This window comes from Monodelphis domestica, chromosome 3 (assembly GCF_027887165.1).
Source record: "Monodelphis domestica isolate mMonDom1 chromosome 3, mMonDom1.pri, whole genome shotgun sequence".
In the NCBI taxonomy this organism is placed as follows: domain Eukaryota; kingdom Metazoa; phylum Chordata; class Mammalia; order Didelphimorphia; family Didelphidae; genus Monodelphis; species Monodelphis domestica.
The window spans coordinates 515,194,404-515,467,124 of NC_077229.1; the positions used below are offsets into that span (position 1 = coordinate 515,194,404).

At 37.0% G+C, this 272,721-nt stretch overlaps 1 protein-coding gene and 1 pseudogene across 1 annotated transcript; both read right to left on the bottom strand.

Moving 5' to 3' along the window:
• Positions 1 to 101,698: 101,698 nt before the first annotated feature.
• Positions 101,699 to 225,795, bottom strand: NDUFS4 (NADH:ubiquinone oxidoreductase subunit S4). The gene is made up of 5 exons (XM_007486296.2): positions 225,593 to 225,795; positions 175,108 to 175,186; positions 138,604 to 138,776; positions 127,991 to 128,064; positions 101,699 to 101,917 (listed from the first exon to the last, which is right to left on the bottom strand). Exons 1-5 carry the CDS (start codon positions 225,676 to 225,678, stop codon positions 101,814 to 101,816), a joined length of 516 nt encoding a protein of 171 aa, XP_007486358.1. The 5' UTR covers positions 225,679 to 225,795; the 3' UTR covers positions 101,699 to 101,813.
• LOC100016449 (tax1-binding protein 1 homolog) lies at positions 101,931 to 114,056 on the bottom strand (annotated as a pseudogene).
• Positions 225,796 to 272,721: the final 46,926 nt, after the last annotated feature.

A 272,721-nucleotide genomic window follows, 5' to 3' on the forward strand; every position in this document is an offset into this window, starting at 1 on the left:
TCCCCCTCAGCCTGAAAGATAGATGTGATGTTGGGTTCCATTAGGGCTGCGATGCCTGCCTCACTCTCATGATGGTTATTAATCTTATCAGATGAGAAGTTACATTTCCTGAGAGTACATCAGCCTCTGCACTTCCATTTTACCTAATGGGTGTAGGGGTGGGAGAACCTCTCCCAGGAAAAGGTGGGATATAAATCTGGAAGAGAACGTCAGAAGGAGAGGGAGCTGGGGAAAGGAAGGTGCTAGAAAAAGATGGACAGGGAAGCTGTGCCAGACTGGAAGGCGATCCTTGGAAATTCAAGTAGGTCAAGGCAAAGCCAAGGCATACTGCATAGAGAAGAGTCATAGAAAACAAGACTGACCACTGGGGCTAGGAGAGAGGTCTTGAAGGCAAGGCAGGTTGATGAGGGTATACAGCTGGGCCAGGAAGACAAATAGTAGAACTTTGAAAGGAACTTGGATGGGGAGAGAAAGCAGAGGCTTCACAGGGATGTTTTTCAAACTTCACAAAAATGATCTCCACCAGCACCATCATTTCCTGTAATACTGTCTAAACAGAAGGGGGAAAAAAGGCAAAGCTTTCCTCCTCCCAATATTTCCCTTCTAGATGGAGATAGGATTTCACTGGTAGAGGGAAGTTCTGGCTGAGACAACTCACTACCAAGTCAGTGTAGAACCAAATTTGTACCTTACAGTCAGATAGAATTGTCTAGGACTTTGAGAATTAATTAAGTGACTTGTCCAGGGTCAAACAGCCAATATGTGTCAGTGGTAGGATGTGAACTCTGGTCATGTTGGCTTTGAGGATAACTCCCTTATCAATGCTGTGCTGGTGAACGTTTAACCAACAACTCTCCAGTTTTGTTTAATGTGCATTATTAACAGTTTCTCAATCACCCACTTGTGGCAATCATTTATGCTTTGGAAATTGCCCCATATTGCATATCAAGATATGATTTATTGTTTTATTCATTGTCTAGACTTTGAAAAAAAAGCAGAGGGCACATTAATCATTAAATTAAACTTAAAAGTCTGTTAGAGTAATTTTTTCCTTGGAAGAGCTGGTTGTTAAATATTTCAGAACAGCTTCCTTCTGAAAAGTCGTGAGGTAATAACAGCGTGGGAAAGAGAACCCAGGCCTCTTCAGTGTCTAAGAGAGCAAGTTTCATTGAGAATTTCTACTGGTTAAAAAAATGATGAAAAAGCCACAGGAAGTTAAATTCCTTTCAGTGACTGTAGCTGATGAAAGAGGAGGCCTGGGTGAGGCGGGAGGGGGAAGGTGTCAACCAAGAGTTCTCTGGAAATGTCATGAAGAGGCTTAGAGTCAACATGGAGACTTCTGAGGTGTTTTTAAGCCCTGTGGGATCTGCGGGAGCAGCCTGAGCCCCCTAAGTGGACCTTTCCATCAACACCAGGCTTGTTTGGGGAGTCTGGTCTGCTGTGACAAGGATGCCACTAGGAGCTTGTCTTTCCAACTGAAGTCAAAACATCTGCCTGGAAGCCTCATAAATAGGCTGAGACAAGAGGGAGGGAGAAATCTGGCGAGTTGGGGGTGGACGGAAAGCCCAGGGTCAGAGGAGAAGGGCAGAGCAGTGAGCAGGAAAAGTGGGCTGAGCAGACGTGCAGGAGAGAAGGGAAGTGCCGGGCTTCCTCAGGACCAGCAAGGTTCTCCCTCAGGTCTTTGCCCCTTCCGTCTTTCCACACTTACAGGAACTCTAATGCTGGTTCACAGCACACTCCTATACACTCTTGGGAGCTGTGTAAACTGGGGGTGAACAGCCGAGTTCCTCAAGCCCGGATATCCCCTCAATCCCACAAGCCTTGGCTCCAGGCAATGGGCCGTCAAAGACCTTCCGCTCTTGGAGGGTGCAAACACCGCCAGCACATAGTACCAGATAGCCGGCCATACCTTTCCTCCCATCCCACCGCTTCCGGCAGCAGCAAAGGCCCCAGCAATGAGAAGCACGTCATGCACAGCTCATTTAGGGGCTAGCATGGATTGCTTCCTGCTTTGCAGTCATCCTGGGAACAGCAGAATGGGGATGAGTTGGGTGGCTTGCTCCGTGCTCTCCCCCGCTCTAAGTGGCATTCCTGCTGGGAATTTCATCCCAAAGATACGCCGGGCTCTGTTGGTCCAGCTATGACTAGGAACATTTCCTGGGGGGAGCATTATGCTTTTTACGCAATGGCATCTCCAGCCAAATTTGGACCACATGGCACTGGATCTAGTCAAGCCACATGTAAGCAGTAGGTCATCACTTCACCCCAACTGAGGAAGCAAGTGGGCCTGCTGGTCCAATAAAAACGACCATCGATTGGCCAGAAAGAGCCCCCCTAATATTTAGTTCCTATAATGGAAGCATCACTCAGTTCATCTTTTTTTTTTTTTTTTAATCAAATAGAAAAAAGAGGGATAGAGGGTGGGGGAGAAAAGAAGCCAGGAATGACCACAAGCCTCAGTCCATTTCTATTGTTTACATTTTTAGAGGTAAATCTGTCTGAACAATGCAGCAAATTCTCCCAGCAGGAGGAAAATATCGGGATCCTTCTGGACAGCAGTAAATTACTTAAATAATTCACTCACTGGAGATAAATAATAGATGGGTTTATTTTTCCTGGAATTCACATCATTTCTCCCTCTGGTTCTAAAGACATTCATCTGATTTTTTCCCCCCCAAAGACAACTTTTAATCATGGCCACACTAATTCCTCGATGTCTGATGAATACAGAGCATTTACAATGCTAAGAGGAGCCACTAAACCCGAGGAGTTTGTGGTAACAGTGCTTATTCCCTGGAATTGTGCTCGTTTGTTTGTTTGTTTTTACTGTAATTTGAGTCATAAAATCACAGAATCTCAGAGCTGGAAGGAGAACCTTGGAGTCCATCTAGTCTGGTCTGTTTCTGAACAAAAATGATCTCTAAGACATTTTATGTAGTACTTTAAGATTTACAAAATAATTTACAATTTTTTTGTCCCATTTTATGTGCAGCAAAAACCCCTGGGAGGAAGGTGCTATTATTATCCCCATTTTACAGATAAGAAAATGGAAGTGTTAGAGAAGTTAAAGCAACTTGCAAAGAGGCACATAGTAAATATTTGAGGCAGCATTTGAATTCAAGTCTTCCTGACTTCAAGTCCAGTGTTCTACTGATCAAGTCTACATACATGGGATTTGTCCTCTTTCTAATACTGTAGAATTCTTTTTTTCTTTTAAGTTTGGCTTTGTTGTTTTCTTTCTTTTTTTAAAGATTGAAGTATTTTTCCATGCTTACATGATTCATGTTCTTTCCCTCCCTTTCTCTCCTCCCTGCCTCCCAGAGCTGAAAAGCAGTTCCACTGGGTTATATATGTATTTCACTCAATACTCATTTCCATATTATTCATTTTTATATAATTTTTTAAAACCAAAACCCTGCATCCAATACCCATATAAACAAGTGAAGAATCACATGTTTTCCTTCTGCATTTCTGCTCCCACAGTTCTTTCTCTCGACGTGGTGAGAGTTCTTTCTCATAAATCCCTCTGGCTGGTCCTGGATCATTGTATCTCTAACAGTAGCAAAGTCGATTACATATGATTGTACCACAATGTATCAGTCTCTGTATACAGTGTTCTCCTGGTTCTGCTCATTTCTCTTCCCATCAGTTCATGGAGGTCTTTCCAGTTCACATGGAATTCCTCCACTTTATTATTCCTTCTAGTACAGTAGTATTCCATCACCATCATATACCACAATTTGTTCAGCCATTCCCCAATTGAGGGACATCCCTCCATTTTCCCATTTTTTTTGCCACCACGAAGACAACATTGTATAATTCCTGTAAATCCCATACATCACCTTCCCTCTACAGTTTCCAAAGGAAGGCTCCAGCTTTACCTCTCCAGCTTCATTGTTCTCCTTTATGCTCTTTTTAGCCAAGCAAAATTGACCTTCTTGCTGTTCCTCACAAATGGCATTTCAATCTCCTCTCTCTGTGCCATTACATAAACTGTCACCCATGCTTAGAATTCCCTCCCTCATCACTTCTGCCTCTTAGTTTCCTTCAAACTTTAACTAAAACTTTCATATGAGACCTTTCCTGATTTCCTCTATCTAGTAGCACCTTCCCTTCCCTCATCTCATTACCTTATATTTATTTTGCATATACTTCTTTGAATATAAAGAAATAGATGTATTACAGTTTTAAAATTTCCATTTTATTTACATTTCTTTGATCATTTTTCATATCATAGATTCTGATAGTTCTCATTTTTAATGGCGTGATAAAATGTTAAAGAATCTAGCATTAATTATGTGCCTAGCACTGTGCTAGGTAATGCAGACAGAAAGCAAAGATAGGTCTTGCACTCAAGGAACTTTCATTTTAATAGAAAACTACATGTTACAGGGGAATGGTGCCAGGAAGTGGTTTTTGGTCTGGGAAATAACATCTGTGATGACTAGAAATTGATTGGCATGCCCTTTTTAGGCACCAAAGTACTGACTTCATTACTCTTCTTAGGAAAGGAAGTAGAAATGATGGTGCAGGGAATTTTAGATGGATGACCTGGGAACAAGATGGCTAGAGTAAGCCTGGTTGACTGGGGCTAGTTCCAGGGTAGAAGCTGGAGGGCCAGTTTGGAGACTGAGTATGAAATAATTGTATTCGTGTTGCCTCCTTTGATAGAATACATATTCCTCAAATTCAGGAATAATCTCATTTTTTTCTTTATATTTCTAGCACCTAGTCCATTTCCTAGAACATAGTGTGTGCTTAGTAAGTGTTCATGGTCAGCTGGGTAGGGTGTCAGGCCTGGAATCAGGAACACATCTTCCTGAATTCAAGTCTGGCCTAAGACATTTCCTAGCTGTGTGACCCTGGGCAAGTCATTTATCCTTATTTGCCTCATTTTCCTCATTTGTAAAATAATCTGGAAAAGGAAATGGCAATCCATCCCAATCTCTTCCTCAAGAAAACCCCATAGGGGTTTTGAAGAATTGGACTCATGAAGAGATAAACATGACTGAAATGAAAACCAATAAACATTTGTAGTTACCCTGTTTTTCAGTAATGCCTCCAACTTCCATTGTTTCCTCTCTTTTTATCATCAGTGCCAATATGTAGTAGTTTTAATTTGCATTTAATTTATATTTCTTTGAGCACTTTTCATGTGATTTTAATAGTTATCATTTTTAATAGTTTATTCATATCCAAGGATCACTTATGTTTTGGGAAATGTCTTTTTACTTATTTATTTATTTTTATTATGGATAGCTTGTTTTTATTATTATATAGAACAAATCCAACAATGAGTTGCAAAGCTATCTTTTGTCTATTTCCTCCAAACCTTTCTGTTCTAGTCTTATATCTTAAAAATTTTTTTTGTATTTTTATCATTAAAATTATTTTCATTATTTTTAATAAATCATTATTTAATCTCATTTCTCTCTTCTGAATTTTTTTGAATCACGAGCACTAGTCCATTTCCCCCCGATATCACTCTACAAAACCTTCTTCCCCTCCATAACAAATAATCAGTCAAGCTACCCATAAGAAGATGACAGAATGAAGATTTCACTTCAAGAAAATGTCTTTTTATATTTATGCCATTTACCTACTAATGCTGAAATTTGGACTCTTTTGGGAGCTGCTTAGTGTCAGTTGAAAGCCTGCCTCTCTTCTCATTCTAGCAACACTGAAATTGCCTATTTTTTCTTTTATAAACTCCTCTAATCCTCCTCTGATTATGAATTCTTCCCAAATGATAATTTATTAAAGATACATTTTCCATTCTTCCCTAATTTTTTTAATGTGACCATTTATATTTGGATCACTTATCCATTTGTAGCTTATCATAATATAGTGTATAAGATAATGGTCTGAACAGATCTACCAATCTCCTTTCAAGCTATCTAAGCAAGTTTTGTCCATTTTGTCCTTCCCATAGTAGTTGATATTCTTAGGCTTATTCAATACTGAACCTTTGTGTTTATTTGCTTCAAGACCTTGTTTCTCTACTGATATTTATTCCACTGATTTACTTTTCAGTTTTCTTAAACAAATAGCAAATAGTTTAGATGATTATTGCTTCTCAATATAATTTGAGATCAGACAATGCTTAACCCATTTCAGTACTTCTACCTTTTCCATTATTCCCCTTGAAATTCTTAATATTTTATTTTTCCAAATAAATTTTATTACTTTGTTTATTCTATAAATAACTCCTTGATAGCCATATTCAGTAGCAGTAATGCTGTAGACTAATTTAACTAATATCACTTTAACTATATTGACCTAGTTTTGTCTTCATAGCCCTGATTATTTGTCTTCAATTCTGAAAAGTGTTTTTTGGTAGTAAGTCTTTTGTTTACCTTATTGGTTCAATTCCTACATAGTTTGTTAGTTTTGTAGTTATTTTAAGTAGAATTTCCCTTTCATTTGTTTCTTCCTAATCTTTATTACTACTGGGTAGGTTGTTTGTTTGTTTATTTCTTACAGATTCATTTTGCCAAAAGTATTAATCATCTCATTAAGTTTCTTCACTAAGTAAAGATCACATGACAAATATACAGGTATATATTTGTCTCCTCTTTGTCCATGTTCATTCCTCTAATCTCCCATTCTTTTTGTAATGCTATAAATACCTTTTCAAGCATATCAGGTAAAGATAGAAACAATAGACATGCATGCTTTACCTTTGGTTTTGTTGAGGAACTCCTATTGCTTCTCCATTGTAAATAATATAAGTTCTTTGTTTAAGATAAAAAACATTTGATCATATTAAAGCAGGGCCCTTCCATGTATTTGCTTATATTTTGTTTAGGATTTTTCCTGCATCTGTTGATATTGTCCTTTGGATTATGTTATTTAAGGAATTAATTATGCTAATTTTTCCCTTTCCTGGCAAGAATTCAACCTGACCATAATTTTTTATTTTCTGGTTTCTTTGATAAAAACTTTTAAATTAATATTCATTAATGAGATATTTTTGGTTAAGGTACCTTATGATGATCAAAAATACATATATTCTTATTATTCCCTTTTAGAAATCACCAAAGATCATTCAGAACTATTTGTCCCAATAATCTGCAGAGTTTTATATTTTCTTTCTTTTTAAAAAGATTTATGTTCAGTTAATTCAACTTTAAGGAATACTAAAATTTCCTATAATTGTGGCGTTACTATCTCTATTTTTTGTAATTCAGTGTGTTTTTTCTTTAATAACTTAGATGAGGCACTAGTTAGTACAAATATTTTTAAATGACATTATTTAATTGTCTTTAATGCCATAATATGTCATCTCCTCATTAATTTATCTTGACACAATAAGAACTTTATTTATTGTTATCTTGTTGGAATCATGATTGTGTTTCTTGGAATCTACTAAAGAATAATACACTTTGTTCCAGCCTATCATCTTCATTCCATATGTGTCCTTAAGCATTAAATGTGTTTCTTTTATTCAGAAAATTTTTGGATTTTATGTATCCAATCTGACATCTTTTATTTATTTCGAGGAGATCGATCTATTTAATTTAAAGCTATAATTGTTTATATTTTGTTATTTTGTCAGGAACTTCACCCCCCCCCCCCCCCCCCCCTTCTTCTCTTTTAAATCAGCACTCAATCCTTACAGAGTAGGTTTGTGTTTTTTTCCTTTTTTTTTTTTTGGCTTTTTCTGATTCCATTCTCCTCTCATAGATTCTCCCCTACTCTCTCCCATTCCCTTGCCCCTAACCAGATTTTTCGATTTTGTTCTTTTTCAGTCATTTCATTTGTTTCTGATTCTTCAGGCTTTCATTTGGGATTTTCTTTGCAAAGATATTGGAGTAGCTTGCCATTTCCTTCTTCAGTTCATTTTATAGATGATAAAAAATTAGGCAAACAGGATTAAATGACTAGCCCCAGGTCATGTAGCTAGGAAATGTATGAGGTCAAATTTGAACTTAGATCTTTCTGACCCTAGGTCTGACCCTTTATCAACTATGACACCTAATTTCCTCTCCTTGATTTTATTTTTATTATTATTGTCTCGATCTCTTTTTTTTTTACCCTTCCCAATTCCAGGTCAGATAAGAGTTCAGTTTAGAATCCTTCCTGCCATCCATTGATTATTATCCTCTTTTTTTTTTATCTTGAATTACAATCCTTTCTAAGAAGTTTTAATTTGGTTCATCTTTACTAATTTCTCTTTCTAGATACTTAGAATTTACTATCTCATCCATAGGCTTTGTAGTTAAATGCACTTCCTTTATTCCTACCATGATTAAATCAATCAACATTTATTAAATGCCTTGTATGTGACAGGCACTGTACAAAGGCTTGGATACAAAAAAGAGGCAAAGGACAGCTCCTGCCTTCAAGGAACTTACTGTCTAATGGAGGAGGCAACGTACAAATACTCTCATACAAGATGGATTTCTTTAAAGACCAGTGCCTCACCTCCTTTATTTAGCTTGAGTATTAGTTTAATTATAGGTCTATTCCTTGCTTCCTTTCCCCATCTTTTAAATGGATTTTTCCTAAATACCTTCTTTTCCTGAAATATTAATTTATGAGAGAGGCAGTGGTAAGACAAGGTCTGTATTCAGTCAAAGAATTTGGTCTAACTGGAAACATGTTCACTTATTACTTGTCTCTCCTGTACCAAAACTTTCTCTCTCTGAATTTGTATCTCCCACGTACTCACCTTCCATGTTGAATATTCCTGAATGATCCAAATATTTTTTTTCTTCTGGTGATTCAAATTATATCCAGAAAAGGCTTCATAAAGGAAAGGACCAGTTCTCCTTACCAGAATTTATTTTGAGACCCAAGCATACATTCTCTCTCTCTCTCTCTCTCTCTCTCTCTCTCTCTCTCTCTCTCTCTCTCTCTCTCTCTATTTTGAGGAAATAAGGGGAGGGAGCTTCAAGGTTAACACCAAAACTCTCACTTGGACATTTTGCTGGAGGTTTCCCAGAATGGGATCCTGAAGTTCTCTAGAAATCATAATTAGTTACTTGCATTATTTCCTACAAATTCAACAAATACTGTACCGCTATGCATCTCCAGACCCCATATCTGCCTAGGCTACTTTGCTACCACATTCCATCACATTTGCCAGGCCTGAGTTTATACTTTCAGAGAATCATTCCCTATTCCTAGAGCTCCTGTGTTCCTATCCCATCATGCCTTCTACTAGTAAGACAAGGTTTAGGGTGGTGGTGTCTTTTTAAGAAGAAACTTCTATTGGCCCTCAAGTTCACAACATTAATAGAATTGCTTCTATTCCAATGCCGTAACTATCTACAAACCCCCCTGAAACAGTACCTTCTCTACAAAAAATAAAAGTCAGCTCAACGTGGAGGGACTAGTCTTGTTCTTCTGTAAACTTATGATCCAACCTTGAAAAGAGTTTATATTAAGAAAGGCAACCTGGCAGTGAGGGACCATATTATAAAAAGTGTGTCTGAAACCACCAGATTCCTTAACTCCTGGTTAAAAAAAAAACCACATAAACACACTCAGGATAATTTGAACCACTTTTGTATTTGAGGTAGGAAAAAAATAAGACTTCTCCAAATGAACGTCTTTTTGCCATCATATTTCAGAACATGACATATTTTCCCAGAATAATTGGATAAATAAGAGGACAACTAAAGACATTGCTAACACCTTTGGGGGAAAGAGAGAAGGCTTCCCTCATTTCCCCTTCTTTTTCCTATCTATCTTCCCTCACAATAAAACTATCTTCTTTTGTTTCACTGACTTGGCCAGTAATTGAAAAACTACAAAGAAAAATACATTTCAATGGCCATAATGTGATAACAATAGTTATCTTCTCTCTTAGTTGGTTACCAATGTGAAATCATTTCAGGGACAAAAGAAGGTAGTTGGTGGCATAGCATCTAAAATTCACAGTGAATGATTTATTTAAAACAATCTCTATTATTTATTTCCTTGAAATACACCAAAAAAGAAGGAAACCCTCATCTTCTGTAGTAGAATTGATATAAGTCTCAGACAGAAGAGTGGAAAGAGCTAGGCGATTGGAATTAAGTGATTTACCCAGGATCGCACAGTTTAAAATAGTCTGAGGCCAGAATTGAGCCTATAACTACTCCTATCCAACAATGGTTCTCTACCCACTGAACCTCCTAGCTGCCCCTTAAAGTATACTTTTAAAACAAATATTCCTAGAAGGGATGATACATTAAATAACTGGATTTATTGACTTGTTGGATTGAAAATGAAAATGGTGAATTCACCTCCAATGAAGAAGAAATTAAAGCAATCATTAGGAGCTATTTTTCCCAATTACATGGCAACAAATTGACAATCTTGGTGAAAAAAGGTGAATATTTGCAAACATGTGAATTGCCTAGATTAACAAAAGTGGAAATGGAATACTTAAATAATTCCATTTTAGGAAAGGAAATTGAACAAGCCATCAATGAACTACATAAGAAAAAATCCCCAGGGTGAGATGGGTTCATTATTACTAATGAAAAAGAACAAATAATCTCAATACTACAAAAATTATTTGGTTAAATAAGCAAAGAAGGAGTTCTATCAAATTCATTTTATGATACAAATGTGGTGCAGATACCCAAGCCAGGAAGACCAAAAACAGAGAAAGAAAATTACAGACCAATTTCCTTAATGAAAATTGGTGTCAAAATCTTAGATAAAATACAATTAAAGAAACTACAGCAATATATAACAATAATTATTCACAAAGACCAGGTGGGCTTTATACTAGGATTACAAGTTTGGTTTAATATTAGGAAAACCATTAGCATAATTGATCATATCAATAACTAAACTAATAGAAATCACATACTAATCTTAATAGATGCAGTGAAAGCCTTCATCAAAATATGATACTCATTCCTAGTAAAAACACTAGCAAGTTTAGGAATAAATGGGTCTTTCCTTAAAATAATAAGTTATATCTATCTAAAACCATCATCAAGTATCATCTGCATTGGAATCAAGTTAGAAACCTTCCTAATAAGATCAGAGTGAAGCAAGGATGCCCATTATCACCACTAATATTTAATATTGCTGTAGAAATGTTAGCTTTAGCAATAAGAGAAGAAAAAGAAATTGAAGGGGTTAAAGTAAACAAAGAGGAAAATAAACTATCGCTCTTTGCATATGATATGATGATATACTTAGAAAATTCTAGAGAATTAAGTAAAAAACTAGTTGAAGTAATTAATAACTTTATCAAAGTTGTAGGATATAAAATAAATCCACATCAATCATCAACATTTCACTATATTCCAACAAAGTCCAGCAGCAAGAGTTAGAGAACATTCATTTAAAATCACAATAGGCAATAGAAAATACTTGGGATTTTATTTACCAAGACAAATACTGGAATTATATTAACACAATTATAAAACACTTTTCACACAAAAAAGTTAGATCTAAATGATTGGAAAGACACTAATTGTTCATGGTTAGGTTGAACTAATCTAATAGAAATGATAGTCCTACTTATTTTAATTATCAAACTACCAAAAACTATTTTATATAACTAGAAAAAGTAACAATAAAAATTAATCTAGAAGAACAATAGGCCAAGAATATCGAGGGAAGAAATGAAAAAAAATGTGAAGGGTGGTGACCTAGTGGTACCAGATCTTATATTGGACAATGAAGTAGTAATCATCAAAACAGCCAAGCACTGGCTCAAAAATAGAAGAGTGGATCAGTGGAATAAATTATGAGTAATTGATCTCAGCAATCTAGGGTTTGATAAACCCAAAGATTCCAGCTTTTGTGACAAGAACTCACTATTTTTTTAAAAACTGCTGGGAAATTGGAAAACAATATAGCAAAAATTAGGTATAGATCAACATCTCACAGCCTATACCTATATACCTATATAACCTATACCTATAAGGTCAAAATGGATATATGATTTAGACATACAGGGTAGTATTGTAAATAAATTAGGGGAACATAGAGTAGTTTAAATGTCAGATCTTTGGAGAAGGGAGAATTTATGACCAATCCAGAGATAGAGAACATTACAAGATATAAAAATGAATAATTTTGATTATATTAAATTTAAAAGGTTTTATACAAATAAAACCAATGAAACCAAGACTAGAAGGGAAACAACAAACTGAGAAAACAATTTTATAAAAAATGTTTATCTAATAAGCTCTCATTTATCAAGTATGTAGAGAACTGAATAAAATTTGTAGGAGTGCAATTCATTCCCCAATTGACAAGAGTTCAAAGGATAAGAAGAGGCAGTTTTCATATGAAAAAGATCAAAGTTATTAGTAATAATTATATTCATTTGGTTCCTGGGTTTATTTTGCCAGGTACACAGTAGTTATTTTAAATGGAGGAGTATATCTTTCTACATCTTTTTGCAGAAATTTGTTAGTAATATATTAAAATGCTGCTGATTAATGTGGGTCTATTTTATATCTTGCTACTTTACTTTAGTTGAATCTCTAGGATTTTCCACATATACCATCATGTTGTCTGCAAACAGAGATAGTTTTATTGCTTCTTTGCCCATTCTTTTTATTTCTTTTTATTTCTTTTTCTTCTTTTATTGTTATTGCTAGCTATTTTATTATTATTATTATCACAATATTATTATATTGGTGATAAAGGGCATCCTTGTTTTACTCCTGATCTCATTGGGAAGGCTTCTAGCTTATTATTATTACAAATAACACTTGCTAATGGTTTTAGGTGGATGTTTCATATCAGTTTTTAAAAATCCTTTTATACTACACTTTCCAATATTTTTAATAGGAATGAGTGTTGCCTATCTGTTGATAAAAGGTTTAGCCTTTGTAATGAAAAAGTAGCTGGAGAGGCAGCATCTGCCCATCAAGAGGCAGCTAGGGATTTTCCTAAAACCCTGAAGAAACTTGAAGAGAGAAAGGCTACAAACAGGAACAGACAGCCAATGCTGAAGGAACTACTAACCTATATTGTGAAAAAATGGCTCAGAGGACATGCAGCCAAGAAGAGAAGCAAGCCCCAGGTTTTCGATGTGTAAGAGATAGGATAACACTGCCCTTTTGTGCCTGTGCTATAGAGTTCATATATAATTGTTGCACCTATATATAGGCATCTATAGGTATATCTATCTATCTATCTAGATAGATAGATATAGACAGATAGATAGATATAGACAGACAGAAAGACAGACAGACAGACAGATAGATAGATAGATAGATAGATAGATAGATAGATAGATAGATAGATAGATAGACGGACGGACGGATGGACGGACGGACAGATAGATAGTTAGATAGATAGATAGATAGATAGATAGATAGATAGATAGATAGATAGATAAATAGATAGATATACCTATAAGCTGTTAAACCTTGAAAGGACAAGTTCCAGCTGCCTATCATTTGGATGTTCAATAAGAAATCATGGATGACCAAAGCACTTTTCCTTGATGCTTTCATCAGCGTTTTGTGCCCGAGGTTAGAAAATACATTGTCTTTTGTTATATATGCAGTATGTTCAGTATCATTCACCTCAAGCTTGGATTGGTTCAGGGGACTAAAAGTTCAGGCTATTGACATCCCTTCCAGATTAAGTACAAACAGCCATAAACCTTCTGCTCCTTGATGGATTATATAGGTTATAATAATGGCAGCTAACCTTAGGGCTTACAAAGCATGTTACAGAAATGATCTAATTTGATTAAAATGTAAGGTCTTTGCAAGAAGGGATTGTTTCAGTTATTGTTGTCAACTGATGGTCTGATGATCCAGCCATTTCTTAGTACTGTCTCCCTTTGATTACCTTATATTTATTTACCTATGTGTGAGGTAGGTAGAACATAATATTAAGGTAGGAGCAATTCATTTTTAACTTTGTATTTTTCTCTGCCTAGTATAATGACCTACACCTAATAGCTCTTAGTGAGTGTTTGACTGATTCTCCCTTCTCCCTTCTCCAAAGATCTGACAGTTAAACTACTCTATGTTCCCCTAATTTATTTACAATACTACCCTGTATGTCTAAATCATATATCCATTTTGACCTTATCTTAGTATAGGCTGTGAGATGTTGATCTATACCTAATTTTTGCTATATTGTTTTCCAATTTCCCAGCAGTTTTTAAAAAAATAGTGAGTTCTTGTCACAAAAGCTGGAATCTTTGGGTTTATCAAACCCTAGATTGCTGAGATCAATTACTCGTAATTTATTCCACTGATCCACTCTTCTATTTTTGAGCCAGTGCTTGGCTGTTTTGATGATTACTACTTCATTGTCCAGTATAAGATCTGGTACCACTAGGTCACCACCCTTCACATTTTTTTTCATTTCTTCCCTTGATATTCTTGGCCTATTGTTCTTCTAGATTAATTTTTATTGTTACTTTTTCTAGTTATATAAAGGAATATAATAATTCTAGCTAGCATTAACATGGCACTTTAAGGATTGCAAAGTGTTTTTTTTTGACCCTCACAACAAACCTGGGAGATAAGTACTATCATTACCTTCATGTTACAGGTGAGGAAACTAAGCAAAATAAAGGTTAAGTATTGCCCAGGGTTACAAAGTAGTAAGTGTCTAAAATAGGATTTGAATTCAGGTCTTCAGATTCCAAATACAACATTCTATTGACTGAGCCACTTAGTTGCCTTACTAATGCAAAGACACCCTATAGGAATATATTAAAGAATAAGGGAAATAGTATTATCTAGCAGGAAGCTATATGAAAAAATCCATGACTTGAAAGAAACATATACAGGGCATCTCGAAAAGTCTTAGTGGGTCACTTTCTATTAAAGAGCATTTGGATAAGGATGAGTGGAAGGAGAAATAGAAACAATAATGTGTTGGGATATGTCCAAGGGAGATAAAGCAGTTTGACAGTGATTTACAGGAATAGATCAGAGATATGGTGACGAGAAACAATCAGTGAAAGGAGACTTCAACTCTTCAGAAATCTGCTGGTGCTATCTTTCTACTAAAAGTAGAGCAGGTAATGTTGGTTTGTTTTTTAATGTGTCACAATACTATATGAATTCATCTAAAGGTGGAAAGAGCAACAAGGGGATTCCATTCTGTACTTACCACTTGTGTGAGGGCTTGCCAAGCCTTTTTCAGGGTGGCTCATCCACCTTTGGTGTCTACCTGTCACCTAACTCTCACCTGGGGCTCTAAGAAGCTGACATACAGTAGACCATAACCAGGTAAAACTGTCTCAAAGATGGGCTAAACCAGGTTGAGGGTAACTGGACAGGCCTCAAACCCATCAGTGACTTAGGGGGATATCTACCCCAAGCAGGTGAAGACTCCCCCATATCCCAAGGAATAGGCAGAGGAGAACAATTTGTTCCAAAGGCCAGGATGGCAGCTAGAGCTTGATTAGAAATTGAATACACCAACATCACCCATTACATCCTGAGCTGTCCCCAGTCATCCTGGCTTTTGTCTTGTCACTGGACTTCAAAGACTCTGGAAGAGAGAGTGTGAAGCTGATGACTGTGTGCAACTCTGCCACACTTAAATCCAATTCACTCATAAATTGAGACATCACTCTGTGATATCATTGATCTTCTTTGAAACAAGGGATGAGTGACTACATTTCACCAACAAGGAATAATTGGTTGTGGAGAGGTGGAATGAGGTAGTGGAAAGAACACTGGGGTTTAAGTCAGAGGAATTACAGATTTTGTGTGTTGGAAGGGACCTCAGAGGTCATCTAGTCCAACCTACACTTCAACCAAAATTCCCTCTGCCACATACCTGATAAATTATCGTCAAGTCTTGTCTTTAAGCCCTCCAGGGAGGAGGAATCTAACATCTCCAGAGGCAGACCTTTCAAATTTTAAATCATTCTAGTCATTAGGAAGCTTTCCTATCCATCATTCCTCAATTTTTCTTCTTGCAACTTCCATCCATTGTTCCTAGTTCTTACCTTTGGAGCCAAACAGAATTAGGCTGATCCTTGTTTCTACTTGGCAGTTCTTCAAATGCTTGAAGGCTCTCTCAGGTCCCATACTTCCCCCTCCCATGCCAAGTCTTCTCTTTTCCAGCTAAATATCCTTATTCATTCCAACTGACTCAATTTAATTCAATTTAAAATATGCATTAAACATGAAGAGTGGCTAGAGGGTCAGTCTTGGAATTAAGACTGAGATTCAAGTCCTGATTGATGAGTTCATGCTATAGATTGGCAACACAAACAACCTCTCAGAGTCCAGGAAATTTTGTAAGACCCTACATTTCAAATGAGTGTCTAGTTAATATTAGTAAAAAGGGTCTCCATACCAAAGTTCATCACATTCATAATATCATAAGTTAATTCCAAAAACCAAACAGAACAAAGCATGAGGTCCTCTACCAGGCTCTCAGAATATAGGGATAAAAATAGTACTTTCTCCAACCCCCAAATATCTTCCTCATCATATTTTGGACATATCACATTTTGTCTATGTCATTTTTAAAATATGTGTCTTGAATGGACTTCAGATGTTGTCTGATTCAGGAAGAGGACAGTGGAACCATCACTCCCCTCATTCTGGACAATATGCTTTCTTTAATGCAGGCTGAGATAGAAATAGGTTTTTTTTTGGCTATCATGTTACATTATTGAATCATATTACACCTGCAGTCCACCAAAATCTGGAGATTCGGACACATGGCTGTCTAGCCATCCTTCCTAATTCAATATCTGAGAGGTTGACTTTTGGAATCTAAGCATCAAACTTCCTTTTTGTCCCTATCAAATTTCATCTTGGGAAAATTTATGCTAATATGTCAAGTTGTTTTGAGATCCCGACTGTCATCCACAGTGTTAGTTATCCCTCCTAAATTCTGCAAATCTGACAAACACTTTCAATTCCTTTATATGAATCATTGTTAAAATGTTGGAACAGCACAGGACCAAGGATAGCTCCCTGAGACACTTCATTTGAGACTGCTCTCTAATTTGATGCTAATGCGTTCATACTTAGTCCTCGGGTTCCATCTTGTTCAAACTATACCTAGCCTTACTATCATCTTGCCTGAGTCACTTCATTTTGTCCATATGGAATAGCATGAGATTTTGTCAAAATGCTTTGCTGAAATTTTAGTACAATGTTATCTCAGAAGGCCCACCGAGCCAGATTGAATCAATCAACCAAAAGCATAATAAATTTGTTAATGACTAATTTATTAAAATGCTTTGAACATTTGGATAAAGACAGATCCTTAGCCCTGGAAATATCTTGCAATTGATTGAAAAGATCAGACTGATCTCTGGGCTTATACATAGAAAAAGTTAGTTTGGAATTTCAAACTCAAGCCAGTCTATTGATAGGGAAGTTCCAGCCAACTCACCTGCAAATGTGATGTGAAAAGGGAGTTACTTGAGGACCATAGCAGCTGCAAGGGATCTTCATCCCACTGGGCCAGAGAGAAGAGCCAACTATGGACACTTTAAAGGCCCTTGGAATCCAGCTGAGAGCTCCCCTTAAGAGGAATCTATTCTGAACTTTTCTTACTGTGCTTGACTGATAAATTCTCTTTTCTAAAAAGAATTAAATCCAACTGGTTGCTAATGGGAATCTCCAGAATTATAGTGTTAGAAGCCATAACCCTTCAGGGTTACTCTAGAATCTGGAGGGTGCTCTAGAGGTGAATCTTCAATTGCTGGTGTGTGTGATTTGAAAGAATAGTCTAGAGGAGGTACTACATGAATACACTCTGCCTATAGGATTTCCATGATCTACCAGTCTAGTCACATAAGAAGAAGAAAGCTATTTTGATATGACTTTTTCTTTAAGAAGCCATACTAGCATTTGTTAATTGCTATTTGCCTTCCTAAACGCTTGTAAACAATCCTTTTAATAATGTGTTCTAGAATTTTGTCAGGAAAAAGTCAATTATCCTATAGATTATATCCCCTTCCCTGCTTTGGAAATTTGCCCTTTCATACTCCTGTGGCACTGTTCCCATTCTCCATGATCATTCAGACATTATTATTATGCGACAATCACTTCTGCCATTTCTTTTGGTAGTTTGAGCAAATTTTGAGAATTGAATTCATTGAAGACTCACCTTGTTTAGTGGGCCAGAGACAGGCTTGTATTCTGTTAGTTCAGTTTCAATGTTGGAATGAAATGAGGCACTCATATACCATTCCACAATCATTAAAAGATTTCTTTAGCTTCACCAGAGAAAGGATATTCCAAAAGGATATGGAAGCACTCAGGACTGTGAAAGTCCCTCTCAATTTCAAATTGAAATATTTCTCATCAGCAGGGCAGCATGTGGTGATTTGGGAAGTCTTAGGACAGATTTCAAATCTAAAGGGTGCTGATTTCAGATGGGTGGGCCTTTTTATTCCTTCAGGTGACCAGGTAGCCAGAGAAGTTACCAGGAAGCCACAAAAAGGGAGATATAACTTGAACTTGGCCCATGGGCCAAACTTTTCTTTCTTTCAGGGAACAATTAACCTAACCAATGTTGTGGAGACATAAAGGAACCCTGGTAGGTAATGCTTTGTATATATTTATTGGAATATTTTCTTCCCCCATTTGATTGTAAGCTTCTTGAGGACAGAGACTGTTTTCTGCTTCTTTTTGTATCCCTGGTGCTATATTGATAGGGAGTTTTGAAGGCTGCTTGGGGCCCAAAGATTATGAGTTTGATACTTCCGGATTTGACTAAATGACTTCTGAAGCCCCCTCTAAGTCTAAGATTCTGTTTCTATGGGGCAATCTCTGCCTTGGAAGGCATCTTCACATTACAGAAAATATTTCTTCCTCTAATAGTGCTCATCTTTCAATAGTTAGAAATTGTTTAACCCGAATTAGCTTACTTAATCCTCTTAATACCCATTTGAGATAGATGGAATAAAGAACTTTTGTCCTAATTTTACAGGTGAGGAAACTGAGGTTCATATAAATCATTGACTTCTCCAAGGATAAATAGCTAGTTAAGTGCCAGAATCAGACTCCAAATTTTGATCCACTACAACATGTTGCCCAAGTAACAAAATGCTTTAGGATATAGCCCGGTCATTATTAGTCAGGGTACCATTATGCTGGTGTTGGTGATTCCTGATGATATGAATAATATAATTTGTTTTCTCACTCAAGCTAGAGAACTGAACCCTGGTTACATATGGGAATGGTATTGTGTAATTTGTGAATGAAATTAACCCAGAAAAAATCCTTAAGCATGGATGGGACAATAAATTCTCAAGGGAAGCAAGGACTAACTCAGGAGGGCACTTGGGCGCCATAGCTGTCTTCTATGTCCTAAATTCTCTTGGTGGAAAATAGAGACCCACAAATTAGTTCTAACCCTCAGAGAAAATGGGCAAACAATGGGCATGTTTGTGATTTACACACATATAAACTCCGTACAAAGGACGTTACCCACAGGGTTACTTACACTGCTAGGTTTGCCCTTGGAGGTGATTCTTATCCTTAGGTAAGTTTGTTGTTGATTCTTTTCCATCCTCTGCTGTCTGCTATTAGAATCGTGCCTCATGGACACTGTATTTGGTTTTTCTTTATCTCCTTTATACTTACGAACAATAAAAAGCAAAATTAATCATGATACATCGTTTCACCCACATTAAACACATTTGTTGCTTCTCTTCAGATTCTGATGAGCCATCAAATCCCAGCAGGAAAAAAAATCATCATTTTTATAAAATATACAAGCAGTTGATTATGCCATAATTCCATAAGCTCAAGTATCTGGCTTGCTACCAATGTGTTCTACCATTCATGTGAACACAAAGAGCAGATGTAGTAGAAATAAATGGTTTTGGAGTCAGAGGAGTTGGGCTCAGATCTTGACTCTTTTTCTTACAGTGTGAACTCTGACAAGTCCCTTCAGCTCTCTGAGCCTCTTGGCTTCCTCGTCCTGAAGATGACTGTTGAAGAGAGGGAATATGGGTTAGTGGAAAGAATGCTTATTTTAGAGACAGAACACTTGGCGTTGGTACCTCGCTGCCCTAATGACTATGTGTGTGACGTTGGGTGAGTCTATTCACTTTGTTAAGCCTTCAGTTTCTTCAGCTATAAAATGAGGACTAGGCAATCTTGAAGATCCCTTGTATAGGTTGTTTTCCTCTAGCAAAACACAAACTCCTTGAGGTCTGGGGCCATTTTGTTTTTGTCTTGTTGTTTTTGTCTTTGTCTCAGTATCTAGCTTTGGTACCTTGTTGATAGGATTTTGAGTGCATCATAAATGTTCACTGAATTGAAGTCGCCCAGTGCTCTTGGACCTGAGATTTCTCATCTGTTAAATGAAGGGATTGAACTAGATGGACTCTGAGGTTCCTCCTAGCTCAAGAACTATAAGCCTTTGAAGTATATGTTGATAAGCATAGAATTATATATGTGTGTGTGTGATATGTGATCTACGTGATATATAGAGACATAGACTAGCTCCTTAAAAAGTCAATCTGGTGTGACTTTAAATGAGCTTCTTCTGATGGGGGGGGGCCCTGCATATATGCATGTATACAGAGCCACACACCTGCCACAAATGCATACAGACCCACCCAAGTGTCCACAGGCAGAAGGCTTTCATGTTGCAGACAGAGCCACATTACATAAGAGGACAAATGCTACATTCTCCAACAGTTATGTGTGAACTGAAATTCTGAAACCAAATCCTACTTGGAATGTGTGGGAGCTCCGTTGTTTGAGAGAGCTTTGTGTTGATTCCTTTTGTAATGAGATTCGTCACCTCATTTCTCTGCATTGTAAGTTTAGACATTCCTATCTAGGCTGTTCTAAAGCAGATCCATGAGATTTGGGCAAATTGGTGAAGTTTTCCAAAAGTTGGTGCTTGGCACCTTTTTTCCATTCCATTCCCCAGCTGGTCTCTCCTGCAGGCTGTTCCACAGGACTTTTGTGGCAGGGCCCTAAGCAGGATTTATGGCTGTTCTTTCTACAACAAAACTTACTTGCTGGGCTGGTTAGGTGACTTAGTGGATAGAGAGTCAGTCCAGGAAATGGAAGGTCCTAAGAACAAATCTGGCTTCAGATGCTTTCTAGCTGTGTGACCCTGGGCAAGTCACTTAACCCCAATTGCTTAGCCTTTATTACTCTTCTGCCTTGAAACTGATACTTAGTATTGATTCTAAGACATAAGATAAAGGTTTTTAAAAAATTAAAAACTTGCTTTATATTCCTTTTTGGATCCCTTACTCTTCAATTTCTAAGGTGAACAACAGAAAGTTATTAAGTATAAATATTAATATTATTTAATATTAGCATATTAAAGATATGCTCACCTTCAATAAGAGGTGGCTGGATTAGTATATTATTCTTTCTAGAGGTACTTACATGTTAAAAGAAGGTTCTTGGATACTTAAGGCTTAAAGCACAAAGGAATGGATTTCCAAAGGAAATTCTGGATATTTAGTAAGCCAACTAGTGTGTTGTGTGGGGGCCTATGAGGCTTCCTTGGGGCCCTTTAAATCATATCTTATAGACAGCTGTGTAAGGCAGACTAGCAAGAAATATTTATGACTTGGGCTTCCAGTAATGACTGGGGATTTTTGTATTCTGCTGAGCTTGTGGAAAGAGACATGAACTCTGGATTGGCAGAAAGAATGCTGAGTGTGGCATGATGCTAACTACCTGCTTAAGGAATAGAATTGGTTACTTAGGACATGTCAGCAAGCATTTATTGAGTACCTATTGGGTGCCAGGTATTGTGTTAAGGACTAAGGATTCATACACCCACTATAATGCTCTCCCTAGAAAATAAAACAATCTCAAGACCCAGCCCCTACCCCCAAAGAACCCCCAGTATAATGGAGGAGATGACAAGTAAATCCCTGTGTACAAATGATATATACAGAATAAATTGCAGATAATCAGAGGAAAAGTACTAACAATAAGGAGCATTGAGAGAGGTGGAAACGGTGTAATTTTAGATGGGTTTTAAAGGAAGCCAGGAGATGGAGATGGGGAGAGAACTCCACGTATAGGGGATAGGTAGAAGAAATGCACAGCCAAAAGATGTGTGTGAAGGACGATAAGAAGGCAAGTGTCATCAAATCATAAAGTGGGGGAGAGAAAGGTGTAAGAAGACTGGAAAAGTAGGAAGGGGACAGATTATGAAGGGCATTGAATCCCCAAAAGAGGATCTTATATTCAATCCTAGAGGCAATAGGGAGCCACCTGAATTTATCGAAATAGGAAGGAGTGACACCGACAGATCTATGCTTTAGGAAGATCAGTTTGACAGCTAAGCAGAAAATTGATTAGAATGGGGAAACACTTGTGCCATGGAGACCAACAAGAAAGTCACTTCACTTCTCTAGATGTGAGGTGATAAGAGCCTACACTAAGATGGCAGCAATATCAGAGGACAAAAGGGGAGGTGGCATATACAGGAACCATTAGGATTTGGCAACAGGTTGGATAACCAAAGTCACCAAGGATCTTTTAGTTGCCAAATTGAATGGCCTTTTCTCAGTCCTTGCCTCTCTCTATGCTTTGACACTGTTAATAAGTCTCTCTTCCTTGGTATTTTCTTCCCTCTGGGTTTCTCTAATGCCCCTCTCCTGGTTCTCCCCTTCTATATTAGATTGTTCCTTCTCTATCTTCTTTAGTAGATCCTCATCCAGACCATGCCCTATAACTATTAGTTTCCATTGGGTTTGATCCAGGGACCCTCTTTTCTTCTCTCTCTATGCTTGATGATATCATTAGCTCCCATGGATTGTTATCTTCTTTATGCTAAATATTCTTTTTTTTTTTAGTATTTATTTATTTATTTTTTAATTTTTATTTGGTCATTTCCAAACATTATTCATTGGAAACAAAGATCATTTTCTTTTCCTCCCCCACTTCCCCCTTCCCACCACCTCTCCCGTAGCTGACACACGATTCCACTGGGTATCACATGTGTTCTTGATTCAAACCCATTTCCATGTTGTTGGTATTTGCATTAGAGTGTTCATTTAGAGTCTCTCCTCAGTCGTATCCCCTCCACCCCTGTAGTCAAGCAGTTGCTATCAACCTACCTTGCCCTAATCTCTCTGCTGACCTCCAATCTTGCTTATTAAACTTCACTTCAGACATGTAGAATCTTAAACTCAATGTGGCAAAAACTTAATTCATTATCTTCCCCCTAAGTCATCCCCCCAACTTTCCTCTTTCTGTAGAGACAATATCATCTTCCTTGTCTCTCAGAATCATTCTCAACTCTTCACTAACTTCCACCCTGCCCCCTTATCTAATTTCTTGCAAAGACCAGTCAATTTAACTTTTGCTATATCTTTTAGTTACATTCCCTTCTCTTCTCTGACACTGCCACCTTTGATGCTGAGGTCTCTCATCACCTCACATTTGATGTATTGTACGACTCTGCTGTTGAATCTGCCTGCCTCAAGTCTCCTTCTCTAATCCATCCTCCATTTAGCCACTCAAGTAGTTTTCCCAAGGAATGGGCCCAATAACTTCAACCTCCCCCTCCTCCTCTGCTCAAACTCTAGTGGCTCCCTATCACCATTAAAATCATCCTTTGTTTAGCATTCAAAGTCTTTTTTAAGCTACCCCCACTTCTAATCTTCTTACCCATCACCAACTCTTTGATCCAATCACACCGGCCTCCTTGCTGTTGCATGAACATGAAAGTCTACCTTTTGACATTTTCCTTGGCTATCTCTCATGCCTGGAATGCTCTTCTTCCTTATCTCCACTTGCTGACTTTGCTGAATTCCTTTGTCTCAGTTAAAATCACATCTTCTTCAGGAAGTCTTTCCCAATTTCTCTTAATTCTAGTGCCTCCTCTTTATTGATCATTTTCTACTTATCCTATATATAGCTTGTACATATTGGTTTGTTTGTCTATTATCCTATGTTCCTTGAGGGTAGAGACTCTATTTTGCCTCTTTTTGTGTCCTCAATGCTTGTACTTGGCACATAGCGAGTATTTACCAAATATTTATTGATTAATATGAGAGGTAAGAGTGAGGAACTGAAGATGACACTAGGTTATCAGCATAGATAATTGGGACGATTTTGGTACTCTTGACAGCAATAGCAATTTTAGGAATAGGGGAGGGTTTGGGAGAAAATAATGATTTCAGTTGTTTATAGGCTATCCAGTCTGAGATGTTCAGTTAGCAGTTGGAGATGTGAGACTAGATGAGAGAAAAAAGGAAAAGCCTTGATAGTAGATCTGAGAATCGTTGTCATAGTCAAAACCACTTGTGAGAGATCTGTATGATTATAGACAATTTCTGGGAGAGACAGAAACATAAAAGATACTCCAGGGATGAGAGAAACGCTTTGGGAACTACAGAGGAATTTAGCTGCTCAATGTGCACCTGATTTCCAGCTTGACTTACTAGAGATCACAAAATTGACCTCCTTGAGTGAAACTGCATCTTCCTTCTTGATTTGAGTTGAGATCATCTCCCTCCCAGCCAAAGAGCTCCTTCACTCTTGTATATGCTAATCAATATAGTTTCTCTGATTTTTATTTACTATTTGAATGGAGAAAAGGTTTTACTCATTATTCATTATTTATAGTATTCTTTTGTGACACCAATGTTTAGTGGGGATGGAGTTAAGATGGAGATTCAAGCTTTCTTAAGAGTGACAAAGGGTTCAACTCTGGCCTCAGACACATTCTAGCTGCATGACCCTGGACAAGTCACTTAACCCCCACTGCCTAGCTCTTACCACTCTTTTGCCTTGGACAAATACATAGTTTTGATTCTAAAGTGGAAGGTAAGAGTTTAAACCTTTTAAAAGTAAATTTAATTTAATTTAAAAAAAAAGAAAAATCCTACCCCTTAACCAAAAAATATTTTAGGGGGTCAAATAGATATAATTCTAGCCAAGTGCCCCTCTTGAAGATAAGTGAAGGAAGCAACAAATCCTCAGCCACGGCTCTTCTGCTTCTCTCAAGGCAGAAATTGTAGAATCCCTTGAAGTGGGACAAGACTTTTCTATCCATGTTTCCCACAAGTGACATCTTACATTTAGACAACCCAGGTGGAAAAATCTATCTCATGTGGACCCGTGTATCTGACACGTTTGTACATGACTTTAATTCTTCCAGAAAAAAGATGTAGATCTATCTTTCTTCAGGTCCAACTCTGTTTCTTACGTCATTTTTCTAACCTGGTAAATATAACAGCAAAGTATGGCAAGTAGAACACCTGTTCTAGGTTCAGATCCCTACTTTGCTTCTTACAACCTTCATAACATTGGGCGAGTTACTTAATTCTTTGTGGTAGGTTTAAAAATAATAAATGATTTATGATGAGAACTTTGAGATTCTTACCTCACTCCTCTTCATGATGTGATAGTTGACCCTGAATTTCTCAAAGATCATACCAATAAAGCGCATGCTTTGGTAGGTTCTACCAAGATAAAGTGGCCTCAAATATGGCCCTAGGATGAACCATCTGAACTATAAGTAGAACAGGTTGGCCACATGGGGTGAGGAACATTTTTTGGCTATGGCAACTTTCAAAGAAAGATTATAACCTACATTTCTGGAGGGAGGAACCACATAGAAGAAATCAGGCATCCTTGAAGTATTGTGCACTTTGTGGTTTTAGAATTTTTATATCCTTTATCTTATTTGATCTTCACCAACAACCCTATAAGGTAGCTAGAATGAAGGTTATTATTCCCATTTAAAGGTGAGGAAAATAAGGTTCAGAAGAGTTAATTGACTTCTTCAAGGCTAAAATATTAGGAAACTGGCAGGTTAGGACTTGAACTCATATTTTCTGACTCCAGATACACTCTTCTTTTCACTTTGCCTCTGAAATTCTTAGAAGGAGCTTGAACCATTTTTAGCCTATTGTGTGTCCTGAAAGAAAAAGAAAAGGAAGTTTCAATGTGTTACAATAAGGAAAACCATCAATGAGTGCAAATAATCAGACCTCCCTTATGAATCTATGGTTCTTTTATTGTCATTTACTTATAGATATGTGTGGTTCGTCAAGGACCTCTTTCTGGAGGTTTGCTGAGCTCTTTTCAGGGCTACTCATCCACCTTTTGTGTCTACCTTTCACCCAGCTCCCACCTGTGGCCCCAAAAAGCACACACAGCCACCCCATCCCAGTATGAAGCAGGAGCCTATGTGAGGCATTTTGGAGTGGGGATTTATATCTTTAAAATAATAATAGCTAGGGGCAGCTGGGTGACTCAGTGGATTGAGAGTCAGGCCTAGAGATGGAAGGTCTTGGGTTCAAATCTGATCTCAGACACTTCCCAGCTGTGTGACCCTGGGCAAGTCACTTGACCCCCATTGCTTAGCCCTTATTGCTCTTCTGCCTTGGAACCAATACTTTATAAATATCTCAGTTGGATTCTTCCAACCACCTAGGGAGGCGGATGCCATTCATTAAATGAAAATCCTGTTTTAGATAAGGAAACTGAGGCACAGCTAGAGTCTGAGGCAGGATTCCTCGTGGTGTTTTTCTCGTTTGGGGCAGTGCCCCGTCCCTGCCTATGATGGATGGCATGGGTGGATGGAGCTGGAGCCTGCCTGCCTGCCTTTAAAAAGAAGGCAGGAGCACAGTGCGAATCAATGAGGGGGCCAGCAGGCTACTAGGATTGCCTTGACTGTCCTGACAACCTGTCCTCTGAGGGAGCCCCTGGGGCACTTTCTCTGGCTCATTTGCAGCAGATATTGCCAAGCAGAATGGAAAAGCTGCTCTGGGTTCTGTTGCTGGCCGTTGGGCGGCATTTCGAAGGGGGGATGGAGAGCTGGATGTCGTCCTGGGGCTGCACCCAGTTGACATTTTCCATCTCCTGCACTAGTTAGCTTACTTTATGACACTACGGTGAGCTTTGTATATATCGTGTGAGAACGTTCTCCTTGACTCCATCACCTGAGCCAAAAGCACATTTTAAGAGTTCTGCTCTGCTAAGATCAATGTGCACCGGGACTATTTCCAGGGATATCCCTAAATGTCCAAAAGGAGAGAAAATTTCACTTGTGTTGCCAAACTGAGGACAAGCAATTTATAGTTTGTTGTTTTTTTGAGGGGGAGGAATTGGGGCTTCTCTGGGACATTCATCCCTTCCCTCCGGTGGGAAGAGCGCTTCATTTTTGAATCGGAGGCCAAAGGTTCAAATCCCAGCTCTGGTCTTTTTACCTACATGTGTGGCCTTGGGGAAGTCACTCATCCTGTCTCCTCCTCAATTTCCTTGTCTGTAAGATGAGAAAGATTAAATGTACTTCTAAGACTCCCCATGAGCTTAATGAGTTTAGGGAAATCCAATGGTGCAGAGGCAGTGAAGCCCTTGGATGATTTCAGGTTGCAACAATGATCGCTTAGGGCTCAGTGTGTCCGAGAGGTGCCTTCTCCCAGCAGCCCAGCCCAGAGCAGGCCAGCTGCCCAGCTAGTTCACCCAGTAACCACAGCGCATTCCCAGAGTTTCCATGGAAGATGGCGGTACTTTGTGACCTCCTCTACGAAGCCTGTCGTCTCGTTTCTTCGTCCTCCTTTGATGCTCTCTAACCTGGATGACCAGTCAGACATTCCCTTCCTCACAACAGGGTCAGACACTGGCACAGCCACAAAACAGGAGAAAGGCCATTTCTTGGGGCTGCAATAGAGCGGAATGGGGCCGAGGGTCCTCGCCTTTTCCAAGCCTTCCTTTCTTGTTGGCTCAGCACATGCGCATTTGTGCCTGTGGCTTTGGAGGCTTTCCCAGTAGCTGCAGAGAATGTGGAGCAGCCCTGACCATAGACAGGCCTGGGAGCCGGGAGGGGCCCCTTGGTTTCTATCTAGAGATCAAGGACCCTGGACGGAGAAGGTGGAGAATAAGCCTCTGGGGGAGAAGAAGCTGGCACCAGGGGAGTGAGTGACCCTGTGAACAGGCAGCCTCGCCTGCCACTCTGGAGACATGATGGAGGAGCATCAAACGTGGGATGGCTACATTTGATGGGGCCACTAATTATTTTGTAGTCAGAAAGGGCTCTGTAAGGGGCACAGGGGAACAATTCAGTGCAATTTCCTTTTATCTGCCTTTCTAATTGATGTCTATACAGAGCAAGTGGGGCTCCCCAAACACGTCCGTCTGTTTCAGATACACAAGATTAAGTAGCGAGTGACATTCAAGACCAATCGGCCCACCCAGGAGGACTGAAGCCAGCGGAAAGGCTGTCAGATTCTGCCTTTTCTCCAGGAATCTTGAAGCTTTTCAATCCTGCCAGGTCGAATCTCCATCAAACAAGCTGAGAAGAGTGTCCAGTGACTTTCTGCTTCCCCGCCCCCCACTCCTTTCCCGTCCACCTTCTACTCAGCAGTCCTAAACCCAGTAACCCCTTCACTGCTGGGTTTCATCTGTCCGTGTCTACAGGGCATCCCGTGCCCATTCCCAGAAGCAGATATTTGCCTGCCTCATTTCCCCCAAACTAAGCTGTGGCCAGGACTCCTTTCTGGCAAGACCTCCGGCTGGGGGTTTGGGCTTCAGAAATAATTACAGTGATAAAATACTCACAGTGAGACCTCGTGATATCACGGACAGAATTCTGACTTCAGAGCCAGGAAATACAGGTTCAAGTCCTCCCTCTAACACAAATTGGCTGTGCAACCCTGAGGAGGGCACAGAACCTTTCCAGTGCCATTGCAATTCTCAAATAGTCTAAATTTCAGACCAAATTGGTGGAGGGAATATCCAGGAACAATGCAAACATGGCTCCAATCCAAAATAAAATCACAGTGGACAATCACAGCCATCAATCCCTATTTATGGCCAAGCAGCACACTATCGCAAGCTTGGGAATACGAGACAAAACCAGAATGGTTCCTGACCTCCAGGAGGTTACATTTTGTATACACACACACATATATGTGCATATATATAATCCTATATCGAGAATGTCTAGATATAGTATGTGTAGGTGCGTATATGTATGTATACATTACAAAAGAACGTATGGCTTTAAAGAATGCAGAGTTCCTTACATACCTCATCTTATTGGATCCTCAGACAATCTGTAGGGTTAAGCGCTCCAGATATCCTTATTTTCATTTTACAGATGAGGAAAATGCGCTAAGTGACTTTCCCATGGTAGCAGAACTCGTGATTTGGAGATACGTTTCAAACTTTGGGCTCTGTTTCTCCAAATCTAGCTTTATTTACACTTTTTGACATCTTTTATCTTTTGGGGAGGAGGGGATTGGAGCTCTGATTTTGTTCTTACAGAGAATCCCAAGTAAGAAATTTTCTTCTTCCAGTGTAACTAGTCTGTCACTTAGAGAATTGCCTGAGGCACTAAAGACGTTCCTGGACTCGGTTAGACCACTAGAATGTATCAAAGATAGGAGCAGGGACCCAAGCCTGCCCAGTGCCAAGGCACGATCTCTATTTCTCTCTCTCTCTCTCTCTCTCTCTCTCTCTCTCTCTCTCTCTCTCTCTCTCTCTCTCTCTCTCTCTCTCTCTCTCTCTCTCTTTGCCATGGTGCCATCTTATTTGAACCTAATAAAAATTCGATTATGTGAGAAGGCAGAAAGAAAAACTGATTGTGAAGTGAATCAGACAACGGAGCGTTGAGTGCCCCTCTACCACTTAGCGATCTGTTTGACATCGGGTCTTTAATTTCACTTTGTCTTGCTGTAAAATAACTGTACTGGAAAGAAAGCTGAGAGGACACTAGATGTGTAGGTCTCCAGGTAAGTGAGATCAGTAGTGGATCCCCACCCCAAATCAAAGTGGACAGTGGCATCAATTAGGAAGCATTTGTTGGGAGTAAAAACACCTGGGAAGAAAAACAACTGCCTGAATACATGGGTTGAAGGGATATGGCTGGGGGACTCTAAATGATCATCCTAGTGCAAACACCAACAACATGGAAATAGGTTCTGATCAAGGACATAAGTAAGACCCGATGAAATTATGCATTGGTTGCAGGAAGAGTGGGTGGCTGGGAGGGAGGGAAGTAATGTGATTATTGTAACCAAAAAATTTTTTTAATTAAAAAAAAAAAAGGAAGCATTTGTGAAGCACCTACTATGTGGAGAAGGACATGACAAATCAGTCCAGTATCTTTGCCAAGAAAATCCCATATAGGAACACAAAAAGCCAGACATGAATGAAAAACAACAATGTGGTGATCACTTATTATAGTGTGGATACAAATACAAAAAAGCAAAATCATCTTTGCCTTCAAAGAGCTCACATTCTGTTGGGAAGTGTGTGTGTTTGTGTGTATACATGTATGAATACACATGTACATAGAATACATATGTATGTTATAGATATATACATTTATATAGAAATCTATTTATGTAAATATGAACATAAAATACAAAATGTTATGTTAAATAGGGACTATATAAAGTGTTGTCTGAATATAGATAGTATTTGTAAACAGATGTAGACAGATGTGTATAGACATACATGGATATAGATATTTAGATTTAAATAGGTAAGATGTTTCACTTCCTAAGAAGCAGTGGCCAGGAAAGGGCTCTTCCCTGCAGAGTTAGAGAGATGAGAAAGGGGCCCCAGAGGGAATAGATAGAGGGGCTCTATCTAGGAATCATGGTCCAATTGATCATCTGGGAAATAATGACCTCAGTTTGCTCATCTAAGCAATGAAAGGATGAGTCTTGGTGATCTCTAAGATTCTTTCCAGCTCCAAAATTCTCAGCTAAAAGCTTTTATCCTCATTTTGCAAATGAGGAAACTAAAACCCAAAGAGATGAAGCAATTTGCTCAAGGATCCCTACCAAACAAAGGGGAAGGAGGAGACCAGAAGATTTGATGCCAAACCCTGTTCTCTTCTCTTGCCCAGGCAAACTCTCTCCTCACTCGCATTGACATGGTTTTGCTTCTCGGTGTGCATGCTGAGTTTCTTCAGGAGAATGTCAACTATCTGAGGACATGAGCTGATTTTTAAATAATTGGTATTTTGATTTTGTAGTCCCAACACCTGGGGTTTGGGGTTTTTTTTCTTCTTGCTTCCCATTGGTTCTTTGCTACAAGGGATGGATCTCTGGGGAGGGACCTCTAAGTCCATCTAGTTTATAGATGAAGTAATGGAAGCTCTGACAGGTGATGGGTAGATTTGCACCTCAGTCCCCTCACTCCAGAGCCAAGTGTGCCAGCCATGCTGGTTATAATATTAGGAAATAGAGCGACAAAAGAATGGGAGGTATTGATTGTTAAAGAATGCTTCTTGGACTGGCTTGAATCAAATTCCACTTTGGGGTAATTTAAGCAACTGAGGACCAGCATCTTCTGCTATCACAGCGGATTCGAAATGGGAGGATTCCAAAGGGGTCTTTGTAAAGGTCCTGGCCCCATCCCAGACCCTTCTGGAGACCGAGGTGAAGACGGGGCTTGGGATTGGGGATTTAGGACCCAAAGAGAATAGAGTCAAAACCCCGGTTAAAGCAAACACTGAGAAGGTGCCTTGTTGGTCCTCCTGCCTTGTCACTTTGTCTTGGGATCCTGATGAGAGGGAGGAGATAAAGTCTGCAAATGGGCAGAGGCCTGGACAGGCCCCTGACCACAAGGACGGCGAGAAACTCCACTTTGTCTTTGAAGCTGGAGCTCCGAAGGACCCTGGTTGGCTAGTGGTGGAGGAGTGGGGGGAGGGCAGGAGGAGCTGGTCTTTTTCTGAAATCCTCCACCCCGCCCCGCCCCCCCCTCCTTTTTATTTTCCCCTGAGAACCTTTTGTGTGGTGTTTATCTCTCTGTCAGGCTGTGTCTATCCCCAACAATAGGTGTCTGAGAAAGTCTTGGGCTCAGGCCCTTCTGTGGGGGCTGATTTATGCCAGCAGGTACTGGCTGATGCTGCTTTAAAAAAGAAAGAAAGGAAGGAAGGAAGAAAGGAAGAAAAAAGAAAAAGAAAGAAAGCCTAAAATCTTTTACAGCTTATCGAGTGCGCGCGCGCGCGTGCACACACGCCAGTAACAATCCAAAACAAAACCCCAAAGCTTGGGCCATTCTTTGGATGGGCTCTACTCTTCTTATTAGATAGTGGGTGGCTCCCACAGCTCCCACTCTAGCCCACGGCACTCCCCGCGGCCGGAGGAAGCCAGCGCCCTTCCCAGATTATAAAATCGGCAGACCTTTGGGGGCATCTTTCATTCCAGTCAGCCCCTGAGATGGGCAGTAATGGCCCTCTTCACGGCTCAAATCATACCAGTGGACAAAGCTGAAATTATCCAAGGGAGGCAACAGTATTTAATCAGGCTCAATAGTGAATGCGGTTTTGTTTCATGGCAGAGATATGAATATATTCAGCAAATCGGTGTGTTCTCTTTACATCCCATCCCCTTGGGGGTGGGGGGCTGGAAAAACCACGTGACTCAGCCTCTCCCCGAGGCTAGGACCGGGGCTCCATTTCTGGAGCCCTGTTATTGGAAGCTGATTGACAAATTAGGAAGTTCCCTCTCCCAGGGAAAGATGGCGCCTTCTTTGGAAGTGTTCATCTTAGAGAGCTGCCCAGAGCATAGATATAGGTTAAGTTATTTATTCAGGGTGGTACAGCCACAATGGATCAGAATCAGGATTTGAACCTGGGTCTTTCAGTCTCCAAAGCCATTTCTCCATCTACTTTATGTCCCGATTGTTTCTCTGTTTTCATAGGTTCATAGACTTAGAGCAGGAAGGAACCCGATAGATCATTTAGTCCAGCCCCCTCGTTTTACAGATGAGGAATGGGCAGGATTAAGTGATTTGCCCACAATGTCATGTAAATAGCAAGTGGCAAAACTGGAATTTGAATCTAGGTCCCTTGACTCCAAATCCAGGATACTTTGAGTTGTATATATGACTATTCACAGAAGGAAACAAATTGAAAAGGAAATCTCTAGTTCAAATCTTGCCTCTACCACATGAGTTTTGTGATCTCAGGCAAACCAATTCATTCCAAGTTCCTTATCTGCAAATTGAAGAGGTTGGACTAGATCATCTAGATACTCTGTCTCAGGAATACTATTAACTGTCACGAGTTCCTGACATGACAGCTAGATAGAGTAACAGACCCAGGCTCCTTTTGGGTTCAAATCCAGTCTCAGACATTTGTTAGCTGCGTGACCTTAGGTGCAAGTCACTTAACCCTGTCTGCCTCAGTTTCTTCACATGTAAAATGAAGTAGAGTAGGAAATGGCAAATCCCTCCAGTGCCTTTGCTGAGAAAACCCCAAATGGAGTCACACAGAATTGGACATGACTAAAACAATTCAACAAACTTCCTGAAACAGAGATTTTTTGTCAAGATCAAGAAAAAAAAACTTTGAACTTATTGTCAATCAGTAATAATTTATCAACCACTTATTTTACATGTTGGGTACTGTGCTAGGAATTGGAGGCAAAAATATAAAAATCAATTAATTCCTGGTCTTGATTAGTTTATATTTTATAATGTTTATTAGGCAGTGGTGGCCAGGAAAGGATGCTTTCATCTAGACATCACAGAGATGGTGAGTGGAGCTATAGGGCAAGATTGTCATGAGTATCCTAGTAATGATGATAATATGGTTTGGATGATTAATTCCTGAGCAAAAGATAGAAGGAAGGGGAAGGGACTGAAGGGCACATGAGTGTAGCCATTGGGGGAAAGGGGATACAAGATGTGGCTGTTGGCTATGTCTTATTGTCCTGGTGAATAGCTAGGTGGTCATGACAAAATACAGTAATAATAAAAATACTAGCAACAAACATAGTCTCTGGCCCTAGCACTTCCATGGTAGTGTTCAATAAATATTTGTTGGCTAAAGAGGAATTCATTTTGTTGTTCATGTTTACCCTTTTTTCAAGCTTGTCTAAATCTTTGTGGCCTCTTTTGGCCTATTCTTGGCAGAAATATTGGAGTGGTTTGCCATTTCCTCCTCCAGCTCATTTTATAGATGAGGAAATTTGTCATTTATTTATTTGATCAGTAAGTGCTAGTAGGGTAGCTAGGTGGTGCAATTGGATAGAGTAATGCACCTGAAGTCAGGAAGCCTCTCCTTTGTGAGTTCAAATCCAGTCTTAGACACTTCCTAGCTGTGTGACCCTAGGCAAGTCATTTAACCCCCATTGTCTAGCCCTTACAGCTCTTCTACCTAGTAGTGATTCTAAGACAGAAGATAAATGTTTAAAAAAAGTGTAATCAAATTAAAAAGTATTTTTCTGAACTCATTGTATACTAAACATTGAGGTTACGAATATAAAAGCAAAGTCAGTCTTTCCCCTTAAGGGGCAACAACACATTTCAGGACATGATATCATTCCTTCAATCTTGAATTTCCTTTCTAGGTCTTTTCTAACTCCCTGGGCATCTGCTCTTTTGATTGGTGACTGCCTCTCCTTGACCTCTATTTCAGGAAAATTCCTGCTTTACTGTACTTTACACTCTTCTTTCCTACCATTTCCTCATCCACATCTTCCTTGGTCTCCCACTGCTATGGTTCTTGGATGAGCTGAAGCAATCTATTTCCCTCTGGCTGCTATTTCTGTCTTTAGAACTTTGTGGACCAAAGTGGCAGCAATGTGGATCAGTGGACTGAGAACCAGGCCCAGAGATGGAAGGTGTTCAATGTTCAAATGTTCAAATGTTCAAATCTATGTTCAAATCTATGTTCAAATCTAGCCTCAGATACTTCCTAGCTGTGTGACCTGTAAGGAGGAAAAGGGGTTATTTATATAAAAAGGTTGGACTGGATTATATTTAAAATAAGGTAGTCAGGAATTTAATTTATTGCAAAGAGATTTATTTACAATTTATTTACAAAATATAGAAAGAATGAAGTAGGAAATAAAAGAGAGGATAGGGTAAGATATCTAGCCTAAGCACTAAGTAATTTACTCCCGGCCACTGGCTCAACCCAGGCAGGGAGAGTTAGTCTTTAGCTGGCCTCGGCCCTTGTAGCTTAGGACCTGGGGATACAGGGAGCCTTTCTCAAGAAGATAAGTCTCTCCTGAGGCTAGTCTCTTCAGAAAAATCCAGCAGTTAAGAGTCAGCTTTTTACTTACCACATGTTGGTCCAAAAGAAGAGACTTAAGGACAGTCTCACCAGGAACAGGGTCTCAGGTCTAGTCAGCAGATTCTTCTCTAGCCTCCACTCCAAGTAGAATTCCAAGTAGAAAAGACTCAGGAAGTTGTGACTCCCTTTTAAAGACACTTTCTTTTGCATCATTTCCTGTGCCTGACCGTAATGGTCTATCAATCACAGTTGAAACATTGCTTTAAGACTGCCCAGGGGCAGTTAGTTTAATTCTGATTCATCACCACTATTGCATAAGTGGGCCACAGACCTCCTGCATTCAAGTGTGAATGGGGTGTTTACACCTTTGGTGATTAAATCTAAAAATGGGTAGGGGAATTAACTTAATTTTCAAAATCAGGGGAGAGTTAATTAATTTCATTTTCACCATCAGGGGAGAGTTAAATTTGATCCTCACAGACCTTAGGCAAATGACTTAGCCCTCATTGCCTAGCCCTTATCACTCTTCTGCCTTGGAACCAATACACGGTATTGATTCTAAGATGGAAGGTGAGGGTTATTAAAAACAACAACAACAAACAAAAACACAACAATTTTGTGGACCAAAGTGTCCCTCTGTGGTCACCACATCCCAATGGAAGGAACAAATGGAAGCTCAGTTTGAACAGACTGGGGGCTAGTGTGGATTCAGTGATATTTACAATCTCTTCCAGTTCTTCTTTCTATGAACTCTTGAGACTGTGGCCGACTGAGAAATGCCATATTTCTCAACATCCCAGATTCTGATGTGATGTCTACAAATGGAAAAACCCAGTATTGCAGGTGTTGGTGTAGTAGGAAGTCAGTGTTCTGGAATGTATTGGATTCTGAATCTGACAAGACATCAAATGCTCAAAACAATTTTTTGGATTCCATTTCTCTATTAGTCTATTATGTGTAGACTCAGAAGAGAAGAATATGCCTCTCCGGTGCTGCTAAAGCCTGGTGCCAAATCAACAATTCTCCCTGCCATCAGAATTGAGTAGAAGACTGGGAAAGGAAGATGGGGGAAGAGGGAAAAAGGGGTCAGGTATCTTATAGCACAGTATAAGGAAAGTACTTTGGCACTGGAGTCATAGGTTTTTGAGTCATATCTGACTCTTCATAACTTCTTTTTCTGAGTTTTTTTCTTGCCAGCGATACTGGAGTGGTTCACCATTTCTTTCTCCAGCTTATTTTACAGATGAAGAAATTGAGGTAAACAAGGTTAAGTGACTTGCAGGGTCATACAGCTAATAAGCATCTGAAATCAAATTTGAACTCAGTTCTTCTTTACTCCAGATCCAGTTAGTGTTTTAGCCACTGTACCAGCTAGCTGCTTGGAGTCAGAGGACCTGTGTTCGAATTCCATTGCTGATTCTTATTCCTTTGCTCCCTTAACCTCCACGAGTTCTCTGTAAAATGAAAGGCATTGGATGAAATGGCCCTCAGAGGTTCCTTCTGCTGTGATCCCAAGGATTCCATCATCTAAACTGAGAGTGACAAAGTCATAGTTGGCACAGATTGTAAGCTCTCCTTGAAGGGGTTAATCTTCCTTCTATGGGATTCCTCAGTGTGGAGCCCATGGAATTTGCTCACTGAATGAAAGAATCAAAGGTGGAAGGGTCAAATGCAGTTAAGAAATGGGAGCTGTCCTTTGGGACTGTCTTAGAGTACCCTCTGGGTCCTCTTCCAAATCCCATCTCTTTAGCACTACTTTTCACTCTTAGAAATTCATAAGGGATCTACCACCTCTGGTTTGAAAGGCAGGGAAATTGTGCTTTGGCTCCTCATCAGGTCACTATGGGAATCGTTGTCTCACCTCTGGAAGGATGAAAGAATGGAGAAGCATTTCCCAGCTTGGTCCACGCCTCCCACCCCACGTCATCTCTTAGGCACTTTACACTTAGAGCCCTCTCGCAGAGAAAGGGGGAAATCTCTTGTTCTAGGGCCATCTTCTGCCTTTTTGTTTGGCTTTGGTTTTGATATTGAAGACTTGGAAAACCTTTAGAATTCCTAATGAGCCTCAACACCTTTATACGGTCGGTGTCCTGAGCAAAGCCAGGAATGATCAGAGAGATGCAGTTGACTCATTTAGCTATGGGATGGAGCGAGAGACTTTCTAATGAAATCTTTGACTGAGGACTGGGAAGCTGGCTTTCACTTACAAGGCAAATGGACCCATCATATAGAGGACCAGCATTGTCTAAAAGGGATTACTTTCCATTGGCTATTGCACCCTTGCAAGGGAAAAAGGAGGAGGCGGGTTGCTCACTGATTTATGAAGGGCAGAATTCCTGCCTCTGGCAGTGTATACAAGTAGCCTTCACCCCTTCTGCCAAAGGGCATTAGATCAAAGAACCTCAGCATCTACCATGTCATCTCCAATGGCCACATATGTACAGAATCTTTAAGATAATAGCGACAGACTTCCAACTGATTATGGAAGGCTTTGTTTTCTTGGCCACTCAGTTTAGGACTCATCCATAGCATATAGCACTCTGTAATTAATACTAATGCTGAGACCACGATGCTGATGATGATAATGATAGCGTGCCTTTCTTTTGGTGCCTTAATGTTTATAGTGGCAAGGCAATGGCGGGAATTGGATAGAGGGCCAGTCTTGGAATCAGAAAAATCTGGGTGCGAATCTTCTGACACATCCTGGCTTTGGGAACATGGGAAAGTCAGTAAGTCATTGTTCGCAGACAAATCTCTAAGGCCATAAAGTTGATGTGAGATAAGATCTGAGATGGCATTTATTTATTAAAAATTTCCTCTGTGCCAAGCACTGTGCTAAACTGGGAATGCAGATACAAGCAAAAAGATGAGACTCTACCCTCAAGGAACTTTTATTCTAATAGGGAAAACCAACATCCAAAGGGAGCTTAAAAGTGAGTTGGGGTTGGGAGGTAGAAGAAGGAAGAAAACTAGTTGAGTTGACTATTTGCATTACTGGAGAGAGTTTTCACACTGGGAATTCCCCTTATAAATAACATCGCTTGTAATAATATTGTAATAATGGTAACAATATTACCCCCCAAGTGTTTACAAAACATTTCATAAACTATATAACAATATTCATGAAAATGGCTTATCTTCTTGGTGGACTTTATTTCCATGCTCATCATTTTTAGGTGAATTCAGATTTCCAGTAAATATTTTTCTCTCCTAATATGACCTCTGAGCAATGTATTTGGAAATGACCCAGCATCACATGTTGAGAATTTTTTTTTTGTCTTGAAGCACTTAGGTTTTTCTAGTCTATCTCTCCCTCCTTTATTTCTTTCCTGCTCTCTTTTTCTCCCTTCCTGGAAGCTGTCTTGGATGGGAAGTCCAACTCCCATCCTGTCGAGGCGATACTATCCTCTCTAGTTACCTGATAGTGTGGCAGCATGGGTACAGGCAGGGAGCTTCGATCTTTATTCTGCGAGATTGCTTCTCTTCACTTCCCTGCCTGGCCATAGGGAACTGAGGCAGCTAGACCTCGGGTTTGGCTTATATTTCATTATGGCGATGAAGGGACTGGGATCTCTCCCAATTCCTGGAGCTGAGCTTTCTCCCAGCACTGTACAAACTCTCCAAGGTGCACTTTGCACCATCTTACATGTGATACTTCGTAAATGGGCTGGAAAACTTTTCTCGTGAATGACCCTGATGTGCCACTAGCCCTGATGAATGGAAATGTTCCGTCAGCATCCAACAGATGTTGATCAAAGCATCTCTCCAGTGTCAGCCACTAGGTCATCCTCTGCCACTGTTCTTACCTACCCTTAAGGAGCTCAGATCATAGCCAGGGAAAGAGATACACACACACACACACACACACACACACACACACACACACACACACACACACGAGTAACGGTAATACAAGTTCGAATCTGACCAAGTGCCTAGAAGAAAGCAGACAAGGTGACGAGAATCATTGGCCGGATTGCTTCTAGTTGGAAAAAAGGGGGAGCTTTGGGGAGAGGCTAGCAGTGAAACTGGGTTTTGAATAAAGAAAAAGATTTTGACAGGTGTAGGGATAAACAGCCACAAGCAAAGACTCAAAATCGTCACGGATCAGCTCCATGAGGATGTTATTCCCATCCGTCCTTGTCGAGACCTTCAAGCCCAAAGAGCCTCAGAGGAAAATCTCCACCTGGGTGTGCACAGCCTGAGAGAAGGATGGCCAGCCCTTCTTGCCTGGGTACAAAAGCCAGGCCTTTGGCTGCCCATGCAGTCCCTATTTGTGGAGGCTGACCTCTCCTGCCCCCTGCCTCAGACAGGCTGTCTGGCCCCGGCTTTTCTTTGAGAAGTGCCATCCCAGGGGGCCAGGCTGCTCCCCAGCTCTGACGCCCACTGTGGGGCTGTGTCTCATGGCATCTTTGTCCCATTTCTCTTGACCACCCTGCCTTTGGCCGTCCCACTTCTCCAGCAGCTGCTCGGTGCCCTGCTGTCATTCTCTCTCTGTATGCAGCCGGGCCAGCAAAAGCTGTCTCTTTGCAGCGAGTGCCCATCAAGGCTGGTAGACTGGCTGCCTTCCAGGACCCAGATAGAGGGATGCAGGGAAGCTTGGGAAAGAAATGTTGGCAGAAGAGCAGTAACAAGACAAAGCCAGTAGCTATTGTTATCCACTGAGGGGAGAGAAAGGTGCCATCTCCATCTCCTCTACTTCAGGAGAGATTTTTTTAATACTTTGGAAAACGACTTTTTTGGGGGGGTCACTGTTGGGGCTGCCATTCTTTTAGAGACACGCTTATCCTTTTAAAAGTCACTTTGATATATAGATATTATGGATCGATAGATACCATAGATATTATAGATACAGATAATACAGAGGTAAGACAAAGGCTTATCACTTGTTTATATGGAGATATGCTTTGGGGGTGCAGTTCTATGGTAAAAATGAATAATATGGAAATGGGTATCAAGAGATAACATTTGTGCAGCCCAGAGGAATTGCTTGTTGGCCCCGGGAGGAGGGAGGGAAAGAAAAAGGAATCATGGAAACATATTTTTAAAAAGAAAAAGTTGTTTTTTGGACACTGAGGAAGGTTTTTGGTTTGTTTTGGTTTTCATCTTTTCTCTGCAGCTCTGGCTTCCCTTAGCTTGGGGCCATCCCTCGATAGAAAAATAAAGATGGAAGAGGGATACATTGACCCAGGGAGCTCTTGGGGGCAAAAGCCGTCTGTAGCCATGCAGAGCAGCACCTTCTTTGTAAGCGTAGACAGTGGTTTGGAGCACTAAGAAGTTAAATGGCTGGTCCAGGGTTATAGGGTAGAAGTGGGACTGCGACCTCGAACGTCCTGCCTCGGAGGCCAATTCTCTCTCCATAGCTTACATTTCAGAGTTCTTCAAAGTTCGCACATCTGCTCTCTCTTTGGGGACTCCTGTTGAGCCTAGGAGGTCGATGCTGGCGTTATTTTCATGTTAATAGATGAGGAAACAGAATCAGAGAGTCGGGCACTTGCTTGTGGTCACACAGCTAGCCGATGTCCGAGTTAGGATTTGAAGCCACGTTCTCTTCTGTCTACTGTGCCACAGAGGAAGTCAACAAAGCAGAGCCAGGAGGAGGATGCCAATGGTGAACTCCAAGCATGTGGCGAGGAGAGAGTGCGCAGCAGCTCCTTAATGCTTCCTGGGCTGTCAGAAAGCCCTGGGAGCCATGAAATCTCCACTCTTAAAAAATGAACATGAAGAGGATTTTGGAAGGGAGATGAGAAGGAATGTACCCATCTCCACGATGGAAGGCCATGTGCTAGGCTGTTCCCGCAGCAACAACAGTCTGTTCTCTGACCATGAGGAGGCTGAAAACTAACATTCTGCCAATAGTTCTGAAACCATGGGCGAACGGAGAAGAGTGCCAGTCAGTGGTGTTTTCTTGGCAGAACTGGTGTGGATGGAGGGGGGAAGATGGGCTTAAGAGATGGAGGCACGGTGACTTCTAATTAAGTCTTCAACACCAGGACTCACCCTACATTCATACTTCCCCCAACACAGTAAAGGAATCCAAGTCAGTCCCCACAGTGCCAGGCTCCATTCATTGTAGTTCAGAGTCAACGAGTCAACTCCACCAGCTTTGCCTCACCCAGCGGCAAGCTTCCTAGGAACAGTCCTGACCTTAGATAAGAGGTCCAAGCCCCTTCTTTTTTTCTTTTTCTTAATAGATTAGGTGCTAGAGAAGGCAAGTGACTTGTCCAAGGTCACACAGAAAATGAGTTGTTAATTTCTTGACTTTCAGGCCAATGTCACTTCCACAAAATTTCCTGTAAAGGGAAAGGATCTAATTGCCAGTGGATTGTTTTCTGTGTGACAACACACATACACACACACATGCAGACAATAATGGATCTATTATTAGCTACTGCATAAAAGCTTTTCAGTTTCTATAGCCATACAACAAATTGTATTTCTTTTTCTTTTTTTAAGCTTATTTAATTAATTTTGAATATTTTTCCATGGTTCCATGATTCATATTCTTTCCCTTCCCTCATCATTGCCCCCTCCCGTAGCCAACAAGCAATTCCACTGGGTTTTTCATGTGTCCTTGATCAAGACCTATTTCCATATTATTAATATTTGAGATACAGTGATCATTTAGAGCCAACATCCCCAGTCATATTCCCCACTGAACCATGTGATCAAGGAGATGTCTTTCTTCTGTGTTTCTACTTCCACAGTTCTTTCTCTGGATGTGTATAGTGTTCTTTCTCCTAGATCCCTCAGAATTGTCCTGGGTCATTGCATTGCTGCTAGTAGAGAAGTTCATTACATTTGATTGTGCCACAGTGTATCAGTCTCTGTGTACAATGTTTTCCTGGTTCTGCTCCTCTCGCTCTGCATCACTTCCTGGAGGTGGTTCCAGTCTCCATGGAATTCCTCCACTTTATTATTCCTTTGAGCACAAAAATATTCCATCTCCAGCATATACCACAATTTGCTCAGCCATTCCCCAATGGAAGGGCATCCCCTCAGTTTCCAATTTTTTGCCACCACAAAGAGCGCAGCTATGAATATTCTTGTACAAGTGTTTTTCCTTAAACAAATTATACTTCTTTCATTATTTGGAAGTCTGAGAGCCTATGGGAAAGGACAGAGGTCAGATTGTAGTCAGAGACTCAGATAGGGCAGCATGGCATTGCAGCTAGGCTTCCAGGCTTGGCTTCAGATTCTTTCTTGGATAAAGGCTGTGAGGTGTGGGCAAGGCACTTAACCTCCATCTAGATGGCTCAGTTTCATCAACTGCAAAAGGGAGTTAATAAGACATAGCAAGCCTACAATTCAAGGTTGTTGTGTAACTCAAATGAAAGAATATATGTAAAGGCCAACTTTAAAACTCTACAGAACCATCAGAAGGGAAACAAGAAAGGCGTGAAATGAGTATGAGTGATGGGGACTATATTTAGTGAAGGTAGCATGAGGTCATCTAAGGATTCCCAGGGCTTTAGACCTTGGATTGTTTTTTTAGCCACAGTAGAGCAGATGGAAACTTTAGGGGGGAGGGTGGGGAAGACAGGATGGGCAGCTAAGTGATGCAGTGGATAGAGTATGAGGTATGGAGTATGAGTTCAAATATGGCCTCAGACATTGACTAGCAGTATGACCCTGGGCAAGTCTCTGTTTGCATCCATTTCCTCATCTGAGAAATGAGCTAGAAAAGGAAATAGCAAACTACTCCAGTATCTTTGTCAAGAAAACCCCAAATGAGATCATAAAGAGTCTGATATGACTGAAAAAATGATCAAACAACAGTAGAGAGCACAGAGAGCCCCCTCGGCTCCATAGAAGTAGGAGCCAGAGAGTGCTTGTGAAATCTATAGAAATAGAGGGTTTGTGCCAAAATAAGAGTTTACTGATTGATTGGTTGATTTAGATTTTTCTTGGAAAAACCCAAGACCAGGTAGTCATAGTCTCCATAATAATTCACAGATTCCTTCTAGCCTCTCCAGATCCCAGAATAAAAGGTGTCCTGGAGTTGTCTCCCCTGCCTCAAGATGCCCCCTGTTGGCAGATTACATTTGCCCTTATCCCTTTCTATTTGGTGTCAGACTTTTGTGTACCATCATCACCTTGAGCCTTTATTCTCGAGCAAACTCCTTGAAGGTAGAGACTGTATCATTTTTCTCCTTTGTATCTCCACTTCCTAATATGATGTCTTACACAGAACAGATGCTCAACAAATGTTCCTTGAATGGAATTGGGCATTGGTAATAAGGATCTGCTTTGATGGATACATTGGTCTTTTCTTTGATATGTAACCATTTACTCAGAATTGGTGCTCAAAGCACCAAGCTGCTAGGAATTCCTAGAATCACTGGGTCATCAGGCAGTTTGATCTCTTGATGCCTGAGAAAGTTTCCTTTGTGTGGATACTGAGATCTTGGTTGGTTTGTCCTAAGAACCTTGCTGTAATGTGGAACTTCTCAAAGGGATATACCAACTCTCAAACACGTCTTGGAGCTCTGAGTGACCTTGTCTGAAAAATAAGCAAAGTTCTATGGTTGTGTGAAGGGATTCTGATCCATTTAGGAATGAAAGTTGGGCGAGAGCATCAGGACAGAGGGAATCTCCTGAATCCAGCCTGCGATCAAAGATAACCTACCCTGGCACCATAGGGCAGGGCCAGTCTTCTTGGAGTCTGGGACATGGGCCAGGGCTGAGATGGGCATCCATCCCTGTTAGCATGGTGACTCTAATGGGGGTTCATGAAGATGCCAAATGGCCTAGTGTTTTTGGCTGTGGCAAATAGTGCAGGGAAATGCAGCAGGAAGGTATGGCATCTACAGGATGGCTATTTGCCATGGCATCACTGCTGCAATTGGAAAAGAGCCCAGTCTGTTGTAAGCACTTAACAAATGCTTGCTGATTGATTGATTGCTCTAGAATCTTCATCTAAACCTATGCTACTATAATTATTTTAAAAGAAATTGTTATTGATATTTTTTACATTGTCAAAATTTCTCCCAGTGTCCCTTCCTTTCCCCCTCTCATTGCTGTAGTAATTATGTATATATTTTTTTCCCTAGCTCTACTGCCTTCTTTTTGTGTAAGTCTTGCCATGCTTCTTGGTATTCATCATACCAACCATTTCTTACAGCACAGTACCATTCCACTACTTTCACGTACCACAATTTGTTTAGCCATTCCACTATATTTTCTCTTGCTTTTAAAATTTTTAATTTTTCCAAATTATATATTGATACAATTTTTAATACTTTTTTCTGAAGTTTTGCAATTCATGCTTTCTTCCTCCCTCTCCCTCTTTCTCCCTTTCCAAGAAGGCAAATAATATGATATCAGGTATATGTGTTATCATACAACACATATTTCCACATTGGTCATGTGAAAGAAATTCTCTCTCACACTAGAGAAAAGTTCATGGAGGAAATAAAGAGGTGAACTGTATGCTTCAAGCTGACTCCATCAATTCCTTCTATGGCAGAAGAGAGCCTTTTTCATCATAAGTCGGATACTGGTTTTGTTTCCAATTCTTTGCTACCATAAAAAATGTTGCTATAAACATTTTGGTGTATATCGAGACCTTCTTTTCAATGATATCTTTGGAATATGTGTGAAATCAAAAGGCATATATACTTTAATCACTTTATTTTTAATTTTTTTACCTTAGTCACTTTGCATAATGCCAAATTGTTTTCTAAATTGTTTGCAGTGATTCACAGATCCACTAACAATGCACATGTGTGCCTACCTTCTCATAATCCCTCCAAGATAATCCCTTCCCATTTTTGCTATATTTTCCCTTTTGGTGGTTGTGAGGTAAAGCCTCTGGTTTGCTAGGATGTGCATTTCTCTAATTATTGATTATTTGGAGCATCCTTTTGTTTAGTTATTGATAATTTGAGGGGAAAATGAATTTTGTTTGTTACATTTTGAACTTGAGATACCTAAGAGAAACCCACTTTGAGATATCTAAAAGACAGTTGGTGATATAAGACTAGCACTCGGGAGAGTTCTTATACGTAGTCCTATTTGTGTGTGTGTGTGTGTGTGTGTTTGTCCAGAACTCTTTTTTCTTAGTACAGGAGACTCTTCATTGAGGAAGCCTCTGCCAATAGAGATCAACACCAAGGGTGCTGATAAGTTAAGAATTATACAGTGTCTATCAAAGGTTGAGCTGGCTGGGACACTGAGAGGTTAAATGATTTATCCAGGGTCATCGGCACTTCATAAGTGCTTGTCAGATTGGATTGAAATGTCTGAGGAGCCCTCCCTTCCCCTACCCCTTTCCCTTTCTTTCCTTGCCTCCCTCCCTAAATACACACCAGGCAGAACACAGTGTGGGCAGACTGGCTGCTTGAGCTGTTTCTTGCCAGTTCTTCTAAGAGACTGATGTGGGAGTAAGGCAAGGGCAGGAAGGAGAGAGTGCCCAGGAGGCTCTGCTGGCACTTGGTTCTGGGGGCTGGCCATACAGTTTCTTGTAAGAGTCTTTCCCTAACAACAAAAATCTCCATTCTCACTAGAGATACTGTCTGGCTGGGGAGGAGAGCCCCCTTCCCCAGCTCTGAGTTTCTGTGTTCCCCAAGTGTCACATAAAGGAAAACCTTCCCCAGTGCTTTGAGCGTCTTCAGTGAAGGGGTCACTGTTGGGGAGAAAGTAGACGCTATTGTTTTTACCGATGGCTTCGTCATCTCGGAACATGCGAGCCCATGAAGGCTCGCCCACTGGGCTTCCAGGATTCTTTCTGGTCATGGCTTTCTCCCCTGGTGAATGGTTGAGTCCAAATACATGAAATTGTTTCAAGATTCCCGTGTGAATAAGAGGCTTGTGTAACGGCCGAGATAAAGGGAACCCTTTCTTCTCCAGCGAAGCACTCCAAGAATATGAGTTGGAGTCTCCGTTTCACATGGCTAAAATAAATATATGCCGGCTGACTCTTTTTCTTTCTTCCCCTCCCCCCCTCTCTTTCCTCCCCTCCCCATTCTTCATCTAAGCTAAACACACTGGAACATCTCAACTGAGTCTCTCCAGCTTCCTTGCTCCTGGACAATGTTGACTGCGGACCATCTCACCTGGAATTCTGCTTTGGCTGCTGATACTCCAGAGAGCACTTGTTTGGACTCCCCAGACAGAAGCCAAATAACAGAATGACTTTCTGAGCTGTGGCTTTTGGACTATCTGGAGCCCAGCTTCTGCATTTCCTAGCATCACTGGACTTGAACAGGGACCCCAGAGGAAGGCACTGAGTCCCAGGCAGAGTCCCCTCGCTCGCTCGGCACACTTCTTCCTGAGAATCCCATGTTTTGCTCACATCAGAACAGCTTCCCAAAAGAGAGAGGTAACAACACCAGCACACTTTTTAAGCCCTTGCTCTCTGTCCTAGTAACAATTCTAAGAAAGAAGGTTAAGTGACTTGCCCAGAGTCACCCAGAGAGTAAGTTTCTGAGGCCAGATTTGAACTCATGAAGATGAGTCTTGCTAACTTCAGGACCTGCACTGAGCCACCCAGAGCCCCATCCCATCACCTCGAAGATCAAATAGAACCTCTTCTGTTTGGTCAAGTTCTACATGACCTGGTCCCAATCGACTTTTCTAGATTGCTACCTTTCTCTTTCCGGCCACCATGGTCTAGCCAAAATAGTTTTCACATAATATTCCGTTCCCACTCAACTCCTCTTAGAATCCTTAGATTCCCTCAAAGCTTAATTTAAGAACCACCTTGGAAAAGAGTCTTTCCATGATGCCCTCAGGGACTAGCACCACCCCCAAAAACACCTTGTATTTATTCTGTCTATATTTAGGGATGCATTCCTGTTGACTCACCTTGAGTCACTGTTGTCTTTCTATCCCCCCGCTCCTAGCAGAGTACCAGCCACACAACAGGTACATAATAAATGAGTGCTATTAGGGACAGCTAGGTCCACAGTGGACAGAGCTGTGCCTGGTCTGGACTCAAGAGGACCTGGGTTCAAATCTGGCCTTGGACACTTCCTAGCTGTGTGATCCTGGACAAGTCCCTTGCCCATTCGGGGTCACAGTTTCTCAAAAATAAAACAAGGAATTTGAAAAAGGTAATGGCTAACATTTTGCCTCAGTTTCCTCAACTATGCTTACTTCCCAGAGTTGTGGTAAGGATTAATTGAGGCAATATTTGTAAAGCGCTTAGCACCAGGGTAGGCACAGAGTAGTCACTGAATAAATGCTAGTTTTATTATCTTATTATTTAATATATCACATGATATTCTCTACTTATGCTATGAATTAGTAGATAGGGTACTATTTAACAGTATAGCTGTTAACAATAGTACTGTTTTTTGAGTCATATAAATATATTGCTACTTTGTATAATAATATTATTAATAATAATAGCTAATATTCATATAGCTACCTGGTGCTCAGTGCTTTAAAATATTACCTTATTTGATCCTCACAACCCTAGGAAGTAAGTGCTATTATTATCCCCATTTTAAAGTTGAAAAAACTGAGGAAAACAAGATTTAAGTGATTTGCCCAAAGTCACACAGCTAGTAAGTATCTGAGGCTGCATTTGAACTCAGGTTCAAAGTCCAACTCTCTGTTCATGATGGTGCCACCTAGCTGTCTATTTGCCATTCTCTTTTTAGTCTCTATTTTCTAATAGATTGGACCTAGGATTTTCCTGGGGCAGCAACAGGGGGTGCAGTGGATAAATGTTTGGCCTGGAGTCAGGAAGACATCTTCCTGAGTTCAACTCCAGCCTTGGACACTTACTGACTGTATGACCCTGGCAAGTCCCTTAACCCTGTTTGTCTCCGTTTCTTCATCTATAAAAATGATCTGGAGAAAGAAATGGAAAAACCACTCCAGTATCTTTGCCAAGAAAATCCCAAATGGGGACACAAAGAATCAGATACAACAAACAACTGAACAACAACAGGATTTTATTGTAATTGTGAGCTCCCATGTGGGGAACCTCCCTTTACCAATTTAATTTGGTAAATTCCCTGTAGCAAATAGAGTTGGTTTGGATATCAAGAGGTGAAGTAACTAGCCTGGAACACAGCCAGTATGTCTCAGAGGTTGGATTTGAACCCAGATTTTCCTGGCACTGAGGCCAACTCTCTGTCCATTATGCCAGGCAGCTTCGTTATCTGAATTACTGCTTTCTGTTTTACTCCTTGTATTTCCACAGGCATAGAGCATGTTTAATTGAAAAAGTTTTTTCTCTTTTCTTAAATTACAGACCCTTATAGGGAAGCACCACATCTGTGCAGCTTTTAACACAGCTCCATTAAGCATGGAGGAAATGTGCTTGTAAAGTGAAGCTACATCCTATTACATGAATCCCCAACCTCATCAATGTGGGCACTTCCTTCCTTGGTGTAGACCACAACGCATCGTGCCTTTTCATCCCATCTGATTCTTGTCTAGCCCTTCCCATAAATGTTCTGTAAGTGATCTGCCCGATATGTTCAACTTTTTTCCTCAAGTCTTATATTTTATTTTTAAGTGGGTTTTTTAATTAATCTTTTGTTTTTGAATTACCTAGACTTCCCCCTGTAACCCTTCCCAGAAAGCCATCCTTGATAAGAAAGAACTTTTTTAGAGAAAGAGGAAAGAGAAAAAAAATCTGCAAAACTTTGAAAAGAAATGTTGTGAAGATCAAACAAGATACCATTTGGAAAAGTGCCTGGTACACAATAAGCACTATATAAATGTTTATTTCTCCCTCCCCCTTCCCCATGTTCTATACCCGTGGTCCCCTATCTCTTAAAAGGATCTCACTTCTCTTGGAAGCTCTGTTCACATCTCTTCTTTGGGTCCAAGCTTGATGCTTATAATTTCCCAACTAAGGCCAAGTTCTTGTTCAGTCGTTCAATCCTGTGCCATTCTTCATGTCCCCTTAGACCATAGCATGCCAGACGATTCTCTCCTAATCTAGCTCTCTAAGTCTATCCAAGATCACTGTATCTATCCATCTCATCCTTTGTTGTCCTCTTCTTTTGCCTTTGGTCTTTCCCAATGAGTTCTGTTTTCTTATTATGGAGCCAGAGTATTTAAGCTTCAGCTTCAGTATTTGTCCTTCCAGTGAATAGTCTGAACCGATTTCTTCAAGTATTGACCGATTTTATTTTATTTCCATCCTACAAACTTTCCAAAGTCTTCTCCAATACCACAATTTGAAAGCGTCGATTCCATGGTGCTCAGCTTTCTTTAGAGTTCAACGCTCACGGCCGTACGTTGCTACTGTAAAAACTACCGCTTTTAACATATGGACCTTTATCAATAAGGAGCTATCTCTGCTTTTCAGTGTGCTGTCCAGATTTGCCATAGCTTTTCTTCCAGGGAGTAAGCATCTTTTCATTCCATGGCTGAAGTTGCCATCTGCAGTGATCTTTGAGCCCGAGAATATAAGATTTGGCATTGCTTCCATTTCTTCTTCTGGGACAAGTTACCAAGATCTTGGTCTTCTTTTCTGCTAAGCTTTAAGTCAGATTTTAAACTCTCCTCTTTCACCCTTATCAAGAGACTTCTTAATTCTTCTTCACTTTCTGCCATCAGAGTGGTATCTTCTACGTAGCTTTTAATTTTTATTTTAATTCCACTTTTGATATGTCCCACTTGGCATTTTACATGAAGTACTCTGCATCTAAGTTAAATATATGAGGTGACAATAAACACCCTTATGATGCTTCTTTTCCAAACTTAACCCAATCAGCTCTACCTTATTCGTTCCAACTGTTGCTTCTGGACCCACATATAGGTTCCTAAGGAGACAAGTAAAATGATCTGGTACTGTCATCTCTCTGAGGACTTGCCACATTTTGTTGTGATCCACACAGTCCAAGACTTCAGTGTAATCAACAACATAGAAGTTTTTCTGGAACTCCTTTGCTTTACCCAGAATGCATTAAATATTGGCAATTTGGTCTCTGGTTTCTCTGCCTCTTTGAAAACCAGCCTGCACTTCTAGTAATTCTTGGTTCACATATTGCTGAAGCCTAACTCATAGAATCTTAAGCATAACCTTTCTGGTGTGGGAAATGAGCATAATTTTTTGGTCATTTGAGCATTCTTTGGCATTGTCATTCTTTAGGATTGGGACATAAACTGACCTTTCCTAATCCAGTGGTTAGTGTTGAGTTTTCCAAATTTGTTGGTGTATTGAGTGCAGCATTTGAATAGCATTTTAGGATTTTAAATAATCCAGCTGGAATTCCCTTCCCCCCACTGGCCTTATGGTTATAAATGCTACCTAAGGTCTATTTGACTCCATTCTCCAAGATGTCTGGCTGTAGATCAATAACGATACCATCAGGATTATTGATGATTCTAAGATCTTTCTTGGATAGTTCTTCTGTACATTCTTGCCACCTCTTCTTAATCTCTTCTACTTCTGTTAAGTCCCTGCCATTTGTCTTTTTTCATGCAAAGTAGAGCAAGTCTAATTTGCCTTCTTTTCCCTCCATGAAAGCCCTTCAGATACTTGGAGATAGCTAGCATGATCCCCCTCAGCTTTCTCTTATCCAGGCTAAACATCTCTAGTTCCTTAAGTTGATCCTCATGTTGGGTGAACTTGAGGCCCCTCACCATACTGGTTGCTCTCCTCTGAACAACTAGACAACTTAACACAAGTTCCTTCCTAAAATGTGGCACCAGAACTGAATGTGATGCTCCAGAAGTGTTCTGTTCAGGGCATGTCACAGCAGGGCTATCACCTCCCTGGTGCTGAGCCCTAGGGCATATCTCTCTTCATGTGGCCTGAGCTTGCATTAGCTTCCTTGACTGCCATACCAAATCAACATAAATATTGATTCATATGGAAGTGGTAATGCAATATTACTCCTAGATCTTTTTCAAATTAAATGCTGTATATCCACCCTCTTTTACTTGTGAAGTTGCCTTTTGGAAAGACTTTCTGCATTCCCTGAATGCCATCTTTTTTGATTCAGCCCACTGTTCTAGCCTGCCAAGATCTTTCTGAATGCTGACTCTTATCTGGCTTCTTAGCTGTCTTTCTTAGCTTTGTGTTATTTGTCCATCTCTGACTTTTCCGAAATCAGTTATTGAAACATTAGATAATACAAGGCGGAGCCCTTTTTTGAGTCTGGCCATTTAATCATTTATGAATCCACATAACTGTGAAGTCAGCATGAGAATGGAAAGGTAACTGGCCCTGGAGACATCCCACTTCTAATGCCTACCATCTCTGTGACCTTGGAGAAGACAGTTAAATTTCTTGCACCTCAGCTATCTAGTCAGTAAAATGAAGGGAGTAGATCAAAATGGCCTTAGATGTCAATTGATCAATAAACATTGATTACATTTCGAATATGTGTCAGATATTGTGCTAAGAGCTTGGATAAAAAGAAAGTCCCTGCTCCCAAAAAGTTCATAGTCTAATGGTGAAGACAACAGACAAATAAGTAGGTAAAAAAATAAGCTATATACAGGATAAATTGGAGTTAATCAACAGAAGAAAGGAATTGGGTGTTATGGAGTTTGGGAAAGGCTTTCTGTAGAAGTTGGAACTTGAGCTGACTTTTTTAAGGAAGCCAAGAAATAGAGATGAGAATAGATAACATTCCAGGCATGAAGAATACCCAGCAAAAATGCTCAGATTTGGGAGATGGGGATTCTAGTTCTAGATGTCCTGTCTGGTTAAATTTAGAATATTTTACCACGGTTATGTGATTCATGATTCCTCCCCCTCCCCCTCGCTCGTTCTTTCCCACCTCCCAAAGCTGACAAGCAGTTCCACTGGGTTATACATGTATCATTGTTCAAAACCTATTTCTGTGTTATTCACAGCTGTAGTAGCACGATCCTTTAACATCAAACATCATTGATCACATATTTTTCTAATGCATTTCTCTTTCCACGGTTCTTTCTCTGGATGTGGACAGCATTTTTTCTTATAAATTCCTCTGAATTGTCCTGGGTGATTGCATTGCCGCCAGTAGAAAAATCCATTCCATTTGATTACACCACAGTGTATCAGTCTCTGTGTACAATGTTCTCCTGGTTCTGCTCCTCTCGCTCTGCATCACTTCCTGGAGGTCATTCCAGTCTCCATGGAATTCCTCCACTTTATTATTCCCTTGAGCACAATAGTATTCCATCACCAACATATACCACAGTTTGTTCAGCCATTCCCCAATTGATGGGCATCCCCTCGTTTTCCAATTTTTGGCCACCACAAAGAGCGCAGCTATGAATATTCTTGTACAAGTCTTTTTACTTATTATATCTTTGGGGTACAAACCCAGCAGAGCCATGGCTGAGTCAAAGGGCAGACAGTCTTTTAGCACCCTTTGGGCATAGTTCCAAATTGCCCTCCAGAATGGTTGGACCAATTTACAATTCTACCGGCAGTGTATTAGTGTCCCAATTTTGCCACATCCCCTCCAACATTTATCCCTTTCTTTTGCTGCCATATTGGCCAGTCTGCTAGGTGCCTATAGCCTCTTTAAATTCATGTTTCAATCCCAGTAAGAATATTATTGGCTAGCCTGCATCTTTTCCCCAAGAATAGCATGAGATAATTTATGAAATTCTTTGCTAAAAATCTTGGGAAACAATTTCTATAACATCCTTATGATCTGCTAGTTTAGTAACTATAAAAAAAATAAGATTAGTCTGGAATAATTTGTTCCTTGATGAAAGCATGTTGGCTCTTTGGACTACCCTACCCTTTTCTAGATGTTCACTACCTTTTTAATTATATAGTCTAGAATTTTATTAGGACTCAGAGTCAAGTCCACTGGCTCATAGTTTACATATTCTCTTCCTGTCTTCTTCCTCTTCCTATTCTGCTCCTTTGCCACCTTTGCCTTCTTCTTTTCTACCTTTACCTTCTTTTTTCCTTCCCTCACCTTCTATCTCCCTTTGATTTATTCTCTGCCATTTTTGCCTAATTTGTTGTTTTCTCCTCCTCCTTCTCCTTTTTTCTTTACCTTCTTTGCCTCAATTCCCTTCTATTTTTCCTCTTCTGCCTTTTCTTTCTTCTTTGCTACCTTCTCCTCTATGGCACTTCCTCTATTCTCCATGCTTTAAAAAAATTGTTTTTCCTTTTTTAAGTCAAAATTTCTTTTAAAAATTATATGTAGAAACACTTTTTTACAATTGTTTTCTGACATCTATATTCAGATTCTCTCCTTTCTTCCTTCCCCTCATCCCTAAGGTGGAAAATAGTTTGATATAGGTTATACATGTGCTTTCATGAAATACATATTTCCATATTCCCTGTCATGACTGAAGACATATTACATATACAGTAAAAAACTCATTCAGGAAATAAAGGGATGGATGGCATGCTTTGATCAGCAATTAGATTGCAACAGGTCCATCTTTGTCTGAAGACTGAGTTTTATTTTCATCATGAATCCATTGGGGTTACTTGGAACCTTGTTTTGTTAGTACTTCACAGTTGGTCATCATACAATATTTCTTCTACTATATAAACCCCTGGTGTTCTGGTTCATCCTTTTCTCCCGGTTTTGTTCACTTCACTTTTCATCTATTCATATAAGTCTTTCCAGGTCTTTCTGAACTCATCTGTTCCTTATTTCTTATGGTGCAATAGTTTTTCATTTCAACCATATAGCACAACTTGTTCATCCATTCCACACGTGCTAGACATTCTTCAGTTTCCAGTTCTTTGCCACCACAAAAAGAGCTGCTAAAAATATTTCTGTACAAATAGGCTCTTTCCCTTATCTCTTATCTCTTTAGGATACAGACCCAGTTTTGGTATTTCTGGGTCAAAGAGTATGTGTTATTTTATGGCCCTTTGTGTGTGCTTCCATATTGCTTTCCAGAATGGTTAGATCAGTTCATAGTTCCACCAACAATGCATTAGTGTACCAATTTTTCCACATCCTCTCTTGCATTTATTATTTTCCTTCTTGGTCATTATCTATGCTTTTTTAAACCTCACTCTCAGGAATCACCTCTTATAGTTCCTTTACTATCCCAAGATATAGTGCATCTAGAATAGGTAACTTGTAGTCCTCAAGAACGATTAGGTATCTCTTACTATTTCTTTAGGTATCTTGGATATCAACTCATTCTTCACCATTTTGTCCTGTCCTTCCCAGAGAATATAGAAGGAAAATAAGAATTGAGCAGCAATACCTTCTCTCCATCATTCCACCAAAATGGATCTGTAGTTAGTCCTTTTCTTTGATGGACGTATTTTCCCCAACTTAGCTTACAAAATGCTTTTTAAAAAACAATCTTTCATCCTCTGACTTAGAATTAAAACTAAGAATTGGTTCCAAGGCAGAAGAGTGGTAAGGGCTTGGCAAATAGAGTCAAGTGACTTGCTAAGGTAAAGTAAAATTTTACTTCCTAGTAAGCTAGGAAGTAAAATTTGGTTATCAGTTTTGGAGCAGTCCAAGGAGCCTGGCTCTCTGATTATAATTCCTTATTGAAAAAAAGGAAAGTTGTTATTGTTTGGGAAGATCTTTTGTAAATTTTTGTGAATCACCTTTGATATCGGATCATTCTAAACAATCTGTCACTGTGGATAGACAAACATGGAGTTAGAGTCAGGACCTGAACTCAGATTTTCCTGACTCTAATGTTGTCTATCCACTGTGACAGTCTGTCTCTTGTAGGCAATATTATAGGCTTATGGGAGCAAAGAGAAGGAACTTAGAAACCATAAGTGCAAGCTCTGGTTACCATAGCAATAATACTCTAGACTAGTCTTTGAAACCACCCAAGTCATTTCCTTGTTTTGCAGCAAGTTGCATGCAAGTCAAATGTATAGTCAATGTCCTGAAGGCATGAAAGCTAGACATTTGAAAAGCCTTTAATGGGAATTCCAATAATCACTGGTGAATATCCAGAGAGGCGCTCCGCATTTCTCCTCTCCAGAAAGGACCACCGTCTTTACTTATGGGCAGGTTTAAGACACAACATGAATGTGAGGAGGAGTCTCCTGGAAAGCAGTCCAGTGGGACAGGACCTGACCGCCTGGCTTGGGTTAGGTAATCGGGGTCATTCCTAGTTCCAAAATTCTTTTCTGCCCCTTCTTTCTACAGGTGACAGATCCTTTGTCTCATGAGGATTAGACCTGGAAGAGCTCTTGGACATTCGCTCAGTCCTTTCCTTTGGCTCATGAGGGAAGGAAGGATAAAAGGGAAGAAGTTCATTGTCCAAAATCACTCACGTTGGGCAGAGCCTGATCCTTAACATTTTTGTTTTAAGACTGATTATTTATGAAGAACAATACAAATAATAGTTGATTCACAGAGTGCTTTGAGCTTTGTAAAGCATCTTTGCTTATGTTTTCTTTGATGAGCCCCACAACCACCCTGGGATGTAGATGCTTTAGGTAACGTTATCCCCATTTTATTGATGTGAAAACTGAGGCTTTGAGAATTACTTGCTTATGGTCATACAGCAAGTGAGTGTCAGAGGAGGCTCTCAAACCAGACCTTCCTGGCTATACGTCTAGCATCGAACAGGCTATACGGCAGCATCAAACAACCTGTTTTCATCACGAATGCCTAATAATAATAACAACAATATTTTACCTTTACATAAAGAAAAACTGGGTGGTAGAGTAGATAAAGTCCTGGAATTAGAGTTGGGAAGGCCTGACTTCAAATTATTCCTCAGTCTGTGTGAATTATTTGTATGCATTATTTCTCAGCTGTATGACTCTGAGTAAGTCCCTTAACCTCTGACTGCCTCAACTTCATCCTACATAAAATGGGAATACTAATAAATAACATGCCTCCTAAGGTGATTGCAGGGACAAAATTAAATAACATTGATAAAGCACTTAGTCATTCTTAAAGCAAATGTTAGCTATTTAGAGTACTTTAAGACTTACAAAGTACTTAAATCTGTTATCTCATTTGATTTTCAAAGTTACCCAATGAGGTAGGTGCCATCATCATCCCCATTTTGCTGAGGCTCAGGGAGGCCCAGTGATGTTCCCCAGGGTCATTTGGCTGGAGAGTGTCTGAGACACCATTTGAATTTGAGTCTTCTTGACTTGACCCCAGTCATTGCGCCATCTTGGATTTTTGTTCATATTTTGCCTCAGAAGTTGGGTCATTTCCCGAAGGAGGTTGCTTTGTTTTTCCTTAAAGAAAGCCCCCAAGAACAAGCTAGTGCCATCTCAGGGTTAGTTCTGCAAGCAGAATGAGCTGGAAAGTTTATGTTGGGTGGGCATCACCTGGGAAGAAGCAGCAGCCCTTACAGCGGTGAACATTATAGGTTCCATCTTCAACAGAAACAGCTTGGAAAAAGGAAAAAGCAGTCTTGAGCAAGGCTAGACGTTCCATGGGACCCTTCCCGCCTGTTGTTTCCAGGGTCCTCCCTCCCCATCCTTGCTCTTGGGCTCATCTGCCCTCTCCTCTTCTGCACAGAGGACCCTTAAGAACCCTGCAATGCTTGTTCTTTATTGTCTGAGGAGTACCAGCGGTGTACCTGGCTGTGTATGTACAAGGCAGATAAGATGACATAATCCTCGCCTCGGGGGCTCCGGGTCTAGACTAGACAGACTCAGGTGGGGCCTGCCCTCTCTGCCGGCTCAACGATGGGCCCTGTACCAAAGCAGAGCAGATCCGCTCAGCCTCCCCCTTCCCTCCTCCCTGGGAGGGACGTTCACTCCTCCTCCTCTCAGCTTTGGCAGCAGAGCTGTCTGGCTGGGACATGGCCAAAGAAGGTAGAGCTGGGCCTCTTTCCCTCCCCCACCAAGAAGGCTGAGCCCCAGCCCAGGCTGTGTGACTTTGAGGAAGCTGTACCTCCTCTCTGGGGGGCCTCCTGAGGGCTGGCCTCACATAGGTTGGGTGCAAAGCGAGGCTAGTCCAGCCACAGAGGAGGCCATCAGCAGGTGAGCAACTCGGGGCCAGGAAAGCCACATCTCTAGATTTGAATCCAGAAATGCCCATGAATTATTCAGCATTTGTAACTGCAGGTGTGGGACTCATGACTTATTCAACCACTCCATCCCTCCAGAAGCCCTTACTCTGTTAGGGGCTGGAGATACAAAGACAAATATGTGTTCGAGGAGCTTACCTTCTAGCAAGGGAAATAGCATGCACACACAAATAGAGACTGAATCAACCAAAAATCCAGCAAGACTAAGTAGTTTGGGAGGGAGACAGTCCCAGTTAGATGGGTATCAGAAGAGCTAGGGGGTACAGAAGATAAAAGTGCCAAGGTTAGACTGAGACTCACTATCCTGAGTCCAAATCCAGCCTGTAAAGCCCTGGTTGCCTCAGTTTCCTCATTTGTAAATAGCTGTGTGACCCTGGGCAAGTCACTTGACCCCCATTGCCTCATCCTTATCATTCTTTTGCCTTGGAGCCAATGTATAGTATCAATTCTAAAGCAGAAAATATTTTTGTCTTGGTTTGGTTTTTATAATCTCGAGAAAGAAATGGTAAACCACTGGAGTATCTTTGCCAAGAAAACCTCAAATGGGGTGATGAAGAGTCAGACATGACTAAAACTAGCTAAACAACTATAGGAAAGTTTACATAGATGGTGGTGCTTGAGATAGAGCTTCAAGAAAGAGAAGAATTCTTTGCAGCAGGGGTGAGGAGGAAGTGCATCCCAGGAATGGGAGGTGATTGGAGCAAAGGCATGGAGAAGACAGTTCGTGCATGTGCCTGTAGGTGTAAAGGACAGAGAAGGCAAGTTTGGCTGGATTGTAGAATAGGAGGGGGGAGTTAGATGTTATGAGTCTGGAAAGACAAGTTGGAGCCCAAGTTGTTAAGAAGCTTTTAAAGTCAAAGGGGGAAAAGCAGGATAGAGTTTATCTTAGAGGCTACAGGGAACCACTGGAGTTAATTAAGTAAAAGAGTGACATGGTCAGCCCTGTGCTTGCTTCTTTCTTTCTTTCTTTCTTTCTTTCTTTCTTTCTTTCTTTCTTTCTTTCTTTCTTTCTTTCTTTCTTTCTTTCTTTCTTTCTTTCTTTCTTTCTTTCTTTCTTTTCTTTCTTTCTTTCTTTCTTTCTTTCTTTCTTTCTTTCTTTCTTTCTTTCTTTCTTTCTTTCTTTCTTCTTCCTTCCTTCCTTCCTTCCTTCCTTCTTCCTTCCTTCCTTCCTTCCTTCCTTCCTTTCCTTTCTTTCTTTCTTTCTTTCTTTCTTTCTTTCTTTCTTTCTTTCTTTCTTTCTTTCTTTCTTTCTTTCTTTCTTTCTTTCTTTTCTTTCTTTCTTTCTTTCTTTCTTTCTTTCTTTCTTTCTTTCTTTCTTTCTTTCTTTCTTCTCTTTCTTTCTTTCTTGCTTTCTTTCTTCCTTTCTTTCTTCCTTTCTTTCTTTCTCTTCTTTCTTCCTTCTCTCTCTCTCTCTCTCTCTGTTTCTTTCTTTCTTTCTTTCTTTCTTTCTTTCTTTCTTTCTTTCTTTCTTTCTTTCTTTCTTTCTTCTTTCTTTCTTTCTTTCTTTCTTTCTTTCTTTCTTTCTTTCTTTCTTTCTTTCTTTCTTTCTTTCTTTCTCTTTCTTTCTCTCTCTCTCTCTCTCTCCCTTCCTCCCTTCCTTCTCTCTCTCGTTCTCTCTCTCTCTCTCTCTCTCTCTCTCCCTCTCTTTCTTTCATCTTAGAATCAATAATGTATATTGGTTCCAAGACAAAAGAGTAGTTAGGGCTAGGCAATAAGTTTAAGTGACTTGCTCAGGATCACACAGCTAGGAAGTGTCTGAGGCCAGATTTGAACCCAGGACCTCCTGTCTCTAGGCCTGGTTCTCAATCCACTGAGGCACCTAGCTGTCCCCTAGCCTTGTGCTTTATTTAGCAAATTCACTTTGGCAGCTATGTAGAACATAAATTGCAATAGGAAGAGATTTGCAAAAGGGGGATTAGTTAAGAGTTCATTGCATTTGCCCAGGTGGTAGATGATCACAGAATCATAGATTGAAAGCTGGAAGGGGCTTCAAAGTCCATCTAATCTAATCCAACCCCTTATTTGATTGGTGAGGAAATAAGTAGATACTATATAGATGCAAAGGTTAAACATTTATACTGAGGTTAGTCAGGTAGAAAGAGCCAGAGTTGGGATTTGGAGCTATATCTTCATGCTACATCCCAAGCACCATCTCCTAAATAAATTTTCCTTTTCTTCAGTCATTTTCAGGCGTGTCTAACTCTTAACGACAATATTTGGGTGTTTCTTGGCAACAATATCGAAGTGGTTCGCCATTTTCTTCTCCAGCCCATTCTACAGATGAAGCTAATGGAGGTAATTGATGTGTCCAGAGTCTTGCATTACTTTCTGCTTGCTATGTTACATGGACTTCAGTTCATATTTACTCATAACATAACATGGACAGTGTAGATCCAGACAGAGCTGACTTTATGATCCATGGACAGGTTAGGAGTTGATTTGGGGAGCCATAAAAATGGCCAGCCATAAGGTCCCAAATTCCATCATATCCATATGTTTGAAGACTGTTTTCAGTTCCAGAGCAAACTCACTTGGATGTAATTTATTAAGCCATCATCAACCTCAGCCTGAAATGATTTATTGGTATGCTTTGCAAGCAACTTCTCCAGGACTTAGGACATAGGATGAATAAATATTTTAATAGTGAAGTTATAGGACTTCAAGGAGGTCTTAATACCTGGACAGAAGATTTCTTAGCACAGAGATATTAAACACCTAGAGGGAGAGGAAAGGCACAAAGAGGAGATGAAGTGCTAGATGGTGATCACTCAGAGTCTTATAAGATCACATTATATGGATTCCTTCTATGCTTGACTAACATTAAAAAAAAAAAACTCTTAGCTTCCATCTTAGAGCCAATACTGGGTATTGGTTCCAAGACAGAAGAGTGGTAAAGGCTAAGCAATGGGCAAAGTGACTTTTCCAGGGGGACACAGCTAGGAAGTGTCTGAGGCCAGATTTGAACCTAGGACCTCCTGTCTCAAAATCCACATCCTCCTCACATAATATCTTAATACTAGTACAATCTGATAAAAAATAAATATCAAAAATCAAAAATATCAAAAAAGACCATTAAATGTCTGGTAGGTAGAAGTATTGCTGGGAGGGAAGAGTTATCACTGGAGGGCAATACACTTACTCCTAGAACAAAAGCATCAAACTCACTGCTGGCAGCAGAGTGCAATTAGAATGAGATTAAGATGTAACTGGGAAATATTTATCAAAATAAATAAAAAATACAGTAGGATATAGATAATGTTAATATGTAGTTTTCTAAGAAAATATATGACTACAGGAATCCTTATCTGTGATTTAGTTGATACCACTGGTCTATGCCTACGCTCTTTCACTCTTCTTTTGTTCCAAAAGAGAATGTGAGGTAGCCCTTTTCTTTGCAGGACTAACCCTTTTATTTGTGCCCTTCCCTCCCATCCCATCATCTACTCATCTATTTTAGGAGTTTGCCTTATTATTTATTCCATTATTGTTGTTATAATTATTTTTTCTTCTTTCATTTCAAAAGTTTTAATGACTTTTTATGCTATTAAAGCTTAAAATGGTACTAAGAGGGGGCAGCTGGGTAGCTCAGTGGATTGAGAACTATACCTAGAGATGGGAAGTCCTAGGTTCAAATCTGACCTCAGACACTTCCCAGCTGTGTGACCCTGGGCAAGTCACTTGACCCCCATTGCCTAGCCCTTACCACTCTTCTGCCTTGGAGCCAATACACAGTATTGACTCCAAGAGGGAAGGTAGGGGTTTTAAAAAATAAATAAATAAATAAAATGGTACTAAGACTTTTGGGATACTCTATATATGTATATATCTCTATAGATGACTTTATGTATGTATATAAACTTATTTATTAAATGATCACCTGAGATCCCTCAGATAGAGATTATCTATCTAAAATATAGATCGATATGTAATATTTAAATATCTAAAACAGAGAGGTAGATAGATAAATCTATCTGGGTGACCCTGAGCAAGTCACTTAATTTTTTTTGTCTCAGTTTCCACTATTCCGGAAGGAGGTTAATAATAGCATTTACCTCCCAGGGTTATTGTGAGGACCAAATGGGAGAACATTTATAAAATATTTAGCATAGTACCAAACACAGAGTAGGTGCAATATATCTTGCCTACATATGAATTTCTAAATTTGAGGTGTAAAAAAAAATCTTCAGTTTGCATTCTGAGTCTATCATCTCCCTACTGGAAGTGGATAGCACGCTTTATCATAGACCCTTTAAAAATATAGTTGGTAACAAAACCAATGTAACCAAAATCAGAAGGGTAGCAACAAATTGGGAAACAATCTTCATAAAAACCTCTGACAAAGGTTTAATTACTCAAATTTATAAAGAACTAAATCAATTGTACAAAAAATCAAGCCATTCTCCAATTGATAAATGGGCAAGGGACATGAACAGGCAGTTCTCAGCCAAAGAAATCAAAACTATTAACAAGCACATGAAGAAGTGTTCTACATCTCTTATAATCAGAGAGATGCAAATCAAAACAACTCTGAGGTATCACCTCACACCTAGCAGATTGGCTAACATAACAGCAAAGGAAAGTAATGAATGCTGGAGGGGATGTGGCAAAGTAGGGACATTAATTCATTGCTGGTGGAGTTGTGAATTGATCCAACCATTCTGGAGGGCAATTTGGAACTACGTCCAAAGGGCGATAAAAGAATGTCTACCCTTTGATCCAGCCATAGCACTGCTGGGTCTGTACCCCAAAGAGATAATGGACAAAAAGACTTGTACAAGAATATTCATAGCTGTGCTATTTGTGGTGGCCAAAAATTGGAAAATGAGGGGATGCCCTTCAATTGGGGAATGACTGAACACATTGTGGTATATGTTGGTTATGGAATGCTATTGTGCTCAAAGGAATAATAAAGTGGAGGAATTCCATGGAGACTGGAACAACCTCCAGGAAGTGATACAGAGCGAAAGGAGCAGAACCAGGAAAACATTGTACACAGAGACTGATACATTGTGGTACAATCGAAGATGATGGACTTCTCCATTAGTATCAATGCAATTTCCCTGAACAATCTGCAGGGATCTAAAAAAAAATACTACCCACAAGCAGAGGATAAACTGTGGGAGTAAAAACACCGATGAAAAGCAACTGCTTGACTACAGGGTTGGAGGAGATAAGACTGAGGAGAGACTCTAAATGAACACTCTAATGCAAATTCCAACAACAGGGAAATGGGTTCGAGTCAAGAACACATGTGATAACCAGTGGAATCATGTGTCGGCTATGGGAGAGGGAAAGGCGGGGGGGGGGGGGGGGGAAGGAAAAGAAAATGATCTTTGTTTCCAGTGAATAATGTATGAAAACGACCAAATAAAATAATGTTTAAGTAAAAAATAAATAAATAAATAAATAAAATATAGTTGGTAAAAAAGCAGTTCATCAATATATTTATCAGGGTTCCTAAGTCTTTCAAAAGTTGTTTGTCTTTATAATGTTGTTGTTATACAAATTGTTCTACTTACTTTACTGTGCATTCAGTATTCCAACACATTCACCTAATAAAACTTGCTTACCGTTCGTTCTCCAGTAGATGAGAATGCCATTGGTTCCCATTTTTTCATTACAACAAAAAAAGCTACTATAAATATTTATGTGCATATGTGCATCCTGTTCCTCTTTCTTTGATCTTCTTTGGATATAGAACTAGTAGCAGTATTGCTGGACCAAAGGGTATCTGCAGTTTAATAGCTTGGGGGAAGGTTTAAATTGTCTTCAAGAATAGCTAGAAAAAGAAAAATAAAATAAATTAAATTAAATTAAAATTAAAAAAAGGTCTTTCCAGGTCTCCTCTTCCCTTACTCCCTCCCACTATCCAAATATTATTACTTTTATTAATTTATTAAATTATAAATAAAAAATAAAAATATATTAAATTAAAAAAAAAAAGAATGGCTAGACCAATTTCAGTTCCACCAACATCCATTGATTTTTTGGGTGTTTTCCCACAAATGCTCCATGATTCATCATTTCCATTTTTCTCATCTTAGACAACCTGATGAGCATGAGGTGCCATCTCAGTTGTTTTCATTTGTACTTCCCTAATTATTTGTGATTTAAAGCACTCTCTCATTTGACTATTGATAACTTGTATTTCTTCCCCTGAAAATGGTCTCTTTATGTGCTTGGCTTTGTTCAGTCATTGTGCAGTTTGACTCTTCAAGACCCCATTTGGGGTTTCCTTGACATTGATTTGGGAGTGGTTTGCCATTTTCTCCTCCCGTTCATTTTACAGATGAAGAAACTGAGGCAAACAGAGTTAAGAAAGTTGCCTGGGATCACATAGCTAGTAAGTGTCTGAGGCCAGATTTGAAGATGTGTCTTCCTAGCTCTGGCCTTGACACTCTATCCACTATGCCAACTAGTTGCCCTACATGCTTGATATCATATCCATTGACTATCAACTGGGGAATGACTCATAAATTTGAAATAATTTCCTAAATATTTTAGGAGTTAGTCTGTTAGAGTAACTTGCCGAAAAGATTTTCCATAAATCTCTGCTTCTCTCCTAACTTTAGCTAATATATACATTTTAATTTTATCTCTTATAGGCTGAACTCTTAATCTATCCATAGATCTGAAGTGTAATTTCTTTCATGATCCTCTAGTTGGTGTATGATGTCATCCTTTGTGTCTAAATCATGTCCCTTATTGGTCTATACTTAGTTCTGACACACTGATTTTCATTTTTCCAAATAGCTTTGTCAAATAGTGAGTTCTTGCCCCAATATCTGGGATCTTGAGGTTTATCAGGCTACCATGCTCATTGATTTCTGTAAATTGTGTACCTAGTTTATTCCCCCAATATACACCATGGTTTCTTGCCCAGTACCAAATCTTTTAGGTGATTATGGGTTTATAATATGGTTTAAAAGTCTCATAGTACTAGCCCCCCTTCCTTCCCACTTTTTTCAAGAATTTTCTTGATATCTTTGACTTTTAATTCCTCTAGATGAATTTTGTTTTTATTTCTTCTAGCTCTACAAAGTAATTCTTTGATAGTTTGATTACCATGGCATTGAATAAGTAAATTAATTTAGATTATTTTTTCTTTTTTTGCCTATCTATGGACAATGAACATTTCTCCAATTATTTCAATCTGTTATTATATGAATAAATGTTTTAGAACTGTGTTCATATAGTTATATATATATCAGTAGATAGATTCTCAAATATTGTATTCTATCAGTAAGTATTAAAATGGAATTTCTCTTTCTGTTAGATTTTGTTGGTACTATGTAGAAATGCTGATGATTTGTGTGGCTTATTTTTCATGCTACAATTGTGCTCAGGTATTTCAATTAAAGTTGGCTCTCTCGGGTTCCTTGGTGATACTTTTGTTTCTTCTTTGCTTGTGCTATTTTCTCAATTTCTTGTCTTGAATCTAAAAATTTAGCACTATATTGAATAGGAATAACTAATAATAGACATCTTTGCTTTACTCTTGAACTCAGTGGAAAGGCCTTTATCCTAATTACAGATAATGCTAACTTTTGGCTTTGATAGATACCATTTATCATATTAAGGAAAGTTCCCTTTATTCCTATGCTTTCTGGAGTTTCTTTTTAAAGAGGAAAAGATTGTAAGTCAAAAGTCTTTTCTACATCTACTGATATGATCATACTATTGTTTTTATGTTAATTTGTTCAATTATACATATAATGTGCCTAATACTGAAACAGTCCTATGTTTCTTTTATAATTCCAGCTTAGTCATAAGATATATTTGAGATATACTTCTGCAGTCCCTTGGCACATATACTATTTAACATTTTGCATAAAAATTCATTAGGTATATTTCATATTAGCCTATAGTTTTCTTACTGTAGTTTGACTCTTTCTGGTTTAGATATGCTGTATTGTATCATGGAAGGATTTTTATTTGACCTATTCTCTTTCCATTTTAATAACAGTTTATGTAGTATTGATACCAATTTTCTTTTAAGCATTTGATAGAATTTACTGGGCATCTGGTCTTTTTATTTTCCCTTGAGAGTTAAGTTATGGCTTGTTCAATTTCTTTTTCTAAGTTAGAGTTATATCCTATTTCCTGTTCTATTAATCTGGACAATTTATATTTTTTAGTGATATTCATCAATTGCATTTAGATGATCAATTTGTTTGCATGTTAATCAATTTCATTTAGATGATCAGTTTCATTGGTGGAATAATTTCTAATAATTTCTATTTCTTCATTGGTTATGAAATCTTTTTTCATTTTTGATACTGGTAACAGTTTTCTTTATAAAAATAAAGTTAATTATTATCTATTTTATTGGGTTTCTAAAAACAGATCTTATTTTTATTTATTAATTCACTGGACATTTTTGTTTTTATTTTTGTTGGACTCTTCTTTGATTGTCAGGACTACTGGATTGTTGTCTTTGGTTTTTAATCTGCTGGTTTTTACTTTCTTTTATTTTTCCCATTCATTGATCTATTCTTATTTTTATTATGTTTGTTGTTAATAAAAAATTTTAGAGATATAAATTTCCCCTAAAGACTGATTTTCTTGTATCTCCAAAGTTTTGATGTGTTGTTTCATTATTATTACTTTTAATGGAATCAATGTTTGTTTCCATAATTTGTTCCTTGGCACATCCATTCTTTAGGATTATTTAGTTTCCAATTAATTTTTAATATGTTTCATTTTCCAAGGATATTATTTTCACTTTCTTTTTAAATTTATTTTAATTAATTAATTTGTTTGTTTGCTGGACACATTAAAATTCCCATCTATTTTATCCCCTTTCCTTCCCTCCCTGCACTAGAGAAGGCATTACTTGACAAATATATATACATAGACATATATATGCTTTTCTTATAGAAATCTATTTAGCAGTTCTTTCTATGGAAGAGTACATTTACAAGTTATCCTTAAAACATTAATTCTGTAACTGTATATAATATACAGTTTTTCTTGCTTCTACTTGTTCAACTCTTCATAATTTCATGTAAGTCTTTCTAATTATTTTTTTCTAAAACCTTCACCCTCTGGCTTAGAATTAGCAGTTTGTATTAGTTCCAGGAAGAAAAATGATAAGGGCTGGCCAATTGGGATTAAGTGACTTTCCCAGCATCATACAACTAGGAAAGACAGAGAACAGATTTGAACCCAGGACCTTTGGTCTCCAGTCCTGGTTCTCTATACACTGAGCTACCCAGCTGCCCCATTTTCAAGTTGTTGTTTTTTTTTAAACTAATGTGTTCATTATTTCCTTTGTCTCAGTAGTAGTCTATCACAATCATATGCCACAACTTGTTTATCCATTCCCGAACTGATGGACATTCCCTCAATTTCTAGTTCTTTGCTAACTCAAAGATTGCTGCTATAAATATTTTGGAACATATGGGCTTTCCCCCCTTTTTTCCTGATCTCCTTTGAAAACAGACCCAACAATAGTATTGCAGATTCCAAGGGTATAGACAGTTTATAACTTTCTGGGCATAACTCCAGATTGCTCTCCATTTAATCTGTTTCAAAGAACCTTTTCTGAATATAATTTTTATTGTATTGTGGTTCACAAATATTTATGATTCTCTGAATTTGTAAGATTTTATGGTGAATTTTTTTTTTGTGAAGGTGCCATGCACATCTGAGAAATAGTTATACTCCTTATTAAACTCTGATTCTCATTCAGTATTCTCTAAAGGTTACTCATAGCTAACTTTTCTAAAACTCTATTCAGGTCTTTATTTGTCTTATTTTTTGTTTAGATTTACTGAGGTTTGAGAAGTATAAATTTGATTTACTAACAACTTCCCCCTATAACTTATTAACTTAAAAAAAAAGAATTTAGATACTATGCCACTTGGCATATGTTTAGTGCTGATATTAATTTACCATATATACCTTTTAGCAAAATGCAGTTTCCCTCTTTATCTCTTTTAGTTCAATCTATTTTTGTTGCTTTGATTGTGATTGCTACTCCTGCTTTTTCTTTTTACTTCTTCAGCTGAAGCATAATAAATTCTTCTCCAGCTCCTTATTTTTATTCTGTGTGTCTTTCAGTTTCTAGTATATTTCTTATAAACAACATATTGTTGGATTCTTGTTTATCCTGTGATCAAAAACTCATCTGAGCATCAGGAATATCTACAAATTCTGTTTCATTAAAGATACATTTTCTCCACTCTAAGGTTATACTCAGTTGTGTTCAGTAATTTTTCCCCAGGTTTTCAGCCTAGATCTTTTGCTTTCTCTAATGTCATATTCCAAGATCTAATGTGTTTGATACTATGATTCCTCAGAACTTGAATTCTTTTTTGGGAGCTTCTTGCAGGATTTTATTTTTCTTTGACTTGAGACTTCTGAGTTTTGGCTATAACATTCCTGTGGGGTTTCATTTGGGAGTTCTTTAAGAAAGTGACTGGTGGCTTCTTTCTATTTCTCCTTTAAACGTTGGTTCTAAGACATGTAAGTAGTTTAAAAAATATTTGTTGTAATATGTCTTTTTTAAAAAGTCTAGTCCCTTTTAGGGTCATGGATTTTAGATTGTTGGATGACTTTTTAATTTCCTCTCCTCAATTTGTTTTTTAGACTGTGTTTTTTGGGGCTATGAGATAACTTCATTCTTCTTTTTTTCAGTCTTTTCAATCTGTTTTTAAATATTTCTTTGTGTTTCAAAGAATTATTTGTTTCTATTTAGTCAATTCTAATTTTTCAGAGAGTTATTTGTCCCAAGCTGCTAATTTTCTTTCTTCCACAGCTCTCATTTACTTTTCACATTTTTATTCTTCTACTCTTCTTTTATCTCAGGAATTTTGGTTTGATTTGTGTTTGCATTTTTTTCTAGCAAGTTTTGTTTGCATATGTTTTGGAGTCAGTCTCTTCTTTTAGAATTTTTTTTTTTTGAGATTCCTTGGAACTACTATGGGTCTTTATTGTGGGATTCTTTTGTTGTTGCTGCATAATTTTTCCAGCCTATTTTTTTTTTACTTTGGACTTTATCTTGGGGCTGAATTCTGAACACTTCCTGGGAGGGGAGAGAATGGAATACCTAGAATGAACTTTTGTCCTCTTGGATCCTTCTGATACTTTCTTGGGAGTGTTGATTATTGTGTTATTCCAGGATATTATGAAGAGATCAGGCTGGGGACCCAGCTTTTAGTTTTCCCAGAGTGATATGACCATGGGTGAAATCTGCTCATTGTCCAACTTGTATGAGTTCTGCAAGTTCCTAATCCAAGTTTGGGTCTGATTGAGATATCTGTCATATTTTTTTTTTAATTAAAACTCTTACATTCTGTCTTGGAATCAATACTGTGTATTGGTTCCAAGGCAGAAGAGGGGTAAGGGCTTGGCAATGGGGTTAAGTGACTTGCCCAGGGTCACACAGCTGGGAAGTGTCTGAGGACAGATTTGAACCTAGAACCTCCCATCTCTAGGCCTGGTTCTCAATCCACTGAGCTACCCAGTTGCCCCCCATTTGTCATTTTTAATGCTGGTTGGAAGTTTCAGGGGCTGTTACTGGACTAAGCCACTCTCCAATGGCTAGGATGCTGTTTAGAGCAATTGAACTGAAGGCTTCTTTTTGGTTTGAGGTTTTACTATAGATGTGATCTTGGACCAAAGGCTAGAATTCAGACCCTGTTCTACTTCTGGGGTCAGATTCACATAGCTACTGTTACTTCTCAACTGATTCCTCACTCAGGGCATTTACTACTCCTCTCTGCTACTCTTAGGGGCAGGTCCTCAATTCACCTTGAATATGTGTCCTGGAACTAGGCAGGGAATGATAGCACTGCCAGTTGGCACCTATTTCTTCATCCTGCTCTAGTTCAAAGAAGTGTGATCACTTCTGGTGCTTTTCATTCCTATATGTAGCCTTCATTTGTATGCTCTTGGCCAAATGTTATTCCCAGGGTTCACAGAACTCTCTGCTTGTCTTCCTTTGCTATTGGGCTGGGAAAATGACTCACTGGTTTTTCCATTGGATTTCCTGATCAAGATTTGGTTTGATGTATTTTCCACATCTTTATGGAGGAGGTATGAGAAAGTGCTGGGCTGTACTTCTTTCTGATTTTCTACCAATCTGAACTACATCTCCTTGGGCTCTGTGTTGTCAGCAACACAATTGTTATCTCAATATTTGTTATCAACTATTTAGAAGCCATAGAGTCTTAGTAGTCATACTCATCAAATTTGCTGGCTGGATTGCTAACACAGTGTAAGACAGGATCCAAAAAGTTCTTGACAGACTAGGACAGCTAATAAGATGAAATTAAATAAGGATAAATGTAAAGGCTTATTAGATAATTAAATAAAGGATAAATGTAAAATCAGAAGCTTCACTGCCAAGAGAATTCAAGGAGCTATTTGACAGGTGGAGAATAGTGTCACAGAAGGAAAGGGGGAAAAAACATTGGAGAAATCAGCTTCCCAAGCACAGAATGGTTCGATAATGGTTTGGCTACAAAACATTTAAGGGTTTCAGTGGTCAATAGGAGTCAGCAGTGTGATTTCACAGCCAAAAAAAATCTAATAATCAAACAATAAGCATTTATTAATTAATGAAATACTTATTAATGTGCTAATAGAGACTGTGCCAATAATAGGTGCTACTATTAGGCGTCTACAATCAAAAGTATAAAGAAGGAAACAATATGTCCTTATAAGGAAATTATTTGTTCTGATTTAGAATAGGCATAGTTCCTAGGAATAGGGAAGTAACAGTCCCTCTACACTGTATCTTGGCAGATCATACTTGGAACATTGTTCTCAGAGGGTCCAGAGAAGATGAAGTGCCTTTGATTCCACGGCACATGAGGATCAGGTAAAGGGATTTGACATGTTTAACTTGTACAAGGGGACATGATAGAGGCCTTCAGGGATTTGAAGGGCCATCATGGGGAAGAGGAATTAGATTTGTTTTATCTAGTAACAGAGCAGAACTAGGAACAATGGCTAGGAGATGAATGGGCTGCATATAAAGTGACTTTAAATTTGATGTCAGGAAAAATATTCCTAATAATTATCTCTACCCTAAAGTAGGATGTGCTGTCTTGATAAGTGATAGCCCTCCCCCCCCCTTAGAAGTCTTCATACAGAGACTGGACAACCATTTGTTGGGTATGTTGTAGTGGGGAAGGATCTTGGCCAAGTTACTTACCTTTCAATACCTTTCAATACCTTTACTACCCTTTTTTACATCAACTAATGCATAATAGACTTTACTCTAGCCTCAGTGCATGTGTAGGTTTCAAGTATGTTTCCTGTATGTTGTTGGATTCTGATTTCTAATCCATCCTGCTGCCCATTTCCATTTTATGGGTGAATTTATCCCATTCATACCCACAGTTATGGTTACTAACTCTGTTTTCCCCTACATCTTATTTTCTTCTGTTTATCCTCTCCCTCCTACAAAGTCTGTTTTGCTTCTGATCACTGCCTTCTTTCATCTGCCCTTCCTTTTATCACCCCCCCTCCCCAATTTCTCACTCTATTTCTCCCAGCATTTTAAAAAGTCTTCCTTCAGTGCCTATTTTATGGGAATTGTTTCCCCATTCTTCTTCACCTATTATCATTCTCCCAAGGCATCCTCTTTCTTACTCATCCATTTTTTAAATATAATCAACTCTCTCCTGTATACTTGTAGAATCTTTCTAACTGCCATGATAATAATAGTATGTTTTATCTATATGGGTCCCTCTAGCCTTGTGTCACAGATTTCTCTTTCCAACTTCTTAAGTTGCCTTGAGAGGGAAGAATGACTCATCCTGACCTTTTTTTGAGTGCCACTCCAGAATTCAATTTGAGGTGCTATTTTGAAGTTGTTTGGATGAGAATGTTTGTAGAGATTGGCTGAGTGCTGGATCTGCTTCACCATCTTTGCTCTTCCTGTGTCTGCCTTCTTTTTTGATGAGATATTTACTTAATGACATTATTTATTACACTTCTCTTACATGATTCTTTGTTTGTAATCTGCTAAGCCCTATTCAGTACTTCTGGGTTGCCATTTCTGTAATTCTAAACCTTAATTCTTTGGAACTTATGGTGGTTCACAACTTATAACAATGTGGGATCACCAGAAAATATTATTTTTAAAAATCATAGAACTGTAAAATAAATTTTCTATGGAATAGGTCTGACCATGTCACTATCCTGCTCAAAAATCTTCCATAGCTCCTTATTGCTTGCAGGATAATATATAAACTCCTCAGTCTGATTGGTATTTAAGGTTCTTTACTATCTGCCTTTCACCTATTCAAAAATCCTTTGGCATTTAACACTCTTTACCATTAGGCTCCAGCCTGCCTTTCCAGACTTATTTCATATATGTCTCCCTCAGCTATTTAGCTCTTTGCCTTTAAAGTCATGGTACAATTAATTCATTGCTGGTGGAGCTGTGAACTGATCCAACCATTCTGGAGGGCAATTTGGAACTATGCCCAAAGGGCGACAAAAGAATATCTACCCTTTGACCCAGCCATAGCACTGCTGGGTCTGTACCCCAAAGAGATAATGGACACAAAGACTTGTACAAAAATATTCATAGCTGCGCTCTTTGTGGTGGCCAAAAACTGGAAAGCGAGGGCATGCCCATCAATTGGGGAATGGCTGAACAAACTGTGGTATATGTTGGTGATGGAATACTATTGTGCTCAAAGGAATAATAAAGTGGAGAAGTTCCATGGAGACTGGAACAACCTCCAGGAAGTGATGCAGAGCGAGAGGAGCAGAACCAGGAGAACATTGTACACAGAGACAAACACACTGTGGTATCATCGAACGTAATGGACTTCTCCATTAGTGGCGGTGTAATGTCCCTGAACAATTTACAGGGATCCAGGAGAAAAAAACACCATTCATAAGCAAAGGATAAACTATGGGAGTGGAAACACCGAGAAAAAGCAACTGCCTGGATACAGAGGTTGAGGGGACATGACAGAGGATAGACTCTAAATGAACACTCTAATGCAAATACTATCAACAAAGCAATGGGTTCAAATCAAGAAAACATCTAATGCCCAGTGGACTTACGCGTCGGCTATGGGGGGTGGGGGGGAGGAAAAGAAAATGATCTTTAACGAATAATGCTTGGAAATGATCAAATAAAATATATTTTAAAAAAAAAATAAAGTCATGGTACAGTTGAAATAGTGCCACATTTATAGTCAGAAAACCTGGGTTCATATCCCAGCTCTGCCACCTGCTACCTGTGTGATCCTGTGATTTAGTTTCTCTAGGTCTTACTTTCTTCAGGGGATAAAAAGGTATAAAAAAGGTAGCCTCTGAAGTCCTTCCCAGCTTTAGAGCTATAACCCTCTGCACCTCTGGAAGAATTGTCCTAATGAAAGCCTCCAGGCTCTAGATAACATGGTCTGTAGTTCTTACTTCTTTCTATCAGTTGTATTAGAAAACATTTTGTTTCCTCCATTTTCTCTCTCTGCTGGAATTGTGGGAAGGGGAGGCAGTCAGTAGGGTATTATTCAGGTAATTTCAGATTAGTGTGTCTAGTCCCTATTTGGGCACTAATTATCTCTTCTTTGGCAAATCCTATTTTCTGCTTCATGCCACAGTTTCTCCATCAGGCAAAACAAGAAGAACATGCTGTAGTGACTCCCTCACCATTATGTTACAGGACAAATAGAACCCTATTAGGAGAAGCCTTTCGAATGCCTCAGAAAGATGAAGAGACATGAAGTCCAGGGCTTGCATTGTGATGATCCTCTTTTGCTTTGCCATGTCAGATCATAACAAATCTTCTTGGATGGCAAAGAGAAAAAGGAAGGCAAAGCAAACTCTGCAGATCTGTCTTTTACTTGAACCCCAAGTGTCATTCCAAAGTGAGTCCAGATTTCAACAACCCCAAGGAAAAGTAGGACAGCTCAGTTACCTTGATCTTTCCTACAGAGCTGGCATCTAACATTAGCAGCTGGGGGGGGGGGCGGGGGGGTGTCCCCTGCTTCGGATCCCAACCACTTCTCCAAGCCATGACTCACTGGGTTTTCTGTAGCAAATTGCTCACCCTTAAGTAAAAAATTGTGAAAGACAGTAGATTCCAGCCACAGAGTAGCAATGGCCATAAGAAACGAATGTTCTGTGGTCTGAGGACGTAAAGGTTCTGGAAGAGGATGACTTACTCCACTAAGACAGAAAACTTCTGCCTAAAAATTCCAGTGCATGGAGGATGACAAATCTAGGGCTGGAAGGGACTTTAAAGACCATCTAATCTAACCTCTTTATTTGTAGGAAAAGGAAAGTGAGGTCCAGGGAAATTTGGTGACTGGCTCTTCTGACTACACACAACAGTGACCAATCCCAAGCAGAATTTGAATCCAGGTTCAGAGGCAATGATCTTTCCACAGTACCACACTTTTTAACATGTAAATTTTTGAAAGGTCAAATCAGTTGAGATTAATAGGAATCCTAGCAGAGTCAGAAGTTTTCCATTCAAAGAGAAAGTGAATGATACCATTAAATATTCTTAAGGGATTATTTCTCTGTCTTTCCCTAGAGCTGCTGTGGCTACACCTTCCCATTTTACCTAGGCAACATGTACACACAATTTAGAGGAATGACTCCATCGCCTGGTCCTGCTCTGTATCTGTGAGAGTCCTACAAACTTCACAAAAAGGCACGAGTAGGAAGTATTATTGTGCGGAGGGTATTATTCCTACCAAGGAATGAAGGGAGCCTGATAAAAGGACCAAGGAACCAAATGATGTATTCCTCTCCCCTTTTTTCAGTAGCCAACATGGCTGGTCCAAAGTCTCTTTTCATGGCCAGACAAGACAAAACAAGATTCCCAAGATGAAAAAAAGGTCTTTTTGTAGTTTCAAATCCACAAATCTTCCCTGGGGCTAACAATGTGGATGCCAAGTTTCAGCCTCCGGCATATTTTTGCTGAGAAATGATTAACCTCTGAGAAAATGGGGTTTTGTGATGTCAACACTGATAGAATCTTAATTATGGTCACGCTACTGGGAATCCTTCTAATAATTTTCTCTGATCCCCATTTGCTGTTTGTCATTTCCTCCTTGTTATGCATTTATTCTAGTTGAGGTCTTTAATAGGGGACCTTGTTAACATCCACCCCCAAAAGCCCACAGCCACAACACAGGTAGCAGCACCTTTCATCCAAACACACAACAAACTAATTACAAACTCTGCCATACCTCTGGGATTCACACAGTTTCTTTGGCCCTGGAAGGTATCACTTAAGAGAGTGGGAGACGAGGATTCTAAACTACAGGGTTAGCTCATGGGACAATCATGGAGGGAAGCTCACTCTGGAATCGATGACTTATTACAGGAATAATGACTTCATCGGAATGGTGAAGCTTTTTCCTCCTTTGTGAAAACAAAAGAAAACAAACCCAAAAAATGCCACGGTGCTGGCCACCGCTAATTCTTGGGTCAACTCTAGCCAAAAAAGGAATGTATCAATGTACCAAGAATCCATGTTTGTCAGCCCTTGAATATTTTACTTCTTCGGCAGCTTTTTCTACTCTTCCATCTCTCTACTTGTCCTTCCCAGTCTATCTAAATCTGAATCCAAGGGAGAGTATGGTCATTGGTAAAGATGAGAAATCCCATCCCCTTTTGTGCATTTTTTGTCAGATTTTGTCAGATTGTGGGTTATTCATGGAATAGGTGAAGATAATTGTTGACACTGATGGGATAGCTAATAATAGCTAACATTTATATAGCACCTTCAGTTTTGTTAAGTGCTTTACATGTATTATTTCTCTGTATAATCTTATATTAGATCTTGAATGCAGCAACACTCTTGTGACACTTTTGTGCCCACAGCACTGAGCACAGTTCTTGGCACCTCATAGGCTCTTTTTTTTTTTTTTTAACCCTTACCTACCATCTTGGAGTCAATACTGTGTATTGGCTCCAAGGCAGAAGAGAGGTAAGGGCTAGGTAATGGGGGTCAAGTGACTTGCCCAGGGTCACACAGCTGGGAAGTGACCTCATAGGCTCTTGAAGAATGCTTTGTCACTTGATTCTCATAACAGCCCTGTAAAGAAGGGGCTATAATTATCCATATTTTACAGATGAAGAAACAGACTAAGAGAATTTCAGTCACTTACTCAAGGTCCTACAACTCTCAGTTTCTGAGGCAGAATTTGAACTCAGATTTTTCTGACTCAAAGTCTAGTACTCAGTGCCAATCTTTGCAAAGCACTTTATTTTGTGAAATGTGACATCTTTTTCTGTTGTGTTATGTTTTTATTTTGTTAAAGCATTTCCCAGTTTCCATTTAATTTATTTTTTCTCCATTATTTGTAAACAACAATTTTTAACATTTATTTTTTTAAATGGTGAGTTCCAAATTCTCTCCTTGTCTTCCCTGCTCTTTGAGAAGACTAGCAATTTGATGTAGATTAAAATGTGCAGTCATGCAAAACATTTCCACACTAGCCATGGTGCAAAAGAAAACACAGACCACAGACTCCCCCACCAAATTCCCAAGAATAATAAAGTAAAAAAAATATATTTTCATCTGCACTCAGATGCCATCAATTCTTCCTCTGGGGATGGATAGCATTTTTTCATCAGAAGTCCTTTGGAATTGTCTTGCATCATTATACTGCTGGCAATAGTGAAGTCATTCACAGATGATCATCATATCTTATTCCTGTTACTGTGTACAGTGTTCTCCGGGTTCTGCTCATGTAATGAGCCATCTTAATAATCTAAATAATTTTCCAGTCTAAAAGAATATGCCAAGAAATTGCTTAGAGTAGACAAAGAGTTAGCCCTACAGAAAGGAAGACCTGTGTTCAAGTCCTGCCTCTGACTGGGTGACTTTAGGGTCTCAAGCAACTCTAACACAGGAAGTTGTAGAACAGCTGCTGACCAGCACTGATAGAGGGAGTTTCAGCAACTAGAGTGAAATGATGGGTCTGGTTCAAGAAAGAAAGAAAAATTGCCACCAGATCACTCAGAATGGGTGGCTTTTTCTCCCATTTGATATTGTTCTCCCAGAACAAGATTGCAATATTCCTGAGAAATCTATTTCTATTTTTCTAACATCCTGTACTATTAGGGTGCTTCTCTATGACCAGCCTCCACCTCTAGCCTAAGGGCTCTTATCTTGTTCCCAGTGAAGATGAAGAGAACAAAGGATGTTGCAACTAGAACCTTCTCATGACATCACCCCTTTGTCATCATCTCTTCAGGAGAAATTATCTTCCTTAATATGCCATGTTTGTCAGCCCCTGAATATTTTACTTCTTCTGCAACTTTTTCTACTCTTTCATCTCTCTACTTGTCCTTTCCAGTCTGTCTAAAACTGAATCCAAGGGAGAATTTGGTCAGTGGTAAAGATGAGAAATTCCATCCCCCTTTTTGTTCTTGATCCAACACTTGGCACTATTCTATTTTTTCCACCAGTTACAACTACAGGCATTATTTGTTTGAGTCTCACAACCATCCTAGGAAGGAGGCAGTATAAGTATTATCACCTCCTTTTCAGAGATGAGGAAATTCAGGCTCAGAAATAGTTGTGACTGGCCTTAAGTCACATGCCTTGCATCAGAGGCCAGATAGGATGAAACTGAATTAAGAGTACATATACGTATGGGTGTGTGTGTGTGTGTGTGTGTGTGTGTGTGTGTGTGTGTGTGTGAATGTATACACACACATTTATATATATGTGTGTGTATATATATATATATATGTATATATATATATATATATATATATATATATATAGACAGAGACAGAGATAGAGAGACAGGGAAAGACAGATAGAAAAAGAGAGAGAGGGAGGGAGGGAGAAAGAGACAGAGGGAGAGAGAGACAGAGACAGAAAGACACAGAGAGAGAGAGACAGAGAGACAGAGAGAGAGAGAGACAGAGACAGAGAGAGAGAGCGAGAGAGAGAGCGAGAGAGAGAGAGAGAGAGAGAGAGAGAGAGAGAGAGAGAGGAGAGAGAAAGAGAGAGAGAGCGAGAGAGAGAGCGAGAGAGAGAGAGAGAGAGAGAGAGAGAGAGAGAGAGAGAGAGAGAGAGAGAGAGAGAGAGCTAGCCTTGGAATCAGAGGATCTAGACTGGAATCCTGGCAGTTTCACTTCATAACCAGAGGTTCTTTGACATTAGTTTCCTCCTCTGTAAAATGAATGGCTTGGATTACTTTCTGTCCCCTTTCTAGATCTACTTCTATGGTTCAACTTTACTGGCAGACCTTGGGGGGGGGGGAGAACCTGACTAGCCCAGGGGCATCTCATTTTCCTTTTGGATAACACTAGTTGCTAGGAAGTTTTCCCTTCCATATCAGAGACAGAATAGAATGACGTGATGATGAATGGATTTGGGATTCACAGGACCTGGTTTCAAATCCCAACTACGCCACAGGTTTCTTATGGTGATACTGAGAAAGTCACTTATTGGGGTCTACTCTTCCTCATCTGTAGAATGAGGGGGGTCTCTGACATCTCTTCTAAGTCAGTGACTCTAACCTTAAATTTGTGTGTTTGTAACATTCATAGGGTTCTGCCTAGAGTAGAGCACGTCTTCTAAGTGGTGGCCCATCGAATACTTGAAAACAGCTGCCACATAGTCCCAAGTCGCAGTTCTTTCAGCCAGTCCTTGTATGTCATAGTCTTGGTGCTCCTCACCATCCTGCTCACGTTTATCAGGAAGCTTCCTAATTTGGGGTTCTGAACTAAACATGATACTTTGCCGATAGCCTGTCGAGAGTAAAATAGTGGGGCTTATGATTTTCTGTGAGATGAAGCAAATATTATTTAAAAGTATTTTTATTACACTCAAATTTGCACCCAGGAAGAGGCTAGATGTCTATGTTGCCTAAGCTACCATAGGAGAGGCTCAGCTCCTCAAGGTTCAAACGCAGCTCATGCATTCTGGTTCTAATAATTCATGAATTGTTTTTAAGGAATGACCCTTAATCCGGAGTAACTTGTGTTTCTGCAGTGATGCTGAAGGAGAATTGGAAAGGCGGGGACAGAGAATGTTAAAATTCCCATACTTTTAAGATCATCTGTTAATCTTAGCTTAATTATGTGATTCTCATGTACCATCTTTGTCCACATACCAACAAGTTGACACATGAAATAGTGGATAAGATGCCAAGCTTGGAATCAGGAGTGTCTAGGTTCAAATCCTGCCTCAGCTACTTACTATTTGTGGAACTCCAGGCAAGTCATTTAACCTCTCTGTGACTCAGTTTCCTTTTATGAAGACTGAGGATGACGTAGAATGGACTTGATAACCTCCAAAGACCTTCAGAGCTTTGAATCTGCTCCTGGCTGAAAGGATCACATCCAATCTGTATTAGCCTTATTATGAAGATGCAAAAGTATTGAGGTAGAAGGATAAAAAGCAGTTTGTAGGTGTTCCTTGGAGAAAGGAGGCTTGTGAATGGTGTAGTACAGTCAGAGGAAGTTAAGCAGAACTAAATGTAGGAAATTTTTTTTTTTTTTCTTTTTTTTTTTTTTAAATATATTTTATTTGGTCATTTCCAAGCATTATTCGTTAAAGACATAGATCATTTTCTTTTCCTCCCCCCCCCCCAACCCCCCATAGCCGACGCGTAAGTCCACTGGGCATTAGATGTTTTCTTGATTTGAACCCATTGCTTTGTTGATAGTATTTGCATTAGAGTGTTCATTTAGAGTCTATCCTCTGTCATGTCCCCTCAATCTTTGTATTCAGGCAGTTGCTTTTTCTCGGTGTTTCCACTCCCATAGTTTATCCTTTGCTTATGAATGGTGTTTTTTTCTCCTGGGTCCCTGCAAGTTGTTCAGGGACATTACACCACCACTAATGGAGAAGTCCATTACGTTCGATGATACCACAGTGTGTTTGTCTCTGTGTACAATGTTCTCCTGGTTCTGCTCCTCTCGCTCTGCATCACTTCCTGGAGGTTGTTCCAGTCTCCATGGAACTTCTCCACTTTATTATTCCTTTTAGCGCAATAGTACTCCATCACCAACATATACCACAGTTTGTTCAGCCATTCCCCAATTGATGGGCATCCCCTCATTTTCCAGTTTTGGGCCACCACAAAGAGCGCAGCTATGAATATTTTTGTACAAGTCTTTGTGTCCATTATCTCTTTGGGGTACAGACCCAGCAGTGCTATGGCTGGGTCAAAGGGTAGATATTCTTTTGTCGCCCTTTGGGCATAGTTCCAAATTGCCCTCCAGAATGGTTGGATCAGTTCACAGCTCCACCAGCAATGAATTAATGTCCCTACTTTGCCACATCCCCTCCAGCATTCATTACTTTCCTTTGCTGTTATGTTAGCCAATCTGCTAGGTGTGAGGTGATACCTCAGAGTTGTTTTGATTTGCATCTCTCTGATTATAAGAGATGTAGAACACTTCTTCATGTGCTTGTTAATAGTTTTGATTTCTTTATCTGAGAACTGCCTATCCATTTCCCTTGCCCATTTATCAATTGGAGAATGGCTTGATTTTGTGTACAATTGATTTAGCTCTTTATAAATATGAGTAATTAAACCTTTGTCAGAGGTTTCTATGAAGATTTTTTCCCAATTTGTTGTTTCCCTTCTGATTTTAGTTATATTGGTTTTGTTTGTACAAAAGCTTTTTAGTTTGATGTAGTCAAAATTATTTATTTTACATTTTGTGATTCTTTCTATATCTTGCTTGGTTTTAAAGCCTTTCCCCTCCCAAAGGTCTGACATGTATACTATTCTGTGTTTACCCAATTTACTTATGGTTTCCTTCTTTATGTTTAAGTCACTCACCCATTTTGAATTTATCTTGGTGTAGGGTGTGAGGTGTTGATCTATTCCTAGTCTCTCCCACACTGTCTTCCAATTTTCCCAGCAGTTTTTATGAAATAGTGGATTTTTGTCCCAAAAGCTGGGATCTTTGGGTTTATCGTATACTGTCTTGCTGAGGTCGCTTTCCCCCAGTCTATTCCACTGATCTTCCTTTCTATTTCTTAGCCAGTACCAGATTGTTTTGATGACTGCTGCTTTGTAATATAGTTTTAGGTCAGGGACTGCAAGGCCCCCATCATATGTGTTTTTTTTCATTATTTCCCTGGATATCCTTGATCTTTTGTTCTTCCAAATGAACTTTGTTATGGTTTTTTCTAAATCAGTGAAGAAGTATTTTGGTAGTTCAATGGGTATGGCACTAAATAGATAAATAAGTTTGGGTAGGATGGTCATTTTTATTATATTGGCTCGTCCTATCCATGAGCAGTTAATGTTTTTCCATTTGTTCAAGTCTAGTTTTAGTTGTGTGGCGAGTGTTTTGTAGTTGTGTTCATATAGTTCCTGTGTTTGTCTTGGGAGGTAGATTCCTAGGTATTTTATTTTGTCTAAGGTGATTTTGAATGGGATTTCTCTTTCTAGTTCTTGCTGCTGAGCTGTGTTGGAGATATATAGAAAAGCTGATGATTTATGTGGGTTTATTTTGTATCCTGCAACTTTGCTAAAGTTGTTGATTATTTCAATTAGCTTTTTGGTTGAATCTCTAGGATTCTTTAAGTAGACCATCATGTCATCCGCAAAGAGTGATAACTTGGTCTCCTCCTTGCCTATTTTGATGCCTTCAATTCCTTTATCTTCTCTAATTGCTACTGCTAGTGTTTCTAGTACAATGTCAAATAGTAGAGGTGATAATGGGCATCCTTGTTTCACTCCTGATCTTATTGGGAATGCATCTAGTTTATCCCCATTGCAGATGATATTAGCTGTTGGTTTTAGATATATACTGTTTATTATTTTTAGGAATGACCCTTCTATTCCTATGCTTTCTAGTGTTTTTAATAGGAATGGGTGTTGTATTTTATCAAAGGCTTTTTCTGCATCTATTGAAATAATCATGTGATTCTTGCTAGTTTGCTTGTTGATGTGGTCAATTATGTGGATGGTTTTCCTAATGTTGAACCAGCCCTGCATCCCTGGTATGAATCCTACTTGATCATGGTGAATGATCCTTCTGATCACTTGCTGGAGTCTTTTTGCTAGTATCCTATTTAAGATTTTTGCATCTATATTCATTAGGGAGATTGGCCTATAGTTTTCTTTCTCTGTTTTTGACCTGCCTGGTTTTGGAATCAGTACCATGTTTGTGTCGTAAAAGGAGTTTGGTAGAACTCCCTCTTTGCTTATTATGTCAAATAGTTTGTATAGTATTGGGATTAACTGTTCTCTGAATGTTTGATAGAATTCACAGGTGAATCCATCAGGCCCTGGGGACTTTTTCTTAGGAAGTTCTTTGATGGCTTGTTGGATTTCAATTTCTGATATGGGATTATTTAGGAATTCTATTTCCTCTTCTGTTAGTCTAGGCAGTTTGTATTTTTGTATATATTCATCCATTTCTCCTAAATTGGTGTATTTATTGCCATATAATTGGGCAAAGTAATTTCTAATGATTGCCTTAATTTCCTCCTCATTGGAGGTGCTGTCCCCCTTTTCATCTTTAATGCTGTGAATTTGCTTTTCTTCCTTCCTTTTTTTAACTAGATTGACCAGTACCTTGTCTATTTTGTTTGTTTTTTCAAAGTACCAGCTTCTTGTCTCATTTATTAAATCAATAGTTCTATCACTTTCGATTTTATTAATTTCTCCCTTAATTTTTAGGATTTCTAATTTGGTTTTCTGCTGGGGGTTTTTAATTTGATCGCTTTCCAGTTTTTTCATTTGCATTTCCAATTGATTGATCTCTGCTCTCCCTTGTTTGTTAATATAAGCATTCAGGGATATGAATTTACCTCTGATTACCGCTTTGGCTGCATCCCAAAAGGTTTGGAAGGATGTTTCGCCATTGTCATTTTCCTCGATGAAATTATTAATTGTTTCTATGATTTCTTCTTTAACTAAACGGTTTTGGAGTATCATATTGTTTAATTTCCAATTGGTTTTAGATTTGGTTTTCCATGTACCATTACTAATCATTATTTTTATTGCCTTGTGATCTGAGAAGGCTGCATTCATTATTTCTGCTTTTCTGCATTTGTGTGCTATGTTTCTGTGACCTAATGTATGGTCAATTTTTGTGAATGTGCCATGTGGTGCTGAGAAGAAGGTGTATTCCTTTTTATCCCTATTTATTTTTCTCCATATGTCTATTAATTCTAATTTTTCTAAGATTTCATTCACTTCTTTTACCTCTTTCTTATTTATTTTTTGATTTGATTTATCTAAATTTGATAATGGTTGGTTTAAGTCTCCCACTAGTATGGTTTTATTGTCTATTTCTTCCTTCAATTCTCCTAGTTTCTCCATTAGAAATTTGGGTGCTATATTATTTGGTGCATACATATTGATTAATGATATTTCCTCATTGTCTATAGTCCCTTTTAACAAAATATAATTACCTTCCCTATCCCTTTTGATCAGGTCTATTTTTGCATTGGCTTTATCAGATATCATGATTACCACTCCTGCCTTCTTTCTATCAGTTGAAGCCCAGAAGGTCTTACTCCATCCTTTAATTCTGACCTTGTGGGTGTCAACCCGCCTCATGTGTGTTTCTTGAAGACAACATATGGTAGGGTTTTGGATTCTAATCCATTCTGCTATTCGTCTACGTTTTATGGGTGAGTTCATCCCATTCACGTTCAAAGTTATGATTGTCATTTGTGGACTCCCTGGCATTTTGATTGCCTTCCCTAATTCTAACCTTTTCTTCTTCGGCTCTACCTTTTAGTCCAGTGATTTACTTTGAAACAGTCCCCCTTGTCCCCTCCCTTGATGTTTCCCTTTTTAGTCCCTCCCTTTTTGTTCCCTCCCCCTCCCCCCTCTCTTACCCTCCCTTTTTGTTCTCCCTCTCCCCCTCCCCCCCTTGGTTTTCCCTTCTCCTTACCCTTGTTGGGTAAGATAGAATTCAAGATCCCAATGGATCTGGAGGTTTTTCCCTCTCAGAGCTGCTTTCCCTGAGATTGAGGTTTAAGTAACCCCCCCCCCCTCTCTTCCTCTCCTTCTTATAGGAGTTTTCTTCCCCTCCCCTTCCCATGTGAATCTTTGTGTGAGAATGATTATTCTAGTTGGTCTTTCTTTACCCCCTATTTATACATTACATTTTCCCCACATGTTAGTATACCTAGGTTGATATAAATGTAGTCCTTATAGAAGAGAGTTTGAGTAAAAGAAGAAGATAACATTTTCCCCTTTCCTTAATATTTACCTTTTCAGGTATTCCTTGCTCTTTGATTTTCGGTATCAAACTTTCCACAGAGCTCTGGTCTTTTCTTTGCAAAAAGTTGGAAGTCTTCTATTTTGTTGAATGCCCATACTTTCCCTTGGAAGTATATAGTCAGTTTTGCTGGGTAGCTGATTCTTGGTTGGAGACCCAGCTCTCTTGCCTTTCTGAAGATCATGTTCCATGCCTTACGATCATTCAGAGTAGAACTTGCAAGGTCTTGGGTGACCCTGATTGGCATTCCTTTATATCTAAATTGTCTTTTTCTGGCTTCCTGTAGGATTTTTTCTTTTGTTTGATAGCTTTGGAATTTGGCAATTACATTCCTGGGAGTTGTCTTTTGGGGGTTTAGTGTAGAAGGTGTTCTGTGAGCTCTGTCAGTGGCTGTATTGCCCCCTTGTTCTAGAATCTCTGGGCAATTTTCTTTGATTATATCTTGTATCACCATGTCCAGTTTGGTGTTTATTTCTGGCTTATCTGGGAGTCCAATTATTCTTAAATTATCCCTTCTCCCCCTATTTTCCAGATCTATCACCTTGTCGGTGAGATATTTTATGTTCTCTTCTAATTTCTTGGTATTTTGGCTTTGCTTTATTGATTCTTGCTCTTTTACACGATCGTTGTCTTCCAGCTGCCTGATTCTGGCCTTTAAAGCCTGGTTTTCTTTTACAGTTTGGTCAAACTGGTTTTGTAGATGCGTGAATTTCTTTTGCATTATTTCCAACTTTTCCTCCCAGAAGGCTTCCATCTTTTTGGTCATTTCTGATTCAAATTCTTCATAGGTTTGTGGAGAGTTTCCATTTCCTTTGGAAGGTTTTGGAGCATTTTCTTTTATATTATCTTCTGTCTGCTCTGTATTTTGTATTTTGGCTCCATAGAATGTGTCCAAAGTCGCCCCTTTCTTCTTATTTTTCTTGGTATTTTGGGGCTTCTGTGGTTCTGTGGAGTTTGTCATCTCTGAATGTGGAGGATTAGTTTTTCTTGTCTCTTTCTGGTGTTCAGAGGCAGTCCTGGGCAGATAGTTCTATGGGCTTTCCCTGGGTTAAACTGAATATGCCTCACTGGAACTGGAATGGAAGGGTCGGACCACAAGGCCACACTCTCCCCCCGGCTCGCTTTCCGGAAGTTGCCTTCAGAATCGCTGGCCGTGAGGCTGTTTCGTCGGCCTGCGGGGGGGATGGGCTGCCGCTTCCCCAAGCTCCGAGAGCACAGACTTTCACTGAGACTTGGATAGCAGGATCCAGCCCGTGAGGCTGTCTTGCCCGCCCTGAGGGTTGCTGTTGTTTTGACCAGCTCTCTGCAGCGGAAGCCCCAGGCAGTAACTTTCACCGGGACTGTAGAAGGCCCTGAGGGTTGTTGTTTCCGAGGACCCTGCTCTCTGAGCCGGCCGGGCTGCGGCTTCCGGGAGCCTTGGACTCTGCGCTCCTACCCCTGAGGTCCGAGGGATCTCGGGTTCTGGCTTTTAAGGGGAGCCGTACCTTTTGAACCGGGTCCAGGTCCAGGAGGAGGGTTCCCAGGGTCTGTGCTGTTGATCGTTTTGAATTTCGGCGCCTTAGGAGCTTATCGTTTGAGATTGGTCGGGAAGGGTTTTCCGGAGATCTGAGCTTTAGCTTTCTCTAAGCCGCCATCTTAACCGGAAGTCTAAATGTAGGAAATTTTGCAATGATTTTGATGTTCTCCAATTGTCTTCCCTAGAAAAATTCTATTTCCTTAACAATGATATTCCTCAGGTGGTGCTACATAGCTACAGATCATAAAATGTTCTGAATACTGAAGGATTAAAATTACAAACTAAAAGGCCATGGGCAGTCATATAGTAGACAATCAAGCTATGGGGAGCAGGGAGAGACTAAGCATTTATATAGTTCCTACTGTGTCCTGATAGTTGTGGTAAGTGCTTTACAAATATTATCTAATTTGATTCTTACAACAACCTTGTGAGATAGGTGCTGTTATATTCCCATTTTACAATTTAGGACACCGAGACAAGCAGAATTTAAGAGGCTAGCCCAGGGTCACATAGCCAGTGAGTATCTGAAACTGGATTTGAACTCAAGTGCTCCTGACTCTAGGGTCAGTGTTCTATCCACTATGTAATCTAGCTACCTCAATGGACATGTTAGCAAAAATCAATCTATTGATATACAAACATTTATTAAGTTCTTACTGTTTGCTAGTCACCTTCCTACTTGCTCAGGATACAAAGAGGTGCAGCTAGGTGAGACAATGTGGATAGAGTATATAATATGAGTTGAAAGGACATGAGTTCAAATCCAGAACCAGATAACTGCTACCTATATGACCCTGGGCATCTCATTTATCTCATGTCTGCCTCAATTCTACAAAATCTATATATCTAAATATCTATAAAATGGGGATCATACAAAGTTTTGAGTATAAAATAAGATATTTGTAAAACACTTGCAAATCCATGTAAGGGTTAAATTAGGAGTTTTGACAAAATTAGATAGCAGCTTTTAATAATTTAAGTTTTAATGAGACTACAGTAGAGTTGTAAATTAATATTATCCCTTTAAGCCAGAGAAAAGAAAACTTCTAACAGCTTTTTAACAATTAATAATTTAGTTTAATTAAAATAGAGATAGTTAAGAATATAGTAAAATGAATATAGTAAAGGAGGGAAATATAGGAAAGAGGTAAAGAAAATTTTCTAATGTCTATACTAGTTATCCTAAAACTATCTATAATTACTACTTAAACTGCCTAAACTACCTCTAATAACAACCCCACAAATTTCCAACCCAATCCAGCCCAATCAAAACCAACCCAATCAGTGCTTAATTCAATACCAATTAGGTCTGTCAATGAAGATTAGTCACCTTCCAACCCAGAAAAGGTCAAAAAACCCTTCAAAAGGCTAAAGCCCTCTCAGTAAGTTCAGGCCTGCCTTTGTATTCCAGCAACTAAACACCAACCACCAACCCAACACACTCCCAGTAGCCAAATTCCCTGCAACTGCCAGCCCAAACTGTCAGCAACTGACAGTCTTTTATACACCTTTCTACCTCACTTCATCTCTCTATGGTTCCTCCTTCCTGTCTCTATTGTTTCTCTTTCCTGTATTTTTGGTTTCTACTTCCTGTCAGTGTGGGTTGGTTAATTCCTACTCATTTCTATGGTGAGAGGACCTGCAGGTCCCCCATTAAATTAAAAAAAGGAATAAAAATTCCTTTTTACACTCTGAAGAATTTTATAAATGCTATCTCTTTATTATTTTAAGGAAAGGCAAAAACAGTCCTTGCCTTCAAGAAGCTTACATTCTTTTTTTTAGAATATTTTTTCCATGGTTACCTGATTCATGATTTTTCCCACCCCTCTTCCCTCCCCACTCCCAGAGCTGACAAGCAGTTCTACTAGGTTATACATGTGTCATTGTTCAAAACCTATTTCCATGTAATTCATATTTGCAGTAGAGTGATTTTTTAACATCAAAACCCAAATCACATACCTATCGAACCACATGATCAATCACATGTCTTTCTTCTGCATTTCTATTCCCACAATTCTTTCTCTGGATGTGGATAGCATTCTTTTTCATAAGTTCCTCTAAATTGTCCTGCCACTAATGGAGAAGTCCATTACATTCAATTATGCCACAATGTATCAGTCTCTGTGTACAATGTTCTCCTGGTTCTGCTCATTTCACTCTGCATCAATTCCTGAAGTTCTTTCCAGTTCTCTTGAAATTACCCCAGTTCATTATTCCTTTCAGCACAATAGTATTCCATCACCATTATATACCACAATTTGTTCAGTCATTCCCCAATTGGAGGGCATCCCCTCATTTTCCAATTTTTTGCTACCACAAAAAGTGTGGCTATGAATATTTTTGCATACGTATTTTTCCCTATTATCTCTTTGGGGTACAAACCTAGAAATGATATGGCTGGATCAAAGGGCAGACAATCTTTTAAAACTCTTTGGGCATAGTTCCAAATTGCCCTCCAGAATGGTTGGATCAATTCACAGTTCCACCAGCAGTGTTTTAGTGTCCCAATTTTGCCACACCCTCTCCAACATTTATCACTTTACTTTGCTGCCATATTGGCCAGTCTGATAGGATCTAAAGCAGTACCTCAGGGTTGTTTTAATTTGCACTTCTTTAATCGGGAGGAATTTAGAACACTTTTTCATGTGCTTATTGATAGTTTTGGTTTCATCATGTGAAAATTGCCTATCCATGTCCCTTGACCATTTGTCAACTGGGGAATTCCTTGAGTTTTTGTAAATTTGACTTAGTTCCTTATATATTTGGGAAATTAAACCTTTGTCAGAGAATTTGTTATAAAAATGTTCTCCCAGTTTGTTTCTTTCCTTCAAATTTTGGTTGCTTTGGTTTTATCTAAACAAACCCTTTTTAATTTGATATAATCAAAGTCATTCATTTTACATTTTGTAATGTTCTCTATCTCTTGGTCTTAAATTCCTTCCTTTCCCACAGATCTGACAGGTATACTATTCTGTGTTCACCTAATTTATTTATGATTTCACTCTTTATATTTAAGTCATTTACCCATTTTGAATTTGTCTTGGAATAGGATGTAAGATGTTGATGTAAACCTAATTTTCCCCATACTGTTTTCCAATTTTCCCAGCAGTTTTTGTCAAATAGCAAGTTCTTCTCCCTAAAGCAGGGATCTTTATGTTCATCTAACACTAACTTGCTGAGGTCATTTATCCCTAGTTTATTGCACTGATCCACCCTTCTGTCTAGTACCATATTGTTTTGATAACCACTGCTTTAGAGTACAGTTTAAGATCTCGTACTGCTAGGCCCCCATCCTTCACATTTTTTCCCCATTATTTCCCTTGATATTCTTGACCTTTTGTTCTTCTTGATGGACTTTGTTATACTTTTTTCTAATTCTATAAAAAAAGGTTTTTTGGTAGTTCTATAGGTATGACACTGAATAAGTACATTAATTTGGGTAAGATTGTCATTTTTATTATGTTAGCTTGTCCTACCCATGAGCAATTAATATTTTGCCACTTATTTAGATCTAGTTTTAATTGTGTGAAAAGTATTTTGTAGTTGTGTTCATATAATTCCTGTATTTGTCCTGGTAGGTAAATTCCTAAATATCTTATAATGTCTAGAGTGATTTTAAATGGAGTTTCTCTTTCTAATTCCTGCTGCTGAATTTTGTTGGAAATATATAGAAATGCTGATGATTTGTGTGAGTTTATCTTGTAATTTATTCTTTTTCTCATTTTCAAAGTTGCAAGTCCAATTTATTGCTCTCCTCCCTCTCCATTTTGTTGCTATAGGCATTCAAAGATATAAATTTTCTCCTGAGTACTGCTTTGGCTGTATCCCATAGGTTGTGATATGATGTCTCCTCATTGTTCTTTAATGAAATCTGTAATTGTCTCTATGGTTTCTTTTTTGACTCACCAGTTTTAAAGATTTAGATTAATTATTTTCAAATTACTTTTAAATTTGCCTTTCCATGAACCCTTGTTAAATATAATTTTTATCTCATTATGATCTGGAAAAGTTGTATTTATTATTTTTGCTTTTCTGCATTTGTTTGGAATATTTTTTTGCCCTAGTACATGGTCAGTCTTTGTATATATACCATGTACTGCTGAGAAGAAGACATATTTTATTTTTATTCCTATTCAGTTTTCTCCAGATATCTCTTAACTCTAATTTTTCTAGCATTTCTTTCACTTCCCTTACATCTTTCTTATTTATTTTTGGGTTCAATTTATATAGTTCTGAAAGGGGAAGGTTGATATCCTCTATTAATATGATCTTATTATCTATTTCCTCTTTGAGGAAATAGCTATTATATCTATTTCCTCTTTTAATTTTTCCATTAGAAATCTAGATGCTATACCATTTGGTACATAAATGTTTAGTATTGGTATTACTTCATTGTTTATACTACCCTTTAACTGAATGCAATTTCCTTCCTTATCTCCTTTAATCAGATCAATTTCTACTTTAGCTTTGTCTGATATCATAATTGTTACTCCTGCTTTTTTTAAACTTTAGATGATGCATAATAAACTCTGCTCCAGCCTTTTACCTTGAATCTGTGTGTTACCCTGCCTCAACTATGTTTCTTGTAAACAACATATAGTAAGATTCTGGTTTTTAATCCACTCTGCTATCCACTTCCATTTAATGGGTGAGTTCATCCCATTCACATTCAGCATTATGAATACTAACTGTGTATTGCCCTCCAGCATATTATCCTCTTTGAATCCCACTGTAATCTCTTTCTCTTTGTACCTCCTCACCAGTGTTTTGCTTTTTATCACCACCACCCTCACTTCCTCCTCCCTCCAATTACCTCCCTCTTCCCTGGTTTTATTCCCTTTCTACTTCTCTGTGGGGTAAGATAGAATTCTATACCCCACTGAGTATACTTGTTTTACCCTCTCTGAGCACTTTAAGATGAGAGTAAAATTTAAGCATTGCCCATCACCACTCTTATCCTCCCTTCTCTATAATTTTTTTATGCCTCTTTATGTTATATAATTTGCCACATTCTATCTCTCCCTAACCTTTTCTTTCAATACAACCCTCTCAGCCCTTGATTAATTTTTTTTACAAATTATTTATATGTGTACATATCATATTATACATATATATCATTGCATGTCATCACATTTACATATTCATCATATCACTATAATCAGCTTATTTCTCCACTCTCTGAGTAAATTCCTTCTATCTTTTCTACTACTAAGAATAATTTTTGAGAATTACAGAAATCCTTTTTCCATGTGGACATATAAACATTTTGACCTTAATGAGTCCCTTAAATTTTCTCTTTCTTATTTACCTTTTTGGGCTTCTCTTATGTCTTGTGTTTAGACTTCAAGTTTTTGTTTAGGTCTGACTTATTCCTCAGGAATTCTTGGAAATCTATCTTGTTGAGTGTGCATCCCCCCCCACCTTGCCTTCCTGAATATCATATTCCATGCCTTCCGATCCTTTAATGTAGAAGCTGCTAGGTCCTGTGTGATCTTGATTATAACTCCATGGTATTTGAATGGTTTCCTTCTGGCTGCTTGAAGTATTTTTTTTTTCCTTGGCTTGGTGGCTCTTGAATGTACCTATTATATTACTGGAAGTTTTTTTTTTTTTTTGAGGATTTCTTTCTAGAGGTGATCTGTGAATTCTTTCAATTTAATTTTATTTTCCTGTTCAAGGATATTTGGGCAGTTATCTTTGATAATTTCTTATAATATGATATCCAAGGATTTTTCTTGATCATGGCTTTCAGGTAGTCCAATAATTCTCAAATTGTCTTTCCTAGATTTATTTTCTAGGTCAGATGTCTTTTTCAATAAGATATTTCATGTTTTCCTCTATTTTTTCATTTCTTTGATTTTGCTTTGTTTCTTGATTTTTCATGAAATCATTAGTTTCTCAATGGTAAATTCTGATTTTTAAGGACATATTTTCCTCTGTCAGTTTTTGGTTCTCCTTTTTCAAAGTGGCCCATTTCTTCTTGCATCACTTTCCCTTTTCCGTTTATCACTTTCATTTTTCTTGCATCACTTTCATTTCTTTTCCCCATTTTTCCTCTGCCTCTCTTAATTGGTTTTTTAAGCCCTTTTTGAGTTCTTCTAGAATCTGTGTCCAATCCATATTTTTCTTTTGGACTTTGGGTGTGTTTCCTTTTACTTTCATTGTCCCCTTCTGTATCTGTACCTTGCTCTTTGTCTTCATATAAATTCTTTAGAGATAGTTGCTTTTTGTTGTTTGCTCATTTTTCCTATCTAAATATAGGTAGGCTTGGGGGGGACGATTTGATGGTCTGAGGGCTGAGAGCTCTGAGAGCCCCCTCCCATTACTGATTCAACTAGCCCTCGTTAAGCTGATAGCTTAAAGATTTGCCTCTGGCTTAGGTGTTAGCTTTTGAACTCACTCTGATCTTGATCAGGCCAGTGACTGATTAAATTCTAGCCTCAGGCTTAGTCTCAAGTTTTTGGCCTCACTGTATACTTGGTCCAATCAGGCACACCCTTGATTATCCTGTCCAGGAGCTCTGCCCTGGGCTTTAGGCTTTAGTTCAGTACTTATTACTTAGTACTATCATCTACCTCAAGGTGTGGATTAAGTCCTTGTCCCAAGACCAGACTAGAATTCCATGGGCTGGGGTTCAGGATTTCTCCACAGGTTTGAAATTTCAAGGGGTATGGGTTGGCTTGTACCTCTATTTGCTCAGGCAGGGTCTTGGAGTCTGGATGTTGACTTGGGCATAGGTTCTGAAACCTCTGACAGCAGATGTGGGGTGGGGGTATGTGGCTCACTCTTGGCTTGCTCTTCCCTCCTTGCCACAGCTTCTTACTGGGTCTGCTCTCCTCTCAACCCAGTGCCTCAGATGTTTTTTGCCTACCTTTTGGGTTTTTCTTTTCTTGAAAGTTGTTTCACTCTGTCTCCTTGTTGGTTCTTTCACTGCTGTATTCATTTTGTAGCAATGTTTTAATTTTGTTTGGGGAGGATTCTCATGGAGGCACAGAGCTACTGAGGATTACTTCGCCATCTTGGCTCCCAAGAAGCTTACATTCTAATGAGGAATATAACATATAAATATATATATGTATATATATATATGTATATATATATATATATATATATATATATATATATATTCAAGATTTATACAGAGTATAGGAGAGGTGATCTCAAAGGAAAGACACTAGCTACTGGGCATGTCTACAATAGTCTCCTGAAGAAACTGGTATTTGAGCTGTCTTAAAGGGATGAGCAAGGAAGGAAAGCATTCCATGCGTGGTTGGGGCAGTATAAAGGTATGGAGATGGGAGCTGGAGCATCACGTATTGGGAACCATAGAGAGGCCAAAATGAAAGAATCACATTACTGAGTCAATATAAATGTGGACAAAGAAACACTGGTCATATAGTGAGAGCAAGACAACCAGTAGAGAATCCTAGTGCCCGCATGATATAAAAAGAATAAGATACCAATACATTGGGCAAATCCTCTGTGGGCTTTTGGTAACCCAGAATGAAAAGAGGATGAGATGTATGCCAATGGTACCCAGAGCTACAAAAATGCTGAACTCTAAAGTTATTATGTTTTAGCTGCTTAAAATGATTCTAAGACTTTTGGGACACCCAATATTACTATTTCTCCTTCAGTTCCTTTCTAAGCATCAAGTGGTGGCTTTTAGGACCTTTCTCTCATGTCTCTTTGCTGCTCCATTCCCCAACCAAGGACTTGTCTCAAAGTGGTCCCAGAATGTATTTTTATTTCCTTTATGTAGTTGAATTTAGCTCATTTTCTTATTTGGGGCCAAGCTTTTTTCTGCTTGACCCCAGAAGGCAAAACTAGGACAAATGTAGGGAAGTCAGGAGAGAGATCGAGTTTAAATCCATAAAAGAAATTGTTTCTAATTCCAATTGCTTCCAAACTAAAAGAATTACCTAAAAGGATAATAAATTCGATCATGAGGTAGTGATTGTTCAGTCATTAGTGGTCTACAAATAGAGGCTGGCTAATCATTTGCCAGGTGTATCAAAGGGTCATTAGGCTATAGGGCTGTAGTAGAGGAGGATTCTTTTTAAGCTTATAGGTCAGCATCAATGATTCCTGCGCCCTAGCAGCTCTGAAATCCTGTGGTTGACTCTGTAACTATTTGTGATTACTCAGAAATGATCAAATCAGTGCTATTGCATGCAAATAAGAATGGGGAGATGATTGCTGGTACAGGGAAAATGACAAGTAAGTCAGGAAAAGAAGATATGAGTGTGGGATGATGAGTTGTCTAGTTTATTTGGGAATGTTCAGTCTACAATAGGAGAAATAATATGAGAAGTGTCACACCAGGTTATGGCAGGCTAATAAATTTGGACCATTTGGAAATGAATTGTAATTTATTACAAGTTACTCTTACGTACTTATTCAAGTTACAAGTAGTAACTTGAAATCTTATGAGAAGGGGAAGAACATGTTTAAATTTGTGCATGAGGAAGGTGAAATGATCATTGCTAAGAGGGACATTTTAAAAAGAAGGGGATTGGAAATAGAAAGACTGGTAATAATAGTTCATTTGACTAAAAATAAGGGCCATGAAAAGAGCAAGGAAGGATGGATGGGAGAGATAACGTAGTGGTAGAGTCAATACGACTGGCGAGTTTTGGAAATATGAGAAGACAAAGAGCCAAAGATAAGACCAAGATCTGGAAGCATGCATAGGAATGGATCAATGATGATGTTATTGGCAGAAATAAGGGAATCAGAAAAAAGGCTTTTGATAGAAAGATATTAGGATTTGAACACGGTGATGAGATTTTTTGAACTTATTGCCTGAAAATATTTGCAGTTGTCATATTTCCTTAACCCCAAACCTGGACTACCCCCACTCTGTTGAGTTGATGAATATTTTAATCCATCAGAACGTAAATGAGAATTACGAATTCTCCAAGAATATCACCATTAGAGAAACTCTCTGGGAGATGGGTAGTGCATCTTGAAATGAGCATGACAGAAACACAAAAAGGCATCAATAATCTTTTAAAGAGTAAATGGGTTTTGAGTGAAGTATGAACTTCTCTGCTTGGACCTTGTGAATAAATCCTCACGGATAAATGACTGTGTGAATGAGAGAATGAATTTTGTTTAGGAGGAGGTATTTTTGTGTTTCCTTTTTAGTGTGCAGCTGTGTTTTGGAGGGGTAAATTTGCCATAGAATTGAGTTTACTAATATAGGATTAAGAAAAGGACAGTCTTTCTTACCATTGGTTCTATCGTGGAAAGTCCAGAATGGCCTACATTTGTATATGCTAAAAATACTAAATGCAATGATGCCTTATCACAGTTTCCTTTGATTTTTGGACACAAATGTAGCTCCATCGGTTCAAATGCTGTCCGTGGTGCATTAGCCTTTATCAATGCTGAATGGTAAAACCTTGGCTATAGTATTACTGTGATAAAGGAGTTTTAACGCCTCTGGGGCCCCCTTTGGAAAGCTGGTACTCTGAGTTATGGAATCTCCCTGAAAGATGTCCATGTAGATTACATTGTAATGGGCTGGTCCTGCTTTGGTTTTCTCTAGATGTATAGATTTCACGTTAAGTGGGCTTGAGAGCAGACGGGCACGATGGACGGAAGTAACTGCATTAGTCCTCGTATTCTAGACAAAAGCTCGTCTATGCAACGGCGACATTTCCAACTCTTCAGCTTGTGCCGACGGACTACAACAAAGGGCTCTGATTCTTGAGCCATTCAGATCATGGCGGCACCGAGGCAAAGGCGGGGCTACTTTCAGGGAGAAACAAAAGCTCCATGCGAAGGGCTCCCTTTTTATTCCAGCCTCAGGTCTACTCCCCGCGAGCCTGGCGTGATCTTTCCATCTCACCCCGGGATCCAAGTGTGACCCAGGAGTGGCAGTAAGTGTACGTGGACATTTAATGCTGCCGTCTGCAGAGAAGCGAGCTCACGCGAAGACCCACCGGCAGAGAACCGGGGCCCTTTGATGTCTGGGCCCTTCTAGACCTTCTCCCCTCGAGACTGTCGCCTCGACCCCACATCGGAGACGGCTTGTTTTCTCAGGGACTTTTCATGGATTCATAGATTAGTTGGATTCGTCTGAAATGGTGACCTAATCTCGGGCCGAAGCCTTTAGCTTGAGGGCCACTTCCTCGCGGTCCCTGCCCCAACGATCTCCCTGGGGAGAAGCGATAACGGGGGGGGGGCTGAACAGCGACTCCGTAAGGAACGGCCTTAAAAGGGGAGCAGCAAAGACAAACTGGGCGGCAGGGACGGACGAGAGCCCAAGTCAGCTATTGCAGGTGGACTTTCCGCCAGGATGATGATGCCAACCAAGGAGTTGTCGCGCCTAACAATTAGAGCATCTTATGCAGGACTCGTGTTTAAGGACCCCCGTGGAAGCTTCTGAAGCCGGGCTAATCGTACAGCTTGCTGAGCCGGGGAGGGGACTGCTCACCCCTAACTAGGGGGCACCCCTGCCTTCTTTTGGAGGTTCACTGGCATCTTCGATGTCTGTGACATGATTATCGAGACATGTGTCTTATTCTAATCTAATACAATCTTGGACTTCTGGTAGTCCAGGCTTTAGTTTCCTCAGTAAGATGACGGGACCAAACCTGCTGATGTGTCCAGGGTTTTCTAGGTCTAAATCCTATGAGCCTTTGATGTTCCGGGCAGAGCCACTTCATTCCCCTTTGTCCTTGGTAAAGGGGATAACGAGGGCGACTCTGATTGGAAGAAGCCTGAAAGAGAGACGCTAGGGGAAGGGAGCGGGCACTGGGAAAAGGCAAAATGTCGTTGGGGGTTAAGGATGGCTAGGCACACAGCTGTTTGGACAGATGGATAGCGGGGACCAAGTGAGGATGACTTTCTACCCCATTATTAGCCCCCCACCCCATGTGTCCCAGGCAGACTGCTGCGGGGCGTCCTGGTAGCACCTTTCTTCCGGTGAACATGGCAATTCTCTACTGGGTCCCAGGAGATTTAGAACTGGGAGGGACCTCCAGGGTAATCTTAGTTCCCTCAGATGAAGAAATATGGAGGCCTGGAGAAGGACTTGCTCCAGGTCAAGCAAGGAGAGAGGAACAAAGCAGGAATTCCATTCTAGTCCTTGACTCTCCTCCTTATCCCACAACCTAGTTCTTATCTCCCTAATCCCACTTTTCCTCTTCCTGGCCTAATTTTGAAAAACAAACAAACAAAACCACAAAACCAATCCTTCCTGAAAGCAGCAAGACATTATGACCCTCTTCTGGGTTTGGCAAAGACTTCAGAGACTCCAACAACTAGAGCCAATAGAAGTAAGCAAAGACACGGAAATGGGAGCGAATAGTGCTACGGAGGGAGGAAGTGTCCTTTACTCCTTCCCCACCAAGGAAAAATTATTCCAGTTATATAATATACAGGAAAGTATTAAATAATATATTGTAAAAACCTCTTTCCTCTTCCTCTCCTTTGAGTTAAGGCATTTATGAACTTTATCTTTTAAAGGTGTCAGAAATCTTAGGACACAATGGATTACAGAATTAGAAAGGAGCCCAAAGGCGAGGAAATGGAGGGCCAGGGAAGTAAAGAGCTTCAGCTAATGAGTGGCAAAACCAAGATTTGAATCCCCGTCCTAGGACTCCAGCACTCTTTCCTCCTGTTCTCTACTTCCTCTTTCATGATTTACTTGAATTTAAAAATGATTCAATATTTTTCATATATTTACAAACAGGAAGCCTAGTCATACCAGACAACCAATTTCATCCCCAAAAGATAGGCTAAGAATTTGGTTTGTTTTTTTTTTCAACACATTCATGGAAAACTAGAAAAGTATCTTATTCTTTGGTTTTCACAGATGTCCTTTTTGCGTAAATCACCCACCAACATTTTTTCATTGTTTAGTTCCACATGGAGATTCTTGGTCATTTAATGCAGATGGCAGGAGGAGTGGAAACACTGTTTTGTGCCCAAGTGGTCTGACAGAGCTCGATATTCCTAAGCAAGAAAAAGAGAAATGGCTGTCTATGTTTGTAATGCTGCTGCTGCTTGCCTTCTTATAATGTTCTGCGCCAGAACGCCGCTTAGGCTTGTGTCTATTTTGTAGTGATTTCTATTCGCTTGTGCACAGATTTCTAATGTTTTTTCCATTTCCTCAAAGCTAACTTCATGGATGAGAGCAGGTTTCTTTATCTCAAACTTCAGGGCGCTGAGATCAGGAAAGCCACAGCAACACCAAGAGATGATCTTAATGGTGACTAGCAGGTGAGCAAAAGTAGATCGGAGTTTGACTAGAAGACCTTCATGATATCGGGCTATTTTCCACCCTTCCTCTGATACTGGGATCAGATATGTAGACTATGTCCTTGTTGCTGACAGAAGGAGGCGATTCCTCTTTTTCCTCTCTCTCCTGGATGAAGGGATAGACTCAGATCACAAGCATGGCCCCAACGTCGCTTTCAATCCATTCGCTGCTGTGTCTCCAGTTGTCAAAATATTTTGTAAAAAATGGTTTTCGAAAGAAAAAAGGCATCCGAAGTCATCATAACCCAGCCTGCCCTTCTCCTCTTTGCTAGGCTTCTTATCCTTTATTACCTGCTTATGTATTCTTTGTTCCAGTGACACTGGCTGCTTTGCTGTTCCATAACCAATACCCTCCATGGCTCTGCGCTAGGAATTTTCTGACTGCTCTCCCTCTTCATGGCTGTTTCCTAGCTTTCCTGACTTTCCCCAAAATCTATAGAAAGGCTTTCGCAATCATACTTCATTCTAGTACTTTCCCTTTAAAAATTATTTCCTATTTAACCTTTCTTGAATTTGTTTCTAGATTTGTTTGCTTGTTTTTTCTCTCATCAGATTGTGAGCTCCTTGAGGGCAGATCCTCAGTGCTTAGTACAGTACCTGACACATAGTACTCATTTAGTAAATGTTTATTGACTGACAATTAAAAACTAATGAGAGGGAATAGCTGGGTGGCTCAGTGGATGGAGAGTCAGGCCTAGAGAAGGGAGGTCCTGGGTTCAAATCTGACCTCATACACTTCCCAGCTGTGTGACCCTGGACAAGTCACTTGACCCCCATTGCCTCACCCTTACCACTCTTCTGCCTTGGAGCCAATACACATTATGGACTCCAAGATGGAAGGTAAGGGCTTAAAAAAACAACCACAAATTAATGAGAGCTGCATAATAAACCCAAACCACTAATAATGAGAAGAGATGTCATTTAGGTAGAGGAAAATGGGTTGCAAAAGTTAAAGTCAAAGGAGCCCCCTGGCCAGGGTTCTACCTCCAGCCTCATTCCCTTAGTGTCAGTCTCATTTTGATCCAGTCACAATAATGCCAAAATAAATAGTGTCTGCAGAATCCGATCCTAGTTCAGACAATCTCCAGTAAGTTTCACTGTTTTTTCCTCCATTTTTAATGATTATTGGCATATTTTTGTATCTTATATAACCTTCATTTCTAAACATATCCTTCCTATACCAAGTGAGCTATCTTTTATAAAGAAAAAGCAGTTCATTAAAACTAAACAATACATCAACTCAGTCTGACTGTATGCGATGTTCCAGATTCCTAGTCCCCTCCCTATAGTTTAATTCTTTTTCACAGTCTTCTTCTGTATCCCATTACTTTAAATAATGCAGCTTCCCAGTGTTTTGAAAACAATGAAAAAGGACCCAAATTCTTTAAATGTGTTGATGGTTTCACAAGTATTTCTTACAGGGTTACAGTGAGGGTTTTAACTAATTCAAAAATTGCTCCGAGGGTTCCACACTATTTTGCTATGACAACATGCACTCTTAATTTTTGCCTGAAAGCGGAAAACCTTCCCCAAAAGGAATGTCACTTAAAATAACAAACTATCTGGAGGTGAACTTACTAAGGCACACTTAACACCTCTAGAAACACAATTTCAAAATGCTCTTTATAGAAGCAAATGAATACTTCCAATAATGGTGAGATTACTTATGATTAAGCTACTCTAAATACAGTATAAATAAGCAGATTTAGTGCTACACCAATCAAACTGCTAAGGGATTATTTATAGAGAGCTAGACAAAATAAGAGCAAAATTCATAAAGATGATCAAAAGTCATAAAACCTCAATGGAAATAATAAAATATGCCAGGAATGAGAGAGGAACATGATTTGTGATGTATTGTGTTATAATCAAACTCTGGTAATGGTTAAAAACCAGAAAAGGAGAACCTGAGGCAACTGAATTCAATAGTCTCTGTGTATTTGATACAAACTGCTAGGAAAACTGGAAAGTGGTTTGATAGAAAATAGGTTTGGACCAATACATCACAATAAAAACAAAATGCTTACTTAAATCTAAAAGCTACATTGCTTTAAAAAGAATAGAGAAAAGGGTTGCTAGGTAGTTCAGTGGAGAGAGAGCCAGGCCTGCAGACAGGAGGTCCAGGGTTTAAATCTGGCCTCAGATACTTCCCAGCTGTGTGACCCTGTATAAGTCACTTAACCCTATTGCCTAGCCCTTACCACTATTCTGTCTTAATATTGATTCTAAGATGGAAGGTAAAGGTTAAAAAAAAAAAGGAACAAAAGGAGATATCTTTTATGACTATAGATAGAGAAGAAATTCACACATGGGGGATAGTATTAAAAAAACACATCATCATTACATAAAATTAAGAATCTCTTACATGAACAAAACCAATTTAGCTAGAATGACAAAAAAATGGGCAAATTCTTGGGATTATATCTCTACTTTTTATTTTTATATCACACGCTTTAATTAGTGAACCTTCAAACATAAGCAATGGATTTTTCCATGTAACAAAGACTTTTTAAAGATTAGGGGAACAATAAGGTCAGGGTATACAATAAGGTCAGGGGACCACCAAAAACCGAACTAGTCCTTTAGATGGTATGAAGTTGGCTATGAAATCAATTTTGTTGTAATAAGAACAGAAATAGTTGCACTATTTTATATTAAAAAAAAGAAAACATTAACAAAAACAAAAACAAGGAAGGGCGTTGAATAAGTAATTTGTGGAAACATCAGGATTCTAAGTATTGTCTTGTGGTCTACTAGTATACCTACTACAGATCAGTTTAACCTCCTTACTGACCCCCCTTAAACACCCCCATGCCCCCAATTCCCACATCAAGTTTCCCTCAAAATTTCTACAGGAATATTTTTAAATGCAATTTTGCCTTTTATCTGAAATTAACTGCCTAATTTGTTGTATAAGTTTAAGCCTGGGCAAAAAAAATAAATCCCCCTATGAAAGGTTATTTAAATGTATATAGCTTTCAGGGGCAGGAAAAAGAAGTCACAAAATTTTATTTTAATCTAATGAGCTTTTAAAAACTGCATCAAGTAAACATGCCAATAGAATTTTTTTGAAAAACAATTATGGGAAAATAGCATTTCACACTTTCAGCATAAATAGAAAATGGCTACAACTCAATTAAGTATATAGTATATTCCTATTGTAAAAGGGAATTCTTTGTTCTCTCTGAGTTTACACTTGTGAAAGGGAATCCTTTATTCCCTTTGTCTATTTTAACACTTTGGTTAACAATAACTTAAGTACCCCTACTTAGTACCTCACTAGATTGTGAAGACAGGATTAACTCTCCTTTGACTACTTTTGAATTGAACACAAAAGCTTGAACACCCTGCTTAGCACTAGGTGGAGGAGCTCTCCACCCTTTGAACTCAATCAGCCAGGAAATGAGAATTCACACTCAGCCAGGAATCTGTGAACTCTTTTGATGAGTATTCACCTCTCCAGAAGGTGAGAAGTGATTTCCAATGGGGCAGTGCTGGGAAATTTGGAAGCCATGATTGGTCCTTGTGAAAAGAAGCCACTATAAAAAGCCCTGAATTTCTGGGGCTAAAAAAGTCAACTCCAAGAAGGAAGTTGAAGGAGTTCAACTTCAAGAAGGAAGTCAGCTTCAAGAAGAAGGTTCAATCAAGGAAGAAAAGTCAGCCTCAGGAGTCACCTTCAGCTCAAACCATCATCTTGGCCTGCCTCTTGGAGGGAACTTGGGTAAGTGGATAGCTGGCTTTCCCTTCCTGTCTTCTGGAGAGAGTTTAACTTCATTTGAAGGTCAACAAATCCTGGCTAAGTCAAGCACTAGAGCAATATATGTGATAGGCTAATGTCTTTTCTACCCTTTTGTATTTCTCTTTCCACCTCTTTTGTAAATAAAAGCTACTAATGTAATTTTGATTGAGCAATAACATGTTGAATTATCAACTGCAATTATTACTTATAATCTCATATATTTTAGTCAAACCATTAAAATTTAATTTTTACACTATTAGAAATAAGAATTTCACAGATTCAAAGAATTGGGACCTCAGAGGACATCTAGTCTAATTTATAACTGAAAATGGGTCTCTCTCTTCCAAGTCATATTCAATAAGTGGTCATACAGTCTCTGCCTGAAGACTTCCAGGGAGGGAGAGCCCATATTCTCCTAATGTGATCTACTACACTTTGAGATATTTTTAATTAGTTGAAGTTTTCTTTTAAACTAGGAGAAAATCCACCATTCTGGGATTTCCACCCATTGCCCCTAGTTCTGCCTTTTTAGGCCAAGAAGAACAAGAATTTCATGTTGTGCCGAGTTTTTAAAAAATATCCATTATTGATTTACTTAAAATATCTGTATACAACCAAGATGTTCTTTTTAGTATAAGGCACATACATTATTGAAAAATGACCTTGTTTTTCCTGGGGGCTTAGCACAGTCAAACAACAATATAAATTCAACTAATGGTCCCTAGGTACCAGTTTAATGAAAACAATTCAAATTGTAATTAGTTTTCCTCATAAAAGTACCTCACTTTTGTTCTGTATAGAAGATGATACAGTGGAGAATTATACCTAGAAATGTGAATATCAAAAAAAAAAAGGCACTGACTTTTAGTTCAGTCTTTCAGTATGAAAGTATCCACTTGCTCTGAATTATAAAGACTGATTTGTCTTTATTCAGATTAAAGATATGTATGCCCCTGAAAGTGACTTTAGCACACAAGTCAGCCAGGTTAAAATAAGTACGTAAATATTTACTCTAAAAGAGTAGATAGGGATGGTCATATTGTGCTATAAGGAATTCCCCCCTCCTGACAATTCAACCTTTAGGATTGTGGTGGTTTTTAAAAAGATTATTTTAAAATGGCTATGAAAGGCAAACTACAATCTTCCATGTTGCAGCTAATTTCAAACATTCCTTTTAAAAGACTCCAAGTACAAAGATTTCCTAGAGGTATGAACATTTCAAATCTGCTCTATATATAGGAAGTTAGTAACAGGTTCAATTTGAGACATCAAAAACATTTTAAATAGACACCACAAGATGCATCTGTAGTTTAAAGGTCAAATTTATTAGGAGATTAAGAGATGTATTATACATGGACTATAAATACTTCACAGCTGACTTTATTCACAGTCAGACACAGAGATATAGTCAGTGCCGACCTATTTGGTGGATACCCTTGTTCTTTTGTTCCAAGAAAAGTTTGCGCCATAAGACTTGGATTTAGGTTTGGGGACCCTTCTTTCTTGAATGTCATAGCTCCAGCCTAAAACAAAACAAAACAAAACAATACCATTAGAATAGTACATAATAAAAACTGATTTCATGACTTAAAAAAACCCTTCATGTTCATTATTATCAGGAAGAAATGTCAATACATTGGAAATACAATATGTATTTTGTAACACGGCACTTTGTGAGGTCAATAGAGTATAATCCTCTTTCTCAAAAAGGTCTAAAAGAAAGAGTATAGCTAGCTCGTGCTGTCTCAGGTGCTAAGGTATGGGCAGTTAACTTTCTCAGTATCAAAGTTTCCTACTCTTCTGACCCATTAGGCAAACATTTTTAAGTCTCTGCCATATGACATATGAATTTTAAAGTAATGCCACAATATTCTGTAAGCAGCTACAGAAGATCCTGAACAAAAACATTTCAAAAGAAGGATAATTAACATCTTTGGGCTGATTCTTTTACTCTTTTCTCAAAAGAATGAGTTCCTATTCATTTAAATTTTCTTCATTCTTCCCAATTTGCTCATTTCCCAACATTAACACATATTTTAGAGTAGAAAGTATTAGTTATTCCATATTTGGTACTTAATAGCTGAATAAGGTATGGAGATGAAAATTATTATAGTCACATAGTTTTGAAGCTGGAAAGGACCTAAGCATGTGTAGAATATAACCTCGATCACACTACACTATGTGAAACAAATACATTTTCCTGAATCTGCTTGAAGACCTTCAATGTAGGAGGCAGTCCAGTCTGCTTTAGGAATAGCTGTAATCATCAAGAAGTCTGCTGCATCAAGACTACACTTGCATTTTCTCAAGCCCATTTCTCCCAATCTCCGCTCCCCCATCCTGCCCCTGTTCTAGTTCTGCTCTCTGGAACAAACAGAAGAACCCACATTTCTTTTCCATAGGATAGCCCTATAATAACGCTTCCCCTGCCTTGGGCTCCTCGCCTCTACAGTATTCTTTCAAGCTAAATATCCCAACTTCCTTCAACCTGGTTCTCCAGGGAATGGACTTGAGCCCCTTCGTTACTCTGCTTAACCTCCTCTGTATGTTACTTATCAAAGTCTTTCAGTTCAGCCTTCAGCAAAACACCCATTTCAGATTGTTCTGACTACCGAAGGCTCTTTAAACCTCTAAGTTATTCCTCTTCTAATGCAACTACGACTGCTTTCGCTGTTTGGCAGTGGCGGTGGGGAGTTGCGTATTATGATCTCATATTGAGTTTACAGACTACAAAAATGCTTATGTTGTAGTAAGGAATGTGTTATCTAACCACATTATACTTCCTAATCTGAATTTTAAAAAATCTTATTGATATGTTTTTTCATTATAAATATTTACAGATTATCCCTGCTTCTTGAGAAGTTTCCTGTATTTTAATAATAATGAATTAAAAGTAATGAAACATAATTAGCAATTCAGTATCATCATCTGAAAGTGCATGCAACATTCCACATCTGTACTATCCCTCAGCTTCTCTACTATTTTTTTGTAAAAAATGAAGAGAAATCTATTTTTTCTCCCTCCCACCCCTCAGTACATTAGGAGTGGGGGAAGAAATAAAAATCCCTTTTAACAAATTATGCACGGTCAAGCAAAGCAAAATCCCTTATCTCATGTATACAAAAATAAATCTGTCACCTCTTTCTCAGGAGGAAGTTTCACCATCAATTATTTAGAAACATGAACGGTTACTGTATTGATCATAGTTCTTAGGTCTTTCAAAGTTGTCTTTACAATGTTGCTGTTATTATACAAATGTTCTTATTTTACTCATTTCATTCTGTGAGTTTATAAATCTTAAAAAAATTTTCACTTTTATACTATAGATGCTATAAATTGTCCTATTTCAATTCATTCTGTATTAATTTATATAAGCCTTTCAATATCTCTATTTCCCGACTTCACAATAGTACTTTATCATGTTCATATCATTGATCATCCATTCTTCAACTCATGGGCAATCCTTTAGTTGCCAGATTTCTTTTTGCCACCACAAAAACAGCTACTATAAATATATCAGTATATACATGCTCCTTTCTTTTGGGTAAAAGCAAAACAAAGTGGTCTGTTTAGAAATTTTTTGTGTATAATTTCCAAACTGTTGTACCTATTCACAGGTTCAACAATAGTATATTAATGTGTCTATCTTTCCACAAGTTTTGTGTTTCCTAATTCGTAGTGATTTGGAGAATCCCCTCCCCCCCATTTATAGACAGCATGTGTTTCTTCCTTTGAGAATTACTTGTTTATATCCTCGGACCATTTGTCAATGAAAAGGGCTCCTATTCTTAAAAATTTGAATCTGATCCCATTATATCTTGGAAATGAGAACTAATCAGAGAAACTTAATGGAAAAAATGTTTTCTTCATTTAATTATTTCCTTTTTAATTTTGGCTTTATTAGGTTTGTTTGCTTGAACAGTTTTACATTTTCTGTAATCACTATTATTCGTTTAATCTTGTATTTCCCTGTCCCTTATTTAGTAATGAACTTTTTTCCTAGGCAACCTATCTAATAAGTATTATTTTCATGTTTCACTTTTATATCTAGGCCACATACCCATTTGTAACTTCCCTCAGTATATGAGGAGTGAGATGTTGGTTTCAATCTAATTTCTTCTTACTGCTATCCTAATTTCTCTGCTATTTTTCATCAAATAGTGAGCCTCTGTCTTTGTATTCATCACTTTCTAGGGCACTAGATAATTATTTTGCTTCTGTATGTTATATAGGCACTATGTTCCACTGGTTGATGTTTCTTTTCATTAAACCAGTATTAAATTATTTTGAAAATTGCTGTCCTGAAGTTCTGGCACCGCTAGCCCTCATTTTAAATATTTTTAATACTCTCAACTTTTTTCCTTCTGCCATATTGTGTGGAGTGAAATTCTGGGAGGGGCTTGTACCCCCAAATCACTCTAATGTACAGACAGGAGGCTTGATGCTGGCAGAGTTCACATGGCTTTATTTAGAGTGAAGAAACACGGTCTGGAGTTAGACAGCATCCTCAAAAAGTGGGGGGGTGGGCAAGGGTGAGTCATACTACCTGGGCATAGGTAGCATGCTCAGAGGGTGGGTAAGGGGGCACGAGTGAGGAATACGACCTGGGCAGAGGGAGTATGCTCACAAGGGAGGGACGGAGAGAAGGAGAGGGAAAGAGAGGAGGGGAAGAGGGAGAGGGAAAGAGGGAGAGAGGGAATGAGGGAAGAAGGGAGGGAGGGAGGAAAGGAAGGAGGAAGGGAGGGAGGGAGGAAAGGAGGGAGAGAGAGAGATCCCAGAAACAGTGGGCATAGATACCTAGGTTTACTCAGATTTTATAGGGATCCAACACAATGCTATCTCCACTTTCCCATCCTCTGTATCTTATTCTACCCTCCTTCTTCTATCCTCTTCAATCCTTTCCCAGCACTTCTGATGTTTCTGAGTGTATGAGAATATTCCTTTGGTTTGCAGTTTTTTAGTTGAGTCAGGGTTTTAGGTCTGTCCCAGGATTTATCAGATTGCAACAAATTCAAGCTAAAGCACTGAAACATTACTGGGGACATGCAGTCAAGATTATAACTTTTAAGTTTTGAGATTTCTCTCATAAGAATTAGGTCACCCCTAAACTTCTTCCCAAGGAATAGAAGAAAGGGGGGGCAGTCTCTTAGACACATTTGAAAAAGAGTATATTAAAGCCATATATATATTTATAAAGCTGCTTAGGGAGGGTGTTTCTTCTACTCTTCACAAGAAGAGATTGATATCTCTTAGGAGGGCAACTAACTTCACTATTTTTTCTATAAGAAGTTGGCAATCTATAATTAAATATGTATATAGTAGATATTTAATAAATTGTTCTCTTTCTCCTTCTAATTCAAAATTTTTGTTATTCTTTTTTTCCAGTTCTAGAACATAATGCATTGGTAGTTTATTATGACATTGAATATGTAAATTAATTTAGGTAGTACTGTCAATTTTATTACATGGCCTTGTTTTACCCATGAACAATTAGCAAACAGTGGTTTGTAGTTACATTTATAAAGTTCTTGGCAGGCAGATTCTCAAGTATTTTAAACATTCTGTACTGATTTTAAATGGAATTTCTCCAGCTCTGCCTAATGGGTTGTAATGGTAATATGAAGAAGTACTAATGAGTTTTGTGGATTTATTTTATGCACAATTTATTTTATTTACAATTATTTATATTATTTACAGAATTTATTGTTTCAAATTTTTTAGTTGATTTTTCAGGGTTCTTTAAGCACACCATCACATCATCTGCAAAAATTGATAATTTAACTATGCTTCTTCCCTCAACAGTTTTCTCATTTTATTGTTGTAGTGAACATTTCTAGTACTATGTCAAATAGAATAGTGATGAGATAAATTTTATTTAAAATTTTTGCATCAATGTTCATTGGAAGTTTCCTTTTTCTAAAGCTTTTATTCTCACTGGTTTATGTTGCACTACCATTTCTGAGAGAATTTGGTAGGATTTCCATATAGTCATTTTTTTCAAAAAGTTGATGTAGCATTAGAATTAAATCTTTTTTTTTTTTTGAGGGAATTACCTTATAAAACCATCTGATCGTGGAGTGTTTTCCTCATAAGTCAATTTATGGCATATTCAATTTTGTTTAATTTCTTCTGAAATTGTACTAAATACACTATTTTTTGTTCTATGAATTTGGTTATTTTATATTTTTACAAATATTCATTTATCTAATTCATTAGTTGTTTGTTTTTCTTTAACTTTAACCCATACTGAGTATGGGTCCTAAGGCAGAAGAACAATAAGGGCTAGGCAATGAGGGTTGTGACTTGCCTAGTGTCATGCAGCTGGGAAGTGTCTTGAGGCCAAATTTGAACCTAGGACCTCCTATCTCTGGGTCTGACTTTCAATCCACTGAGCTACTCAGCTGTCTCCTAATCCATTAGTTTTTTTTTTAATTAAAAAAATTTTTTAAAAAACCCTTACCTTCCATCTTGGAGTCAATACTGTGTATTGGCTCCAAGGCAGAAGTGGTAAGGGCTAGGCAATTGGGGTCAAGTGACTTGCCCAGGGTCACACAGCTTGGAAGTGTCTTAATCCATTAGTTTTAATGATACAATATGTCAAAATAGTTTGTAATTATAACCACTATTTCTTCTTCATTGTCAATTCTTTCAATTTCAGACACTGATGATCTAGTTTTTATTTTTCTTCTTTATTAACCAAATTAGCTAATTGCTTATGTTTAAAAAATAGTCCCTAGTTTTACTTAAGTTCATTTTTTGGTTTTCAATATTACTAATCTGTTCTTGGATATTAAAATTTGAACTGGGCAAATGAAAGCTAATGACTACATGAGACACCAAGAAACAATAAATCAAAAGAATAAAAAAATTAAAGAAAATATGAATTTTTTCATATTTTTATCCGTGCAAAAACTATCTCATTGAAAAACCAACAAACCTGGAAAATAGAAACAGGAAAGCAATCTAAGAATTGAACTACCTGAAAATCATGATAAAAAAAAATCTAAGCATTACAAGAAATCATCAAAGAAAATTGCCCTGATAGTATTAACAAGAAGGTAAATTTTTAAAAAATGAAATAATCTATTGATCACATACAGAAATAAATCCCCAATGTCAACTCCCAGGAATATGATAGCCAAATTTGAGAGCTCAGAGGCTAAGGAGAAAATACTGCAAACAGCCAGAAAGAAACAATTCAAATATTATGGAGTCATAGTCAGAATCATATAAGACTTTAACAGGGCCTAAGTTTATTACTAAGAATCACCAGAGTGAAAGGAGAAAGGGCATGATCAAAAGGGGAAAATAAGATGGAGATGAATATACAGATGATAATCATAACTCTGAATGTAAATGGGATGAACTCCCCAATAAAATGGAAGTGGATAGCAGAGTAGATTAAAAACCAGAATTTTACTTTATGCTCTTTACAAGAAACACATTTTAGGCAGAGACACCTGCAATGTAAAGGTAAGTGGATGAAGCAGAATCTTCAACTCAAATAAAAAAAGGAGTAGCCATCATGATCTCAGATACAGCTAAAACAAAAATTGATCTAATTAAAAGAAGAAATTACATCTTGATAAAAGATAATGCAGACAATGAAGTAATATCAACATATATGCAACAAATGATATAGCCTCTAGATTTTAAAGAAGAAATTAAATGAGCTTAAGGAAGAAATGGACAGTAAAACTATACTAGTAGGGGATCTCAAACTTCCCCTCTCAGAATTGCATAAATCTAACCAAAAAATAAACAATAAAGAAGGAAGTGAATGAAATTTTAGAAAAATTATATTTAAATAGATCTCTGGAGAAAACTGAAAGGGGATAAAAAGGAATATATATTCTTTTCAGTAGCATATTTTATGTATGCAAAAACTGACCATGTACAGGAAGCCATGACAGGGAGACGGACCTCCACCCAATTTATATCCTATCTACATCAGCATGTAACAACAGGAAGTGAGTGGGGTTCTGGGAATTGTAGTTTTGCTGGGGATCATAGTTTTGGTAGGGATCATAGTTTTGAGGGTAACAGATTCTAATTGTACACTTAAGATCAGGGTTTGTGAAGCAAGGATGCTCATTATCATCCCCATTATTTAATAATTATTAGAAATGTTATCTTTAACAATAACAGAAGACAAATAAGTGGAAGGAGTTAAAGTAGGCAATGAGGAAAGTCCAGCTGGGAACATAAAATAGTGACTATAGCAAAAAGATGGCAGATGCATATTTAATTCTTAATTAAGACACAAAAACTTAAAAGGCTTATTATACAAAGGTGATTTATTATGTTTTCCCAAGTAATATAGGCACATGAAATAATAATTCTGATACTAGTAATACAGATGAAAATGGATTGAACTGGTTTTCTCATCTTTACTTAGTGCTCTATCACTTGACTGTTAGATTTTATGTCATACATATCTGCATTACATTTCCCACCTGTGTTTTAAATTTTGAGGTTTTCAAGAACAGTTAATACAGGGACAACTAGGCAGCTCAGTGGATAGAGAGCCAGGCCTAGAAATGGGAGGTTCTGGATTCAAATATGACTTTAGATACTTTCTAGTTGTGTGATCCTGGGGTAGTCACTTCACCCTAATTGCCTAGCCTAGTGATGACAAACATTTTAGAGATGGAATGCCAGGCCATGCCCCCACCCCCAAAACTGAGTACCATGCTCCCCCCACCTCATCTCCCCTTACTGGGAAACTGCAGGCATGCCCATAGAAGGTACTGCATGCTCTTTTTGGCATGTGTGCCATAGGCTTGCCATCATTGCCCTAGCCCTTATACTTAAATCCCAATTGCCTAAAACCTTACTACTCTTCTGCCTTGAAACTGATACTTAGTATAGATTCTACAACAGAAAGCAAGGTGGTTTTTTGTTGTTGTTTTAGAATTTTTGGTTTTTTGAAGAGAAATGTATAGAAGGTAAATGAAGGGACAGGTAATAAGATTAGTTTGTTTAAGAGTGTGTACAGTGTTGCAAAAATACTATGAGGATTAAGCACTGAGGCTAAGAATGAGGGAAAGCTGCCAGGTAGAGATTATTTTGTTCTTCGGAAATACAAGTCAGGGTGAGTGGTTAAGAGAGTAACTTGCCTGAAAAAATATCCAGGGTTTTATTGGACTATAAGTTCATTGCAGGTCATCTATGTGAAAATCCCTGTGGCTCAAATCCCTGACTGTGACTGACCTCAGGTGCTCCAACTAGTACTCCCCCCATCCTCGGCCCCATTTCTGCCACTGCAAGTAGACAGCTTGCCCTTCTCCTAGGGTTGAGCTAGTGTCTGGTCAGCACACCTGGGACCCTGAAGTACTTCCTTGCTCAGTGGTCATCCCCAAGCTATGGGTGAATGGAGACTCATGGAGCTGAGGCTGGAGTCTACTCAGGTGCTCCCAAGAGCTCACTGTCTGCTGACTATGAGTATATGTCTCCGGGACACAGACTTCCCGGTGAAACAGACAGGGTGAAGCTGCCTCCCCTATACCCCAGGGTTTGTGGCTTGTTGATGGCAGTTTTTATTCGCAGGTGTTTGAACCAGCAGGTGATGCTAAGGCCAGAGATATTAGAGACCTTCCTTCCAAGTTATTGCTGGATGCTGCTCTTCACTCTCAACTCTTTTTTTTTTTGCTATCAGAAATACTTTTTATTCCATACTATTTATTCATGCTCCATCGCCTATTCAACAGAAACGTGTTCATCAGTCTGCTAAATCCCTACCACCGCAGACTTTCCAGTGGCCACATTAAAGCCATCCCAGAACTCTTTACCGATACCACATTCGCAATGGGGGGAATAAAGAATGCTGCGCACACACAGGACTTTGTCTTGTCTTAGAGTAACAGGTTAGATCGCTATCTGCTATCAGCCCGATATTGATCCTGAGGCTAATTCTACTGCACGGGTAGGTGGAGGGTAACAGGAGGAGTCAGAAATGCAGCAGATGCTGTATCCGACGCGGCTTCACTACTGGAGGGGACCTTTCTTTAACGGTAAACTGGAACAATGCATAAAAGAAGTGACCTTCTAGTCGAAATGTAAAACGTTCTGATCGAAGTGGGTCTGCACGTGCCTCTCAAGCCCTGCTGGTCGTGGTCTGGAGGGAACTGCTCGCTGCACACCTTCCAGTGACTCTCCACGTGTTCTTCGAACTTGCTCTGGTCGAGGCTGGGAGGGAACATTCACTCACACGGGGGCACTTCTTGTGAACGTCAAAGCTGGAATCGAAGCCAAAGCCTGTCTGGTGAACGTTCTCGTCATCATCACGGCTATCTTCAGGGTCTTCTAAACCATCAGGTCCACTAAGGTTTCTGGCAGGCTGACTACAGACCACGTGGTCTTCCAACTCCCACAAGAATGTTCTTACAGGTGGCCTCTGGATTTCATCTGGGTAAAATGCACCATCTGCTCCACCTCTTGGGTCCTGGGTTGCATAGGGATTTCCAAACTGTAGGACTGGCTTCCTATTTGGCACTGAAGGAACAGGCGCATTCTTCTCTTTGAGGGTATTGCTCACGGGGGATTTCCAGGACTTCTGACCTTCCGTGACTCTTCTGCTGGATTTTCAAGCCTCTTTTTAAGCCCCTTCTGCTCATCCTCCTTCTCTCTGGTCCTAGTTTCCAACTGGAAGGTCATATCACGGATTTCTTGATCTCGCTGCACCAACTCAACTTTATATTGGACCTCCGCCTCCGCAAGGTGCAGCTTCCGGTCCTCACTGATTTTCACCTGCTCCTTCCATTTCAACTCCATCTTGGCCAACTCATCAGCATAGGTGCTACATTTGGCCCTCTCATCCAAGAGTAGTTGTTTACATTTCTTATACTGTTCTGTTTTCTCAGCAATCTCTTTGGTCATTTCACAGACTTGACCCTTTGTTAGCATCTCAGAAACCATCTCAGACGTGGCAAGTCCAACGGCACCAGCTGACAGTTTAATGGTAATGGGAGGGTCAGCGCTCTCTGTGATGCTTGAGGCATCCATCACTTTCTGCCAGTTTCCAGTTTTGGCCTGGTCAGAGAGCTGGGTCACTTGCTTCTGAAGCCTCTGGCACTCCTTGAATTTCTCTTTGTAATGGTCTGCAGCCATTTGCAGATGAAGCTTCAGATCCTCCACCTCTCTGCACAGGTCCTGCTCAACAGGATCGGTTTTCTCTTGTTGCTTTTCCACAACAGCCACTCTCAGTTCAGCCACAGTCTCTGCCAGCTGTTTCTTGCCTTGCTCATTTTCCAGCTGAGCACTATGGAGATCGACCATCATCTGATCTCTCACGTTGACTGCATCACTCAGCTCTTTGACCAGAAACACGACTTCTTGCCAGGTAGCCTGAACCTGTTCCTCTGCTTTGCGAAGCTGTTCTTTTAAATTCGCAGCATCATCCTTGTTTGAGGTTGTAAGCAAGAAGGCTCTCTGAAGGTTTTCCTTTTCTGCCACACAGAGCTGAAGTCTACCAACCTCCTCTTTGTAATGGGCAATCATAGTTTCTTTGTTCCCATCTAAATTCTTTAAAGTCTGGACTTCTGTGACTCGCTTGGTGTTCTCTATTTGTGTTCTTCAGGTACGCCTTATAAAAGTTCTTTCTCATCCTTTTCGGTCTTCAACTGACATTCTAGTTGCTCTTTTTCAAGTGTTACCTTCTTGAGTTTGTCTTTCAAACTGTCTAAATCTGTCTCCTTTGTGATCGCTCTCTGTGTCACAATCATAAGATCCTCCTCTAGCTGGGTAACTTTTGAAGTTGCTTCACTGTGTTTCTTCTTAAGCTTCTCACTTTCCACTTGTAGGTTTTGTGATGCTTCAACAAGACCCTTGTACTCCACCTGGTCACATCTCTCTTTTTCATGCTGGTCACATCTCTCTTTTTCATGGTTAAGTACCTTTTCCAGTCTCTTCCAACCTGTTCTCTAAGCTGAGAAGTCTCCTTTTCCAAAACAGTAGTTACCTTTAACAGCTCTTCTTTTTCTTTCATTGTTTTCTCAATTTTGAACTCAAGCAGGCCAGCTTTTGTAGTCACCACCACCGTGTCAGAATTTCCTTCATCTTCCATAGTCAGTAGTTCCTCAACTGGAGAAGATGCTCAGAATTGGAATGGGGTACTTGCTCCACGAATCTCACCCTTATGGGTAACATAGCAGAACTGATAAAATTCTCCATCATCATTTGGAAGGTAATACCCTTGAAATGACAATAGACAATTGACTGTTGCTCCTTCCACATAACATTTAGGCATTGGAGACCATAAAAATGTATAATAATCTCGAGCTGTACTCCAACCAACCTTAAAGATGCCGACCCAATCTTTTGGGTGTGGATGGATATACTGGGTTAAGGTGTAATGACATTCCAGGTGGGCATTTGGAAGGTAACTCTTGGCCACATTTTGAAAGATGACATGTGCAAAGTTGGAAGTCTGAAGAGTGCTGGACAATGGGACTTCTTGAAAGGATGTCATTGTCTTATCGCCACACTTTCTGGTTCTGGTCAAACAAATACTTGCTATTTCCCCAAAACTAGCCCCAACCTCCAGTCGACAGCAGGGGTGGAAAGGCTCAACTCTTTTTTATGCCACTTTTAACATTGATTCTGTAGAGTTATTTCTGATTGTTTATGGAGGAGTTAGGTGAGTCTAGTAGTATTATGTCCTTTTCTGCCATCTTTATTTCCACTGATTTTTACTCAAATACTTTCTACTATGTTTCTTCCTCACTACCTGTTTTCCTGATAAGAGTATAACTATTTACACTATTAAAGCTTAAAACTGCATTATCTTTTCAGAGACTGTGTATTTAATACTATTCCAACCATTCTTCCTTTCCCCAACCATAATTCAGTCTGTTTCTTTTAAAAAAGTTAAGTAAGCCTCTCTAGTCAAAATTCTCATAGGTCTCATCCTAACAAGTTTTACTGATAGTGTGGGTTTTAAAATACTGTGGCTGGAGGAATCTGCATCCCCCAGTGTGTGCCAGGGGTCCTTCTCCACTACTCCCTAGTGTGGAATTGGTCTTGAATGGACCAATCTGATGCTGGAGGAGGGACCACACCCCCTCCTTCCTGATAGGTCTTGAATTGGACCAATCCCATGCTAGGGAGGGACTACACACCCCTACCCTCCAGGGATGAGATTGGTCTATATAAGGATCAATCCCACACCAAGGAGGGACCTTTTGAATCTGACAAGATTCAGGGGTTTAGCGGGGATAGTCACTTTCTAGAGAAACTGGTGTTTTTAACTTTAAATAAAGTTTTTTGAGACATCAAAGTCAGATATTTTTCTTTCAGCTTTATAATTGACGACTTGAAGAGATCCCAGAACTTTTAAGGTAAGCAGAACCCTCCATACCCCACCTCCCAAGTCTCCTGGGCTCTCTGCCCTTTCCATCCACACAAAAGGTGGTAAGCCAGTACTCCGGCTTCCACCACATCTCCTGCTTTTCATTCTTTGTCCCCCTCATCTGTCCTCCTTCCCATTTTTCCTTCTTCTTTCTCCTCTTCTTCCTCCACCTCCTCCTTCCCTCCAGACCCACTGTGGAGCTGAGATTTTCTTTTCTCTGCCAGCAAATCCAGGGACCCCCTTCTGATAGCCAAAGCCATGATCTTTTGCCATCCAGCTGATCTTTCTCCTTTTTTCCTTCAAGTCTAGCTCCCAACCCCCTCTGAGACCACCTCAGTGGTCTTTTCCTGCCATCTCCCCCCCCATCTCCATCCCCCCAACTCCTCCAGCCCAGCTTCTTCAGCTGCTCCCCCCCCCAGCTGAGTTCTTTTTCCCACTAGCAGACCTCCTGCTGAGCCAGGCTTGCCTTTCCCCCCGCCAAATCCTTCAATTGACCCCCTCTCTCCTTGCTTTCCTGCCATCCTCCTTCACCTTTTCCTCTTCCCTGTTACCTCTGTTGTCCCTCCCCCCACTCATCCCAGACCTGGATCTCCCATGAACACTCCAGATCGATCTGGTTCTATCCACCTTTCTTTTTCTTCTCTGCCTACCTCCTGCTTTTGGTAGTTTTTCTTTTTGTCTTTTTCTCTTCCTGCTTTGCCCCCAACTGAGCCTCTTCATTCAGGGGCTCCTTCTTGATCCCTGCCCAGCCTGCAGCCTCTGCTTGCCTGCCATTGGACCCCCCTACTGAGAGTTCTTCAGAAGCAGGTAAGGAATACATCCTTTCCCCCACCGTCTAGGACAGATTCCTGTTTCTTCCACCACTCACATGGATTTATTAAACTCTCCTACACTCCATGTGACCTCCAATTTCCTGCCAAATCCCATCCCTGGGCTCCTGCCTGGGGGCAGTTTGCACCTGCACCTGCTGTTTCTTTTTGTGTGTATGTGCTGTTCTAGTTGAAAGTAAAACACAATGTTGTAAACTATGTTAGCAACCTTGATGGACAGCCTTTTGTCCTCAGGGTTTTTGAAAATCTTAGGGGTTCAGACTGGCTTTTTCCTTTACTAACATTAGGACATTTTCCTTTTCTACACCTCAACTATAAATTGCAAAAACCTGCCTACTTAAAATGTGGATTCAAATGCAGGCCCAACTGGAGGTTTTGAAGAGATCCTTGCCTGGTCTCCAGTTGCAAAAGGAGGATCCCTCTCCACCTCTACCTCAGGTGGAAGATTCCTCTCTACCTCTACCTCAGAGGGAAGATCTTTTCGCACCTGTACCTTAGGTGGAATTTCTCCTCTCTCAACTTGTACAGCTCCTGGCCACACTTTCCTCCCTAAACTTTTCTCCCAGTGCCCTGACATCTCCTACCCCTTGTCCCAGCCCCCAGCTCTTCCCATCCCTGGACCCAGCTCCTCCCTCTAGCCCCACCCTTACCCTTACTTTCTCAGTATCAACACAAACATCTACAAAAAAGACTAGGATTGCAAATGAACTATATGAAATCATTTGCCCCTTAAGGGAAGTGCCCATATTATGGACAATGGAAATGTGGTGACCTTAAGGCACCACGTGCCTTTTACTTCCCAGGATATAAAAAAATTCAAACAAAATGTCCCCTCATTTGAGGATGAACCAATTGTCATCATCAAGACCCTGGACAACATATTCCGTACAGATGATCCTGCTTATCAGGATATGCAAAACTTTCTCCAGGCCTTTTTTGACTGAAAGGAAGAAAGGCAAAAAGATTTCTACTGTTAATAGAGCTAGAAGAAGGAATGTGGTTCATTGGCCACAACATGACACAAAATGGAATATAAATAATGAAGATGAATATTTACAGCTATGCCATGCCAGGGAGTCATTGCTAAAGGCAATGTGAGAATGCGCCAACAGGCCAGGCACATGGACAAAATTTGAAAGCCATAAACAATTAGAGGATGAGTCACTCTCCCAATTCATGGTCAGACTTATTGAGCTGGGAGGAATGTACATAGACATTGACCTCACTAGAGAAAGGAATGTATGGCAAATAAGGAGGCAATTTGTGAACAACTGCTCCAAAGTAGTCCAGGAATACTTCAAAACTAATTGCCAAACTGGCCTAATATGGACCTTGAGGAATTGCACAAGGTTGCAGTGTATGCATCTAAAAATCATGATCAAAAAAATGTGGAAACAAATGATTTGGTAGCAGAATTATGAAAAGAACTAAAAACCTTAATGGAAAGACTTGATAGACAAGAGAAAGGAGGTCAAGCAGTGGCCATTGCCCCTTTTGTAGGAATCCACACAACAATCGTTAATATGCCACTTCTGTGCAAAAAGGGGTCACATAATGATGAATTGTAGGAATTGGAAATAGGCAATTAGGAATAATAACTTTAGAAATAATAACTTCAGGAATAATAACACCTTTAGAAATCCTAACAATTATATGGATCCTAACAATTGTGGCAATAATACTCCATATCCAAATCCATATCAGGCAAACTATAAACTCACACCCAATAGAACAATATATCCAAAGTGGAGCTTGTCCATGGAGACTCAGGGTGAGACTTCCCCTCAGCCTAGAGGAGCCCAAGGAAATCCCCCAAACACCCCAAATACCCAAATATCATTATGAATTTGTGAGGGAGGGATTAGAGCACTGGAATCAGAGGGTACAGACTTTGATTTCCCAGACCCTGATGTTTAATGTAAGAAATTGAAAAGGAATATTTCCCTTAGAACAAAATATTACAAGTACATATAAGAGTTTATTAATGTCTGTGATTGAAAAGATTAGCTTAGAAAGTTAAGCACTGGCTTATTAATAAGCACAATGAAATATCCAAATCACTAGAAATTTGATCATTGTTAAAGTTAACCTGAAAAGTACCTTAAAATGACTTAAAGTATTTGGAGCCTTTAAAATAAATACAGTCGCTATATTTTTAAAACAGACACTAATGACACTGTGATTAATGTAAATCTTTTGAAAGAAAAAATTATGGCTCCATATTTAAACTGTTTCTGTTGGTTAATCTATAATATTACTCACATGTCAAGAGAGCAACTTCTACAAATGATGAGTAATTGTAATGATCCTATTGTACTGGAGTAATTGTTTTAGATTTCATTCTGTTTAAGTGTATGTATGTGTGTATATATATTTTATATATATGCATATATCATATGCATATACATATATGCTGCCAATACTCTGAATTTTTAACTATTGTATTTTTCCTATTGGATATGTATTCTGTTCCACTGTTTTTATTTGTATCATCCTATATTTGACCCTGAACTTTTGTAAAAGTCCACAAACTAGTTGGACAGAAAAACTGCATGGATAATTTGGAAAACTTGTATTGTGAATTTTGAAAATTTGGCTTTCTCTGAACGTGCCTTACTCATTGCCTATTGTTTTATAAACTTGTTGCTTTACTTTGAGAAAAATCATTTGCATTCATACTGTGAATCATGGCTAAGTTAAGAAGGAATGGATATCAATTCTTGAGTAAGAAACCTTTATATTCTACCTCTCCTTGAGTGACACTCTTTGTAAAATATATTTTTGATTGTCACTGATTATAAGATATATTTTTTATTTTTAGAACTTTTTTAATAATTGCATGTGCAATTTGAGTTTTTTCTGAAGTATATGTCATTAACAGAGAATTTTTTGATTTTACACTAATGTAGGATTAGAATATCCATTAGTCCTATATGTAACTGCCTGCCCAGCACCCTTAAGACTGTTGACAATCACACCGACTCTTCAACTATTATGGGACTTTGCTTCATGAAAGTCTGATTCAAGGAAACAGGATCAAAAAGAGCACAGACTTCACCTGCACAGTGCCAAGGAAGCACGGACTTAACCTGAAGAGTGGCAAAAGAGCACACAGGTCAAAAAGAAACCAAGCCAGGTAGGACTGATGAGATTCTGCACCAATACAAAAGGTCTTGAACTGGGTGTGAGACTCGAGGTTGTGGCACTTGACATACATTAAGATGCAGGACTCCTTGTACTACACTCCTTATAAAATACTTTCCATCAATTACCTAACAATTGGCTGTTCTGGCTCCCCTCTCCCTGAGAGATGCTGAAAGATCAGATCAAGGAATAAAAATCTAGTCCCTTTTCCATCTTTTATGCTGGGGCGGTTGACTGTGGTCCTGGCTGCTAAGTGGGTAAGTGCATGATTGATGCTATGGGCATATAGGACATAAATTACTTTAATTGGGCCATGATTTAAGAGCCTGTTATGATTTTATTTTTTCCTTATTTAGGATTTTTTTCATATAACATTTGGAATTTTATGTTTTTGGTATTTTTATTTGGCAATGATTCATATGCCTCATACCTTGGGCATGTATCCCTGTGTGATTTCTTTATATCCTCCTCAGGGGGGAATGTGTTATTATTTTGTAATGAAAAGTTTAAGTTATTTTAAAGTAATTTTAAGGTCAAGAAATTTGCTGCCTCCCAGAATCCAGAGACTGAATTCTTGCAGTAGATGCCATGAAGATGCCCGTGGAGACCACACGCTGTTCCAGGAGATGCTGAGTAAACAAGATATGCAAAATTAAACTTTGGGGGGGATAAATTCATTTGTTTTGTTAAAATACATTTGTTTTATGTGTATGTTGTACCAAAGGGGACTGCCCCTAGTTTTGGTTCTTGTTTCCTTATTCCCAGGTTGTTGTATTTTTCCCTTGTAAAAATGTATGCATCTTTAATTTATATTTGATAACAATCCACTGGGGAGACTGGTCTCCCAAAGGATTACGGGGGGGAGAGGAAGAGGGAGAATGTAGTTTTTAAAATATTGTGGTTGGGGAAACTGCCTGCCCTAGTGTGTGCCAGGGGTCCCTCCCCCCCTACTTCCTAGCGTGAGATTGATCTTGAATTGGACCAATCCCACGCTAGGTAGGGACTACACCCCCTAATTCTGGGTGCAGGATTGGCTTATAGAAGGACCAATCCCGCACCAAGGAGGGACCTTTTGAATCTCACAAGATGCGGAGACAATCAATTTCAGGCTAGGAAACTCCAGTGTTGTTTTTTCTTTAAATAAAGTTTTTGAGAAATCAAAGTGAGATAGTTTTCTTTCAACTCTACAATAGGAAGTCATCCTTGCCACAGGATCTCTATTTTACCTTGCTTATCAACAATACTATATGCATTGCTGTACTTATCAGAGAACTAGTTTAAAAAAGTCCTTGTAAAATGTGTCATTGGCCTAGAAAGTCCTGTTTATATTTTCATTTTGAGTGTATCTGAACATTCTATTTAGACAACATTGTCTGGTATATACTCCTTTGTTGATGGTAGAACAAAGGTAAGTTCTCAAGTAGAGATCATGCTTTAGTATAGGGCCAATTTATTTGGGAGGAGAGAGAACCACCAACATTAATGGTTTATCATAACTAGGAAAGAATAAGGGATTATTACTGCTTAAGAACTCTAATTTTAGCTTTATGTAGTTCCATAACTCTGAAATGGCACTAAGAGAAAATGAAAGTTGAGTAAACAAAAACAATTACCAGGTAGTGGCCAGTTAGTGATCAGTCTCTGAAAAGAATGAGCTCAGATTATGGCAATTGTTTCTATCATTGTTGATGATGAGGTTGACCATGATAACACCAAAAGAATTCTGAAGTATCTTTGACAAAGGTCTAATTTCTCAAATATACAAAGAATTAAGTCAAAATTCTAAATCAAATCAATCCCCAATTGAAAAATGGTCAAGGGATATGAATAGGCAGATTTCAGATAAAGAAATCAAAACTATCAATAGCCATATGAAAAAATGTTCTAAATCCCTCCTGATTAGAGAAATGCAAATCAAAAGAACTCTGAAGAACCACCTTATGAAGTGGTTCTTAACCTTTCTAATGCCGTGACCTCATAATACAGTTCCTCATGTTGCGGTGACCCCAAATCAAAAAATTATTTTGGTGGCTACTTCAAAACTGTAATTTTGCTACAGTTATGATTCGGAATATAAATACCTGATATACATTATGTATTCTCATTGCTATAAATTGAGAGGTTGAGAACCGCTGAGCTTATGCCTAGCAAAGTAGCTAATACTATAGTAAAGGAAAATAGGGAATGTGGCAAAATTGAGACTCTAATTAATTGCTGGTGGAGTTATGAATTGAGCCAACCATTATGGAAGGCAATTTGGAATTATGCCAAAAAGGCTTTAAAAGTCTGCATGTCCTTTGATCCAGCAATAACATTACTGGGTTTGTATCTCAAAGAGATTTTTTTAAAAAAAGGGAAAGGTTCTGTTTGCACAAAAATATTTATAGCAGCTCTTTTTGTGATGGCAAAAAAATTGGAAATTAAGGGGATGTCCCTCAATTGGGGAATGGCTGAACAAATTGTGGTATATGATGGTGATGGAATACTACTGTACTCGAAGGAATGATGAACTGCTTGATTTCTATAAGAACTGGTAGGACCTACACTAACTGATGTAGAATGAAATAAGCAGAACCAGAAGAACATTATATACAGTAACAGCAATATTGTGGGATGATCAAATATAACTGACTTTGCTACTAAAAGCAATTCAGTGATCCAGGACAATGTGAAGGGACTTAGGAGAAAGAATACTATCCATATCAAAAGAAAGAACTGGGGGAGTAGAAATGCAGAGGAAAACATATGATTTATCATTTGTTTTATATCAATATATGATTTGGGGCTTTGGTTTTTTTAATTACTCTATTACAAAAATGAATAATATGGAAATAAGTTTTGAGTGATAATATATGTATAACCCAGTGAAATTGCTTGTCAACTGGGGAGTGGGTGGAAAAGGGGGAAGAGTGGAGGGGAAAAAATAAAATAAAAATTCTAAAGTAGCTGACATTTAGAATATCCAGAGAAAACCCCAAAACATTTATGGAAACAAACATAGAGAGATTGTGTGACTTGTCCCAAATTACACCCATGGTGTTAAGAGACTGAGCCAGTACTAAATACCCATATCTTCTAAGGCACAAGTCAGTGCTCTTATGACACTGTCTGCAGTGAGGGATACAAGTACAATACAGGAATGTAAAATATTTCTATAATATTTTTATATCACTGATACAACTAAAAAAACTATTGATGAGGCACTACTACTTATTAAAATATTTTGTGCTTTTTATAAGGAAAAAAAGCTTTATAAACTTGAGATGGCATTCTACAATTGTTCTATCTGTCTCTTTAGGACAATGAAATTTGGCTTAACTCACCCCAGTTGTGCAAAAGAAAGATCAAAGCAACTGAGCTAGGCTGTACCAGGGATGTGCTAAGGCTCTAGGGTTGCCATCATTTCCCACTGGAGAGATGAACCATATGGCATGGATTAGTTAAAAACTCAATGACCAGCACCTAAATAATGATAGCAGATATATTTATTTTATATACTGAAATGCTTTCCACAAAAATCTTTTTAACTTCAGTATCCTAAAGCCAGCACCAGATAATATGGCAAGTGCCCTAATAACCTAAATGATATTTGGTTATAATAATCTATAAGCAATTTCTTTTTTATAAAATTCCCAAATCTTTGGTAGGTTTCTATACTGTGGATTTTGGATGTTTAATAGCGTTTGGTGTAACTACTAGTAAAATTTTCAAATGCAATAAGGAAAAAAAAGGCCTCTGACCAAACTCAGACCACAACTACCTTGTGAATTCCATGTAAATTAAAATTTTAAAAATGGATTTATTTTTATTGGCAGAACTGAAGAAATCTTAAAGTGCCATTATTTTGTTTGTTTGAGATTTTTATTTTCATGTAATATGAGTTCAAGTACTATGAAAGGTCTTTCTCCTCTAATAACCCAAAACTTGAGTTCTGACATAAGTTCATAAGTAAATGGTTTAATGATTTTCCTTACTCTCCATTTGTGCCCCAAACAAAAACTATCACATAATTTGGCACAAACTGACATGACTGGCGATCTTTGCTCAAAAGAGGCTTAGAACCAAAATAGCAAAGGGTTTGTGAAGCCAAAGGCAGAGAGATGCATTGATACTTGGCAGGTTTCAAGATTCCTAACACAGCTGTTTTACCCACATTGTGCCTGGCTAAAAGCAAAGTTATTATTTCTATTCTCTCATATGATTGAAATATAATCTAAAGGAAAAAAGATATCAAGGGAAAAGTCTTGTCAGAAATGACACCTTTATGACACTCTAGTCACAAAATTTCCCATGTTTAACAAACCACCTCTCATAAAGCACTAACGAATCATTTTATCATCTTAACTGAATTATTAAATATTTTGTAAGCACAAGACTTTATTTCTATATTGACTAAGAAATAATTTCCATGAAGAATGTACTAACTGCTGGGTTTATACCCCAAAGAGATAATAAGGAAAAAAACATGTACAAGAATATTCATAGCTGCGCTCTTTGTGGTGGCCAAAAATTGGAAAATGAGGGGATGCCCTTCAATTGGGGAATGGCTGAACAAATTGTGGTATCTGTTGGTGATGGAATACTATTGTGCTCAAAGGAATAATAAAGTGGAGGGATTCCATGGGGACTGGAACGACCTCCAGGAAGTGATGCAGAGCTAAAGGAGCAGAAGCAGGAGAACATTGTACACAGAGACTGACACACTGTGGTACAGTCGAATGTCATGGACTTCTCCATTAGTGGCAATACAATGACCCTGAACATCTTGGAGGAACCTACGAGAAAACCACTATCCACATTCAGAGGAAAATCTGTGGGAGTAGAAACACAGAAGAAAAACAACTGCTTGAATACATGGGTCAATGGGGATACGATTGGGGATGTAGACTCTAAATGATCATCCTCGTGCAAACATCAACAACATGGAAATGGGTTCTGATCAAGGACACATGTAAAACCCAGTGGAATTGTGTGTCAGCTAAGGGGAAGGGGTGGGGAGGGGAAGGAAAGAATATGATTCTTGTAACCAAGGAATAATGTTCTAAATTGACTAATTAAATAAAATTTTCAAAAAATATAAGAATGTGCTAAAACAAACCAATAAATAAATATATACAAGAAACAGGTATTTTAAGAAGTATTTTAAATGGTCTATTATATTAGTATAATCGTTACATGGCAGGGACTAAAATTTATTCCCAAAAAGCTTGGATAGAATATAGTTACTGGCGTATTATCTCCTCTCTTATTATTTCTATGTGTAATGCTTTAATTTATATCCAACTAAATTGAACAAGTTCTGAATTCAGACTAGATCCACAGGCAGTCCCCAAATTAAAAAGAGAATATCCCAAAATTTTATCTGTCAATTTGCTGATAAATTGGAATATACTTTCTTCCAGGAACATTATGCAGTATTTAGGTTCTCAGGGTAGCTTTAAAAACCTGCCTAATAAACAATACTCTGTAAGCATATAGTACTATGCAAGTAACTACCATTTTTAATAATATGTACCAATTATAACTTGAGATACTACACATTCCTCTTAAAAGCTTCTATTAGAATTACTAAATCACTGCTTGGGTTTCAGCAGAGCAGGAGCTGAAATCTGGGTTCAAAACCAGTTTCAAGTACTTACTATTCTCTGTGATCCTTGGCAAGTTGCTTATACCGCTTGCCTGAGTTTCCTTAACTATAAAATTTAGATAATAATAGCATCTACCCTGCTGGGTTGTTGTGAGGATCAAATGAAATTATATTTGTAAGTGCTTAGCATAGTGCCAGGCACATACTAGGTGCTATATAAATGCTTATTCTCTTTTTCTTCCTCTTTCTAACTGTATTCTCAGGGGGTGGAAAGGCTTCATCAGACTGTGGTACTTGAATACAATCTAGCATATCATTATGTTGTGCAAAGAACAATGGAGTGAATTATATTAAATGATGCAGAGTTAAGTAAGCAGAACCAGGAAAATGATAAATGTGATGAATTCAACAATATAAATAGAAAGAACAGAAAAGCCAATGAAAATGAATGCTGCAAAACTTTAAAGATCAAGGTTGGCCCAAAAGACAAGATGTGAGATGATACCTTTCCCTTATCTTCCTTATCTTTCACAGAGGCGATAAATACACACATGGGTGTGGAATAATGCATACAATGTCAGACAATTTCAATGTATTGAGTGATTTTGATAAATTTCTTTTCTTTTAAATTTTTCTGAAAAATGAAGAAGCAAATTTAAGTGATGTAAAAACAAAAGATTGCCAAAAAAAATACAAAGTGGTTGAGCTAAGATCAGAGATTTAGATCTTGAAGATCTTGAAGAAACCATCTAGTCTAACTCATTTTACAAATGAGTAATCTGGGATTTACTAGGGTCACATGAGCAGTAAGCTAAGGTGGAGAAAGGCATTTAGGTCCTTTAACTCCAAGTCCAATTCCTTTGATAAGGGGATTTTTGAAGATCCTTTTCAGTTCTAAACCTTTTTATTTCTCTCCCTAAAAATCCTTCCCAAATCCTGCTATATCTTTCCAGAGTTGTTGATTCTGAGTCTTCTTCACCACTGTTATGTTTTGGTGCTATTATTTTGTTCTTTTTTAAACAAAGAAAATAATTAACTATGTAGGTGTTACGATAGGTTTGGGTGGGAAATGAAGAGATGATACTGGATCTTACAGCAATAGAGGGAACAAAGAATAGAAATGACATACAGTATAGATTAATATTCATAGAATCTGCAAATAGGAACATCAAGAAAACCCCCCCATTTACATCTTCCAATCTGATACAAATCTAGAAATCTTCCATGTAATGGACATATATGTATTTGATGAGCAGATCTCTAAAGTTTATATGTGCTGTTTGATTTAATAACGAGGCCTTCAAACAGGTTTTCACTGTTCTATCTTTCAGGGAACTGTATAATTTTGACATTACAACACACTGTTGGAAAAATCCTTAGGGTAGCATTTTGCTTTTCAACATAAAATGTTTTTTTTATAGTCAACAAATTAGCAGAGTGAGATTTTCTACTTTTGAGCTATTGCTTAACAGTGTGTCTGTAAAGATATGGTCTATTGTGGAATATCATTTTTTTTAAAAAATAAACTCTTACCTTCCGTCTTAGAATCAACACTGTGTATTGGTTCCAAGGCAGAAGAGTGGTGAGGGCTAGGCAATGGGGTTAAGTGACTTGCCCAGGGTCACACAACTGGGAAGTGTCTGAGGCCAAATTTGAACCCAGGACCTCCCATCTCTGGGCCTGGCTCTCAATCCATTGAGTCACCCAGCTGCCCCCTGGAATGCCGTTTTTGACAGCTTTGCTCATTTCATACCTTCATCAAGATTGTTATTGATTCATGAACAGATTATTTTTTATTTTATAGAGCTAGAGAAACAAGACATTTGGGTCAACAGATGCTCTCTAAGTCAACATTTTGGGAGTAACAGAAAGCCTATACTTTTTTTTCCTTTGAGTTCAGCCTACTTTCCTCTTTCACTTGAGATTCAATGCTTTAATGCCCTCAAAACAATGTCATCTCCATTATACATTTTTCATGAATACTTTGTTTGCGCCAAGTGTTGTTCTCATCCTCATCCTCTTTGGTGCCATTTCTACCTCCTCACAATGCAGATTATGACATTAGAGTTCATTTGTGTTGGTTCCATTGTCATTAGAAGAGAACAGAATTTGTTATATTTACCTCTTTTCCATTTTTTATTTATTTCCATATTTTTTGAATGCCTTTAGGACGATCTAGCTTAGGTCTCTTGCTAAATTGTGTACAAATCTGTTTATCCCTCTAAGGCTTCTTACTGTTCTGAGATGATACTGCTCAAAATTTTTAGAGATCTAAAAAATTCTGTAGTTAAATGTTATAAGACAACTCATTTAAAAATGACTCTCTCTCTCTATTGATATCCAGTAATTTTCTGTCTATCCAAGTGTTTTCATTTATTGTTTGTCGGCAACGTCCACATTTTTCTTGAAGAAAGTATTCATGAGATTATAAGTGTGAGATTTCTTTATTGCCTGCAAGCCTTTGGACTATCTTATTTCTTCTTCCACAACTGAGTTTTCCAACATATATTTAACAGTGATCCCCTGCGTCCACTTTTGCATTTATGTCCTCAAATACTAAAAACACATGTTGGCTTAATTTGAACGGTCCTAACTGAGTTCTTAGGAGAATTTCTCTATTTCTTCAACCCCTATGACAAATGTTAACACATAACATTAACATTATTTTTTTTCCTGCATACCAGGAGTGCTGCAAGAAGAAATAGCCCAATATTCCATGAATTCACATTTTTTATTGCTTTTGGATGCATTATAAAACTCAATTAACAACCCCTTTACCTGCCTCTGCAAAGAAAGGTTTCACTTCTTTTTGTCTTTTGTTTTCATTTAAAGTGAGAATTTCAATACTGATGTTTTTACTCCTTCAATAGTATATTGATTTGTTGATCTTTGATCTCATCTTTAGAATATCAACAGCTAAAGTAGTTCTTATAAATCATTTAAAAACTGATACTTAGCATTTTCTGCTTCTTTCATCACCACTCTTGTCACCATCAGTGGAGAAGCAGAAGTTACACAAAACTAATAACTATTTTGTATTTTTCTTTGTTTCAGTTGATTTGAATCAGTTTAATGAACACATACTAAGTGCCCACAATGACAAAAGCACTGTTTGAAGCACTGAGAATACAAAGATAAAAAATCATTAAGTCCTGCTTTGAGGGAGCTGTCCATGAGTTGTCTTAGTTAAGTAATTCATCCCTATGTGAGTAGCTACTGCTGATGAGCCTTTCTGTAGTAGCTTGACTAATATTTAAAAAGCAGACACAATCTGTTGTGAAACTATAGTCGAATCTCCATTGGCATAGCTCCTGAGAACTCAGGCTCACTTCTGTGGCAAGATGTGGCATCGCACTAAGACTTTGTGCATTCCTTCCCAAAGCTGAGTGATATGAGTGATGTGAAACTACTAAGGAAAAAGGAGTAACCTAAAGCTATTATGTTGTACGTAAATGATCGCACATTGGTCATTTAAGATTAATCCTCTATTTTTCATTAATTTTTAATTTTTAAAAAAAAAGTTTTATTGGTGCTTTTTGCCTTTATATCAGTTACTTCTATTCCTCTTAGCCCCTTGATTGAAACTTCCCTTATGAAAAAGAAAATATATATGCAAAAGAAAAATATATGCATAGGACTCCTGAATGTCTGTCTCTTCTACCTCTCTTCTTGCCTCCATGTCTCTTTCTTCCTCCCCCTCCTTTCCCCTCTCAACTCTCACCTCTCTAGTTATACAGAATATCAAGTCTTCTGTTTGGCATTTAAAGTTCTCTATAACCTGGTGTGATTATACCTTTCCAGTCTTGTTACTTCCTTTCACGCAAGTTGAAGTCTAGCAATGCCGGCCTCCTTCTGTTCCCCACAAAATATCCTATCCCCTATCTCTGTGTACTCCCAGCCCATATTTTCCCCCCGAAACCTTTAATTTCTGTCTTAGTAACAAGTTTAAGACAAAAGGACAGCAAGGGCCGTAGCTGGGGTTAAGTGACTTTCTCAGAGTCACACAGCTAGGAAGTGTCTGAGAGCAGATTTGAAGCAAGGCCCTCCTGATTCTAAGCCTAGCACTCTATCCATTATGCTGCCTCGTTGCCCCTCCAGCCCATATCTGTAATGTTCTTTCTCCTCATCTCTGTCTCTGGGAATCCCTGGTTTCCTCCAAGACTTAGCACAAGTGCCTGTTCTGCAAGAGGCCTTTCCTGGTCGTTGCAGCTGTTAACGTCTCTCTCCAAAGTTACCTTGGACTTGCCTTTGTTTCTCTCATGGACTCTTTTGCTTTGGTCTTCATATCCCTGGCACCTAGCAGAATGTCTGGCTCATAGCACTGCGTAAATGCTTGTTGATTAATTAAACAATCCATTCAATTTAGTTATCTCTTTGGAAGTATTTATTTATTTATGGGAGGTATCTAGCTGTGTTAGAAGCGACTCCTTTTGCTTGTTTGTATGGCTAGAATTTAGTACAGTGATTAAGAGAGCATAAGTGCTTTGTCGACTAACTGATAAGAACCAAATAAAAATGTGTCTGTAGTGAAGAGATTCTAGGACTTGCCACAAGATTTAGTTTTAAAAATGTTCTTATAGAAACTTAGAAGTTCCTTAAATTCAGGATTCAGTTACTACTGAATAATAATGCTTACCAACATATTCATAAAATAGGCTAACTTTTGGAGAAAAGAAGGCACACATACCATTTTTTTCTGCAAAGGCAACTGCATCTTCTTTAGTACTGAAGCTTAGAACCAAATTTGATAGAGGATCCGCCCTGTAGGGGAAATATATTTAAATTTGGTTATCTGGAGCTTACTATGACAATCTAAGGCATTTTAAGAGAGGTTTGCATATATGCATATGTGTGTATATATATGTTAGCATTTTCATGCTGAAACACAAGGACTATATAGGAGAAGAGGAGAAAGAAAGCTGACATGAGGCTTCTTTTTACCCTCATCACCGAGACAGAGAACCCTGCAGAGAGGCAACAACGAAACGTTACCACTTTCATTGCCTCATTACTACAAAGCACAGAGAAACTGCCAAGCTATGATGAACACGGCCTGTGTTCCAACTCTTGAAGAAGTCGTCCCGACTGTCAGAGGGGCTCCGGGACCTCACGGCATACCTGCTCAGTTTTTCAAGCCGAGATGGAGGTAGTGTTTAGACGTGTGAGCTTCTCCAAAATGCGAAATGCTGACGAAATGCCACAAGATTTCAGACGTGTCACTACCATTGTCTCCCTTAAAGAAAGCGGACAGTGGCAAATGCAGTAACGCAAAAGACTGTGCTCTTCTGCGCCAACTCTTCACGATTACAAAGCATAGGCTCCAAGAATCACACTACTTGGCGTGCTTTTTTTCAAGTTTCAGATCCCACATTCTGCGAGGGATCACTCCCAGCCTCCCTCAGTGCTCGTACCTCTTCTATGAGATCACCTGTAACTATCTTATAGGCAACTTGCTGGTCGCAGATGAGGACTTGAGAATCCCTAGCACAATGCTGGCACCTATAAAGCACCTAATAAATGCTCAGTGGCACACGGACTTGACTGGATTGTGTGACCTTTACTGTCTTAAATTAGACAAAGGAAGAGTATATAAACACGAAGATTCCAAAACTATATTTCTGACCTCAAAGAAACAACTTTTGCAGATGGAAAGGTCCTAGAAGACCTCGTCTATGTATTTAATTTTTATAGGTGAGTAAATGGAGGCTCAGATTGATCAAGTGATCTTCTTGAGATCACAAAATAATTAACAATCAAGTATATATAAAGTTCTTACTAGGCCAGGTACTGTGCCAAGTACCAGAGATACAACAATTAAGAAAACAGTATCTGCCCTCCAGGAACTGTCATTTTACCAGGGGAGAAAACACATCTACATACAATGATGTAATGTATATATGCAATGAATACAAGATAATGTGGAGAATGGGACAGTCATGAGACACTAGGGAGATAAAGAAAGATCTCACATAAGATCTAAGACTCGAACCTAGAACTACCGATTCTCCATCAAAGAACAAATGTGTGAAAGATCAGTTGGCTAGGAATTAGGATTATTAATTCCTTTGGTGATGAGTAGGCATTACATCCATCTTTCTGACAAAGAGACTTGGAAAGTTAAATAATAACTTATATTTCTGTAATGTTTTTAATATACAAAAAAAGAGTAACATTTTTAGAGCTAGAAACCTTAGAAATCACATAGTCCAACCCTCATTTTTATTTATTTATTTAGTTAAATTTTTTTTGAGCCCTTTACCTTCTGTCTTGCAATAAATATTGTGTGTTGGTTCTAAGGCAGAAGAGTGGTCCTTATCATTGCCAGGCAATGGGGGTTAAAAGACTTGCCCAGGGTCATACAGCTAAAAAGTGTCTGAGGCAAGATTTCAACCTAGGACCTCCTGTCTCTAGGTCTGGCTCTCAATCCACTGGGCCCACCCAGATGCCCCCAACCCCTCAATTTTAGATGAGGAAAGTGAGATTCAGATATTAACTGAATGAGGCCACAAAGCCAGTTTGTAGCAAAGTTGTGATTTAAATCCCTATCTTCTGGCTCTTTTTCTGTGACACTATAATTCCTCCTTTTAAAATTATTCTCACAGACTACCGCAGCAAGTGACCGAGCCAACTGGCATATTATTATACATAATATTATAATTACATTTATTATATATGTTATATATATTATAATTAGCTCAGATCTCTTGATTCCTACGCATGTGCTCTAATACCACATACTATCTCTCATTTATGAACTGATTTAGGTATATCAGCAAATCAACAGCAGGTATCTGATTATTTACATTGCAAATGCCAGTTTTCTTCGCAGAAGCAAGTGAGGAGAAGCATGTAATAAGTAATTAATAAGTGCTTGTTGAGGTCATGACAGTAGAAGTTTGAGCCTTATAAATTTGTGCTAATTCTTTTGTTCCTAAGATTAAGTATGGTTTTCATTGAAAAAAAAAAACATAGCTTTTTACTATTTTGAATTCCCAACAAAAGCAATACAAATAAAAAATATAAAAAGGCAAATCAGAAGTGAAGACAGACACAATTTACTATTTTGCTGATCAATAATTGATAGATGGATTCTACATATGATATAACCTTTAGAAAAAAACTGCCAAGTCTCATTATTATCCCATCCAAGCAGGTATTCCAAGAAAAAAACAACAAATCAAAATGTCAATGCTAACAACCTGTTAGATGTCAAATGTCATGATATATCCAATTTGAATGGAAAGACAAAGACTCCATTCCAAGATGTCTGAAAGACATTTAAATTATAAAATATCAGTGTTGATGCTTTTGAAAAGTCAACTGGACTAGTTTTTATTTTTCAAAGATTATTTTAGTTTAGCTCAAGTCACTATATGTAGTTCTGCATGTGCAAATTGGTACCACTAACTTATGGGTTCTCTAGTTATTGCAGAAAGGTCATTAATCTACAAATCCATTCTTTTTTTTTTTAACCTTGTATTTTTTCCTTTTTTGTTATTTAAAGTACATTTTAAAAAATTAATAAGCACTTAAAAACAAACATGCAAAATGATACATCTTATTATGCCTTTCAAGTTCATCAACTAAGGCAGGAAGTAAGGGGAATGCTTCATCTTCATTCTTTTGGACATGTTTATTATTCTATTGATCAGAGTTCTAAAGCCTTTCAATGCTGATTTTCTCTATGACACTATCACTGTATAAATTGTTCACATTCTCCTGCTTACTTCTTTCTGCCCAAGTTCATAAGTATTCCTTTTTTGCTCTGAATATATTCACTTCATAATTTCTTATAGCATAATAATATACCATTATATTCATATTGTGGTATATGATCTTTATCTTAGTCATTCCTCTATAGAAAACAGCTTCAGTTTATATTTTTTGACTGAAAAGAGCTACTAAATTATATTTGTACATAAATCTCTCCTCTTTCTTTGATTTCTAAGTATTATAGATTTAGTGGTGGTCAGTGGTCATATATAGTTAACTTTCTGGGCATAGTGTCAAATCTGTAAATGCATTTATAAATATATACAGAAAATAAAAGAGTAAAGATTAGAAAGAAATTAATTGGCATTTAATTTCTCAAGAATCTAAATAAAAATATAGATCAAATTTATGACTGTGGTATACTAAAGCTAAAAATAAACTTTTTTTGAATGCTGATTTTGAAAACATCATTTCATTATTTTAGTAGCATTATAAATAGCATCAATATCCTTTTCAAGTTTATGGATTCACACACTCTTCTAACACATATCAGAGATGGCATAGGAGGACAATCAGTTATTTAATTCAATTTATTTCCACAAACTGTGAGTCAATTATGTACAAAGAAAGAACCATATTAACTATAGAGGATATAAAGACATAAATTAAAAAGTGTCTGTCCTCAAGAAATTTACAACTTAAAACAATTTTAGCAGATAAATTCATGGAAACTACAAGGGTATGATATTTAAGTTGATAAATTAGCTTATTACATTTTTAAATGACATTAGTTTTACATAATATTTGCCCTCTCTGTTTCTTTCTCTATAAATTTCTCAACAAACAAATCTTACTATTAATAACTGATTGGTGACACAAAGTATTATAAAATCTAGGTTGGGAGGAATGAAGAAAATATCCTAGTTTATCGCTGCCAAGAAGCCCAACTGGTGCCAGAGTCTTTTCCACCTGTTCTATTGCTGGAATTCTTTAGGGAATTTAAATGCCTCGGTAGATAACTAGAGAAGATGGTAAACTTCCAAACTTCCCTCTAAATTACTTTAATAGTATAGTCCTCTCTAAACATGGGTGTTTAATAAATGCTGGCAAGATGATTATTAAATTTTCCCCATTTATTTTACTTATTTTATTTTTATTAATTTAATTTTTTTTTCATTTTTATTAAATCATCAAAATGTCTTGCAATCTAGCTCTCTTTCCTAATATGAATTTGGGGGTTTAACATAAGCTAAAAACTCCCATGGTCTTTATCTTAAAAATAGAATTAAGATTCTCTTTACTAAAAAAAATTTTTTTTAAGTTTTCTGGGAAATGACCAGCTCTCAGTATGCCATAGCTGATCAAATTTGAATTAATGACAGTTGAAATATAAGATTCCATAAAATATTTAACCTCATCACATTCAGTCTGTCTCTACCTGTCTGAATAATGATATGTACCCTCTTTGCCTCCCAGGGTGACTTGTCAGGATTAAATGAGATAATATTTGAAAAGCTCTTAGCATGGTGGGGGGGGGGGGCGCGAGGGGAGGCAGGAGGAGGACAGGGAAGGTAAAAACTGCCACTTGATGACACTCGCTACATATACAAAGGAGAAGAGAGATATTTTCAGGCCTACAACTGGCATTTGCTTTGTTGATCCAATAAGGAGTTAGGATAAGTCATTCTATGTGGAAAGTTAGGTGCTGTAAGAATTAGCAATAGCTAAATTAGTGTGTACCTCTGCTTAAATTAGATGACCTTCTATTTCCAAGGATGACACAGAGGGCAAGTTAGTTGCCAGAAACAGAATGAGAGATGAGTTATTCTCTAAATATAAAATCCTCTGTTTGGCTTTCAAAGCTTTTCATAATCTGGTCGTTCTAGCATTCCAGTCTTCTTACACCTTATTCCTCCACACGCTCTGTGACCCAGTGGCATCATCATTCCTGCTTTTCCAACAAGATACTCCATCCCTCAACTCCAGGCATTTTCACTGGTTGTCACCAGTGTCACCTGCCCTCCTTCTCTTGGATTTCCTTAGGTCACAGCTAAAACTTTACCTTCTGTAAGTAGGTCCTAAATAAATGATTGATAACTAAGGGGAAAACAATTAAGAAAAATAAACGTATAAGCTATAAAGGAGGAAAAATGCCAAAAATTAATATAAAAGCCAAGTCAATTGTTGCCAAAGAAGTCCAATAGTCAATATTTGCTGAGAAAGGAAAGCTACCAATGATCATTTTCATTTATTTTTTTAAACCCTCACCTTCCATCTTACAATCAATACTATGTATTGGTTCCAAGAGAGAAGAATGGTAAGGGCTAATCAATGGGGGGGGGGGGGGGGGGGTAAGTGACTTGCCCAGGGTCACATAGCTGGGAAATGTCTGAGGCCAGATTTGAACCTAGGACCTCCCATCTCTAGGCTTAACTCTCAATCCACTGAGTCACCCAGCTGCCCCATAATAATCATTTAAATGCCTTATAGCTGATTAAAAAATTTTTTTTTCCTTTGAAAATAACACTGGAAGTTAAGAAGATAATTGAATTAAGTGCATTGGTTGGTTCTGATATCTTCAGAATTCATTACCACAGTAAGAGAAAAAATATTTTCCTTTAGTCTTCTAATCTCTAAAAATAAGGGACAAAGTTTGGTCCCTGAGAAACTATGGGGAGTAAATGTACCCCTTTCCATTTCTTGAAAGGGAAGGTAAAGGAGCTTATGTCAGTGTTGTTTAGGTTAGCAGACATATTCAAATGAGCTGAGTTTTGCCAAACAGATTTTTCCTGTTAATATTTTCATTAGAAAGGGATATTGGAGAGGGGAGGGCATAATGGAAATAAAACTTAAAAATAAAGGATAGATGATAAGAAAAACTTCCAAATACAAAATACACCATTTAAAATTGAGATTACAATCTCAAATGTAGAGAAGTGATGGAAATGAATGATTTTCTATATATCCAAGAAAGAGGTATAAGAAAACTGTCTAATAAGAGGACTTAAGTAGTTGTTTTTACAAGCTGAGCATATGGCACTTAAGCCCGAGTTACCAGCATTGGTATAAATATGACTCATTTCATCGCATGAACAAAGCTTCTAAAATGTTACTTACTGCCTCCCGTTTGCACAGGGGTGTGTATACTGCCCAGCATTAGCTCACACGAGCCCCACAACAACCCTATAAACAGGGCACGTATTATCCTGACTTTGTAGATGTGAAAACCGAAGCTCAAAAAGCCGGAGACTTACTCAAGCTTCCCTGCTTGTCAGAGAGGGTGGCCTAGTGGTTGGGAATGCAAGAACTGGAGTCAGGAACAGAGGGCTCCCCTCCCAGGCCCCAAAGTACCAGACATGTGACTATGGCTAAACCCTAACTCCTCCCCCACTGTTTCCACCTCTGTAAAATGCAGACGGGCCTCAAGTCGCTAGTGCACAGGATGGCTAAGTAAATGCTGGCCATGTTTTCAAGCACCGCGTCAATAGTGGTCACTAGAAGTCGTGATGAGTGGCAGAGCTGGATCCCAGCTTTCCCCAGGATACGACCCTGACTCTGCACACACACACATTGCTCAAACTTTTTTGGAAAGGTCTCCAGAGCCATTTGAGGAACCACAAAAATCCACTCCCCACAATGGCATTTCCTGCCTTGATCATCTGTTCATCACTGATATGAACAATGACTGTGAAGAAGGGGCCCCTCTTCCCTGGTGCCATCTCTAACAACGAACACGTAACTGCCACGTGGTGACTGGAAGCCTGGGAGCCCCACGAGGGTCACGATGCTCCGCTAGTCCTTTTCCGAGCGACTTCCGAAAGCCATCGTACAAAGAAACAGGCTTTCCTGGAAGAAAGAACCTCGGAATTGCTCTTATGAGTATCACAGCTCCAGATGCAGACCATCACGGACCTCGGCACACTGTGACAGAGGAGTATCGGTGGAAAGGACACTAAAGAAAGCGCTTCATTGTCTTCTGTGCTGCCACCCTCTCCGGTGGGAGTGATTACGCAATGTCCTCCACTAGGATGTGAGCCGCTCAGAGCAGACTATCTCCTGCATTTCTACTTGTAATTGCCTGGCAAATAGCAAGCATCTAATAAATGCTTTTTCATTCATTTAAAAGACTTGACTTTGAATAACAAGCAACTGTTTTTTGAAAAACCAAAGGGAAGATTTGCCACAATGAACTCTTCAACAGAGCGGGGCCCTTATTCTGAAGGCAACAGGCCCAGCAGAGTTAGGATGAGCCCACACATAACTTCCTAATGACGGCTCTGAAAGGAATAATCATCCTGAAGTGCGAGTTCTCCTATGTTTGACAGGTTCTCAGGCACAAATCCAAAACTCTGCCCCTTCTCAGGAGGCTATTACAACGGACTGGTCACTGGCGATCATGACACGTTTCTACATCCAGATTCACCATTTCACGAGGTGCTTGACTTGAATCCTACAAAATGTAATCTTGGAGCTGGATTAGGATTTATAGACAAAGTATTTAATCTTCTCAATTTAAAGATGCAGAATTTGAGGACTCAAAAGGCTGAGTGAGGTGTCCAAATGTATAACACAAGAGACAAGATGGGCCAGGCCGGTGTCAGATGTCTTAAGGGAGTGGCTGTTATGACCAGAGGCTGAGAAGGGTTTACTTGTATTTTTCATTTGATTCCATTTCTCTTTAGATGGGGAAAAAGAGAGTGAAAGCTAGAGGGACGTGGGGGCAGCCGGGTGGCTCCGTAGATTGAAAGTCAGACCCAGAGATGGGAAGTCCTGGGTTCAAATCTGGCCTCAGACACTTCCCAGCTGTGTGACCCTGGGCAAGTCACTTAACCCCCACTGCCTAGCCCTTACCACTCTTCTGCCTTAGAACCAATACCCATTGGTTCTTAGACAGAAGGTATGGGTTTAAAAAAAAACAAAAAAGGTAGAAGGATGGAGTGGAATGGGAGGAATTTTGTTCAAACACTTGAAAGATTCTATATAATGCAACAGAAATGTTGATGTGTACTTATGTATATGTATGTGCATATATACACATGACACACCAATGCATATGTGTGTATCTGTCTGTCTCTGTTCATTTAGTTAAGGGCTTCCACATCACCGACATTTGGCAACTCTGTGGGTGTGGGAATGGGTAGAGTGCCAGGTGAAGCATGGACAACAACATTCTTCCTTCCCCACACCTCAAAACAATTCCTTTGACTGACACTAAATATTCAGCATTAACAGATTACCATTCCCAGTTCCTTATTGTATATAGTACAGTATTAGCCCAATAATGCCTATTTTGAAAACCTCATGAAAAGTTAGATGTTGAAATATCCAGATCTTAAAAAAGTTTATGTGCAAAAGCATGGAAATAAATATACAAATATATATGCTTTAAAAACTACTTTGCAAATCCTGCTAATGCAGAATTCTGCATGTTATTCACATATCTAAAGTCCTAAGTGACATTTTGTCACATCTTTAAACAGTATGGTTGTTATTAGGCATAGTAAATGAAGGAGATGCTTTGCTCAAATTTTATTTTTCAAAGATTCTTTAATGAACTTTAAAAAGTTCTATTTCTGAGATTTTTTTTAAAAAGTTGATCATAAATAGTATAATTAAACCTACTGCCTATTTTTTTTTCTTTTACTATTAGGGAAAATGGGAGTAATATAACTTTTACCAAAATTAAGCTTTAGTTAATAAAGCACAATTTTTAAGCACTATAGTGAGATACTCCTTATCTTCTAAATATTTCCCTTTCATCTATTAAGGTTTTTGGTTAATTTAAAAGAAATGAGAAGGTAAGTTTTAACTAAGAGGATATTTATTTATCAAAAGTAATCACGGTATAAAAAAGATCTCAGATACAAATTTCCATGTTTCTGTTTTTTTTTTTAAGGCAAAACTTATTTAGAGGCTCATGAAACTTCTTAAAAACCCAAAGAGGAATTTCTAGATATAACCATCCTTTAATAATGAAATCATATAAACTTCTACATAAGAATAGTAAAGTCAAAATGGTCTATCTAAATTCAAATTGTATTCTTGCATGAAATGTTAGGCTTAAATAAAATATTTCCTAACAAAGTAGTCTGCATATAGTGGATCCTTGAAAAATATTTGATAAATACTGAAACAAATTAAGGTATACAAGTTCAAAGTCTAGGTTTTAATACTAAGCATAGTTAAGCATGGAAAGCAACCGTAATGTTAAAGTATAGATGCTCACACCAAAATCTCATATTTTTAATGAAATCACAGTGCTATGCTTTTTCTTAAAGACTCTTTCAGGGGGCAGCTGGGTGGCTCAGTGGGTTGAGAGTCAGACCCAGAGATGGGAGGTCCTGGGTTCAAATCAGGATTCATACACTTCCCAGCGGTGTGACCCTGGGCAAGTCACTTGACCCCCATTGCCTAGCCCTCACCACTCTTCTGCCTTGGAGCCAATACCCAGTATTGATTCTAAGATGGAAGGTGAGGGTTTGAAAAAATAAAGACTTTCAAATATGTCTAGTAAGATTACAAAATCTACATGCTATACATATACAGTAGGCTTACTCTGAAAGATGTGCCAGCACACCTAATACACAAGGATAAAATCTAAGCTGGCTAATTACAGAAAGTCATATTCAAATTAAATAATGGCAGTCATTTTGCACAGGTATTTGTCTAGCTACTTTGGCACGAAAAGATAAGTTGCATATCTTACTAAAACTAGGAAGTTAATTCAAACTGATAAAATTTTGCTAGCGCTGAGTTGCCCAAAATGTCTTAAGAGTTACGAACCACAACACTAATATTATTGCTTCTGTGAATGTCCTGGGCCGGTGCAGGTACACCTTATGGCCTGAGGGGACACTCAGAGCCCGCTCGGTGGCTCGGTGTGCCGTAGCCCTGGCCAAGTTGCCAGCGGGACACGGGGCTGGGCTGCCCCCTCCGTGTTCTACGGGCACCCGCGGACATTTCTCACATCACCCGTCCTCTAAAAGGTCTGCCATTGCTCTCCTAGGTGGAGACACCATGAGTATCAAGCTTTACTGAACTTGACTCTATGCCGCTAGGAATAAAGTAATTTACTTTGGGAACATTTTCTGAATTCTCTGGTTATACAGGCCACAAAGATTGGAAAACTCCCCCAAATAGGTGAGAGCACAAATTTCTAAACCCACTTGCCTATTTCCCTGTAAACTGAATAAGGACATTTCACTGTGACTTAAAGCTTCTTAGAGAATTAGATGCTGGGATTACAAATTTAGAGCTGGAAGGCACTCAATTATTAATATCTTTTTCTTAATTACCCAAATGTAACTTGGAATATCTGACTGAAGGACGGTGACATTTGGGCAACATTACTCAGGACTCACTGTGTGCATAGTACTGTGCTGGTCCAGAGGAACATAATAGGATCAAAGGCATCCATGTATTTCGGGGCAGAGTGCACATACTAACCAAGCCTCCCTAAGCACTGTCATAATGCACCATTACTGCACATGAAACAACCTGACAATTTAAAGCGTTCAAAGTAAAACAAACAAAAAATTGCCCACAAGTAAGAGTGGAGTTCCAATTAAGCCAATAGGCAGCACTCACGTGGATGCCCAACCCATCAAAGGGTTTTCCCATCTCTCTCTGGTATCAAACTCCATCTTCCATTTCTTTGTGTTGTTTACTCCAGACTGCATGTTATTGCGAGCAGGAACAAAAATCTGAACTTTTCTAGTTTTGATATGTTCTTCTGGAACACCAGTCAACGTAGTGATATCCTAAAAAGAAACAAGCAATTAAACAAGTTTTTAAATAGAGACTGCATATCTACAAAAGTGCTTCTGTAGTTCCCTTCCTTTACACGAATCTATTCAGATTTCTTTATTTACAAACTGGTTTTCTATATTTTTCTAGTTTTTTTCCTCTCAGAGAAATATTGCAGTTAGACAAATCCAAGAAATCTTTTTTATGAAAATGGTAGGATCTTCTTGATGTTCCAAAACAGTTCTTTAATTCTCGCAACACTGTCACTTTTACTGGCAAAAAAAAAAATCCTACTGAGGCTTTAAAAATAATTGCTAAGTTGATAAACACACAATACCCAATCAATTTAACAAAGCAGAAATATCAATAATTTTAAAACATCTGCTAGAAGACTCTTCATGAGCAGGTGTCAGGAAAAAGTGAAAACAAGATTCATCAGCTTAGACATAATAAAAAAACATTAACTAAACTTTCTAAATTGGGGGGAGGGGAGGGAACCACAATAGCAACAATCTCTATAGTCAGTGTCTGACTGGAAAAGAAACAATTTTCTTTACAGGAAGGACTGAAACCATTAAAAACTAATTAAAACTCAAAAAAAGTCTTTTTATCTGCCTAGGGTAACATCTCCTAAGAGAAGGATGATTTGAACCTACCTAATCTATCCTCCAAAGCTAAGGGGGTAAAATTGTATCATTTTTCCAGCCCCGTGTGCTAAATATTAAAATTGAACTTCTTGGACCACTCCTCTCTCCTTAATTCCCTTACATCTCTGGTCAATAACAAATGTTAATCTGGTAAATATCCAGAAATATAGCAATCTGCGCTAGATTTATTTAACAAGTCTAAGCAATACTGACATGACACACAATAACTGAGTAAACACATTTAATAAAACATTTCGGCATTGTGGTCCCTATTTAGTAATGGTAAAAGATTTTAGTCTATGGAAAATAATTAGCACTGCCTCCAAATCATTCCCAGAAATGAAATGAAGCATGTCTTAAGTCACATTTCACTTAATAAAGTAAGCTTTGAACAACTATTTAAGATGACCAGAGTGGGGGAAGGAGGGAGGAGAGTAAATATAAAATGACTGTAGTATAATTACAAAATTAAAGACTATACTTTCCTTTGCAAATAATAAGCCTTTGTATAGAACTGTTCTTCAACAATTGAAAGTAATGCATGTTACTTTTTCACAAAAAAAAAAAACCAAAACAAAACAAAAAAAACCTCAATAAATGTTTGGATCCAATGAGGAAAAACTGACAAAACTTTTTTTTGGTCTTAGAAGTTTTTTATGGTCAATATATGTCTAGTGATGCTAAAAATAAAAGAAATAACATTGTTATTCAAAGCTACAAACATACATGGGGAAAAGATTGACAGGTACTTCTTAACTCTTCTAGCCTATTACACCCACAAGATTAAAAAGAAATACACTTTAAAGTTTTTTATTTTAGTTGGCAATAAATGTTAAGCTTAACACAATACTTTTCCACCTGCACCAATAATGAGGTGTGGTTTCTCTGTCACAGCTTGTCTGTTTACAGAAACTATCAAAATGATATACATATATTTACACAAATATCCAGTCCAAGTATGTGCCTACATTATATAAAAGAAAAGCAAACATTGGTTGCATGGCATCTGAAATAAAAGTGAAGATATATAATTGCCCCATATTGCAATGACAGAAAAACTAAGGGTAAGACCCAGAATTCTAAAATGTAAAACTATTACTCTCATCACCCCATGAATGAACTGTGGTAATAACAAGTAAACCAGGATTTTTAAAATGTGAAGACTAACTCTCAAGAAAATTGATTCTAGATATTTCAAGATTAAATGCTGAATTTAGCTTTAGGAAACCAGAACTTTTCTGTTACTGTAGACACAATTTATAAAATGAGTATATTTAACAATGAGTTCGTTTTTTTCCCCCTTGAATTGTACTGAATTACAGTTTAACATGAATTTTTATGATGAAACCCTTCTGAAATTAATAAAATTACTTATTGTTTCAATTAGATAGCAAATAGTTACATGATGTTGCTAATCTCTGTATATTTTTGACTCACAACTGCTAAAGTTTCCATGCCTTCTGGGAATATAGCAATTATTTATTGATATCTTCCCCAATTTAAAGTTGGCACTTGAACAGACGATTCTCAGGACAATGAGTTTCTGGATTTTGAAGCCCAAGTTGTCCTGACATAGAATCACTGTTTTTGCTTGCAGCAGACATGTAAGGTACTGTAGCATAGCTGAGCTGTTGCCAAAGATAGAGAATAAAAAAGCTTGGCATCTATCACGTACTTGACACCTAAAGGGCACAGAAGCTCTAAAATTCCTATTCCCTGTAGGCGCACTCTTAGTCTAGACAAACTGATTTCTCACACTTTTAAAATGCATTACAACACTCTATTGTGATCATTTCATCCACACAGCTTCAGCTAGTGACAGAAGAACCTGTCCTTTAAGCGACATTTCAATGGGCTAAAGCTCCCGCTCCAAGATGCCATTAAAACAATATAATACTTGAAAAGAACTATGCTGCACTAAGTTGAACTCTGTACTCTGTCCTCAATGCCTTGCTTTGAGACCAAGTTCTCAATGAGCTACCTGTGAACCAATTTTCAAGAACAAAATGTCTGATAGGCATTTTAGGTTATAAGTATGACCTATTAGTTGCTTGATTTATGCTCTTGCATTAAAAATCAATTTGAAAGTTGAAGAATCACCTGTTAATAATGATTTACTGGGTTTTTTGAAAAATCTATTAGGGTAGAAATACCTTGAATTTAAAATTTTACCCATCTGAATGACACTGGATACTTACCTCTAGGATAAATAAATTAATAACAACTTCAACCCTGACATAAAAAGTTTGAACTAATATCCTCTATAATCTAAATTGTCAATTTTTCACTTGACACAATAGAAAATGCCATAATTATAATAAATAATGAATGTTATCCTACCAAAGTTTAAAAAAAAAGCTGTTCTAAATATTTGAAATGTGAATGATCCATGTGACTTATAATACTGAAGAGGATAGAAACATTTGATTCAGATAAAGTTCCAAAACTATAACATACTCTTTTACCATAGATGTAGGCCAAAAGAAAAACCCAATTACAGCTCATGAACTCAAGGACACCAGAATCTGGATTAGGTTATGAGAGGATGCACATCATTCTTCAGCAATACAGTCTACATTCATAGAACTGTCTATATCTTATATTTATAATTTCTTAAAGAAGTGGCTGCTGGTTCGCTTGCCACTTTTCCCTAAATAGCCAATAATTCAGTACATAAAAAACTAAGGAAAAATACTAAGAAATGATGTGCTGAAGCAAGTAAATCACATTTTCTTCTAAATACCAAGGGACTAAAGTCTTTTTTACCCTCATTAAATACTAGCTTTTCATATAAAAACTATATGATTCGGTTATCAACTATTCAGACCATTTATCTTGTGTGAATTCAACTTTTTTTTTAAACAAAGGAAGCAGTGAACAAGCAATGGGAAGTTGGTGTCAAAATGCAGAAAAACCTCCCAGCAAGCTTCTTGCAACCACCCAGGATTTAGAGTCTTGCTGGCTGCTCTCTTTTCAATACCAGAATTTCACACATTTCAATGACCATTATGACTTCAAAGAATCAAATTTTCATCATTGTCCGTCATCTGCCGGTTGATTTGTATAAAGGGGTTCTTCTGCATGCACTCCAAACAAAAGGCTCCCAACTTTCGTGGTGATATATCAAGTTTAAAAGTTCTGTTTGTGACAGTTGTGTCTGTGGTAAATTAGGGTAACACTGAAGGAGTGCAGCTGCTCCACAGGAACCTCCTTTTTGGCATCATTTCACTTAAATAAAAACTGAATAATTAGCTTCTGCCTTTATTAAACCACAAAAATGCCACTGGCCTTAGTAATTACTTCCGGTTGCCCCACCCACTTAACCTTAACAGTTTACATTTGTCATAAAGGAGAAATAAATAGAAGTTTTTGCATTTTAAGTGAATTTAACACAGATCTCTTAGTATACACTCCAAAGCCATAATTTTTACCAGACCTTTGGTAATAACTTGAAATTGCATAGGAATTGGGGGAGGGGAATAAAGTATTCTTATGATGAAACATTAAAAACAACTGAAACATACAGGAATTTAGTTAGTTGGGCAAAACTGTAAACGATTAGTAGTAAAATAGCATCTCTGAATTTATATTTAATTGGAGTTAATATAATTGACTTTTTTCCTATCAAGATTCATGAATAATAGCTAACATTGATGTGCTTTCAGGTTTGCAAAGAACTTTTAATTGTCATGCCATTTGAGCTTCACAACAACCCTAAGGTAGACAGACAGTAGTATTATTCTCATCTCACAGATGGAGAAACTGAGTCTTAAGAGAGGTTCAGTAACTTGCCCAGGATTACACACCTACTTAAATGTCTAAGGCAGGATTCAAATATAGGCCTTTAGGTCTACCAATCCAACACTCTTAACTACTGTGCCACTAGGATGCATCATCACCATCACCATCACCATCACCATCACCATCACCATCACCATCACCATCACCATCACCATCACCATCATCATCATCATCATCACGACCATCACCATCATCATCATCATCACCATTATCATGTTAAAAGACAAGTTCTAAGGAAATGTAATGTGAACATAATATTCATGCTCGATATGTACATTTAGAAATTGATTAAGTAGTTATGATTAAGGATAATTCATATACTGAGTTTTAGGGAGCAGAGAGTATTCACTTATCTCTTTTGAAGAGCTCAACACATTTTATGGTTACTGAATATAATATTCTTGTATTTGAAAATCAAAGCAAACAAATATTGAGTCAGAGATAGATCAAGATTGAATACAAGAGTTGGCCCAACTAATAGGACTGGTCGTTAGGTCATAGATCCAGATCTAGAAAGATCCCTGGAGATAGAGTTTGTTTCCCCTGAGGCTCACAGGGATTAAGTGACAAAGGCATACAAATTATAATGAAATTTGAAGCTGGAAGCTGGAATTTGGATACAGGTTATCTGCCTACAAAATTCAGATATCAATGTGATATCAATGAGTTATTCATCATCCTAGCCAACTTGTCCTAAAAGCCAAGAAAATGGAATAAAATGTCCAAGATACCATAGTGCAAATAAGTAATCTTGCTATCTTTATAAAGTCTAATATATCAAAATTAATTTGACTACAAAAACGCCCTCTCCTTTAATGAAATATTATAAAACCATTATTGATATGTCTATAAAAACAAAAGAGATTATTCCAGATAGGTATTGTTTAACAGCACAGATATCTTCAATACTCCTATGTTTAGGGGGATGAAAAAGGACATTTTAGGAATAGTTCTTTGTTCTATAAGATGTTAAAATATTTTGGTTAAACTCTCTTCAGTTCTTTGAGGTCAGGGATGTTGTATGGTAGGCACTAAGTAAATCTTATGAATTGAATTTCTGTTCAGTAGTTCAAAGCATCTGAGTGGTATAATTAAGAACCTGTATTATTAAAACCTTGGTCCAATAATAAAAAAAAAAATTAAGCATATTTCCCTTTCTAAATAAAGACACAAGGGATTGGGCAACATGAGAAATATACTTCCAGAGTTGTTCACTATACAGTTTGTCTACTTACCAGGGATAAGTGAAATAGCATATCCATAAAAAATAATAAATATTTTTAATCAAGAAAAAAGAAACTATGATACTCATAGACTGTAGGGACAGAAAGTAAATTATATTGTAATGGAAATTATATTTTTAAAATCCTTCTTTCTTGAATCTTTTATATAAGATGATTTCCCCCCTTTCTTCTTCCCTTCTCCCAGGCCATCTGTCTTTCTTGTCCATACTTTTTTTTTTTACATCATTCCAACATAATCAACTTACTACCATGCCCTTTGTCTAAAATTCTGTCCCAATAACGATAAAATTCTTAAAAGTTACATGTATCACCTTCCCATATAGGAATGTAAACAGTTTAATTTTATTGAATCCCTTATGATTTCTCTTTCATGTTTACCTTTTTATACTTAAGTCTTGTATTTGAAAATCAAGTTCTTCTATGAAGTCCTGGTCTTTTCACCAAGAAAGCTTAAAAAAGTCCTCTATTTCATTAAAAATAAATTTTTTTCCTTTGAAGAATTATACTCAGTTTTCTTGGTAAGTCATTCTTGATTATAGTCCCTGTAAAAAGGACAGTCCTTTTGCTGTCCAGAATATCATATTCTAAGTTCTTAGCATTTTTTACATGTAATTTGCTAAATCTTGTGTGATCCTGATTGTAGTTTCATGGTATTTGGTTTCTTTCTAGCTGCTTATAGTATTTTCTCTTTGATCTGGGAATTCTTGATTTTGGATATAATATTCCTAGGAGTTTTTTTATTTTGGGGTCTCTTTCTGATAGTATTTTGTGGATTCTTTCCATTTCTATTTTACTCTCTGACTCTATGATATTAGGTCAGTTTTCCTTGATAATTTCTTGAAATGTGTCATCTATGTTCTTTCTCTGAACATAGCTTTCAGATAGTCTGATAATTCTTAAATGATCTCTCTTTTATCTATGTTCTCGATCACTGTTTTTTCAAATGAGATTTCACATTTTCTTCTATTTTTTCATTCTTCTGTTTGTTTCTTGATATCTCATGAGTCATTAGTTTCTACTTACCTAATTGGAATTTTTAAAAAATTATTTTCTTCAGTGAGCTTTATACTCCTTTTCCATCTGGCCAATTCTTCTTTAGAAGGTGTTATTTTCTTCAGTATTTTTGTGTTTCTTTTACCAAGCTGTTAATTGCCTTTTCCTAATTTTCTTTAATCACTCTCATGTCTACCCATTTTTTTCTCTAGTCTGACTTTGAAAATAGTTTTATAGCTCTTCTAGGAATTCTTGTTGATTTTATGTTCAATTCATTTTTTTTTCCCTTTGATGTTTGCTTTTTTTTGGTAGCTCTTTTCATTCTGTTGTCTTCTAAGTTTATGTCTTCATTCTCCCTGCCACCATGGGTAGATTTATATGGTCACATTCTCTGTTTGTTTGTTCATTTTCCTAGTATTTTTCTTAACTTTGAACTTTATGTTAAAGTTAGGCTTTGTTCCTAGAATGGGAAGGTGGGCACAGAAATGGTTCTGTCCCAAGCTCCAGACTTTTTTGCACTGCTATTTTCTGGGCTAGTTCTAGGGGAATTCTCCAGTGCTTCCAAGGTGGTATAATATGGGGATAGGTGTGCTGATTGCTCTCCTGGTATGTGCTCCCCAAGGAAAGGCTCCTGATCCCTTAGGGTTATATTCAGTAATGCTCCTCAAGTTATCTATTCCCTCATGCCTGAAAGTGCTCCTTTCTGCCCTTGAACTGTGACCTTAAAGTGGGTATAGTGAATGGAGCTACCACATAGCATCTGGTCCTACACCCAGTACTAACACAAGGGCTCTCTCTAATCTCTTCCTGACATTTGCCAGGTCCCCTTACAATCTTGAAAGCTTACAAAGCGTGAGAGCTCCTGAAGCTGCTGCTACTTATGTCCTTATCACACTATTCCCAGCACTGGTGTTGCACCTACACAGGCTCCAGATCAGCCTATCTCTGTCATGCAAGATTAAACTGCTAGAATGAGTTTAGAATGGTTATTCCATGTATTAACCATAAGTGTTTCTTTTACTGTTCTGACTAACCCTTTCACCATGATTGAGGGTGCCAGCTGTGGGATTATAAGCTAACCTGAATATCAGATATTATTCCAATAAGTGATTTCTGTAGTAGAAATCTTCTGTTATGCACAAAGAAATATGCCACCAACACAAGATGTTTCAGGTAGCTGCTCACTTTCTTTCCAAAGCTCTTTCCACTTCTTGTGCTCTTTGAATTATTCTGATTAGATTGGAAAGAGAGTTTCTATTGCAAATTTTTCTTCAACATCCTACTGATTTTGGTCATTAACAACCAAGAAGGGTTGCTAATATTCTTTCAGCTAACCATGATGTTTCCTACCTTCGGCAGCATGAGCTGGCAATAACAATGAGTGAGATAGGCTGGTGCTAAGGATGCGGACACATGCATAATGATTTGGAGGTACCTACTAAAGGAATACCTAGGAATCTTTCTGTATTAACACAAGGCATAGTTTAGAAAGCAAAGTGGTAGCAGCAGGTAGGTGACTCAATGCCAGACACTTTATAGTTGTATGACCCTGGGCAAGTCACTTAACCCCAGGTTACACTGACCCTTAGTGCTCTTCTGCCTTGGAACCGATACAAAGTAATAATTTTAAGATAGGTATTAAAGGTTTTTTGGGGGGGGAATAAAGCAAATCTGTTATTAAAGTCTTACAATGCATCTTAGAGTTCAATTACTCATTATTTTAAATTATCTATAAGGAAATGACTAAGTCACAAGAAGTGACTAGTGTCTTATAGCATATAACAGGCATGCAACAAATGATTGTTGAATGAATGACTGAATAATGAACTGTTGTCATTCTGTGGACTGAATCAAGGTCTATGCTTAGCACATAAGCTACGACACCATGCTGTCTACAGCTTGATTTGACCTTGGTATGTCTCAATTAGTCTTGTTGTGCTATGATAGCATTCTACTCTATTTGTTGAAAAGCATGATAATTTATAATGGGGTTTGAGTAATTAGGAATATTCACTTAAGCAAATTTATTTACTTTAAAGTAGTGAATAAGTAGTCCTAGGGTCACCATAGAAGTATTAAAAGAATTTTGATGGCATAGTCATATATATTTAGGCTTAGGGTTAACTAATGTCTCTGGATGGCATAAAATGACCATACTAGCATGTAACAAGGTCCAAAGTATAAAGCCTTCGTATACAAGTCTATTGAGAATCCAGAACCAGGCTGGTTACTTTTTTGTTGTTGTTGCTATTTTGCATATACATTTTAAAAAATCATTTAATTAATTAAGAATGTTTTTCCATGGTTACATGATTCATGTTCTTTCTCTCCCCTTCTCCCTCCCACCTCCTAGAGTCAACAAGAAATTCCATTGAGTTTTACAGGTTCAATACTTATTTCCATAATATTACTATTTATAATAGAGTGTTATTTTAAAGTCAACATCCCCAATCATATCTCCATTAAACCATGTGATCGATGTTTTTCTTCTGCATTTCTGCACCCACAGTTCTTTCTCTGGATGTGGATAGCTTCCTTCTCATAAGTCCCTCAGAATTGTCCTGGGTCATTGCATTGTTGCTAGTAGAGAAGTCCATGACATTTGATCGTGCTACAATGTATCAGTCTCTGTGTATAATGATTTCCTGGTTCTGCTCCTTTCACTCTGCATCAGTTCATGGAGGTCTTTCCATTTCACATGGAATCCCTCCAGTTCATTATTCCTTTGAGCACAATAGAATTCCATCACCAACAGATACCACAATTTATTAAGCCATTCCTCAAAGGGCATCCCCTCATTTTCCAATTTTTGCCACCACAAAGAGCGCAGCTATGAATATTCTTGTACAAGTCTTTTTCCTTATGATCTCTTTGGGGTATAAACCCAGCAGTGCCATGGCTGGATCAAAGGGCGGACCGTCTTTTAGTGCCCTTTGGGCATAGTTCCAAATTGCCCTCCAGAATGGCTGGATCAATTCACAACTCCACCAGCAATGCATTAATGTCCCAATTTTGCCACATCCCTGCCAACATTTATTACTTTGCTGTTATATCGGCCAATCTGCTAGGTGAGAGGTGGTACCTCAGAGTTGTTTTGATGTACATTTCTCTAATTATAAGAGATTTAGAGCATTTTTTCATGTGCTTATTGATAGTTATGATTTCATCATGTGAAAATTGCCTATTCAAATTGCTTGCCCATTTATCAAATTGGAGAATGGCTTGATTTTTTGTACAATTGATTTAGCTCCTTATAGATTAGAGAAAATAGACCTTTTTAGGCTGGTTACTTTCTGATAAACTCATCATTAGAATATTTGCCACAAGGTGGCAGACCTTTTTTGACCAAAGCAACTGATAAAAATTGATTTTAAAAAGCAGAGATGTTTAATCTATCAGGGCAGAGGGAGTTTCAACACTTGTCTTTGATGCATTATAGATAGGTATATAAAAGTATATTTTAGAATTATATGAGTAAAAAAAAGAGGCAGTAGTGTGACATGGTAGATAAAGGGTCATCCTTAGAATTATGACACTAGGTTGTTTGAGACTTTCTTTTGACAACCATGGGCAATGTGCATAGATGGAAAGAATTTCCAGTAAGATTTTTCTACATCAATGAAATTTCAAGTATGAACAAAATCAACAATAAAAAGTCAAAAATACCATAATATGGATATTTTATATATTGGTAGCTAGGTGGCACAGTGAATAGTTCACTGGTTGGTTCTGATGTTAGAACTTGAGTTCAAATCCAGATTCAGATACTTACCAGCTGTGTGACCCCGGGTAAGTCACAACTTGTGTTTGCCTCATTTTCTACATCTTTAAAATAGTGGTAATAATAAAACCTACTCAGGGTTATTATAAATGAGAAATAAATAGAAAGTACTTAGCACAGTGACTGGCACATAGTAAATGCTACATAAATGTTAGGTATTATGAAATGTAATATTAGAAAATAATTCATGTTATCATAATGTCTTCAATGTTGATATCCTCTCTAATGGTAGAAATAGTAATTCACCCAAACCATCTTATCCTATATGAATTGTTTATTTCTTTAGATACATATATTAAAGAAAATCAATTCATTATATGGGGAACCTTCTGGTTATTCTCTTGACATTAAATGTGTAGGTGTATACCAATGAAAATGTGAAAGATATATCTATTTTCCCTTGCTATTGCTACATTACCATATTGCTTCTTCCTGACTTGTAAACTTCCTTTTTGATGTTTTCTTTATAACACTTTTAAAATAAATTTCATAAATTTGTATTATACTACAGCTTATTTATATCTCTCCATTGCCTTTTGGGTTACCTAAAATTTTGATCCCTAAGAGATTGCAGTATTCCATATTTGCAGTTACATACCATCGTATGCTGAAATTTCAGAGAGAAGCATAGAAGCACTATGCATTTCCTCAAATGCAAATAAAGCCATTCTCCTAGTTAATTTTGGGTCTGGGTCATTGTCTGTCTGTAGGGCCAAACACATACTGGTGTGAATATTCTATGGATTGTCTACTTATCTATATATCAGAGTCTATAAAGGACTATGTAGTTGGTCCAACCTCTTTTTGTTTACTATGGATTTTATTTATGCTGTTTGAAGAACATTACAATACATGAACGCATACTCATCTTCTCAATATCCAATATTTAAATAAAGGTCTAGTACTATGCTTCCTTCAAAAGTTTCCTAGCTTTCCAAAGATAGCATATATCAACAGTGTATAGACAACACTGATTTTCACGGATGGAAAACTAAAGAACAGCTCAATTCAGTCACATAAAATTGATCTTTTAAATACTTATGTAGGATATTACATTCTGAAATGTACACAGCACAATGCATTCTTGAGAGGCAGCATGATATAATGAAAAAAGAGATGCCCTCCGAGTGAGGAAGACTTGAATACAAGTCCCATCTCTAACAACATTCTAGCTGTGTGCCCCTGAGCAGGGCAATTATTTCTCAGTGTCATAGGAAACATTCTAAGATAACTGTAAGTTGTAGAACAGATGCTGACCTACATCTGTATGGAATTTTCTTCATCAGGGAGTCTTTTATATAAAGAAATCAAAGGTCTAGTGCCTATTGCTACAACAATCTTAACAGGAGCTATAGAACTACATTGTTATTTCTTAGTTAAATTATCTTCCTTGTAGCTAGAAACTGAGGCCACATAATGGAGTGGATAGGATACCAGATTTGGAATTAGAAGCCTTGCTTCCAGAGGACTGGTAATGAAGAATCATATTCACCTCCTAGAAAAATAATGGACTCAAGAAGTAGAATGAAGCTTTTTCAACATGGCCACTGTGACAATTTGTTTTGCTTGACTATACATATTTGTTACAACAGTTTTGTTAGGGAAAACAAATGCTTGTTAATTAAAAAAAATTTTTTTAAGAAAAGTATCTTGGTCTTTACTTTGCCTTATAATAGGTATGTGCTAATGACTAGATAAATTAATCTTAGCCTGAGTTTCATCAACTATTAAATGAGGGAAATGATACTCTTATCTATACTTCCCATGGTAATGAAGCAAACATCTTATAAATTAAAAACTCTATAAGATATGAGCTATTATTGAGTATTTTGACATAAACACTATGGAAATCAATATCAATATTCTAAGAACAAAATTTGTGGCAGCTAGGGCATAATATGAAATAATTTCTTTAATATTTAATTTTTTCAATTGCAGATAAAACCTTTTTCAATTTGTTTTTTAAAGTTGTGAGTGCCAAAATGAAAAGGAAAGCAGTATGTTAATAGTTTATGCAAAACATATTTCCATATTAGTTTGCTGCAAAAGAAAACAGACCCCAAAACCACAAAAACAAAAAAGAAAAAACAATTTCTGGGGGAAAAAAAAGTATTCTTCTATCTACATTTAAACTCCATCAGTCCTTTCTCTAATAGTGGATACATTTTCTAACATAAGTCTTTTTTGATTGTCTTAGATCATTTTATTGTTAAGAATAGTTGTCATTCACCATTATTCATTGTACAATATTGCTGTTACTATGTCCAATATTTCCCTACTTCTGTGTACATCACATCAAATAAGTTCATGTAAGTCTTTCTAGGTTTTTCTGAAAGCATTCTGTTTGTCCTTTTTTGTAGCACATTGTATTCCATCATAATCATATACTATAACTTGATGCCTAATTGATGGGCATCCCCTAAATTTTCAATTTGATATATATGTGTGCATGTTTGGGGTGGTATATGTATGATACATTGTTATAAGGGATTTAGCAAGAGCAAGCTAAAAGCAGGAAGTGCTAAGGTAGAGGCAGAGAGAGAATTTTGGAACCCTGGGGAGACTGACTCTGAAGGGGAAGTTGGTGGAATTAATGAAGCTGGAGACCTTTCCTTCAAGCAAGTTTCACCTTCTGGGAAGTGGCAAAGATTCAATTTCTAAAGGAATTCACAGAGCTGATATAACTGCTAAGTATGCAGCCCAGGATGCTCCAGTATATGTAATGAATTTATCAAATATTGAGTCTGATGATTTAGAAAGAGCTTATGTAGAATTAGAAATTCAGAAGTGGAAGGAGAAATTTGGAGCAAGGAAAGAACATGGAATATGGGTTGCAGACACTGGAAAACTGCCGTTACCAAAAGATTTATATATCTATTTGTGTCAAGCCATTCACACAAAAGGTCATTTTGGCACTCAAGCTGTAGTAGACTCTGTAAAAAGGCAATGGGTAGCACCAGGAATAAGTACTGTTGTAAATAAGATCTGTACTAGTTGTTCTGTTTGCCAAAAATTCAGTCAAGGTACATTCAGAAAAAAAGGCTTGGGTGGCAGACCTTTGGCATATTGTCCATTCTAGAGTTTGCAAATAGATTACATAAGCATGCCAAAAGTTGTAAGATACAAGATTTGACTTGTAATTGTAGTTAGATTAACAAAGTAGCCTGAAGCTTTTCCATCTAATACTAATACAGCTAGCTTTGTGGTGAAAGTGTTGCTTAAAGAAATCGTTCCTAGGTTTGGTGTACCAATTATCATAGATTCTGATAAAGGATCTCATTTTACACAAGATATCCTGAAAAGAGTCTATGAGAATCTAGGAATAACACCTAAGTATCATGTTCCTTACCATCCACAAAGTTCAGGTCAAGTGGAGCATGTACATAGGGAACTCAAGACTATGGTGGGGAAAATTTGTGCTGAAACTCATCTAAAATGGCCAGATATTCTTCCCATTGCTTTATTTTATCTACGTACAAGACCAAGAGCAGATTTACATATATCATCTTATGAAATGCTCATTGGACATGCTCCATTGCAGGCAAAAACTTGTAAGACTGTTTATACATCTCACTGAGGAGATTGTCAACTTGCTTTATATTTAAGTGCATTACAACAATGGCTTAGAGAACTCCATGATATGGGAGTATTGATCCAATCTGGTCCATTAGGTTATCCTCTTCATAATTTTCAACCAGGTGATATGGTGTATGTGAACAATTTTGCAAAAACATCAGCAACACAAGAGAGTTGGGTAGGACTGTATGCAACTGTGTTAGTTTCACCATCTTCAGTGAAAGTATTAGGAAAAGATTCGTGGCATTGTTCATATATTAAGTTAGCTCATGGAAATGATACAAAAATGTAGAAATTATTGAAGAAAAAAATGAAGAGTTCGTGGAAAGCTGAGATTCATAATCAAATAGAGTCTGCAGACAAAAAGATCAATAAGGAGAGGCCAATTCCAGTGGAAGAGGACATTTGGATGAAAGAGAACGAGGACTCAGAAAATTGATGGACATTATATAAAGACTGAAAGACTTATAAATATTAAGCAGATAAAGACTTTGAAGGAAATTTCCAATGAAAAGGATCAAGTGATTGATGGACTAATGATTCTAAGGAATTTGGGTAATGTAATATAACATAACATAACATATATTCATAAGCATTCATCAATACATATAACTACCATGGATTTTGGAGAGGAAGAATTCTTCAAACAAGATGAGAAGAAGAAAAATAAGTTTTGGTAACTATATTGCACGCAGGAAAAACTGACGTAACACTAATATAACAGCATGAATAACAACATCATAAACACACATACACAAAAACATAAACATGGTTAGGATACATTGATTCACTAATTGAATGAGTGAAACAATGTATAGCTAGGTACTAATAATGTTATAATTAAAAAGTAGTTAGTTAATAACAAAGAATAGTTAGCTACTTAGTATGGAAATTAGTATAGGATTTAGTTAATTTAGAATAATAATAGTATAGGTAGATAGGAGATTTTCTTAAAATAGGGCTATAGATTGATAGATTGGAGTTTAAGACTGATAAGATACTGAATTACATTACAAAATACATTGCAACATACATTATATATCACATATGACACAAATCACATATCACACAAATTATGGATACATATGTAAGTATATGTAAATAATGTGCATTATAGTTAGGATTATAGAATTAATTGTATTATAGTGTGTGTATATGTATATATGTAACGTGTAAATGTGAAGCATGTGTGCATAGCATACATGTATATATTATATGTGTGTTGTATGTATGTAAATGTTATATAAATAGATCATATTTGCTAAGTTCTTAACACAGAATAAGGTTATGTTTAATTTTCAACTATTGTTAAATATATTTTGCTTGAGTAAGTTTGATGGCTTGATTTAATTTTTTTTTGAAAACTTGTGCAATGTTGGGTTCATTGTATTTTTTCTAAATTTTGTCTGTTTGCTGTTTATACAACAATAATAGAATTTTCTGTATTTGTTGATGAGAATTATATTTTATTTTAATGTTTTGCATGAAATTTGTGTTTATATTTTTATTTTTATTTAATTTGCTTTTGCATATGTTTGGTCTGTATTTGGAACTTTTTAATTATATAATTCCCTGTTTCCTTCCCTTGATTAAATCACTAGAGTAAGGTAGTATTAGATAGGATAAGATAGATGAGTGTAGGTTGTTGGTTATTTTGGGTAAGAAATTTTAGTTTAAGGAAAATATAAGTTTGTTATAACGTGCACAAACCCTAGGGAGACTGACTCTGAAGGGGCAGTTGGTAGAATTACTCTCTGATGTAGGAGACTAAGACCTTTCCTTCAAGCAAGTTTCACCTTCTGGGAAGTGGTTGAGATTGGTTTAAACTCTACAGGTGGACTGTGTGAGTTAAACCATTATTCCCCTTCTTACTGGACAAATATCTGTTCCTGTGTGTTCTTGATGCTGCTGTGATTTCCACTAGGACTCCTGCCAGACTCAAGACTCACTGTCAGTGAGACTTCCTGTAACCTTCAAAGCTTCCCAAATTTATAAACTAAGGGTAAATTTAATTAGTTGTAGTTAGCTAGATTTGTAGGTAATGAAATGATTAGATAATGGGGTTTAGCATGGGGCTTGATTTTGGATTTAAGATAAGATCATCCCAATTCCCTTCCCTTCATCCCTTCTCCTAAAATAAACTGTTACTTTGTTATTTTTATATGTTTTACCCATTATTTTAATATACCTATTTCAGTGTGTATGTGTATATTTGAAAATACAGGTCCTTTACTTTTTTATTTTCCTCTTTGGGATACAAATCTAGTAATGGTATGCCTGGAACAAAAGATTTGTACAGTTTTATAGCCCTTTGGGCATAGTTCCAAATTGCTCTCCAGAATGGTTGGAATGGTTCACTACTACAATTGTACATTAGTGTCCCCATTTTCCCAACCTCTCCAACATTTGCCATTCTCCTTTTCTATCACATGAGCTAGTGTGACTGGGGAAGCACCACCTTAGAGTTGTTTTAATTTGTCTTCTCTAATCAAGTGATTTAGGGCACTTTTCAATATGACTACAGATATCTCTGATTTCTTCATCTAAAAACTACCTGTTCATGTCCTTTGACCTTTTATCAATTGAGGAATGACTTGTATTTCTAACAAATTTGACTCGGTTCTCTGTATTTTCTACTTTCTTTCCAAAAGGAAAAAACCTGGCTCCGTTAGTTTTGTTTGTGCGAAACTTTTTAAATTTAATGTAATCAAAACTGGCCATTTTGCTTACATTATCCCTCTTTATGTCTAAAGCATGTAATACATTCTGCTATTCCTTTCTGTTTTATGGTTGAGTTCATCTTATTAATAGTTATGGTTACTATATAGCTACATCCTAGATTTTCCCCGTTTATTCTTTTCTTTCTCTCCTTTCACCCTGTCCCTTCTTACAAGTGTTTTGTTTCTCTCCCCGCAACTTTCCCTCTCTTCTGGCAGCCCTCTTCCATTACTTCCCTGCAGGATAAGAGAGATTTCTATAGCCAAATGAATGTTCATACTATTGCCTCTCTGGACCAATTCTGATAACAGTAAGGGCCAAATGTTCCCAGCCACTATGACAACTCTTTCATGTCTTTTTTTACATGAGATTTACCCCATTTTCCCTCTCTCTTTTCCTATCTTCCAGTGCATTCCTCTTTCTCACTCCTTAATTTCAATTTTTGGGATATCATCCTATCATAATCAACTCCTAATTTCCCTAAAAATAATAAAGTTCATAGAAGTAAGTAGCATCTTCACTTTTAGGAACATAAATGTTTTAAACTTATTGAATCCCTTATGATATATCTTTTCAGCATTAGTTTTTCTCATCAAGAATGTCTAAAAGTTTTCTATTTATTTTTTTTTCTTTTTTAAAATTTTATTTGGTCTTTTCCAAACATTATTCACTGGAAACAAAGATCATTTTCTTTTCCTCCCCTAGCTTCTTTGCACTCCAGAAAATCATATTCTAAGATCCTTTAATATAGAAGCTACTAAGTTTTATTTATCCTGACTGAAATTCCACAATATCTGAATTGTTTCTTTCTGACTGATTGTGATATTTTCTCCTTGTCTTGCGAGGTTTAGAATTTCACTATAATATTGCTGGGAATTTTCGTTTCGGGATCTCTTTTAAGGAATGATAAGTGGAGGATATCAGGGAAGTTTTCCTTGGTAATCCTTAAAATATGTTGTCTGTGGCTCTTTTTGTAATCATGGATTTCAGGTAATCCAAGAATTCTTAAAGTATCTCTCCTGGATCTATTTTCCAGGTCAATTGTTTTTCCAACGAATTATTTCACATTTGTTGTCATTCTTTTGATTTTGCTTTATTGTTTCTTGGTGTCCCATGGAATCATTAAGTTTCCTACTTGCCCAATTCTGATTTTTTTAAGAGTTCATTTCTTCTCTGAGCTTTCGTATCTCTTGTTCCCATTTGGTTAATTCTGATTTTTAAGGGGTTTTATATTAGTGAACTTTTGTGCTTTTTTTTTTTTAACATTTGGCCAATCCTGGTTTTTAAGTTTTTCTCTTCATTGGGTTTTTGTGCCTCATTTTCAGTTTGACCTTATCTGTTTTTTAAGATGTTATTTTTATCAATATCTTTTGTGCCTCCTTTACCAGTATGTTGACCCTTTTTTCATGATTTTCTTGCATTACTCTCATCCCCCTCACCTCCCAGTTTTTCCTTTATATCTCTTATTTGATTTTAAATCCTTTTTGAGCTTTCCCAAGTATTCCTTTTTCTGTGTTTGAGACCAATTCCTCTCCCCAACCCTTGAGGCTTTACATGTAGCCATTTAGACATTGTTGTCTTTTTTCTTAATTTGTGTTTTGGGCTTCCCTATTACCATAGATGACTTTTATGGTCAGGTTTTCAGAATTTTTTTGTGCGGTTAATTAATTTTTCCAGGATATTTCTTGACTTTTAACTTCATGTTAAAATTGGGCTCTACTGCCAGGGTACAGGGAGTATTGTTCTAGGCATCAGATTTTTCATGCTTCTATTTCCCGAGCTGTTTTTTGGGTGGGGGGTGGGGGGTGGAGTGGGGTCTACAAGATTTCAATTCTTTCAAGGTTGTATGATCTGAGGGATGTAGTCACTGCCCTCCTGGTCTGTGCTGTGGATTATAAACAACCAGGAGTACTCTTCTCCTCCCTGGAATTGTGTCCAAGATCCCATCTCCTTCTAGTACTCTTCCTTACCTTAGGAATGTGACCTAGAACCATGTAGGAGCAATGCAACAGTTCTGCTCCCAGTGCCTGGTAAGTCCCCCTTGTAATTTTCTTCAGACCAAATGTCTGATCCCTTTTGTCATCTGTGGGCCAAAAGCTCTGGAAGCTGTTCTCTCCAATTCAGTTATTCTCAAGGCCTGCTACTGGCTTGCCCAGTGTAAGGCCTGCTGGTATGCTACTTTTACCATAGTGAAACAGACCTTTCTTGCTGGTCTTCTAAGTTGATTTGGGCAGGAAAATTGTTGATATCTTATTCTTTTATTGGTTCTGCCACTTAAGAATTTGTTTTGAGACTTAAAAAAAATACAAGTTGGAGGAGAATTTGTCAGAACTTGGGGGAAGTCCCTACCTTTACTACGCCATCTTGGTTTCCCTTCCCCACTAAATAATTTCTTTAATATCATAGTGGTGAAAGAAAAAACAAATAAGTTTCCTCAAAGGAAGAAAGATACATAAACTGAAATAATTCCTAAAATACGAGAAACTCTGGATCTAGAGTAAAATAAGAACCTCAGTGGGTCCAAATGAATGCTACACCATCAATAAAGTCTTGCTAAGCAACTAATATTTAAAAAACAAGAGAAAACGCTATGCTAAGTGTTCTGAAGTTTGAAATCTCTGTTATGGACCCTGTTCTTGAACTCGCTAAGATAAGAATACTATTGGACTATAAACTCTCTGATAATAGACACCATCTTTTTTCTAAAATATACCCTACAATCCCATTAGGGGTTTTTTAGCTCTAAGTTAATGGTGAACTATTATAATTCAAAATGCTAATGGAATCTTAGATGCATTGACAGGCATAGTGTTCAGTATCTGTATAATTATAATACCACTGTTGCAAAACATTATGTTCAATTTTGGATGCAATATTTTTGTAAGAAAATGAATTTGCTATAATATAGTAAGGTTGATAAAAAGACCTAAAAATGCCACATGAATGCAAGTTGAAGGAAATAGTGATTTCATTTTTTTTTGAATAAAAGTAGTCAAAAACTTTTACCTTTTGTTTAGCTAAATTCCCCATAGCTACCAATAGTAAAAATTGTCACATGCTATTCTTACTCCTCAGGACAGTATTACTAGCTATCATTTATGCATAACATGTCGGTAACATTCTAACATACCACTTAACTCTTTAAGTCGTGGATGGTGCAGATATTAGAAATTAGAAAGTGTGAGTGTCAGTTAAAAGAATCAAAGTTATTTGGCTGAGAAAAGGGATAATATCTAAGGAAACCAAAATTGCTTCTTTTATTTGAAGGTCTGTCCTATGAAAAAGGGATCAGATTTTTCTATATTCTCTAAAGGATACAGTTCAAAGTAAAGGATAAAAGTTAGAGAAGGCACTACTAGGTGGCTCAGTAGATTGAGAGCCAGGCTTAGAGATGAGAGGTCCTAGGTTCAAATCTGGCCTTAGACACTTCCTAGCTGTGTGACCCTAGGCAGGCCACTGCCTTGCCCTTACCACTCTTTTACTTTGAAATCAATGGACAATATTGATTCTAACACAGAAAATAAGGATTTTTTTTAAAAAAAGCTAAAGAAAGGAGATTTTTTTTTGCTTAGAAAAGGCAAAGGAAAAACTTCTAATAATTAGAGCTGTCTGCCATAAGAAATGATGAATTAGTTCAATCATTGGTGGTCTTCAAGTACTAGGGGGGGAGAGAGGGAATAGATTATCAAATCCCTGGGAAGGCAGTAGAAAGAACTAATATATTGTGTATATGTTGAATTGGCAATCTCTGAAGTGCCTTTCGATTCAGATTGAATAATTACATAATTTTACAACCTAACTGGAAAAACAAAGGCCTGAAAAAAGTTAATATGAAAAAATTAAATACTACATGAGTTAAACACTATGTTATAGCCATACATGAATTAAATAAATGGCACAAGAATAAGTGCTCTGAATCTGATTTCAGAAATATAAAGGTCACAGTGGGCTCAGAAAACTTTATGGATAACGAATGATTTGAGCTTAGTTCTGAATATAATTTCCTTAGATTTATATTACAATTACATTCTAAGCATGGTGTACTATAAATCAATTAATCTACTGGAAATTTCCACAAATTGATACATCTACATCTCTAAGATGCATTAATGACTCATAATTAAAACACTAAAAATCTACAAAATCTAAAAGTAACTCGATTTAAAGAATAATTTATATTTATTATAGGTTTACTGTTAAGAATATTTTATAGTTAGAATTTACTAACTGCCTAACTGTATACAAAGCACTCTGATAGATTCTGAAGATACTGACAAAATAAGATAAAATCTGCTCCTTCATGGAGCTTTTACTCTAAATGGATAGGATAAGAAACATAAATAACCATGATATAAGCCCTGATTAGTCCCAAGGAGGGAGGCAAAGTGTAATAATAGATTTTAAGAAGGAGGGTTACTCCCATCTGGAGGGATGAGATTAGGTTTCTTGTATATGAGATAGAACCAGAGTTGAACCTTGAAAAAAAGGGAGGAATTCCAATAGGAAGAGATGAAAGAAAGAATAGAATCCATTATAGCTAGGACTGCTAACATAAACAAAGGCAAGGAGATTAGAAAGGGCAAGACAAGCCTAGGGGATAGTGAGTAGTAAAGGGAGTTTATGATATAGTAGAGAGTTTCATGAAATCAGACTTGAAAGTTAAGCTGTAATCAGAATGTGCCAGGTCTTGTATGTTAAGGAGTTTGCACTTTTTCTAGTATTCAATAGAGAACTACTCAAAGTTTCTGAATACATGAGTGGAGTAATCTAATCAGGAAGATTACTTGTGTGGAATCAATATACCTCATTCTGTGGCTACACTGCATAGTGGATAAATACTGAAATAGTTCTTGCTAAGAAAACATTTTGGTTAATAGAAAACCCCACCTGCTTACCAGCCTAGATAACAAGAGTTTCCTCTATCGTTGATTCTGCTTTTGAAAGTTTTCAGAACATTTTTTCCAGAACAGAATGATTCTACAGAATTGGACCCTCTTTTTAAGGCAAAGGGCATAGGCTAGGAAACCATTAAAATTGCCCGTATATGTATGGTGTGTTTTTAAACAAAACCTAGATAATAATAAAACAAATGTGAATAAACTTCAGAGAGAGTTCTTCAAAGGAATCTAGGTCAAAAGCTATACTGAACTGAGCAGTGTGACATAGTGGAAAGAGAGCTGAATTTAGAGTTAGAAATCCTAGCTTCATGTCTCAGGTCTGATACTTACAAGACAATTCGCCATGTGACCATGAGCCTTTTAACCCCTCTGAACCAGGGATCCCTTATCTATAAATGGAACAATGATATCTGTCTTATCTACCTCATAGCATTCTTGGAGGGAAGATACCTAATAAATCTTAGTGTGTTATAGAAATGTATTTATTAATGCTTTGATGGATCTGTGAATTCATTGAGGCAACTCAGTGCTACTGAAGATCAAATGCTAGGCCTGGGATCAGGAAGACATGGGTTCAAATCTAGCCTCAAACATTTCCTAGCTATGGGACCCTGGTTAGTCATTCAACCTGCTTGTCTCAGTTTCCTCAATTGTAAAATGGGAGTAACAATAGAATGTAGCTCACAGGGTTGTTGTACAGACTAATTATGATAAAATTTGTAAAGTGCTTAGCACAGAGCCTGGTACATAGGCAGCTTTATATAAATGCATATTCTCTTCTCTTCACTGAGACAAGACTGCAACCACCGTATTTTCTCATTCTGTTAGACTCGTGTTCAGACATAAATCTTTCATAGAAGATCAATAATACAATGTGACGGAAATATTCTTCTAGTTCTTTTAATATTTCAAGGCTACCAAAAGTTGTAGTAGAAGGAATAACAGTAACAAAAGTGCTTTCAGGTTTGCAAAGTGCTTTGCATACATGAATAAATTTAATACAATGTATGAGCATTACAAATATTCTTATTCTCATTTTAAAGGAGGAGAAATTGAGACTCAGAAGAAACTATTTGGTTTCTATGTTTACAAAGTAGGTGGAGACAGACTTTGAACCCAAAACTGTGATCTCAAATTCAATGTTCCTTCCACTATACCATAATGCCTCCCTGGGATATCAATTACTATCCTGGGCATCATTATCAACTTTTCACTCTCTTACATTCCCATATTCAATCTGTTGACAAGTCTTATTATCACCTACCATTTCTCAATACACAGAAATACTACATTACAATTTATTTTTAAAACTATTGCTATCTTCTAATCGATGGATATGCATTTTGCTAAAGGTTTTTGCAAACCTGAAAAACCAGGACTATGAGTATGTTAGGATAAATAGGATCTTTGATCCATCTCTCTGTAGGGTTTGTGCTCAATATTGTAATAAATGGGTTAAAGGCTATGAACCTTCAAAAAAAATGACTAGTATTCTAGCAGTGCCACAAATTGTTTATAAATAATTATAATAGCTCTAGTAGCATTGTAATAGTGTATCTATCTTCCCAGAGTCCCTCCAACATTTATAATTTCCATCTTTTATATCTTGGCTAATCTGCTGGGCATGAGATAAAACTTCAAAGTTGCATTTTCTCTAATTCTTATATCATTATTGATAGCCTTAATTTTTCTTTTGGAGGATGGCTATATTTATTCTTTGACAATTTATATTCTGTAGAATTCCTCTTACATATTCATACCAATTATCTCTATCTTTTAGATCTAAAACTTTTATCTGAAATAGTTGGTGCTAAATTTTTTTTTTAAATCAACTGATAACTGGTCAACCAACAAGAGTTTATTAAGCACTTATTATGTGCTAGGCACCATGCTATGTTTTGGAGATACAAATAAAGGGAAAAAACAAAAACATATTCTTTATCCTTAAGGAGTCCACTTTCTAATGAGGGAAACAGTATATAAACAACTCCAGAAAGTAATCTCAGAAGGAAGGCAAAGTTGGGGGTTATGGGAGCCACTATGAAAAGCCTCTAGTAGAACATATGATGTAAGCTGAAGCTTAAAGGAAACATTCTAGACTAAGGGGACAACCAGTGTGAGAAGGCATAAGAGCAGGAAGTAGAATAACCTGCAAGAAAAACAACAAGAGGGTTAGTGTTGCTGGATCATAGAGTACATGGCGGGAAGTAAAGTGTAGGAAGATGGAAAAAGTAGTAAGAAACAAAGGGACCAAGGGGCTTTAAAAGGAAGTAGAAGGTGGATAAGAACTGTGCTTTAAGATCACTTCAGCAGCTAAGTGTAAAATTGATTGGAGTGGGAAAAGATTAGTTTTATTCTGATTACATCAATTTTTTTTTGTGAAAAAGTATTTTTATTTTACATAATCAAAACCATTTTTTTCTTTTGGGATTTTCTCTATCTTTTCTTTCCTTATACACTTGTCCAAACCATTTATCTGAAAGGTATATACTGAGCAGAACCAGGAGAACCTTAATTACAGAGACTGATACACTGTGGCACAATCAAAATTAGTGGACTTCTCTACTAGCAGCAATGCAATGATCCAGGACAATTCTCAGGGACTTATGAGAAAGTACACAATTCACATACAAAGAACTGTGGAAGTAGAAACAGAAGAAAAACAACTGCTTGATAACATGGGTTGATGGGGATATGATTATGGATGTAGGCTCTAAACGATCACACTAATACAAATAATAATATGGAAATTGGTCATGATCAATGACACATGTAAAACCCAGTGGAATGGCTCATTGGCTATGGGAGGGGGATGGGAGGAGGAGGAAGGAAAATGAATCATGTAACCATGGAAAAATATTCTAAATTAATTAAAAAATTTCAAATTTAAAAAATGAAAGGTATATACCTCTTTCCCTTTTGTATTTTTCTTCCTTTTGCATTATGTTAATGATGCTTACATTGAAATATAGTGTGTGGTAGTGTTTCTCAGAAAGTTTATTTTTCCATAAAAGGTACTGAGGACAATCTCAAGACTTGGTTGGCTCAGAGATCTAAAAAAACAAAATATAACATGAAGAGCTCTAGGAAGTTCTCCTGGATGATTGGTTGGCAGATCACAACAGACAAGTTAATTAAGGGAGTATCACTTAGTTGAATTAACTTATGGTTTCTTTAATGCTTATCCTTTTTTGCATATTCTTCTTATATGGCTAGATAATACTCCTTTTGATAACTGCTACATGACCTACAAGTGCCTCATTTTGTTCCAATATTGAACCTAAACTACATAGGACTGGCTTGAGTCAGGCCTGACCTAGAATAGGTTATAAAAAGCTAATCTAAACTTAATTAGAAATTAATCTTTAGAAGCATTTTGAAGGGAATATGGCTAAAAATATGGAAGAGGGAGTAACTAATTATAGACTAATGCTAAAGATTGTTAAAATCTAGAATTCTGTTGAATTAGCTAGTTTAGTTGAAGAAGAGGTATAACCAAAGCCTAGAACTGAAATCAAACCAACAATTGCATGTTATAGACTTACTTAAGGTAGCATGGTGTAGTAGAAGGAATGCTGGAAATGGAATTGTAGGCCCTAGAAACAAACCACAGCTCTGAAGGAATATTACTATTTTTAAAATATATAATATTCATCAAGTCTAATAAAATAGAAGTTCCTTAATTACTGACAGACTGATCCAAATCCTATGATACGGAGACTAATATTTACTGTTGTTTCATGCAGGACTCAATATTTACTTAATGAATATGGTCACCAATGCAGGATCACACTGCTGGTGATATTTACAAGTCTATGTCCCTAATAACTAATATCTAAGAACAAACAAACATTAGCAGCAACAGCAGAATCAAAAAGAAACACTTGCAATCCTCCCTCCTTCCTTCTCTCTAGAAGTCAGGTTGTAGCTTCCCAACTAATCCAGGTTAAGAAGCAAAAGAACAAGAGTAGCAAAAGGAAAAAGGAAGGACAAAGAAGAAGGGAAGAGAAAAATGAGACAGGAAAAAAAAGGTTGCAGAATATATGTTTTCATTCACATTTTTATAGTCATTATATATGGTTTTATTCTTATTATGTATTCATGGCATTCTATTTACTTTTTTTTCATATCAGCACATACAAGTTTTTCCAAATTTCTTTGAAGTCATCATATTTAGCATTACTTTGGAAGTAAGGCTCTTGGAAGCCTGAATATATAAAACTTATCAGCACCTACTTGAGGGACAGCAGCTAAACCAAGATCCAGTTATTAAGGACTGGAAAAACTTCTCTTATTATGAACTCAGTTCTCAAAAAATTTCCTTTTTAAACATATGGCATGATCATTATAAAGGAGCCTAATTATTTAGAAAATTATTTTCTCAAGTTACCACTGCTTTACCAATTTAAAATGAAGCTTAAAAATTGAAGAAAATTAATTGAGAAAATAATAATAACTGAGACGTTTTTATAGTTTAGGAGGAATTTTTATGAATTCTTCAGTTTTTGCATTATCTAGTAGTCACCTAAATTATAGTGTTAGTCTTCAAAAACTAGTCAACCAGGCTCAATCACTAAATAAATATAAAAATGCATCAAAAATACAAACCATGAATATATTTGGACGTGTGAATTGAATACATGTGTAGGTACTGCATATACACGTATATATTCTACATATAAAAATACATATATATTAATATGTTCTTATATGAAAACATGCATAGGTACCCCTCAAAGTAAAGTAGAATCAATGCACAAATATTTCTCAAGTATATTTTACAAGGCACTCCTGTATTGGGAGAAATACAAAGTTCACACTAATCAGGGTTCTTAATTAATGGAATTATAATTACATCCAAGGAAATGAGGAAAAAAGGACTCTCACAGCCTTTCTAGTTTGAAAAAGACCCAAGATACCATAACCTTTGTCATATTTAAGTAAGAATTCTTTCCATAAGAAACATTTCTAACAAATAGTCACCTAATCTCTACTTGAAAACCTAATAAGGAAGAACTCACTAAATCCCAAGAGTTCACTGTACTTTTTAAAATAAGCCTCTAATTATTAAGATTTTCTTCATGCTGAGCTGAAAATCTGCCTCTAATTTCTACCTATTCCTACTGTAATAGATAATAATAAGGGACTACATTTGATATTTAATTGATACCTAACAGATCAGGCAGATATCTTCTTTTGCCTACTCTCCCTTCCTCCCATTTCCTCCTAGTCTCAGCCTCCCTCTTCTTCAGCCTCTTCAGCTTCCCCTCCCCCCTTTCTTCTTCTTTCTAAATCACTCAGGGTGAGTTATGATGTTCAAATGAAATAGTCTTTTTCTTCTTTATCTTAAGTAAGGGGTTTATTTGGGGAAGACAGGAAAAAATAGAGAATGGATGTAATAGGGATGAGGATTTCCCTAATACTACTGTGAGCCTTAGGTTGGGAGATGTTGAGAGATGTCTGATAAGTCTGGATTTCAGTCACTATTAAGGAAATAGCAAGTCAGAGAGCTATCTGGACTATTGTCTTTCTTTCTTTTGCCTTCAAAGTCACCAGGCCATCTCCAGCTTGATTCTCCAAAGTCCAAGAGAGATATCAGCTTCTTCCTTCCCTGATACAAGGCAACCAGGATCAACCAGGCTCAGCCAACAGTTGGCTTTGCCTTCAACTGTTTTCCCGGTAACATTCTAAATAGAACCTTCCTTTGACTGACAGCTGCTACAAACTCAGCTGCTACAAAATCATTCTCAATTTCTCTCTTCCACACTACTAGTTTTGTCTTCTTTGACCAAGCACAGTTTACAACTATTCCACTATCTGAAGACTAGTGTCACCCTTTTCTCTTACTCTTATTCTAATATATCCAATTAGTTGCCAAATTTGTCATCTTTTCTCCTGGTTGCTTACTTTCTCTAACACCCATTGCCCTAGTTCAAATTATATTCCTCTCCCTTCTTTATGCCTTCGCATTCCTTCTCTCCTGTCTGGAATGCTCTTCCTTCTGACATTAACTTCTTAAAATCCCTGGCCTCCTACAAGACTAAATTCAAGTGGCACCTACAGTAGGCCTTTCCCTATGCCCCCATTCCCCCATATCTCAAGTTCCTATATCTTCTAAAATTATTTTTCCTTCAGAGTGTATGTACTAATCTATGTACATGCTGTCTCTCCCCCATAAGAATGTAAGCTGCTTGAGGGTAGAGATCATTTTTAAACTTTTTCTTTTTGTCATCAGTGCTTAGTACAAAGCATACAAATGAATCCTTGTTGACTGATTAGAGTACAGTGGAAAGGGCACTGGTTATAGAGTCAAAGGATCCGAATACATTTCACAATGGTCACTTACCACCTGGGAGTAATTAGCCAATCTTTTTAGGTATTGGTTTTTCTACTCTTATAAAAAGAAGGGGTTGACTAGATAGTTCCTAAGTTACCTTTCCAACTGTTTTACCCTATACCTTTTACTCTTCAAGGATTCTCTTCTCCATGCAAGTTCCCTCACCATCTTGATCTCCCCTCCTGTTGCCTATGTTTCTGCCATTTGTGATATATATCGATAAAAAGATGGAACTAGGTGATCTTTGGGGTTGTGTCTAACCCTAAATTCTATACCAATGCTTTCTTTCTCAACACAACATATCCTATAACTTATATATGTGTATATATATATATTTTTTTTTTTTAATCAATGAAGTTGAGGTAATGCATTCTTAATTATCAAGAGGATCTGTAGTGGTAACTTCTTAAAATATGCTTCACCTTAAAATGAAAGCTGCGATAGAGGAATGATACAGAGAGGACAGAGACTGGAAGAAATTGCAAGGATTTCCATCCACGGCGAGGGATGGCTGAGGTGGCTTGGACTCTTGAAGGAAGAGAAATTCCAGGTGGGAGGCAGTTGATCTCTCTCTCTCTCTCTCTATCTTGAGGCAGCAAGGGTGACAGGCTGATCAGAGACTTCTCTCCTGAGCCATACAAAATCCCTCATTGAACCTAACCACCATTCCCCCCGCCCCAAAGATACCAAGAATTGTAGCAGAACCTGAGAAGAATAAGAAACAGCTAACAAGATCTCTCCCAGCTCCTGTGACACCCTGGGTCTAGACATTGGCTCTGCTGTGATAAAGACCAGGGGTCACAAAACCCTGAACCTCTCAGAGACCAGGCTGGCAAGCCTGAGTCTCTAAACTTTGGAGGGAGGGAAAAAGATATTTTCGACAGACAGGGACTTCCTTTTACCCTATTTCCTACAGTCCCAACCTACAGACATCTTTCTTATCTTACCCCTAACCACAATTTGTTAGAATAAAGTTGTTGGTTATCCTAAATTGACTTCCTTGTCATATTGGAAGTGGGAGAGAGCTGATTTTTCTCTCTTTCCCCAAGGGAAAAGGTTCACTCATTAAATCATTCATTAGAGGGGAATAAAGGCAGGGTTAGTGGAGAGACATATTTGAAGAAGACTGACATTTATCATCAATTCTTTCTCCATTATACCCAAACTAACCCTCTAATACAAAGCCCAAAATAAGAATAATTGTCTGGCCTTTACCTTGTGAAAATCAAAACCCCAACATAATAATATATAAGAATTTTAAATATTGAAAGCAAGTCTAAAGTGGTATACACAATTTCCATACACAGCAGGTAGTAAAGCAAGAAAAGAAATGACACAGTTACTCTGCTTAAAAGAGATAGACAATAAAGAACTGTTATACAGGGTTAGAGTACAACAGGTCTATGCATTAAAGACTTTGTGGCTATTAACAGTTTAAACTTTCACTGTATTTGGCTAATTGGTACACAGGACTTTTAAGCTTTCAACAGATAAAACATTCCAGTTCAGTCCTCCAGCAGTGTCATTTGTTCATGTATTCCAAGCAAGAACAAAGGGGGAAAATACTGCTTTAATTGTTTAAGTACCACTGATAAAAGAGATGGATGAATACTTTAGGGGAAAGATCTTTTGTTCCTTTTTTATTTTAATACAGGGGAATAATTCTCTATTTCAAATGCCAAAGGTTTCTTGGTTTTGGTCTAAATGAAAAATCTTATTTTCTTTTTCTAGCTTTAGCAGTTAGCCTTTAAATATATACATATATACATAAAATATATTTATTTCTTTATTTTCTTTTTAGGGATTAAGTTTATAGATCTTTCATTTTATACAGTGCGATGAGAGGCAAATGAGTACATTTTAATTAGTACTTTCTTAGATACTGTGGTAATGAGCAATCTATTTTCTCTTTGTCATCTAGAAAAAATAAAATATATAAATTAAACTTTACTTTTATGAAGATAATTAAAAAGGCATACATTAATTATAAATTCTATACATGTTTTAAAATAAACATCCAATGATGATGGTAGAAATATTCTCATTTAAGTAATTTGCTAATCTCAACTTATGTAAATTGGTCAATGGTTTTAAGAAAGGCATTTGTTTATAAAATGGGTCTTTTAGAAAGGAAAAAATTCAAATTTATAAACTCATCATATACAAATTATTTATGTACAATCTGGTTCTCTAAAATAATGAGAAGTAGATATTTTAAAAACTTTACCTAATAAATGTTCTACACTATAAAAATGACTTACCAAAAGCAGAATTCATATTTCTCATATTATCCAGTAGAATTTGGCAAAAGTTTTACCAGAATGTCACCTTTTACTTATTTAGAAATAATCTGACATTGATCCTAAACATGATAAATCTGAAAATGCCAGTGATGCCTAAGTCTTAAGGAATAATTCTTTTGCCCTTAAATTGTTCTTGTCCTAAGGAATTGTCCCTTCATACTGCACTGAATTAAATTCAAGTATCTTAGGCTCCACTCACCTTCTTTTTAGAATATCGAATGGTAATGAAAAGCTACCAGACTTAAAATGTCCAATTTTAGTCCAATTTTCCACAAAATTTTTAAGTTTACAGTATATATTACTTTTTCTCCTATTTGTACTATCTCATGTCTTAATATATAAATATCTGTAAACTAGTAAAGACTCAGGAACAACTTCTTCTATATTTAGTAGTTTTTAAAGGAAAAAAACCGCATGCTAAACTGCCACCATGGTAGGCTCTCCAAGGCTGCTATTCTTTGATGTAAAATGAAATACTACTTAGTGAATAAAACATAAAAAAAAAAACTCCTGTCTCCCCTTCAAAGAGACATATCCTTTGACCCAGTGCTCCAGACTAAAGCCTTGACATTTTTGCACAAGAATGCTGCATGAGGAAAGTCCAGACAAAACAGACACTTGAGATGCGAGGAGGTTGTATAAGCCCAATTGCAGCAGACACTCCCCCTTCCAATAATCTACCAGAGATAGCGCTACCATACACCAAAAGAAAACTGACCCTTATAAAAAAAAAATCCAATAGTCAAAGCAAATTTAAGCCATTAAATTCAGTCTATAAGCTGGCCACCTCTTTAAAACCAATTATTCAAGTCTGTACTTTAAAAAAAAATTGGTTAACTTTGTTAAGAGCATCTATAGTCAAAAACAAAAGCAACACAGGAATACTTGGGCAGGAAATAAAACAATTTTGCTATTTTTGAAATCTTATTAAAATCAAGTGCTTTTATAAAAGCTTCCCAAAGGCGTAAGACAGGAATTTCTTACCAGAACTATTAGTGAAAGAAAAACTTTTCTGATGTCAGATAACTTATTGCCTGCAGACATTCTTCCGAAAGGCACTATTACTAGTCAGGCAGTTGAGTTTGCTACTGCTTAATCTAAAAGCAATTACTTCTTAAAAAGCAAGTAGCAGCAAGAAACAAAGTCGAAAATGAGATGTTATTTTAATTAAAAAGGGCCTGCTTGTCATAAAATAAAGTGCAACAAATTAAGAAAAATATAACTGGGAATAAATAACATTTCCTATAGATCTTTCTACTAAAAACACTTTTAAGAAGGGTCATTAATTAGAAAAAGTCACAAAGTTGAAGAGCATAATGGAATTTAAAATGACACCTACCTTCCATCCCCAAAGTCTTAAAAAACAAAATAAAAGAATTTGAGACTACAAACAAGAAAACACTGGACTCCATTTTAAGTAACACTTTTTGGATAAAAACTGCATGAACAAACTAGATCTGCTACCCTCTACAAATGCCCTTTAGCAGTTTAAACAAGTAGTATATTTATTAGTATTAAGATAATTAAATGGGAATCCACAGGAAAATACAGACTGGAAAAAGAAAAAAAAACTGGAAAACTGTATAACCCATACAGACACAAGTATTTGGGAAGAATATCAACAATGGGAAAATTTTAAATTAAGTGATATGCTAAGAATTAATGACATTGATATTTTATTAACTCATTAAAAGTAAAATGGCAGCCTTCTAATAATCTTTTAGTGGTATTTTAAAATTCCTTTTGTAATAAAAATATGATATCAGGGGCAAGTAAATAAAAGCAACTGTGACAATAGGAATGAGACATTTTTAAATGAGCTAATTTAAGACTGCTGAAATCTTACATACACAACTTTGTGTTTGACTCATCAACAGCCTAAAATTTTCTTTTAAAACAATACTACAGATATCTCACAGTTTAAGTCAATGTAAAAAGTAGTAAGCAAAATCACTAGACTCAGATATTCATCAAAACTACTAAAAGGAGATGGGGCATGGAAGACACAAAACACAGTTACCCTTAATAAAATACAAAGGCAAAGAAAAGGCACCATTTCCCTTCCATATGACTATTCCCTGGAACAAAAGCTAATGGACACAAAAACAGTCATTTATGTTTCTTTTTAATACATTTAATACGTCAAGTATTGCATATAGTTATATGGGCTACAAAATAATTTTAAAAGTATGATCCCAAACATGTTTTTTTAAAAACTTTATAATTTTTATAACAAAAACTCTGAATGCTTTTCTTGCTGAAGACATGATTGAATAAAGCTGGGCAGAATTATTAAAGATTGTTTCTGTATCTAAAGTGTGGGAATATAATTCTGGCAATGAGGTCAATCATACAAGTGCATGTTTCCTGAGGACTGGCATTTTATGTATGCTAAGTACAAAGCCAGAAAATTGTCATAAAATATCTCATACACAATAACTAAAAAACTTCCTTTAAAATAACCCTGCTTTTTAGTGAGGGAAGAAAATGATATTTTTTTTTAGCCACTGGTCTTCTTCCTTTGAAGCAGGAGGAGAAATGTCATTCCATTCCACATGATTTCCTGCCTGGTTTCCAGCTTCTTAGAGGAAGAGGAAAAATGTCAGACCATTTTGAGTCAGTCTCCTGCATTTGGAGTAAGGAAAAAGAAAGGCTATTTCATGAAGCCAAGAAGAGGACAAATGTCATTTTACAAGGTCTCCAATCTGGTTAATAAGGCATTGACAAATGATCACAAAACTGTGCTGACTTAATCCTTTACAAATCTGTTAACTCAACTGGGCCCTCACTGATACAAGGCAAAAACATAACAAGTCTTCCAAATCTTTTCATTCTTACTCAAAGTTCCCATGGCTCCATTGCTACCCTTTCTCAGCTAAGAACATTGTTTTGTACTTTACTGAAAATACAATTAGCCAAAGGCTCCCTTTTTCTGTCTTCACCTCATATCATCCAGATGACTTCTGCTACTATTTTTTTTACCTCTGTCTCACATAACATTCAATCTCTCCCTAGGTCTGTGTTGGTGAACCTATGGAACATGTGCTGGAGGGAGCTGCTCCTTTTCCCCTCTCCATGTGTACCTGAGGTCATTTCTCACATCACCCATTCCTCTGTCCAGCAACTCAATGGGAGCACTTCCTCCCCTGTCTGAGGTAAGGTGGGGGGCTCAACGCAGTGTGAGGGTTACAGTTTGGGCACTCAAGTCTCTAAAAAGTTTGCCATTACTTCCCTAGGTAGTGACTACCTAAAAACATGCCCATGTATATCTTTCTACCTTCAAAAAAAATCTCACTTGATCCATCCATCTGGGCTAGCTATCACCTGATATCTCTTCTGCCTTTTTGTGGCTAAACTCCTTGAAAAGACTATAATTGATGACTCTATTTTATTCCTTTCCTCTCATTCTCTTAACTTAATACAGTTTAGAGTTTGGCTTTCTCATTCAATTGAAATTGCAATCTAATGGCCTTTCCTCAATCCTCATAAACCTCTTTGCAGCTTTTGACACTATCAACCACTCTTTCTCTCTAAGTGTTGTTTTGTTTTGTTTTTTTAACTCTCTCCTGAGTTCTCCTCTAACTGACCACTTTTTCTCAGTCTCCTCTGCTGGACCTTCATCCAGGTCAGGCTTATTTTAAACATGGGTGTTTCACAGGGCTTTGTCTTAGACCTTTTCCTTTTTCTCTTTTAATACTATTTCACTTGTGATTTCGTCAGCTCATAGGAATTCAACTATCATCCTCCATGCTAATGATTCTCAAATCTACTTATCCAACCCTTGACTCCTTTATTTACACCCATACTTGCTCTTTAACTGCTTATTAGACACCACAAACTAAATATCCTGTGGACATCTTAAACTCAACAAATTCCAAACTAAATATCTTTTTCCCTAAACCACTCTTTTCTTCCTAACGTTCCTATTACTAGTGAGGGTACTACCATCTTCCTAGTTATCCAGGCTCAAAATGTATGAATCAGTACAGTTTAGCAAGAAGTAACTTAAAATAAAAACTATTCCAGTATTAGAGACCTACCAGTCTCAAGGGGTTCACCTAAGTGCTGAGTGAGCATTTCTCATTTTTTTGACTTTGGGGGGCTTCCAGTGAAACACCTAGGCTGTCTATCTTTTGTCTCTGGCTCTTGCTTATCTCAAGTACTATGTTCAGTTCTTTGAACCACAGTTTACAAAAAGATGGTACTAGGACAGTGAAGGATCTTGACCTATAAAAATTGCTTGAAAGGATAGACATGTTTAGCTTGAAGAAAGAAGATTCAGGAGGACATGATAGTCATGTTCAATATTTAAGAGGTTGTCACAAAGAAGGATTAGACTTGTTCTGTCTGTTTCAGACAACCAAGCCAAAACAGTAAGCAGAAACTGAAAAGAAATAAAATAAGGCTTGATTTTAAGGAAATATTTCCTAACAAGTAGAACTGTCCAAAAAATAGAATTATATGCTTTGAGAGGTGATAGATTTAAGATTTATAACAGAGATTCATAAGCAGAAGTCGGCATCTGTCAGATATATTGTAATAGGTGTTCTTCTCTAATGAAACTGAATTTCTTTTAAATTCTTGAATTTTAAGCTTCTATGAACAATATTGTTATAGGAACATAGGATTTAGAACTGGAAAGGCCTGTAAAGAATACATAGAACAAGGGTTCTTATCCTAGGGCATGTGAACTTGTGTTTTTTTTTTAATGTTAATATCAAATTTTCTTTTTAAAAAAAACTTTGTTCCAACTGTAAAATTTTTTAACATGTATTTAACAAATTGATTTGTTGAATTTCATGTAATTTATATTCATAATATTTGCAAAATGGAAGAAATAGTACAATTCCAAAATTTATCAACTAAACATAGCAAATTCAAAGATACTTACCAGGGACACAAAGATATCACAGACCAAAGCACAACTGGTACTCATCTCTATGTGTAATTCTAAAGCCAAATAAAAAACTATGTCTAACTATTGAATGGTCTCTGTTTTTAACATGGGATCATAGAATTTTAATTTATATATACATATGCATATGTATAATATATTTCTATATATGATTTTTAATTCATCAGCTTTAAATTTGCTTAAACAAATAAAATCAAATATATAAAGACTGATCTTAAACTGCAATTTACAGAAGACATAGGACATAACATACCAAGACAAAGAAACTAAGTATGTGTGAATGTATACTTCTAGCATTCTGTTTTAACTATTTTAGGTACCTTTTCCTACGGAAAGATGAGCAATATAAGGCTGAAAAACAAACAGAAGGGGAGTAATCAAGAAACACACCCATTTTTTCTACAATGGTAATTCAAAAATACAATGAAAAGCAGGTTTATACTATGACACATTTTCACCAGAAGTCTTGGAAGCTTAACAAAAATTATGCCATTGTAGAATATAAGCATAAATATCAGGTTGCATCTAAAGTAACGGACCACACATTGAAAAATTTTATAAGAGATTGTTGCCAAAATTCTAATCTGCTACTGATTAACGGAAGAATGTTGTGCATTTGTTTCTAGTTGTAATCTAACCTTCATGCATATGCAGAAATGAGGTATGTATACAGTAATAATAACTTTGCATGGTTCTTTAAACTCTGCTTCTTTAGAAAAAAGGAAAACCTAATATATTTGATTTTTTTAAAAGGACTGGCAAATACAGTGCAATTTCATTAAATGAACTATAAAACCGGGGATGACAAATAGTTTATATTTTTATATATTTTTAAATTTATAAATCAAAATCAATTACTCATTGCAGCTTGACCACAATGTAACCACTATGATCTGGACCTTTCATAATTTCACATTTGTTGCTTAATATTTATGTATGTGACTACATATAGTGTTTAACACAGATTATTTTCTTGTGGCTTACTAATGTTTCTGTTTAAAAGCATACTCTGAATCTGGAAGTTAAATTTATATTTCTTTCCGTAAGGAGCACAGAACACCATACTGAATCCCTATTGTGTAGAAATAACCTGAAGGCAGAATCATAACTGCATGTAGTAAAAAACCCTTACCAATTTTTCATCAACTGTGATGAGTTGCGTGTCTTGAGCTTGGTCCTTTGCCAGCCACCATGTGGAAGTGCTCAGTGACCTGCAGTGTAAGACTTGAAGTTAAAAAATGATTCATGCAATGAGAAAATAGAGGCAGACAAATCTTACATAAACAAGTTACTTTAACAATATCCGTCTTGTAAAAAAAAAAATGGAAGAGGGAGAGATAAGGGCACAAGAATCCTTTTTCTCCCCAATTAGTTCTGTCTGCTGAGTTTTTGGCAGGCTCCCACTTAACAGTTCACAACAGGCTGCACTTTATGTCAGCCTACAGGCTCTGTGTCACACAGAGAGACTGCCAGTGGCAAGGACTGTACTGCTCTATGTGAATGTACAGTAGCTAGTTTGTCACGAACAGACAAAAAAAAATACAAAGCTGAAGTAACTCTTCTGGAACTCTGATCCCTAAATGATGGCATCAGAAGGAAAAAATCTTAACTATATTCTTAATAGTATAAAGTATAATTATATAGTTTAATAATAGGACAATAAAGTTGAAAAACTATTTCATCATAATAAAAACTAACTAGGTATGGCTTTTACAATTGTTTTAATATAACAATTAGTTTAACTACTTTGGTTAAAAAGTTCAATTGTTAAAAATTTTGGAAAAGGATAATTATCAACAAATGGAATTAATAAAAGAATGTGTATTCTTTAAACCAGAACCATTATTTTAATAAAACTTCTCATCCTAAGCAAATGATGCACATGTAAAATGTTAAGTTGCTGATTATAAACTGCTTCCAATGGGTGGGGAAATTTTCAATATTTTTAAAATGTAAATTGAAAAAAATCTAGCTCCTTGACTATTCCTCAAAGAAAGTCCTTAAAACTGAGACTTCCTATTTCAAATACTCTTTATTGCTTCCATTTGTGGAATGCTGTGGATATTTGTCTAGTGATGGTTAATTTCTAATACTATATCCTAGCCCTGCTTAATTCTAGGGTCTTACCCTGAATTGTTTATTCTATATATAACCTGATTGTTTATATTGATTCACTATTGTATCCTCCACTGGACTGGAATCTCCTTGAAAGAAAAACTTTTGCTCCTTTTGGTATGCCCAGCTTTTAGAATAATGCCTAAAACAGGGTAGGTGCTTAATTAATGTTTATGGACTAATTACTATTTTAAAACTTCACAATTCCCTTAATTAATCACAAATTTCCCTTCAGAAAATAATGTTGCCTTAGATGTATAAAATTACTATTTGCATGTTAAATAAAACATATTTAATAAATTTGTAAACTTATACCCAAAAACATATGCATGACACATACATAATTATTTGTAATATTATAAGATGTCAAGTAGTATTCGTGTCTAAAATTCAACTTTTCAATAAATGTACTGCTTGCTTTAAAGAAATGCATGTTAGAAATATTTAAATCCAAATGTGATCAATGATAATATAAAATAATTGGTTTATTAAATAAAAAACATTAAAAAATTTTGAAGATGATTCTAATTTTTTTTTATCACAAGTATCCAGCATTAAAAACATCAAATTGGATAAGTTACAACCTAGACTCAGTTTTATTTACCTTTATATATGAAGGAGATAAATCTCATGACCTATATATGGTCTGTTCTATTTCTAAAATCCTATGATTTTAAGAAGCATTCATTATTTGGGGAAATTTCCTGCTTAGGAATTTATAAACATACAAATTTTAAGAATAAGCAACCTAAAAGTCTAATATATTCTATACCATGAATTAAACTAGTTTTAAAAATAATATCTTTAGTATAAGTGGAGGCATCAGAATACTAAAATATAACTTGCTCATGGAAACAAGGGGGATATCCAATTATCCTTATCCTCCAAATTTGGTAGTACATATTGATTAATCATAGAATTTTTGATTTGGAAGGAACCTCAGCAGTCACTTAAGTATAATCTATAAGAGAAAAAAAACAAACTACAACAAATCCAACAACTGGGCTCTAAACTTTACTGAAGACCTCCAGTGAGAGAGAACCAAAGTAGCAAATTTCCATTTCAGAGAAACTCTTCGTTCTTAAGCAATTGGAAATTTATCCCAAGTTTCCCTCTTTGCAACTTCTACCCGTGGCTCTTAGTTTTGCCCTCTGGTATCCAGCAGAATAATCTCTCTCTCTCATGTGAAAACCCTTTAAAAAATGTTAGATCATAAAACATTAAAGTAGACAAAAGCATAAAATACATCAGAATTAGAAGGCGATGAGGGAGCAATCAGAAATGAAGAAAAGTAATCAGGTATATAGGCTGGAGACGGGCAGCTAGGTGGCACAGTGGATAGAACACTGGGCTTGAAATCAAGAAGATTCAACTTCATGAGTTCAAATCGTGCCTCAGATACTTACTAGTTCTGTGACCCTGGGCAAGTCACTTAACGGTTTGCCTCAGTTCCTCACCCACAAAATGAACTGGAGAAGGAAATGGTAAAGCATTCTAGTATCCTTTTTGCCAAGAAAATCCCAAATGGGGTCACAAAGTCAAACATGACTGAATGATAGGCTAGGGATTGGAATTGGAGTTTTAGGTCCTAGCAAGGAAGTACCTTCTACCAAGGCAAAGTGGACACCTTTGAAACTTTCAAGAGTCACCTAGAGCATTGAGGTAAAGAGTTGTGTAAGAGGTAGAACTAAAACCTAGGATTTTCTAATTACAAAGCTAGTTCTTCAACTATCCTACTATATACTGACTCTCTCAATCAAATATATAAATTAGAAAAAGTAATCTCATTTAATATTTACAAAAGGGAGGAGGCAATTCTTATTAAGTGATAATGGAGACATAAAATTAAGAATAGTTAGGAAGTTAAAATATTAGCAAGTATAAATTTTGAAATAATTCAATTAAAAATTGAAATTAATATAAATGGTACAACAGAGTAGATAAAAAAATCTGTATTCCTTAAAACTATTCAATATGGTCATTCTGGATTCCATAGATGAATTAGACTTAAGTCATTAAGAAGACACAATTTAAATAACTTCTAAAAAGTGTAGATTTTAAAAATAAAATGCTCATTTATTCATTTAACTGTGTCCCTTTTTACAAATGACATTTTAAAGCATGCTTAGTTTATATCATTTCTTAGCAATATTAGGAAATTGAGTCTTGAATTGGTTTTTTTATTTACCAGATTAGTTCCTTTGTAGATATAGCTCTATTTCCCTATGATTAAATTAAACATTTTTTTTAAAGCACTGGCAATTGAAATATTGCCAGTTTGGGAGTATTCATTCATTCATTAGTTTGGCCAATGAACTTACCATCAAAGGAAATTCTAAGAGTAGCAAATTGTACTACCAACATACATTGGCAACTTTTTGTTTCTTGCTCTCTTAGAGAGATGCTAGAGGCAGTAAGAGGTTGTAACCAATCCAAGGAAGGCTACACAGATAGGATGTGAAAGAGGCATATCATGTTTAGTTTAAGATGTTTATAGGACATTCAGTTTGAGGTGTGAAACAGGCAGTTGGAAACAAATTAAACTGAAACAAGACAAAAGGATCAAAATTGGGTAACATTTGTATAATATGAACCTCAAAAGAAAGTTATTTTAATGAAAGTGGGTTGATGATGGATCTGAAAATCCAAGGAAGCATTTTTATAAAAAGAAGGAAAGAAGGGAACCACAAGTATCACATCTCAAACTATACTACAAAGCATTAATCATCAAAACAATTTGATTATCAGTACTCATTAAAAGACAGAGGTCAACTGGTAGAAAAGATACACAACATTCACTAGCCCCAAAAAAGTACACAATATTGTAAAAATTAAATTATATCTCTAATAATAAAAATATATTTTATGAGGTTTATTAAGGATCATTAGAAATCAAGGAATAAAGAGGATACAAAATAAAAACCATGTGCCCATGGCTAATTTGCCCATTTTAAATCCCCCAGCATTTAGCTTACCACTATACTTGCTGCATCATTGCAAAGAAAGAGCGTGGGAGGCGTTACTGCCAGTTAAATACCAATTGTGATCTCCCCAAAGTGGAGACTCAGGAAATATTATAGGGAATTCTGGGAAATACCAAGGACTTCTGGGGAATGAAGTCTAGGGTTCAAAATGTCTATTTTTACAATATACAATAGTAACCAATAACAATCTCGATTAAATGCAAAATCTCAACAACAGAATGAGCTCAATGACAAAAAGATAAGGAAAATCTACAATCAATTTGGCAAAAATTAATTACATATTAGTATCTCACAACAAATATAAACAGGATCTTCAAATGGATATATGACTTAGCTATAAAAGGTCACATTATAAATAAACTAAAGGAGAAAGGAATATAATAACTTTCACAATATGGATAAAGGAAAAGTTCATAACCAAACCAACAAAAGAAAGGCTCTCAAAAGACAAAATGTACAATTTTGATTAGGCAAAATTAATAGCTTTTTATAATACTGATACTATGTTAACTATATTAATAGTTATTGATACTATTGATACTATACAAATAATTCCAATGCGGCTAAAATTAGGAGAAAGGGAGCCAAGAGGATGAAGAGGATGTATCACAGTCTAGCCCTCCCCACACATCTCCTTAACAAAGATGTAGAAAATGAACATAACTGAATTCTGATTGGAATAAACAAGAAATCACAGTGAGTCATTTTTCCCAGCCCAGGGTGGTTTAGGAAGATAGTCAATTAAAACTGTCCAGATATCTTAGAACCAGAGTGGAAATTAAAAATTGAAAGAATCTATTAGTCACTTCCTGAGAGAATTACCAAAATGAAGACTTCCAGGAATGTTATAGTTCAAATCCAAAATTCCCATTTTAAGGAAAAAATGCTATGAGCAGTCAGAAAGAAACAATTCAAGTACCGATGACACATAATTAGGATAACATAAGATGTAGCAGCCATTATCAAAAAGGTGAAGAGCTTGGAATGATAGTTTAGAAGGCAAAGAATCTAGGCTTATAACCAAGAATAATCTACTCAGCAAAAATTAATATAATCCTATAGGGGAAAAATACACATTTAACAAAATAAAGAGGATTTCCTAGCATTCTGGATGAAATCATAAGGGACTAAAACAAGGTTAAAATGGTTAAATTTTTATGAGGAGATCATCATCAGAGGCCATAGAAGGAGACTTAGAAGATCTAGAAGTGGTTCTGTTGTGATTATATATCAAAAGAAGAATGGAAAGGGTAGGGAAGAATATACATTGGGAGACAACTTAGCACAGGGCCTGGAAAATCATAAGTACTTAATAAATGCTTATTAATTGGACTAGAAAAGGAAGAGGAAGAATGGAGAAATATATCTCACATTCATAGGGGTGGGGTTAAACAACAAGTAGTGGGCAACTGGGGGGAGGGGAATGACATCTGAACCCACTCTCACCTGAAATGGTTAAAGAAGTAAGAAGATTAAGTTGATTCTAGATTTTTTTATTGATACTATGTACAATTGATTTTTCTCCACTAATTGGCTAAGTCATGGCTCTTTGCTCTGACCTTATTGCAGAAATTCACCTGTTCTGAAATGAATTAAGTTTAAACACACAGTTCTCTTGTTTATCACATTCTATTTCTGCCTCAAGAAATTCTATTCTTGCAGATGTGGCAAGTCTGGTCCAGAAGCTATCCTTCAAGAATATCTAGTTTGCTATCTAAAAGTCTAGGTCACTATCTTTGCCCCAAATAATAGACATTTCTTAGTCACAGTAGAAATGGAAGTTGATGCTAGCCCCTCATTTCCATTTTCCAAACAATCATATTACACCCCACTACACCTCAACTCTGTAATCATTCATGTTATCCCTCACTCCTATGCCAACCCTGTAACCAATTATTTTTTTCTTTATCTATTAAGTCCTATATTTTTTCTGTACTCCTCCAAACTATAAAAGGGTAGCTGGCCTCCTCAAGGTTATTGCCTGAGTACCCCTGTTAATAAAATGTTATCTTGCTTGAAGAGAATGTGGCTCAGTCTACCTTTGTTGAATTTTACTCAAAACAGAAAGGAATACACAGACAGTTGAATAGAAAAATACTTTTCAACCAATAAGAAAGCAGAAAGGAAGGGATTTAAGGGAAATATGGGGGGGGGGAATAAGAGGGAGGGTAGATAAGGAATTAATCAAAAGCAACAATCTGAAGCAAATACTTTTAAAGAAGGAACAAAGGGAAAAGCAAAGATAAGCATAAGAAAATAGAAGAAAACATAGAACAATTAAAACTGTACATGTGAATGGAATGAATATACCTTTAAAAAGGAAGTGAGGAGAATGGATTAGAAAACAAAATCCAATAATATGTTTTGCACAAGAAAAATAAGAGGAATGTGCATAATTCTTTATGGTTTGGGCTAAAGTAAAAGAGCAAGGGCAGCAATAATGATCTCAGATAAAAGAAAAATAGTCCTAATTAAAAGAGATAATCAGGAAAACTGCATCTTGTTAAAAGGTACAGCAACAATAAATTAATATCAATAATAAAGATGTATAAAAAATATTCATAGCTGTGTTCTTTGCGGTGCTAAAAAATTGGAAAATGAGGGGATATCCTTTGATTGGGGAATGCCTGAACAAATTGTGGTACACATTGGTGATGGAAAACTACTATTGTGCTCAAAGGAATAATAAACTGGAGGAATCTAATATGAACTGGAACGAACTCCAGGAATTGATGCAGAGTGAAAGGAGCAGAACCAAGAGAAAAATATACAGAGACTGATACACTGTGGTACAATCAAATGTAATGGACTTCTTTACTAGCAGCAATGCAATGATCCACGATAATTCTGAGAGACCTATGAGAAAGAATGCTATCTACAGTCAGAGGAAGAACTGTGGGAGCAGAAACACAGAAGAAAAACTGCTTGATCACATGGGTTGATGGGGATATGACTGGGGATATAGACTCTAAATGATTACCCTAGTGCAAATATCAATAACATGGAAATAGTTCTTGATCAATGACACATGGAATTGTGTGTCGGCTATGGGAGGGAGCTGGGGTAGGGGAAGGAAAGAACAGGAATCTTGTATCCATGGAAAAATATTCTTAATTAATTAAAGTTCTCCAAAACTTAAAAAAATTAAATTAAATTAATAATAATAATAATAATAAAGATGTACACCAAATAATATCACATCTAAATTCTTACATGAAAAGTTAAATGAGTTACAGGAAGTAAACCAATAAAACTATAATAATGGAGGGTCTCAATTTATTTCTTTCAGAACTAAATAAATCACAACAAAAAATAAGTAAGATAGAAGTTAAGGACCTGAATAAAATTTTAGAAAAGTCAGATATTATAGATCTTTGGAGAATAATGAACTAGAAGAGAAAGGAGTTTACTGATCTCTTCGCCATCCATGACACATTGATAAAAATTAACCATGTATTTAGACCATAAAATGTTCATAGATACAGAAAAGTAGAAAAAACAAATTTTTCTTTTATTGACCATATCACAAAAATCACATTCAATAAATAGCCCTTGAAACATAAAAATTTATTGGAAAATAAATAACTTGATCATAAAGAATGAAGATCAAAGAACAAATGACAAATGATAATTTCATTAAAGATAATAATGAGATAACACACCAAAATTATGGAATCCAATCAAAGCAGTAATCAGTAAAATTAATATGATTATGTATGAAGAAAAAACTTGTTATAAACAGTAGAAAGAAAATTTACAAATGGATTTTTCTTCAAAATAATAGTCTCTATCTAAAACCAAGAGCTGTCATCATCTGTAATAGTGATAAGCTAGAAATTCTTCCAGTAAGATCTGGGGAAAAGCAGGCATATATATTATTACCACTACTATTCAAAAATGCAAAAAATGCAAGCTAAAGCAATATGACAAAACTGAAGGAATAAGTACAAGCAGGAAAAAGGTATCACTTTTTGCAGATGATATCAAGGTTTACTTAAGAGGATACTAGAGAGTTAATTAAATAACTAATGCAAACATTTAATTTCTATAAAGTTGCAATATACAAAATAAACTCACACAAACCACCCCCATTTCTTTATATTATCATCAAAATCCAACAGGAAGAGAAAGAGAAAATTCTATTTAAAATAATCACAGACAACAGAAAATATTTGACAGTCTACCTGGCAAGGCACACACAAGATTTATATGAACAAAATTACAAAAATACTCTTCACAAAATGAAGAGTTCTAAAAAATTGAAGAAATATCAGTTATTCATGGATAGGATAAACTAATAAAAATTACAATACTACCTAAATTAATTTACATATTTAGTGCTATACCACTCAAACTACCAAAGAATTACTTTATAAAGCTAGAAAAATTAATAACAAAATTCATATGGATGAACAAAAGATAAAAGCAATCAAGGGAATGGGGAAAAATTAAAATGCCCGACAGTACTAGATTTAAAATATATTACAAAACTATAATCATCGAAACACTTTGGTCCTGGTAAGAGATGGAAAGGTTGATCAGTGGAACTAATTTCAAGGCACATATACAGAAGCAAATGAACACCGTGCTTGATCCCAGCTATTGAGGCAAAAACTCATTATTCGACAAAAAGTGAAAAGTGGCTTGGGAAAAATTAGGAATAGGTCATAAATAAAAAACTCACTTTACAAGAATATAAGCTCCAAATAGGAACATATGAAAAAATTAGTAGGACATGAAGAAATGGCCTGTCAGATTACAAAGAAAGTTCATAATAAAACAAAAATGGACATTTTTGATTGTATAAAATTTTAAAAATTTTTGTTGTAACCAAAGCAACTAAAATTAGATGAAAAATAGAGAACTAAGAAGAAAATCTCTTCAGCAAGTTTCTCTAATGAAGGTGTCATTTCTAAGATACATAGGAAACTAAGCAAATTTTACAAGAATTGGAGCCATTCCCCATTTGAAAAATGGTCAGGGATATGAATATAAGGAAATGCTTTAAGCAACTAAAAATTAGAAAAATGAAAAATAAAAATTATGAGGTACCACTTCATATCTATCAGATTAGCTAAGATGACATAAAAAATGGCATATGCTAGAAGAAAATGACTGGAAGAGCTATGGGAAAGCAAGTTTACTAATGCACTCTAATCGATGAAGCTGTAGACTTGCGCATTTTGGAAAGTAATTTGGAACTACATTCCAAAAACTATTAAACTTTGCATATACCTTAACCAAACAATTAGCTCTATACTCCAAAGAAGCATCCATATGTACTCAAATATTTTTAATAGCTCTTTATGTGGTAGAAAAGAATTAGAAATTGAGGAGGTATCCATCAGCTAGGAAATGGCTGAACAAATTGGTGGCATGTGAAAATAATGAAATCCTTTTGTGTTTTAAGAAATGATTAAGGAAATGGTTTCAGAAAACCTGAAATTTGTTTGAACTTGATGGCAAGTGAAATAAACAGAATCAATAGAATAATTTATACAATAACAATATTATAAAGATAATCAATTTTGAAAGACCTGGTAACTGATAAGTACAATGACCAACCAATGGACTCACAATTCCAAAGGACTCACAAGGAAACATCCTCTCTGCCTCCAAAAAGGGAGCTGATTGACAAGAGTATATATTGAAGAATATTTTATTTTATTTCCTTCTGAACATGGCTCATGTGAGAATTTGTCTTACGTGACTAGAAATATAATATATTTTGTTTCTGTTGTCTTTTCAACATGTTGAAAATGAGGGGAGGGGAAAAAAGGAACTGAAAAAAGAAAATGACAATTGTTAGGAGGGGCTATGAGAAAACAGGTACTCAATGTAGCTAAGAATTATTCTAGTCATTCTGGAAAACAACTTAGAATTATGCCCCCAAAGTCAATAGGCTGTGCATTTCCTTTTACTCAGTGATACTGCTACTATGCCTATACACGAAAGAAAAGGTCCTATACATAAAATATACATATAAGCATATATGTATATTTACAGAGGGCAGCTAGGTGGCTCAGTTGATTGAGAGCTGGTCTAGAGATGAGGTCCTAGGTACAAATATGGCCATAGGCACTTCCTAGCTGTATGACCCTGGACCTGATCTTCATTGCCTAGCCTTTATTGCTCTTCTGTCTTGGAACCAACATAAAATATTGATACTAAGATGGAAGGTAAGAGTTTAAAATATATGTATTTTTTTCATCAACTACTGATGAGCTTTTCTTTATTATAAGAGAGCTCATTCTTAAAGGATATGGGTGTGTGTAAAGAGAAGAATAATATCTAGAAATAATTATGATAAAATAAAATCTATGGAAATAAAAACTATATATGTATATATATATTATATATAGTCTAATGAGTGACCTTCATAATGACAAGACTTGAGGCACTTGAGACCCTGAATGAAAGTTTAAATTATGTTTGTTGAACTATAATAAGGCAGAAACAAATAGAAATATCTTATTCCCTAAATATTTCAATTAATCAGTTTTGCTTTGTTGTTAATGGCAGAGATAAAGAGATACAATATCCATAGATATTTTTAGAAATTCAGAGTGAACCTTGAAGGAATTTGTTTGAACATTTATAGACAAATTTTCTTTTACTCGGATTTAGAATCAATTCTAAGAGTTGCCTGGGAAAGACATTATAATGCCTAATAGATATTATTAGCTAAACTAGTAGCCATCAAACTTATACTTTATCCCACCTTCCAGAGAAAAATATGGAATTACAGCAAGGTCTGATAGCAGCATGGGACAGTGGAAAGATCACTGATCTGGAATCAAAGGACCTGGTTCAAAGTCCCAACCTAAAGTAAGCTCCTTTGTAATCTTGAACAAGTCAACTGAATCTGTAAAATGAGGATTGGAATTGATCTGAGGTCTTACATGGTTCTGAATCTATAATCCTTTGAACCTATCCAGTCATAGCTACTGGGCCTCATTAATAAGACAGATAACTAAGACACTCCTTTGCCAGTCACAGAGACAGGGAAACACCCAAGGGAAGGGGGGAAAGATTTAAGGGAAAAAATGAAGGTAACTTTAAGAAGTATGAGTAGAATAAAGTAACAATAAGCCAAATGCTGAAGGATTTGAAGTAGAAAGCAGTATAAAAAAAGAGATGGCAAATAAATGAAAAGGAAAGAAGAAAAACTATAGTCATTATAACAAAATCCATATTTAGAAATGTCAAAATACTGAACTTCTACCTGCTGAAAACCAAGTCTACCAGTATGGGAATAACTCCTGTTCCTATGCTCTAATACAATTTGTAAAATGATAAACAATTAGGAGTTAAAATTGGAATAATAACCTGAAAAAAATCTGACTTTGATCATTTAGCACCCCCTCTTGGTTAACTGTGGAAGGAAATTGATACTTTTTTTAAAAGGGTAGCACATACTTTAGACAATAGTTGAATGGTTAAAAAAAAAAAAAACAGGGTAAAGCCTAAAACGCACAGCTTGTTATTAAAACCTAATTTATTTTTATTTTATTTTGTCAAGTGAAAAAGGAATCAGAAAGGCAAGAAATGTCAAATCAAAAAGATACATTTTTACTCTTTAAAAAAATTAGTCTATTTGGAGAATTAATCTTTTAAAAAATGACAAAATATTTACAATGTATTTAAAACAAAATAAGAAAGGATATAGTGGTATAGAAAGTTGGCTTGAAGACCTAAGTTGAAGTCCCATATATTAACACATACTGACTATTGTCAGTCAAGTCCACTGATTTCCTATTACCATCAGGATTAAATACCAGTAGCAAAATTCTGTTTAGCTTTTTAATGCTCTTTATAACCTGATCTATTCCAGTCATATACATCCAGTAACATTGCTTTCTCTCCTATTTTTCATGTAAGACACTCAATCTCTGAACTCCAGGCATTTTTGTTAGCTGTATCTATATGCCAGGTATTTTTTCCTTCCTTATTTCCAACCCTTCCTTCAAGGTTCAACTAAAATTGTACCTTCTATCAGAGGTATTTCCTGATCCCTCTTAATGTTAGTTTGTTCCTTCTGTTTATTCCCACTTTATCCTGTATATCATTTGTAAAATTTTTTTGCAGGTTATCTCCCTCATTAGACTGTGAACTTCTTGTGAGAAGGCTCTGTTTTTGCCTTTCTTGTATCACAGTGTTTAGCATAATTCCTGGCACATAATAGGAACCTCAACAAGTATATAGAACTGCAAATGGCAAGGAAAGTACCCATCTGTCTTGGGAGAGGAAGTTCCTCACTGGGAGCACCCTAAACCAATGAAATCACAGACTCACTGACTATAAAGAAAAAAGAAGGGAGGGAAAGTGTTTACTATTTTATGCATTTGGTTGACATGAAATTTTCTTTTGTAACAGATGGCAGGACAATATGAAGAGGAAGTATAAATAGAAAATTCAAAGTAAATAAAATTCATTGGATAGGCTATGTTAGAATGGTCAATGAAATGCTTATCAGCCATTCTGAACAGGCCATCCTATTAGGCATCTGGATCTCGAGGTCTAAAACAGATCATTATCTTTCTCCCACAAACTTGACCCTCCCTCCAAACTCCCCTAATTCTGTTGAGAGCAAAAAGGGAACCATCCTCCTTCTAGTCACTCAGGTTTGCAACCTTGTACTATGTTCAACTCCACAATTTAATCACAATCTTGTTGATACTATTTCCATAATATTTTTTGCATGTATGCACATGTAATATACACACTATCTTGCCAGGAAACAATGGATAACTGATGTAGGCATCATTTCCTAATTAGCTGTCTGTTTAGAGTGCTGCCACTCATTTATTCGAAAAAAGAACAAAATCAACACACAAGAAGATAAAAATGAGGAAGCAGGGCATGCAATTAAATTGGCTACAACATGACTGAAACAAATATTTATTTGTAGAATGACTTAATATTTACTTTTAAACATTATTGGATATCAGTGCAGTCAATTAAATGGTGTACTGAATAGTGTACTGGAATTGAGGTGATCATGACGCCTTGATTGTGAATCCTGCTTCAGACATAACACTAGTGATGTGACCTTAGGCAAGTCACTTAACCCTACTCAGCCTCAGTTTCATCATCTGTAAAAAATGAGATTATAATAACACCTATCTCTCAGGGCTTTTGTGAGAGCAAGATGAAATAACACATGAAAAAAGCTTTGCAAATCTGAAAGCAGTGTATAAATGCTAGCTATCATTATGTCAGTCAACTCTGGTAGTTGAGGGGAATTTTCTTTTTTCTTCTTTGTAACTGAATGATTATGAGTTAAAATTTAAGGGTTATGAAATTGAGATAGAATACAGTTTATTATGACTTGTTTATGTCCTTTTTTAAAGACTGTTAAATGGAACATGTCTTAAAAGAATAAGTATCATAATATTTTATGGTGATCTTTCATTAAACTATTTGTAAACTTTTCCACAAAGAATTATTCTTAGAAATAATATTTTTTCATTCAAGTTTTAGATTAAAAATTAAATGTTTTTGAAAATGATTGCTGGGTTCATTTGTTCATTAAAGATATTTAGTGAATACATGCCATGAAAACAGTACTGTATAAAGCACCATAGTATATTAAAATAAGCATAGTATACAATCCTTGCATCCAAGAAATCAACAATCAAATTGGAGAGAAGACATACAAAAATAAAAACAAAGTACCAAAATGTACAGTAGGCTGTAGAAATCCAGACTGAAATGGCTCTAGAAGGCTTTCAGGGGGGAAAAAGCACAAAATAATGCAATGTTTGAAGAATAAATGACTTTAATGTATATAGAGCAAAAGGTTATTTGTCTATAGAAAACTTTGAGGCACGGGCAAAAACTGTTTTTAAACGATCAGTGTGAAAAAGCAATGAGAGAATGTTAAAATAATAGTCACTGATATTCCCCTGCACCACTGGGAGTAGAGTAGCATATATACAAGCACACAAAAACACACATTCTCCTTAAACACCCAGGAGTGGAAAGGCAAGAAAGAATCATTTGATAAGTCGCTGACATTGGCCATCCTGGTTGTATGCAAAATTTTAAATACCTTATATACAAGAATATATTTGCTATATATTAAAATTTTTTCCTGATGAAAAAACAATATTATTTTTCCTAAAAATGTAATTTTCTTGAAAGCAAACCAACATTTTTGCTGAACTAATACTGTATTAGAATCAAGAAGTAATATAGAAGACATTTTCATGAATCGAATTTGCAAGGTTCATATTTGAAATGTCAACTAAAACCATAAACATTATGAATACAGATTTCATTAAAAATATTTGCTGAGTTATGTGTTAATTCTAACAGACTTAATTCTCTTTTGACAAACCAAGTATTACCAACAAAGTTTAGAGCAAAAATACTCTTATGTCAATTAATTTCCTTAATCAGCTGCAAGATGCATGCTCACTTAAATTCTATGGCTGCCTATAGCATGTGAAGTTAATTTACTTTCTCAACATCGGTAATAACATCTAGCATTTACATAGTACTTTAAAGTTAGGAGTGTTTTACAAATGTCTTATTTTATCCTCACAACAATCCTAGGAACCAAGAGCTATTATTATCTCTTTTACAGAGGAAGAAACTGAGACTTAGAGGTTAAATAATTTGCCCAAGACCACAGTTGTATTAATATGTATCTGAGGCTGGATTTAAGCTCAGGTCCTCCTGATTATGGATCCAACGTACTATTCACTGAAAACCCTAGTTGCTGCAGGATCAAGGTTAAGGAAAAATTCAGATAGCTAAAATTTAGTATAAATAAAGTAGTATCTGGCTATATTTCCTATTGGCTAGCAAATTTCTACAGTCACCTGAAAATGTAATATATTTTTAAAAATCTGCATAAAAATCAATAACATGGCACACCTTTACTTTTTGTAACTAAAAAACTCAAATACAATTTCCAAAAACCCTAAAAATTCCAGTTTTTATTCTCATCTCATTAACTGATCTTCTATTTCTATAGCCTCTACAAAATGACTTGATGAGACCATCAATACTGATAGCAACATTAAAAATACTAAATTCAGGTCCCTTGAAACCATGTCAAGAATACAAGAAACCATTACATGAAAAAAAGGAAAAATAAATAAGAATCTGGTAGATGTGTGATCTAATTGATTGTAATATTCCCTTCAATTATACAGATGAAACCTATCATGTCTTCCCAACCTTTGCAACTCTTCTGTATGTCCCCCAGTTAAATTCAACACAGGACTGTCATAGCCAACTTGGGAAAAAGAGTGGGGCAGGGGCAAGAACTTCCTTTCTTTCCCTTGACATCCTAATGATACCAGTGGAAGACATAGCCTTATCCAACAGTTACACCAAAAGACTAGACCATTTTCTTTTTCATTAATATATTTCTATGATATATTACCAAGTCTTATAATTCCTTGCTTGTAATTTCTAACCTGATGACATCCATGCTTTTTTTTTGCTCTATTTTCTAGTCATTTGTGAGAATAGAATGCTGCATCCCTCCCAGTAATCTCTGAAAAATAATTATATATGTGTGTATACACATAAAAGACATATAGTCATACACAAACACATAAACATATATGGTATGTGTGTATATGATAGATAGATAGATAGATAGATAGATAGATAGATAGATAGATAGATAGATACAAACATACCATGTGCCTGAAAACTCTTCTTCCAGGAAGATACCTCAGCCCTGGAATTCACATTTCAGAAGTGTCTTTTGTTCCTCAGGACCCTATTTTGATTGAATAGTTGCTCCTAAAACCTCTGGAGACTTTACCATCATGACTTCAATCAAACCTGATACTTTCTTTCCCCAGCAGCAACTGTCTTTCTTTTTGCATCTATTTATAACTCCTGACTTAGCATGGTGACTAGCACATAGTAATGAATAGATATTTGTTGATTAGTTAAAATGCTAGACACTTTTTTCAGGGAAAAGTTTGAGGTCATATAAAAAACTCTGCAATTGAGATAGCAGAGTAAAGGCAGGGGCTCAACTGAAGTCTCCTGAATTCTCCACTGAACAAATTTAAAAATAACACTTCAAAATGAAATTGGAAGCGGCAAAACTAAACAACAGGAAGTGGTGAAATAACTTTCCAGCTCAAGTCAACTTGGAAGGTCAACAGAAAGCCCCAGGAGTAGCTTCCAGAACTCTCTGTCCACAGACAGTAAAGGGACTAACTGGATAACTGCTCTGAAGGAGAAAACAAGGGAACCTTGGCTGGCACTGGGAGCAGTACTTTGTTGAACTTACCATAAGTGGTTCCTGTTCACATTCCCAGGGTGAAGATGGGCAACTGCTATTATCCTTGTCAGAGAACCAAGTGAAAAATAGTGCTTGCCGTCAGTTACTTGGGCCAGGAGAGCAGTGTCATACCTCTCCTTAGATCATACTGCCTTAAAAGAACTGAAAAATTACAGACCCCCAAACTAGGTAAGAAAAACCTGAAGCTTAGAACAATGCCCCCCCTTCAACCTAGGAGCAAAGCTCAACTTTAACATAAAGTGAAGTCAAGAAATAGGATGAGAAAATTAACAAACAATTAAAAAAAACAGACCAAAGGAATTTATTATTGTTAAACAAAAGATCAAAACATAAATTCTGAAGAAGAAAACAATGTCAAAACAGCTATATGCAAAACATGAAAAGAAAAATGTGAAATGGTCCCAGGCTCAAAAGGAATTCCTAGAAAAGCTAAAAAAAAAAAAAAGATTTGAAAAATCAAATAAGAGAGGCAATGGAAAAACCAGGGGAAAGGAATGAGAATGATACAAGAAAATGATGAAAAATAAATCAACATATTGGTAAATGAGACATAAAAAATATTGAAAAATGACATACTAGCAAACAGAATTGGCCAAATGGAAAAAGTGAAGAGTGATCTTTTCCATTTGGTTAATTCTGATTTTTAAGGAGGTAATCTTCTCTTCTGTGGATTTCAGATAAAGAAAAATCAAAAATAGATCTAATTTTAAAAGATAAGCATAGAAACTATATTTTACTAAAGGATATCAAATATAGATAATAAAGTAGCATCAATACTAATCAATGGAGTAATATCAACACCTAAACACATATGCACAAAATAGTATAGCCTCCAATTTCTTAAAGAATGGGATATAAATGGGATAGTTTTGATGACATTAAATGAAAAGGTTTTTAACAAATAAAACCAATGCAGCCAATATTACAATAAAAGGTGGGAGGGAGGGAGATTTTTACAAAGAAATTTTCTGCTAAAAGATTCATTTCTCAATAAACAAAGAACTGAGTCAAATTTATATATGCTATTCCCCAACTGATAAGTGTTCAAAGGATATGAACAGCCATTTTTCAAGAAATCAAAGCTATTCATAGCATTAAATAATTACTGAGTGTAGAGAAATGCAAATTAAAATAACTCTGAAGTACCACCTCTGATCTATCAGATTGTTTAATATAACAGAAAAGGAAAAGGACAAATATTGGAGGAGACATAGGAAAACTGGAACACTAAAGCATTGTTGGAGTTATGAACTGATCCAACCATTCTGGAGACTAATTTGGAACTATGGCCCAAAGGGCTATACCAATAACTAGATGTGTATCAAAAAGAGATCAAAGAAAAAAAGGAAAAGGACCTCTATGTCAAAAAATATTTATAGCATCTCTTTTTGTGGTGGTAAAAATTAGAAATTAAGGCTGAACAAGTTATAGTAAATGACTATGATGGAATACTATTGTGCTATAAGAAATAATGAATGGGATGGATGCTTTAAAAGACTTATTTTAACTGATGCAAAGCAAAATGAGCAGAACCAGTGGAATATTATACACAGTAAAAGCAATATTTTACAATGAACAACTGTGAATGCCTTAGCTATTCTCAGTAACACAATGATCTAAGACAATTCTGAAAAATATGATGAAAAATGCCATCAGCCTCCAGAGAAAGAATTGATGGAGTCTGAATACAAACTGAAACATGCTTTGTAAAAAAGAAAAAAAAGCACCTTCTTTTTCCTTTTCCTTCCTTCCTTCTTTCCTTCCTTCCTCCCCCTCCCTCCCTTCCTTTCTTCCTCCCCTTCCTTCTCTTTCTTTCTTCCTTTCTTTTTTCCCATGGGTGTATGTATATGTATCTGTGTTTTCATTCACAATATGACTAATATGGAAATGTTTTACACAATTGCATATATATATCCTTCATAAAATTACTTGCCTTCTCAAGGAGGGGAGAGCGGGAGGAAGGGAAGGAAAGAATTTAGAACACAAAATTTTAAAAAACAAATGTTAACAATTTTTTTTTTTACAAACAACTCTGAAGTGATACCTTACAACTAAGCAGATTGGCTAATATGACAAAAAAAACAACAACAACTACTAGGATACTAAAACACTGTTGGTAGGGCTATGAACTGATACAACCATTTTGGGAAGTAATCTCAAACCATGTTAAAGGGCCATAAAATGTGCACATTCTTTGACCCAGCAATACCACTATACGGTCTGCATCACAAAGAGATCAAAGATAGAGGAAAAGGACCTGCCTGTACAAAAAATATTTTTAACAGCTTTTTTGTTGTGGCAAGGAGTTGGAAACTGAAGAGATGACCATCAATTAGGGACTAGCTGAACAAGTTATGATACATGATTGTAATGGAATTTTATTTAGTCATAAGAAATGACAAACAGGATGATTACAAAAATAACCAAAAAAACAACAACCAGGAAAGGCTCATATGAAGTGATACAATGTGAAGTAGGAAGAACCAGGAGAACATTGCACACAGTACAGCAGTAATGGATGATGATCAACTGTGAGGAATTAATGAATATCAGCAATTTAAGGTCCTAAGACAACTCCAAGCAACTCATAACAAAAAAAGGCTATATGCACTGTCAGAGAAGGAAAAATAGAGTTTGAATGCAGTCTGAGGCATAACATTTTTCATTGCATTTCCTTCATGAGTTTTTTTTTCTAGCATAAGCAAAATGTGTCTTCTTTCACAACATGGCAAATATGGAATTATGTATTGCATGACAGAACATGTAAAATCTATATCATATTGCCTGCCATTTCTGGGATGGAAAGAACATGGGTCACAAAAGTCAGAAAATAACTATTAGAATTGTATCTACATGCAAAGTAAAAATCATCAGAACCAGGAGAACATTGTACACAGAAAATGAAATACTGTGGCATAATCAAATGTAATAGACGTCTCTACTGGCAGCAATGCAATGATCCAGGATAATCCTGAGGGACCTAGGAGAAAGAACACTGTCCATATACAGAGAAGGGGAGTAGAAACACAAAAGAAAAAATATGATTGATCAAATGGTTTGATGGATACATGATTGGGGATTTGGGCTTTAAATGATCACTCTATGGAAATGGGTTTTGAACAATGATACATGTAAAACCCAGTGGAAGTCCTTGTCAGCTCCAGGAAGGGAGAAGAGAAAAGGGGAGGGAAAGAATATGAATCATGTAACCATGGAAAAATATTCTAAATCCTCATTCAATCAATTAATTTTTAAATTGTATCTACATGTAATCTGGAAAAATATTTAAAGTTGTTTTTACATGTAATTGGAAATAAAATTTAAAAACAAAGCAATAAATTTTTTAAAATTCTGCAATTCCTCAAAGGCAATTCAGTTCACTCTCTTTCTTAAGTTCAATTTCAATTTCTACATGCATGCATACAAACACACTAACACAAGTGCATCCTTATCCATTTGGCTTTTCATAGTTTTCATAAATTTTTTTAAGAGAGGAAAAAAAGCAAAAGGATCAAACAACTAGATTATTACTGTCCCAGTTCTAAGGCAGTGCTGAATGAGGTAAGCAACCTCTTTCTTCTGACCCCTACTAACCTGCTAAAATCTATCACTGAGGAAAAAGGGAACTTTAATCTCCTGATATATACTTGTTCCTGCTCTGAGCAAAAGCTAAAAGGGAAGCACAATTACAATCTTGTCAGCTCAATGTCTATCCCGTTAAGGACTGCAGAAGAGGAAGAGCCAAGAAAGCTACTACCAGTCAAGCTTGCCTGCTACCCTATTCCACAATCATCAATAGGATTCCCTTTTTCATTTGTACTCTATATTAGATATACTCCATGACAACTGCAAACAGCTTTGGCAAGCAAATGACTTCCATTTTTATGGCCAGCTTGATATTAATAATGAGAAAACCTAATAGAGTTACTTATTTTGTTGCATCTGGGAAGGAATCTTGAATCATCTTACAAGATTATTACAAGAAATACATATTACAAGAAATTACAAAAGTATTTATATAATCAGTCTCAGATTACATTACAAGAACTATATATGCCTCTGGAAAGTTATCAAAAGTAAGAAAAGATTCCTAAAGAAGGCTTGTTTGAACTAAAACATAGATAAATAAAATATGGAGAATAGGATACGAAAATATCATTAAAGATAACTGAAATAATATTTTTGAGGATGATATACATATATGTGTGTGTGTGTGTTTATGCATATATTGACTACAGCAATTTGTGAAACCATAGACTAAGGAATGCATAAAGAAACTTTAATCTGGAATGGTGGGGAGAGTTCTCAATGATACAATAACTCATCTTTGAAGTACTGAATTTCTGCTAAAGCACAATGTCCAAAATAGGGGAAATGAACATCCTGTTATACTTTACCCTGTTCAGATCTCCTCTAGAGTATTGTGTCCAGCACTAAGCATTATATTTTAAGACAGGTGCAGTAGAAGGCATAAAAAAACTCAAAACTATGCCATATAATGATGATTAAAGAAACAAGTTTGGTTGAGAAAAGGGCTTACTAGTGGGGCTATAAAGCATTTTTCAAATATTTCAGTAAGTACCATTTGGAAAAGGTATTATATCTATTCTGCTTAACCCCAGAAGACAGAACAAAATACAATGAGTTGGTGTTAAGAGCATTTGTTAAGTTCTTAATACTTACCAAGTACAGTGGATATAAAAACAAGAAACAGTTCCTGCCTTTAAAGAGCTTACACTGAAGTAGACAATTTATATATAGCTAAGCATATACAAAATAAACATCAAATAATGAGAGGCTGGTGTAACCTAGCATGGAGAAGGGAGAGGAAAATTCTAATGTAGCATATGAACTAAACTTGGAAGGAAACCAGGGATTAAGAGTAGGAAGTAAGTGGAATAGTGGGTAGGTCACTGGTCTTGGAGTTAACAAGACCCAAGTCCAAATCCTGCCTCAAACACCAACTCTGAGACCTTAATATCTCTGCATCTCGGTTTTCTCATCTGTTGAATTAGGTGGTTTGACTCAGCTTCTATGTTCCTTTTTAGGTCAAAGTCTGTGAGTGCATCACAGAGACAATAGTTGTGATATCATGTACAAGTCTTGGCAACAAGATCAGTTAAGCTTTACCATGGACTGTAAATGATAATCTAATATTATATGAAGTGGAATAATATATAATATGATTATGATGGCAGTTGAAACCATTTTGTGAAGAGCTTTAAGTGAAAAGAAGTTTTGTTTCATTCTAGAGTTTAATGCACTGGAGAGTGGCATGGTTGAAACTATGCTTTAGGAAAATCTTTTGAAGGTCTTATAACAGATTGATGAGAAGAGGGAATTCTGTTAGAAAAAGTTAAACTGACCATCCATGGGCAAATATCACAAAAATTCTTATTTCATACAAGGAAGACTGTTGTTGACTGACTGATCTCTAAGATCTGTTTTAACAGAAAGATCCTATTGCTCTATAAGTCTAATATTTCCCTTGTGTTTTCCACTCAGATAGCTGTGTGATTCAAAAGGGGAAGAACAGGAAAACCCATTCAGTAAAAAGGAAACAGGAAGGAAGGGAGGAAAGGGAAGCAAAAATTCCAGAGGCTACTCAACCAGCTCATGCTACTTTCTCAGAAATAGGGAAGTCATTCAATTCCCCAAAAGCATATCCAATTCCCATTCCAAACTTTCACCTGACTCCTTCCTTCTCCCCACTACTTTCCTTCCACTGACCCAATCTTTTCAATCCAAAACCCCTATCCCAGGTTCCCTAATGAAATGTTTTCAGGTACTATGAAATGTAAATGGATCTTATTAACTTTACCTTAGGAGTTTACATGAAAAAAAGAAGAGGAACATAAGAGATTGGAAGTAAATAGGAGGAAGCTTTTTAATCTTATTTTGTCTGTTTGAAGTTTTTTTTTTTTTCAAGTCTTAGAAAACCACTAAAGGATTGGTGTAGGAGGGGGCAGCTGGGTAGCTCAGTGGAGCCAGGCATAGATATGGGAGGTCCTGGGTTCAAATCTGGCCTCTGACACTTCCTAGCTATGTGACCCTGGGTAAGTCACTTGACCCCCATTGCCTACCCCTTACCACTCTTCTGCCTTGGAGCCAATACACAGTATTGACTCCAAGATGGAAGGTAAGGGTTTAAATTTAAAAAAAATGTTTTTAAATAAAAAATAATTTAAAAAACAGTAAGGATAAAGGGCTGTTGTAGGGACAACACAGCAGTACTCCACAGTAGATCTAGATAGATGATATTAAGTAACAGGGTTATTTCCTTGGTTGGAAAGTAATAATTATAAGTGGGGAGGGGAAAGTAGTGAAAAAAAGATAGAGAGGTGAATCCTTGGGACCTATAGAAAGAAAAATAAAGGGAAGAGTGACCACAGACTGAGCCTGAATCCAACAAATATAAATATGTGAGATGACTGGGGAACACAGGGAAATTAAATTTCTATTTTCTCTTACTTCAAACCTCTAACTCTTGCAGTCACTTTGCTCCTCACTTAGTTTCCATCATTTACCTATAATTCCATCCTCAATACTGCTAGGAATCTCTACCTGTGGCTTGTTATGAAATGTCTTTACTATTAAAAAAAAAAAAGGTAATTGTGTATATTCAACTACAGTGGATTTTCTTGCTAACAAGTAAAGAGTACAGGTAGGAAAAAAGCCTGACACAGGAATGGATTTTAATATGAAAAATCTCTACCCCTTCCCTACTATTTTTGCCTTTTACTCATATGTTAAAGGAATTTTCTTAATCTCTCCCTCTGTCTCTTTAAGAGGCTAGAGAACAGGTTTTCTAAGTAGATCAGAACTGTCAGTGAGCCAGAGCTGAAGATTCCTTTACCAGGGAGATCAGGACTGAGGAGAGGAAGTAGCCTGCCCTCTGACAGGAAGTTAGGGGGAAGAGCTGGTCAGTGAGGAAAGAAAGGAAGCAGCCACAGACAGTTAGAGGTCTTTTGCCTCTGGGATCTTGAGAGAGCAGGAGGACTGTCTGAGGCAAGGATCTGCTGGCAGCTGGCTACTGACAATTGGGCTGCTATAGAAAAGTGAAGGAGTGACTCGGTGGCTGTCTATTATTTTAGGAAGTTAGTGGTGATAGAACAGAGTAGATAGGCCTGGCATGCCAGGCAGAAGAAACTGTCCTCAGAAGACAGAGATAGGTTTAGGAAATTTTAGGTAGTTATTAGGAATTTTAAGTATATTTATAGGGTGTAAGATTAATAATCTCTCTTTCCTTTTTTCTATCTTTCTATCTGTACTTCTTTCTTAAATTAAACAAAGTTTCTGTTAAACTGCTCTCCTTTCTTTGTCAAACTCCCAATAACTCAAAATAACAATCTACATAAAGAAACCAAGTAGATTTAATTTTTGTTTCTTTTTATTTCATTCTCCCAGGCATTCTCCTTCCTTCCTTAATGGCTTCCATGCCTGTCTCACAGTGTTTCTCATTTCACCCTAACTCTTCCTGCCCTCACCCAAAGGGATTACAACATATATATTGATGATTCTTCAAATATCCTAATTTACCAGTTCTTTAATCTACTCAACTCTCATTATGTACTTCCCCTCAGCTACACAGTAATATTCATACTCTTGATCTTGCCACTGTCAACAACTGTTTCTCAGCTCTACCTATTTAATACCTTAAATCTTTTAAGATCTGAAATCTCCCAGCCTAGATTTTTTTATCTGATTCCACAGAAGCTAGAACAAGTAGACACTTAATAAATACTTGATTGATTCTCTAACTATTCCATCTCTGATAGATCATACTCTCCACTTAAGTGTTATGGTACTTCAATATCCATATATTCAATTTAGCTCTTAAATTTGAATGCTATTAAATGACTGAATATCAGGGAAGTTAGGGGTTTGGAGTCAGCTGGTTTCCTTATTGGACAAGTATATTTGAGTCTGTTGGGAATAGCTTAGTAGGAAGTATTTGGAAGGTAATTAACTAAGATATTTCTGCCAGAGTAGAAGACAGCAAACCTCAGAAGACAGTCATATGGTAGGTAAATTCTCAGCCTGTGTTTGAGGGTAGATTAGTTAATAATAATATTTCAGAAAAGAACAAAAGAATACGGTAGATAGAATCTAGGTTTTTGCCACTTTTCGGCTGAAGATATTCTTTTTCCCCTAAAAAAAAAAAAGTACATTTACCTATGACTAAAACTCTTTGCCTCTTACCTGGCTGTCACTCTGTGCAAAATATTCCCCTTTCACTTGATTAAAACAGACACATAATATCAATTCACTTGAATTATTCAAAGGTCTGATATTATTCAGAAGTCAGTAATATGTGTGGTCATCACTGGTCTAGACGAGTCAAAGGAACTGAATGAACAACAACAGGAAATACTTATAAGTTAAGGAAGCAACAAAATGAAAGATCTTCATAACCTCTCAACCTCTCCAAAATAAGTATTATGCTTCAAGAGATAAAGTAATTTCAAATTCCTCACAGTCTAGAACTCAACAAAGTATCAATCTGAAGAACAGAGGACCCCTTACCCTTAAAAAGTGCTCATTTAGCACTCCCTTGATCCACCACACTCAGATAGTATTGTACAAACCAACCCATGGACTTGCAAAAAAAACTACTCTGCTCCTACTTTCAGTACACCAAAAAAATCAAAAAGCAGAACTGGTCCTGGCTGGAAAAGCAGTGTGGCAGCCCAGAGAGTTGCCACAGAACTCAGCCAGAGAACTAAAGAACAGAGAATTGAAGCAGAATACCTGTGTGTGTCTGTATGGGACTTTGCTAAGCCTACAGAAAAGGCTTAGCATCAAAATGAGGTCAGTCCTATCCCTCCAGAAGTCATTTGGAGCAGAAACTGATGAAATATGAATTGCCCAGAATGAGACTACACTGAGATTATTTTCAAGCTCAGTCTCTAGGAAAACCAACAAGGGGAATGAGTTAGAAAGTGAACAACAGAGGAATATCAGGGAAAAAGACCAATTATCATGAGATCACAGCAGGAAAAAAACTAAGTTAAAAGACTTTGATCATAAGCAGATAAACCAACAGAAAGTATTTTTAATACATAAAGAAACACTACTTCCAAATTACTTAAAATAATCTAGACACAAAGGAATAAAAATGCAAGATGAAAGAAAATGAATCAATACCTGAAGAGACAAAAGATCTTGTAGTTTCCTGAGAACGTGATACCACTACATTGTTTCAGAATGGTTTAAAGGAGAAATAAGAATCATAAAGGCATAATTTATGGCCTGCACAGCAGAAATAATTGGAAAGATAGAAAACTTAAATCTGTGGTGGTGAGGGATACCAAGAAAACAAACAAGAGAATGTTTGAAAATCAGACAGACAGAAGTAAAGGACAATCTAGGAGAAACAGGAAAGCATTCAACATTCATCTCAAAAAAAAAAGCAAAATATAATGATCTTGAAGGGATATATAAAGACAACTCAAAGAGTAGTATCACAAAAGAACAAAAAAATAAACAAACAAAAAATTTGACACCATACTGTAAGAAATAGTAGAAGAAAAATGCCCAGAACTTTGAGTACAGAAAACAAAGTACTAATTTAAAGAATCAACAGATTGCCCCCAGAATTTTATTAGACAGGAATTAGTCATTGAAGATATTTGGGCAAATGACTGATCAGATAAGGAAGATAAGTCTGGCTGTATTATATAGCAGAAGTAGCAAACTCCTACTTGGAACTAAACAGATTAAAATGTAATTGGGAATTATTTCACAAAATAAATAAAAATATAGTACACCATTTACTCTGAATAAAGAATGGATTGGGGGAGAAGCAACAAGGTGAGAAGATCTGTTTCAAAGTCATTTAAATAATCTAAGTGATAACAGTGAGTATCTATACTAGGGTATTGGCAGTGAGAAGAGAAAAGAGGGTTAAAAAGAAAATAATTAAAATAAAAAATATTTTAGTACTTGTAAAAAAGGGGGGAAAAAAGAAAGTAAGAGAATCAGTTAAGAAACAGATCCATGGAATAGTATGAGGAAGGGCAGAAGGCCAGGCTTCTGGCAGGCGAGTGGACAGAAGTCTAAGACGGCTGTCCAGGGAACACTGTGTGTTCCCATTATGAGTTTTAAGGGCATACATATATTAAGTTCAACAGTTTCATGTGCTTTAATCTTGTTTTTCCGACTATATTTTGTGCTTCTTAACAGCAAAGACTATGGTTTATACTTGTAATACATCATCTAAAACAGTGTTGAAACCACAGTGTGCATTTAGTAAATATTTAAAGAAAAATGATAACCATTGACCTGGAAAAAAAAAAGGGATGGAGAACTTACATCAGGATCTCAGGTAGATTCCTGACTTGCTGCACAATACTGACTTCAAATCCTACCTCTGATCCTTGCTGCCTATGTGACAATGGGCAAGTCAGAGAGGTCCTGAACCTCAGTTTCTTCATTTGTAGAATAAAGAGTTTGGATTATATGATCTCTAAATCCCTTCCAGCTCTAAATCTATGATCTTTCTACTCTGATTAGATCAACTATTGAACATGGACTATTATTCTAAATGTTCCTTTCTCAAGGTCCTAATTTTCTTCTATATTTAATTAGCCTGTTAAATCATTGAGAAAATTGAAAACATCTATCTTAGAGCTCTAATGTTTCTCCATCTTTAGTCAAAGAATAACTAATAATTTGTATAATCTTTTAAGGTTTACAAGGTGTTATCTATCTATAATCTAATTTGATTCTCCTAACAAACCTATGAAGTGCTATTATTATTCTTATTTTACAGATGTACAAACTGAGGCTCAAAGATTAAGTGACTTGTCCAGTCACACAACTTTAATAAGGTGTTTTAGAACTACATCAACTATGTCACTCATTCAAATTCAATATTCCCCATTCCTTATTGAGGAAAATCCCTCTTCTTGAATGATTCTTCACGGATTGGTCCTTCATTTTTCCGGATCCCATTTCAGCAATGATCCCCTCTTTTCTCAAGTATTTTCAATTTCTCATTGTCCATTAACCATTTCACTTCTCTTTCTCTTCCTTCTCTCTTAGCATTCCATATCTCCAATATTAATCTTTCTTTTGAACTTCAGACCTCCAGTTGCCAACTGATTACATAAATGACATGCCATTGTAGAAAGAGGTAACTTTGGACTCGAGTCCAGGGTTCAAGTCTTTAGTTACATTATTATCTGTGTGACTTTAGGCAAGTCACTTTGCCTCCCTGAGTTTCAATTTCCAGAACTATAAGATGAAAGTGTGGTACTAGATGGCCTTCAAGATCTCTTTCAGTTCTAGATTTATCATTCCATGAACTTCTCTTTCTGGATGTACTGGTAGATACAGAGCTTATTTTGCCTCTAAAACTCTATCTTCTCCTTACATCTGTTCTTCTTTCTTATCTTCACTATTCTGTTCAGTATCACTATTATTTACTTACCTAGCCTTCTATTAACTTACCTTTCATTCTTCTCTCTCTCTCTCTCCAACCTTTATTCCAATCTTCTATCAAGTCTTCTTAATTTTTCATCTCTCCAAAGCCTGTTCTCTTTTCTTCTAGTTCTACTTTCACAATTCTACTACAATGGCCACATTAGCACCTGTGTGGACTGTTGTATCACTTTGTTCCTAAAATGCAGATTTCTTATCCTAGAATTTAGGATTTCTTCAATCTGGTACCAACTCAATTCTCTATTCTTATCATACAGGCAGTTAATTAGCAGAGAAAAAATTATAATTTAGTTTTGTGTTCTTTCCACAAAACCCTTCACACACTGTATTCTCCCCCAAACTGGACAATTTACAGTTTTCTGAAAGCATGCCATTAACCACTTACATGTAGACCTGATTCAATACCTAAAGTGTCCTCCTTCACAATTTCTGAATTGTTCTTTGGGCTCCTTTCTGATGCTACCATTGCAGTGAAGCCTTTTCTGAGGCTCTAAGAAAATATTCCTTATCTATATTCAAAAGTTCCAGCAATTTTATGGATCTCTTTTTTGCCCCCACGAGGCTCTAACTTAAGAGTGTAAAGACAGGACTTTGGACAGTTTTTATCTCTGTATTCCCAGTTGCTAGAAGAGGGCCCGGTTGACACTTAATAACAGTTGACATGAATCCATACTGCTGGCAAAACAAATAGTTTTTATGCAAATAGTTCCCTGATGCCTAAAGAGTTCAAACTCCTATACCCTGAATTGCAAGGCTCTCAACAATTTGGCACCATTCTACTTTTCCAAGTTAAGTGGAGTTAAATTTGCATTACAAAAAGAAGACGGTAGTTTTGTGTTGTTGTTTTTTTAATACAAAGTAATTCCTCTTTTTCTGGGCAAGTCAGAATAATTCTATATCAATAAGTTTTTGGAATAACTAAAGTTTACTTACCCTTTTAAGTGTCAGAACTCTTACTAATTAAAAATGGAAATATTTCTTAGTGGTACTTCACATTGCTAATTGCTAATCACTGGAAAAGAAAACTTATTCTACCAGCCCAAAGATATGTTTACAACCTTTTTTATGTAACTGGATGTATATAGCTGTTTCTATCTTCTAAGAATATTATAATTACTGAGATGAATCTTAAAGATTCTTTAATAAGAGTTTTGTGAATTCAAACTATTATTTTTATTTGACTATATAATTAAAAAATGTAATTAAATCTACCTAAAATCCTGATGTTATTTTATCACTTTGATCTGGTGAAGTATTTTCTCATTTTATGATGTTCCAAGCACGCAAAATGCAGTATTTTATTTAATCTGTTACATAAATACCATAGAAGAGAGGAAATATGGGGGAGAAAAAATGACAAAGTGAATATATCTTTAGAAATGGCAACTTTAGATCTGTAAAAACTGATGTTCAAGGATGACGGGAATTAAAACAAAAACAAAGCACATTTTTTTAATGAAAGTATCAGTCATAAAGGAGTATATATTTACTGACCTGAGGCTAGTCAGTTGGTAAAGTTTAGTAAGTGAGGAAATAACCAGAGATTTTATATCTAAGAAAAAGATGTCAACAAATATTTATTAAGTAATTATTATATGCCAGGTACTGTGCAAAAAACTGGTAATATAGATACAAGCAAAAAAGATTAGCTCCTGTCCTCATGGAGCTTACATTCTATTGAGGAAGACAACAGCTACGACCACCAAAACACACACACACACACACACACACACACACACACACACACACACACACACACACACACACACATGATTATAGCCTGACAAAATTCTTCAACCAGTAATGGCTACTATTTGCCTTGTGCTTGAGTCCACCTAATCACTTCAACTAATCAATTCAACATAAACACTTAACACATTCAAGGTCCTACAAATATAAACACAAAAACAAAACCTTTATCTTTAAGGAATGCTCACTCTTGTAAGGGGAATATGACATCTATAACCTGGATAACAACTATTTATTGGCTATGTTACAGAAGGGATTCCTCCTATTCAGGCTTGAGTTCGATTAGATGAACTAATACTCCGATAAGAACATTTGAGGGTGTTTGAAGAGGAAGGATGCACTAAGAGGGACTGGAGAGCTTCCTGGAGGAAGTTGGACATGAACTGAGCCTTGAAAAAGCAGAAGTATTCGGAGGAAGAGTTGAGAAAATACATTCCAACCATGAAGGATGGCATGTGCAAATGCATGGAGACATGTGAAGTAATGTCAGTTTGAGAAAAAATTATAGTCCACTTGGCTGGAACACAGACTATGTATGAAATAAACCTGGAAAGACCAACTGTGAGAAGAGATAGGCTGGAGGAAGACTATGAAGGGCCTGAAAAGCCAACCTGAGCAATTTTACATTTTATCACTGATGAAGTAAGGAATCAGTGACAGCTTCCAAACAGCAAAATAACAAGGTCAGATCAGTGCCTAAGAAGATTGTTTTGACAGCAGTGCTGAGAAGTAATTGGCAAAGAAAGCCTTCATCTCTGATCTACTGTTTCAGAAGTTTTTAAAGCTTGATCTGTTAGTTAAACATAAGCTTCTAAAGATATTCCCTTTATCTACATTCAGTTCCAAGGTAGTGAAGTATTTCCTTCCAATAAATTCTTGATCTCAATCATTCTAGTCAATTCAGTCTTCAATCACCTCTTCTATTTGCCCTTACTCGGCAAATGGCTTTTTGGAGAGAAGCTCAAATCCATGCCTTCAATATCTAGATTTCATTTCATATCCCTAAGTCTTGACAATGACTTCAAAATCCAATTCACAGTAGGAACCATAAATGTGAACATAAATATAAATCCTCTATGGTTCAGATAAATCACATGAAAAATCTACTAAGATCGATAACAGCAAAACTTTTAATGTGCTCCAGACTCAAAATGAACAGAACCTAAAGTCAAGTATTTTTTCTCAGTACAAATCTCAGCCTAAGAATATATAACTTCTAAAAATTTGCATTTAACAAATGTCTAGTAATTATTCAAAATAGTAGTTAGCTTATCTACATGGTTTAGTTAGCTTATCTAAACTGTAATTAGTCATAAAGTAATAGATCATAAAGTATGATAAGATATAAATAATTCAAATTTAGCATCCACAATTTGACCATTTCAATTCTTCCAAATTCCATTAGATTCAGGACAAGCCAGAAATGAAATTTTCAAACTCAAATTACCAAATAGCAGTGGCCTATGTTTTTATTAGACTGAGAGAACTGTATATAAAAAGAGCATCTGTAACTTTGGTCTATAAGTATATTGGAAAAAAAGATTGTTCTCTACACAAAGAATAGTAGTCCTCATCAAGGTTGAAACATCTGTATTCACTTTAAAGCTCATCAAGACAGACTGACATTTTTAGGAGAAGCATATGGTTTGTGAACGGTCATCTAGAACAGGGTCTTTTGTCTGGTGAGGCCTATTCAAGGTCCATTACTTGTATATGGAGAAGTTAAATGGGGGTGGGGGGATCTGAAGTCTAGAAAACAGAGAGAAATAAACCATCTTCTATCACTGGTTAAGGATGTGACAAAATTTGCTTCATAAAGTCACGCAGATATTTCCTTTCAGAGTTCCCAACGTCTGAAATAATTCTAAGAAAGCTCTGAAACAAAAGGACTCTAGAGAAGTATGAAACTTTCATAGTGAAAGGTCTTCATCTAGCCAAAGACCACCTCCCTTAAAAAGCATTTCCATTTTAAAGGATAAAATACTTTACTTTTAAAACAGAGAAGGGCAGAGTTCAACAGCTGTGCTATATTAAACCTGAGCCCTTCCAAAGGAAGAACAAGAGTCTCTAGAGAGAGTAGTAACATGGCCTGCTTTCTCCACAGTGATCACCAAGAAAATGCCTGCTTTTCCTCGGAGAAAACACTTTCTCAAGGAAAAAAGTCATTGATATGAGTATCTAATACATAAAAATATAACAACAAGTAATCATAAACTTTCTTCCTGAAAGAAAGGTTTTACTCTTTGAGTTGGGGAAGATACCTTTTGAGGAGGTGTTCAAGTCTTAGGTCTTTCAATATAAAACCCATATTTAAGAAACAGCAATAAAGCCACAAAAGAATATTTATGGTAGTACTAATCAATATGAAAAGAACATATTTGAAAGATAGCTAAGTGGCCCAGGAGATAAAGTACTGCACCTTGATTCAGGAAGACCTGAAGCTAGAAGGGATCTCCAATCTTGGGCAATTATTAGCTGTACTAACTGTAGGACCCTTACAAATAAGGTTAGCCTCAATTTTCTCATCTCTAAAATGGGAATGATACCTACCTTCCCAGAACTGTAGAGGATCCAATGAGATATTATTTGCAAAGTGTTTTGCACATCTTAAAATACTATTTAAATACTAGTTAATATTACTAAAATATAGCAACTGACTACTTCTAAAGTGCTAAATACACACATATATAAAAAAAGCAAAAATTGTTTTTAAAAAATTCTAAACCACTCATGTTATCAGTATTAGAAAATATTTGGATTAACAAATCAAGTGAAGTACTGTTATTGTATGGATGAGAAAGAATAAAGCTTTACCAGTGATTTGGGAAAAAACTGACAATGCTATCCCTGTCATTCCTATAATTTTGTGTTGAATGTTCTCTGGAAAAGCATTGGCTAGAGTCAGAAGATCTGATTTCAGATTATTTTTTTAATCAAATAAAGCATTTAAGTAGTGCCTTACATTAAGGTGTTGCAAAATATTTTACAAATGTAATCTTACTTTATCCTCACAGAAACCCTAGAAAGTAGATGTTATTTTTATCCATATTTTATAAGTGAGGAAACTGAGCCTGAGAGGTTAAGCTACTTACTCGGGTCACAAAGACAGTAAGTGTCTGAGGATCCATTTGAACTAGCATCTTCCTGACGCGGGTCCTGCACTCTATCCACTGCAGCACCTAGCTTCCTAGATGATTTCTCTAGATGACTAGTGAGATCCATTCCAGCTTCAAGTTTGTGATCCTGTAATGTGAGATCAGATTGGAAGGATCTCACATTCAGAGTTCCTACAGCCAAGTTTAAGTTTACAGAAGGTCTTAAAAACTACGTGATTCTTAGCACTCTTTTCCCAACCCCCCACTTTTTTTTTTTACTCTGACCCTGCCATTACAGAAAAAGAGGGATTGGGGACTATTTTGTATTTTACTTGGTTGCTAGACTTATCATATCTTGGTGTGAAGTTAACTGAATTCTTGAAAGCTAACTAATAATGTATAAGCTCTGGCAGGTGTAACAAGGCTTTAATGTGGGCCTGACAGTAGACCAGATCTGCTTTGTGAGTGCTAGCTAGGTGTGAATAGGCTTATCATCAGTAGTACCTGGCAAGGGGTCAATAAATTCTTTAATCACGGCAACTCATTATTAAAGCTTGGGGGGAAAAGTAGAAGCCTATGTGATTTAACACACATACTTTGCGTGTTATTTACCTGTTTTGACTTTGCAAGAGCCTTTTTCCCTCAGGTTGGGAGAGCAGTTCCTTGTCCTCGGTTACATTTTTTTGTGTTAAGCTGCCAAATCGATTAGGTGGTATAATTTCTTTAAATTATAGGATAATGTTGACAACTACAGTATACAACATGAGTCAAAGAGAAGTGGGAAAGGCTAAAGGTTTGCAGACTACAAAGAAGCCTTACTTATTCCTTTATAAAATGAATACATTCTTTGAGAAAAGAAATCAGTAGGCACTGGACATGGCAAGCACTGAATACCATCAAACACACACAAAAAATGGAAACTTTAACAGACAAGAAAAGAGTCATTATTGTTGTGGGAGTCATCTCTGAAACAGCTGTGTACAGTCATATCACAAACTTCTCAGAGCAAAGGTCAGAATTAATAAACTGCTAGAGGAAGAAGAATGAGAAAAATATATGGTATGCAACTGAAACAACTCAACATCAAACAATTTAAACAAATAATTGATCATGGAAAATGATCAATGGCAGCACCTAGGTCTTGAGGGTAAAGAAGACTTGAATATGAATCTTGCTTCAGATACTTATTAGTTATGAAACTCTAAACAAGTCACTTTATCTCTCAAACCTCAATTTCCTCATCGGTAAAATTGAGGAAATTAAGTTTGAATCTATATTTCATATCATATACCATATTTCATGCCATAAACTCCAAATAGATACATGACTTAGATATATATGCTCATATTACAAAATAGGAAAAAAGGGAAGAAATGTCCTTTCAGATCTATAAACAAGGGAAGAGTTCATGACCAAACAAGAGATAGATGATCTCAGAAGACAAAAAAGGCAAATCTGATAACACAAAATCTAAAAGGTTTTGCATAAACAAAACCAGTACAGCTAAAATTAGGAGAAAAAGTTAACTGGAGGAAAAACTGATAGGGAAATTCTCTGATAAAGTTCTCATTTCCAAAAGAACTGATCCAAATCTATAAGAATAAGAGCCATTTTCCAAATGATAAGTGGTCAAAAGATATGAAGAGGTAGTTCTCATAAGGCAGACATATAAGTTATTATTATTACATGTAAGAATTATATATGACAGATTATTTAAAATACTTCAAATTACTAATAACTAGAAAAATGAAAATGAAAATTTATTTAAGGTTCCACCTCATATCCATCAAAATTTTGGCAAAGATAACAAAAAAAAAGGCAAATAGTGAAAAGGTTACAGGGGAGCAAGAAGACATATATTATGCACTGTTGGTGATGTTATGGAATTGGTAGAGCCATTCTGGAAAATAATTTGGAACTATAATCCCTGAGTCAAATGTGCAAATTCTTTGAATCAACAGTTCCACTAACAGGTCTAGTTGCAAAATATTCAAGTAGGAAAAGGTGGCATATGTGTCAAAATATCTATAGAACTCTTTTCCATAAGGAGAACTGAAAACTAAGGTAAAGTGCTCACTAAATAGGAAATGACTGTATGAATGTAATGGAATACTGTGTGCCATTGGAAATGATAAAAAAGATGATTTCAGACTTCCGGTTAAGATGGCGGCTTAGAGAAAGCTAAAGCTCAGATCTCCGGAAAACCCTTCCCGACCAATCTCAAACGATAAGCTCCTAAGGCGCCGAAATTCAAAACGATCAACAGCACAGACCCTGGGAACCCTCCTCCTGGACCTGGACCCGGTTCAAAAGGTACGGCTCCCCTCAAAAGCCAGAACCCGAGATCACTCGGACCTCAGGGGTAGGAGCGCAGAGTCCAAGGCTCCCGGAAGCCGCAGCCCGGCCGGCTCAGAGAGCAGGGTCCTCGGAAACAACAACCCTCAGGGCCTTCTACAGTCCCGGTGAAAGTTACTGCCTGGGGCTTCCGCTGCAGAGAGCTGGTCAAAACAACAGCAACCCTCAGGGCGGGCAAGACAGCCTCACGGGCTGGATCCTGCTATCCAAGTCTCAGTGAAAGTCTGTGCTCTCCGAGCTTGGGGAAGCGGCAGCCCATCCCCCCGCAGGCCTACGAAACAGCCTCACGGCCAGCGATTCTGAAGGCAACTTCCGGAAAGCGAGCCGGGGGGGAGAGTGTGGCCTCGTGGTCCGACCCTTCCATTCCAGTTCCAGTGAGGCATATTCAGTTTAACCCAGGGAAAGCCCATAGAACTATCTGCCCAGGACTGCCTCTGAACACCAGAAAGAGACAAGAAAAACTAATCCTCCACATTCAGAGATGACAAACTCCACAGAACCACAGAAGCCCCAAAATACCAAGAAAAATAAGAAGAAAGGGGCGACTTTGGACACATTCTATGGAGCCAAAATACAAAATACAGAGCAGACAGAAGATAATATAAAAGAAAATGCTCCAAAACCTTCCAAAGGAAATGGAAACTCTCCACAAACCTATGAAGAATTTGAATCAGAAATGACCAAAAAGATGGAAGCCTTCTGGGAGGAAAAGTTGGAAATAATGCAAAAGAAATTCACGCATCTACAAAACCAGTTTGACCAAACTGTAAAAGAAAACCAGGTTTTAAAGGCCAGAATCAGGCAGCTGGAAGACAACGATCGTGTAAAAGAGCAAGAATCAATAAAGCAAAGCCAAAATACCAAGAAATTAGAAGAGAACATAAAATATCTCACCGACAAGGTGATAGATCTGGAAAATAGGGGGAGAAGGGATAATTTAAGAATAATTGGACTCCCAGATAAGCCAGAAATAAACACCAAACTGGACATGGTGATACAAGATATAATCAAAGAAAATTGCCCAGAGATTCTAGAACAAGGGGGCAATACAGCCACTGACAGAGCTCACAGAACACCTTCTACACTAAACCCCCAAAAGACAACTCCCAGGAATGTAATTGCCAAATTCCAAAGCTATCAAACAAAAGAAAAAATCCTACAGGAAGCCAGAAAAAGACAATTTAGATATAAAGGAATGCCAATCAGGGTCACCCAAGACCTTGCAAGTTCTACTCTGAATGATCGTAAGGCATGGAACATGATCTTCAGAAAGGCAAGAGAGCTGGGTCTCCAACCAAGAATCAGCTACCCAGCAAAACTGACTATATACTTCCAAGGGAAAGTATGGGCATTCAACAAAATAGAAGACTTCCAACTTTTTGCAAAGAAAAGACCAGAGCTCTGTGGAAAGTTTGATACCGAAAATCAAAGAGCAAGGAATACCTGAAAAGGTAAATATTAAGGAAAGGGGAAAATGTTATCTTCTTCTTTTACTCAAACTCTCTTCTATAAGGACTACATTTATATCAACTTATGTATACTAACATGTGGGGAAAATGTAATGTATAAATAGGGGGTAAAGAAAGACCAAATAGAATAATCATTCTCACACAAAGATTCACATGGGAAGGGGAGGGGAAGAAAACTCCTATAAGAAGGAGAGGAAGAGAGGGGGGGGGGTTACTTAAACCTCAATCTCAGGGAAATCAGCTCTGAGAGGGAAAAACCTCCAGATCCATTGGGATCTTGAATTCTATCTTACCCAACAAGGGTAAGGAGAAGGGAAAACCAAGGGGGGGAGGGGGAGAGGGAGAACAAAAAGGGAGGGTAAGAGAGGGGGGAGGGGGAGGGAACAAAAAGGGAGGGACTAAAAAGGGAAACATCAAGGGAGGGGACAAGGGGGACTGTTTCAAAGTAAATCACTGGACTAAAAGGTAGAGCCGAAGAAGAAAAGGTTAGAATTAGGGAAGGCAATCAAAATGCCAGGGAGTCCACAAATGACAATCATAACTTTGAACGTGAATGGGATGAACTCACCCATAAAACGTAGACGAATAGCAGAATGGATTAGAATCCAAAACCCTACCATATGTTGTCTTCAAGAAACACACATGAGGCGGGTTGACACCCACAAGGTCAGAATTAAAGGATGGAGTAAGACCTTCTGGGCTTCAACTGATAGAAAGAAGGCAGGAGTGGTAATCATGATATCTGATAAAGCCAATGCAAAAATAGACCTGATCAAAAGGGATAGGGAAGGTAATTATATTTTGTTAAAAGGGACTATAGACAATGAGGAAATATCATTAATCAATATGTATGCACCAAATAATATAGCACCCAAATTTCTAATGGAGAAACTAGGAGAATTTAAGGAAGAAATAGACAATAAAACCATACTAGTGGGAGACTTAAACCAACCATTATCAAATTTAGATAAATCAAATCAAAAAATAAATAAGAAAGAGGTAAAAGAAGTGAATGAAATCTTAGAAAAATTAGAATTAATAGACATATGGAGAAAAATAAATAGGGATAAAAAGGAATACACCTTCTTCTCAGCACCACATGGCACATTCACAAAAATTGACCATACATTAGGTCACAGAAACATAGCACACAAATGCAGAAAAGCAGAAATAATGAATGCAGCCTTCTCAGATCACAAGGCAATAAAAATAATGATTAGTAATGGTACATGGAAAACCAAATCTAAAACCAATTGGAAATTAAACAATATGATACTCCAAAACCGTTTAGTTAAAGAAGAAATCATAGAAACAATTAATAATTTCATCAAGGAAAATGACAATGGCGAAACATCCTTCCAAACCTTTTGGGATGCAGCCAAAGCGGTAATCAGAGGTAAATTCATATCCCTGAATGCTTATATTAACAAACAAGGGAGAGCAGAGATCAATCAATTGGAAATGCAAATGAAAAAACTGGAAAGCGATCAAATTAAAAACCCCCAGCAGAAAACCAAATTAGAAATCCTAAAAATTAAGGGAGAAATTAATAAAATCGAAAGTGATAGAACTATTGATTTAATAAATGAGACAAGAAGCTGGTACTTTGAAAAAACAAACAAAATAAACAAGGTACTGGTCAATCTAGTTAAAAAAAGGAAGGAAGAAAAGCAAATTCACAGCATTAAAGATGAAAAGGGGGACAGCACCTCCAATGAGGAGGAAATTAAGGCAATCATTAGAAATTACTTTGCCCAATTATATGGCAATAAATACACCAATTTAGGAGAAATGGATGAATATATACAAAAATACAAACTGCCTAGACTAACAGAAGAGGAAATAGAATTCCTAAATAATCCCATATCAGAAATTGAAATCCAACAAGCCATCAAAGAACTTCCTAAGAAAAAGTCCCCAGGGCCTGATGGATTCACCTGTGAATTCTATCAAACATTCAGAGAACAGTTAATCCCAATACTATACAAACTATTTGACATAATAAGCAAAGAGGGAGTTCTACCAAACTCCTTTTACGACACAAACATGGTACTGATTCCAAAACCAGGCAGGTCAAAAACAGAGAAAGAAAACTATAGGCCAATCTCCCTAATGAATATAGATGCAAAAATCTTAAATAGGATACTAGCAAAAAGACTCCAGCAAGTGATCAGAAGGATCATTCACCATGATCAAGTAGGATTCATACCAGGGATGCAGGGCTGGTTCAACATTAGGAAAACCATCCACATAATTGACCACATCAACAAGCAAACTAGCAAGAATCACATGATTATTTCAATAGATGCAGAAAAAGCCTTTGATAAAATACAACACCCATTCCTATTAAAAACACTAGAAAGCATAGGAATAGAAGGGTCATTCCTAAAAATAATAAACAGTATATATCTAAAACCAACAGCTAATATCATCTGCAATGGGGATAAACTAGATGCATTCCCAATAAGATCAGGAGTGAAACAAGGATGCCCATTATCACCTCTACTATTTGACATTGTACTAGAAACACTAGCAGTAGCAATTAGAGAAGATAAAGGAATTGAAGGCATCAAAATAGGCAAGGAGGAGACCAAGTTATCACTCTTTGCGGATGACATGATGGTCTACTTAAAGAATCCTAGAGATTCAACCAAAAAGCTAATTGAAATAATCAACAACTTTAGCAAAGTTGCAGGATACAAAATAAACCCACATAAATCATCAGCTTTTCTATATATCTCCAACACAGCTCAGCAGCAAGAACTAGAAAGAGAAATCCCATTCAAAATCACCTTAGACAAAATAAAATACCTAGGAATCTACCTCCCAAGACAAACACAGGAACTATATGAACACAACTACAAAACACTCGCCACACAACTAAAACTAGACTTGAGCAATTGGAAAAACATTAACTGCTCATGGATAGGACGAGCCAATATAATAAAAATGACCATCCTACCCAAACTTATTTATCTATTTAGTGCCATACCCATTGAACTACCAAAATACTTCTTCACTGATTTAGAAAAAACCATAACAAAGTTCATTTGGAAGAACAAAAGATCAAGGATATCCAGGGAAATAATGAAAAAAAACACATATGATGGGGGCCTTGCAGTCCCTGACCTAAAACTATATTACAAAGCAGCAGTCATCAAAACAATTTGGTACTGGCTAAGAAATAGAAAGGAAGATCAGTGGAATAGACTGGGGGAAAGCGACCTCAGCAAGACAGTATACGATAAACCCAAAGATCCCAGCTTTTGGGACAAAAATCCACTATTTCATAAAAACTGCTGGGAAAATTGGAAGACAGTGTGGGAGAGACTAGGAATAGATCAACACCTCACACCCTACACCAAGATAAATTCAAAATGGGTGAGTGACTTAAACATAAAGAAGGAAACCATAAGTAAATTGGGTAAACACAGAATAGTATACATGTCAGACCTTTGGGAGGGGAAAGGCTTTAAAACCAAGCAAGATATAGAAAGAATCACAAAATGTAAAATAAATAATTTTGACTACATCAAACTAAAAAGCTTTTGTACAAACAAAACCAATATAACTAAAATCAGAAGGGAAACAACAAATTGGGAAAAAATCTTCATAGAAACCTCTGACAAAGGTTTAATTACTCATATTTATAAAGAGCTAAATCAATTGTACACAAAATCAAGCCATTCTCCAATTGATAAATGGGCAAGGGAAATGGATAGGCAGTTCTCAGATAAAGAAATCAAAACTATTAACAAGCACATGAAGAAGTGTTCTACATCTCTTATAATCAGAGAGATGCAAATCAAAACAACTCTGAGGTATCACCTCACACCTAGCAGATTGGCTAACATAACAGCAAAGGAAAGTAATGAATGCTGGAGGGGATGTGGCAAAGTAGGGACATTAATTCATTGCTGGTGGAGCTGTGAACTGATCCAACCATTCTGGAGGGCAATTTGGAACTATGCCCAAAGGGCGACAAAAGAATATCTACCCTTTGACCCAGCCATAGCACTGCTGGGTCTGTACCCCAAAGAGATAATGGACACAAAGACTTGTACAAAAATATTCATAGCTGCGCTCTTTGTGGTGGCCCAAAACTGGAAAACGAGGGGATGCCCATCAATTGGGGAATGGCTGAACAAACTGTGGTATATGTTGGTGATGGAGTACTATTGTGCTAAAAGGAATAATAAAGTGGAGAAGTTCCATGGAGACTGGAACAACCTCCAGGAAGTGATGCAGAGCGAGAGGAGCAGAACCAGGAGAACATTGTACACAGAGACAAACACACTGTGGTATCATCGAACGTAATGGACTTCTCCATTAGTGGTGGTGTAATGTCCCTGAACAACTTGCAGGGACCCAGGAGAAAAAAACACCATTCATAAGCAAAGGATAAACTATGGGAGTGGAAACACCGAGAAAAAGCAACTGCCTGAATACAAAGATTGAGGGGACATGACAGAGGATAGACTCTAAATGAACACTCTAATGCAAATACTATCAACAAAGCAATGGGTTCAAATCAAGAAAACATCTAATGCCCAGTGGACTTACGCGTCGGCTATGGGGGGTTGGGGGGGGGAGGAAAAGAAAATGATCTATGTCTTTAACGAATAATGCTTGGAAATGACCAAATAAAATATATTAAAAAAAAAAAAAAAAAGATGATTTCAGGGAAATCTTTCTGGGAAAGACTAATACAGAGTGAAATGAGCAGAACCAAGAAAAAAAATGTATACAACCACAACAATGAAAAGTTATCTAAATCATGTATTCATATGAAGTTTTCAATACTTTGAAAGGCTTAAGGCTTGTGATTAGTGCAATGACTAAGCAAGGTTCCAGGGGACAGATGATGGATTATGCTACCTACCCTCTCCTGATGGTTGTTAGATTCAAGATTCAGAATGAGAAAAACATTTTTGGATATGAGCAATTTAGGAATTCAATTGGTTTGACTGCATGTGTAATAAGAGTTTTGTTTTTCTTTTAAGTGAGAGAGAGGAAATAATCCTTACCTAAAAATAAAATAAACTTTAAAAAAATAAACCAAGGGAATTAGTCTTGATGGATTCTAACGTTCCTTCCAGCTCTAATTCTGTTATCTCATAATAGACAAACTGTATCAACATCAATTATAATAACTTCATATGGAAATTTAACTGATATAAATCAACTGTCATAAAACAAGACCAAAAGACTATTTTAGTTAGCAAATACCTGACTTGTTTGCCAAGGAGAGATGATGATATAAAATATATATCTGTTTGTAAAATATTACAAAGAATTATGTATAAGTAACACCATCACCTCACAGTAGAAAAAAATGAACAGTTTAGAAAATGCCTGGTAAGAAATAAAACTAGGTTGAGTTATTTCTTTAAGGGAAACTAAAGATAAAAATGGAAGAATAATAAGCAGAAAAGGAAAAGACATGCAAAGATCTTTACAACAAATATGATCAAGGTAACTTCAAAAACTACCCACTCATAAATGTACTTTAATCAATTGCACTAAAATTTTCTGAGATTCATCTTTCTGTGTATCAAAGATATATACTCAAAGAGGATATTAGAAACGGAAGGTCAAGCTTTCACAATTGATTCCCTCCAATGGACATATTTACCATCAAGTTATTCCATGTCTTTACTGTTTGTTGACCATAAAAAGCACTTGTATTTGATTTGCATATATCTTGTTTTAACCTAAGCAATACAAGTTTTTAACTGGGGTCTGGAAACTTAAAAAAGGTTTTATAACTATTTAAATATAATTGGTTTCTTTTCTAATATTGTTCATTTTATGCATTTAAAAACCTTGTTCTAAAGAAGTGTTCACAGACTTATTAACCAGATTGCCAGGAGCTATTTATGTACGTACTTGTCGTCTTGCTCCGTTTGTATATAAGCTTGGGTAGAAAAGGAACTGTTTTTCGTTTGTCTTCATGTCTCCAGAGGTTATCACAGTGCCCAACACATATGGGATGATTAACAAATGTTTGTTGGTTGATTGATCAATTGGTGGGAGTCAATAAAGAAAATTCCACCATCTAAAAGGCTATTTTCCAACAAGGTATTGAACCATCACTACATTAAAATCATTCAAGATTCATTGGGGAAAAAAAAATTTTTTTTAAATAAAAACCTTGTTTAACAATCCTCCTGTCATATACACAGGGTGAAATATGAAATAAGGAAATGAATATTCACCAAGGTGAACATATGATGGGAGAGATGTAAAGCAGGAATGAAAACTGAAGAGGGATTGTCTACAGAAGGAGACAATCTCTATATGGCGCTCCTCATTAGATTATATTGTATGGGCTTGTGTGGAGCCCCAGCATATTACAAAGCTCCTGGAAGAGAGCTGAAATCATTTACAAGAGGTTGGCCTGGTTATCCATTATGAAAGACCAAGTGGATAAAGATACAACAGTCTCTGAAGAAATGAAAATGAAAAGCAATGGAGTATCAAAAACTACAGGTAGATTAGAATGGAGCATAAAATGAAAGAAACTTCAGAGAACTGGAGTAAGACCATCAGAGAAATGTAACCTAAGAAGAAAGAGGTTGAAGAGACCAAGTGTGTTCCACTGGTATCACTGGGAGAGTGATGAAAAAAGGGTAAGGCCTCTAGTATGTTGGGTGGACTCTGTGACAAATTTATGGATAGACATGGATAGGCGGCAAGCTACACCATCAGAGGAAAATCCAAATGTCTGAGGATATAAATTCATTTGCGTAATGATGTATTTTGTGTTTACACTACTCTAATTCGGACATGTTCTCCTATTAGATCCCACATTCAAATGAAGAAAAACAAAAATGAAGCGGTGGTAGTGGTCTCTCAACAACGGAGGATGACGATTGTCTTTGTGTGTTTTTGTGCACAAAGAGGCCTGTGCGTGAAGGAGATTTAAGTGGAAAAGTCGATGCACAAAGACAGTCCCTCTCTCGGCGCTGGAAGCCTGGGTCCAGAGGCACGAAAAGTCGTTACACCTGGAGACTTCCTGAGCTGCATTGGATGGCCGTGTTGTCTTTTGTGCTCCAACACGCCCTGAGCACTCCACGGTGCTTTGCTGCGTCGCCCTCTCAGCCGTTGAACCTTCTTATTGGTTTCTTCCATCTGTTCGGCCGAAACAGTCTTCACATGCTGGGTGAGCAAAGCCCTGGTTCACCAGGGGTCGGCGACGACCCGATGGCTCCCTTCACAAGGTTTAGCCGGCCTGTGGAAGCCGTTGCCCGGGGTGTGGCCGCAGTAGCATGCTAGCAGCTACTGGGAGCCACAAGGGAGAGCTGGGTGTCAGGTGGGGGTCAGAGGCTGGAGAGCTGCCCTAGGAGGGCACGACAAGCCCTCCATACCAAAGATATTACTCCTCCCTGAGCTCCCCATATGTGACAAAAAGACAGGAGCTGACAGTGTACATAACATTTCAGACTCATAATTTCCAACCTCTCTACTGAAAAAAGGGAAGTATGAGGGGCAGCTGGGTAGCTCAGTGGATTGAGAACCAGGCCTACAGATGGGAGGTCCTGGGTTCAAATCTGACCACAGACACTTCTCAGCTGTGTGACCTTGGGCAAGTCACTTGATCCCTCCCACCCCCATTGCCTAGCCCTTACCACTCTTCTACCTTGGAACCGGTACACAGTATTGATTCCAAGACGGAAAGGTAAGGGTTTATTTTTTTAAAAGGGAAGTACGTTCCATCATCTGTTTCCTAGTAAAGGATAAAATCATCTGGACAGACAAGCTAAACCAAGGTGAAGACTTTCCCCAGCAGAATGAGCAGATGAGAACAATTTGTTCCAAAGCCTTTAAGGTGACTTGAAGCAGGCACTGTGCGGTGCCTGAGCATGGTCAGAATTAAAGATTCTACGATCTGCCACACATCCCGGGCCAGCACCAATTGGATCGCCACAGGACTTGGACAACTCTGGAAGAGTGAATGAGGCTGCAGACTATGCAACTGACTCCCTTACAATCCAAGCTAGGCACAAGGCAGTATCCATGATGTCACCGGTCCTCTTTGAAAAGGAAGGACAAACAGTATCCTCCGTACCAAGGCTGATTGTTGAAATTCCTTTGAGGCTAACTTGAGTTGGGGGCTATTTTTGTTTACATTGCGATCGTCCTATAGATTCTTCTGGCTACTAGTCCCCTTTCTTCACTTGGTTTCAATTCATATAAGTCATCTTCCATGGTGCATTGTAGTGGGAAAAACACAGCCTTTGAAGTCACAGTCCATTAAATCAAGTTCCAGCTCTATGGCTCACTACAGGTGTGACTTTAGGTTAGTCATTTGATCTTTGCTGGGCTTAAATTTCCTTAACTGTAAAAAGGAAAGTATGTAGTAAATAACCTTCAAGAGGCCTTCAGCTCTAAATCTATGGTTTTATGGTTCTCTGAAGTCTTCATTATTTGTTGTTTTTTAGATCATAATAATATTCCATTATATTAATATAATCACAGGTTGCCCACCATTTCCCAATTGATAATCATAAACTTTGTTTTATGGTGTTTTCTTTCTACCACAAAAAGTACTGCTACAAATATATGAATTTGACCTCTTTGGGGTTAATAAGCCCAGGAATACACTTTATCCCCAGAATTCTCAAGATCTCAGTTACAACCTGTACACTAACTTTATATACAATTTTTAAAACTCAGTAATCTCATCTTTTGGAGCTCATCACAAATTAAAAAAAGCAAATTAAACATGAAGAGAGAATTACTACAGACAGGCATACCATGAGCTGCAAGAAGAGAAAGGTAAAAGCAAGGAATGGGACAGACTGCTTATGAAAACAGCCCTAAGAATTCAGAAAGTAATGTGTTTAATCTTATACATTTGATATAAGATCAGAAAGTCCTACCTCTCAGGGGGCAGCGGGGTGGCTTAGTGGATTGAGAGCCACGCCTAGAGATGGGACGTCCTGGGTTCAAATCTGGCCTCAGACACTTCCTAGCTGTGTGACTCCATTGCCTAGCCCTTACCATTCTTCTACCACACAGTATTGACTCCAAGACGGAAGGTAAGGGTTTAAAAAAAAAAATTCCTACCTCTCTGTGGGTATGACTACCACAGAACAATAATTACTGTCCACAGGGATTATCTGAAATCATTAAAAGTATTATATTCAAAATACTCCAGGCGGCTAAGTGGTTCACTGGATACAGTCAAAGCTTAAGACAGAAGATCCTGGCTTCAAATCTGGCTTTAGATACTTCCTAGCTGTATGACCTTGGGCAAGTCATTTTTAATCCCAATTGCCTACTCCTTTAAAGCTCTTTTGCTTTAGAATCAGTATTTCATATCAATTCTAAGACAGAAGGTAAGGGTTAAAAAAAAAAGTTAGGGAAGGAATCATTTATTTTAGAAAGATCTCCAAACAGTGATTATAATTTTAAAAGTTTTGGGGCACAAATTGGTAAACTCAGTCGAAAGTTCCCAACTTTTCCAGGTATAAGGATTCCTCTGAACATATTTTTTGACTCTCTTTGTATTCCCGACTTAGCACATGTCTGGCACATACTTAGCACAACGTCTGGCAAGTGTTCAGTCATTTTTTTCAGTGGTGTCCCACTCTTTGTGATCTCATTTGGGGTTTTCTTGGCAAAAATGTCATTTCCTTCTCCAGCTCATTTTACAAAAGAAGAAATTGAGGCAAACAGGGTTAAGAGATTTGCTAAGGACCACCCAGCTAGTAAGTGTCTGGGTCAGATATGAACCCAGGAAGATGTCTTCCTCACTTTAGGCCTGGCATTCTACTGTACCACCTAACTGCCTACAATACACTGTTTAATAAATGTTTAGTAATTGACTTAACGTTAAAAAAAAAAATTTCAAGGACCCCCTAAGTACTAGCAGTTGTATTTGTGGATTGAGAACATGAATGACTGGCTATCAATCCCTGCAATAATTGTCACTTATCAGGGTTTCAAGCTCAGTTATTCAGACCTCATTTTAGAACTGAAGTTTTTACTGTAACAAACAGTGGTATGATGATAGTAAAGAATTATGGTATGAAATATAAATCTAGATTATTCAAGGAAGAAAACACCATGCTATTTTAATTAACAGGACATTATTTTTAAGACATTCGAATGTGAAGTCCTTGCAAGGGCAGTCTTTTGCCTCTTTCTGTACCCCACCTCAACTCAACCACCTCAGTGCTCCACCCACTGCCTACCAGTGTCAGGCATATAATAGGCACTTAATGTTTATTGATTGATAGATTGACTATATAGGTCAATATGTTTTGGCAATTAATCAAATATAGCAACTTAAACTATTGATACTGTTACAATTTAATAGAAAAAATATTTGATGCCTATATTTTATATTATAATATTGGTCTGAGTACAGGCTTAAATGAAATTTCTTTCAAAGGAAAAATATGTATACATTTTTATGTACATATATTTTTATTTAAAATAAAAACATTTTATCAGAGGACTTATAAGCCTTTGAGGAAAAGGATGGCCTATATTCAGACCCAAATGGTAATATTTACATTACATAGATCAGCATCTGATTTTTCCGTTATTGTCTTTCATAGCAAAGTAATAAAGGAAACTATTCCCTTGGACTTGTCACAAATCATAGTAATTGTAGGCTTTTTTAAAGAAGCATTTCACCAGTGTATATACTGGTTATTACATTTGAACACTTTCCATTCAGAGAAGGACAAACCCCTCTCTAATCAGATATACGAGAGAGGAAAAAATTAAAGGCTATTCAAAAACCAATATAATTTCAATCCACTTTCATAGAGACCTGCCTATTTATTAGTGCGGGTCTTGCCTCACCCTTCCTCTAATAAACATAACAATTTTTAAACAGTACTATTAGAAGTTAATCTTAATACCTTATAAGCTTTAAGAACTCAGCTTTGGATGGGTCAGCCAACAAAATAAAAACCTGGATGGACTGGTACCTGTTTATATTATCTTCTGAAAGTTCAAGGCAGCAGCCATAATGGTTCTGAATAGTCCTAAATATTTCTCAAATTTTGGCAATCCTAGTTTCCATATATCAAGTAGTACTCTACAGATTTCTGGAACTCCCACTTACTCTGAGTTCCTATATATTCTCAAATTCTTCTACTTTTAATTAACTAGATATTAAATGGGAAAGCAGGTCCCTACAAGACAAGCTGAGAGAGAAGATTCAGATAACTAAACCTTCTACAAGTTGGTCAGTAAATATGTAATTGAACATATACAGTCCAAGAGAATAGCAAGTGCTGAATCTATGAATTTCATTTGAGGGAATTCAGTCATCAAAGGTAAGAAGAGCATAAAAAATAAAATATAAATGTGGAAAACACAGCATACAATATCCATAACAAATACAAGGAGAATGAAGGCAATAGAGAAGATAATGGGGATACAGGAAGAACAAGTATATGTAATAGCTATTTCTTTTCCTCTAGCCCCATCCAGGCATTCTGCTGGCATACACATCTTTAATTGGCTGAAAAAATTATGATTATTCTTCTTGTATCCCCATTACCTTCTTTACTGCCTTCGTTTTCCTTATATTTGTTTACTCCTTTACTATCTTTAAACTGTTTAAATATTTGTAGTTTTTAAGCAAGAGTTGTTATATAATTCAAATGAGGCAGTAGAATGAATTAATTATATTAACTTTCATTATTCTTACCTGATGAATTTTTAGATATTTTGAAACAGGGCCAATTCTACTACTTAGTAAGTATGTAAGAGGTATATGATTTTAGTTCTCAATTCCTTATAATATATTCAGTTTGCAAGCAGAAATTTTAACTTTGAGTAAATAGTGAATTATCTTCCAGATAAGGACTGAAGTCTCTGAGCTCACTGAAATAGGAAATCTGCTATGAAGAAACTTTCTGCCAATGCAGAAACCTTCCTGCACCTTAATTTCTTGGAAATTTTTAGAGCAATGAGAAATTAAGTGATTCACCAACCTTGGTGTCTTCTAGGTTTTTTAAACCACAATGCCACTCAAGGAATACAAGCTGTATCTGATAATCAATGTATGTTCAATTTCTGACTAGCTATGGGGTGTAACTGGGAGGGTAGAAACGGTTTCCTCCCATTCTAATTTCAACTTAAGGATATATATCACCAACTTTTATAGACCACATAGCACAGTGAAAAAGCATTGATTATAATGTCAAATCCTGCCTCTAATACTTCCGAAACCTGTGATTTTGCTTAATATCCTTGGGCTTCAATTTCCTATTTTGTAAAATGATTTGATTGGGTGATCTTTAAAGTCCCTTCCAGCTCCAGTCATCATTCTATCACCTTAAAGGAAAAAAAAAAAGTTGAGCTGGAAGACTTGTTCCAGACCCAGTTCCAATTATAACATGAGATCTTGAGATGGAAGACCATCTTTCCATATGTCTCATTCAAATATTCAATAACCAATCTATTGTTCTCCCATCTTAGAATTCGCCTTATTGCTCCCAGTCGTGTATTTTTCCTGTCACTGAATGACATGTCTGGTTTTTTTCCCCCCAACTGCTATCCTTTCAAAATTCAGTTCCTCTATATACAACCTTTCCTAGTTAACTCTGGTTAGCTCAGTGCACTCTGCATTTCCTTTACACTTAGGGACTATAATTTATACTGTATTCATTTGCATTTGGCCATGGGTTATTTTTAATTTTTGCCACCTTCACAGAACTTGAACATGCCTCTCCACCAAATTATGAGGTACTAACCTGGAATCCATGAAATTATATATGCAGGTATACATAACACATGATGCATATATCATATGTGTATCGTCAAAATATATATACATATAAAACACAAATAGCCCACACATATATGTTTTAAACACAGCTGCATGGACCCCAGGTTAATAACCTGTAGTTTTCCCATTATGTACGGATGTATGTTTCTGTATATGTATGTGTTTATGTGCAATTACATGTGAGTAGGAACTATTTCGATAATTGATCATTTGATAACATAATTAATTTCTTCTTCAATTCTACATACTTATTTTATGCATTTAAAAAAGCTGCATGGCTTTACCAGACTGCCAAAGGGGTCCGTGACACACAAAAATAAGAACTCCTGATCTCAGGCTCAGCATTGAAGTCGCTTGGCAGCACTGTTCAGTGCTGGACCAGGAGCCAGGAAGACCTGAGGTCCAATCCCATTTCAAACACTCGCTACCTGTTACCTAGCTGCCTCCATTTCAGTAGCAGCAGCACCTCCTGCCAGGGTGGCTGCGAGTCTCGGGGGACCTTGGCACAGCATCTGGCACTAGTCAGCACTGCCTAAATGTTGGCTGTTCAAATTGCACCGAGACCTTGGGGACGTCCTGTACCGCGTCAGGGCGATCAGCCCTGGAAATAAACGTCCCGAGCATAAAGAGGAGACAGAAAGTGCCCTCCACAGCCCCAAGGTTCACCGTGTCGTTCACCTTCCTCCCAGAGTACCCCTAGATAGTACAAGCCCATCATAAAGGGAATTTTAGTTGGGGGACGGAAAGGGAGGCCTGAAGGGAGAGGAGAACATCCCCAAAGACTCAAGGGCGTCACGGCAAAGTCCGCATCCAGGCGTCGGACTCCCAGCCTCTCAACTCTCCTTTGGATCTCACGTCCAACCTCGCCAGAAGGAACTGACAAGCCTCCCGCTCCTCCGCAGGAGGACCACGGACCCGATTTCGAGGTGCAAATGCATCACCGAAGCCTCCTAATCCAGAGGAAAGGGGTTTCGGGGGACTCGAGTCGCCGCCTGCCCTTGATCTCCTCCGCTCTGGCCCCCCGCCCCCCGGGGGAGGAGGACTCCCGGGCGGATCCCCGAGTTCCCCCGCGCCGGGCTTTCCACTTCCTCGTCCCCGGGGGCGGCGGAGGTTCAGGACGTCCTTCCTGTAGCTCTTTTTTCCGCCTCAAGCCCCTGCTCTCGGGCCAGGAGCCCTCGGCCATCCGGGTACGGAGAGAGCTGAGGCTGACTCCGGCGCAGCTGGGTCACGGGGCGGGAGAGCTACAAGGCCCATTCCGGGCCTCCCTCTGACCTCAGCAAACCGCGGGACCCAGGCGTCGGGGGATAGCTAGGGAGGGGGTCGGCTCCTCACCACAGAGTGAGCCAGCGAGGAAATGCGATTTACCTGGTGGGAAGCCGGAAGGCCGCGACCGCTGCCCTTCTCGCCCAGAGGGCCTGCCTCAGAGCCGCTGACATTGAGACCGCCGCCATGTTGCCGCAGGCCAACAGCCGGCCGGCTCGGACGGCTCCCCGCGAGGGACCGACTTCCTTCGTTCCCGGGCAAAGGCGAACGGAAAATCAAAGTGGGTCTAGCCATCCTTAGAAGCAGGAACTGGGAAAATGAGATGGAAAAGATTAAGTAGGAATTGAGAGTCGCAGAAAAAAGGAGAATAATAGGAAGAAAAAAGTGTCAGTGCATCCAGTTAGATTAAAACCCAGAGTCCTGCTTGTTCAATTTAGAATTTTAAACACACCCGCAAACCCACAAAAACTTCACATTTGGAACAGTAGCAACTTGTTACAGGAACTCTTTTTTTTTTTTTAAACCCTCATCTTCCGTCTTGGAGTCAATAGTGTGTATTGGCTCCAAGGCAGAAGAGTGGTAAAGGCTAGGCAATGGGGGTCAAGTGACTTGCCCAGGGTCACAGTACAGTAACTCTTTAAGGGATTCACAGAATCGGGTCCCTGATCTTCCTTGAATTATGAAGCCACAAGACAAGACAGTGCCCCTTTCCTCTTTTGTAGCACACCTGGGCTGTTTTTGATGGCTAATGAAGTTAAATCAAAATAAAACTTAAATCAGAATAGAGAATCCCTCCCCCACTTCATTTGTGCCACAGATCTATACTTAAAAGTGAAAGTTAAGTGCAAATAGAAAAAAACTTAGTGGCACTACACACACACACATTTATAAAAGTTTCACTTAATGTGCAGAACATGAATAGCCAAAGAGAATGTCATTGAGTGAATGCAACAAATAACATACAACATTAAGTGAATGCAACAACTTTTTTTAAAGAAGGTTGCAATTTTGCATTTATGATTTCTGCTCTTTTGCACTTGTTTGCCATGTTTTTATGCCCTAATACATGGTCAATTTTTGTGAATGTATTATGTGCTGCTGAAAAGAAGGTATATTCCTTTTTGTCCCTATTTATTGTTCTCCACATGTCTACTAACTCTAATTTTTCTAAGATTTCATTCACTTCTCTTATCTCTTTCATATTTATTTTTTTAGTTTGGTTTATCTAGTTCAGATAGAGGAAGGTTCAAGTCTCCCACTAGTATAGTTTTTCTATCTATTTCATCCTTGAGCTCCACTAGTTTCTCCTTTAGAAATTTGGATGCTATGCCATTTGGTGTATACATGTTGAGTACACCAAAGCGCCCTCGACCAGATCCCCCAAAACCTCACCATTGAACACTTGACGTCCCTCCTTCAATAGAGGAAGTCCAAAAAGCCATTAAACAAATGAGTACAGGCAAGGCACCCAGTAAAAACAGGATCCCAACCAAGGTGTACGAGGCCTTAAATGGAAAGGCACTCCAGGCATTCCACAGAGTGCTGACCAGCATATGGGAAGAGGAAGACATGCCCCCAGAACTCAGAGATGCCTCCATCGTAGTCCTATACAAGAACAAAGGCTCACAAGCAGCCTGTGACAACTACAGAGGCATCTCACTACCCTCCACTGCTGGGAAGATCCTCGCCTGTGTTATACTCAACAGACTCCTGTCATCTGTTTCAGAGCAGAACCTGCCTGAATCACAATGTGGCTTCCGAACAGATCATAGCACCATCAGTCAATGAGGGAGGGGTATGGAGCCTGGGCTTCCCTGAGTTCTGAAGACTTTTGATGGGATTAAGTTCAGCTGAGTTGGGCTGTGTGTGCTCTGAGGCCAAAACCTCCTGGAAAGCTGGAGCAAATATGGAGGATTTCCACAGCTCTGACCAGGCTGCCAGCTCTACGCTCCCTCTCTAGCTTCTTTCCCTCCATTTGTGTTCAATGCTCTGACCTTGGCACAGCCCTGCCCACTAGGTATACCCTCCAGACCAGCACCTTTGCCCTCACAGAGGTTCCCGCTGCCACTGGGGGCTCAGCCCTCTAAGTGGGCAGGGGGGGGGGTGGTCCTGGGACTTTCTTTCTGTCTTCCTCTTAAACCCAAGTTTTCTCAGATTCCAGCTTTTGGGGGGGCATACCTTTTGAATTGAGTCCAGCAGGAGGGTTCCTTGGCTCTGTCTTGTTGTTAGGTTTGATTTTCAGTCCCCTAGGAGCATTTAGTTTGTAATTGGTAAGGAAGGGTATTCAGAGATCTGAACTTCTGCTCTTTCTAGGCCTCCATCTTGACTCTGCCCCCAAATGCAGCAACTTTTAACACTATGTTATGCACTTGAGGAATGACAGAAAGAGGGAAAAGGAGGTATATCAAAAGCCTATGAATCACACAGCTTACCTCTGGGTGCTCCCTTTCGATTGCTGGGTAGAAGGGCTAGAGATGTGAAAAAATGTTGGTTTTATTTATGATATAACTCTTTATATCTAACTCATATATCTATTTTGACCTTATCTTGCTAGAAGGTATAAGTTATTGGTCTAAAGCTAGTTTCTGCCATACTGTTTTCCAGTTTAGCCAGCAGTTTTTGTTGAATAACAAATTCTTATTCCAAAAGGTGGGATCTTTAGGTTTATCAAACACTAGGTTGCTAAAGTCATTTATCCCTTTATTATGTATCTAATCTATTCCATTAATCTACCATTCTATTTCTCATCCAGTACGAGACTATTTTGATGATTACTACTTTATAGTACAATTTAAGATATGGTACTACTGGGCCACCTTCCTTCATAGTTTTTATTAATTCCCTTAATATTTTTGACCTTTTGTTCTTTCAGATGACTTGTGTTATTTTAATTTTTAGTTCTATGAAACAATTATTTTGTAGTTTGATTGGTGTGTCACTGAATAAGTAAATTAATTTAGGTACAATTGTCATTTTTATTAAATTAGCTCAGCCTATCCATGAGCAATTAATATTTTTCCAATTTTTTAGATCTGAGGTTATTTGTGTGAAAGATATTTTGTAATTATATTCATAAATCTGGGTTTGTCTTGGCAAATAGATTACCAAGTTCTTTATATTGTATAGAGTTATATTAAATGGAATTTCTCTTTTTATCTCTTGCTGCTGAACTTTGTTAGTAATATATAGAATTACTGATGATTTATGTGGATTTATTTTGTATCCTAAAACTTTACTGACATTATTTCAACTAGTTTTTTATTGATCCTCTAGAATTCTCTAAGTATACCATCATATCATCTGCAAAGAGTGATAGTTTAGTTTCCTCATTGTCTTCCTTAATTCCTTTTTTCCCCTTTCTTATTATTAAAGCTAGCATTTCTAGTACAATATTAAATAATAGTCATGATAATGGGCATTCTTGCTTCACCTCCAATTCAATTAAGACTTCTCATTTATCCCCATTTCTGATAATACTTGCTAATGGTCTTAGGTGGAAATTACTTATCATGATAAGGAAAGGCCTAGTAATTCCTATACTTTCTAGTGTTTTTAATAGGCATGTGTGGAGTGCGGAGGAGGAATGGTGGGCAGAGGCTGAGGACCTGGGAAGATGCTGCTTTATGGAGTAAATTCGATTAGGCATCCGTTCTCGGAATCAAGGAGTTAGAAGTGAAAGGTCAGATAATTGAGTACTTATACAGTACTGCTTTGAACCACCTTAGAAGAGGAGAATGGATTTATCAGGAATGAAAAAGAAGAGCTTGCTAGGCGTCAAAGAAAATAATAGAAAGTTCAGCACTCAGGCTCCCTCTCCCACCAAACGTAAAGATAGAACTGATGAGAAGTCAAAGAACCAGTCTTTGGTCAAATTAAAAGAACCATGGTAGAGACAAAGCACATAAGAACCGCAGTGCCTCCAGTAGTAGCAGTACTTCCAGGTCTCGATCCAGTTCCACCTCTCTCTGGTTCTAGTACCAGCACTGGCTCTAGCAGTGGGTCCAGCTCTTCTTCCTCATTAATAGGCATGTGTTGTATTTTGTCAAATGATTTTTCAGCACCTTTTGAGATAACCCCGTGATTTCTGTTGGTTTGGTTATTGATACAGCCAATTATGCTGATAGTTTTCCTAATATTAAACCAGCTCTGTATTCCTGGTATAAATCCTACATGCTCATGGTGAATGATCTTTGTGATATATTGCTATAGTCTCCTTGATAGCATTTTATTTAAAATTTTTACATATATATTCATTAGTGAAATTGGCCTATTCTTTTCTTTCTGTTTTAGCTTTTCCTGGCAAGTATCATATTCTCTGACTAGCCTAAGCCAAGGGAAGTTCAGAGAAGTCAGCCAACGAGGTCTACTCCAAGAAGAGGGACCTCCTAAGAGGATAGTGTTTTGGGAGGTAAAGGAAATAAAAGGAATCAGTCTAAACTCTGAGAGAGCTCAGGGAAAACACCTCACCTGAGCCATGCTACTGAGCTTCTCCCAGTCACCTCATCATGGACTCTCACCACCAAAACCTGGATAAGAGCTGCAGGCACGCCAAGACACCAAAACGCCACCCAGCAGAGCCAGAGCTGCGTCTCCATGAAAGACCCAGAGCTCAACACCTCTGCTGCCAAAAAGAGCGGAGAGAGCAAGAGCACAAAGTATATAGACTCTTTTTTACATCACTTCCTGCGTCTCTCAGGTACCAATGGTAGCTTAAGCTTGACTTAGGACAGCCCAGGGGTCTGTCAGTTGTTTCTGATTTGTCATTTGCTAACACATGTCTGTCATAGGCCATCCTTCTCAACACTTAATCCTTCAGTAGGGGTGTAGACATTCCTGTTTGTTAGGATTTTTAAAACTACTCAGGGCCTAGAAAATCTAAAATTCACACCTTGCTTTATTCCTCTCCTTCTTTTCTATAGGGTATGGTAGGAGTCTATACCTGAATGAATATGGTTGTTATTCCTTCTCTGAGCCAGTTCTGATGAGAGTAAGTTTTAAGTATTGCCTGTTACCACCCTCATCCTCCCCTATAGTATAATAGTTTCTCATACCTCTTTAGGTGAGATAATTTATCCCATTCTACCTCTCCCTTGTAATAATGAAAATAAATGTAATTATGTAAAATGTTAAATGTTACATGTAATATTTAGAAATTGGTTTTGTCAAATAATATTAGTAAAAAAATATTATGGTCACCATTTATAAAATTAACTCTTAAGTCACAAGGATTATAGTAGCTTTTAATAATTTAATATAAATATAGTACAAGAAAGAAATAAGGAAGGAAGGAAGGAAGGAAGGAAGGAAGGAAGGAAGGAAGGAAGGAAGGAAGGAAGGAAGGAAGGAAGGAAGGAAGGAAGGAAGGAAGGAAGGAAGGAAGGAAGGAAGGAAGGAAGTAGAAAATTATTTTCTAGCCTACCACACTAAAGTCTGATCCATAGAATTTCAGCTCACTCCCCAACAAGGTTCTGATTTCCATGTGGAAGTCTTGTAATCTCTTTGGAATAAGAGTCTTACCATTCCACGAAGGTGTCTTCTGCCTGATCTACCAACATTGAATGGAGTAGAAGAATCAAACCCAGCAAACTCACAGCAAAAGCCCCCAATCTCCTCTATGGTCTCATCTTTTATAGTCCTTTTCTCCACGTCACTTCCTATCTCTCTGAGCAGGTTTATCACAGCTCAGGAACCAATCAATGTCTCTCTGACCCGGACTCATAACCCTTAGTTCCAGGTCATGTTCCTAGGACTCTTAACCTATGACTTGTTTGGACCATTCCAGCCACACTAATGGGATGGGTCAGACAAGAAGAAAGCTCAGGACTCTTGGAGGAAGGAGTTCCCTTTACACACCCTTCTCTTTTCTTTCAGTGTAATCCTCTTTTTCACCTCTTGATATATTTTTTGTTTATAATGTCATCCTAATCAGTTTACTCCTGCAACCTTTGTCTACATATTCTCTTTCTAACTGCTCTGATACTGATAAAATTTTAAGAATTACAAATATTGTCTTTCCACATAGTAATATAAACAGTTTGACCTTATTGACTCCCTTAAATTTTCTCTTTCATATTTACCTTTTTATACTTTTCTTAGTTCTTGTGTCTGGACATCAAGTTTTCTGTATAGATCTGGTATTTTCTTCAGGAATGCTTGGAAATCTTTTATTTTATTAAATAACAATTTTCCCCCTGAAATAACATGCTCACTTTTGTTAGCTAGGTGATCCTGGGTTGCAAACCTAGATTTTTGCCTTCTGGAATACCAAATTCTAAGTCTTCTGATCCTTTAATATGGTAGCTGCTAAGTTCTGTATAATCCTGGCTGTAGCTTCTTGGTATTTGAATTGGATTTTTTCCTGGCTCCTTATGCTATTTTCTCTTTGACTTTGGGGCTCTTGAATTTAGCTATAATATTCCTGAAAGTTGTTATTTGGGAGTTTATTTCTAGAGGTGATCTGTGGATTCTTACAATTCCCACTTTACTCTCTTGTTCAAGAATATTGGGGTAGTTTTCTTTATAATTTCTTGTATTCTGTTGTCTAGGCTTTTTCTCTTATCACAGCTTTTGGGTCATTCAATAATTTTTTTTAGTTAGAATAATTTTTAATATTTATTACAAAAAGTTAGTAATGATTTTCTCATACACATATTGCTTTATAGGGCAAAAAGAAAACTGCCAGCGCAGCAGGAAGAAACCATGATTCCTTCATCCTTCTCTCTGGTTTTGGGTAGAGCTGCCCAAAACACACACATTCACAGTGAAGTTTGTAAACCCCACAGCAGATGCACTAAGCCAGATTCTGATTTCTTCCCCAACAATTCTCAGTGGTCAGGAACACAATCTTGCTGATTTCTGTTCCATTTTTAAAAAGAAAACAACCAAATTACCATTATCAGAAAAAGGGCAAATGTACTACCACTGAAGAGGAAATTAAAGCAATAATTGGGAGCTATTTTCCAGAATTACATGCTAATAATCATGACAATCTAAGTGAAATTGATGAATATTTACAAAAATATAAATTGCCCAGATTAACAGAAGTAATAGAATATTTAAGTAATCCTATTTTAGAAAAAGAAATTGAATAAGCCATCTGTGAACTCCCTCAGAAATCCCCAGGGCCAGATGGATTTGCAAGTGAATTTTTTCAAACATTTAAAGAACAATTAATTGTAATATTATATAAACTATTTGAGAAAATAGGTAAAGAAAGAGTCCTGCAAAATTCCTTTTATGACACAAATATATCCCTGATACATAAGCTAGAAAGAGCAAAAACAGAGAAGAAAACTATAGACACTAATGAACAGTAGAGACTTTCCCTCATGTCCGTCATATGACCATTGTGAACTTTAGATTATTTCACCCTATTTAGTCTAACAAAAATCAGGAAATTGTGAATTTTAGATTACTCCACCCTACTTAGTCGAACAAAATCAGGAATGTTGACACCCATACTTAAGATTTAAGTATTTAGGAGGATGGCCTATGACAGACATGTGCTAGCAAATGACAAATCAGAAACAACTGACAGACCCCTGGGCTGTCCTAAGTCAAGCCTAAGATATCATTGGTACATGTGAGATGCAGGAAAGTGATGTAAAACCGTCTATATATTTCACGTCACTTCCTCTTTCAGGCCCCTTTGACAGTGGAGAGGTGGCTGGTGGCAGCTTGCTGAGCATGTCGACATCTTGGTGTGGCAGTTGCTATTGTCCGGATTTAGCGGTGAGTTTTCCTTGATACCTTACTGGAGGGAGCCTAGTAACCTAAGTTAGGTGAGGCTCTTCTCTGAGATCTCACAGAGTTCAGGCTGATTTTTCTCTCCTTTATCTTACAAACACTATCCTCTTAGAGAAGCCTGTAATCTTCAAGGACCTTGTGGCCCACCTGGCATAGGCCGGGCGGGAGAAATCCTATACCTTTTCCTTCTCTCTTCTCCTTGATTTCTTCCCTACATATTGATTAAACCACCATATATTTCCAAACTGACTTGGGTATTTTATTTGGGATATCCCCTGGCAACCAAAAATCAAATTTTGATTAGGTCACAACCCTAAATTATCCTTACACCAGCCCATTTTCTTTATCAATGCCATACTGATTTGATGATATTGTTTATATAACTTTTCCTTAGTAATTTCCTGTTAATAATATATTTCACTCCATTTATGCCAGGGATAAGCTTCACTGTTGTTCTCTGGATAATCCTAAATTTCATTTCTTTGAGAAACTATAGTATTCCAAGATTTGCAACTGTAAAATGTCACTGGAAAATAGTATTAAAAAGATAGCCCATTGTTTCAGGGAGAAACCTGGACTCATTAAAAAATTAAAAATAATAATATATAAAGTATGTAAAGTTATAATATTACAAAGTGAATAGACCTTACTGATTGCTTGCATTCAATTCATGGTGGCCAAAAGAAAAGCGACAAGACTTTTTTTATTTCATCTTTGCAATGTATTGTGGAAGTTACAGTCAGGCTACAATTGTCTGGTTTTCATTTTCCCCCCCTTACACATGGATCTTAAATAAAATATTCAGAAGAAGAAAAGAAATGAAAACCAGACAAGACTATCAAAACTTTTGCACATAATCACTGCAGACATGCAGAAACTCTACCACTCTACATTATTTTAAAAATCACATCTTAATTTTCATTACTTTTTTGAACTGCGAATTAAAATTTAAGTTCTGAATATCTTTGTAATGTCATGGCAATATTTGTACAATTCCAAAGCTACAACTAATGAGGTTTTCACAATACCTTCCCCACCTACCTTATACCCATTACAAGGTGAATGGCACCCTCACCCCTGGACTACCCCTGAAAGGGAGTGTGATTCATGCCTCTGTCAGGTAGATTTAAAGATGCAAGAAATTCTTGCTATGTAGCAATTGAATGAGGCTGCTCTTTCCTTCATAGTAGACCCCTGCAGCATGTCCTGTCTCAGAAACAGGGTGCCTGGCATCTCTCACATGGATATTTCCATCTTTGGTGGCCGTTGCATAGGCCAAAGTCGTATTACATATGTTTGTCTTCCTGCATTGTCTAAATGTGTATAAACAGCTTGTGGGTGGTATAGATAGATAGAATCTGGGGGCTGAACTGCCTCTGCATGGGCAGTACCTAAAATAAAGAAATATGTAAACATTGCTCAATATTCATATCTTAATATTTAGTCTTTATTACTGATTAATATCTTTATTTGATAAGGAATTGGGGAAACCTTTCATATCAAAGACAGTGAAATTCACTACAATTTGACAGGAATTATTTTTGTTTTGATCTTACAGCTGTCTTCTTTTCAGCCTTTTGCAGCTGAGGCTGTTTCTGTATGATGCCAAACAACTGAATAAAAGCGAAAAATTAATTGAATCATCCAGATGTTTCCAAATACCTATATGTTTGTTCTCATGAAGACCAAACATCCAGATGACTTTCTGGGTGTTTCACTTTTCTACCAGATGTTTTAGCATTACGTGGCTACAACTTTTTGTCCTCATCATTCACTTTTCTACTCCTTCCCTTCCCCTACTCCAGCAAAATCCCCTTGGAAAATTTTAATAGATGATGTAAATGTATAAATATATTGTTAAAATAGCAGATAGAATCATAAAATCTAACAGATTGTAACTTGTATTTAGGTAATGTTCTAGTAAAGGAATCATAAAAAAAAAAACCAGAGGGGAAGGAACTAGCATGTATGGTTAATTATGTCCCAGACTTGGTCCAATCTGAGGTTTTTCTTTGGTCACTTTTTTCATGAGCCCACACTTCAGAGTTGTGCTTTTTTGATAGTGGATATCTCTTTCAATCCTATATTTGCCCCTACATGAAAAGTATTGAGGCTAGTCGTACTGGTGGCAGATGTAGAAAAAGTATAATTTCAAATGACCAGCAGCTATGATAAACAGTTGCTTTAGAAGGAGAATAAATACAAAAAGGAAGTGGTTAATCATTGCTATCCTTGGTCTAACCCCTTTCTTCCACCAAAACCTATACTCTTCTTCCCTAGACGGCAAACAGGGCTCATTTCTATCTTCTCCTTTTTGGTGTCCTTGGGGATCTCTTCCCTTTCCTGCTATATTATTTCCTTTTAGGAAATGGGCATAATAAAATCAGAAGTAATCAGCCAATAAAAGTTAAAGTTTTATCCCTCCCAATGTGACATTCTTCAGCCTGGCACTTTTTCCCTGGTGCCAGCCTCTGTCACACCCAGAGCATTCTCTCAGTTACTAATAATATTTCCTGTGTTTTTAAGATCAAAGTCTTGAGCCCCAAAGAAGCAATTCTTAGTGACAGTTTCAGATACCCTCAGATCCTATGGAGAGAGTTTTTTGGAGGGAGAGTGTGCATACACATACTTCCTTGCACCCCTGATGTCCCAGAACTCATAAAAGGATGACTCTACTATTATGATATCTTAAAACTATTATTAAAAACTTCCTAAAATTCAAAACTTCTATTCTTGAAGAGATTTATCACAGGCTTTAATTGTCTTTATTTATCTCACATTATTTAATGTGAGACATAAATCATGGAAAGAATAAAACTTTTTAAGGCAAAAATCCCACCCTTATGTAAATATGCTTAGTAGTACAAATAGGTGTAGCATGCTTATAGCCTCAGACACATCAGACACAGGTAGGACCAAGGAATAGGATGCCCAGTGTGGCACATGTACCTCACTTTGCACTTTCTGGACTGTCTTACTTATTTCCAATCACTGACTGGTCTGGGCTTGTTTTATTTTGCTTTTCTACAGAGTGAGGAACTAACCAGGGACATGGTCACTCAGTTAATATTCACTACTCTATGGTTAGGTCCTACAGGTAATAGTGGGTAAGTCTATTTAACACTGCAGCTCCTGAACATCTACTGGTATGCTTCCCATTTATTAATCAGTTATTATTACAACATTAATTATTTTTTAAACACTTACCCTCTGTTTAGAATCAATTCCAAGGCAGAAGAGCTGTAAGGACTAGGCAACTATGGTTAAGTGACTTGTCCAGGTTCACACAGCTGGCAAGTGTCTGAGGCCAGCTTTAAACCCAGAATTTCCTGTCTCAAGGTCTGGCACTCTATCCATTGAGCCATCTTGCAGCCCTAGCATTAATTCTTAAAATGAGCATTTACTTAAGAATTAAGGAAAAACAGGAATAATCACAACATTAAGAAGTAGAAATAGACCTTTGGGGTAATCATGGTGGCAGTTTAGACACAGGACTCTTCCTCTCCTTAGCACCTACTGATACAGACGTCCTCAAAAAGTTAAAAAAACAAAAAACAAAACCCAAATTCATATGAACGAAGAGACTCTACAGTAGGGCACAGCATTGAAGGTATGTGGGATTTGGACATTTCCACACTATAAGGGGGTGAAAAAGCTCCTGCCAAAATGCGAGCTGATTTACCCTCCCCCACCCCACCTATAGAGACAGAGTCAGAGCCAGCACACACCAGAATAAGTAAGTGAGCAAGGGGCACCTATAGAGTGAGTGAGGGGCACCTCTATGTCCTTGGCAGCTGACTAAGACCACCAAAGGCTTACCCCTGAGAGCAGCTAGACCTGAAACCCCAGCAGACTGAAGATCACAGACGGTGGGTACTCCTGGGAAGATAGCACAGAGACGGGCAGCAAAAAGCAGAAGCTATGGAGTTTTGAGAGCTTTCCTCAGGCAAAATCCTTGCTCCTTAACTCCATACACAGAGAGCCTGACCATATCACTCAGATTTCTGACTAAAAAGGGAAGGAAAAACCCCCACAGTGATGGCAAATAGTGCCCAGGAACAACAACCTTCCTCCACCAAGAAAAACAAGAAGGGGTTGACCCTGGAAAATTTTTACGGAGGAAAAACCCAGGCTACAGAGGAAATAGAAGGGGAAATTCAAATAAATGCACGAAAACCTTCCAAAAAAATGGAAATTGTCCACAAGCTCTTGAAGAATTTAAATTGGAGCTTATAAAAAAAGATGGAAGCCTTCTGGCAAGAAAAGTGAGAAATAGTTCAAAAAGAAAATAATAGTTTAAAGGACAAGAACTCCTAATTGGAGAAACAGCTGGAAGCCATGAAAAGCAGATAGACCAAACCGAAAAGGAAAATCAAAATATTATTGAGGATATTGTTGGGGATGTAGACTCTAAATGAGCATCCTAGTGCAAACATCAACAACATGGAAATAAGTTCTGATCAAGGACACATGTAAAACCCAGTGGAATTGCGCGTCGGCTATGGGAGGGGCGGGGAGAGGGGAGGGAGGAATGGAGTATGATTTTTGTAAACAAGGAATAATGTTTGAAATTGGCCAAATTAAAAAAAAGAAGTAGAAAGAATTAAACATCACAATTACTCAACAGAAGGGCAAATAAGAAATAATCTAAAGATCTCAATAAACCAGTAAACCAGGGTTATGATGTCCCATCAATTCATATAGTGTCCATGGTGGGCACCTTTATTTGAATTTATAGAAATCTAATAGATAGACTACATGAGTAGGGAAAACCAGGGGTCTGGGGCAACTGAGAACTCTATACCACAGATCTTAATATCTTCCATCTTATAACAATTTGTACCACATAAAGCCATTTTCTCTGCTAACTTCCCCCTTTTTGGTTCTTACCAATCTCCTAAGTAAAGCTACAACTCTTTGGCTCTTGAGTCAATGATACAGTGACAAACTCTTTTCATACAGAACCACCCTTAACTGGGCTGTGAAAAAAAATATTATGCTCGTTCAAAAACCAACAGTTAATTCCTTAAACTGGAAAATTGCCAAGCTCCTCAAATCTACAAATAGATGGAGATTCTTCTTTGTCCTATCAACTCTAAGTCTCTCCTCACTGCAAAGCAGAGCTCACAACAAAACAGACGCAAAGCTTCTCTTTATCCTTCTAAAACCACAGAGGACCACTGAAGGCAACCACACACTTATAAAGGTTTTCCCTCTTTCCAATTTGTTGTTAGTAGAGAGGAAAAATTACAAAGTTCTCTACACAGAATCAGGATTCAGCTCTCATCCAATCAGTAGAGCGACAGAAGAGCTCTTAACTGACCCAGCCTTTCTTTAGTCAATTAGCAAAACACTATCTCTCTTACAGTCAACAAGATCCCATCATAACAGGTAACAAGCTGGCCATCTCAAATGGAAGCCTTAAATATGTTTTGTCCTGTGCTTAGTATAACTCCTCCTGGTATTGGCTACTCTCCTGATTCATCTTCTGCCTATAGGTTTTTCTCTCTGAATTCCTAAATATTTGGGTTTGAATCTCCTGGTGATCAGTGACTCATATTCACTTTCTAAGGTAAAGCTAGAGAAATCCAATCTTTCTGTCAGATATGAACTCAACAATCCTAATACACTCTTCCAAACAGTTATTTAACACTCTTGTAAATCCTAACAGACTAAAACGTTTCAAAACAACCATACAAAAGAGCTAATGGACCACAATACCCTTTAGCCATCATTACTTCAGATATTTCTCTGCCTTGAAACATCCTCTGAGTATCTTCATCAGAAGGAGCAGTTCTCTATCTGATCCTTAAAATAGATGGGTCTCTCCTCAACATTGTTCCTGATAGACTGTGTTTCTTTGCATTGTGATTTTTATCAGTATTCTCTAAACAATTGGGTTTTTCCCCTGCCCTTCCCAGCAACCCAACAGTTTCCGTCCATTTATGAAAAGGCTTAAGCTTAATATCGGTACAAAAATGTAGGAAGTTAAAAATAGGATATATAAATAACAATATAAACTATTACAATTAGAATTCTTCAAAGTATAATAGATTACTTTGGGAAGTGATGCTGTCCTACTCACTGAAGGCATTTCAGCAGAGATTCACTGTTTTGCAGATGTTATATAAAAGTTTATGGCAATCTAGTTTGTATTTTACCTATATTGATGCTTCACCATGATGTGGAGATGACCCTGGATTTTTGAAGGCTATGCTAGGAGAGCTCAAACTTTGGTACTTTCTACCATGCTAGAAGTAACTGACTATCTGCTTTTTTGAGAACCAGCCTATTTCTAAATGATGAGTAGATCATGAATATACTGGACATACCTTTTTGCCTAGTCCTTGAAATAAATGAAAACACAGAATAACTTTCAAACTCATGGTCTCTTCTATTTCTAGAGTTATTGTGGCAGAATGACAGAAAGGGATAGAGCATCAATTGGGGAATGGTTGGAAAAGTTTGATCATTGATTATTCCTGTGCCAAAAGGAAAGAAAAATATAAAAAACTCAGAGAAATATGAGAAGACATATATGAACTGGTACAGAGTGAAGAAAGTAGACTAAACACATGCAAATGAAAGAACAAAATCACAGACCCAAACTGTAATTGTAATGATCAAGAAATTTGACCCTAGAAAAGAATTAAGAAAATGTACCTATTTTCCTTTTTTGTTTTTGGTAGAGGTGGAGATTTGAGGTGTGATATTGTGTGTGCTGTCAGTCCCAGTAAATGTATTGATTGGTTTTGATGATCTATTTCCCACATTACATATATATATGTGTGTGTGTTATATGAGGAAAGGCATTGAGATAAAGGTCAGGTTTGAGGAATATCAATCAAATAGTCTAATTTGGCTGGATAGCAGAGTTTATGGGGAGTCAATGTATGACATAAGGTTATAGAAGCTATATAGAGAATTTCAAGCAAATGAGTTCAAACTTTATTTGGCAATCAGTAGTGGACAACTGAATATTTATGAGCAGGGGACTGAGTATAATGGGAAAGAACACATGAGTTAAGAGACTTAGGTTTGAGTTGTAGTTTGCCATCAATTAGATATGTGACCTTGCAATAGTTATTTATTTCTTTGGGTCATGATTTCAATCCAGTTCAATTCAGAAAACATTTATTCAGTGCCTACTTTGTGCAAAGTATACTAGAAATATAGACAACAGAGTCATAGATTTAGAGCTTGAAGGGACCTTATAGACCATAAAACCCAACTTCTACATTTTGTAGATGAAAAACAGATTGAGAGAACATTTGTGACTTACCCAGGGTCATAAATGTCTTAATTGTTCTCAGGTAGATTTTTAAGACAAGTTTTCCTGATCTTAAGAAAAACTTTAATAAAAATTTTCATGCTCTTTTTATAGAGAATAAGTCTTACTCGTACTTCTACTTGGGTAACCAATAATTTTTAGTATACGATAATCAAACTTTTTGTGCTATTGTTTGGTACTTGTCTTTCATTTCATTTATTTTTATTTGTCTATTTTTAATATTGTTTTCTTTTAAAATTTTTAATTGTAAATTCTCTTCCTCTTTCCCACCCATCCCTCACCCACTAAAAAATCAAGGAAAATTATATTAATCATGTATGTGAAATTATGCAAAATATATTTCCAGGTTAACTATATTTTAAAAATAAACAAGAAAAATAAAATAAGAAAATTATACTTTAGCTCTCACTCAGAGTTTATCAGTTTTCTCTCTGAAGTTGGATAGCCTTTTTCTTTATAAGTATTCTTTGGAATTGTCATGGATCATTGTATTGATCAGAGTAACTAAGCCTTTCACAGTTGATCATCACTGTACCATTGCTGTTACTGTGCACAATGATCTGGTTCTCCTCACTTAATTTTGTATCAGTTAATATGGGTTTTTTTTTTCTGAAACCACCCCTTCTTGTCATTTCCCACAGCACATTAATACTATATGTGTGTGTGTGTGCATGTGTGAGAAAGAGAGAGATTTGTTTAACCATCCCTGAAATGATGAGCATCCCTTTGATTTACAGTTCTTTGCCACCACAAAAAGAATTGCTCTGAATTTTTTTGGTTTATATATATATATATATATATCCTTTTCCTTTTTTGATTTCTTTGATCTCTGTTCTACATTGTTCCTTAGAATGATTGTACCAGTCCATTACTCTATCAACTGTTCAGTAGTATACTTATTTTTCCTTCAGTCACTCTAGTATTTGCCATTTCTGATAGGTGTGAAGTGGTACCTCAAAGTTGTTTTAATTTGTCTTTCTCTAATTCATAGTGATTTCATTGCATTTTTTTCATTTGATTATAGGTCATTTTGATTTCTTCTTCTGAAAACTGCCTCTTTATGTCTTTTAGCCATTTAATCAAATGGGGAATGGCTCTTATTTTTAAAAATTTGAGTTATATACTTAGTTCATATTCAAGAAGTGAGGCCTTTATCAGAGTAAATTTCTGTAAAGTTTTAAAATATTTTTCATTGTCTATAACTTTTATCAAAATGTAGCTTCCTTGATTTTCTCTTTTAATTAGGTCTATTATTGATTTTGCTGTGTCTGAAATCATTACCTCTAGTTATTATTTTTTTAGTTTAGCTACAGCATATTAGATTCTGCACCATCCCTTTGTTTTAACCCTGTGTGTATCATTCTAGATTCTGGTTTGTAATCCATCTTGCTATCCACTTCCATTTTATGGGTGATCTCATTCTGTTCACATTCAGTTATGACAACTATTTTCCTCTCCTTGCTGTTTTCTTTTCTTTTTTCTTCTCCCTCTTTTTATAATGTTTCCCTTCAAAAGTCTATTTTGCTTCTAACCACTGCCTTCCTTAACCTGTCCTTCCTTTTATCAGCCCCTCTTTCTCTTATCACCTTCCCTTCCCATTTCCCTATTGAACAAGTTATATTTTTATACATGTCTGGGTATATATATGTATTTTTCTTTTGAACCAATTCTAAGGAGAGGTTTAAGCACTATCTCTCACCCTTTTCCCCCTTCCATTGTCAAAGCTCTTCTTTGTTCTCCTTTTATGTGAGATTTCTCCCCACTCTACCTCTTCCATCATCCTTCACCCAATGTATTCCATTTTTTATAGAGATCATTCCAACATAAATGACTTACATCCATGCCCTCTGTTTTGTAAGCTCTTTTTTTTTTTAAACCCTTACCTTCTATCTTGGAGTCAATATTGCATATTGGCTCCAAGGCAGAAGAGCGGTAAGGGCTAGGCAGTGAGGATTAAGTGACTTGCCCAGGGTCACACAGCTGGGAAGTGTCTGAGGCCAGATTTGAAGCTAGGACCTCCCATCTCTAGGCCTGGCTCTCAATCCACTGAGCCACCCAGCTGCCCCCTTGTAAACTCTTTTTAACTGATCTAATAATAATAAAGTTCCTAGGAGTTATTTGTATCCTCTTCCTACATAACAACATAAACACTTTGACTTTATTGAGACTCTTTTGATTGCTCTTTCACATTTACCTTTTTGTACTTTGCTCTTATGTTTTAATATCAAATTTTATATTGAAGTCTGGTTTTTTCATCAGGCATCTTCGAAAGTCTTCCATTTCATTAAAAATCAATTTTTCCTCTAAAGGATTATACTCAATTTTCCTTGGTAGGTTATTCTTGGTTGTAGTTCTAGCTTCTTTGTTTTCTAGAAGATCATATTCCAAGACCCCAATTCTTTAATGTGGAAGTCTATAAATTTCATGAGATCCTAACTGTAGCTTCACAATATTCTGGCTTCTTGAACTATTTTCTCTTTATCTGGGAGGTTTGGAATTTAGCAATAATATTCCTAGATGTTTTTACTTTTGGATCTCTTTCAAAAAATGATTGTTGGATTCTTTCAATTTCTATTTTACCCTCTGGAACTAAGTTTTCTGAGCAGTTTTTCTTGATAATTTATTGAAAGATGGTATGTAGGCTCTTTTTTGATGTCAGGTAATACAATAATTCTTAAATTATCTCTCTGTTTTCTATATTGCTTGTGTTTTTTATTGTTTTTTAACTTTTTAATTTAGTTTATTTATTTAAATTAATTTATTTAAATAAATTAAATTAAATAAATTTAATTTAATTTAATTTAAATTAATAATTTAATTTTTCCATGTTTCCATGATTCATGATTCCCCCATTCTTTCCTCTCCCCCCCATATCTGACAAGCAGTTCCACTGGGTTATATATGTATCATTGTTCAAAACCTATTTCTGTGTTATTCACATCTGTAGTAGCTTGATCCTTTAACTAGATTACTTGCTTTTTGAATGAGATATTTAATATTTTCTTCTTTTTTTTACTTTTTTTGTTTCTTGATGCTTCATGGAATCATTAGATTCCACTTGTCCAATTCTAAATTTTAAGGAATTATTTTCTCTAATAATATATTGTAAGTTTTTTTATTTGAACCAATTTTGGTATTATTTTTTTATTTTTTTTCTTTAGTAATTTTTATATCTCCTTTTCCATTTGACCAATTCTGCTTTTTAAAAAGTTCTTTTCTTCTGTGAATTTTTGTGCCTCTTTTACCATTAAGCAAACTATGTTTTCTTAAGATATGATTTTCTTTAGTAATTTTCTGTGCCTCTTTTACCAATGGCTTTTACCAGGCCATTAATTCTCTTTTCATATTTTTCTTGCCTCAAAATTTCCTCTATCACTGTTGTCTCTTTCTTTATCTCTTTCATGAGTTTTTGTTTGCCTTGGGTCTAATCAGCTTTTTTATTCAAGATTTTATGTGTAGCTATATTCATATTGTTATCTTCTTCTGAGTTTATTTTTTAGTCTTTCCTGTTCTGTAGTAGATTTTTATGGTCATATTCAGTTTTTTATTATTTATTTTTCCAGCATATTTCTTGACTTGAATTTTATGCTAAAGTTGGACTTTGCTCTCCTGAGCAGTGAGAAAACCTGGTTGCTAGCTTCAGAGATTTTCATGCTGCTGTTTTCAGAGCTAGTTCTGGGGGTCTGTAAGTTTTGGGCATTTCCAAGTAGATATGATCTTCCAACTCATTTCTTAAAGTTTTTATGAAGTACAAGTGTGTTCTAAATAGTCTAACAACCCTTAGCCTCTTGCATTGTGTAAAATTGAGATTTGAACTCTGGACTTCAATCCCCACAAGCCCTTGCTCCACTTCCCCAGAATGCTTTGTAATCTCATGCAATTCTGAGGTGGGTCGAGATCGAGGAAGGATTTAAGCTGATGGCAAAGGCTTTTGGGCTCTCTCTTTTTTTGGACTTCTGTTTTGGAGCAGACGTGGCTCTTTCCATAATGTAGGTGAGGTCTTGTCTAGGCCTCTGGCCTAGGCACATTTTCCTTATCCTGTATTTTCTTAATCCTTAATCCTTAATAAACCTCTAAAAAATATAATACTCCTTGCAGAGAGAAACTAATTTCTACCTGCCTCAGTCTCCCCATAGTCTCCCCTAAATTGTAACTGTTACAATTGCTTATACCAATAGCAGTTTCCAACATATTTCTCACCCTTTTCCATTGTGCCCACCTTTACAGTAAGACCACATATTATAATTATATCATTGATAGACTTTGGGTATCCTTGATAAATTTTCCACAGAATTTTTTGCTTTTTTCATCTTCTGTAAGAGATGCAATTATCACATGAAATGTTATTTCTTATTGCTTATATATAATGAAAAAACTTCTACTTTATTTTCTACTCCAAGGATAACCTATAAGTCATTCTTCCACTTAGTTGCCCATTCTGTATTTTCTGGTTCTTTTTTATAACAAGAATGTCAGTACAGATGTGATTCAGTTTCTCTAGTGGTATGTCAATTCATTGAAAGTACCAATAATCTAATTACTTGCAGAAAGACAAAGAACGGTTATTCCTAACACCTTCTTCCCCATTGTCTACTACTAGACCACTTTCATTGAAATAGAGGAGGGACCACAACAGACTGAAAGCTTTTTTTGGTATTTCTATCTGTTTCTCAGGGTCACCATGGCCAGCCTATTCATCACCTGGTGGATGGTCTGTTGGCGATCCGCTTTTTGGTACTTATTCACCTCAAGTGATTCTCAGACAGCAGCCTGTCACCAAGACCATTCTCAAACCTCTTCATCTTTGTTAGACTTCCCAGAACTTGTGCTCAGTTGGCATAGACTCTGAGAACTTGGAACTATTTCCATGCCAAGATAGGCACCAGAGCAAGACTTTTGTGGAGGAACTCATCAAATAACTCATCAGATAGATGTGAAACAAGAAAATATAGAACATGTGTTTGCGAGTTTCAGTGTAGTTCTGCTCTATGACCTACTTTTTAACTGGAGCCATGTTTATACTTGGCCAGAAAATGGACTGAATGGAACTTTTCACAGTGCTTCATTGTGTTTCATTGCAGCATCCATTTGGATCATTAGGACTATAGTGTGAGACTCATGATCTCTAGGCTAAAATTTTCAAAGATTGCTTCTGTTGAGTAGTCTGAAGGTTTAGTTCAAATCTTAGCTCCACTATTTACTGCCTTGATGATGCTGGGTAAGAAGCCTAAGCTCTCTGGGCTTTGGCTGACTCATTTGTAAAATGGGAGAATAATATCTCTACTGCTTCATTCATAGGGGTATGATGATCATTAAATGAGAAATCTATGTGCAAACACTAAGTGCACTACAAATCATAGATAAAGCATTTTTTAGATGCCAAGCACTTGACAAATTTAAATTACTCTTATTTATAGGAACAATAACAATAAATATAAAAATAAATATTACTTAACTTTTATAGTCTGATATCAGAAAAGAAATAACATCAACTCATAATTACTAAAAAGGAAAATAAATAGTAGTAGTCAATTGGAAAATAGAAGATAAAATAATTTATTTATTCTTGGAATTTTTTTCTCCTTCACTTGAACTGCATTGAAACTTATGTCCTGGAATCCTCCTCAAAGTATGAAAGGCATAATGCCAAGATTCTAGGATCCTATCATTATCAAAAGTTCCTTTGACCATCTTACCATCCTTCACAAGGTAAGCCTTCTCTAGAGCTGGGAAGGTATTTTAATACATAGTTTAAGAAGGCTTCCCTATTGGTCTGTAGGTTACATGCAAAAAGTAAATATAAAATGTGGAGGAAATGATTCACTAAACAGATTAAAGTATTAAAATTTAAGTGGTGGATAGGGCCTTCAGTGTTTCTATTGACCTTTTCTTTTTATAGGTTCAGGTACTGAGTTTCAGAGAATTAAGAAGACATCACTACTGAGTAGCATGACCATGCACTATACCAGGAGTGTCTATAGTTTTTTTTTTTCTTTCAGTAGTGGAACAAATGATCAGAAATCTGCCTATATATAAATTACATTCATATTTTTTATAGTTTCTATACCAAAATAAACCTATAAACATGGCACTGGTGGCATTCACTTCCACCATGATAGCATAGATCAGGTGATCAAGCCTTTTACACTATTTATTCATGAGTTCTAGTGCCTCTAAATAGTTAATTTTTTTTTTTGTTTTGCAAAAAATGCTCTCATGATCTATTCCAAGATATCTGTGGAACTTCAAATCAATAGGTTTTCTAATGTTTTCAGAATCTGTCAAAAAATCATCTGCTTGGTTGACTATTGCTAAGAAATGAAGTGATCTCATCATTTTATACTGATAAATTCCCCTTTGGAAGATGACAATTAAATGCTAATTGTCAAGTTGGGTTTTTTTTTTTTACAGCTATTAAATGAGGGTGTGTTGGACTAGATTGGGGTTCTTGGAGTCTATGAAGTTTTTTCTTTTTAATATTTTGATTGCTTTTTAAATATAATTATTTTCCTTGTAATTCTATGTATTTTATTAGGACGCACAAAAAGGTAAGGATCTTTAGACTCAATGATGTTCTGAGGTTCTTTTCAGGTCGAAAATCTATGTTCCTAAAATCCTTTGACTTTTTGTTCTAATTAGATTAAAAAAGTAATTAAAGGTTTTGTAACCAAGGAACAATGTTTGAAATTAAAAATTAAATTAAATTAAAAAGTAATTAAAGGGCATGAAAAACATCTGATTCTCTCTCTCTCTCCATCCCTACCCTGTCTGGTGAAACTTTAGGAACCATAAAAGCTCATAAGGATAGATGCGGCTGTTTTGTTTTGTGTTGTGTTTTTTTTTCCACTTAAATCACAATTGTAGATTTTTAAAAGGTGCATTCTGTCAGTGCTTCAGGAGTCTGGCACCCAGCTCAGAGCTGAGCTTCGTTTTAGAGATCAAAGACTTGAGAAAGCTTAGTTCATAGGTTTTATTCCTGGAAAGAAAAATAAGGTGATTTGAGTGGAGGAATACTGTTCCAAGAAACCATCAAAATCCCAAAGCTTGTCCTAAAATCAGCATCTGGTCACATGGCCAATTTCAACAATTGAGGAAAAAACAGGATGGAGCTATCCTATGCCACTAAAAGGCTTAGCATACTAATGGCCCTTTGACACTATCAGCCATTCAGCAACAGGACTCTGTCTAGCTGAAGAATAGAGGACTCACCCCCAACAGGAAGCACTGGTGAGGCCAAAGTGACATTAATTCCCTGTCAGATAAAACTGAGGCATTGTCTTGGGTTCCCTCATGTATGAAAAGGGTTACCTACTCATAAAGTTGAAATAATCTCGTTTTACCTGCCCTTTACTCTCTTGTTTTGAATTAATGACTTCTAATACATTAAGGTTGACATTTTTGGCATATGCCTTTGTTTTGTAAATAGATTGCAAAGGTCATACTCTGGCTGTCTGCCTCAGGACAAAATATTTGGGGAACTTTTCTGTGGGTAAGGATCCCAAATAAAGTCATGGAAGATGCAACTAACCATCAGAGGCCAAGAGATTCTGTCTCTCTGCTTAGGAGCCAATAGCAGAGAGAAGACAGTTCTCCGAGAGTTTGGGCAAAGTGAGACATAATCTGCTTTTGATTTACTTTTTCTCTGCCTTTCTATTGTCTGAGCTGGCATTTTAGGTTTATTTCTCTTTGTAAAACCTTTTCAGAGGAAAGCCACTCCCCCAAATTAACCAATAATAGTCTAAGTAAACTTGTAAGAGACATAGAAAAAAGGTTTTCACCCTTTAAAAAACTCAAATGTTAATATTTCAAAACTAGTTCCTATGTGTTATAATTAATCCGGGAGCTGTCAAAAAAAAAAAAAAGGACTTTTCTCTTGTAAGTTACCAAAGGTTGTGTGCTTACCTTTTCTCTTTCTGTCTATAGAGCTTTGTTAATTAGTCTTACAGATTATATGATTTGATTTGTTTTCAGCAGATATTTATTTATTATTACTTCTGACATTAACGATGGCATCTACACCTCACACTGCCCAATTCACTTTTCTTTGAGTTATTTTTCAAAAGGGGAAATATTCATTTCAGGGAGGTTATCTCTTGTTGCAAGAAAGAAGGGAAAACAGGTTCAAATCAGGGAGACTTCATCAAAGAGACTTTTAATCCCCATTGTGTCTGTGTATTCTTCCCATCACTTCAGAGAATGTGATAAATATCTCTTTGAAAGAACCATTCTCACTTTTTTTCCAGACTTCAACACTTAAATGTAGAAGAAAAACAGGGTACTCATTAATAAGGCAGCTTTGGTCACAGAGTTGCTTTGGGGTGTGTTGGTAAGACTGACAAAGAAGTAATAATACTGCTTTCTTTTCTTATGAGAGAAATTGCAAGAGATCAGAAGTTGGTGTTCATTTGAGCATTTCCAGTAGAGAATGTATCCTTTAGATCTTTAGGCTAAGGTAAATTCTCCTGCAAGTAAAAATATTATCATAAGGGATTTTTTGAATAGCAGCTTTATAAAAATAGTGTCCATTAATGTTTTCCATAACTTCTCAGGGTTCTCAAAAATTTGCAAAAGATTAATTTTTCAATTGAAATTTCCCTGCCCAGATTGTCTAACCAAGCTTCCATGTGGTTTTACTTTAGTGCCCATTAAATTTTATTATTCTTTGCTCCTTTTTTTGCAATTTACTGAGGCAGGGGGAATTCTCAGATGCTCCTTTTGTTTCTATCTGAAAGGCAGCATGAATGAAAGTCATAGACATATTTAGAATTCTGCAAATGTTACTGAGTAAAGGTATTACAAGAGAACAAGCCAGATATCTAAAGGATAAGACAGCTGCTTGAGTAGGAATAAGTATTTTTAATTTGCTTTGCAAGTTCTAGGGAAAAACTCATTATTTGCTTTGATAAAATATTGATTTGTAGATGATTAGTATCAATATTTGTCACAGCTGTAAAAATTTTAGCTCTAAAAATAGTAAAATTCTAGTAGCTACATAGACAAATAGGATCAAACAAACAAAATAAAACTATAAAAAATTATAAATTGTCAGCCAAATTCCTAATTTTCTGTTTGTTGTACTGGAAAAATTTACCTAAGATTATTTAAGAAAGATTTGGCTATAAAGGTTTTGTGAAGTATGAACAGTTTAGATAAGATTTAAGTATAATTGAGTAAGTTTGAAAAAGTCTTATTTTGTGTTTTATTTGCTTCTGGGTGTATACACACACACACAGAGTATGTATACATATATATGTATATACATACTTATAACAAATATATTTAAATATACTGTATACAAATGATCAATGAGCTTGCTCCTAGGTATAATGGAAACTTCAGCAACTGAAGAATTTCTGCAGTTAGAATTTTGTTATATAACAATAAAATATATTATTCAATCATAAGGGAAATTATCAACTTTGTTTTTCTACACAATGTCCAATGACTTTACCGTCATTTATTCAGAAGCGATAATTTACAGGACAAAAATAAGCAACAAACTTTCTTTTCTGCCAACTGTTCTGAGCTCTGCGTCAAATAATATTTAAACCAACTCTATCATCATTTTTCCTGGAATTGATAGTCTTTAAAAAATGCATGGAAAGACACAGGTTGTGCCTTGGTTTCTAATTTTGCAGCAGTTTATATGTCACCCCATTAGACTCCAATTGAGGACTTCTTTACCCAGATCCTCCTTTCCCTGAATGCCCCCAAAAGTTTGAAGTGATGCCTTTTGAATGTGGAAGGTCTGGAACAAGAGGATGAATTCAATAGAAATCCAAATTGGTGACTGAATGGCATTTCAAAGCTATTGTGCTACCAAGTCACATGTGGGGAGATGATAACAGGGTATTATGGTCTTTCTTAAATGTCTCATCTGCATACCAACCTCATGGGATCTGAAGATTCTTCCCAAAGTTCCAAAGGAGAATTATTAAGATCCCTTCTAGAAAGATGTTTTCTGTTGCTTCATTATTTACATCACCTGAAGGATGGAAAAGAGCTCTCTTAACACCTGACTCTCCAAAGAGAAATTTATCCTTTTGTTGCACGTAGTTAATAAGCACATTCTGATTTTTAAAGTATTCCCCCTTAAACCATTGTCCTCGGCAGGTTCAAATTTCCTTACCCACTTCATCCATTGATCTCTTTAGAAAATCAAGTCAAAGTGGGGTTCTTCACATAGACCACTATTGCTTTCTTTAATCTAAATATGTCTCAGAATGGCAAATGTTCTATTAAGCTCTAGAAGAATAATGCAGCATCTTGGCTCTTAATTCTCAGTGTGACCTCACAACTTCATCAGTAATCCCCTCCTCCTCCCCCCCAGTTGTTCTGATTCCTTTCTAAGACTTCTTATTTGCAAGGGGTTAGTTACTCCTACTGAAATCTCTTTAGGGAAACTGTATACTCATTGTCTGCATAATCTGATGAAGTTAAAGGCTTTGAGGATCTCTGTCTATAATAGACCAATAGGGTCTTTTGACTGCAATTGTCTTAATCCTTAAGATGTTTTGTGTGCTATGAATGGGAAAACCATCATTTCTTCTAGGACTTCCTGAGCCTTTGGATCTTTAAGAGATGTTAAGATACTTTTCCTCCTTGGTGTCATTGAATAGATAGAGCTACTAAGTACAAAGTCAGAATATTCAAATTAAGCTATTACTAATTAGTACCTACAGGTCATTTTTATAAATTTATATTAAAAGAGAAAATTACAAAGGTATCCAATCTAATAACTTTTTAGGTTGTATATAATTTTTGAAATTAGAACATTATATGTGTGAAGAAAAGGGAATCATAATTTTCAGTATATTTTACTTATTTTTTCAACAAAATTTCAGTTAAACAAATTTTCATACTTGCATATTCTCTTGTATCATCATTGGCCCTGTGCAGTCATGTTACAATGGAAGTCAAAGGTACAGTCTATCCTATGCTTCCTAAACATTCCCAAACAAAGGTTTTCCATATCTAATTAATTTTCTTCTCATTTTAAAAGATAATAAGAATTGTAATCAAAGTACCAAACTAGGTAAATTGTGGATTTTCTATCCCAGACTCTCTTTAAAACAAAGGAAGATTTGAATATTTTGATACAGCTTGCTTTTGGTGCATGACATAAATTGAGTAGCATCCCTTCCAGCCACTTTTTTTGAGTGAATCTTCCTAGCAACATTTAGTTTATTCTTCTGGCAAAATTCAAGAATACATTATTAAAGAGTTGTCATGAGCAATTGGAAGGAGCTCTGGTAATCACTACAAACTCACATGAGTTCATCAAGAATGAATCATATCAATTATGCCCAAAGGACTCAAAAAGAAGGCCTACCCTTTGACCCAGCCATTCCATTGTTGGGTTTGTACCCCAAAGAGATAGTTTGGAAAAGGACTTGTACAAAAATATTCATAGCTGCGCTCTTTGTGGTGGCAAAAGATTGGAAAATGAGGGAGTGTCTATTGATTGGGGAATGGCTGAACAAATTGTGGTATCTGTTGGTGATGGAATATTATTGTGCTGAAAAAAATAACAAAGTGGAGGAATTCCATGGAGACTGGAACAACCTCCAGGAAGTGATGCAGAGCGAGAGGAGCAGAACCAGGAGAACACTGTACACAGAGACGGATACACTGTGGAACAATCGAACGTAATGGACTTCTCCATTAATGTCAGTGCAGTAATCCAGGACAATTCTGAAGGACTTATGTGAAAGAACACTATCCTCATCCAGAGGGAGAACTGTGGGAACAGAAATGCAGAAGAAAAACATATGATTGATCACATATTTTGATGGGGTTATGATTGGGGTTTTGATGTTAAAAGATCAACTCTACTGCAAATAGGAATAACAATGAAATAGATTTTGAACAATGATACATGTATAACCCAGTGGAAATGCTTATCAGCTTCGAGAGGGGTCAGGAAAGAGTGGGGAATCATTAATCATGTAACCATGGGAAAATATTCTAAATTAGAAAAGGGAAAAAAAATAAAAATAAAAAATAAATAATCATACCAGATTAACTTTGATTAGGTTTGACAGGGAATAAAAGGTTAGTCTGGAAACGAGGAAGATGGGTTCAAGTTTTATTTCTGATAAACACTGGTTATATTATCTTTAGCAAGTTACTTAATACTTCAGAGCTCCAGGCAACTTTCTAAGACTTTATGCTTCAAAGAAAGTTCTCCCTTGAATTATAAAGGGATTTCCTTACCTGAGAGTTCCTATGCCAGTGAAATCATATTCCTGTTCCTATATATCAGAATCTTTTTCTCTCTCTCATTTCTCTGTCTGCCTCTTTATATATACATATATTTATCACTACATGTATATATACATCTTATGTTGGATTTCAGCAAGATGCTTGACAAAGTCTCATGATATTATTGAGGTCAAGATGGAGAGATATAATTGTTCAGTTGTTTTCAGTTATGTCTGACTCTTCATGACCCTATTTGGGGTTTTCTTGGCAAAGGAACTGGAGTGGTTTCCCTTTCCTTCTGCAGCTTATTTTACAGATGAGGAAACTGAGGCAAACAGGTTTCTAGGGTTACACAGGCCAGATTTAAATTCAGGAAGATGAGTCTTCCTGATTCCAGATATGGAAATGAACATGATACATATACAGAGGTCATTAAAAATAAAATAAGACTTTAAAAGTTATATTTATCAAACTTGCAGTTGACACTAAACTTCAAGAAAAAGCTAATGAAATAGATTAAATGATTGGAATTTAAAAGAATTGGAATCTCCAAAGATCTCAACAAATTGAAAATGGGCAAAATCCAAGTCCTACATTTGAAATTGTTAATAAAAAATATCAGCTGCACAGGTACTGAATACCAGTGGAAAGACATAGCTAGACAACTGTTTCTCTGAAAAAATACACCTTTTAATGGACCACAATCTGAATATGGCAGCAAACAGCCAAAAACATAAACAAACAAACAAATGAATAGATAAATAAATAGATAGATAGATAGATAGATAGATAGATAGATAGATAGATAAATGAATGAATGAATGAATGAATGTGAGTTGAATTTTCATTCATAGAATCAGGCTGACAAAATGAGAGAGGTGGTGATTCCACTGTACTCTATCTAGTTAAATAACTTCTGGAGTATTATGTTTGGTTTTTGGCACCCCATCTTAGAACATATGCTAACAAACCGGGATGTATCCAGAGGAGGGAAACACTATTCTCATTAGCTCATGGAACTGGAGAACTTTATCCTGGAGAGAAGACTTAGTAAGGATTAAGAACTGTTTCCCCAAATTCATCATCTCATCTCTCATTTTATGCCATTGTACAGGCAACTGTTTCCCATGCCTAGAATATTTACTCTTTGTCTCTGCTACTAATAATTGTCTTCTTTCAAGGTCCAGCTTGATTTCAACCTCTTTCATTCTCTTACACTGCAAATGTTAGTACTTCATGCTTTCTAGCTTTCCCCCTTTATATTCTCCAATATCCTCTAATTAACTACAAACCTTAATGCCTTTTTGACCAGTTGACTTTTCCTTACCATCAATTAATGTTTTTAACAAAGGGATATTCCTTGAGATGATAGAGCAAAATGGAAGCTTTCCCCAAACTATGGCTCATTTTCTCCTCTTCAAAGCATTATCTCCACCAATTTTACTTCTGGTTGTGATGAAGACATGTGCTTCTCTATTGCTTTTAGAACACTGTTTTGGCCACTGAGTTGATTCACTGCTGATCTGGATTGAGTGATTCATTCTTCAGGGATGACTCCTCTCCAGGTTCACTGCTATGATTACTGGCAAGATTTTTATAGATACCAGTTGCTGAACCTCTGGTACTTCTAATCTTTCAAGATCACAAAGTCATCATCTGTTTTGTTCTGTCTCTGATATTCACTCATCTAAGATTAGGAAAGAGTAGAAACAGCAGGGATAAAAAACATTGGTATCATGTGTTCGCCAACACAGGGGAGCCTGGGTGGGGAGATAAGCTAGTTCTAGCAGTTCTAGCACTGCTGATGCTATCTGTTTCCCCACTGGGAAATCCACAGCATTTCTTCTTCATTTGGAAGTTGCCAATAATTGAGAGAGATTCAATCTTTCCTTTGTACAGAGAGTTCTAGCACAACAGCCAACAAAAGGCTTTTTGTTACAAAGCAGTAAGCCAAAGGAAACAGAGAATACCTCCCCATTCTTTGGAGAGGGATGTAAAAGGCAACCTCTCCATCACACACTTCTGGAGGTAGACTCGCCACGAATCCTGTTCTAAGGACCATGCCTCATTGTCCAGTTTTCTAATATGAAGAATGAATACCAGCTAGCTTGGGTAGTGTGTGCACTAGTAATTGAGGAGAAGGAAGGATCTAGAAAGACCGGTGTAGACTATAGCACTTGATCTGAGAACTGAAGGAAATCAGAGATTCCTAGAGGCGGAGGTGAAAGGAGTAGAGAGAACACTCCAGGTATAGAGAAAAGCCAGTGCAAAGGCATGGAGAGAGGAAATATGGCATCATTTGGAACAATGAGGTAGATCCATATGGGTAAGTTGCAGAATATATATGAAGTAATGTGTAAGAAGAATGGAAGGATAAGAAAGGCCTAGGTTTTGAACAGATACCTCTCAAATTGAAAAGTTAAAAAGATTCTAGAGGTAAGGTACCACTCTTGTATTTTATTGAGTAGGAAAGTGATTTGATTAAAATTGCACTTCAGGAAAATCACTTTGGTGGCCATGCCTACAATGGAGAAACTTGACAGAAAGGTGCAAATGCATTTTTAGGTAGTGAGTTTCACTGAATGACTAATTGACTAGGATTTTTCAGAGAGAATGCCTACTCTGAGCATGGATTACAACCAGTGACCTTTGGGGTCCTTTGAACTCTAAGCTTTTCTGATTTCCTGATATTTGAGTTTATCAAAACTCTCCAAATCCAGGTCTTCTCAGTCAAAACAATTCTCATTGTTTGCTTTGCTTTGACTATGTAGACAAAGTATATTTTAATAATTTCAAGATCAATAAAACTCAAGTCATCTATGTCTTCAGTCAGTTTTTTCCTTTTGTTCAACTCACATTTCCAATAAATTGAATATTAGAAGTTACATTAGAACCCCCAAACCTTTAGAATCTTTTTCATGAGAAAAAAAGAAAAGCTTAATTTTTCCCTCCTGAAATTCATGAATTTATCAAATGGGCATATTTTAATACATGTTAATGTTCATATTTCTGAATTTCAAAGCATATATTAGGATAAAAAAAGCATTTTATTCTGTTTTTAAATGCTCTTTATAAAATTCACTGAAAATCTATTTCATAAACAAAAGAAAACATTTTAATTGTTGCATTTTGACAAAATTTAGCAAAAGAAGGATAGTATCTACACCAACAATTGTTCACATTAAGAAGTTTTCTTCCTTTCTAAATTGTTTATGTTCTTTGATAATTTCTACATTGGAAAATAGATATGACTTATATCCTTATAGTTTCTGACAGATAGTTATATTTTCCCACAAAAAAGTCTAATTTTTTATTTAACAAATAAATTTATCTACCCACTGATTTTTGCCACCAGTGATTTATTCTAATTAATTTACTTAAATTCCTAGTCTCCATAGTGGAAATATTTTATATCATTCCTTTTTATTCCTATTTTAAGAGAACACATAAGCATATATATATATATATATTTAAATTATTAAGTGTGTTATGATGCATGGCTTGAGGTCTAGATTAAACCACCCCCCACCCTCCCTTTTTTTTTTTCCGTGTAGTTATCTAGTATTTTCCAGTATGGTTTTTGTTTTAATGAATATTGATTCACTTGCTTTTTTTTATTTTTAAAGGGCATATTTGTTAAATATTAATCTCTTCATTCATTCACTGGGTTCTATTTTTCACATAGAGATATTTAAGGTGTGTTTATCTATTTACTTGTTTTCATTTTTATTAAGATTATACATATGGTACTTTGAGAGGCACAGTAACATTTAAAAGACCATGCTGCAATGGATGGGTTGTAGGACATAGAGTCAGAAAACCCTGAGCTTTATTTAGTATTACACATGACTGCTGGAGCTTAGAGAAGCATCAAAGACCTAAAGCCATGATATGAAGGAGCAAAAGACATGAATTTTCCCCTTCTCTTATCACTTGAGTTTTTAAGTGGTGCAAATCTGATTGTAAGGGAGTAGATCTCTGCCAAACTCAAGTTTCTTATCCAGGTTCTTTATTTCTTATCTAGGTAGATTCCAAACCTTCAAAGTAGTACCACAAGACCAGATGATTATATGGGATGAAAGAGAGTCTTACCAGAATGCTAGAAAGTATTGCTTCCCTAGAAACCTCGAGTTCTTTTCTTTTTTTTGTTGAGTCCAAACCACAGGATATCATTGTGAGTATGGAGGAAAGTGGACTCACTGGAAAGGGAAAGGGGATTCATATGGACTGTTTGGGGGCTATTATGAATCTTCTATGGTGATTTATACTTTCTGTTGGACAGATTAAGGTTTGTCTTGTACCTGATATTTAATTTTACCTTGAATTCTTGTAGAAGATATGGAGACTCTTCCCTCTGAATTGATGTGGATATCCCTAGATATAACCTATAGTCAGAGAATTTCCATAGGGAACTCTGGGAGCAAAATAAGCCAAAGAGAATGAAGGGCGTAGTAGTGCCTTTCCCAAAGTGTTTATTGGATCTGAAAAAGCACTGAACCTGGGATCCTGGACCATGGATTCTACTTATAAAGCCATGTTTCCATATCACAAATAATATAATTACCAAATTAATCATGGAAAAGTCAATCCTGGTGTTTGTAGGGGTCTTCACAATTGGTTGTATATTAATCATATCCCTAGGATGAATCCTCCACTCCTGTCAGGGTATTCTCTTAACTAATATCCCTACCATTCTTAGGATTCATGATGCTCATTCTTTCTTCCGTACTTGGCCTTCCCTGTCCTCTATGGTTATATTAGAGTGAGAGAATCAAAGGATTTTTACATTTGGATGAGACTTCAATGATCATTTAGTTCAGTGTTTCTCAAATTTTTTGATTTGGAGATCCCTTTGAATTTCTTAAATATGATCGAGGACCACCCCCTCAGAGAACTTTTGCTTATGTGGGTTATATTTATAGATATTTATCATATTAGAAATTTAATAGCATTGTATTATTATGAAAAGTTTTAACCTTATGGACCCCCCTGAAAGTGTCTTGAGAACCCCCAGGGATGCCTGGACCAATTTTGGAGAGTTAATATTATCCATATCTGAAAAAGACTCTCCACTACCACATATCCAACAAATGATCCTCCAGCTTCTAAAAGTTCTGATGAAGAGGAGCCTATTATCTCCTGGGAACTGAAATAAAAGAGGTAAATTGAAGGGAAACTATTACTGATTGAAATAGAGAAAGGTAAACTGATGGGAACCTGGTTCTTCAGCAATGACTGTTGTTCTCTGGCTGGCTGTGACTAGAGAATGATGCTAATGGGACCTAAGCCTGCTTATTGGTAATGGAGGTAGAACAGAAAAATGCTGAGGGATGCCACACAAGGTATACTGGTACACAGAGGACACTGCTCTGGGGTTTACTCTGGGGTTTGCCTATTGATCCCTACTGATTGCTGATGGATCAATCTACCTCCTTCTTCCCTCACTCCCTCCCTTAACCAACTTCTCCCTTTTGCCTCCCTCACCTCCCAAATCTTCTAGAAGCCTTTGCTTCTTCCCTTCCTCCTGAGTGAACTATAAAGATACTCCAGTTGCTTTCTCAGTCAAGGGGTTTATTGGGATAACAGGATGGGAAACTGAGGTAAGAGGGTTGAGGATTTCCCTAAACTATGGGGTTAATTTTAGAAAGGTTTGAGGAAGTATTCCAGTCACAAACTGTGACTCTGAGACAGTTAGGGAGATGAAGGACAACAGAAGTTCAAAATCTTTTTTCTTCTTCTTCACAAAACAGCCAGATCTCTCAGCTTAATCCCAGATAGAAACAAAGTTCAAAGTCTCTAAGTTTTCTCCTGGCAAGCTCAACTCTCTAATAGACCACCAACTCAAAAGCTTCTCCCCTGGTCAGCTTCCACTACTCAGAGTCAGAGAGACAAAGGCCCAGTCCCAAATGCCAAGTTTCTCTTCTCAGTGTCAACTTCAACTGCTCAGAGCCAGAGACAAAGTCCAAAAACCAAGTCAGCCCCCTCCAGGATCCTTTCAGCCAGCTTCAAACCTCCAAGGAAAAAAGTGACTTCCAGTCAGAGACAAAGTCCAATAACCAAATTTCTCTTCTCCCAGAGTGTGGCCAGCAAACCCACAACTGCCGCTCCTGGAAACCTTCCGTTGGAATCCTGGTTTTTGCATCTTGGTCCAAAGTCCTACAAAACCTCTCTCTCTTCATGTCTCTCTCACAACACCCCCCCCACCTTTTATTAGCCATAAAATGCAACTTGCATTTTCTTTTCCATGATACTTACCTCATTAATAACAATTCTATCTTAACTCTTTGCTATCTGAAATATACTCTTAACCTCCCCTCCAAATAACAAACTCCTAAACTCATCTTAGCTGTTCTGTCTATCTAAATACTAAGCCAAGAATGGGTCATAGGAAAATGCTTTAGGTAGGAGAAGTACATGAACATAGTTTTCCATACCAAAACAAGTAACAATTTTTTCAAATCATTACAACAATTTCAATAACATATTGAACATGCAAATGACTTATCCTAATGTCTATAAATTCGCTAAGAAAAATTTCCTAACACTAACAAATGCTAAGCTACAATCATAATACAATCTAACTTCTCTACTATAGAACTTGTATGTCTCTATTTCCTAAGCCTTAGGCCAATTCACTAAGCTATTACTATCGTTAGCAGTTAGACTATTAATGAACTTACTCTAAAGTTAGCATGTTAGTTAATTTAGTAATTACATGTGTGTACATACAAATTTACATGTGTACATCCTTGTGGATTTCTGTGCAAACTCATGCAGAAAAGAAAATCTTTGAATCTCTTTGAATTTCCCACAGAAAGTTTTGTCAGTGTGTCTTTGTTGTCATGCAATTATGCCCGTTGTATATTTACCCAATCCATGAATATCTTACTTTGCTATGTAGGATGTGAGTGCAAATATGTATGTGATGTTCACTTGTACGACGAATGCTTATATAACCTTCATGGCCAAAAGTCCCAAATTTCAAAGTTCCAAAGTCCTTCCAGTCCAGTCATGTTGCTTGAAGAAATTCTCTTCCTTTCCACTCTGGTCCTTCATCTGGTCTGCATGCGATTCGCCATCGTCCAGACTTGATTGAAGACTTGTGTTCCTCAAATCAGGATCCACTGCAACTCAGGAACCTGGGAACATATGAACAAACCACAGACGTGTGCAAGTTAGGTTTTTTACATATGTGTGTAAGTATGAGTGAAACTTAACTTTTGCATGGAAGTGAGTTGAAATCTTCTTGCATGCCAGAATTTATCAATCTTTCTTCATGCATGTGGGTTAGCTTTTGCATTTGTATCTCTTCGTGCTTGCAGGTTAGCTCAGACTTGTGTTTTTCTTCATGCATGGGCCTATGCATTATGACTAAGAGTATAGTTTTCAATTTTTCTTTTTTTTCTTCATCAAGGAGGTCTATCATATGGTTTCTGTATGTAGTTTTTGAATAGTTATTATATTACTTAGAGATAGTTCTTTTTGATCTGTTACTATTTCGGGCAGAAACTATGTTATATTTTACATTGAGGCTTTGTTTCTTTGTGGTTGCTACTCTTTCAAATGGAAGATTGTCCTTATATTTTCTTTGTTAATGGCTGTATGTCTTCAGAGACTGTACTATATACTTCAGCTTTAAAGGTGCTTTTCCATTCTTTAATCATTTCAATTAGTGCAGGGCTCTCTGTACTGAATTCTAGTGGCAGTACTCTCCAGTGCTTTCCTTTGTTCTCAGTAGGCTTACATTCACCAGGCTTCTTATTGCTTTCTTCTTGGGCTATTCATGTTGCAGTTCATGACTAGGACTTTTTTCTCAGATGTCATCTGTATATGTATCATCACTGATGACATGATCACATTGTTATGTCTAGTGAGATATCTGAAACTGTGAGATAATATCTTCATGGTATACCCTCTCTCCCTTCCTTCCCCCGGTATAGACTGTTTCCGGATGAAGGTTGAGAGGTATGGATAACCTTTTTTTTTTTTAATTTCTCAGTTCTCAACTATATCTTGCTGTTAAAGTCATGTTACAACAGATTCAATCAATGTGAATCCATGCTTCTCCAGCATTCTAGATGTTTGTGTCTGTCCTAGTTATGAAGTTAGAATATTGCTACAAGTTTAGGAGTGTTCAAGATGTACTTCTTTAGCTGTATAACTTGTTCACTGTGCTACCCCAAGACTAGTCTTCATTCACATAAGGTGTTGTGTAGAATGTTACCCTATGGAACTCCAACTAATCTTGGTTTCAGTTACAGCATGAATGGTACTTGCCATATGTTTGAAGTTAGAGACTAGAATTGAAATTTTGTATCTATGTCCCCTCCTCCATTTCTCAACATGTTTCTTGATATTATCCTTCCCATTCAGAATCTATATCTTCATACGCCATGTAATTCAACTTCTCTATAAAATCTTCTTCGTTATCAACCCCTAAGCTTGCATAAATTTTTTCCAATGGTACACAGCTTGTTCTGTGCCCAAAGAATAATTCCTCATCATTGTATTGGTATGAGTTTGTTTGCACTGGTTCCAGGTATTCTATCTTTTCACTTGCATCCCACACATTCCCTTCTTCATCTACCTCTTCATAAAGCTTATAAAACAGATAAGGCATTTGTTCTACATCATCTTCATTCATTATAATTACACCTTCTGGTATACCTTCAGATTCAATGTCTAAATCTGAATCACTAAATCCAATCGCTATGGTATTTGGATCTTGCTCAATGCCATGTGAACTCTTATCAGATGTTGGTAACTCTGGCTTTGCATTGTGATCTAAGCCTTTGTCACCAGCTTCGGTGTTACTTGTCAGTTTCTTTTAGTTTCTCACTGCTAAGCTTTTGAATGTCATTTTGAATTGGTAAACTAGATGGTATGAGGTTATGCAGATCTTCTCCACTGTTAATAATCACAGATCCTACTCTAACACTAGTCTGGGGTTTATGTTTATCTTCTTTCCCACTTGACTGTGTAGAGATAGGAATCTTTCCCTCTAACTTATTATTTTCTTCTGGGAATAAGGTTTGTACTTCTGCATTTCCCCCTGCATCTAGTATGTGTCTTCATGTTGCCCTGCCCAGCAATTCATTTTTGCATAACTCTAATTATCATAAGAGATTTTCTTATAGATTTTCTTACATTAAGCTAATGTTTGCCTATTTTCAACTTCCACCTCTTGCTTCTGGGGTGAAACCGAATAAGTTTAATTCCTCTTCCAAATAATAGTCCTTCAAATACTCATTCTTAACTATCATGTCCTTCCAAATTCTTCTGATTTTCAGGGTATCTATCCTTTAGCTCCCTTGATTCATATACATCATAGACTCAAAGCTCTTCGTTGTTCTAGATGCCTTCCTCTAGACCCTCTCTGATTTATCAATATCTTTCCTATACTATGTTGCCTAGGATTAAACATGATGTGACATCCAATTAATTGTGCTAGGGCTTATTCTAGATCAAGGCAATTGTGTGCTGGCTTGTCTTATAGTTGAAGAACATTCCAATATGTGAAGTATCAAACAATAGGTGAATATTAATCTGTTTACTACATATTTGTAAGGATGATACAGGAGGCTTAATAGTTAAATCTGAAAGTCAGGCCATAAACAAACTTTGGCACTTTTGTTCTTCATATGAGCTCATTCCCACCTATCCAGAGGAGAGTTTGTCAGAAGCTGGTCAGTAGGCTGTTATCTCCATGATAGGGGCAAAGTCAGCCAACATATGAGTCAGACTTTCTCTTCACTTTCCTATCTCTCTTTTTAGTCCCATCAAATAAGTAAATGCTTAAAGACCCCTACATATAGATATAGAAGGAGAGGTAATATTCTACTTTGTTTCCCCACCAGTCTCCACACTGGAAACTCCTACATGAATTCCTCTAAAAGGAGATCCCTAACCCACATCAGAAATTAACTCTCCTTATCTTCATAACAAAAACCTCTGACAAAGGTCTAATTACTCAAATTTACAAAGAGCTACATCAATTGTACAAAAAATCAAGCCATTCTCCAAAATGGGCAAGGGACATGAACAGGCAATTTTCAGTTAAAGAAATCAAAACTATTAATAAGCACATGAAAAAGTGTTCTACATCTCTTATAATCAGAGAAATGCAAATCAAAACAACTCTGAGGTATCACCTCACATCTAGCAGATTGGCTAACATGACAGCAAAGGAAAGTAATGAATGCTGGAGGGGGTGTGGCAAAGTTGGGACATTAATGCATTGCTGGTGGAGTTGTGAACTGATCCAACCATTCTGGAGGGCAATTTGGAATTATGCCCAAAGGGCACTAAAAGACTGTCTGCTCTTTGATCCAGCCATAGCACTGCTCAGGGTTTGTACTCCAACGAGTTAATGAGGAAAAAGACTTGTACAAGAATATTCATAGCTGCGCTCTCTGTGGTGGCAAATAATTGGAAAATGAGGGGATGCCCTTCAATTGGGGAATGGCTGAACAAATTGTGGTATCTGTTGGTGATGGAATACTATTGTGCTCAAAGGAATAATAGAGTAGAGGAATTCCATGTGAACTGGAACAACCTCCAGGAAGTGATGCAGAGTGATAGGAGCAGAACCAGGAAAACATTGTACATTGAGAATGATACACTGTGGTACAGTCAAATGTAATGGACTTCTCCATTAGTGGCAATGCAGTGACCCTGAACACCTTGGAGGAATCTACAAGAAAAAAAGACTATCCACATTCAAAGGAAAAACTGTGGGAGTAGAAACACAGAAGAAAAACAACTGCTTGATTACATGGGCCAAGGGGATAAGGTTGGGGATGAAGACTCTAAATGAACATCCTAATGCAAACACCAATAACAAGGAAATAGGTTTTGATCAAGGACACATGAAATACCCAGTGAAATTGTGTGTCAGCTGCGGGAAAGGTGGGGGGAAGGGATGGAGGGAAATAATATAATTCTTCTAACCAAGGAATAATATTCAAAATTGACTAAATAAATTAACTTTAAAAAAATGATTGTATCAGTTCACAGTTCTACCAACAGTGTATTAGTGTTTCAATTTTCACACATTCACTCTAACATTTATCGTATTCCTTTTTAGTCATATTAGCCAATCGTACAGGCAAGAGATGGTATCTCGGAGTTATTTTAATTTTCATTTCTCTACTCAGTAGTGATTTGGATCATCTTTTCATATACCTATAGGCTTAATTTCTTTATCTGAGAACTGCCTGTTCACATTTTTGACCATTATTGGGGAATGATGTATATTCTTAAAAATTTGAGTCAGTTATCTATATAAGTAAGAAATGAGGCCCTTGTCAGAGACACTTAATATAAATTCCACCCCCACCCCCAGATTTTTATTTCCCTTCTAATCATGGTTACATTGGTTTTCTTTATACAAAAATCATCTAATTTAATGTAAATAAGTTTCCATTTCATTTTGTAATGTTCTTTATGTCTTTTGGGGCCATAAATTCTTCCCTGATCCAGAAATCTGACAAGAAAATTATTCAGTGATCCCTTAATTTGCTTATGGTATTACTCTATTTCTGGATTTAGTAGCCATTTTTACTTTAATTGGTATATGGTATGAAATGTTGGTTTATGCTTAGTTTCTATCAAATTATTTTCTAGTTTTCAAAGCAGTTTTAGGTAATAAATTCTTATCCAAAAATCTATGATCTTTAGATTTATCAACTACTAGATTACTACAGTTATTTATTACTATGTATTATGTTCCTAATCTCTTCAATTGATCCATCATTCTATTTCTTTGTAAGCACCAGAATGTTTTAATGATGATTGCCTTATATTAGAGTTTGAGATCTGATATGGCTAGGTCACCTTCCTTACTATTTTTTTTCCATTAATTCCTTTGACATTCTTGACATTGGCCTGGGAAATTTAAATTTTGTTATTGTAGTCCTGGAATATTTTATTTTAGGGTCTCTTTAAAGGGGTGATTCGGTGGATTCTTTAAGTGTCTATTTTCCCCTCTTGCCTGTGGCTGTCAGGGCAGTTTTCCCTGATGATTTCTCATAATATATTGTTCAGAATCTTTTTTTCATCATAGCTTTTAAGTATTCAGGTGATTCTTATATTGTCTCACCTAGATTTATTTTCTAGGTCAGTTGTTTTGCCAGTAAGGTAGTTGAGATAGTCTATTTTTAAATTCTTTTAATTTTGTTTTATTATTTTCTTTTTTATTTTAAACCCTTGCCTTCTGTCTTGGAATCAATACTGTGTATTGGTTCCAAGGCAAAAGAGGGGTAAGGGCTAGGCAACAGGGGTTAAGTGACTTGCCCAGGGTCACACAGCTCAGCAATGTCTGAGGCCAGATTTGAACCTAGGACCTCCCATCTCTAAGTCTGGCTCTCAATCCACTGAGCCACCCAGCTGCCCCCTGTTTTATTATTTCCTGATGCTTTATGGAGCCATTAGTTTCATGTGCTCAATTCTAATTTGTAAGGAGTTATTTTTTTTCTTTGGACTTTTGTGTTTCCCTTTCCATTTGGCCCAATCAGGTCCTTAGGAAGTTATTTTGTTTAGTGCTTTTTTTGCTTCTCTTTCCATTTGGCCCTTTCCAATCTCTAGTGAGTTGTTTTCTTCAGTGTTTTAGGGCCTCCATTCTCATTTGGCTAATTTTAGTTTTAGGAAGTTCTTTTCTTCAGTGAGTTTTCCCAAGTTATTGAATCTTTCTATAATTTATTTTATTTTATTTTTTAAACTTCTTTTCAAATTCTTACAAGAGTTCATCTGGGGGTCTGAGAGCCTTTTTTTTTTCTTTCCTTTGGGGTTTCACATGTTTCCTTTTTGGCATTGTTGTTCTATTTTGAATTTATATTTTGATCTTTCCTGCCACTCAAATAATTTTCTGAGGTTACATTTTTTCTTTGTCTTTTACTAATTTTTTCTCATTATTGTTATTTCTTCCCTTATTACCTTGTCTATCTGTTGAATATCGCTGCTCCTGGGGCAGAGGAAATATTGTTCGAAGCTTGTAGTATAGCCTTCTCTGGTGCTTGGAGTAAGATTGACTGTCTTTGGGTTCCTCTGTGTGCATTTGGAGGAAGTGGCCTGGCTGGCTTCTTCTGGGGATACTAGAAGCTGGATTGTGCTCCCTTTTTTATTAGTTTCCCTATTGTCTCATGTACTGGGCTTTCCTCCATTCTGCCAATTTATTGCCTCTGGCCACATAGGCTGCTCCCTGCTCTGCCATTTTGTTGCCTTAGGCCATGTGAAATTGTGTATGGCTTCTCCCTACTCTACCTTTTCATTACATCAGTCCCCGTGGAAGCAACTAGGATAGGATTGGCATTGGGCTGTTCCCACTCTCTTCTTTTTCCTTACCTGGGCTGATCTACATTTTGCCAGTTCCCCCCTGATGACATACTCTCCGGGTTACCCTCCCTTGTCACCCCAGTGAGATGTGTCCCTCTTGTTTTCCTTTGTTTTGAGGCCCTTTGTTTTCTATTTTTGTGTGTTTGAAGAGTTTGGATGAGCTGAGTCTACCATTTTAGCTTCCAGCATGCTAAAATAACCCATTACTTTCTTTTCATTAATATTATAATCCTTTTTCATTGGAGAGAGATGAGTTCTCTGGCCAATTTATTCAGATAGAGAGGAAATGATGAGAACTAGATTGGTGTTAGGTTTTATTAAAGTGCTTTTTCCGTTTCCCAAAGAATTTTTTTTGTTTTTCATTTATCACCCACTTTGCAGAAGATCTTTTCAAAAGCATCTGGAAAGAACTTTAGAGAAAAAATATTTGTCTTAATTTTATAGAAAAACTAAAAAGGAGAATTATAATATTCTTCTTCACATAAAGAATCACTACATTGTTCAGAGTTATGAAGGTTTTCAGAGTAATTTTCATTTACATTATGGTGGTATCACTTTAGAAATCTGATAACCTGTCACATTTCTTCCCCTCTTTTGTTGTTCAGTCATTTCAGTCATGTCCAAATCTTTGTCACTCTGTTTGGGATTTCTTGGCAAATATCCTAGGATGGCTTTCCATTTCCTTCTCCAGTTCATTTTACAGATGAGGAAGCTGAGGCAAATGGGATTAAGTGTCTTAATTAGGTTCATAGAACTAGTAAGTGTCTGAAGCTGCACTTGAACTCAGTTTTTTTTTTTTTTTTCTGAATCCAGGTCTGGTTCTCAATCCAATGCACTACCTAGTTGTTTAGGGAAGACTAATACTTCTGGTGCAAGGGCTTGATTACTTCTTTCCATGACTGCTTTCCTCTGATGTCCATTGGTCACCTAGTTCTCACCCATGTCTCTAAGAAACTATAGCACAGGCAATGGCTACTCCTCAGTAAACCCTTTGAGAGAGTGGGTTAAACTAGGTTAAGGGTAACCAGAATGACTCAAAACCATCAATGAGGTGTCTACCCTAAGTCTATGAAGATGTCCTCTGGTGGGAGGAGTAGATGAGAACAATTTGTTTCAGCTGTCATAAAGACGGTGGAATCAGGAGCTATGGATGACTTAGAGTTTGGTTAGACATCAAAGAATCCAAGGTCATCCACTGCATCCCAAGCCATCACCAGTTGTCTCAACTTTTGTCTCATCTCTGGACTTCAATGTCTCTGGAAGAAAGAGAAAGGTTAACAACTTTGTGCAAATCTGACTCACTTAAATCCAATTTATGCATGAGTCAAAAGGTATCTCCCTGTTATGTCATTTTGTTCCTCTTTCATTATGACAACAACCATAGAGGTCATCACGTAATTGGTCTCCTGGTATTGCTCTGCATCAGTGCATGCAAATCTTTTGAAGTTTCTCTTAATCAATCATATTTGTCATTTTTTATGGCACAATAATCTTACATTAACATGTCATAATTCATTTATCCCCTCAACTTCCAGATTTTTACAACAAAAAGAGCATGTACACACACACACACACACACATACACAGACATGCCTATATCTCTATATCTACACCTCTCTCTACATGTTCCTTTCCCTTATTTTAAATCTATTTGAGAAATACCACTAGTAGTGGCATTCAGAGTTTAGAGACTTTTTACCTACCCACCTTTTGAGGAATTAGCTCATGTTAACTTATTTCTTCCCTGACTTCTTTGACTCTTGTATATCTTGCCTATCACTAATATCCTATAAACTATGATAACTAGTATAACATATACTATTTATATTATCTTTTAATTGTTTTATTATTATGTGTCTTTTTTTACCCAATGAAAGACTATGTTCCTATTAGGAAAATAATTTTTGCTTCTTTTATATCCTCAGCAGAGTGTTGGCCTTATAGTATTTGATAATTTAAATTAAATTCAACCAATTTCTATATTAATTCATTCTGAAAATAAGATAGTCAATATAGTGACACCAGACCAATAATTTTGGACAAATAAACATATATGAAGAAAGAATGAGAAAAAATGATGTCATGTTATATGCTTATTTCTAGTACTGATTAATTTCCAAGAATATACAAATTTTTCTTTTGCAATTATCATAATCCTTTAGCTTCTGTATACTAAACAGATCCTTTCCCTCTTTGCCTATCCTGAATGGTTTTTATATTGTCATTCTGTTGGCTAAACTATCTTTGTGCTATTCATTCCTTTAATTCATTAAAATCCAAATCTTTGCCTAGAATTGTTTCTTTACATCTACTGAGGAATTCAATTCAAAGGAATCCCACTTATCCAAATCAATGGCTTACTTGAGCAGCTCTATTTCCCATAGCGCTTCCGGTCCCAGAGGAATTGATTTAAACTAAGATTTCTTGGAGGCTTCAAAAGAATGATTCAAGCTTGTACTTCTCTGAAAGGATCCAGGGCCAAGGGGACTGTGTGGTTTAATAGGTCAGACCAGTTTAGGTCAGTTCTTTATGCTGTAGTGTGGAGCACAACACATCTGACTCCATTTAATAACAGGGTATATCATGAAATAGGGACCCACTGGATTGATGATAATGGGATTGTTGAATGGAGAGCTTCCATATTCTTTCTTAGGTAATTTTCCTTGTAGGTAAATCCAGTTAAAAACAAAACAAAACCAAACAAAATTCTACTGCCTCTAATCTTGTTGGATTGATGACATAAAATAAGGGTCTATAATAGTCTCTGTCTCTCTATCTCTTCTTCCTTGAATACACTTAGACTTTGAGGAGGTCTAGCACATCCCACATCATATCATCTCTCCATAGCAGCAAATGAATCAGCATTCTAAAACTATAGAATAGTCTTTTCTAAATAAAATATATAAATCAAAGCTTAAACTGTAGCTTTGAGGTTTTGTTTGCTTTTCTTTACTTTCTAAACACTATATTTGACTGTAGTTGTAGCATTTTTATTTTTAAGACATCCTAATGAAGGATTGATGGTTCGTTTAGATGAGAAGTTCTAGAATATTATATGATTTTGCTTTTGTTTGTATTATTGGGGTTTTTTTGCATCTTGTTTTTAACTGTAAGTAGAGTAGAAATACTAAAGGGCCAAAAAGAATGCTCAATTCTGGAGCAGAGTGAGAGTTTTGTCTTTCTTAAAATAGAAATAGAAATTGTGGAATGCTAATAAGAATTATATCCTGTTTTTCAGATACTTTTTGGTCAACTAGATAAAGTTGTTTGCTGAAACATATGAGCTTTATACAAATTTTACTACAGCTGTATAAATTACTTTTTTTTAAAGAAAATGCTTTTCTTATATATTTGTAAAGAAGAGGAGTTTTGGACTAATAGAAACGGAAACATTACATAAATTTTCTATTTTTGTGGTTGCAAATATCAAGTTATAGAGGTAGTCTAATTACTTTTATTTATGATATTGTGGGCTTATTTAACATAGTAAAGAAGTTACATGGGGCTCTCTTTGGAAATATCTTGTCATAAATTGATAAGCATTCAATTCAGTTCATAAATAGAGAGGTGGTAGTGGTAGTGGTAGTGGTAGAGACACAACAGATTTGGACCCAGAAAAAGGATTACAAATCCTGACTTTACTATTTACCAGCTATAGCCCCTTTACTAGTCATTTAAGTGTTAAATATTAAATTCTGAAATAGGTAATAATCATTATATTAATTACTTTTGTAGAGTTATCAAAAAGATCAAATGAGATAGCATTTTCAAAAATACAATATTTATTAAATGCTTATATGTAGCATCCTGATCAAAGTGTGGGGAGGTCATCTGTACCCTTAAGGAACTATAGCTATAGTAAAATTACAAGACTTGTACATATATAACTCTAAATCAAATTAGAATAGCATAAATGTTTTTTCTGGAATAAAAGCTTTTTGTCCCACATCTCTTCTCTCCTTCATAGCATAATTCCTAGAAGAGGCTGTCTACACTTGCTGCTTCTGCTTTCTCAATTCCCATTGACTCTTCCATCCTGTGTAATCTAGCTTTTGATGTCATTACTCAGCTCTCCAAGGTTACTTGAGAGAGGTCAAATAGAGGGATGAGAGATTGGGGAGGAAAAAGATCACTTGTAAATGGGGGTGGGAGGAATCAGGAAAGGATCCATGGAGATGGCACCTGAGCTGAGTCTCAAAGGAGAATGACTATCAAAAGGTCGAAATGTGGCAGGTGTCTATTCTAGGTAGATGAAGGTACCAGTATAGTTGTATAGAAGTAGAGGAGAACAGGAAATCAAGAAAGGGTTTTTAATTAGACTAGTTTGGTTAAAGAAGGTTACATGAAGGAATCAGTATGGTGAACTAATGCTGACAAGGGTACACTGTAGCCAGAGTAAGGAAAGCTTTAAATTCTGAAATCAGGAGTATTATATTTTAACCTATAAATACTGGGAGAGGAAGAGATCCATCAAAAGGCTTTAAGAAGGGTATGGATGATGTTATCAAATTTATAGATGAAGAATATTGCTTTGCCATTGGTATGAAGAATGGGTTAGAGTAGAGAAGGGAATAAATGGTGGGAAGAGGGAGAGAAACCTGATCAGAAGGTCAGAAAACAATTACAAGGAATTAAAGTTATTCCTTCCAAAAGAACCAGAGAAAAGCAAGATATTTGGCATTAAAATTTTAAACCAGAAAAAATGAGTAGATTGTTATAAACTGCCATTAACAAGAAAAAATTTAAGCATTAAAATGATTAATGATCTCATGCTTCTAGGATAAGACTAGTTGCTTTAAAGAGATATTTTTTTTTTAATCCTCATGTTGGGCAACTGAGAGAGCGTCTTTTCCAGAAACTCTACCTTCCAAGAGAGATATAGACAAATTAAAGAAAGAACAAATAAATGCAAAGCCCAAGGATAGGAGATTATATTTGAAGGAGTCTAGAAAGGAAAAGGAATAGAGAGTGGAGAGAGTGAAACAAATAAGCACTTGTCAAAAAGGAGGAGAAAAGAATCAATATAAAAAACTATATGGAGGAAAGTGCTAACCTAACTATTGTAGTTTTTAACAGGACTGGATTGGACTTCCCGATATAATCAAGAAAATGACATTCTGAGAATATAAGAAATATAAGAAAATATATAATTATTTTATATATATGTATATATATAAATATAAGAAAAAAATATAAGAAAATAAAATCCAGCAATTTGTTGGATATGAGAAATACATTTTAAAGGTAAAAACATATAGAATGAAAATGGGGCACTAGAACAGATTTTACTATACATTAAGTAATTTCCTAAAAACAGAAATTAGTCATGATTTTAGGGGAGATAAAGATAACATTTATTATGCCAGGAAAAATGAACAGAGAAACCACATTATGCATAATGACACTCATAGAAAGTAAAGCAAGGTGGGATAGGCAGCGATCGCCATGTGAGGCAATAAGATGGACACGAGATTCTTCTGCAGAACAAGTGCAGAACAGGCCAACCGTTTCAGCAATAGACAGAAGAAGCTACTGAATCAGTTGAAGTTTGCAGAATGTCTAGAAAAAAAAGTAGACATGAGCAAAGTAAATTTGGAGGTGATAAAGCCTTGGATTACAAAATGAGTAACAGCCAGCGATTCTGGATTTGAGGATGATGTAGTCATTGAATTCATACTCAACCAGAGGGAAGTGAAGAATCCAGATTCCAGAAAGATGCAGATTAGCCTGCCTGGATTCTTGAATGGAAAAAATGCTGGAGAATTTATGGGAGAGCTGTGGCCTCTGTTGTTAAGTGCACAGCAAAACATTGCTGGGATCCCTTCAGCTTTCTTGGAACTGAAGGAGGAGGAAATAAAACAAAGACAGATTGAACAAGAAAAACTGGCATCAATGAAAAAACAAGATGAAGATAAAGATAAGAGGGACAAAGAAGAAAAGAATAGCAGAGAAAAAAGGGAGCAATCCCGAAGCCCAAGAAGGTATAATGAACAAATATGTGTATTTTAGGGCCTTTTTCCCTCTTAAAGAGATCGGATAACACATTCTTTGTTATAAGTAATGTCTAGTGATTTGGTTTGTTTATATGAGGTTTTTTAAACCCTTACCTTCTGTCTTCACATCACTACTCTGTTTTGGTTCCAAGCAGAAGAGCAGTAAGGGTTAGACAATGGGGGATTAAGTGACTTGCCCAAGGTCACCCAGCTAGGAAGCATCTGAGGTCAAATTTGAACCCAGGACCTCCTGGCTCTGGCTCTCAGTTCTGTCTATGGTTTTCTAATAAGATATTATAGCTATTATTGTTGTTGTTCTGTCCTAAAGAATCACACCTCATCTTTTTGACCCACAAAACTTATTTGTTTTAGAGATAAAATAACTCCCAGATAATCAAGTCAAGGTTTTTTTAATTTAATTTTTATTTTAAAATATTTTCCCATATTTACATGATTCATTTTCTTTCCCTCCTCTCTTCCCTGCCCTCTCCCAGAGCCAACAAGCATTTCCACTGGTTTGTACAAATGTTATCACTTGATACCTTTTTCCATATTATTTATTTTTGGTATAGAGCAATAAAAGTCAAGGTTAAATTTTTTTTTTAAATTAAAACAATATCAATTTGTATATAAAATAAAAAAATATGTATATTATTTAAAATATG

What these genes read in the sequence shown, in the direction of transcription:
- NDUFS4 (XM_007486296.2), bottom strand. Translation starts at nt 225,678, where the DNA reads ATGGCGGCGGTCTCAATGTCAGCGGCTCTGAGGCAGGCCCTCTGGGCG. An exon ending in GCCTTCCGGCTTCCCACCAG is followed by an intron (nt 175,187 to 225,592) that starts GTAAATCGCATT and finishes CTTACACTGCAG; the next exon opens with GTCACTGAGCACTTCCACAT. An exon ending in TGCCTTTGCAGAAAAAAATG is followed by an intron (nt 101,918 to 127,990) that starts GTATGTGTGCCT and finishes GTTTTGTTTTAG; the next exon opens with GCTGGAGCTATGACATTCAA.